Source organism: Mya arenaria, chromosome 2, assembly GCF_026914265.1.
Source record: "Mya arenaria isolate MELC-2E11 chromosome 2, ASM2691426v1".
NCBI classification, from domain to species: domain Eukaryota; kingdom Metazoa; phylum Mollusca; class Bivalvia; order Myida; family Myidae; genus Mya; species Mya arenaria.
Window position 1 is genome coordinate 1,762,074 of NC_069123.1, and position 288,358 is coordinate 2,050,431.

Consider the following 288,358-nt stretch of genomic DNA (forward strand, 5'->3'; position numbering starts at 1 on the left):
TACCAGGCAAAAAAAATCAAGAGCTATTATGAAAGGCTAGACTAAAATGCTTTATGATAATATTTCTCGGATAAATAAACATCTTGTCAAATAGTACTTCTTATTTAGATTATTATGTCACATAGTATGCTTTATCATCTCGTAGGATGTTGACGTTGCGATGGTGTGTACGTCCAGCTCAGCATATGGAGAAACGTTCTCTGCTCTAAAAATAAAAACAAATTTTGTTTTAATTTTTGTTAACGTATTGTAAAGATATTGCGCTCGAATAATGTCAGAACTTGTGATTATATTTAAAATCCTCTTTCTATTCAATTAAGATAATATTGATGATATTCATATTCGTGCTATTCTTATTTAGCCTGACATGACAAGTACGTTATGCTTCTGGTATATCTTCTTGTAGGAATGCTCGTGTTTTCAAATACTTGTACTACAACTGTGTATACAAGGGTTACAAAAGGAAAGAAAAAACACATGAAAATACCTTGTCGTCGCTGAATTTTCATACATTGTAGGGTCGCCAACATTACTCTCTTGATCTCTGAAAAGGCAAATAATCATAATCACAATGTGTCTTTTAAGGCACGTCATATTACATAAATCAATGTGATTTTTGTTAAATAAATTTTGGAAAGATGTTCCTTTAAGAGCATTTACTACATTCAAAATTTGACGTTGCAGTATCGGTTTTATTAAAACTTAACGTTGACATCATGTAAACGTACGACGCTATCAACACCCCCTAAGACCGGCTTAAATGGTATTTATTTCCAAGATGTATTAATAATACAATGAAAACTATAAGGATAAGTTGAGGAGTCAAATATATTATGTGAACCTTGTTGAGAGGCATAAGGTAAACGCCCAAAGGACATTGATTGAGAGACACCAACGTTCAAACATAACAAACAGCCCACAAACGCGTCACTATAGCTTTATCAGTAAATGAAGGTATGACCGCTTTGGAACGGTCTGTGAATTCACTCAAATTACTGGAACACAACTTCACTTGGACACGAGTTCACATAAACACGAGTTTACTTGTGATTTGGGGGGAGGGGGTGGGGTAAACCAGTTTATAAGAAGACATATTGAATAATCCCGAAAGACCAGAAATAATCCACTTGACTGTAAGTGTATAGTCCATACTTAGTCTATATATATATTTATATACCTTTTTACTTGAGCTGTTGGCATTTCCAGAACTTGTTCCGGGGCTTCAATGAAAAATAAACAATGATATGTAAGTGCCAAATAATTAAAAATCATTCAAAAACTACAACAATAAAAGCGAAGTAACAGGTAAGAAGTGAATAATGTCAACAATAGCTCTTTTTGAAATCGGTTTTGTGCGCTGTAAATATAACAATACAGAACTAATGTGTGAATTTGTTCACATTATACAGTTCATTTGAGACTACAATTTTTTTTTGATACCACCCTCTTTCTGCAAATACTATCTCTGCATACCTCTGCAGGGTAAAAATAAAAAAAGCACGCAACACCATCTCCGAGCGCTATATAAAACACCACCCATATTTCACCAATATGCCTATATGACCTACTTTTACAAAGGCGACATTTAAACACAAGGCAAGCAATACCACTATCGAACACCACATGTAGCACCACCAATATATCCACCATAAAACGGAGCACAGAACAAAGCATATCAAAACATACTTCTAGAACGACAAAATATAACCACAAGGCATACAACATAAACCTCTAGTGCCACATCAAGCATCGCTGCTAAAGTCACCAAGAAACCAAGCAGCATAAAAAAGCATATTCAACTTACCTCTGCCACGCCGACATTTTACCACAAGGCACGTATAACCACATCCGAGTGCCACGCCAAGCACCAAAGCTCCAAAAATTCCACCAAACAGTGCAGCAGACACAGATGAAGAAACAGTGCATTTCTCTGATAAATCTAAATAATTTGAATTGAATGTTTGAATTGATGTTTATTATTACGAAATACTTACCTGTAGAGTTTTAATACTTCGCGCACAATCGCAATAATTCAAAAATTACTTAAGATATATATTTTTATTCTTTAAAAGTTACTCAATTTAAAATAATAGGTTAAAAAACAACAAAAATTCTTTATATCAACTTTAATTATAATATAGCGGAAAAGGGAAACTATGCATGTTTCTAAATCTATCCGGAACGGTTTTCAAACATTTCATGATTTAAGTTGTTTACAAAATTCATTAATATCCCATGCACGCTTTAATAGATGGGTAGGCAAGTTTATAACGCAAGGTTATACAGAAGGATTTTAATACTAATCACTTTCTATTTTTTTAGAAAAAAAAAAAATATAAATAAACAGTCAAATTTCTTTAGATCTTTCAAGAACAGCAATTTTTGGCCTGAGTGATACGGCTTACCATTTTGTTTAAGTGTTTGAAACTGCATCTCATCTGAAATCATGCTTCGTCCTAACACATTGAACACCATGAAGCGCAGCACATACGATGTGGATGCATTTAGATTGTTCAAAGCAGCTCTCATTTCAGTGTCATTTATGATAAACTCTGAGACTTCATGTGTCTTCCATTCGTTGGTATTTTCTCGAAGTTCTATGGCAACAGAAAACTCTAAACCTCCTGTGTAAAGCTGATTCCATTTCAAGGTAGCTGCATCAGTTTTTACGTCTTTTACCTGGAGGTTGTAAGGTGTGTCTGGAATGCCTTTTCATAAATAGAAACGGGAAACAAAATCAGAGATTGGTACAAAACGAAAATTAGTTATTACAATTTACAAACATGCACGAATATTTCCGCTTTCTGATTGTTCATTCGATTTGGGCGAACACCATTCGTTGAAAATATTTTGATGATTAATCCTACCAGTAAATATCTGTACTGTAAACAGTAGTTGTATATATCTTGATGTGAACAACACAAATGAAAAAGGAGAAAAGGAAATAAGGTTTAGATAAAAAAAAAAGTTGAAATGGAAGTTCAACTTTAATACGTATATAAACTGTTCATGTTTTTCCTTACCGATTATAGCCAGTAGCAAAGAATTGCTTGCTGTTAATTCGTTTATCACATTTTGGGCCACGCAATATATTCTCATTCCACTTTCAGAAGACTTGGCTGTGTATGATAAATAACTGACTGTTGTACCATTTTGAAACTGATGTTGGACGCTCACGTCATTATCATTTGTGATAAGTTTGTCATCTGTCTTGTTGCCATTGGTTGCATTGTCTATAAACCATTTAAACGTTGCTTTTGGAATACCATCTAAACATTCGCACTTCACAATAAGCTCTTCGTTGTTTTGTAAGACGACAACGTCTTTTGTTGGTGAAGAAATAAATACGTCAGCGATCGGAACTTAAACGCAGAATACATAGTATTATTATTCGGCCTGTGTCAATTTTATAAATGTATAGAGACATGAGTGAAGTTTATCTCGGATACAAATACAAGGATATAATATGTTCTATGCTTTTATTATATTCTGACGCCTGGCCCAAATTTCCTAAAAATACTTAAGTCAAACATCAACTGTTTACAACATATGAGCATACAATGAATAAAGTATTCTATGATTTCAATACTTTTAAAAGCGCATTTTCTAATAGAATGTGTTTAAAAACTTGTCAATATTTTCATAAAAAATAATTCTAGAGGAAAACGTGAACTTGAGGGATTTATTCGAAAACAAAGTGGTGTGCTAAATCACATAATTTATTAATTAACATACTCTATGAGATGGTGCAATTTAAAAGGAGTAAAAATTAGAGAATTTGTAATCATATGTTCATGTTAAATGGTCAAATGAGTTAAGATTTAGAATGAATCAAAGTGTTGAAAGCACTTATGGACAAGGGATTCATATAGGGGCAATTTGACAAAAGTGTGTTAAGCATTGAAAACATGATAAATGGCTTTCAACACAGGGGATCAATGTTGAATTGGCTAGTTCAAACAGGAGAACCGTAAAAGGCATCAGCGCCTAATGCATGGAAAATGGTTAACTTCTCTTAATTTATGTGTGTGTGTGTTTTTTTTTTTTTTTTTTTTTTTTTTTTTTTTTTTGGGGGGGGGGTGCTGTCTTTATAGTTCTTTAAATTTCTAACGCCGTAAAACAGATGCCAATTATTGTACACGTCTAATATTTCAAAAGAACATGTAGTATGCGTCCAAAAATAAGCATTTTAAATTATGTATGTTATTGCTAGTGTATAACATTAACAGACCTCCTTACATTCAAATATCAAAGCACTGAGATTGCTGAATAGGCAATGCCTTGATTATACTGACGGTCGGTCGATGTTTGTTGATTAAATGGGAAAGAAAGTATGAATGAAGGTACTGGTGTGGAGTTCTTGGTTGCAAAGGAAATCATTGGTGACTAAGGAAGTTAGGGGTTGCTTAGGAAGTGTTTGGTTACTTTGAATGAAGGAAATAACTAAAGTTGGCATTTTAACTAATAAAGTCATAGGTTGCACAGAAAGTCATGGTTGCTCAGGTAGTCATTTGTTGTTGTAGATATAAATTGCCGCTTCGAAAGTTTGTGGTTTCTAACAAAAGCATTGGTTGCTTAGGAGGTCATTGAATGCTAAGGAAATAGAAAGATGCCTAGTAAGAGAGTGGTTGATTAGAAAGTAATTGGTTGCTAAGGAAGTCATTGGTTTCTTGGGAAATCATTGGTTACTATGGATGTAGGTAGTTTCTTCTACAGGTGGTGACAACCCAAATATCTAGGGTGTTGGGTTTGACCTTTCTGAGAAGATTTAAACTATACAGGTATACTACAATAGAAAACCAGGGGCAAATTAGACCCAAGAGACATAATGTTGGTTAAGAACCACTACATGATGCTACATACTAAATATCAAGACGCCTTGAGTATGATTTTCAAAGATTTTACAATATAAATATCATAACACAAGGACTCCCAGGGATAGTATTTGAACGATCTTGGTTAACAGCCACTACGTGAGGCTACATGTACATGACAATTTCCAAAAGTGTTGGCCTTGAGGTTCCAGAGAAGAATATTTTCATTGCTGTAACTATTTAAGTATATAGACAACCCGGTACCCGCTAGCGGGGCAAGAACTAAACCAGGTTCATAGTTTGAAAAATCTTGGCCATTAAATGAAGTTCTACAGAAATTTCAAGAGTCTGGTATTTGCGGTTTAATAGAGGAAGATTTTAAAAGATATTATTATATAATATATAGAAAAGCTGACACTTTGGGGCAGGGCGACGTTTGATCAAAGAGCCATACTTTGAACAATCTTGGTAAAGGATCACTACATTAGGGTGCATACAAAATGCTAGTAGATGTGGTAAGGCAAAATGAAGAGAATTATTTCCTCCGAATCATTTTGCATTCAGCGGATTGATCAATACATTCAAAGGTTTGGTCCTTCTTTAATTGTTTTCTGTAACCGCTCCCGATAGTTCACTACTTCTACGGTTTCGTATGATCCCACAACGCGTCATACCAAAAGAAGACGTTAACAACTGGTACAAGTAGCTTATTTGCCTGGCACTCGAATTTAAATGAAACCGTGATATTTGGACAGCTCAGTATGTGTTTTAAACACAAGAAAAGTGTATCACCTGCGTCGGTACTTTACAAATGGCAGCTCCTTAACACCCGGCTCGGGTCGTTTAAAAAGAGCAGACTTTCTAAACAGTAATTCCTTAGTTCTTACTAGAACTGTGCTGAAAATGGTATGTTGTGCTAAACCTGAATGTATTCCATGCAAAGTTAGTTTTTCTGTTCAAACTAGCATTGATCTCGTTGTTTTACTACGTTATACACTAATTCGTAAACATTTACAAAATGTGAGTTGAAATGAAGAAATAAACACTTCATGCCTTCCCATAAGTGTAACTACACTGTATGAATTATGGCAGGTGTGCACACCAAACCCTAAATATGAAAACGCATGTCAATCATAAGCCGAAATACGGTGCAGTTTAACAGCGCCAGCTTAAACATTCCCGCATTGAATTGTTATAAACAAAGGGTTTGGTTGATTTTCAGGCAATGTGCATTTCTCGGAGAGTACCGGTAACGGCTTATTAGTAACGCATGGCAAGTCCCGAAAGCTAAGAGAGTTTGGGACATTTGCAAATGACATTTGAAACCTGCCAATGCTTATGCTTTTGGCAAACATTAAGTGGTTATTGTACTGCCAAGCGAGGTAAATGTAAGTGAGGCTTGTCACAAGTGTCTCTTTGTGGTACACATTCCGACACCTTTAAGCTGTGTTTAATATTTGATGAACATAATAACTTTCTTATTTTACTACATCTGAACATGAAAAATGTCAGTTAAACGGACCGACAGCCTTACATTTTTTTATAAAATTGAGTCCAAATTTAACAATAAGGATCGTCCTGCAGACGATTAATTGCAAGGTCTATGTACAATGTATGAAGAAAATATGTACTTATCCTAAAATGTTGAGTAAGACTTTTAAAAGGCGACAATACTGTACACTGCCATCATTTTCTAGGTACTATGCACATTTTCTCACATTTGGCTTCATTGAGAATGAAACCTCATGAATAAGTGTGTGCATATTTTAAATATATTTTTAATTTCATTCCGTTTACAATAATTTTGATTTGACCTGTTGTTGATCCCGTTTTTGAAAGGGATGGCACGAACTATAGTGCATGTTATATTTAATTTCATTTGTTCCATGTTACTCACAGTAAGTGGAAAATGAATCTGCATGATGATGGAAATCATTACATGGGCGGATTCTAAATAACTTTACTTAATATTGCATAAAAATTTCGTTTAAGCGAAACCCGAAAGAAGAATCCTAGCATTGTCATTGCAAATTTTGATTTGAGGACCTGATTGACCGTTGTTATTTTGCATCATTTAATCGATTGCTTTTATTTGTACAAATAATTAATATAAAGGTCATGCATACTTTAAGGCTTGTTGTCATTATTAAGTTGTTGTTTTTGTTTAATCTTCCAACAACAAGGCTGGTATCAGTTTCAGTTAAAGCTTTTAGGACCGGTCAACAGTGTAAGAAAATAGTAGAATATTGACCTGTATGCGTCAGCAACACTATCTGAACATTTTGGTGACTTCAATATTGGTCATTTACTTATTCGGTATATATACGTTACTAATGTCTCATAAACAAGAACATACACAAGATGTACCTGGCTAGGATAATTATTTTGATTTTATGTTTAGATTGTTTTCAGTCCTGGTACTACTGTGATCATTACAAGTGACCTAGTCCAAGGATGACATTAGTATTTTCGTGATATTAAAAGTTGGAGTTTCGGGTGATAGTGTTCATAGTAGAATTCTTACCGTAAACTTTAACAGCAAAGGTAGAGCTTGTAGAGCCAATTACTTCTTGTCCATCGGTTGGTTTCAAAGTATTTCGGGCAGAGCATGTAAAGTTCCCACTGGCATCAGTTGCAATCTTGCTTAAACTTAGGATATGGCCAGAATAAGATCCTGTAGGGTACGTCCACATCAGGAAGGGTGGTGGATTACCATCAGCTGAACATGAAATTGTGAGATCCTGACCTTTCCGTATGGAGATATTTTCGTTCACCACTGAACTGTTGAATTGACACTTTGGAATACTTGGACCATCTGGAATGTATAACCATTGACAACGATAGAGAAAAGGAAGGAAAAAATAAAAATAAAAACATTACACTTGGTGTTATTTTATTGGTTAAATTCCAAAGACAGTAGAAACAACAGGGACAAGCCCGGCAACCAATGTCCTGTTTTAAAGACACAAGGGTCAGGACCAAGTCTTAGGAAAGCACAATCACATTGGACCATCTGGAATGTATGAAGATTGAACGAGGACAGCATAAAAAGAGTGAAAAACAGAGGAAAATAACAGTCGGTTCTGCTTAATTGGAAGACGTTACAAGTCTAAGGGAACCCGATGGTTTAGCTTAGTATGATGATTAACTTAACCCTTCCACAAAACCCGTATGTAATGCTTACACAGAACATCCAAAACTGGCTTTATGGAATATATGTCAGGACCTCCGTTATTAGCAAGACAAAACAATCTCATTCCGTGGTCGGCTTTTGTTGGTTGAAATTGTAGAACGCTTCTTGTAACTTCGTTTTCATGCCTTGATGTTGATAGATGTGTAAGGTCAATGTCATCAGCAATGTCATCGATAGTTCTGTTGTCTTTAAACCATTTCACTGTAGCGTATGGGATACCAATGGATGTCTCACATTCAAATTGATGACTGGTGTTTTCAATGACCGACACCGGATCGTTCGTCGGGTTTAGATTCGCAAACTTTATAAAAGCTGAAGAAATTTGGTAGGATAATAAATATGTGATTATAAAATTATACAGAATGCATGATTAGAGTTATTGCATTGAGAAGGACGTTTGATTGTTGGATTTTTACAAATAATGCCTCTTATATATATTGTTTAGCTATTTATGATTCAAATTGTTTTGATTATACTGGTAATATTCTGGAAGAAAAAAGCAAACCTGCAAAAGTTAGATTAACCATTTCAGAATCTCTAGTTTTTAACGATATACAGCTGTAAGTTCCAGCCAATGATTTTGAGAAATGTTTTATGGTCAGGTAGTGTTCGTTGTAATCTTCGCTAGAAGTGTTCTGTGATGTAATGTATTCTGCAGTATTTATAACTTGACAATCAAAAATACCACATGATCCAACGTAGATATTGTCCTTAAAGAAATTTACATCCAATGTCTGGTTATTAGATAAACACTTAAGAAGAACTGCGCTGCCGTCTTCTACAAGTGTTGTATTTGCTTCAAATGATACAATATCTGAAAAGGTAAACCACCAACAATGAAATACACATTACTATTCATTTAATATTGACGGCAGTTGTTCTCTCTCGATTAATTCATAAGATAACGACAAAATAGGGAGTAACATTTTTATATTAGAAACGAATCAATAATAAAATACAGTAATATTAGTTATGTAGGCATCTTTTTTTACTTTACTTCATCATTTCGATTATAATTGTCATTTATTTTCCGTATGTTAATTGGTTCCGGGTCCATCGTTTACATACACATGGAGTGTAAACATTATTGTATTGCCTTTGTAATGAAAATTAGAAATAAAAGTCCTACCTGATGAGATTACTGCGTTTATGCAGTAAAATACGCTCCAAGCGTGTATTAATAATTCCATGTTAAAACTAATTTTCACTAAATTGAATCCATATGTTTGCAAATAAGAATTTATATCTAGTATACTTAAACAGAAAAGTAAACTTTAAATCGATTAAACGTCCTTATTTACAAAACATAAATAGGATCTTCAACGATGTTGGGTAAAGATGATTTCTTTCAATACAGGTTTTAAAATTATATGCTTTATTAACATCCCAGGAGAAAGTAGAAAGATTGAACAAATGCCAAAAGTATATTTAACATACATAACCTCGATTTACCCTAATGTGTAAAATAAACAAAATCTCTACATAGTCACAAAAAGATACATATAGAATTATTATTTTTATCTACTTTCATTTTGTGAGAAAGTTCGCTTTTCCGAATACTTGTACTACAACTGCTGTGTATAACTAGGTTTAAAAGTAAAACAAACAGATTAAAAATTGAAGTCGTCGCTGAATTTTCATATTTTGTAGGGTATAAAACTTTACTCTCTTGATCTCTAAAAGAACAATATTTGAAATCAAAAGGCATGTTTTAAGGCATTTCAAATTAAATGATTTAGAATGTTCGTATTTTCGAATACTTGTACTATAACTGTGTATACTAGGCGTAAAGAAGGGAAGAAAAACAGATGAAAAACCTTGTCGTCGCTGAATCTCCATACATTGTAGTGTCGCCAACATTACTCTCTTGATCTCTAAAATACAATATTTGAAATACGAAATACGTTTAAAGGCACTTCAAATAACGGTATTCAAGATAAATTATGTTCAATAAATTCGGGAGAGGGGATCCTTTGAAAGAATAAACTTAATTCAAAGTTTGAAAAAGCAGTTTAGATTTTATTAAAACTGTACAGTGACAGCAATGGAATGTACAACACTGTCAACGCTTCGTTTGTAAAAGTCACTGGAATACAATGAAAGCTACAGTAACAATCAAACAATCAAAACTACAGTATTAAAAATACAGTGAAAACTACAAGCACAAAAATACAATGAAACTACCGGGACAAGCCCAGTAGTCGAAATTAAAAATAACATATACTCTGTTTAGAGGCAGAAGGCAAGGACCAAAACGTCAATGAACTAGAGATACAAACATATTTACATTATATACACAAATTTAAACACAACAAACAGACGCACAAACATATATTTACTGATGAATAATGGGATTACCGCATTGGATCGGTCAGTGAAACAAGAACTAACTGGAACATGAATTTACTGTGGTGTGGGGTTAGTTGTTTATATGACATATCTATGTATCCCCAAGGACTAAAAATAAACCATCTGATTGTAATAAAGTGAATGGTCCATACTAATAACATAAATCAATACCTTTTAAATGTCACTGTTTTAAGAACCGGTTTCGAATCTTATATGAAATACAAAGAATGCTATGAAAGTTCCAAATCATTTTATTATTTATAAATGAGAAATATTAAATAGCAAAAACGAAGTAAGCGCAACGCAAAGCACCACCACCTATATATCCACCAAGAAACCAAGTAGTTACAATACGGCTTATACGAACTACCTCTACCGAGAGAGGCACACATGGTACACAACAACGCACCTAAGCGCCACACCAAGCACCAACCACATCAAAAGGTCAAGCAGTAAGAATAAAACTTATGTACGAGTTTTTGCATCAGGTACTCCTCCGTCTGCAGATAGAGTTGGGATCTCTAATCATTGAAGTACTTCGGGTTTACCTATTAGTTTATTATTATTTGTTTTATTATTAAGTTTCCTCCAGTTAATGCATACTTTGATAAGATTTACCTTTAGCATTTTTTTTTCTTATTCAGGATTGTTGGGATTAGAGTAAGGTTTATGCACGTAAACTGGTTTGACCCCCCAGTAAATTTACATTTTTCTGACCGTTCCAAAGCGGTACCTAACAATCCTTGATAGACATGCCTATTTTTATAAAGTATATATGCACTATGCTGTTTGTGAAGTTTTGTGCTGTTGTTCCATGTTTCTAGTTTGTGATATTTTTGTTTCTGTGTTCTATGTCTTTGGTGTTTACCCTGTGCCATTAAACGAAGTTCATGTTTAAACTTTTGGCTACTGTTTCTGTATTTTTTCACATAAGTATTACTTCAAATATTGCAAAATTTTACCACAAGGCCCGTTGCACCGCCCTCGAGCGACAAGAAAAAGCACTATCGCCATATCCACCAAGAAGCCGAGTAGATAGAATTAGGCATATACAATTAACACCGAGCGCTACACAAAGCCCCAATGCTCCAAAACATTTACCAAGCAGTGCAGTGGGCCCAGATGACGAGAATGTGACTTTCTCTGATTAATTATGCCCCCCTTCGAAGAAGAGGGGTATATTGCTTTGCACATGTCGGTCGATCGGTCCGTCGGTAGACCAAAGCTTGTCCGAGTGATAACTCAACAATTCCTTGACCTATTATCATCAAACCTGACATGAAGGTTGGGCCTGGCCTAGACCCCTATTGATTTTAGGGATCATCGGGTCAAAGGTCAAGGTCACAGAGACCTTAAATGTTAAAATGTTGTCCTAGTGATAACTCGACAATGCCTGCACCATTGACCCTCAGACTTGAATTTGAGGTTGGGCCTGTCCTGTAGATGACCCTCATTTATTTCGGGGCCATCGGGTAAAAGGTCAAGGTCACGGTGACCTTGAACGCAAACTCGATAATCTCTGTATCTATGGTAATCAAACCTGAAATGAAGGTAGGGCCTGACCAGTGAATGACCCATATGGATAATAAGGGTCAAATGTCAATTTCAGAATGACATTAAATGCGAAAATGTGGTGGTATTGATAACTCGTCAATGCTTACACCAATGGCCCTGAAACTTGTCTTGGAGGTTAGGACCTGACCTGGAGTTGACCCCTATTGATTTAAGGGGTCATCGGGTCATGATCACAGTGTCCTTGGAGGCAAAAAGCTAGTCTGTGTGATAACTCGACAAATCCTGCACCCATGGCCCTAAAACGAGATATTTACGCTGGGGTGACCAGTAGATGTCAAAGGTCAAGGTCTCAACTCATATAGTTCATTTAAATAAACGTCATATTAACTTCTGCTAAGAGGTTACATAATTATCTGCAAATATCAGTCATCAGTCATCATCTGAACATGATTAAAACCTGTACCTACTATCCTCACACTTGGATGGTCATAATCTTAAGACTGCCTCAAAGGCATCCAATGTCAATAAGACATCAGCTGTCATTTCAGTCTATGCATATATCATTGAATTGTCCAAATTTTCCTGACATATGGCGCTCGGGTGGGGGGCATACTGTTTGACAAACTTCTCTTGTTTAAATTGATTTATTTCGATATTTCAGTTTATTTTTATCCTTACGAAACAATTTATATTGTATCATAAACTGATTGTGTCATACACTAAGGTTTTAAAATTTGTTCTTTAAAAATAATTTAATCTCAATTAAAAGTGAAAGGAATACTAATTATCTAACTCAATTTTATTCATGTGCTAGCAAAAATAAGATACTATGTATGCTATAAAAGTCTAAGGAAAATGGTTTAAACTTATTCTGGTTACTTTACGTTGTTTACAGAAGATACATGCAATAATGTTACAACACATTGGTTACTATCGCGAGTTTATGTTAATGGTGAAATGATGAAATGAACGGGATGTTTTGTTTATAAAATGAGAATACCATTACTGTAAATGTCTCCCTCCCCCGAAAAGCGAGAGAAAGAGAGAGAGAGAGAGAGAGAGAGAGAGAGAGAGAGAGAGAGAGAGAGAGAGAGAGGGGGGAGGGAGGGAGGGAGGGAGAGAGAGAGGGGGAGGGGGGGAGGGAGTGAGAGAGAGAGAGAGAGAGAGAGAGAGAGAGAGAGAGAGACAGAGAGAGAGAAGTTATAGAGCGAAAAATGATCTTCCTTAAAAACAAAGAGTCGTACTCAATCACATTTGTATGTAAATATTTCTGTTGAATTGTTACTTATGAGTACGTTTGGCTTTTAGAACATTGTTTGCATCAAAATCTTTGAAATGGAAATTTTATACAATAAGTGCTACTTGATCATAGTACGCCGTTCATGCAGTAAGTTACGCTGCAAGTTTCTAACAACCATTTGTCATTATATTAATCTATTTGTTTGCCAATTTGAATTTAAATTCAGTATATTTAAACAACAAAGTAAACTCTAAATGATTATACTTCCTTATTTGCACAAATTGAACGATTATTTTGAATGATAATAAAGCTATGTAAAGATGTTTTCTTTCAAAAAAGGTGTGCAGATTCGGTGTTTTATTTTTGAATTTCAAACGTCCGAAGAAAAAGTAGTAAGTGGGAACAATTGCAGAAATATTGCTTTAGAAACATTATCTCACACATAAAACATAATATTTAAACATGTTGTACAGTTGTACATCTAATGCCGCGATTTGCCTAAAATGTAAAAAATAAATAAATCTCTACACAAGCCTAAAATGATACATATACAATCAAGTTCCAAGCTCATCATAATTAATATCTGCCTCTTACAAACGGAAATATTCGTGATCAGAGAACATATGTTGTCTCCGTGTCAACAAGTATATCTTTCACCATGTTCATATATATAACACATATTAAAATATTATTTCACTGTTTGTTAATATTATTTTTATATCACTGATAAATCACTATAACCCACCGGTAAACATAAAATAAGACAACAACTTTTGTTTAGGCTAACTTATGTTTTGTTAACTCATTTTATGCATGCATACATTATTAGTATAATGCACCGATAAATCAGTTATAACATACAGAAGAGAGTGTTAGAAAAAGCATTTTGCTTACTTCTAAATTCTGTAAATCTATAATTCTAAATTGCAGGTGTATGTGTTAATATTTTGGAATGTGTACTGCATGTTTTTATACACTTGCATATATACATGTTCTGTGTAATAACATTGGTCTTTTAAATACTGGTTAAACCAATGACAGACACTTATTGTTGCCAAAGATGGCCGGTCGGAATCCATATTTAAAAAGCATTTTTATTTCTTATATATTTTTACGTTTCTTGTTGTTTATAACAAAAATGTATTTAATTGCCACTCATTTAAAAAAATGTATATTTAACAACAATGTTAAAATTGAGTGCAATATATAACTACTAACGATTCAGTTCACAACTCAATTTCATTTTTAAACATGTTTAAATTCAATTCAGAATATATTTACACAATTGTCTATGTAATGGTTATTAAACACAGAACCTTAGTTATTGATTTTGACACGAGAATATAATTTAAATCAATAGGTTAATTGAAGAAATAACTGTGTTGAACCATGTTGACAAAACTTGCTTGCGGTGTAAGTGAAGGTCGTTGTAATTTATCCGAACGCTAGCTCCACCTTCATGCTACCGGTTATTTGTATATATTAAAAAAAACAACACCCAAACATCGTATAAATTACATCAAAACAACTTTCGCTTTCTCAAAGGCCTTTTTAAACGTTAATTGAAGGATATCATTATCTTCAGATTGAATTTCATCAAATCCCTTTTCCAATTCGTTGACACTACCCTTTGTTCTTCACCATTGTACCACTCTCTTCCATAGTGAAATAATTTGAACTTGTGTTATATTTTTAAACATTGGTGCATTGGTGCTAACTTCAAGCATACCTACCAGGCAAAAAAATCAAGAGCTATTATGAAAGGCTAGACTAAAATGCTTTATGATAATATTTCTCGGATAAATAAACATCTTGTCAAATAGTACTTCTTATTTAGATTATTATGTCACATAGTATGCTTTATCATCTCGTAGGATGTTGACGTTGCGATGGTGTGTACGTCCAGCTCAGCATATGGAGAAACGTTCTCTGCTCTAAAAATAAAAACAAATTTTGTTTTAATTTTTGTTAACGTATTGTAAAGATATTGCGCTCGAATAATGTCAGAACATGTGATTATATTTCAAATCCTCTTTCTACTCACTTAAGATAAGATTGATGATATTCATATTCGTGCTATTCTTATTTAGCCTGACATGACAAGTACGTTATGCTTCTGGTATATCTTCTTGTAGGAATGCTCGTGTTTTCAAATACTTGTACTACAACTGTGTATACAAGGGTTACAAAAGGAAAGAAAAAACACATGAAAATACCTTGTCGTCGCTGAATTTTCATACATTGTAGGGTCGCCAACATTACTCTCTTGATCTCTGAAAAGGCAAATAATCATAATCACAATGTGTCTTTTAAGGCACTTCATATTACATAAAGCAATGTGATTTTTGTTAAATAAATTCTGGAAAGATGTTCCTTTAAGAGCATTTACTACATTCAAAATTTGACGTTGCAGTATCGGTTTTATTAAAACTTAACGTTGACATCATTTAAACGTACGACGCTATCAACACCCCCTAAGACCGGCTTAAATGGTATTTATTTCCAAGATGTATTAATAATACAATGAAAACTATAAGGATAAGTTGAGGAGTCAAATATATTATGTGAACCTTGTTGAGAGGCATAAGGAAAGCGCCCAAAGGACATTGATTGAGAGACACCAACGTTCAAACATAACAAACAGCCCACAAACGCGTCACTATAGCTTTATCAGTAAATGAAGGTATTACCGCTTTGGAACGGTCTGTGAATTCACTCAAATTACTTGAACACAACTTCACTTGGACACGAGAAATAATCCACTTGACTGTAAGTGTATAGTCCATACTAAGTCTATATATATATATATATATATATATATATATATATATATATATATATATATATATATATATATATATATATATATATATACCTTTTTACTTGAGCTGTTGGCATTTCCAGAACTTGTTCCGGGGCTTCAATGAAAAATAAACAATGATATGTAAGTGCCAAATAATTAAAAATCATTCAAAAACTACAACAATAAAAGCAAAGTAACAGGTAAGAAGTGAATAATGTCAACAATAGCTCTTTTTGAAATCGGTTTTGTGCGCTGTAAATATAACAATACAGAACTAATGTGTGAATTTGTTCACATTATACAGTTCATTTGAGACTACAATTTTTTTTGGATACCACCCTCTTTCTGCAAATACTATCTCTGCATACCTCTGCAGGGTAAAAATAAAAAAGCACGCAACACCATCTCCGAGCGCTATATAAAACACCACCCATATTTCACCAATATGCCTATATGACCTACTTTTACAAAGGCGACATTTAAACACAAGGCAAGCAATACCACTATCGAACACCACATATAGCACCACCAATATATCCACCAAAAAACGGAGCACAGAACAAAGCATATCAAAACATACTTCTTGAACGACAAAATATAACCACAAGGCATACAACATAAACCTCTAGTGCCACATCAAGCATCGCTGCTAAAGTCACCAAGAAACCAAGCAGCATAAAAAAGCATATTCAACTTACCTCTGCCACGCCGACATTTTACCACAAGGCACGTATAACCACATCCGAGTGCCACGCCAAGCACCAAAGCTCCAAAAATTCCACCAAACAGTGCAGCAGACACAGATGAAGAAACAGTGCATTTCTCTGATAAATCTAAATAATTTGAATTGAATGTTTGAATTGATGTTTATTATTACGAAATACTTACCTGTAGAGTTTTAATACTTCGCGCACAATCGCAATAATTCAAAAATTACTTAAGATATATATTTTTATTCTTTAAAAGTTACTCAATTTAAAATAATAGGTTAAAAAACAACAAAAATTCTTTATATCAACTTTAATTATAATATAGCGGAAAAGGGAAACTATGCATGTTTCTAAATCTATCCGGAACGGTTTTCAAACATTTCATGATTTAAGTTGTTTACAAAATTCATTAATATCCCATGCACGCTTTAATAGATGGGTAGGCAAGTTTATAACGCAAGGTTATACAGAAGGATTTTAATACTAATCACTTTCTATTTTTTTAGAAAAAAAAAATATAAATAAACAGTCAAATTTCTTTAGATCTTTCAAGAACAGCAATTTTTGGCCTGAGTGATACGGCTTACCATTTTGTTTAAGTGTTTGAAACTGCATCTCATCTGAAATCATGCTTCGTCCTAACACATTGAACACCATGAAGCGCAGCACATACGATGTGGATGCATTTAGATTGTTCAAAGCAGCTCTCATTTCAGTGTCATTTATGATAAACTCTGAGACTTCATGTGTCTTCCATTCGTTGGTATTTTCTCGAAGTTCTATGGCAACAGAAAACTCTAAACCTCCTGTGTAAAGCTGATTCCATTTCAAGGTAGCTGCATCAGTTTTTACGTCTTTTACCTGGAGGTTGTAAGGTGTGTCTGGAATGCCTTTTCATAAATAGAAACGGGAAACAAAATCAGAGATTGGTACAAAACGAAAATTAGTTATTACAATTTACAAACATGCACGAATATTTCCGCTTTCTGATTGTTCATTCGATTTGGGCGAACACCATTCGTTGAAAATATTTTGATGATTAATCCTACCAGTAAATATCTGTACTGTAAACAGTAGTTGTATATATCTTGATGTGAACAACACAAATGAAAAAGGAGAAAAGGAAATAAGGTTTAGATAAAAAAAAGAGTTGAAATGGAAGTTCAACTTTAATACGTATATAAACTGTTCATGTTTTTCCTTACCGATTATAGCCAGTAGCAAAGAATTGCTTGCTGTTAATTCGTTTATCACATTTTGGGCCACGCAATATATTCTCATTCCACTTTCAGAAGACTTGGCTGTGTATGATAAATAACTGACTGTTGTACCATTTTGAAACTGATGTTGGACGCTCACGTCATTATCATTTGTGATAAGTTTGTCATCTGTCTTGTTGCCATTGGTTGCATTGTCTATAAACCATTTAAACGTTGCTTTTGGAATACCATCTAAACATTCGCACTTCACAATAAGCTCTTCGTTGTTTTGTAAGACGACAACGTCTTTTGTTGGTGAAGAAATAAATACGTCAGCGATCGGAACTTAAACGCAGAATACATAGTATTATTATTCGGCCTGTGTCAATTTTATAAATGTATAGAGACATGAGTGAAGTTTATCTCGGATACAAATACAAGGATATAATATGTTCTATGCTTTTATTATATTCTGACGCCTGGCCCAAATTTCCTAAAAATACTTAAGTCAAACATCAACTGTTTACAACATATGAGCATACAATGAATAAAGTATTCTATGATTTCAATACTTTTAAAAGCGCATTTTCTAATAGAATGTGTTTAAAAACTTGTCAATATTTTCATAAAAAATAATTCTAGAGGAAAACGTGAACTTGAGGGATTTATTCGAAAACAAAGTGGTGTGCTAAATCACATAATTTATTAATTAACATACTCTATGAGATGGTGCAATTTAAAAGGAGTAAAAATTAGAGAATTTGTAATCATATGTTCATGTTAAATGGTCAAATGAGTTAAGATTTAGAATGAATCAAAGTGCTGAAAGCACTTATGGACAAGGGATTTATATAGGGGCAATTTGACAAAAGTGTGTTAAGCATTGAAAACATGATAAATGGCTTTCAACACAGGGGATCAATGTTGAATTGGCTAGTTCAAACAGGAGAACCGTAAAAGGCATCAGCGCCTAATGTATGGAAAATGGTTAACTTCTCTTAATTTATGTGTGTGTGTGTTTTTTTTTTTTTTTTTTTTTTTTTTTTTTTTTGGGGGGGGGTGCTGTCTTTATAGTTCTTTAAATTTCTAACGCCGTAAAACAGATGCCAATTATTGTACACGTCTAATAGTTCAAAAGAACATGTAGTATGCATCCAAAAATAAGCATTTTAAATTATGTATGTTATTGCTAGTGTATAACATTAACAGACCTCCTTACATTCAAATATCAAAGCACTGAGATTGCTGAATAGGCAATGCCTTGATTATACTGACGGTCGGTCGATGTTTGTTGATTAAATGGGAAAGAAAGTATGAATGAAGGTACTGGTGTGGAGTTCTTGGTTGCAAAGGAAATCATTGGTGACTAAGGAAGTTAGGGGTTGCTTAGGAAGTGTTTGGTTACTTTGAATGAAGGAAATAACTAAAGTTGGCATTTTAACTAATAAAGTCATAGGTTGCACAGAAAGTCATGGTTGCTCAGGTAGTCATTTGTTGTTGTAGATATAAATTGCCGCTTCGAAAGTTTGTGGTTTCTAACAAAAGCATTGGTTGCTTAGGAGGTCATTGAATGCTAAGGAAATAGAAAGATGCCTAGTAAGAGAGTGGTTGATTAGAAAGTAATTGGTTGCTAAGGAAGTCATTGGTTTCTTGGGAAATCATAGGTTACTATGGATGTAGGTAGTTTCTTCTACAGGTGGTGACAACCCAAATATCTAGGGTGTTGGGTTTGACCTTTCTGAGAAGATTTAAACTATACAGGTATACTACAATAGAAAACCAGGGGCAAATTAGACCCAAGAGACATAATTTGAACAATGTTGGTTAAGAACCACTACATGATGCTACATACTAAATATCAAGACGCCTTGAGTATGATTTTCAAAGATTTTACAATATAAATATCATAACACAAGGACTCCCAGGGATAGTATTTGAACGATCTTGGTTAACAGCCACTACGTGAGGCTACATGTACATGACAATTTCCAAAAGTGTTGGCCTTGAGGTTCCAGAGAAGAATATTTTCATTGCTGTAACTATTTAAGTATATAGACAACCCGGTACCCGCTAGCGGGGCAAGAACAAAACCAGGTTCATAGTTTGAAAAATCTTGGCCATTAAATGAAGTTCTACAGAAATTTCAAGAGTCTGGTATTTGCGGTTTAATAGAGGAAGATTTTAAAAGATACTATTATATAATATATAGAAAAGCTGACACTTTGGGGCAGGGCGACGTTTGATCAAAGAGCCATACTTTGAACAATCTTGGTAAAGGATCACTACATTAGGGTGCATACAAAATGCTAGTAGATGTGGTAAGGCAAAATGAAGAGAATTATTTCCTCCGAATCATTTTGCATTCAGCGGATTGATCAATACATTCAAAGGTTTGGTCCTTCTTTAATTGTTTTCTGTAACCGCTCCCGATAGTTCACTACTTCTACGGTTTCGTATGATCCCACAACGCGTCATACCAAAAGAAGACGTTAACAACTGGTACAAGTAGCTTATTTGCCTGGCACTCGAATTTAAATGAAACCGTGATATTTGGACAGCTCAGTATGTGTTTTAAACACAAGAAAAGTGTATCACCTGCGTCGGTACTTTACAAATGGCAGCTCCTTAACACCCGGCTCGGGTCGTTTAAAAAGAGCAGACTTTCTAAACAGTAATTCCTTAGTTCTTACTAGAACTGTGCTGAAAATGGTATGTTGTGCTAAACCTGAATGTATTCCATGCAAAGTTAGTTTTTCTGTTCAAACTAGCATTGATCTCGTTGTTTTACTACGTTATACACTAATTCGTAAACATTTACAAAATGTGAGTTGAAATGAAGAAATAAACACTTCATGCCTTCCCATAAGTGTAACTACACTGTATGAATTATGGCAGGTGTGCACGCCAAACCCTAAATATGAAAACGCATGTCAATCATAAGCCGAAATACGGTGCAGTTTAACAGCGCCAGCTTAAACATTCCCGCATTGAATTGTTATAAACAAAGGGTTTGGTTGATTTTCAGGCAATGTGCATTTCTCGGAGAGTACCGGTAACGGCTTATTAGTAACGCATGGCAAGTCCCGAAAGCTAAGAGAGTTTGGGACATTTGCAAATGACATTTGAAACCTGCCAATGCTTATGCTTTTGGCAAACATTAAGTGGTTATTGTACTGCCAAGCGAGGTAAATGTAAGTGAGGCTTGTCACAAGTGTCTCTTTGTGGTACACATTCCGACACCTTTAAGCTGTGTTTAATATTTGATGAACATAATAACTTTCTTATTTTACTACATCTGAACATGAAAAATGTCAGTTAAACGGACCGACAGCCTTACATTTTTTTATAAAATTGAGTCCAAATTTAACAATAAGGATCGTCCTGCAGACGATTAATTGCAAGGTCTATGTACAATGTATGAAGAAAATATGTACTTATCCTAAAATGTTGAGTAAGACTTTTAAAAGGCGACAATACTGTACACTGCCATCATTTTCTCACATTTGGCTTCATTGAGAATGAAACCTCATGAATAAGTGTGTGCATATTTTAAATATATTTTTAATTTCATTCCGTTTACAATAATTTTGATTTGACCTGTTGTTGATCCCGTTTTTGAAAGGGATGGCACGAACTATAGTGCATGTTATATTTAATTTCATTTGTTCCATGTTACTCACAGTAAGTGGAAAATGAATCTGCATGATGATGGAAATCATTACATGGGCGGATTCTAAATAACTTTACTTAATATTGCATAAAAATTTCGTTTAAGCGAAACCCGAAAGAAGAATCCTAGCATTGTCATTGCAAATTTTGATTTGAGGACCTGATTGACCGTTGTTATTTTGCATCATTTAATCGATTGCTTTTATTTGTACAAATAATTAATATAAAGGTCATGCATACTTTAAGGCTTGTTGTCATTATTAAGTTGTTGTTTTTGTTTAATCTTCCAACAACAAGGCTGGTATCAGTTTTTTCAGTTAAAGCTTTTAGGACCGGTCAACAGTGTAAGAAAATAGTAGAATATTGACCTGTATGCGTCAGCAACACTATCTGAACATTTTGGTGACTTCAATATTGGTCATTTACTTATTCGGTATATATACGTTACTAATGTCTCATAAACAAGAACATACACAAGTTGTACCTGGCTAGGATAATTATTTTGATTTCATGTTTAGATTGTTTTCAGTCCTGGTACTACTGTGATCATTACAAGTGACCTAGTCCAAGGATGACATTAGTATTTTCGTGATATTAAAAGTTGGAGTTTCGGGTGATAGTGTTCATAGTAGAATTCTTACCGTAAACTTTAACAGCAAAGGTAGAGCTTGTAGAGCCAATTACTTCTTGTCCATCGGTTGGTTTCAAAGTATTTCGGGCAGAGCATGTAAAGTTCCCACTGGCATCAGTTGCAATCTTGCTTAAACTTAGGATATGGCCAGAATAAGATCCTGTAGGGTACGTCCACATCAGGAAGGGTGGTGGATTACCATCAGCTGAACATGAAATTGTGAGATCCTGACCTTTCCGTATGGAGATATTTTCGTTCACCACTGAACTGTTGAATTGACACTTTGGAATACTTGGACCATCTGGAATGTATAACCATTGACAACGATAGAGAAAAGGAAGGAAAAAATAAAAATAAAAACATTACACTTGGTGTTATTTTATTGGTTAAATTCCAAAGACAGTAGAAACAACAGGGACAAGCCCGGCAACCAATGTCCTGTTTTAAAGACACAAGGGTCAGGACCAAGTCTTAGGATAGCAACAATCACATTGGACCATCTGGAATGTATGAAGATTGAACGAGGACAGCATAAAAAGAGTGAAAAACAGAGGAAAATAACAGTCGGTTCTGCTTAATTGGAAGACGTTACAAGTCTAAGGGAACCCGATGGTTTAGCTTAGTATGATGATTAACTTAACCCTTCCACAAAACCCGTATGTAATGCTTACACAGAACATCCAAAACTGGCTTTATGGAATATATGTCAGGACCTCCGTTATTAGCAAGACAAAACAATCTCATTCCGTGGTCGGCTTTTGTTGGTTGAAATTGTAGAACGCTTCTTGTAACTTCGTTTTCATGCCTTGATGTTGATAGATGTGTAAGGTCAATGTCATCAGCAATGTCATCGATAGTTCTGTTGTCTTTAAACCATTTCACTGTAGCGTATGGGATACCAATGGATGTCTCACATTCAAATTGATGACTGGTGTTTTCAATGACCGACACCGGATCGTTCGTCGGGTTTAGATTCGCAAACTTTATAAAAGCTGAAGAAATTTGGTAGGATAATAAATATGTGATTATAAAATTATACAGAATGCATGATTAGAGTTATTGCATTGAGAAGGACGTTTGATTGTTGGATTTTTACAAATAATGCCTCTTATATATATTGTTTAGCTATTTATGATTCAAATTGTTTTGATTATACTGGTAATATTCTGGAAGAAAAAAGCAAACCTGCAAAAGTTAGATTAACCATTTCAGAATCTCTAGTTTTTAACGATATACAGCTGTAAGTTCCAGCCAATGATTTTGAGAAATGTTTTATGGTCAGGTAGTGTTCGTTGTAATCTTCGCTAGAAGTGTTCTGTGATGTAATGTATTCTGCAGTATTTATAACTTGACAATCAAAAATACCACATGATCCAACGTAGATATTGTCCTTAAAGAAATTTACATCCAATGTCTGGTTATTAGATAAACACTTAAGAAGAACTGCGCTGCCGTCTTCTACAAGTGTTGTATTTGCTTCAAATGATACAATATCTGAAAAGGTAAACCACCAACAATGAAATACACATTACTATTCATTTAATATTGACGGCAGTTGTTCTCTCTCGATTAATTCATAAGATAACGACAAAATAGGGAGTAACATTTTTATATTAGAAACGAATCAATAATAAAATACAGTAATATTAGTTATGTAGGCATCTTTTTTTACTTTACTTCATCATTTCGATTATAATTGTCATTTATTTTCCGTATGTTAATTGGTTCCGGGTCCATCGTTTACATACACATGGAGTGTAAACATTATTGTTTTGCCTTTGTAATGAAAATTAGAAATAAAAGTCCTACCTGATGAGATTACTGCGTTTACGCAGTAAAATACGCTCCAAGCGTGTATTAATAATTCCATGTTAAAACTAATTTTCACTAAATTGAATCCATATGTTTGCAAATAAGAATTTATATCTAGTATATTTAAACAGAAAAGTAAACTTTAAATCGATTAAACGTCCTTATTTACAAAACATAAATAGGATCTTCAACGATGTTGGGTAAAGATGATTTCTTTCAATACAGGTTTTAAAATTATATGCTTTATTAACATCCTAGGAGAAAGTAGAAAGATTGAACAAATGCCAAAAGTATATTTAACATACATAACCTCGATTTACCCTAATGTGTAAAATAAACAAAATCTCTACATAGTCACAAAAAGATACATATAGAATTATTATTTTTATCTACTTTCATTTTGTGAGAAAGTTCGCTTTTCCGAATACTTGTACTACAACTGCTGTGTATAACTAGGTTTAAAAGTAAAACAAACAGATTAAAAATTGAAGTCGTCGCTGAATTTTCATATTTTGTAGGGTATAAAACTTTACTCTCTTGATCTCTAAAAGAACAATATTTGAAATCAAAAGGCATGTTTTAAGGCATTTCAAATTAAATGATTTAGAATGTTCGTATTTTCGAATACTTGTACTATAACTGTGTATACTAGGCGTAAAGAAGGGAAGAAAAAAAGATGAAAAACCTTGTCGTCGCTGAATCTCCATACATTGTAGTGTCGCCAACATTACTCTCTTGATCTCTAAAATACAATATTTGAAATACGAAATACGTTTAAAGGCACTTCAAATAACGGTATTCAAGATAAATTATGTTCAATAAATTCGGGAGAGGGGATCCTTTGAAAGAATAAACTTAATTCAAAGTTTGAAAAAGCAGTTTAGATTTTATTAAAACTGTACAGTGACAGCAATGGAATGTACAACACTGTCAACGCTTCGTTTGTAAAAGTCACTGGAATACAATGAAAGCTACAGTAACAATCAAACAATCAAAACTACAGTAATAAAAATACAGTGAAAACTACAAGCACAAAAATACAATGAAACTACCGGGACAAGCCCAGTAGTCGAAATTAAAAATAACATATACTCTGTTTAGAGGCAGAAGGCAAGGACCAAAACGTCAATGAACTAGAGATACAAACATATTTACATTATATACACAAATTTAAACACAACAAACAGACGCACAAACATATATTTACTGATGAATAATGGGATTACCGCATTGGATCGGTCAGTGAAACAAGAACTAACTGGAACATGAATTTACTGTGGTGTGGGGTTAGTTGTTTATATGACATATTTATGTATCCCCAAGGACTAAAAATAAACCATCTGATTGTAATAAAGTGAATGGTCCATACTAATAACATAAATCAATACCTTTTAAATGTCACTGTTTTAAGAACCGGTTTCGAATCTTATATGAAATACAAAGAATGCTATGAAAGTTCCAAATCATTTTATTATTTATAAATGAGAAATATTAAATAGCAAAAACGAAGTAAGCGCAACGCAAAGCACCACCACCTATATATCCACCAAGAAACCAAGTAGTTACAATACGGCTTATACGAACTACCTCTACCGAGAGAGGCACACATGGTACACAACAACGCACCTAAGCGCCACACCAAGCACCAACCACACCAAAAGGTCAAGCAGTAAGAATAAAACTTATGTACGAGTTTTTGCATCAGGTACTCCTCCGTCTGCAGATAGAGTTGGGATCTCTAATCATTGAAGTACTTCGGGTTTACCTATTAGTTTATTATTATTTGTTTTATTATTAAGTTTCCTCCAGTTAATGCATACTTTGATAAGATTTACCTTTAGCATTTTTTTTTCTTATTCAGGATTGTTGGGATTAGAGTAAGGTTTATGCACGTAAACTGGTTTGACCCCCCAGTAAATTTACATTTTTCTGACCGTTCCAAAGCGGTACCTAACAATCCTTGATAGACATGCCTATTTTTATAAAGTATATATGCACTATGCTGTTTGTGAAGTTTTGTGCTGTTGTTCCATGTTTATAGTTTGTGATATTTTTGTTTCTGTGTTCTATGTCTTTGGTGTTTACCCTGTGCCATTAAACGAAGTTCATGTTTAAACTTTTGGCAACTGTTTCTGTATTTTTTCACATAAGTATTACTTCAAATATTGCGAAATTTTACCACAAGGCACGTTGCACCGCCCTCGAGCGACAAGAAAAAGCACTATCGCCATATCCACCAAGAAGCCGAGTAGATAGAATTAGGCATATACAATTAACACCGAGCGCTACACAAAGCCCCAATGCTCCAAAACATTTACCAAGCAGTGCAGTGGGCCCAGATGACGAGAATGTGACTTTCTCTGATTAATTATGCCCCCCTTCGAAGAAGAGGGGTATATTGCTTTGCACATGTCGGTCGATCGGTCCGTCGGTAGACCAAAGCTTGTCCGAGTGATAACTCAACAATTCCTTGACCTATTATCATCAAACCTGACATGAAGGTTGGGCCTGGCCTAGACCCCTATTGATTTTAGGGATCATCGGGTCAAAGGTCAAGGTCACAGAGACCTTAAATGTTAAAATGTTGTCCTAGTGATAACTCGACAATGCCTGCACCATTGACCCTCAGACTTGAATTTGAGGTTGGGCCTGTCCTGTAGATGACCCTCATTTATTTCGGGGCCATCGGGTAAAAGGTCAAGGTCACGGTGACCTTGAACGCAAACTCGATAATCTCTGTATCTATGGTAATCAAACCTGAAATGAAGGTAGGGCCTGACCAGTGAATGACCCATATGGATAATAAGGGTCAAATGTCAATTTCAGAATGACATTAAATGCGAAAATGTGGTGGTATTGATAACTCGTCAATGCTTACACCAATGGCCCTGAAACTTGTCTTGGAGGTTAGGACCTGACCTGGAGTTGACCCCTATTGATTTAAGGGGTCATCGGGTCATGATCACAGTGTCCTTGGAGGCAAAAAGCTAGTCTGTGTGATAACTCGACAAATCCTGCACCCATGGCCCTAAAACGAGATATTTACGCTGGGGTGACCAGTAGATGTCAAAGGTCAAGGTCTCAACTCATATAGTTCATTTAAATAAACGTCATATTAACTTCTGCTAAGAGGTTACATAATTATCTGCAAATATCAGTCATCAGTCATCATCTGAACATGATTAAAACCTGTACCTACTATCCTCACACTTGGATGGTCATAATCTTAAGACTGCCTCAAAGGCATCCAATGTCAATAAGACATCAGCTGTCATTTCAGTCTATGCATATATCATTGAATTGTCCAAATTTTCCTGACATATGGCGCTCGGGTGGGGGGCATACTGTTTGACAAACTTCTCTTGTTTAAATTGATTTATTTCGATATTTCAGTTTATTTTTATCCTTACGAAACAATTTATATTGTATCATAAACTGATTGTGTCATACACTAAGGTTTTAAAATTTGTTCTTTAAAAATAATTTAATCTCAATTAAAAGTGAAAGGAATACTAATTATCTAACTCAATTTTATTCATGTGCTAGCAAAAATAAGATACTATGTATGCTATAAAAGTCTAAGGAAAATGGTTTAAACTTATTCTGGTTACTTTACGTTGTTTACAGAAGATACATGCAATAATGTTACAACACATTGGTTACTATCGCGAGTTTATGTTAATGGTGAAATGATGAAATGAACGGGATGTTTTGTTTATAAAAAGAGTATACCATGACCCCCTCCCCCAAAGAGAGAGAGAGAGAGAGAGAGAGAGAGAGAGAGAGAGAGAGAGAGAAGTTATAGAGCGAAAAATGATCTTCCTTAAAAACAAAGAGTCGTACTCAATCACATTTGTATATAAATATTTCTGTTGAATTGTAACTTATGAGTACGTTTGGCTTTTAGAACATTGTTTGCATCAAAATCTTTGAAATGGAAATTTTATACAATAAGTGCTACTTGATCATAGTACGCCGTTCATGCAGTAAGTTACGCTGCAAGTTTCTAACAACCATTTGTCATTATATTAATCTATTTGTTTGCCAATTTGAATTTAAATTCAGTATATTTAAACAACAAAGTAAACTCTAAATGATTATACTTCCTTATTTGCACAAATTGAACGATTATTTTGAATGAGAATAAAGCTATGTAAAGATGTTTTCTTTCAAAAAAGGTGTGCAGATTCGGTGTTTTATTTTTGAATTTCAAACGTCCGAAGAAAAAGTAGTAAGTGGGAACAATTGCAAAAATATTGCTTTAGAAACATTATCTCACACATAAAACATAATATTTAAACATGTTGTACAGTTGTACATCTAATGCCGCGATTTGCCTAAAATGTAAAAAATAAATAAATCTCTACACAAGCCTAAAATGATACATATACAATCAATGTCCAAGCTCATCATAATTAATAACTGCCTGAAAAAATAAAGCAATTATCTAACAGACAAAAGCAAGCACACATGGATTTACAACAATGAAAACCGCTCTCTTACAAACGGAAATATTCGTGATCAGAGAACATATGTTGTCTCCGTGTCAACAAGTATATCTTTCACCATGTTCATATATATAACACATATTAAAATATTATTTCACTGTTTGTTAATATTATTTTTGTATCACTGATAAATCACTATAACCCACCGGTAAACATAAAATAAGACAACAACTTTTGTTTAGGCTAACTTATGTTTTGTTAACTCATTTTATGCATGCATACATTATTAGTATAATGCACCGATAAATCAGTTATAACATACAGAAGAGAGTGTTAGAAAAAGCATTTTGCTTACTTCTAAATTCTGTAAATCTATAATTCTAAATTGCAGGTGTATGTGTTAATATTTTGGAATGTGTACTGCATGTTTTTATACACTTGCATATATACATGTTCTGTGTAATAACATTGGTCTTTTAAATACTGGTTAAACCAATGACAGACACCTATTGTTGCCAAAGATGGCCGGTCGGAATCCATATTTAAAAAGCATTTTTATTTCTTATATATTTTTACGTTTCTTGTTGTTTATAACAAAAATGTATTTAATTGCCATTCATTTAAAAAAATGTATATTAAACAACAATGTTAAAATTGAGTGCAACATATAACTACTAACGATTCAGTTCACAACTCAATTTCATTTTTAAACATGTTTAAATTCAATTCAGAATATATTTACACAATTGTCTATGTAATGGTTATTAAACACAGAACCTTAGTTATTGATTTTGACACGAGAATATAATTTAAATCAATAGGTTAATTGAAGAAATAACTGTGTTGAACCATGTTGACAAAACTTGCTTGCGGTGTAAGTGAAGGTCGTTGTAATTTATCCGAACGCTAGCTCCACCTTCATGCTACCGGTTATTTGTATATATTAAAAAAAACAACACCCAAACATCGTATAAATTACATCAAAACAACTTTCGCTTTCTCAAAGGCCTTTTTAAACGTTAATTGAAGGATATCATTATCTTCAGATTGAATTTCATCAAATCCCTTTTCCAATTCGTTGACACTACCCTTTGTTCTTCACCATTGTACCACTCTCTTCCATAGTGAAATAATTTGAACTTGTGTTATATTTTTAAACATTGGTGCATTGGTGCTAACTTCAAGCATACCTACCAGGCAAAAAAATCAAGAGCTATTATGAAAGGCTAGACTAAAATGCTTTATGATAATATTTCTCGGATAAATAAACATCTTGTCAAATAGTACTTCTTATTTAGATTATTATGTCACATAGTATGCTTTATCATCTCGTAGGATGTTGACGTTGCGATGGTGTGTACGTCCAGCTCAGCATATGGAGAAACGTTCTCTGCTCTAAAAATAAAAACAAATTTTGTTTTAATTTTTGTTAACGTATTGTAAAGATATTGCGCTCGAATAATGTCAGAACATGTGATTATATTTCAAATCCTCTTTCTACTCACTTAAGATAAGATTGATGATATTCATATTCGTGCTATTCTTATTTAGCCTGACATGACAAGTACGTTATGCTTCTGGTATATCTTCTTGTAGGAATGCTCGTGTTTTCAAATACTTGTACTACAACTGTGTATACAAGGGTTACAAAAGGAAAGAAAAAACACATGAAAATACCTTGTCGTCGCTGAATTTTCATACATTGTAGGGTCGCCAACATTACTCTCTTGATCTCTGAAAAGGCAAATAATCATAATCACAATGTGTCTTTTAAGGCACTTCATATTACATAAAGCAATGTGATTTTTGTTAAATAAATTCTGGAAAGATGTTCCTTTAAGAGCATTTACTACATTCAAAATTTGACGTTGCAGTATCGGTTTTATTAAAACTTAACGTTGACATCATTTAAACGTACGACGCTATCAACACCCCCTAAGACCGGCTTAAATGGTATTTATTTCCAAGATGTATTAATAATACAATGAAAACTATAAGGATAAGTTGAGGAGTCAAATATATTATGTGAACCTTGTTGAGAGGCATAAGGTAAGCGCCCAAAGGACATTGATTGAGAGACACCAACGTTCAAACATAACAAACAGCCCACAAACGCGTCACTATAGCTTTAAACTAAACCAGTTTATAAGAAGACATATTGAATAATCCCGAAAGACCAGAAATAATCCACTTGACTGTAAGTGTATAGTCCATACTAAGTCTATATATATATATATATATATATATATATATATACCTTTTTACTTGAGCTGTTGGCATTTCCAGAATTTGTTCCGGGGCTTCAATGAAAAATAAACAATGATATGTAAGTGCCAAATAATTAAAAATCATTCAAAAACTACAACAATAAAAGCAAAGTAACAGGTAAGAAGTGAATAATGTCAACAATAGCTCTTTTTGAAATCGGTTTTGTGCGCTGTAAATATAACAATACAGAACTAATGTGTGAATTTGTTCACATTATACAGTTCATTTGAGACTACAATTTTTTTTTGATACCACCCTCTTTCTGCAAATACTATCTCTGCATACCTCTGCAGGGTAAAAATAAAAAAAGCACGCAACACCATCTCCGAGCGCTATATAAAACACCACCCATATTTCACCAATATGCCTATATGACCTACTTTTACAAAGGCGACATTTAAACACAAGGCAAGCAATACCACTATCGAACACGACATGTAGCACCACCAATATATCCACCAAAAAAACGGAGCACATAACAAAGCATATCAAAACATACTTCTAGAACGACAAAATATAACCACAAGGCATAAAACATAAACCTCTAGTGCCACATCAAGCATCGCTGCTAAAGTCACCAAGAAACCAAGCAGCATAAAAAAGCATATTCATCTTACCTCTGCCACGCCGACATTTTACCACAAGGCACGTAGAACCACATCCGAGTGCCACGCCAAGCACCAAAGCTCCAAAAATTCCACCAAACAGTGCAGCAGACTCAGATAACGAAACAGTGCATTTCTCTGATAAATCTAAATAGTTTGATTTGAATGTTTGAATTGATTTTTATTATTACGAAATACTTACCTGTAAAGTTTTAATACTTCGCGCACAATCGCAATAATTCAAAAATTACTTAAGATATATATTTTTATTCTTTAAAAGTTACTCAATTTAAAATGATAGGTTAAAAAACAACAAAAATTCTTTATGTCAACTTAAATTATAATTTAGCGAAAAAGGGAAACTATGCATGTTTCTAAATCTATCCGAAACGGTTTTCAAACATTTCATGATTTAAGTTGTTTACAAAATTCATTAATATCCCATGCACGCTTTAATAGATGGGTAGGCAAGTTTATAACGCAAGGTTATACAGAAGGATTTTAATACTAATCACTTTCTATTTTTTAGAAAAAAATAAAAATAAATAAACAGTCAAATTTCTTTAGATCTTTCAAGAACAGCAATTTTAATTAAGTGTTTGAAACTGCATCTCATCAGAAATCATGCTTCGTCCTAACACATTGAACACCATGAAGCGCAGCACATACGATGTGGATGCATTTAGATTGTTCAAAGCAGCTCTCATATCAGTGTCATTTATGATGATCTCTGACACTTCATGTTCCTTCCATTCGTTGGTATTTTCTCGAAGTTCTATAGCAACAGAAAGCTCTAAACCTCCTGTGTAAAGCTGATTCCATTTCAAGGTAGCTGCATCAGTTTTAACGTCTTTTACCTGAACGTTATAAGGTGTATCTGGAATGCCTTTTCATAAATAAAAACGAGAAACAAAATCAGAAATTGGTACAAAACCAAAATAAGTTATTACAATTTACAAACATACATGAATATTTCTCCTTTCTAATTGATCATTCGATTTAGGCGAACACCATACGTTGAAAATATTTTCATGACTAATCCTACAAGTTAATATCTGTACAGTAGTTGTATATATCTTGATGTGAACAACACAAAAGAAAAAAGAGAAAAGAAAATAGGGTTGTGATAACGTGATAAGAATAGCTGAAAAAGAAGTTCAACTTCAATACGTATATTAAAAAAACTGTTCATGTTTTTCCTTACCGATTATAGCCAGCAGCAAAGAATTGGTTGATGTTACTTTATTAATCACATTTTGTGCCACGCAATATATACTCATTCCACTTTCAGAAGGCCTGGCTGTGAATAAAAAATAACTGACTGTTGTACCATTTTCAAAATGATTTTTGACGCTCACGTTATCATTTGCAATAAGTTTGTCATCGGTCTTGTTGCCATTGGTTGCATTGTCTAAAAACCATTCAAACGTTGCTTTTGGTATACCATCTAAACATTCGCACTTAATAATAAGCTCTTCGTTGTCTTGTAAGACGACGACGTCTTTGGTTGGTGAAGAAATAAAAACGTCATTGATCGGAGCTAAAACACAGAATACATATTATTCGGTCCGTTGTTAATTTTACAAATGTATAGAGACATGGATAACGTTTATCTCGTATACAAATACAAGGATATAATATGTTCTTGCTGAGGCATTTATTGCAATTTTAAAGCCTGACCCAAATTTCACGAAAATACTAAGGTCAAACCTCAACTAATTACAACATACGAGCATACAAAGAATAAAAGTCATCTAGGTTTTCAATATTTTTAAAAGAGCATTTTCTATTAGAATATGTTCTAAAAGAAAAGTTTTCAAAACGTGAACTATTTTTTTTATTCGAAAACAAAGTGTTGTGCTAAATCACATAATTTATTAATTACCATACTCTATGAGATGGTGCAATTTAAAAAAGTGAAACAAAGACGATTTGGAATCCTGTGTTCATGTTAAGATGTCAAATGAGTTAAGTTTGATAGGGCAACAGTGTGGTAAGCATCACTAGGAAGCAATGTCGAATGGGTTAGTTTGATCATGAGAACCGTTAATGGCATTAGCGCCGAAAAGTCGTGCTAGATGCATAGAAAAATGGTAACATTCTCGTCAAAATGGTGGGGGGTTGGGCTCTCTTTATTGTTCCTTTGAATTTTGTAACGCCGTTTAAACAGAGTTATACCAATTTTTGTACACGTTGGATATTCCGTAAGAACATGTAGTATATATCCCCAAAATAAGCATTTTAAATTATGTATGTTATTGCTAGTGTATAAGATTAACAGATCTCCTTAGATTCATGTATCAAAGCACTGAGTTTGCTGAATGCGGCAATGCCTTAAAATTACTGACGGTCGATGTTTGTTGAATAAATGAAAATAAAATATTGTGTTGAAACAAAAATCCTCAAAAGGTTCACACTGACAATGAAGTCATAAGTTTCGATGAATTAAGGTAATTGGTGAGGAATTCTTGGTTGCAAAAGAAGTCTTTGGATACTTAGGAGGGTAGGGGTTGCTTAGGAAGTATTTGGTTACTTTCAATGAAGAAAATTACTAAGGTTGTCATTTTTAACTAATAAAGTCAGATGTTGCTCAGAAAGTCATGGTAGCTCATATAGTCATTTGTTGTTATAGATGTAGATTGCCGCTAGAATAGTTAGTGGCTGCTAAGAAAGGGATTGGTTGATATGGAAGTGATAAGTTGCTTAAGGGTAAGTGGTCGCTCAGTAAGTCAGTGGTTGCCATGGAGGTCATTTGTTGCTAAAAAGTAAGTCATTGTAGCTATCGATGTACGTAGCTGCTGAGAAAACAAATGTTGATAACAATGGCATTAGTTGCTTATGATGTCATAAGTTGCTTAAGAAGTTAAAAATAACTTAATCAGTCAATGGTTGTCAATGAAGTCAATGGTAACTAAGAGGTAAGTTGTCACTTAGGAAAACGTTGGTTGCTTTGAAGGTTGCTAAGAAAGAAACTGGTTGCGGAGGAAGTCATTGATTGCTAAAACAATCATTGGTTGCCTAGTAATAAAGTGGTTGATAATGAATTTATTGGTTGCTTCGAAATATATTTGTTGCTAAGGAGGTTGCTGGTGCTAATGAAGTATGTTGTTACTTAAGAAGGCATCGTTTGCTTACGAAAAAATAAGATGCCTAGTCAGAAAGTGGTTGATAAGAAAGTAATTGGTTACTAAGGAAGTCACTGGTTTCTTAGGAAGTCACTGGTTGCTTTTTATGTAGGTAGTTACTAACTCCTACAGGAGGTGACATATCAAATATCAAGGGTCTTGGGTTTGGCCTTTCTGAGAAGATTTTCACTATACAGGTATAATACTATAGAAAACCAGTTTGAACCAAGAGACATTATTTGAACAATGTTGGTAAATAACCACTACATGATGCTACATAATAAATATCAAGACGCCTTACGGTTTCAGAGAAGATGAAATTCAAAGATTTTACAATGTAAATATCAAAAAAGGACTCCCAGGGATAGTATTTGAACGATCTTGGTTAACAGCCACTATTTGAGGCTACATGTACATGACAATTTTCAAAAATCTTGTTGGCCTTGAGGTTCCAGAGAATAATATTTTCATTGCTTTAAATACTTCAGAATAAAGACAACTTGGTACCCGGGAGTGGGACAAGAATTAACCCCAATATCAAGGGTCTGGTATTTGCGGTTTAATAGAGGAATATTTTCATAGATACTATTATATAATATATAGAAAAGCTGACACTATGGGGCAGGGCCACGTTTAACCACAGAGCCATTCTTTGAACAATCTTAGTAAAGGACCATTACATAAGAATGCAAACAAAATACGAGCAGCTGCGGTAAGGAAAAATGTAAAGAATTATTTTCTCCGAATTATTTTGTATTCAGCGGATAGATCAATAAATACACAGACTTGGTCTTTCTTGTATTGTCTTCTGTAACCGCTCCCAATAGCTCACTACCTCTACGAGTTCGTAAGGTCCCATGTTCATGATCCCCAACGCGTCATACCAAAAGAAGACATTAACAAATGGTACCAGTAGCTTACTTGCCTGGCACTCGAAATTTAATGGTACCGTGACATTTGGAGTGCTCAGTCTTTGTTTAAAACCCAGGAAAAGTGCATCACGTGCGTCGGTACATTACATTGGGCAGCTTCTATACACCCGGCTCGAGTCTTTAAAAAAGGAGCAGAATCTCGCCGCAGTAATTCCTTGTTTCTTACGAGAGTAAGTTGTTAATGGTCTGTTGTGCTTATACTGAATGTATTCCTTGTAAAGTTAGCATTTCATTCAAACTTGCATTGATCGCGTTGTTTTACTACAGTATACACTAACTTTGTAAACATTCACAAAATGTGAGTTGAAATGAAGAAATAAACTCTTCATGCTTTACCATAAGTGTAACTACATTGTATATTGGGCAAGTGTGCGCACCAAACCTTCAATATGAAAACGCAAGCAAGTCAATCACAAACCAAAAAGGCTGTGCAGTTTGACATCGCCAGCTTTGGCATTCACGCACTGACTTGTTATAAATAATGTGATTGGCTGATTTTGAGGCAATGTGTATTTCTAAGAAAGTACCGGTAAAGGCTTCCTAGTTAATGCATATCAAGTCCCGAAAAATAAGATAGCTTTGAACATTTGGAAATGTTATTTAAAATCTGCGAGCGCTTATTGCAAACTTTAAGATAATAATCTAGGATTTTAAAAAGCTTGTGCGATGTAAAGTGGTAAATTGGTAATGTACTGACAAGGGAGGTAAGTGTAAGTGAGGCTTGTCACCAGTGTCTCTTTGTGGTACCCATTCCGACACCTTTAAGCTGTGTTTAATGTTTGATGAACATAACAACTTTCTTTTTTTACTACATGCAAACTGTCAATAAGACGGACCGAAAGCCTTACAGTTTAAATAAGATTGAGTACAAATTTAAAAATAAGGACCGTCCCACCGACGGTTAATCGGAAGGTCTATGCACAATGTATGACAAAAGTATGTACTTACCCTTAAATGTTTAGTGAGACTTAACAAGGCACCAATACTTTACACTGGCATCATTTTCATGATCTAGGTACTACGCACATCTTCTTGCATTTTGCTTCGTTGAGAAAGAAACCTTATCAGGCGTATGAATTATTGTGTGCATATTTTAAATAAATTTCTATTTTCGTTCCGTTTATAATGACTTTAATTTGACCTGTTGTTGATCCCGTGTTTGAAAGGGATGCCACGAATTAATAGTGCATGTAATATTTCGTGTCATTTGTTCCATGTCACAGTAAGTGGAGAATAAATCCGCATGATGATGGAAATCATTGCTTGGGCGGCTTCTAAATAGCTTTACCTTGTATAGAAATTCCCGTTTAAGCGAAACCCGAAAGTAGGATTGTAACATTGTCATTGCAAATCACGATTTGAGGACCGGATTGACCGTTGTTATATTGCTTGCATCTTTTCATTGATTACTTTTATTTGTACAAATAATTAATATAAAGGTCATGCATTCTTCATTTTTAAGTTGTTGTTTTCGTTTAATCTTTTAACGACACGGCAGCTGTCAGTTTCAGTTAAAGCTTTTAAGACCGGTCAACGGTGTAAAATAGTATAATAGTGACCTGTATTCGTCAGCAACATTATCTAAACATTTTGGTGACTTAAACATTGGTCATTTACTTATTCGATATGTAATCGTTTTTAATGCCTCATGGAAGAACATACACAAGTTTTTCCTGGCTAGGAGAACATTTTTCTTTTCATGTTTACATTGTTATCAGTCCTTGTACTACTTTGAGTATTACAAGTGCCCTTGTCCAAAAATGATATGAGTATTGTCGTGTACAATGTATGAAGAAAATTCGTACGTACCCTAAAATCTTAAGTAATACGTTTAACAAGGCACCAAATCTTTACACTGCCATCAATTTCATGATCTAGGTACTATTCAAATTTTCTTACAATAGGCTTTATTGAGAAAAAAACTTATAAATAATAATGTGCAAATTTTAAATAGTTTTCTAATTTCATTCCGTTTACAATGACTAGTAAGTGGAGAATAAATCCGGATGATGATGGAAATTAATCCATGGGCGGCTTCTAAATAACTTTTACTTTACCATGTATAGAAATTTCCGTTAAAGCGAAATCCGAATGTAGGATTGTAACATTGTCGTTGCAAATCTCGATTTTAGGACCTGATTGACCGTTGTTGTATTGCACCATTTAATCGATTACTTTTATTTGTACAGATAATTAATATAAAGTCATGCATTCTTCTAGGCTTGTTGTCATTTTTAACTTGTTGTTTTCGTTTAATCTACCAATAACAAAGCTGCTGTCAGTTTCAGTTAAAGCTTTTAAGACCGGTCAACAGTGTAAGAAAATAGTAAAATAGTGACCTGTATGCGTAAGGAACTCTATCTGGACATTTTGGTGACTTCAATATTGGTCATTTACTTATTCGATATGTATACGTTTCTAATGCCTCATGGTAGAACATACACAAGTTTTGCCTGGCTAGGAGAACATTTTTCTTTTCATGTTTACATTGTTATCAGTCCTTGTACTACTTTGAGTATTACAAGTGCCCTTGTCCAAAAATGACATGAGTATTGTCGTGATATTAAAGCCAGGTCTAAACAGTGTTTCAGGTAATACTGTTCATAAGTAGAATTCTTACCGTAAACATTAACAGCAAAGGTAAAGCTTGTAGAGCCAGTTACTTCTTGTCCATCCGTTGGTTTTAAAGTATTTCGGGAAGAGCATGTAAAGTTCCTACTGCCATCGATTGCAATCTTTCTTAAACTAAGGGTAGGACCGGAGTAAGTTCCTCCAGGGTACGTCCACATGAGAAAAGGTGGTGGATTACCATCAGCGGAACATGAAATGGTGAGATCCTGACCTTTCCGTATAGAGATATTTTCGTTCACCACTGAACTGTTGAATTGACATTTGGGAATACTTGGTCCATCTGGAATATATGGCAATTGAAAAAGAAAGAGAAAAATAAAGCAATAATAAATAGGAAAACATTACACTTGGTGTTGTTTTATTGGTTAAATTTGAAAGACAATAGAGACAACACGGACAAGCCCGGTAACCAATGTCCTGTGTTAAAGACACAAGGGTCAGGACCAAGGCTTAAGAAAACACAATCACATTGGACCATCTGGAATGTATGAAGATTGAACGAGGACAACATGAAACAGAGAAAAACAGAAGAAAATAACTGTCGGGTTTTCTTAATTGGAAAACGTTGCAAGTCGGAGGGAACCCAATACCTTAGCTTTGCATCATGATTAACTTACCCCTTCCTCGAAACACGTATGTTATACTTACACAAAACATCCAAAATTGGCTTTGAAGAATATATGTCAGAACCTCCGTTGTTAGCAAGACAAAACAATCTCATTCCGTGGTCATCTTTTGTTGGTTGAAGTTGAAGAACGCTTCTTGTAACTTCGTTTAGTTGACTTGATGTTGATAGCTGTGTAAGTTCAATGTCGTCAGCAATGTCATCGATAGTTTTGTTGTCTTTGAACCATCTCACTGTAGCGTATGGGCTACCAATGGATATCTCGCATTCAAACTGATAAATGGTGTTTTCAATGACCGACACCGGATCGTTCTTCGGGTTAAGATTCACATACGTTATAAAAGCTGAAGAAATTTGGTATAATCATAAATATGTGATTAAAATATTTAATAGAGTTCATGATTACAATCATTGCATTAAGAAAGACGTTTGATTGTTAAACAATATTACCTCTTATATATATTGTATAGTTATATATGATTCAAATTGTTCTTACTATACTGGTTATTTTCTGGAAGAAAAATGCAAACCTGCAAACGTAAGATTAACCATTTTATAATCTCTAGTTTCGTACGATCTACAGTTGTAGGTTCCAGCCAATGTTTTTGAGAAGTTTGTTATGGTCAGATAGTGTTCGTTGAAATCATCTTTAGAAGTGTTCTGTGATGTTATATATTTTGTAGCACTTATAACTTGGCAATCAAAAATATTACATGATCCAATTTGGATATTGTCCTTGAGGAAATTTACACCAAATGCGTTTTTATGAGATAAACACTTAAGAAGGACTGCGCTGCCGTCTTCTACAAGTGTTGTGTTTGCTTCAAATGATATAATATCTAAAAAGGTAAAGCACCAACAATGGATTATACAGTACGGTTCATAAAATATTGGCTGGAGTGAGTTTATCTCTCCCGGTTTATACATAAAATAACGACAAAATACGGAGCACCATTTTTATTTTAGAAACAAATCAATAATCAAATACAGTAACATTTATTATGTAGTCATCTTTATATAAAACTGCACTTCATTATTTCGATTATTATTGTCATCTATTTTCCGTATGTTAATTGTTTTCCGGTTCATTGTTCACATACAAAATGGAGTTTAAACATTACAGTTTTGCCTTTGTAATGAAAGTTACTACCTGATGAGATAACTGCGTTTATGCAGTAAAATACGCTCCAAGCATATATTAATAATTCCATGTTAAAACTAATTTTCACTAAAATGAATCTATATGTTTGCAAATTAGAATTCATATCTAGTATACTTAAACAGAAAAGTAAACTTTAAATCGAATAAACGTCCTTATTTACAAAAACTAAATAGGATCTTCAAGGATGTTGGGTAAAGATGTTTTCTTTCAAAAGAGGTTTAAAATGACATGCTTTATTAACATCCCAGGAGAAGGTAGAAAGATTGACAAATGCCAAAAGTATATTATACATACATAACCTCGATTTGCCTAATGTGTAAAATACACAAAATCTCTACATAGTCACAAGATACATATACAATTATTATTTGTATTTACTTTCATTTTAAGAGGCATTTAAAATTAAATGGTTTAGAATGTTCGTATTTTCGAATACTTGTACTATGACTGTGTATACTAGGCGTAAAGAAGGGAAGAAAAAAAAAAGATGAAAAACCTTGTCGTCGCTGAATTTCCATACATTGTAAGGTCGCCAACATTACTATTTTGATCTCAAAAATACAATATTTGAAATACGAAATACGTTTAAAGGTACTTCAAATTACGGTATTCAAGATAAATTATGTTCAATAAATTCGGGAGAGGAGATCCTATGAAAGATGACCTAAATTTAAAGTTTGAAATAGCAGTTAAGTTTTTATTATAACTGTACAGTGACAGCAATGGAATGTATAACACTGTCAACGCCCCGTTTGTCAAAGTCTCTAAAATACAATGAAAACTACAAGCACAAAATAACAATGAAAACTACCAGGACATGCCCAGGGATGGTATACAATATACAACTTAAGTCAATCTTATGGTCACAAATTACTGACTTCATTCACTCTATTGGTCAGTTATTAGTAACAAGTAATCCGATTAGCTACATCGTTCTCAGATCCGATAAAGACAAATTGTAAATACCAGCGCAGTAGTCGAAAAAAATAAAAATAACATATAACCCTGTTTAGGGTCAGAAGGCAAGGGATAAAACGTCAATGAACTAGAGACACAAACATATTTACACTATATACTCAAATTTAAACACCATAAACAGACGACACACTCACGTATATGTATTTACTGATAAATGATGGATTACCGCCTTGGCACGGTCGGTGAAACAAGCATTCACTGGAACATGAATTAAATGCGGTGTTGGGGGAAACTTGTTAACATGACATATTCAATTATCCCCAAGGACTAACAATAAACCACCTGGCTGTAAAAAAGGGAATGGTCCATACCAAGTACATAAATCAATACCTGTCATTGTTTTAAGAACCAGTTTCGAATCATAGATGAAATACAAAGAATGCTATGATAGTTCAAAATCACTTTATTATTTATAAATGAGAACTATTATATAACAAAAACGAAGTAAGAGTTCAATAGTAAATACTATTACCAAAGCGCAACGCAAAGCACCACCACCTATATATCCACCAAGAAACCGAGTAGTTACAATACGGCGTATTCGTACCACTTCTACCGAGGGAGGCATACAAGGCACACAACATCACACCTTAGCGCCACAGCAAGCACCAACAGCATCCATCAAAAAGCCAAGCAGGTAGAAAAAGCATGTGTACGACTAACTTCTAACAATGCAAAAAATTTCCACCAGGCACGCAGCAACACCATTGAGCGACAAAAAAGCACTACCGCCATATCCACCAAGAATCCGAGTAGTTAGAATTAGGCATATACGCCTTACGCCGAGCGCTACACCAAGCACAATTCAAATGCTACAAAAAATCACCAACATTAGTGATAATATAATGTTGCAATAACTTGTTTCACAATCGTTGTAAAATAAACTAAGATACTATGTATGAAAACATATCTCTCGATAATGGTTAGAAAACATTTGGTAATTTTACATTGTTAACCTACTTATTAACAAAGAATGTAAGTTTTAACAAATGGATATGCACGTTTAAAAAGAAGGGTTTGCAAGTTTATACAAAAGGATGTAATTACTTATCATGTTCTAATGTTTATACAAAAGTCATACCAAATCAGATTTTTAGCAGCAGAATAAACATTGTTTAGAATACTGACCAAAATTATAATTCAACATACTCTATAAGATGGATAACTTTTAAATAGATTAACGGTAGAATCGTTGTTAATGTTAACATATACATTACTTTTTTATGTTGATGCCTGGTCTAGTATGTGTTTCAGGTGATAGTGTACATTGGTAGTATTGTTTCCGTTAACAAGCAAATTTAAAGCTTGTAGCATTCTTGACATCTTGACCATAGGTTGGTTGCATAGTAATTTGGTAAGGGCATGTAAAATTCCTACTCGCATCGATTGTATTCTTGCTTAAACTGATAGTGAGATCGGAGTAAGTTCCTCCAGGCAACCTCTTCATCAGAAAAGGTGGTGTATTACTATTAGCTAAACACGAAATGCTGAGTTCGTGACCTTCCCGTGTCTAGATAGTTTTTATTCAATATTGAACTTCTGAATTGATACTTGAACCATCAGAAATGTACATTGATTAAAAGAGGAAGATATAAAAGTATAAAAAGAAGAAAATAACACTTAGTGCTGCTTCATTTGCAAAATTTACAAAGCATTAGAAACCACAGGGATAAGCCGAGTAAACTAACATTTAACCAATTTCATGTTTTAGGCACAAAGGTCAAGACTAAGCCTTTGGAGACACAAACGCATTGTGCATAGCTTGATTTCACAAAATACACAATTATATTATATTTGTTCACAAAATATCCAAAATTGGTTTGAAGACTATGTCGGGACCTCCGTTTAAAGCAAGAAAAAACAACACCATTTTTGGTCATTTTTTATTGATTGATATTTTAAAACGCTTCTTGTAACTTCATTCAGTTAACTTGATGTTTATATATGTGTCAGTTCGATGTCGTCAGAAATGTCATATTTGTGTTGTTTATAAAACCATCTCACTGTAGCGTATGGGCTACCAATGAATGACACACATTCAAACTGTTACTTTGTAGTTTCAATGACTGTGTAATAATATTTACACTCAAATGGCCTTTCCCTAGATGAACGTTATTCAGTTAAACGCAACACCTTTGGAATACGTCTGATCTTGATAAAACAACGATCATAATTGTCAAATGATGCTTTATTACGTGAAAAGGTATGAGACGTCGATATAACAATGAATTCATTGACGATGCAACTTATGATAAGTTAAATGTATGGCTACAGTCCTTGAGAAGGACTGTTGGTAGAAAAGATACTACTTAGCATATGTGTCGTATACTTATAAATATTGATATCGGTGTTTTTGGATCCAATATACAAACCTGCAAGAGTTAGATTAATCATTTTTAAGTCTTATGTATCAACCGATATAAAGTTGAACGATCCAGCCATTGTTTCATGGTTTATGGTCAGACAGTGGATGTTGTTACTCTCACAAGAAGTGTTCTGTCATGTTAAGTAATCAGTACTTATAGCTTGGCCAACAATAACACTACATGATCAAATACAAATATCGCCAAGAGGAAATTTACACTCAATGTCTGTTTATGAGTGATAATAAACACTAAAAATAACTGCGCCGCCGTCTTCTAAAAGGTAGAGCACTGAAAACTACAAATATATATTATTCATGAAATATTGCCTGCCTTAAGTTCTATCCCAATTCATTTTAAAAAAATCAAGAACGGACGGAGCACTTTTATTAGCCTTGAAATACATATCATTAATCAAATACATTCAAAAGAGTATTATGCAATCATTTTTATGCAGTAAGATACACTCCAACTTTCATAACCTCTAAATGATTACACTTCCTTATTTACACAAATTGAAAGATGTTATTGAATGACAAGAATGCTGGGTAAAGATATGCAGTACAGATAATATGCTTTATTCTTGAATTACAAACATCCCGGGCGAAGGTAAACAGTTGGAACAAATGCAAAAAGTTTGCCAAATATACATATAATTACATAAGAAAACATTATATTAAACATGTTGTACATCTAAACCCTCGATTTGCCAAAAGAATAAAAACAAAATCCCTTTTCATCCACAATTATACGTAAATCAAATTCCAAAACCGTATCATAATTAATAACTCCCTGCTATATCAAAAGCATTTATCAAATAGACTGGAAAGCACATATGAATCGATAAAAATGAAAACACTCTATTACCCAAAATATGTAACAACATTGAATATATGTAAAATCAGCTTAAGAAAGTTATTCATACACAAATAATAATACATCATATAGATAAAGCTTTTTATACAGTTAAAACAAGAATATATATTTATGTATAAGTAAGTATTAGGCTTCACAAACTTTCTTCAATGACAGACACGTAATTATGGTCGCCAAAGATGTTCGGTCGGAATCCGTATTAAAAGCATTCTAATTTCCAGTCATTAGTTTGACTTTCTCTGTTGTTGATAACACATGTGTATAATTGTCCTTAATTTCGGAACTTTAGTTTAAACAAAAATGTTAAAGTCGAATACAGAAATCTAAAATGACAACCTAATTCTAAGGCAGTCACCCGAATCCATGCCAAAACAATATGTAGTTTCAGCACAAACTACAATCACATTTTAAACATGTTTGCAGTCGATTTCTATTTAGAATAGCATGGTACGAATTACATGAAAACAAAATTTCCTTTGTCAAGGGCCGTTTTTAAGGTGAAAATACAGAGAATCATTTGAAACCTTAATTTCAAAGGTTCCCTTTTTCCGTTCGTTAATACTACTCTGTGTACTTCACCACCTTCAATTATGTTTCATCGCCTGGTAATTTGGACTTTTGTATTCAGAGATTGGTGCCAGCTTTAAGACTACCTATTATGCAGAAAAATAGCCATTAAATAAAGCTAGACTTTAATGCTTAATGATTATTATTTGTATGATAAATCAACACCTTCGTCACAAAGTAATTCGTATTAAGATATTTATGTCACATGTTATGCGTTATCATCTCGTAGGATGTTGAAGTTCCCATGGTTGGGACGTCAAGCTCAGAATATGTAGAATCTTTCTCACCTCTGAAGAAATAAAGTACTTTGTTCTAAATTTTGTAAAGGTTTTGTAAACATTTTGGTAAAATTGCGTTGGATTTATCTTAACACACACAAACACACGCACACACGCACACACACACGCACACACGCACACACGCGCACACACGCGCACACACACACACACGAGCAGAAAAAAACTTAATTGTAAGTATATTCATGTATACCTTTTAGCTTCAGCTGTCGTCGTTTCAAAGACTTGTTTCGAGGCTTCAATGAAATATAGAGAACGCTATGTAAGTGAAAAATAATTTTATAACTTCATAGTAACAGTTTATTAGTAAAAAAGTCAATGCTAGCTGTTTAAATCTTGGCATTCACGAATAGTAATACTATTTATACCGCATGTATGAGTTTGCTCACATTAATTAGAAACTACATTAAGAACTTTTAATTTCATTTTGTGATCTCACCTTCTTTCTGAAAGTACTATTAAACCATAAGCGATGCAACACCACCCTCAAGCGCAAAATAAAGCACTACCGCTATAACCACAAAGAAGCCGAGTAGTAAGGAAAATGCATGAACGACTTACCTCTACCACGGCGAACTTTAACAATAAGGCACGCAGCACCAAACCCGAGCGCCACACCAAGTACGAACGCTCCAGAAATCCCACCAAGCAGTGCAGCGGGTCCAAATGATGAAACACCTCCTTTTTTTTAATAAATTTAAATTCTTTATTTTTCAATATTTAAATTGATGTTGATCATTATATTAAGATGCATGTATTAATTATAACTAAAAATGTTTTTATATGAGAGCTTAATGGCAAAAATTCGTAATCCAAAATTTATCTCGGATAATATTTATTCTCTAAAAATAACTTAAACAAAAGTGAAAATAATTAGTGAAGCCTGCTTTATTTATATACTTCAGAAATAAAAGAAACGATGCATGATACTAATTCTATCTAAAGATGTATGGAAACATTTGATGATTTAACATGTTTTACCCAATTCATTAAAACACCATGCACTTTATACAGAAGGGAAGGCACACTAATACAGAAGGGTTAGCCAATTAATATAGAAGGATATTACTAATCATTCTATTTTTAGAGAAAGAAATACAATTTAACACGGTTTTACCGTTTTGTTCAAGCGTTTGAAAGTTCATCTCATCAGAAGTGTTGCTTCGACCCAAGACATTGTACACCGTGACGCGCAACACATACGATGTGGATGCTTTTAGGTTGTTTAAAGAAGCTCTCATGTTGGTGTTATTATTGACAAACTCTGATACTTCATGTTTCTCCCATTCGTTTGTATTTCCTTGAAGTTCCATGGCAACAGAAAGCTCTAAACCTCCTGTGTAAAGCTGATTCCATTTCAAGGTCGCTGCATCATGTGTAACGTCTTTTACTTGAATGTTATACGGCGGTCCTGGAATGCCTTTAAAGAAATAGAATTTAGAGACAAAATCTGGAGGGGTTACAAAACCATAATTGAGTCCATACATCAATACATCCTTTATTCGTTTCTTTTTTAACAGGCATTGTTAATATATTATTGCGAAAACAATATAATGAATTCGACTTGTATATATTTAAAAAAAGGTTTATTTGTGTCAACTAAAATGACAAAGAGAAAAGAAATCAAGGTTGTGAAATTAGAAGTAAAAATACAAGCTCAACCTAACACAATAATTGAAATTTTTCAAACGATATTAAAAAAAAGAAAAAAAGGAAACAATTGTATGTATTTCCTTACCGATTATTGCCAGAAGCAAAGAATTGCTCGATCTTACTTCGTTTACTACGTTTCTTGCAAGACAATATATTCTCGTACCGCTTTCAGAAGGCTTGGCTTTGTATGTAAAAAAGCTGACTGTTATACCATTTTGAAACTGATTTTCGACGCTCACATCAATATCATTTGCAATAAGTTTGTCATCGGTCTTGTTATCATTGGTTGCATTGTCTAAAAAACCATTCAAACGTTGCTTTTGGTATACCATCTAAACACTCGCACTTGACAATAAGCTCTTCGTTGTCTTGTAAGACGACCACGTCTTTTGTTGGTGAAGAAATAAATACTGCATCGATCGGAACTAAAACGTAGAGTAAATATGATTCGGCCCGTTGTCAATTTGATATATTTAAAGATTCATAAAAGGACTATGTATAATGTGTATACAATTGCATGGATTATATCTGTTCCTCAATTTTTCAAGCCTAACCACGATATCACGAACATACTTAAACTAATCCAAACCGAAACTCAATTTACCATATACGAGAATATTATTATTTAAAATATTCTATATGTTTTAACTCTTTGTAGATGCTCATTTTGCAATAGAATGTGTTAAGACACGAAGTTAATATTCCAAAGATAAATAACTCTGCAGCCAAAAAAGTATATGATCTTTTGGGTTCGGCTCAAGTTCATTTTATGCTGCAGAATATTTTTTCAATGGAATAAAGACTTAAGTTATTAATCTATATTCTCTTTGCGAAACTTTTAAAAAGAGTTAAACGTAGAAAAATCCATATTAAGTGGTCAAATCCTAAGATTGAAATTGGAAAATGGCATGAGTATTTCCGTGATATTAATGCCTGATCTAATAGGAGTTTCGGGTGACAGCGTACATTAGTAGTATTCTTACAGTGAACATTAACAGCAAAGGTAAAGGTGGTAGAGCCAATTACTTCTTGTTCATCGGTTGGTTTCAAAGTATTTTCCGCAGAGCATGTGAAGTTCCCACTCGCATCGGTTGCAATCTTGCTTAAACGGAGGGTAGGACCAGAGTAAGTTCCTCCAGGGTACGTCCACGTCAGAAAAGGTGGTGGATTACCATCAGCTGAACATAAAATGGTGAGATCCTGACCTTCCCGTATGTATATACTTTCATTAACCATTGAGCTGTTGAATTGACACGTTGGAGTACTTGGACCATCTGGAAGGTGTAGATATTGATAGAGAAAGACAAGGAGACAGAATGAATAAAATACATTACACTTGTTTTTTTATTGGTTAAGGTTTCAAAGACAATAGAAGCAACAGGGACAAGTCAGGTTACCTGATATCTAACGAATATATTGTGTTAAAGGCACAAGGGTCAAGGCCAAGTCTTAGGAAAACACATTCATAGTGCACAACTTGATTCAACTTTGTATGAAGAAAAAAATGTCTCAGTCCAGAGAGGTAACCTTTTCACACTACACACATTTATGTTCTACTTACACAAAATATCCAAAACTGCCTTTGCAGAATATATGTCAGGACCTCCGTTATTAGCAAGACAAAACAGTCTCATTCCGTGGTCATGTTTCGTTGGTTGAAATTGTAGAACGCTTCTTGTAACTTCGTTCAGTTGACTTGATGTTGATAGAGGTGTAAGCTCAATGTCGTCAGCAATGTTATCGATAGTTCTGTTGTCTTTAAACCATCGTACTGTAGCGTATGGTCTACCAATGGATGTCTCACATTCAAACTGATAGCTGGTGTTTTCAATAACCGACACCGGATTGTTCGTCGGGTTGAGATTCACATATGTTATGGGAGCTAAAGAAAACAATTTGGTAGAAAAATAAACATATTTTATAAAAATGTATAATTACCCGCATTGTTCTCCTTGAGGAGGACTTTGAATGTTAAAGACATATAAATTGTATACTTATATATGACCCAAATTAAATAGATTATACTGGTTATTTTGAGAACAAAAAATCAAACCTGCAATAGTTAGGTTAATCATTTTAGAATCTCCAGTCTCCATCGATCTACAGGTGTACGATCCAGCCATTGTTTGTATGAAAAGTTTAATGGTCAGATAGTTCTCGTTGTAACTGTCACTAGAAGTGTTTTTTGATGTAATGTAATCAGTACTTATAACAAGGCAATTAAAAATACTACATTTTCCGAGATAACTACTGTCCCTAAGGAATTCTATAACATACGTCTGTTTTTGAGATAAACACTTAAAAAGAACTGCACTGCCTTCTTTAACAGACGTTGTGTTTACTTCAAATGATATTATATCTGAAAGGAAAATGCACACAGTAATTAAAAAAGACATTCATATTCGTTAAATATTGCCGGCAATTAACGTCATTTTACCATGATTATTGTGTAAATTTACAACGGAACGAGAACGCAGCACTCGAATTATCTATTAAGATGTATCATGAAAGAAACAACTATAATAACTTATGTATGGAGGCATCTGTGTTTTATAAAGTTGCAACTCATTATTTAAATTATAATTCTCAATTAATTTCCGTATCTCAATTAGTTTCTAGTACACTGTGTGCATGATTTTAATCCATAACCATGTACGTATATATTATGTATCGTTTGTATTGCCCTTTGTAATGACAATAAGCGCTACCTGATGAGATTACTGCATTTATGCAGTAAAAGAAGTTCCAAGCGTAAATCAAATATTCCATTCTAACCCCGTGTTTCACTAAAATGAATCCATATGCTTGCCAATATGAATGTATATTTACATTGTATTATACTTAAACAGCAACTTTAACTCTTAATAGATTAAACTTCCTTATTTACAAAACTGAAAGATGATCTTCAATGAGAGGAATGTTGGGTAAACATGTTTTCTTTCAAAGAGGTGTACAGATTCTATGCTTTATCTTAAATGAGATAGATAAAGGTTGGAACAAGGGCGAAAATAATGCTAAACATAACCACATGCTTAAATACAGAAAACATAGTATTTAAACATGTTGTGAATCTAATGCCTCCATTTGCCTAATGTGCAATATACGCACAATCTCTAAATAATACTAAAAAGACACATATACAAATATCAGGTAATAAAATTCCCAGATCATCATATTTATTTACTCCCTTAATAATCAAAAGCAATTATCAAACAGACACACATGAATTTACAACAATGCATATCGCCCTCTCATAAAAAGTGTAATATCAGCATGAGAAAATTATCTATCAAAGACCAATACATCAATTTAAACCAAACTACACAACATGTATTATCATGTGGTGAAGAAAACAGTCAACAAAACCTAAGTCGTTGTCAATAAATAACATCTGACATGTGCTTCAAATCACCGTTAGACAGTTAAAACAATTCTTATATGTAGAAAACAATCCTTCTGCAAGTAGAGTCATTGAAGTTTTTGTCTTAGATTTAGTTTTAAAATGAAAGCTACAGGGACAAGGCCAGTAGTCGATTGTTGAAAAATAAATCCCGTTTAGAGGCACAAGGTAAGGGCTAAAATGACCTCCAACATGTCGAAAACGACCAAGGCAAGGGCTCAAATGACCTCCAACATGTCGAAAACGACCAAGGCAAGGGCTCAAATGACCTCCAACATGTAGAAAACGACCAAGGCAAGGGCTCAAATGACCTCCAACATGTTGAAAACGACCAAGGCAAGGGCTCAAATGACCTCCAACATGTTGAAAACGACCAAGGCAAGGGCTCAAATGACCTCCAACATGTTGAAAACGACCAAGGCAAGGGCTCAAATGACCTCCAACATGTCGAAAACGACCAAGGCAAGGGCTCAAATGACCTCCAACATGTAGAAAACGACCAAGGCAAGGACTAAAATGACCTCCAACATGCCGAAAACGACCAAGGCAAGGGCTAAAATGACCTCCAACATGTAGAAAACGACCAAGGCAAGGGCTCAAATGACCTCCAACATGTCGAAAATGATTTAAATTAAGGACTGCCGGAGGGTCTCTGTAAGACTTAGAATTATAAAAATATAAAATGTAAGTACGAGATGACATTTTATGGGCTCCACATGGGTTCATGTGCATTAATGTATAGCAGCATAAACATAACATAGAAAATGACAAATCATACACTGAATTATGCATAAACATGTCTATTCACAGTTAAAAACAAGGAAAATATACATAAGTCAACATTACGTTTCACAAACTTTCTTCGATGACGACACATCTCTTCGCCAAAGATGGTTGGTCGGAATCCGTACTAAAAAGCATTATAATTTCTTAATTTTTGTATGTTTAACGTTGTTAATAACGCAAAATGTATATAAACTGCCATTAATTCCCGATATATATATATATATACAAACAATAATGTTAAAACTGACTGCAGAAATTAAATATGCCAATAACAATCAAATGGTTTCACGTTCAAAAATCAACTAAAATAGAATATGTAGTTTCAGTACACAAAACAATTTTATTTATATAAAAATATTAAAGTGAATCCAGTGTATTCATCAAATTGTCTACGTACTACAATTGTACACAGAACCTGAGTTATTGATTTTAAAGGGTCTAGACACCAGATGGTAAAAAAGTCGACAAATACAGTATTTCCTCAAAACAAGCATATAATTGTAAATGGGAGCTAGCCGGAGGCCGATAAAACATGATTAAAATAATAAACGAAACTATTATGTTGCAGTCTCATCTGTCTTTCCCCGTTTAAAATAGCACATACTCGTTTTCCAGTTTAATTCATATCTGTATGTCAGTACAATAAATATATCAACGCTATTTTTAAACATACTTGGAATTACGTAGACAACCCCTGTAAATTTCGAATTGGAAAGATGGGCAAAGACTGTGAAAGATTAATGTTTTATAGGCGATGTGACACATCAGTAAGTAAGAGTCCATGCGTTGTACCCAACAACGTCAATTGTATGTAAGTTTTTTACATTTTTCTCTTTTTTTCTTGCTATTGCGTCATCTGTTAGTCCCATTAACATAAGGGTATAATTCCAACCACTAAGGTAGTGGGTGTTACTATTTCGTTCCATGGTGTCAAAACGTAAGTGAATACCGTGGCAGTGTATCCACACGCTAGCTCCGCGTACTTGTTACCGTTCTTATTTAAGGAATGAATTGCGGGGTTGATGTCATTATCGGGGTATGAACGCAATTTGGCTTGTGAAAGAGTGTGGAGTACGAAGGACCATATCCTCGATAATGACATTAACGCCGCAATTCATTTCTGATATTTACACCAATAATTCAATTCAAAAATTGTTAACAAATAATTCATAAAGAAAACCTTTAAGTTATACCTTCCTTACCCATTCTGTAAGTAGAACGACCCGACTGTAACCTGAAACATTTTTAAACGTAGAATTGGCACACTAATGGCAGCAATACATTTTAAAATATATTGAATTAACTCTTTCTAAAATGTTGATGTATATTTTACGGGATCTGCTGACACAATACAAACAATTACAAGACCAATAGTTTTTTATGTATATTGTTATGCGATGAATTGCGATCCAAAAATATCCAAAGATGTTGCGTTCATCGATTGATAAACGCAATTGCCGAAAGGCAGTTCATTTAAGGAATGGAAGTTAAGGTGTAAATATATGGGTGTTAAGGTATAGACGAAACAAAGCAAACACTCTCACACAGGCTACAAACTACATGAAAACGACTTCTCCTTTCAAAAAGGCCTTTATAGTAGGAAATTGCAGAATATCATAATCTTCATATTGAATTGCATAGATTCTTTCTTTCCCATTGATTTACACTACTCTTTGCACTTCACTACTGTAGCATTCTTTTTCATTGTCTAAGAATTAATTTTCAAACATTTGTGTCAAGTTTAAGCCTACCTACAAAGCGGAAAAATAATCAAGAGCCATTAAAGAGGCATAAAAAGGGCTAGACTTAAATGCCAATTTATTAATAATAAATGATAATATTTCTAGAATAAATCAACAACTTGTCCCATTGTACCTCGTTATTAGATTATAATGTCACAAAGTATGCTTTATCATCTCGTAGGATGCAATAGTCTGGACGTCAAGTTCAGCATATGGAGAAACGGTCTCTGCTCTAAAAAAAGAACTTTTTTTAAATTTTGTAAATTACTAGAAAAAGAATACTCTTGAATTGCAATGCATGCAATTAAATTCTCTTATTCTTCTATGCATTTAAGATGATATTGTTGGTATTTATATAAGTGCATGTGTACTATTATTTTAATAAATTATGCCATTTATTTAAGTTTATTTAAGTTATACGAAAACTTCTGGTTTCGTTTTGTTTGAATATGCACATTTTATAGTACTTTTACAACAACTGTGTTTACTCGGCTTAAAGAAAGAAGGAAAGAAAAAAATGATGAAAAAAGACCTCGTCAACGTGGAATTTTCATACATTGTTGTAGGGTCGCCAACATTACTTTCGTGATATCTAAAAAAGGCAAATATTCAAAGTCACAAGGTGTGATTTCAGGCACTTCAACTCATGTAATTCAGAGTTAGATATTTTCTAAATTATTGAAAAGAGATCATTGGAAAGCACAAACTAAATTAAAAGGTTGAATCAGCAGTTTCGGTTTTGTTAAAACCGTACGTTGACAGCAATGTTGACTGAAACGTAAAGCACTACCAACACCCCGTAAAAGCGTCTAAAATTGTATTTATTAGCAAAGTCGATAATCATACAATGAAAACTAAAGTGACAATATTACTATGAACTCAACAGGCACAAGTCCAGTTGTCAAAACGTCTAATAGGAACTCTGTTAAGTGGCACAAGGTAAGGACCTTAACAACACTGAGAGACACACACGTTCAAACATCACAAACAGACTACACTTTAGCTTCATCAAATAACGATGGTATCATCGCCTTGGAAGAATGGTCAGTGAAACACGATTTCGCTCAGAAACGGGTTTACATGGGGTGTTAACTCGTTTATGAGACACATTCAATGATCCCTAAGGCCTAGCCAGAAATGTAAATGTATGCTAAGTCTACTTATTAATATTTACCTTTTTACTTTAGTTGTTGTTGTGGCAAGTACTTGTTTGAATGCTTAAATGGAATATAAAGAATGTTATGTGAGTGTCAATGGTAACATTTAAAAATGATAAGTACAAAATAAAAAGCGAAGTAACAGTTTGTTTACAATGATACATTTGTTGGAAATCGGTATTTGTGAGAAGTAAAAATATATTTTACCAAAACAATGTATGAATTTGATCACAATATATAGTGTATTTGAAACTACATACACATTAGAACTTCTAATTACATTCTATGATCAGACCGTCGTCCTAAATTATTGACTGTGACAAACCTTTGCGACGGACAAATTCAACCACAAGACACACAACACCACCCCAAGCGACAAACAAAGTACCATCGTTATATCAATTAATATGCCGAACAGTTAGAATAAGGCATATATGGCTTACCTCTACCAGGCGAAGTTTAACACAAAGCACGTAGCACCACACCCGAGCGCCACATCTAGTATCAACGCTCCGAAAATTCCACCAAGCAGTGCAGCTTGCCAAAATGAGATAAATGTGCCTTTCTCTGATCAATTAAAATTATTTTCATTCAATGTTTGATTTGATCTTAACCACTGAAAAACACTTCAAAATGTATCATTTTTGATTGTATCATACATTAAGATCCATTACAAGGTGTTTTACAGATTTACTCATTCTTTAAAACTCATTTTATCTAAAGTTAAAGGAATACTAATAATTTAATTCAATTTTATTCATGCGATAATACGATACTATGCATGATAATAAATCGAAATGGTTTGAAACCATTTGACGATTTGACACTTCCTACCCAATTCATGTACTCACCATGCAAGTTAATACAAATAGGTAACCAAATATATTCCGAAGGAGATAAAATTACTTACTATGTTCTAATTTTAGAAAAAAACAACAATTACGATTGAAAAGTTGTTATTTCTTGACATATTTCAGAGACAGTACTTTTAAAGTCTGCACGCTAATATATTAGAATATGGTTTACCATTTTGTTCAAGTGTTTGAAAGTTTATCTGATCAGAAGTTTTGCTTCGGCCCAACACATTGTACACCAAATTTGCAACGCATTGATGCATTTAGATTATTCAAGGTAGCTCCCATATCTGTGTTATTTCTGATGAACTCTGCTATTTCATATGTCTTCCATTTGTTTGCATTTTCTCGAAGTTCTATGGCAACTCCAGTGTAAAGCTGATCTCATGTGAAGGTCACTTCATTATTCGTAACGTCCTTTACCTGAATGTTATAAGGCGTGTCTGGATGCCTTTTTAGAAATAGAAATTGGAAACAAAATCAGAGGTTTGTACAAAATCAAAAATAGTTCATGCATTTACAAGCACATGTTTTTATTTTCTGTTTGTCGTATTCATTTAAGATTCACTGTTAATTCATTATCCAATATGCAAGAAAATCACACTTTGTAAAGACTAATATATTGTTTACGACTAGTAAACAGTTTAATTTAAAACAGTGTCTGTATAAGTTGAGATAAGAAAAGTTGCAATAGAAATTCAAAATTTTATGTTTATACTAATTTTTATATTAAAAATAAAACCGAAACATACTTCCTGTTGTTTTTTCTGCCATCTATTGTTTTTATTTATCTATTAAGTACATGTGATATTGGTCGTAAAATAAATATTTGAGAATTTCAGTTCTCAAAACGGTTTGTGTTTTTTTACACGGGTGTCCATCGCTAATTCATGGTTTTCCTTACCAGTTATAGCCAGCAGCACAGAATTACTTGCTTTAAGTTCATTAACTGCAGTCCTTGCAACACAATATAGTCTCATTTCGCTTTCAGAAGGCTTGGCTTTGTATGCAATATAACCGACAGTTGTACCATTTTGAAATTGATGGTCGAGGCTAACGCCATTATCATTTGCAACAAGTTTGTCATCGGTCTTGTTGCCATTGGTTGCATTTTCTAAAGACCATTCAAACGTTGCTTTTGGAATACCATCTAAACATTCGCACTTCACAATAAGCTCTTCGCTGTCGTGTAAGACGACCACATTATTTTTTGGTGAAGAAATAAATACGTCATCGATCGGAGCTAAAACGTAGAATACATAGTAGCATTCTATTCGGTCCGTTGTCAACTTTTCAAATGTAACGAGTCCTGTATTACGTATATCTCGTATACAAATATACAGATACTCCTTCCTTTAGGGGGGAGGGGGCTATTTATTTCCTTGTCTATGTTAAGTCGAATGATGACTGGAAATTTATTTTTTGTGACATTGAAAATACAATAATAATCCAGGAACAAGCCCATTTACCGAACATTCAAATGAAATGGCCGAATCGACAATATACTATCTAGACACAAACATATAAACATCATTGAATCCTTGTCTAATATGAGTTTAAGGTGATAGAGTACGTAAGAAAGATTGTTACCGTAAACATTAACAACAAAGGTAAAGCTTGTAGCTCGCGTGACTTCTAGTCCATAGGTTGGTTTCAAAGTATTTTGGGCAGAGCATGTAAAATTCCCACTCGCATCTTTTGCAACCTTTCTTAAACTAAGGGTAGGACCGGAGAAAGTTCCTCCAGGGTAAGTCCAAATCAGAAAAGGGGGTGGATAACCATCAGCTGAACATTCAATGCTGAGATCCTGACCTTCCCGTATATAGATATTTTCATTCACAATTGAGCTATTGAATTGACACTTTGGAATGCTCGGTTCATCTGGAATGTATAAAGGTTGAGAGAGAACGAGATGTATATATAAAGAGAGATGAAATATTCTTGCTGCTGTTTTATTGGCTAGAATTACAAAAGACTCTACATGGACAAGCCCACTAAACAGACACATTTAAGCAATCTTCTATTTACATACACAAAAGGTCAAGCCCAAGTCTTAGAAAAACACAACAACATCGATCATGACTTGTTTCAGATTAGTAAAATGATAAACTGTCGATAGGAAACACACATATATATTTTACTTACACAATACATCCAAAATTTGCTTCGAAGAATATATGTCAGGACCTCCGTTATTAGCAAGACAAAACAATCTCATTCCGTGGTCGACTTTTGTTGGCTGAACTTGTAGAACGCTTCTTGTAACTTCGTTTTCTAGCCTTGATGTTGATAGGTGTGTAAGGTCAATGTCGTCAGCAATGTCATCGATAGTTCTGTTGTCTTTATACCATTTCACTGTAGCGTATGGGCGACAAATGGATGTCTCACATTCAAACTGATAACTGGTGTTATCAATGACCGACACTGGATCGTTCGTCGGGTTTAGATTCACATACGTAATAGGAACTAAATGGAAAATAAACATGTAATACTATTTACACTCCTACTGCGCATCCTTAGATGTCTGCATTTCCATTCAATTGCGTTCGTATTCAGTTGAACAACATCTTTAGAATACCTCTGATCTGAATAAAATGAGGTTTATGATTGGTCAAATGACGCTTTATTGTGGAAAAGGTGTATGACGCCGATTAAACAAGTGACGTCATTGATGATATAGCTTGTAATATTTTTATAAAAATGTATGATTACAGTCGTTGCATTGGTTGATTGTTAAAAATACTGCCTCTCATATGTTTCGTATTTGTGATGCAAACTGTTATTTTTGAAACTAAAATACAAACCTGCAAGAGTAAGATTAATCATTTTACAATGTCTAATATCCGACGATCTACATATGTACGATCCAGTCATTGTTTCTGAGAAACGTTTTATGGTCAGATAATTCTCGATGTAACTGTCGCTAGAAGTGTTCTGTATTATTATGTAATCGGTACTTATAGTTTGGCAACCAAAGATATTACATGAACAGAGATAAACGTATGTCCAACGCCTGTTTTTGAGATAAACACTTAAGAAGGACTGAGCTTCTGTTTTCTACAAACGTTGCGTTTGCTTCAAACGATATGATATCTGAAAAGGTTAAGCAAAAACAAATGAAAAAAGACATTTATATTCATGAAATTTTGCTCGCAATTGAATTCCTTTTACCCAGATTATTTTATATATTTATCACGATACAAAAACGAAAACAGCGATACCCTTTTCTTAAGATATAGCAGTAGGCAACTTTATCAAATTAATTATGTACGTATCTTTTTTTGAAATTATACTTCAATATTTAGACTAGTATTGCCATTTAATTTCCGTATGTAAACTGGTTTCTTAAACATTGTTAACATCAACATTTGAATCTTCAACATTGTTTGTACTGCCTTTGTAATAAAAAATAAAAACAATACGAGCTACCTGACGAGAGTACTGCGTACATGCAGTAAAATACGCTGCATGCATATATTATATAATTCCATTTTAAAACCATTTTTTCACGATAATGAATCCATATATATAGGCTAATTTGAATTGATATGCAACCTACTTAAACAGCAAAGTAAACAATAATGTGTTTAAACTTCCTTATTTACACATACTCAAGGATGACAAGAATGCTGAGTAAAGATGTTTTCTTTCAGAGAAGCGGTTTATAAGTGATCGTTGATGTTTATCTTTTGTTAAATTTTTACTTTTCAAAGCCATTCATAAGTACCCAAATACCGACTCATAATGATTCATTTTTGTGAAACTGGGAGTGCATGTTTTCATAGACAAATGTTTCAATGCTTTACAACATGGAATATGCACTCTTACTCCCAAATAAGATTTACCACAAGTATTACGGGTTTTTTTAATATACCACAATGGATGAATACATGTCGAAAACAATGGCTATTAAGAATGATACCGAGTTTAATTTCAAATAACGAGGAAAAAACGCTGTATTTCTACCTGATGACACGATTATAGATCACAGTAAATCTTTTAGCACTCACCAATCATTTAAAAAAAAGCTTTAAAATACACGGCTACAATCTTGTTATCAGTAATTATTATTTTCCATCAAAGCATTACTTAGTAAGTAGGTTTATCACTCAAAATATATGTTTGGTATACATGTGCATGTATTGATTTTGAATAAGAGTGCGTTTTAAGACAATGAATTTGTTGATTATTATTTGATACAAGTTAAATACGTTTATGTTTAACATTTGATTTAAGTGTGTTTATTTTACACAATGTACTTTGCAAATTGATTGACTTCTTTAAATTTGTGAAATAAAATCCATATTTCTTTCACCAAGAGATAAAAACATGTTAGTTAATTCTTTCCTGCGTATTCCTTTTGTGTAAAACGCATATAAGTGTTTCGAATTAATGGAAATTATATCAATGAGGTTAAATGCGCGAGTAAACTTCATTCGTATATCTAGACGTAAACAGAAAAATCATAACCACAAATTTCAGTAATTACAGTATTTGTTATTCCTAATTGATCAGTATACTCGCCTGCCGACTTAACTGCAAATTTAATTTGTTTCATTAAATTTGTTTAATAATTTTCTCACACAAATTAAAATTACAAACAGTAAATATATGCCTTATTTGCGAAATAGATACTGTGTATGTCACAAGAATGACATTTATTTTATAAGCTGATTAATTCGTGGACATCAAAGTGTTCAGGCCTACTTTGTTATGCAAATGATGTGTAAACGGGCCTGTCTCTGCTCGATGGAAAGTTCTTTTCTTCTTCTTTTGTGCGTAACAGTGGTCAATGCAGACTTCTTGTATTCTTACGAATTTGAGGAGACAGTTGGAGGACCAGGACGTGTCCGGAGTCCATGGCGTTCGGGTGCCTCTGGATCATCTTCGCTCCATTTGTTCCATGGAGATAAACTTTCGGTAAGCATCTGTCTACCAGAACCTGCAACGTTGACCATTATTGGAATCTCTTATTCTAACGATGGCGTCAGTGACGTAATGGACATTTCTTTAGATGGTGAACACTTAGGGATTGTTCAGACTGTGTCAGAACTTGGAGGCTGGGGAAAATACTGGAATAAGTTTAAACATTATGGTCATATTGGATTAACAAAGAGGATTGACAGTGGAAAACACACTATGGATATTCTTTTGGTAAAATCTGATTGCTATGGAACAGAGATTGATGTATTTAAAATAAGTTTAGACGTTAAAGTTACACATACTGATAAACTTTGGTGTGGTAGTGAGCTAGTAGGCTCTAAGAATCCAACACCCTGTGCGGTTGCAGTAGATAATCGAGTGAAATCCACAACCACGCACGTACCGATGACGAAGGAAACAACACCACACACGAATCCGATAATCAAAACGACACAAAAGCCCTTCAAAATGACAAAATCCGCCATACCGTTGGGGTTGATATCAAAACAAAAGACTACTATTATTGTCTCTAAACCTATGCCATCAAAACATTCAAGAGCAACAACATCAATGTCGACAAAAAGTGATTTAGACAAGAATAGTAAAGGTGAAATATCATCATTTGGAACAACAACGCCAATGGCTGGTAAAAGAAAAGTTACTCCGTCCATGCAACTGTCAACGAATCCTTATGTTGAAACTGTTAATTTAAGTTTACCTGGACATGTTATGACTTTTACCAGCGGACCAATGTCTACTGAAACGATCGGTTTAAATGCAACAAAAGCGTCATTTCCATTTTCATCTACTCGCAGCAAGCAATCGTCAGAAAAAATAATGATAACCCCTTCTGTTGTTTCTTCAAGTACACCATTAGCACTAAAAGTAATACCAACTTCAGTTGCTTCTGAAAGTACTAAACGTTCTACTAGATATGCGAATGTCACAAGTGCGTCAATGTCGTCTACCGAACAAGCTGTGACATCAAAGGCAATGACGAGTACTGCAACACCATCTAAACATGTTTCATTCTCTTCCGATATTCCAAAGATAATTATTCCTGTTACCTCTGTACAAACAACAGAAGCGATAAAAGAGATAACTATTCCTGCTACCTCTGTACAAACAACAGAAGGGATAAAAGGGATGACTATTCCTGTTGCTTCTGCACAAACAACAGAAGAAATAAAAGAGATGACTACTTATTTTACTTCTGCAAAAATAACAGAAGCAAGAAAAGAAATAAACACTTTTGTTACTTCTGCGAGTACTAAACGTTCATCTGGATATGTGAATTTTACAAGTACAATGCCAACCACTGCAACACCATCTAATTTATTTACATTATCTTCTGATAGGCCAAATATAACTTCTCCTGTTACCTCTGTAATAACACCATTAACGGAAGAAGCGATAACTACTTATGTTGCTTCTGCAATAACACCATTGGCAAAAGAGGCGATACTAACTTCTGTTTCTTCTGCAAAAACAGCATTAGCGAAAGAAGCGAAAACTACTTCTGTTACTTCTGCAATACCACCAGTAGCTAAAGAAGCGATAACTACTTCGGTTACTTCTGCAATAACAACATTAGCAAAAGAAGCGATAACCACTTCTGTTACATCTACAATAACACCATTAGCGATAGAAGTGATAATTACTTCTGTAACTTCTGCAATAACACCAGTAGCTAATGAAGCGATAACTTATCCTGTTACTTCTCCAATAACACCATTAGCGAAAGAAGCGATTCCCACTTCTGTTACTTCTGCAATGGCACCAGTAGCTAAAGAAGCGATAACTACTGCTGTTACTTCTGCAATAACACCATTAGCGAAAGGAACGGTACCTTCTTGGGCTACTTCTGCAATAACACCATTAGCGAAAGAAGCGATAACTGCTTCTGTCACTTCTTCAATAACACCATTAGCGAAAGAGGCGATAACTACTTCTGTTACCTATGCGTTAAGACTATTAGTGAAAGAGGCGATGACCACTTCTGTTACTTCTGCAATAACACCAGTAGCTAATGAAGCTATAACTAAAGAAATAACTACTTCTGTTCTATCTGCAAGTTCCACTGGACATACGGATTTTACAAGTGCGTCAATGCCTTCTACCCAAACTGTTGTGACATCACAGTCAATGCCTTCTACTGTAAAACCACTTAAATCATTTACATTCTCTTCTGATATTCCTAGGATAAATACTCCTGTTAATTCTGCCAGTACTAGAAGTTCAAATAGATATGTGAATTTTACAAGTGCGTCCACGCCTTCTATCCAAAATGTTGTCACATCACAGGCAATGCCTTCTACAGCAAAACCACTTAAATCATATACATTATCTTCTGATATTCCTAACATAACTGCTTCTTTTATTCCTGCCAGTACTGGAAGTTCCACTGGACATGAACAATTTACAAGTGTGTCGATGCCGTCAGTCCAAAAACTTGTGTCATCACAGGCAATGCCGACTACTACAAAACCACCTATAGTATTTACATTATCTTCTGATATTCCAGAGAAAGATTCCTCTGTTACAAATGCAAGTACCGTAAAATTGTCAACAATGACAACAAAAACATTGGAACGTACAGAAAGGCCAACCCGGGAACCAATTAAAATGGAAAATATAACAACGACCACCCAAAAGCAGCCGTCAACGTCACTAAAGCAACCAACGAAAAAGGACAACACAACAACAGATCCAAATAATTTTCGAAACACACCAGGAAAGTCACCGTATATTGTCTCTTTTAATATGGTGTTCGATGTGATTGGTCATAATGTCCATGGCGTTGATACTAATGATAAGACAATGACATTAACAGGCAAACAAACAGTATTATCTACATCAAAAACCACAACAAAAACAATATCGTCGGGAATAAAACGGGTTGAAACAACAAGCAAAATATTAACAGAGCAAGCATTAGTAAAAAGAACAACACGGGCAATTGGAACGACAAAGAAAACTACCACGATTACAACAGAAACGAAACAGAAACAACCAAAGACACCTGAACATTTGATCAGAAATCCAAATCTGATAACAACTGTTCCAGCTTTATCTACCACATCGATTGTTAATCCTGACTTTATAAAACAACTTAGTTACAACACCAGCTGCATTGACGCATCCAATGTCAATATTCGCTTTAGACGTCAAACCCTTAAAGGTAGTTTTATCGTTGCACAACTTCTACCAACGAAAGCAAAGACAAGGCGGAAGATTAAAAATGCAGTTCTTATAAATATGAAATGTGGTTCAATGATTTGGACTATTGGGAAAGTTGACAAAAGCAACCGTGAATTGGGTGGTAATACGCATACAAGAACAATAGTTTACGAAGTTCGCACCACCAGTAATCATTCAAGATTTCCAGGCGAACTCAACACGAACGAAACTAGTAAACTTAACATTTATTTTAAACCAAAGAAGAGGTTTAGTCTTAAAAAAGGAAGGTTTCGTTTGACACTTGGATTACTAAATGTTACTATGAGAGTAGAAATTGGTGCTGAAATTAAAACTGTAAGGGGTCGATTTTTTTCTTTCAAAAATGCCCAACCACGCTCACAACAAATGTTAAAATGGGAAGTTCCTTCATTTCCATATTTTCTTGCGAAAAGAAATGTTGTAACATTTTTCTTTAGAAACACGCCAAACGCAATGATTTACATAGATTTTATCAAGCTTGAATTTATCAAAAACGAACTGAAACCGTTGCGAAAGATACTTGTGCGAGTAAGGAAGTGGAAAATATGTGGTCAACGACTAAGAAAACGAAAATATGGCATGGATTTATCTGTAAATGGAAAACAAAGACCGGGAAAATATGTAGCTCTTGAAGTATTCAGGAAACCTAACATCCATTTCTTGAAGATCACCAATAATGGAGAATTGTTTATTGTCCATCAGACGTTTATATCTAGGATGGTGAAAGTCAGAGGTTCGACGGAATACGGTGTCTCGATGTTTGTTTTTGGAGCTTTGGGAAACCGAATAAAATCCATTGACATCAATGGTTTCAAAGGAGAATTATCCATTAAGTACGCAAATGGGAATTTCTTAACACTAGTTTATCGTCATGGTAGGTTAAGAGGAAAATTGACCGTTAAAGACACCGACATTGGTGATCTTCATTTCATTTCCACCTTTATTTCCAAAGACTTGGCTGCAGTAAATGAAATTGTTGTAGATACCAGTATGGCAAAGGGTATAATGGATCCGACTATTGAGGAGATAACTGGAAACAAAGTAACATTAAAAAAGACAAATAAGGACCAAACCTTTGACACCAATAATGTCATTAAACTAACATTTTCGGATTTTAAGACGCCGTGAGGTTATACTCAATAATACGTATTTGAACGTAGTGGTGTGTAAGCTTAGCTCTACTCGCACTGGGGCCTTGCCAATTTGGCGACTGTTCCGATAAGATTGATAGTCATTTATGTTTTTGGAGCATAGTACACAGACGGAATGTAACCCTGGTTAGAGCTACCCTGTTTTTTTAACGTGCACTAGTGTATAAATAGCACTGTCACAGGGGAGACCCCCATTTAACGTCCCTCCTGGAAGGCGATTAGTATTTGTTTACTGCGGATGGGAATCAAACCTGCGACCCCTGGATCGACAGTCAAGTGTGTTACCACTAGACCACGGACCCGTCACATTTGAACGTTTGTGGGAATGGAGAAAATGAAATAACTTGACTGTGAAAATGGATTTAAATATTAACAAAATGCGTGTTAAAAAGATCAGCATGGCATTGATGTGTTTATTTGGATACCACTTGCGATTTAAACATGGTTTGTATGTCACTGTTTTTTTTTAATTATTTTATGTGACCTTCGTTGATCTATGGGTTCTTCGAATTGAACACAAATGAATGATGTGTTGTATTTGCCCATTTAGGCCTCTGATCATTGTGTCAATAAACAACATATAATAGAGTTCCGCTAATGGACTGGCCACTGAAGTTTCTATTGCATAAACAGAATGAACGTTTGTAAAATTTAAAAGGTGCTCATTTATGTTCTTTGGTATTTTGTTTCTTTGTTTTAGCAATGAAACATAAACACCACAGTCGTATGTGTGTTCAATGCAGATAGCGTAATCATTGAAATAAAATGTAGACACTGATATAGAAAACAATTAAATAAATAATGATCCATCATTTAATCTGCATTTGTGTTTGAATCGTTGTAAGAAGTTGCAATCATGGAGTGTATAACTGCATTCAATAAACTTATAAAGCCATTAAAGATGTGCTCGTTATTGATTGCGTTCGGGTCGTCTGACGACAACTTTTAATTTTTTTTGAAGTTCGTACATTTAAACACTCAATGCGTCAGAAAAGTTATAGTTGAATATTTCTATCATTGACACAAACATTTTTTGCGGGCTTAATTTATTGATCAGCAATTAAAACCGAGACGTACATCAATAAGCATTAATGTACATAAAACGATGCATTTATACTCCGGAATTGTTTTTTCTCTTTTCCGGTTCCCGACCTTTCCTTGTTTTGCAACCGACCCCAAATTTGCTATCAACACAGTGAGTGTATACCACGTGATAAATTACGTCATAAATGCTACGTCTGAAGGCAACTTTTTGCTTCAATGAAGACTTCAAACAAAGATAACTTAACTGTGTATTCACCATAAACTAAAACATGTGCAGTCTACCACGCTTACGGAGCCCGCCTATGGTTTTTACTGAATTTGATTGAGAGTTTAGTTTCTTCACTTCGAAAACGTTTACACTAAACGGCCGTCTGACAGAGCACTGTCAAAACATTATTTTGGAAACAGGTTTGTCGTGTTTGATGAATCATCTTATCAAACTCCGGTATTTAAAAAAGGCTGGACTCTTCAAGCGGCATAGACTCCCCTATGTTTCATTTAAAAATGGTGTAGTAGAAGAACAATTATCTTTGTTTAAAGTCTTTATTTGAAGCAAAATTTTGTCTTCCGACGTAGCATATGTGACGTAATTTATCACGTGGTATACCGACATTGTACCAGCAGACATTTTTTCTTTCTGACCGTTATTTTTTGCTCCTATTGGATAAATTTTCGGTAATTTCCTGCATGAAAAGAAAACTTAGGCCTAAAAATATTGTTTGGTTAGGGTTACATCCTTTTCAAAAGTAGGTAGGGTAGGTAGGCTTTTTTTCTTTTTATTAAGCTTTATATAAGAATGTTATTTTCATCATTGGAAAATGGTGCCAAAGTTATCTTCTGTATAAACATTTAAGGTTTTTAAAAACAAAGAGAAAAGCAATTAATGTTTTTTTTAATTTTTTTAGTTTTTCATTTTTTTCCCCAACTGAAAACAGTAGGGTCGGCGCCTATTCCGTAGGTAGGTCCGGTAACCCGAACCAAATGTTTTTTAAGGCCTTAAATACATTCAGACCGACTTGGGACAGTTTACATTGTAAAAATAGTATATACAGACACAACTTCAATTAATAAAATAATAAAACATCTCGACCTTTACTACGCTATAGATTTTGTCAGTGAAATCAGAAACAAACATTACGTTTTTCCGCCTTATACGAGGGTCAGTCATAAAGTTCCCGGACTCTGATTATGATATCGAAACTGTTTACTTTAAAACCAAAATAATACAACAGTACGGAAGACAAATGTGTTTGAAAGATGTGCTGCAAATTTTACAGGAAACAAACAATAAACGATGAAAGGCATCACCCTTTTACACATAACCATGAACAACACGGAGCACTTTGCACAGCAAACATAACGCGACATCATGTTTAACGTTACACCTTTTCAAAATATCCGCCGCACGAACGGACACATTTCCGGTGTCTCTCTACCCACTTATTAAAAATATCTCTTAACATCATATTAGGACAGTCCGGGACTTTACGAATGGCCCTCGAATGTTATTTAATTCATATGTTATCGCTTCACTTACATGAAAGACTTTATGCGGTTTTGTATTTTAAGGTACTTACTTTTAACTGTGTTTTCATTATTGCCCTCTCTCTCTCTCTCTCTCTCTCTCTCTCCCTTTCCTTCTCTCTCTCGCCCCCCCCCCCCCCTCCCCATCTCTCTCTCTCTCTCTCTCTCTCTCTCTCTCTCTCTCTCTCTCTCTCTCTCGCCCCCCCCCTCTCTCTCTTTTTCTCTCTCTCTCTATTAAATATATACATTGCATGTCTACTGATCATCAGTAATTCTAATCATATAATTCATGTAACAAGAAACATTATGATTTTAAGTTACTTAATAAATATGTTTTAATTTAATCTTGAGATATTTTTAAGACTTTGTTTACGCTAGCTTGCTAAAAGATATGAATTATTAGGGTAAGGGTTCACTCCACCCATTCTTAATCATTAAAATGTTACTTCGTGTCATCTAACTATTGCATACTTATTGAATTTCTCTTATAGTGCAGCGTACCGTTCAGGTTCATGTGAACTTAATAAGTGAATTTCATTATTTAAATACAAGTATAATTTGGTTGAACTTTAATGTAATGATGTGTACGTTCACTATTAACTTCGATATTATGATCGTATTATTCTCTTCTGTTAAATTGATGAAATTTAATAAAAGACGGTTCTTTAAAGTAATGCGCCATGCTATTGAGTCCTATTGTAATAAATAGTTGTGCTTACTTTTCCATAGTTTGTGAGGAAGTAAACTGTTTATTTGAACCGAATTGGTATTGAATAACTTGTTTGCCTAAACCGCTCCATCGAGACTTCATGAACCCCTCGGGACAGTGATTGTAAACGATTGAGCAACTTCAAAAACTATTCAAATTCGTGTCTTCCGGTTTTACATATGCAAATACTGTTATGAAATCTTTTTATTTACGTACATTTGTACTTTGTAGCTTTTTGGGGTAAATATTTGAACAATGTTGAATAATTTGGATTTTTGCAGAATTCTTCTTGCCGAAAACAGTTGTGTCTTTTTTCATGCTTTTTTCTGTGATGGTTTACTCTTTATAATGAACAAAATGAAAATTAGTGGAATTGCTGGTTTTCTAATTATTTCTGTGTGCATTGCAGTAAGTAGCAGACATTTATCATTAAACCTTTTTATTGTAGGAAAGAATGATTCACAACGAAAACTTTAAATTTGCAGTAGTGTATTAAAGTGACACTCTTATTCAAAATCAATACATGTATACACATGTAGAACAAACATTTATTTTGAGTGCTGAAACTTTAACTACTTACTAAATAATGCATTTATGGAAAATATTAATTACTGATAACAAGATTGTAACCATGTATTTAATAGCGGAATACGCAAAAATCAAATGATTGGTGAATGCTAAAAGATTTACTGTGGTCTACTGTAGTCTCATAAGGTAGAAATACCGTGTTTTAGGCTAATTTCTTTCAAATTAAACTCGGTATCCTTCATAAGAACTATTGTTTTCGACATTTATTCATCCGTTTTGGAATATTAAAACAATATTATTAATTGTGGTAAATTTTATTTGGGAGTAATCTTTAAGGAACATTAACTTTGAAGCATCTTGATTAAGTTTGTAATAATTAAGCACGTACTTATTTAATAAGTTTATAATCATTAAACCAATAGATAATGCTGTCGAAATAAAATCACCGGATTTCACAAAACTTGATATTTTCTAATAATTATACCACAAAAACTAACTTTCGGCTCTACCAAAACAGATAAAATCGCTCAAATTAACATGCCATACGGAACGTTTTGGTGTAAATTGGTAAGATAACATCCAACGATAAAAAGAACTGTTTGTTACACATTTTAAATATCAATATCACTTGAGCGTATCGTTAAAGGCACTACGGTAAAGGTAAAGCAGTCATTAAACCAGAGACACACAACGCTACAAGACCAAAACACATTAATCAAGAGAAACCACAGCTCTACTAGACCAAATACACATTAAACAAGAGACGCACAACGCCACAAGTTCAAAACACATTGAACACGAGACACACAACGCTACAAGACAAAACACATTGAACTAGAGACACACAACGCTACAAGACCAAAACACATTGAACAAGAGACACACAACGCTACAAGACCAAAACACATTGAACAAGAGACACACAACGCTACGAGACCAAAACACATATTGAACAAGAGACACACAACGCTACAAGACCAAAACACATTGAACACGAGACACACAACGCTACAAGACCAAAACACATTATACGAGAGACACACAACGCTACGAGACCAAAACACACATTGAACAAGAGACACACAACGCTACGAGACCAAAACACATTGAACAAGAGACACACAACGCTACAAGACCAAAACACATTGAACGAGAGACACACAACGCTACAAGACCAAAACACATTGCACCAGGGACACACAACGCTACGAGACCATAACATATTGAACAAGAGACACGCAACGCTACTAGACCAAAACACACATTGAACAAGAGAAACACAACGCTACGAGATCAAATACACATTGAACAAGAGACACACAACGCTACGAGATCAAAACACATTGAACTAGAGACACACAACGCTACAAGACCAAAACACATTGAACAAGAGACACACAACGCTACAAGACCAAAACACATTGAACACGAGACACACAACGCTACAAGACCAAAACACATTGAACGAGAGACACACAACGCTACAAGACCAAAACACATTGCACCAGGGACACACAACGCTACGAGACCATAACATATTGAACAAGAGACACGCAACGCTACTAGACCAAAACACACATTGAACAAGAGACACACAACGCTACAAGATCAAATACACATTGAACAAGAGACACACAACGCTACGATATCAAAACACATTGAACTAGAGACACACAACGCTACAAGACCAAAACACACATTGAACAAGAGACACACAACGCTACGAGACCAAAACACACATTGAACAAGAGACACACAACGCTACGAGACCAAAACACACATTGAACAAGAGACACACAACGCTACGAGACCAAAACACACATTGAACAAGAGACACACAATGCTACGAGACAAAAAACACACATTGAACAAGAGACACACAACGGTACAAGACCAAAACACATATTGAACAAGTGGCACACAACGCTACAAGACCACAACACACATTGAACAAAATACTCCCAACGCTACAAGACCAAAAACACATTGAACAAGAGACACACAACGCTACAAGACCAAAAAATACATTGAACAAGAGACACGCAACGCTACAAAACCAAAACACATTGAACAAGAGACACACAATGCTACAAGACCAAAAACACATCGAACAAGAGACACACAACGCTACAAGATCAAAACTCATTAAACAAGAGACACACAACGCTACAAGACCAAAACACATTGAACAAGAGACACACAACGCTACAAGACCATAACATATTGAACAAGAGACACACAACGCTACAAGACCAAAACACAATGAACAAGAGACACACAACGCTACAAGACCAAAACACATTGAACAAGAGACACACAACGCTATAAGACCAAAACACATTGAACAAGAGACACACAACGCTACAAGACCATAACATATTGAACAAGAGACACACAACGCTACAAGACCAAAACACATTGAACAAGAGACACACAACGCTACAAGACCAAAACACATTGAACAAGAGACACACAACGCTACAAGACCAAAACACATTGAACAAGAGACACACAACGCTACAAGACCATTACATATTGAACAAGAGACACACAACGCTATAAGACCAAAACACATTGAACAAGAGACACACAACGCTACAAGACCAAAACACATTGAACAAGAGACACACAACGCTACAAGACCAAAACACATTGAACAAGAGACACACAACGCTACAAGACCAAAACACACATTGAACAAGAGACACACAACGCTATAAGACCAAAACACATATTGAACAAGAGACACACAACGCTACAAGACCAAAACACATTGAACAAGAGACACACAACGCTACAAGACCAAAACACATTGAACAAGAGACACACAACGCTACAAGACCAAAACACATTGAACAAGAGACACACAACGCTACAAGACCAAAACACATTGAACAAGAGACACACAACGCTACAAGACCAAAACACATTGAACAAGAGACACACAACGCTATAAGACCAAAACACATTGAACAAGAGACACACAACGCTACAAGACCATAACGTATTGAACAAGAGACACGCAACGCTACTAGACCAAAACACACATTGCACCAGGGACACACAACGCTACAATACCAAAAACACGTTTAACAAGAGACACACAGTGCTACAAGACCAAAACACATTGTACAAGAGACACACAATGCTACAAGACCAAAACACATTGAACAAAGGACACACAACGCTACAAGACCAAAACACATTGAACAAGAGACACACAACGCTACAAGACCAAAACACATTGTACAAGAGACACACAATGCTACAAGACCAAAACACATTGAACAAAGGACACACAACGCTACAAGACCAAAACACATTGAACAAGAGACACACAACGCTACAAGACCAAAACACATTGAACAAGAGACACACAACGCTATAAGACCAAAACACATTGAACAAGAGAAGCACAACGCTACAAGTACAAAACACATTGAACAAGAGACACACAACGCTACAAGACCAAAACACATTGAACAAGAGACACACAACGCTATAAGACCAAAACACATTGAACAAGAGACACACAACGCTATAAGACCAAAACACATTGAACAAGAGACACACAACGCTACAAGACCAAAACACATTGAACAAGAGACACACAACGCTATAAGACCAAAACACATTGAACAAGAGACACACAACGCTACAAGACCATAACATATTGAACAAGAGACACGCAACGCTACTAGACCAAAACACACATTGCACCAGGGACACACAACGCTACAATACCAAAAACACGTTTAACAAGAGACACACAGTGCTACAAGACCAAAACACATTGTACAAGAGACACAGAATGCTACAAGACCAAAACACATTGAACAAGGGACACACAACGCTACAAGACCAAAACACATATTGAACAAGAGATACACAACGCTACAAGACCAAAACACATCGAAGAAGAGACACACAACGCTACAAGACCAATATACATTGAACAAGAGACACACAATGCTACAAGACCAAAACACATTGAACAAGAGACACACAATGCTACAAGACCAAAACACATTGAACAAGAGACACACAATGCTACAAGACCAAAACACATATTGAACAAGAGATACACAACGCTACGAGACCAAAACACACATTGAACACGAGACACACAACGCTACAAGACCAAAACACACATTGAACAAGAGAAACACAACCTTACATGACCAAAACACATTGAACAAGAGAAACACAACCTTACATGACCAAAACAAATTGAACAAGAGAAACACAACGCAACATGACCAAAACACATCGAACAAGAGAAACACAACGCTACAAGATCAAAACACATTGAACAAAAGACACACAACGCTACAAGATAAAAACACATTGAACAAGAGACACACAATGCTCCAAGACTAAACACAAATTGAACAAGAGAAACACAACCTTACATGACCAAAACAAATTGAACAAGAGAAACACAACGCTACAAGTCCAAACACACATTGAACAAGAGAAACACAACCTTACATGACCAAAACACATTGAACAAGAGAAACACAACCTTACATGACCAAAACACATTGAACAAGAGAAACACAACCTTACATGACCAAAACACATCGAACAAGAGAAACACAACGCTACAAGATAAAAACACATTTAACAAGAGACACACAATGCTCCAAGACTAAACACAAATTGAACAAGAGAAACACAACCTTACATGACCAAAACACATTGAACAAGAGAAACACAACGCTACATGACCAAAACACATCGAACAGGAGAAACACAACGCTACAAGATCAAAACACATCGAACAAGAGACACACAACGCTACAAGACCAAAACACATTGAACAAGAGACACACAACGCTACAAGATAAAAACACATTGAACAAGAGACACACAATGCTCCAAGACTAAACACAAATTGAACAAGAGAAACACAACCTTACATGACCAAAACAAATTGAACAAGAGAAACACAACGCTACAAGTCCAAACACACATTGAACAAGAGAAACACAACCTTACATGACCAAAACACATTAAACAAGAGAAACACAACCTTACATGACCAAAACACATTGAACAAGAGAAACACAACCTTACATGACCAAAACACATCGAACAAGAGAAACACAACGCTACAAGATAAAAACACATTTAACAAGAGACACACAATGCTCCAAGACTAAACACAAATTGAACAAGAGAAACACAACCTTACATGACCAAAACAAATTGAACAAGAGAAACACAACGCTACAAGTCCAAACACACATTGAACAAGAGAAACACAACCTTACATGACCAAAACACATCGAACAAGAGAAACACAACCTTACATGACCAAAACACATTGAACAAGAGAAACACAACCTTACATGACCACAACAAATTGAACAAGAGAAACACAACGCTACAAGTCCAAACACACATTGAACAAGAGAAACACAACGCAACATGACCAAAACACATCGAACAAGAGAAACACAACGCTACATGACCAAAACACATCGAACAAGAGAAACACAACGCTACAAGATCAAAACACATTAAACATGAGAAACACAACGCTACAAGACCAAAACACATTAAACAAGAGAAACACAACCTTACATGACCAAAACACATCGAACAAGAGAAACACAACGCTACAAGATCAAAACACATTAAACATGAGAAACACAACGCTACAAGACCAAAACACATTAAACAAGAGAAACACAACCTTACATGACCAAAACACATCGAACAAGAGAAACACAACGCTACAAGACCAACACACATCGCTTCGGGCTTCTTATTATTGAACGTTTAAAAAAATATTGTTTACACAGAGTTTGCCTCCAGAAATATCCCAGCCACCCACTATAAGTATCAGCGAGAACAACGTGGCGTTTCAACTGCTGCATACGTTCAACGTCACAGCTGTAGATGATGACGCGCTCAGCTGTGACGTCAGTGATACTTCTCCTTTTTCAGAGGCATTTGGCTTTTGGGTTTACAATGGAGGTTAGTTTTGTTTGTCTATGATTTAGCCAAGCTTAAACCATCACTAAACTAGCCTGCACAATGTGTACCTTTCATGGACAGGGAACGCACGTCACTTATGTACGGTATTTCATAAAAATGTCTATACAAGGTAAACCAATATTGGCATCAGAATGTGTAATAGGCCTATATACAGTCGAGACCCATTGGCTCGATATCGTTTTTCTCGTTGGTTCGAACTGGATGTAAAGGATCAATTTTGTTTTACTCTTTGTAAGCATTCCCTCTTGGCTCGATATTTTCTTTACATTTTACAGACCGTGCCAAGGCGGTACAGTTCTTCACACGTAGTTTTTTTATATACATGTATAGTATATGTACTGTGTTGTTTGCGTAGTTTTGAGCTGTTGTTTTATGTTTCTTGTTTTTGATTGTTTGTTTTTGTGTTCTATGTGTTTGGCATTGAATCTGTACCATTTAACAGGGTTAATGTTTAAACTTCGACTGCTGTACTTGTTTTTTAGTTTACATATAAATATTGTAAACATATCGTCGAATAATATTGGCGACTTTTAAAAAAATATATATATTGTGATATGTCAGGGTTTATTCTACATTGAATATGATTCCGTTTGTCTTCTGCTTTTCTTTTGCAGCCTATCGCTTGTATTTAATGAACGACCCTGGGCTTGACTACAGTGTGACGTCAAGTTACGTCATCACAGTCACGTGTGAGGATAGCTATGGCAACGCATCCGTTGACGTCACTGTATTTGTCATTCCAAATTTACCGCCCACATTTGATAATTTGCCAGGTAAATTCAAATGTTTTATGAATGCAATTCTTTTACGAGAATAAAGTAACATTTTAAATAATAACCAAACAATAAGATAATTGTTTGTTAGCGATATTTTTCACTGTTTTGAAATTTTAGCCCGCTCTCAGTTCCAAATCAAACGTTAGCGCGCACAAGGTTGGAACACAATTTCAACGACGTCAATGACGTCACGTGCGCATAGAAATAGGGGCGTTATCTAAAAGTGTTATTGAATGCCTTTAACTCCAATTTTAGGCATATTATAAAACAAGTTTGTTTTACACCACTTGCGAAATATATCTTTGCTGCTGACTGGTCGAAATATATACTACGATCTTACATTGATACAAACAATTATCCTCTATAATTTGAACGTTTGATCATTTTTTATCATTGAACAAGCATTTTGTTTACATTTCAAACGAGATTATTATCTACCATAATCTATCTGAATACCATTAAAATTCCATTTTAGCTGACAAAAACCAGAACGCGGCCTCTACCAAGTTGAAGTCAACAATCTACACCGTCTTGGCGTCTGATAATGACAGTTCCCTTCTGACGTTTTCAATGACGTCAGATCCGGAGGAACCCGACCTGTTTGAAATAAATTCCGGTGAATACAGCTTATTAAGTCATAAAATATTATACAATTTTTTAACTTATTAGCTGTGAAACATGCTGTCATATTGACCAAAATATTATTATAATGATTTTGCATCAATATAAATAACATGCATGTGTATTTCATAGCTTATAAGTAAAAAACAGTTTTATCAAATTATATCGTATGATATAGATGTTATTGACCAATATGACAGTATTCAAATGAGAGTTATCGTCCTTAAACGAACCTAAACAAACATGGATATCGTAGATAAAATAGAATAATATCCATTTAAAATTTATTTTAAAGAAACTTGTGTCTATGTATGCATGTCAGACAACCGCAGTTTTCACAGATACACATTTCGTGTTAGTGTGTATTTTTTTTTTCATTTTTGTCGTACAGATACTAAATTTGCGATTGTACTTTCAGTTTCGGGAAAAATCAGCGCAAAGAAAGACTTCAAATACGCAGTCGACAGCGCCTACGTGCTAACCGTTAACGTGAATGACGGCAAGGACGTAACGTCAGAAACGTTCACCGTGTTTATTAACAGTACGTTATTACTTTTGGTTTTAGCGGCGTTTTATAATAAATTGTTGACACATCAAGCTAAAGTTGTATAGAATAAATGGCAAATTGACAGTACACTAGCGGATCCAAACGGGGGGGGGGACCCGCCGCACGCCCAACCTCCACCCCCCCCCCCCCCAAAAAAAATAAAATAAAAATATATCGTCAAACTTTACCTTTTTTTCAACATTGGAAAAAAGTAATGAAGAGTAATACAATACCTCCTAAATGCGCAATATCGGACTAGAAATTGTTTTAAAAAAGTGGGGACTACCACCAAACCACCATGCAAACATATTAGACCAAATAATTTTCGGTTATTTCGGCAGGACGCAATTCAAAAGGTTACGCACTAGAGTTACGCCCCTTCTAACGTCAATTCCTGGATTTGCCCCTGTAGAACGTTGAATTTAAAAAGCATCCCGTCGTGTTTAGCTAGAGTTTTCATCGAAATCAAATACGGGTTATACAATGGCGAAAACCGGGCGGGCGGGCGTTAACAATTCTGCGGTTAAGTTTTCATTTTATGTAATTAAATCAAGAGTTTTTGTCCAATGGTTATCAAACTTGGTCAGACTATTTGTCACTATGTTATCTTGAATATGGGTCATCTCTCTCGGGTCAAAAACTAGGTCACTAGTTCAAATCTTTAGAAGAAATATTTAACGGTAATAAATTCAACAATTTTTATCAAATCTTGATAAAACATGGTCAGAATGCTTGTCTGCATTATATATTGCATTTTTTTTTTTTAATATGGGTCAACCCGGGTCAAAATTTAGGTCATTAGGTCAAATCTTAGGAAAAATAAATCCGCGTAATAAATTCAACGTTTTTTTTCCATATCTTGATGAAACTTGGTCAGAATATTTGTCTGCATGTTATCTTGCTCATTTTTTATATCGGTCACCGCGGGTCAAATTCTACGTCACAAGGCCAAATCTCAGGAAAATCTTTCCACGTCATAAATAAAAAAAGTCAAATCTTTATGAAACTTGGACAGTATATTTGTCTTCATAATATCTTGAAAGTTCTTTAATATGGGTCATCCCCGGTCAAAATCAAGGTCACAAGGTCAAATCTTAGGAGAAAGAATTCCACGGTCATAAAAAAATGAGAGAGAGGGTACCAGTGATATAAAAAATCAGTAGCAAAGAGGTATCCCGTGCCGCTGCAAAACCGAAAGTAGGGTGTTTTTATGAATTTACCACATATTTTAGACTATTAGTTGCCATTTGTATGAATATGATATATAAATGAATACATGTAATGTGTATGGGGTGTACATAATCAAACCAGTGGTTCATTTAAGCCCGCAGAACATACAGAGGCGGTGGGCGAGGCAAGACATATCGATATTGTGTAGCTTATTGTGGAGTTGCAGTAATTGAAAAATGGGCACATTACAAAAAAGACATAGCTATAACATTCTAGTGTTCCGTGGTATACTTCTTTTGCACATGACAACAGTCCAACAGTTGAATGAACATTTACTGGCTTGTTGTCCATCGTCGATTTATTTTCAGCAGAGAACGACCGTTGCATGTGCAAAGAGGGTACCGTTTCAGTAGATTTCGCAAAGAGGGTACCGATATGGATACGCATCGTGACAAGTCGAAAAACAAAACAAGACGTGTATAATTTCCTGAGTTTTTCCAATCATATAATGTTGCAGACGTGAACACAGTGCCTGTCATCAACAACCTACCGGCGGCCATACAGAAGAACGAGGACACTTCCACTAACGGGAACTTACTTATCCTTGACCTTGATGACACAGGGTCAGGAGCTGTCAGAGTGACCTTCACCGTTAACCCGCCAGAATACACTGATATGTTCTACATTCACAACAAAAGTATGAGTCCTTATAACTGTTTCCTTCTGAACGTTTGTATTGATGTAGCGATGAAAGATCGTTCTCGATTTCCTAATTTTATGGAAAGCTGATACTAATTATTTACCCAGGTTTACGAAATATCAAGAAAGATCTTGAATAATTGTTTTTTTTGGTTGTTACGAATTAGGTGAAGTTCACTGTTTCCATTAAGATACCCAAATTTTGTGAAATTTCTTGATTGCTCTCATTCTTAACCTGGTTTCGTCTCTTTTTAGAAAGTTTGTATTCATAGTAACTCACACAAAACACAAAGTTCTGTTTTTAGATTGGCGCACTTTCTGCATCTTAGTATCTAGAACTAGGGACGAATTATTGATTGAAAGTGAGAACATAATATAAAAGATTTAAAATTAGTAAAAGGCATGCATCTGAAAAAAATTATATGCAATTTCAGACACGCTAAAATTGACGACGAGTTTTAACTATGAAGAATGCAGCTACTTTGCAATACAGTTTTACGCCAGTGACGATGAAGTGACGTCAGAGGCGTATCTTCTCACAATTACCGTCATTGACGTCAATGAGCGTTGCTACTTCACGCCGGAAGTTTACTACGTATACATGTACGAAGGAAATGTAAGACTTGGATTATTGAATATATATACTGCTTTTTTGTATTTGCGTGCGTGGATGCGTGCGTGTGTGCGTGCGTGCGAACAAGCCACTGGATTTTTGGATATATATATAGATATATATAATTATATGTATATATATATATACTGTTTCTTTTTAGTGTGCGTGCGTATGTATGTGCGTGCGTTCGTTCGTGCGTGCGTGCGTATGTGCGTGTGTGCGTGCGTGCGTGAGTGAGTGAGTGCGTGCGTGTGTGCGTGCGAATCAGCAACAGCTCAAACGTTTGGTTTTGCAAACGTTTTGTTCACTGTATTCCGTTCATAAAACTACGTGACGTAGTGGATTCATTTGATGACTTCACGCATATTGATCTACATTTCCAGCCAATAAGTTTGCCTATCTGTCTTCAATAAGTATCGCGCTTAATCGTTACGGATTGCAATTTTACAGCTATAAATATAAACTAAACTTACAGTTAATGAAATCTCTCGCTGGGCTTGAAGTCATAATTTGGTTCCCCGCCTACTTACAACACGTTATAATAGTTAACACAATGTTAAAATTTTAATGGCTCAGCCCTTCTTAATCGTTAAAATTTTACACAATAAGTTTTAACTATTACTATACAGACATGACGTCATAATTTGGTTCCCCGCCTGCTGACATCACGTTTTAGTCCGTCAGTCTTAATCATGAAGATTTTACAAATTATATATAAAGTTGCTCCCTTTGTTTGTATATTTCAAAAATAAAACAAGTACACCAATACCCAAAGTAGAGTGAACAAAATACTCGGATCTGATTGGTCCGCATGAAGCGATGAGCTATAAAAAGAACTCTTAAAAAATATATATCAACATGGAAAAATGATATACCCTTGAAAATATCTTTCCGTGGAATTAAGACCATATAACAACAACAAGTTGGATAAAAATATGTTTTCTACTTCTAAAAAGTTTTGACTTTTAAACCTGACGCCAAAACTAGGATCATTGTTTCATTTGTAATAAATGTTATTTTCTTGGAAATGATTTTTTCTCCTTATAGAGTGGCACTGGTAAAGTTGCTCCAGGATTTAGCGTTGACGACGAAGACGTCGGTGATACGTTTACCATATCTATTGATCAGACATATTCAACCGAAAGCACGTATTTTGCCTTCGACGCAACGACCGGGATGATAAGCCTTGCGTTGAACTATGACGTTGACGCAAACGTTCACTCTACGAACGTTACGTTAATATTCGTCTGTACAGATAACTATGGGTTGACAGGTATGAAAACTTATGAACAAGATCGTGAGTATTTCCAAACAGCCTGTAGTTATGTTTCCATTTTGGTTTTAACAGTTGGTGTGATAATGAATCAACCATTGAAAGTACGATTTAAAAAGGCTTGACCATGATTCGAAAGGTTTGATTACATATTGTCTTCATTTGAGGATGTATTGTTCAGTCGAACCTCGTTGGCTCGAACTCGCTTTGGTCGATTTCCTCGTTGGCTCGAACTAGTTATTGAAACCCTTTTTTACTATATGTGCACATATAAATGGACCGGATGGCTCTTCAGGGTAAAATCAATGTATAAAATTATGTATTTTCAACAATCGTAGCTCATAGTGTCGCTCTAGTTTACGGATACTTCATTTGTAAACTTACTTGTACCTGTAGGTACTTTTAAATGTACCTGTAATTGTGGAGTTATAGGAAAAGCAAAGAAGTCATTAATCTTATTTTCAATACTTCATTCAAACTGTTGACTGTAACCGGAATATCTTTGTTGCTATATAATGCAAGGCCTTTGACGGTGTAAACACGTCAACGGAAACGAGGTTTCAGCATTAATCACTGCTTTAACTTGTTTAACCGTATCCGGTTCATCTAGTTATGTAAATATATACGTTATTAACTTTGTACAGTCTTGAAAATGTCGAAAGCGTGTATACCAATAGTGCAACTTTTCAAAAAGTCTGAAGACACAACGTTCACACTCAAAATACACACTTTTTTAACAAATGTAAAAAAACATTTTCACATATATTATAAATAAGGATATTTAGCCGTGATGACGTCGACAACATAAGCCAAATTAATTATAAATGACTCTTGTCCACGTCGTCGCTAGAAAGCCCTGGCCCCAATACCACGAAAAATACTTAAGTCAAATCTCAAACTCAATCTCAACGCATTGTTCCACCTTACACTATGACATTATTAAGAATTACTAATGTTTTACAATTTTTAAAACCACATTCTCACATGCATTATGCTAACTAACATGATTGCTCAATATTCTAAAGAAAAATATTTCTACAGCACAAAATGTACTTGAGTAAAATTCTTAAATAATAAATTGGACTCAAGCACATTTTTTGCTCTCAAACTTTTTTTCTATACAATATTTACCAAATTTTGTATCAACATAATGCATGAAAGAATGCGATTATAAAAAGGGTAAAACATTTACAATTTTGAATCATATGATGCTGTAATTAAATAAAAAGAGTTGAGACTGAGATTGAGATTTTTCTTGAGTATTTTCTTGATATTGGGGCCTGGAGCCGTTGTCAAGGTGCGCCAAATAACGATGGTCATTCTAACTTAGGAAGCATTAAGAGATCCGTCTGTCAGATTTTAGAACCATTATAGTCTTGAGGACATCACCATTGGCAGCTCAATGGCGCCCGTCGGTCTTATTCAAAAACTTTAATAAGTCCCAGGGCGTTGTTAATGGCTGGTCAATGGCGCCCGTCGGTCTGATTTTAAAACATTTGGAAGTCTTGACGTCGTTGTTAGGCCAGTCAGGTCAAACCCGTCTTTCTTATTTTAGAACAATCTGACGGACGTCCTCATCAGGCAATTAAGACCCGTGGCAACCGTGTGTCTAATTTTAGAACATTAATGCTGAACACGTCATTAGCGGAAGCGAAATGACGCACGTCTTTCTATTTTAAGAACAATTAAGAGTTCTGACGATGACGTCAGCGAAAGCCATGTGAAGCCCTTCTACCTAATTCTAGATTAGTCATGAGTGTTGACGACTTTGTTAGCGAAAGCCAAATAAAGATGTTTGTGATGTCAGAACAATATTCTGGCATAGCTACTTCGCTTACGGCAGCCAAATGACTCTTGGTGCTCGTCTTTCTGAGTTTAGAATAAAAAAACAAATATGGCTACGTCATCAACGGAAACCAAATGGCGTTAACCTGTTTAGTTTTAGAACAATCAAGAGTCCTGGCAACGGCGTAAGCGTATCTGAAATGCGCTTGCCTAATTGCTTTTAGAATGATCTTCATGCCAACATCGTCAACACAGGCAAGATGACGTTTTTTCTCTCAAATAAAGAGTCATACGTGTATTAATACAACTGTAAACGCATTTTGTTGTAGGTACGGCCACCGTCAGCGTTACCGTAAAAGACGTCAACGACAATGTGCCGACGTTTGGAAACGTTGCCTACCTGACGGAAATCAACCAGTATGACGGCCCTTCCACCACTGTTGTGCAAACAGGGGGCTACGTCACGGACCTAGGTTCAGTTAAAATACATAATATTTTTAAGATGGAGCACGTGTCATCAAAGTCTTGTCAAATGTGCATGTAACAAAAGAACAAGGCTTAATCATTAAGAATTTCAACATTCGCGGGTGTTTAAAGAGCCGCCTACTGCCACTTATCCGATACACACTTCCTGCGTCAGTTTTTGCTTTGACAATGATGTCAATGTGTCAGCCAATATGGTAGTGTTCTAAGACTGTTAGATGACCTGAAATAATATTTTAATGATTAAGAAGGACTCCTCCGCAACGTTCATTCCGCCCATTCTTAATCATTAAAATGTTATTTCATGTCGTCTTACTATTATTTAATATGAAAGCGCATTTTCGACATCTTACTATGACTTAGCCGTACAAAAGACATAATGTAAAGCTATGTGTGAATCCTACAGATTCAGGAGACAACGGAATATTTGAGCTCACGTGGACGGAAGTGACGATTGGTTCAGCGAACCATTTCCTGTTCACACCAACCGGCGGTGTGATCCTAAAGGTATATCAGCCAGAATTGGGTGTTTCGAAACGTTTCGAAGCCGATCTAGGGCAATAATAAATAAACATGTTTGGACTAAGAGTCGACTCATAGTGTTTTCTTGTCAATTTATTCTACAGGCTAATGAACATACTCAGATTTTCACTGATAAATCTAACGGATTGTTATGGAATACGGCCCCTATAATGACTATTGATACATCTGTAAACAAACATTAGTTTTTGTTAACAATGCAAAGCTTTGAGATAGAAAATAGAACCATTCTTGAAAAAATGTCATCAATCGGAAAACTTCGGCCATTATCCAACAGAATTGACGAAGCTCGAAGCTTGCCGGAGATGGCCGAGTTGTTTCGATTGAAAGTTCATATCTTGTTTTAAGGTATATCCGGCGGAAGTTATGACATTCGGGGACACTCATCGTTTCTTGGTAACGGCCACAGATAAAGGGAACCCTTCCCTGGCTTCCACTGCAACACTTGACATCATCTATGTGGTTAGTTATCTTTGAAGTTTAAGTCAATTGTAACCACGCCCCAAGGTCCGGGGGTATACCGGGGATAGCGGGGGAAATAAGCCGTGATTTTACCTTCCAAGTGGCCCCGCAGTGCCGAGTGAATGCTTAATTTTTGTTTCCGCGCCAAAAATAGCGGGGAATGGGCCTTACCTAGGATATGCCCGGGTGGTGGGGATTTAACCAGCAATTTGTCCTCGCAGTGCGGGGATTTTACCTGGGATTGGCTGGACCGAAAGTCAAAGTCCCCGCTATTCCCCGGACCTGGGGGTGCCGTGGTCACAACTGACTGGTGCATAGAGGACCATCTCAAAGATTGATTGATAATATTAAGCGCACAGTTTTCTGTTTAGTATGTGTTTTACTCCGTCATGCAATCATAAATAGTGTTGATATAACCGTCTGGGGCTAATTAAAACGCATCCGGCGCTCCGCCTTAAAATTGTCCGAGTGAGCGTATCATCAAGAAAGTATGCGTATAATGCACTATTTTAGACTAAATTTAGCCGAATGTTTCATGGTAGAGAGGACCTTACCTCCATGCCATGTTAAAAGCATATTTAGGGAATTCCTTGTGAAGTGGACGCAAACCCCAATGTGCGCTCTTTAAATGCACTCCCTCTAACGTCAAAACCTTTAATCGACTATGTAAAACACATGCAAGACTCATTTTTCACGGAAATAAACAATTCAATTCAAACTTAAACGCTCTACTATTTTTTACATCCATTTTGAATTTTACATCTGAAATTTCTAGGAGGTATATTTAACATCAACGACGACGGTTGCAGTGACGTCAACGACGGAAGAAACGTCATTTTGGTCGAAAGCGGAGAACATCGGCTTGGTGGCTGCTTGTGGGGGCCTTGGTGTGGCGTTGGCGTCCATAGCCACTGTCTTAGCTGTTCGAATATGTAAAGGAAAAATGTTAGTTGTGATTGTTTCGCGAATAGCGGTCTACGAGTTGATAGTCTATATATTTATTAAGAACCTTCCATGCGCGTGCGCATTCAGGTCGCATAAAATACCCGTGCACTTCAGCCGCCGTCTGCGCGTGCTATCCTGCCAAATTTTCCGATCAACAAGGGTTTTGTTTACGAAACACCTTTGTTCGTTTTGTCTATAACTGGGCACAATTTATGCACTACAATGTATTATGTTTAACTCATATGACTTTATGATGAAAAACCAAAAAAGGCATATGATATGTTGATGAAATGATGGAAAAAAACCTTTTATAAATGCTTATTTTTTTTTCAATTCATAGCTACGTGGTCATAAACTTCCCCAGTTAAAAAGCGCAAAGAAATCGCTTATATTTTAATCTGCACACAAAGTATATTCTGATTTGGTCTTTGATTATTAAGAATGCATTAAAATGTGTCCGTTTAAGTAATTTAACAAACTAAGAAATGCTTTTATACTTGTTATACATGCCTGATCAAATATTAAACAATAACACTAAGAATGACAAATTAAACACTTACTGTGCATTTTCATATTCAAGATGCGATATTGCTCTTTCATTTTCAGACCAAAAAAGATTCCATCGAAACCGACGACAAAAGTTTCGCCGTAAGTTTATAACTATGTGCTCATTTCTGTAATCAGACCCTATTTATTTATAAAAACTTTTATGCTTTTAATAATACCAACATGCTTGTGAAACGAAATATCCCACGCATTTTAATGTTTTATGTTGGACTCTTAGTAAAAAAACTTGTGTAAAAATAGCATATGCACATCAAAACAATTGATCATACATTTACATATATGCACATAAATAGTAAGTGTTTATTTAATTTGCATTATTTTTCCAGAAAACCGAATCCTAAATCGGAGTCATTTGACTTCTGGAGTTCAAGTATGTGTTGTTGTTTTTTATTGAATTAAAAAGTCTTTTTTTTTGCTTTCCAACATTTCAATGTCATTCATACAATGCGCTTTTTAATATTTATTAAATTTATCATATTTTCTGAAGATAAATATGACATGAAGTAGTACCAGTTATTACAACAACAACAACAACAACAACAACAACAACAACAACAACAACACACCACCACCACCAAAACAACAATAACAACAACAACAACAACTATAACAGCAACACAACAACACACCACCACCAACAAGAACAGCAACAATTACAACAACACAGCAACAACACACCACCACCACCACCACCAACAACAACAACAATTACAACAACAGCAAAATCATCATCATCATCAGCAGCAGCAGAAGCAACAACAGCAACAATGTATAACAATAACAACAACAACATCTTTGTTTGGTGTAACCGGCAATTTTGTATTGCAACAACCAAGATACAACATTAACAACAACAACAACAACAACTACTACAACAACAATAATAATAATAAATATAATAATAATAATTGTAATAATAATAATAATAATAATAATAATAATAATAATAATAATAATAATAATAAAAATGATACTTTTGTAAACGTTTATTTCCAGAGCCAAACGAGATTGGGAAAGTTGCGCACAAGGGAATGCCTTCACCAAATGTGTAAGCACCACGGCCGATGTTTATTACGTATTTTTTTCTAACCATCAATTAAACAAAGTCATATTTAAAAATTAAATCCCTCCTTGTGCGAGTTCATTTAACATGAAAAAGGATGCAATGAAATGTTATAGTTAATAAGATACATGCATGTTCTTGAAATTCGACCATTTTTTCGGATTACTTAAAAAAATGTTTTAGTATTTACATTAAACGAATACAATCCTGATTTATTGTTGTTCTTTTAAAACAAATCAAGAGCCTCTTATACATAAATGTTATATACCGCCCCGATAGCTCAGTCGATAGTACAGTGGTAGAGCGTTGCTTCGCATACAGCAGGTCGGGGCTTCAAACCCCGGCCGCGTCAAACCGAAAGATGTTAAAATATCATACCAGTATATACCTTGCCTAGCGATCGGCATAAAAATGGTAGTTTGCTCTGAATGTACTCCATATCTTCTTCCTTATGGACCTTTATATACATGTGTGTATTGTCTCTTGAAAAATGTTGAGTTATTGACCTTTGTATACAAATGTGTATTTTTTCCGGTAACATGTTTATTCATGAGTTATGGGCCTTTGCATACATGTGTGTATTGTCTCTGGAAACATGGTAATTCCAGAGTTATGCCCCTTTGTATATATGTTTTATCTCTCAAAACATGCTGATTCCAGAGATATGTCCCCTTTGTATACATGAGTGTATTGTCTCTTAAACATGTTAATTCCAGAGTTAAGGTCCTGTGTAAACATGAGTGTAGAAACATGTCTGGAAACATGCTAATTCCAGAGTTATGGACCTTTGTATACATGTGTGTATTGTCTCTGGAAACATGCTTATTCCAGAGTTATGGACCTTTGTATACATGTGTGTATTGTCTCTGGAAACATGTTAATTCCAAAGTAATGGACCTTTGTAAACATGTGTGTATTGTCTGGAAACATGCTTATTCCAGAGTTATGGACCTTTGTATACATGTGTGTATTGTCTCTGGAAACATGTTAATTCCAAAGTAATGGACCTTTGTAAACATGTGTGTATTGTCTGGAAACATGCTTATTCCAGAGTTATGGACCTTTGTATACATGTGTGTATTGTCTCTGGAAACATGTTAATTCCAAAGTAATGGACCTTTGTAAACATGTGTGTATTGTCTGGAAACATGCTTATTCCAGAGTTATGGACCTTTGTATACATGTGTGTATTGTCTCTGGAAACATGTTAATTCCAAAGTAATGGACCTTTGTAAACATGTGTGTATTGTCTGGAAACATATTATTTCCAGAGTTATGGACATTTGTATATATGTGTGTATTGTCTCTGCATGTTAATTCCAGAGTTATGGACCTTTGTATACATGTGTGTATTGTCTCTGGAAACATGTTAATTCCAAAGTAATGGACCTTTGTAAACATGTGTGTATTGTCTGGAAACATGTTAATTCCAGAATGCTGGACCTTTGTATACATGTGTGTATTGCCTCTGGAAACATGTTGATTCCAGAGTTATGGACCTTTGTATACATGTGTGTATTGCCTCTGGAAACATGTTAGTTCCAGAGTTATGGACCTTTGTGTACATGTGTGTATTGCCTCTGGAAACATGTTAGTTCCAGAGTTATGGACCTTTGTGTACATGTGTGTATGGCCTCTGGAAACTTGTTAGTTTCAGAGTTATGGACCTTTGTATACATGTGTGTATTGCCTCTGGAAACATGTTAATTCCAGAGTTATGGACCTTTGTATACATGTGGGTATTGCCTCTGGAAACATGCTAATTCCAGAGTTATGGACCTTTGTATACATGCGTATATTGTCTCTGGAAACATGTTAATTCCAGAGTTATTGACCTTTGTATACAGTATGCATGTATTGTCTCTGGAAACTTGTTAGTTCCAGAGTTATGGACCTTTGTATACGTGTGTGTATTGTCTCTGGAAACATGTTTATTCCAGAGTTAAGGACCTTTGTAAACATGTGTGTGTTGTCTCTGGAAACATGTTTATTCCAGAGTTAAGGACCTTTGTAAACATGTGTGTGTTGTCTCTGGAAACATGCTAATTCCAGAGTTAAGGACCTTTGTAAACATGTGTGTGTTGTCTCTGGAAACTTGTTAATTCAAGAGTTAAGGACCTTTGTATGGCTCTGTTAACATGTGTACCAAGTTCTATTAGAATATGTTCAACATATTTAAGCTATGACCAAGGTTAAAGTTTTTACTGCTACCCTGCCATCGAAGATACTACTAACTATACAACTCCACAACTATTTCTTTGAAAATCAGACAAATCAACTCTTAAAAATACCAACCAAACTTCGATATCTGTTTTTGATTTATTTATCTCAAATCTTACATTTTTTTCACAAAATGATGAGAGAATGATGAATTGTAAACATTTTACAGCAAAAAATCTGCATATGATAAAATATTCATTCATAACTAACAAAAGTCATTCCAACAATACAATATACACAAAAAAACATCGATTCAACATGTAAAATATATGGGTTTGTACCTGTTGTAAAAATCCTTCATTGTCTTATAAAAACAAAATATTCACAGAATATTAATTTGCTGCTGAAACATATACATGTATATTTTATTCTGAGTGTTTTCTCAGAAGCCATTTTAATAGCTGGCATATATAAAGTTAATAATTATTTTTATGCATCATAATATAATTGTATGCTTTGCATAATGGTTTACTTGCTAAAATGCTGGTTATATAGTCTTAAAAATTCTCATAATACTGTCTGACACTTTCCCTCAACAAATAAACAGTACAATACCTTGTACGCCCATAAAATACTTACTAAAATAAGTAAAATTTGTTAATACTGACACAAAGACACAATGCTTTCAAACATAATACTTTCACGAAGTCTCAAATACAATCAAAATGTAAATGCTGTAAATTGATGCATTTCTATAAATTCTACATAAAGCTTATTTTACTTTTTTTGATGTATGTATGTTTCATATAAAATATTTTAATTTAGTTTCAACTAATTTCTTTAAGCTTGTTTGTACTGGTGTCCATTTTAAAGCTGCACTCTCACAGATTGAAGGTTTTAATTTTTTTTTTTAAATTATTTTGTCTTGGAATGAGCCAATTTTTGCAAAAATCCATGGAAATCAGTAATATAGGACTGCTGACAAAAAATTAGATCGCAGATTTTTATATTAAAGTTAAAAAAATGATATTTTATGCATTTTTCATGAACCGTTAGTAACGGTTTAAGCCATAAAACATTAATTTTCGAACGTAAATATGAAAATCTACGATCTGATTTTTTGTCAGCAATCTAATATCATTGGTTTGCAGATATTTACTCCAAAATTTGCTCTTTCCAAGACAAAAAATTAAAAAGTTGTAAAAATGGTATATGTGTGGGAGTGCAGCTTTAAGAGGCAATGAGAAATTACCCCTGGTCAGGATCAAACTCACAATCTCTGAATTGACCACCCAAAACAACTTTTGGTTCTATGCATTATTTACCTAGGGGATCAGAAATAATTACAAATATTTTCTACTATTTCTTTCAACTAACATGTGCAGTGCTTCAAATATGCAGTGGCTTCTCTTTAAAAGCATTTATAAGTGAAAAGCAAATTTGCATTTATTAAACTATGTGCTTTTGATTTTTTTATATAACAACACATACAAAAAGGGTCAACAGTGGCTTTAAGGGCTTAATACTTTTTGATGTTTGATTTTAAGCTATAAAAAACAATTTAAAATATTTATGTTAAAAACATTTTTTCAACAACAATACTAACAATCCATGTAATACTTTAAAGTGTATAAAACATATCACAGTCAACATACGGTTTTAACATCAAATGCTTAAATATATAATTGTAAAACATGTCTTACAATAAGTGTTTCTGCAAAAATAATAATATAATGCATAGAAAAAATATATATATAAATTTACAATAACTTTCTCCACTCAATAGTGAGCGCCCTACTTGAAATCAATTGAAGCCGGTTTATTTTGTCAGAAATATGGGAAAAATTACCATTATCCAATTTTCAAATACCAGCCATTTCTAGTATTTGTCAGAAAGATTTATTTATATTGAAATCAAAATAAATGTTTTCGTTTCAAAAGTATGGTTTTTGAATTTAAGAAAAACATCCACACTAAAAAGAACAACAAATGTACCTTGTATAGCATAACAATTGCAGTTATCTTAAATAAATGAACAAAAGAATAAGGCAGTACACTTGATAAATGGTAAAAAGAGTTTTTATTCAATGTTATTAAAGAAAGGATCATATCTGACCTTCCATTTAGAATTGCGATTTTTTTAAGAAATGATCAAAGTTTGACAGAATTCTACTCAATTTAGTCCAAATCTATGGTTTTCTTGGCTCAAAATTGGCCAACTTGTAAATCATATCACAGAAAGCGATGTAGTTCACGTCATCCTTGCCGCCAATTTTCACATCAAACTGTTGCCATAGCAACTCAAAGTCTTGCTGACTGAGTAGACTTCCCAGCTCGAGCTCTGTGAGGACCCGTCGGAACTGTGATCGTGAAACTGTGCCGTTGTGGACACGATCATAATCCTCAAACAAGGGGAACAGCTGCATCTGGTGTTTTCGTACCTGTTGATGGAAGGAAAAGCAATTATTAGTCAATTACAATGCACACAAATTTTACACATAAAATGAATGGAATATTTCAACTGGGAACGATAACCATACATAAAGCTTTGTTAAAAGATAGTAACAATATTATTTTTCAACAGGTTTTCTTAAACATACACATATTTTTCAACGTTCAGACAAGTAACCTAATTTTTGATCATATGTGACCCAGTTTTATTTACGACCAAGAGTTCATCAAGGAAAACATTCAGATTAAATTTCATGAATATTTGACCATGTATAATGCCTCTAGTATATTCCAAAGATTTTTCTAAGATTTGACCAAGTGACCTAGTTTTTGACCCCATGTGATCCACTTTTTTAAGTGATCCATATTTCAAAGGGGTACATCATGACCAATTTTGAACATAACTTGACCAATAATTACCATGATATGGTGCTGGACAAGATTTTCTAAGATTTGACCTAGTGACCTAATTTTCGGTCATCAAGAGTTCATCAAGGAAAACATTCTGATTAAGTTTAATGAATATTTTACCATGTAAAATGCCTCTAGTATGTTCCAAAGATTTTTCTAAGATTTGACCTAGTGACCTAGTTTTTGACCCCAAGTGACCCACTTTTAAAAGTGGTCGAGATTTGATCAAGGGGAACACTCTGACCAAATTTGAACATTTTCTGATCAATGCCTACCAAGATATGGTAACGGACGGATGGACGGACGGACAACGCCAAATCAATTTCCCCCTCACGAATCTTCGGATAAAAAGTACTACCGGTAATATCAAAATTAAGGAATGACAAAAATAGTGAGCTTAGCTTGATCATGTCATAACAGACTTAAGTAGTTTTTAGAAATCGGCCCCTGGTGCCTGTACTGGTTTGTATCCCGGGGAAGAATATTAAAGGTAATTGTGTTTGTATTTAAAACAATCAAGCATTGAGAGCTTTTAAGAACCCATCGGCTTATCAAATTCGCTCCCATACCTTTTCGCTTAGTCTATCCATGCAAGCGGTGAACCTATTCTCCTGGTCTGCTGGAAGCTTGTTCAGCTCCCACTCCTCTGGAGGCTTGAACTGTACAACATCTTCCAGGGGACGCTTCTCAAGTTCCTTTGTTGTGAAGATAGATTCAACCTCGTCACAGAATTTCAGGTATTCTACATATTCAGGGTCTTGGTAGGACTCGTATCTGAAGTAGAAAAATAATTAAGTACATTTTTGGATCATGGTGTATTATGGTTTTCTATGCTCTAAAATTCCAAGCAGATAAAAGGTATAGCCATCAAAAGTATTCTTTTATGGGTAAATTTGTCTTTTTTTCAAAGATGTTTTGCTTTGGTATATATTTATGTAAAATTCTGTTGAAATTGACAAATCTTGATGGATCGAATGGATATAAAAAAAATAAGTTAATAATAATTCATACCGGTCCTCCAGAATGGACACTTCTGACTCACGCAGTTCAAATCTGCACAGATCTAGGGCTCGTCGGAATGACGTCTTCAACATGCGGCCAGATCGCAGCTTGTCGTAATCTCTCATGAACTCTAGCACTCGCATACGCTCACGGCTTACCTAGGGAATTAATTCATTGTTAACAATTGTAAAAGTCTCTAGCAAACAGGAACAATGGATGTATTGTAAATTTGTAATATAAACAGTTATACAACTGTGTTACTCATTGTCTTTCTATTATTCATCAATAAATAACTTAGTTAATAATTTTCTGATTTTGATGCTTGATCTAAACAATTTAATTTCATCCTTTTTAGCATTCAATAATATATAATTGTTTCTATAAAAAATTACCCATTAAAAAAAATACAGTAGAGGCTTGTGTATTAGCTCAATTTTTATGGTCATTTGTATTTGCGCTTGTTTAAATAAAAAGTGTAAATCAATAAAGTGATACATGTAAACAATATTCCAAGTTTATTAAAAAATTATCTACCTTTGTCTTAATCTTCAACAGCAGACTCTCAAAATCTTTCTGTGCGTTCAGCTCAGGAAGTGTCTTCCGAACATTGGTCTGACGAATTTCCTCCAATCTCTTCTCATACATAAACTTTGGCTGCTCAATGGGTTGTAGCTCGGACAAGAAAGCCAAGTAGTTGAAGCCCACGTCATTACAGAACTTGGCCTCAAGGGCAATCATTTCGGGCTCTGTGCAATGCAGCTCGAGCATCGTAAGGCATTGACGGAACTGGGATTTTGTCACATGGCCATTGTTGTGCCTGGAAAAAGGATTGCGGAGTATTGGATATATGATGGAACCTTTTTTTAAGTACTTAGGTTTCATTGACACACTTATGATCTGTGATAATTCTTCCAAATTTAGATATACCAGTTCCACATGACGTCGTTTTAACCACTATTAAAGCTGCACTCTCACAGGTTGAACATTTTTGCAACTTTTTTATTTTTTGGACCGAGCCAATTTTTGTTAAAATTCATAGAAACATGTGATATAAGACTTCTGAAAAAAACAACAGATTGCAGGTTTTCATGCCTTATGTTAAAAAATTGATGTTTTATGCAATTTTATTAAAGCATTAAGAAATGCCTTTAGTCACAAAGCATCAATTTCCAAATGGAAATATGAAATCTGCTATCTAATCTTTGGTCAGCAATTTTATATCACTGCTTGTTAGATATTTACACAAAAATTTGCTCATTCCAGGACAAAAAGTAAAAAAGTTGTCAAAATGTTCAATCTGTGAGAGTACACCTTTAAGCACTGTTAACTGATTCAGATGAAAAAATAGCTCTTTGACTAAGCACTTATGTTCAAAAAATTTCTTTTAATCCTAGTTTTATAACTTCTGGTACCCCTTTTTGCTTAAAAATGATTTATGTCATAAACAACAGCTTTGCCTGGTGTGATAAATTTTGCCACAAAAATCCCTCTCAATGATATTCTGCCCTTAGAAAAATCTTAAAATAGTTTTACCTATCGAAGTCCTGGAAAACTGGCTTAGCGAGGACCCTCCTCTGATCACTTCGCTGCTTTAGTCGGTCCATAGTGGCCCCGTACAGTGTCATGTGGTCTCCAGATGCATTATTCCAGTCGACGGTGCCGGGCTTGGGCACACGGAAAATCTCTTGTGGCGGGACTTGCAAGTCTGGGACCTTCTCTAGGTTGGGCTGGGTAAACACTGAAAGAAAAATAAGAAATAAAATAGCAAAGATCTTAATGTTATAGACTGAACATATATATTCCAGCCAGCTTCTACTTAATCTACTTAAAATTGATTTGTTTTTCCAAATTTAAACCGGCCATTTGAACCATCCATTTTGGCCGACAGCCGGTTCTTATTGAAAACACTGATTAGGTTGATACTTTATAGTGATGGTTTCATGTGCAAGAACCAATAAGTTTGCCATTAATAATCTAACATATTATATTATAACATGTTATTACATGAAATTGCGTTCCAAAAGTAACATTAAATGACATACCATTGAATAAATCAAAGAATTAGTTTTTTTCTTTTTTATTAAATCAATTTACTGAGAATTATTATATATGGGTATTATCCGCATTATCAGTATGTCCTTCACATTTTACATTAAATTATGATCAATAGGTACATGCCTTAGAATTTTTTTGGTTGGTTTTGTGGCTTTACCATAATAGTCATATATAGGTTTATATGACTATTATTATATATGATTATCCTTTCTCTATATATATCTCCCTCTTGTACGTGTGTATTGACTGACACAACAGTCATCAAAACAAACAAGTTCTTAAACAAGCCAAAATACTATATGTTCATATTACCAAAAGATTATTACCAATATATGCCTTAATATATAGAAATACAACAGAACTCAAAGCCATATTTTTTTTTAAATCCCTTGACTTAGGTTAGTGTTCTTATGCTTATTTCAATCAAAGCTTCAGTCTGATCAGTGATCAGTCTTTTCTTCTATTTACTCAAAATTTGCTTAACCCTCACAGTCATCAAAATTAGACTTTTGGCTGTACAAGCCAGAATTCTTATACTATTGCTTCGCATCACATTTTTTAACAAGCCCAGCTATATAAAATTCAGAATTTTAGCAAGTATGTATGACATTTTACCATTGCAGGGCTTGCGGGCTTGTATTAATTTCGATTTCTGACTCACCTGTCTCAACATCCCACAAAAATTTCGTCCAGAGGATTTGATCGGCTTTCTGTGGATTCTGGTAGACATCGGACAGCAGTTGGAACTGTCCCTCTGACAAGTTGTGTTGTCCGAGTTTGCTGAATCCGAGAAGAGACATGCCGCGTCGGAACTGGGATTTACTGATGGAGCCACTTCGGAGTGGGTCATAGTCTTGGAAGTACTCACCAACCTGTTAGTAAAAAGGAGAGGTTTATTAAAAAGAGCTAGGACTGTATTCAATTTATAAACAAGTTAGATTCAACTTCAATTTAAAAGAAGAATCCGAGTGTTCTGATTGGACTGTAAAAATAACTGGCCAATGGACAGAATGGAGTCACTGAGACATATTTATAAGAACAATGAATACAGGCCCTGGACTGATATAATATTATATAGTAGTTGACCCAATATTGGATATACAGGGAAATGGAAACCATAACCATATGATATGGTTTAGAAAGTCAATTTATGTGATTCATCGGACTCATTTTGGTACGATATAATTATTTAAGTGATCCAGTATGGAAAAATATGGACCTGTCCTGGACCAATGGTGTTGCATCATTCATGTTAGAGGCATGATATATAACAATAATGTAAATCAATATTCTTTTTACCCCAGGTACAAGCTTGATCTTTTTTTCTTGTATTTGTTATTTATGGTAAAAGAATCTTATCACTTTGTGTTTATATTTCATGATATAGTTTTTATTAAAGTGCGGTCTGATAAAAAATGCAGATATCAGGTAATACTTCCTACAGAGCATTGCTCAGCTAATATCTTCTCAATATCTTATATCCTTAAAGCACTGATAAAGAAACCAAAATAAGCTTAAAAACCCAGCTTTAAAAAGGATTTAAAATACTAAAGCCATAGATATTAAATTTGACACTACAGATTGCGCAAAATATTAGCTGATTAAACCATTCATGTGTTTCTGTTACAGTATAAGCATTCTCTTGAATTATGATTATTTGATGTCATGACTTTCCTTTTCACAAATTTAGGCCAAGGTGTTTTGTTAAAGTTTTAAATTTACACTCAACCTTTTTTAAGATAATATGCCTTTTTAGAGACTTCAGATCATCATAGCTGACATGGATATCAGAAGCAATTGCCTCAGATTCATTTAAAAAATCAGATAAGCCGTAATATTACATATATATATTTACTTTTCTGATCAATTTTCAACCTACAGCCTGTAATCAAATATCACTCAACCTTGTAAGAAAATATGCCTGATGAGAGACCTCAGATTATTGTTCTGAGTTGACGTTGCTGTTGGTAGCGCTTGCCTTAAAAAGGTAGTTTTTAATTTGTTTGATAGACAAATGTTACTTTTCTAAAGATGCACTCTTACTCCCACATAATATTTACCACAAATTAATTCTATTGTTTTATTATTCCAAAAAGGATGAATAAATGTCGAAAACAATGGTTCTAATCAAGGATACCTATTTTAATTTGAAAGAAATGTGCATAAAACACAGTATTTCTACCATTTGAGATCATAGTAGATCACAGTAAATCTTTTAGCATTCACCAATCCTTTAATATTTTTGCGTTTTCAGCTATTAAATACACGGTTACAATCTTGTTATCAGTAATCAATATTTTCCATAAATGCATTATCAAGTAAGTAGTTTAAGGTTTATCAGTCAAAATATATGTTTGTTATACATGTGTATGCATTGATATTGAATAAGAGTGTCACTTAAGCAATTTTCAACCTACCCTCAGCCTGTTTGTAAGCACAATGGACCTAATACGGGACATCAGATCATCATAGCTGACATTGCTGTCGGATGCTGTTGCCTCACGTTCCTTCATTGGTGTGTTGGTACGTCCCGCCTGGCTCAGGTCGGCATCGTCCATCGTGTGACCAACAAACTCTGCAAGGGAAATAATCAGGAGTTTTGAAAGGAAGTTTCATTGTATACCTGGTTTCATTAACAATTATTGAACATTTTAAGCACTACATGTTAAATTATAATTGGGATACATTGGAATTTGCATCCATTTGAAATTTTATACAGTTGAATCAGAAATTATTTTTATTCAACCATTGATAAAATAATATTTTGCCTGTATTACTTAAATAACATTCTCAATTAAAATAGATAGCATTATAAAACTTTTAAAGAAGTTTTATATATTGATAATTTAAATACTTAGTTTATACTACAGAGGCCATGAGAAAGTACCCTTGGTGGGGATCAACCCCAAAACCTCTTGGGTGAGAGGCAGAAACATATACCAAGCTCACACTTAAATTAAAACATTTAAGATGCAAGGTTTAAAAAGACCAAAATCAATTATGTAAATGCAAAGAAAAGAGATTAAAAAACTGAAAGACTACTAGATCATTACCAAATCCTGAATGATTTATAATGATATCAAAGGCGTATACAACAGATAATGGCACTGAACCTCATTTTTGAGCATTAAATCATGAAGCCTTACCCTGATCAACAGCCTGTACAAATGCGGGGTAGTTGACGTCCCCTGTAGCAGGGTCCTCAAACTTGCGGAGGAGAAGTTTAAGGTCCTCCGGTGCCACGTTGAGGGACAGGAAGTGGAGGATCCGGCCAAACTGGGTTGGGGTCACCACTCTTGTGTATGCAATACCCTGAAGTGGAGAGGAGGATGTCATAGTTAGATGACTTAAAGTAAATTAAATACACGGTTATAATATTGTAAGTAGTAATTAATATTTTCCATAAATGCATTATTTCGTAAGTAGTTAAAGGTTTATCACTCAAAATTTATGTTTGTTTTACATGTGTATGTATTGATTTCGAATAAGAGTGTCACTTCTCAAAGATGCACTATCACTCCCAAATAAGATTTAACACATTTAATATCATTGTTACCAAAAAGGATGAACAAATGTCGAAAAAATGGTTCTTATAAAAGAAACTGAGTTTAATTTAAATGAAATGTGAAGAAAACATGGTATTTCAACCTTATGAGACGCTAGTAGATTGCAGTAAGTGTCCATTTAATATAAATAGCGGATAGAATTAGATAACGTTCCTTGTTGCAATCTTCTTTGAAGGATATGAGCCTGCAGAGTTGCACATTATCCAAGATTTTGTTAACACTTTCTAGACACATTATACCCCTAATGATCTCTTGACCTTAGATTAATTATTCCGACCACCTTCCCCCGTCATACATCTGTAAGGGTACATCATCAGTCTGTGAAGATGAACATTGTAAGAGATTGTTCTAAGAATCTCAACCATTCCATCCATAAATCATCAGTCTCTTACCCTGTCGTAGTCCTTGAAGTATGGGTACATCATGAGTCGGCGACGTCGTACATTGTCCGAAATTGTTCTCAGAATCTCCATCACCCTGCCCTCTTCCTGGTCTGTCAGTGGTGTCAAACCCTGAATTATATAAAATCAGTTAGTGGATTGTAAATCACTTTATTGCTTTAAAAAAATAAATAATAAATGAAATATTTTTTTAAAACCGGTACTTGAGTAGACACCAAATCAAAATATAAGGCCGATTCAATCTGTTTTATGTAATAAAATATTCACTGAACTTTTAATAAAACAAATCTTAGTTATTTAAATTTGTCTCCACTTTCACATTTAAGGCATGCGATGTACAATTTTTTTTTTCGTTTCATTACGACAATTTGACCGTAATGTTAAATTCCAATGCCTGGTCACCCATGGAATGTTCATATCATTTGAAAGGGTATACATATATATATGTATTGTTTATTAATAATGATAATAACTTCTAGGTAAAATAAATGGCAGGAAAAAATTCAGTAAATATTAACAAACCTTTTCGGAACACATAAAACCTTCACAAAATATACTAACATTATATGGGGTCATAAGGCATCCAAAATTCAAAAAATTGTACATCAGGTTCTTGAAAAGAAAGTTTTCCCTCTTACCCTTGATAGGGCCCCTTTCACTGGTCGGCTGACACTCTGTAGAGGCTTCTTCTCAAGGTCAGGTATCGTAAATGCTGGAAGATGACCACAAATGCGTTACATTACTGTAAACATTGATTATTTTTTTATATAAATATATATTTTACAATTGTTTTTCACTTTTATGTGTAGGAATTAAAGTTAAAGAAGTCCTGGGGCCATGATTACGAACAGTCTCAAGTCCAAGTCTAGACTCAGACTCAGAAAAGCATTTTTATTAAGGAACAAAAAATCATATTTATTTCATTTCTTTTACAAAAATGTATGTTAATAAAGGTAAAACATTTGAATATTAATATATTTAAGTACATTTTACCATCAATACTCTGATGGAAGGAAAGTTGCAATGAAATGAAGTTTTGCCATATTGAGTCTTGAGTCTGAACTCAGACTTGAGACTTATTGTAATCACTGCCCCTGGAATATCACTGAGACTGAGCGCTGTTAAGAGACTTGGCAATTGAGCTGAAATTCTGCTGCCACCCAATTTAAAAAAAGAATATAATTCCTCAATTTCAATATTTCCTGCACCCCCGACCCCCATTTTTTTTATAAAATCAATGTTTTTGCGTTTGCTGATGTTAAAGTTTTGTTTGTTTCAAATATATATATATAAATCTCCATTATTTTTAATAAATTCGTAAGCTTGAAGCATTTCCCAATTTACACAGTGAGAAATCCCTGGTATCAGAATATATAATCATAGCTCTATTAAAAATATTGTATCATAATCTAATGTTATATACTGTACCATTTTCCATAATGTCACAGAATTCCTTGTATTTGACGCGTCCATCTGGCTGTCTGTAGTACTCAACAACCTTCTGTATCTCCGCGCGAGAGAGCTGTGCCTCCTTGCCTACAGCTAGGGCCAACCCGCAAACAAACTGATTCTCTGTGATGATACCACTTCGCAGCTTATCGTGGTCCTTGAAGAATTCAGTTGTTCTGATGCCGTTTTTGAACACAGCAACGCGAATCTTGTCGAAGATAGTGTTCAAGTCCGGGTCAGGAGTCAGCTGTATGATTTAATGACAAGAAGTTTTAAATTCTGTGTACAAAATTTCTAATGTAGACTGTAGAAAAATACATTTCTGAAAAATTCAAAACTGTTTTAAAGGGTATATATTTATCATTAGGTATTGAACTTTAATATTCAGTTTACAGTGTTTTCAGTTTACTGCTTCATAATATTCAACTTAAAAAGGCATAAATAAATATTGTAGTAATTATTTTGTTTATAAATCAAAACCCCATGACCAGGATCCCATTTCATGAAAAGGATCTTCAAGTAGTAACTTACAATAAGTCATAAATCTTAAGCTATTCATTGTCATACGGTTTGATTCCCAGTTGTGGGGGCTAAAAAATTTGTGTGGCTTTTCTGTATGATGTATATATATAGATAATATACCAGTATGCATATTATAGCACTAACTTACCATAACCCTAGTCTCATCCACTTGTGTATTTGGGGCTTCAATCAGCTCTTTTTCCTTAGCCACCTGGCCTCCAATAGCCACAATGTCATGATGGAGGTTTAGGTAGTTAAGAAGCCCGGGACGGTCAGGATCACGGTACTTCTGGACGAGAAGATTCATATCTGCCTCGTTGACATCAGGGGGTCCTGGGAAGCTTCGGTAAAACTGTGGAAGCCATAAAACATTGTGAATTTGAAATAAACAATGACTCAACTGATATCTGAATTTATGAGCAAGTTAAATAAATATCATTTGCTTGGGAAAAAATCATTTAAAGATTTATATATCTGTTTGTTTCTGTAAGATAAAACAAATGCTTTAAGCCTGCTTCAGAGGTAAAACATTTAGAAATGTAACCTTCTGCAATATGATATAAAATGAAACCAGTGCTTCAACATGAGAAATCCCAAATATGATGAATTTAAACCAAGTACATTTAAAATCATGATAGGTCAATGATTCACTTTGTGAAATTGTTGTTTCAATAAAACTATTCATTCAGTCAAGGCCTTTTTCAAGACAACCTTTTGGTCAGATAATCTGAACCATTTCAAGTGCCAATATTCTATCAATATAGAATTCCAAAGATAATCCTAGAATTTTCATTTCCAATTCAATAATTTCAGTGATAATTTTTCCAAAATTTAGATGCATGTACTTGTTTCAAAAATAACCAGAAAAGGGCCTGCTACTGTACCTGGCTCTCTGTGACAACACCCATATGATGCCTGTCAAAGTCTTCATAACATGTGCGAAGGTTAAGGCCATGGTAACTGTAAAACTGATCAATGCGACGTAATAGTTGGACCAGTCTGCGTTCAGATCCTGGGGTCAAAGGTCGCACAGAACGAACAGTTCCCAGGCTGGAAAACAACAACAGAAAACTGTGAAAATATCTATATTAATAAGAAATTCTGCTTCACATATCAATAATTTCTGGATTCAAATACAGTGACTTAGACTAACTTTTGGGAAACTATTTAATGATTGCTAACATTACAGTAAAAATTAATTGTAGATAAATGAGATATTACGATTACGTGATTAAAACAGTATCTATTAAAAAAAAGGATAAGAAGGAGACTTGGCATACTTGACCAATTATAGTAAATGAGTCTTAAAAATAAAGTTTGTATTGAATGACCAGAAATGTGATATTTCATTCATGTCCCTTATAATACAGCGCACATGTTTTCAAAGCTTTTTATTTATGTCCATACATCAAAACACTAATTATATCAAAAATATATAATGATGTTATTTCATGATGGCAGTTTCATTTATGATATAAATTCTAATAATCACTGCACTATCTGTTGTAATAAGATTAAGATGATTCTGTTTCCAAAAGTGTTAACATTCTTTTGAACCAAAAAGTCCAAAGTCTTACAGTACCATTCTAGAAATGATTTAGCGAGCTATGTCATGTAAAGTTCAGGTTTTGAGTTAACCGGAAAAACTGATTTCAGTGCAGGTCTTGTGCATTTGTGTTCATTTCAACCTGACTTAGCTATGCATATTCTGATGTTGTTTATACTTACAACTCTTTGGGAACAATTTTCTGAGTTTCAGGGTCTCTGTTGATATCTCTGGCATTAAAGTTCTGGTCAATTTCATCACAGAACAGCTTATAATTGATGAACTGTCCATCCCCCTTGATGTCATAATGCCTTTTTACAAGTTCCTCTTGCTCCGGAGTCAGCTGAATTCCTAGTGTTTGCCAGAGGCATCGGGAAAATTGTGGTACTGAAAAATGGAAGGAAACATACCTTATTATTCTTTTCAAAGATAAACATAAGATTAACATGTTAACAGTACAGTGGTAATGGCCTATTATTCTAAAATATTTCTAGCAATTTAAAAATGAGTAATTCAGTTTGCCAATGAAATGAACCGGTTAATGCAATGTTTTCCGAAGTTCAGTTTTAAAGACCCAGATTTTGCTGAACATAACCTTCAGTGTTATAACTTTTATGTAGCGAATTATAATGCTTAACAGTTCCAAGAACAAACAATAGAAAATTACCAGTAACAAATCCTGATCTGAGTTTGTCAAAATCTTGGAAGAATAATGTCACACGGATTCTCTTTGTATGTGCAAGAGTCCTAATGGAATTTACGAAGTTCTCTACCGCTGCTGGTGCAGCCATCGTGACAGTTGCTTGTGAGGGCTGAAAAAAAGAGTTTGAACATATAATAAGATTTATTCAGGGACATTTTTATGTCAACTATAATATTACATTTTTAGATAAGGTTTATTTAAAGTCAGCAAGGTTGAGACACAATCAATTAAGTATCTTTTAACCAAATATTAATTGATTTCTCTCTCAATTTTTTTTCAAATTCATTACAACAGATATAATAAACAGTCAACAATATACAGTATATCCCAGCAGCCACATGATATCTGAAACTGGCGTCTGATTCAGATGTTAAAATTCAGTTGGATTTGCATTGTTTGATGTCAAAGCAAACAATTAACATAAATTGTCTGTGTGATTGCTTGTGAACAGGTAATGCATGTTGGTAAGAAACAATGATTTTGGGGACACAACTGGACAATCTGTAGGCAGCGCCCTTAACCTATAGTCAACAATGTAGTGTTGTGATTTACAGTAATGTAGTATGTGTGGATAAGAAACAGCCACCCAGTTAGCTCAGTTGGTAAGAGCGCCCTGCTCATGTTCCTCAGGTCATCAGTTTGAGTACAACACCAGGCGCAGTTTACCTTCCAGGATTACTTAATATATCAGAAATTAGTGTACCAGGTGTTATAGCAATTCAGTCATGCTGTTAGTATGGCACAGTTCCACTGACATATTCACTGTAATGTAGCATGGGGGCGTTATGTGACCGATGTGGATGAACAACACTGATCAATATTTAAGTTTAAAAATTTTGCTTTTAACAATCTAGGCTGTTTTTAACTTTAAATGTTTTCTTTTATCATTTCATCAACATTCAATTGATAAAGTTTTGCAATGAAAATGAGCATTTAACATCAACATGAAACAAGCACATACGTCTGATAAAAAAATCTTTATCATCAGTTTATAAAAGGAAACAAACCTATGACTTCCTTTCCCACCACTTGTTACTGTTAACTGCAATCTGTTGAAAGGTTGCTTAGATACGTTGTTCACATCCGGTTTCCTGTTTCCGGCTGGACTGGTTCATTAAGGTTAACTTCCACTAATTCTGTGTTTGTGAACTGCGCATGTGCAATAAAAGACACATGATTAAATTAACCAATGGAAAAGTAGTTGTAGCGCGTGCTCATCCACACATACCGCCATTACAGAACATCTGAAACTTTTATTTTTATAACTCAAAAGATGGCAGAAGAACAGCAAACAGAGAGCATGGGGGAAATGCAGCAATCAGACGGTGGCTCAGCGAACGGAGGGAACCCACAAGAATCTGATGATGACAGGTACTATTTGTAAGAAAGGCTTGTATTTACAATCTTCACGTGGCCGCCATTTTTCTTATCATTGAAATAAATTAAATATATCGATATTTAGGTTGAGCATTGACTTCTTTGCCATTGTGATACCATAAATACAAATATTATTAATCCTTGCCTGCGATATTTTAAGGAGTTCGATGTTTTGAATTTTGATATTTTCTCTACCGAATTATGTCGGGCCTTTCTGCGAGTCTTTGTAACAAAAGAAATGCTGGTAATTGTATTTTTGCATAACTTTTTAAGAAGTACATCTAGCCGTTTTACTCACTTTTGATGAAATAGTTCATCTTTTGCAGTCTGCAAAATTCTGTTTTAGATTACAGAGGTCGACAAATGATAAACGATGTTTTTGATTTCTGGAGATTTTTTAACATTGAAATTTGTGGCCATGTAGCTATTAATTTAGAGAGGCCACTTTTTAAGATTAATATTTTTTGTTTGTAAGGAAATCATATTCTTTCATCATTTAATGTTTTATGTCAACGGAGTGACACAGGAAAAACATTAAAATCAATCAAAAATAATTTTTGCATGAACTTTTAATGTGTGCCTTTAATACTAAAATAATTAAAACAAGTGATTTGCATTCCTTTAATTCTGATTAATTAATTAAAGAATGCATGCCTGATTTCGGAATATGTAACATAGGTCTCTTTTGTGCAGTAATGTGAATGTAAACTTTAGTTTCATTGTGCCCAGAAACAGAATGTCCTGGTAATCATTGCACAGTTTTGAGGAAGAGAAATCCTGATGCGTGAAGTCAACTTGATTTAAGTCAGTCATAACATAACATATAAGTCATAAAATAACATAAAATCTGTGTACCTCTAGAAAACTAGTCTAGTAATGAAGTAGTTTAGTGGATTATCAATGAATATATTGGAATAATCTTCACACCTTTTTAATGTTTGCACAATAGTATTTATTGTTTAACAGAAACATTTCAGGTTGTTTGATGGACATTTTTTTTAAATGTCATATGACACATGTTAATAAAATTCTCCTTTCACAATATTTTCATGTCTGTGAATTTACTGTTTGATCAAATAACATGGCTGATGATCAGTGGATATACTGAAAATCAATAAAAACTAACTCATTCTCTTACCTGATTATATTGGTGTACTGCTTTTTGCACTCTATCATGGTATTTTTTACTTCCAGGAAACTTTTTGTTGGAGGATTAAGCTGGGAAACAACAGAAAGTAAGTGACTTAGAAATTTGTCTCTGTTTTTTTTGGCTAGTTTTATGGCTTTTTAAGAACCTGTTCAGTTTGTTATTGAGGCAACTGTGACATAATATTCATAATCAATGCTTTGGATTGTTTCATTGCCATGTAATTAAAAGGAAAAGGATGGAAATGTAAAGCCATGTTGCTCAAACATACTTTTTGATACTATGTTATAATATAAAAAAACAGCAAAAGTTGAAAGTAAAAGAAATATAGTGCTGGCTTTGTATGGCTCTTGCTGTAAATGGATCCACCCAAAATGAGAAATACTAAGTTTCCAAGTAAGAAAACACTAATTGGCTTTTCATGATTTTTTTCAGATGACCTGAAGGAATACTTTGAAAAATATGGCAAAGTTGCTAGCTGTAACTTGAAGAAAGACTTGGAAACCATGAGGTCAAGGGGATTTGGTTTTGTGGTCTTTGAAAGTGCAGAAGCTGTCGAGAAGGTAATATATACATATTTCACCTCATTTTTTGATGATAATCATATTTATAGAGATGCTTGCATTTTGTGATTGTTTTATGTGGTAACACTATTTGACAGATTTATATATATATAATTGGAAAGGAACACAAAGTGGCCACCAAATGAAGCGTTTTTCAGATTTGTTTTATGCCTGTTTACAAGGATTCTGTTACAGCATGTATTATATGTTATCATGTGCTCATTTCTCTCATCTGCTGACAGGTTTTATCACAAGAAGAAAAACATGTACTACAGAATAAAACAATTGATCCCAAGCGGGCAAATCCAAAAGGCAGGTTCCAGGACCCACCAATCAAAAAGATCTACGTCGCCAAAGTGGACCCGGCTGTTTCAGAAGAAGAAATCAAAGAATACTTTGGACAGTGGGGAGAGGTAATTAGATAACAAGATAACGGTCATAGCATTGGTTTGGTTTCAACAGTATTTATTTATATGAAGTTAAGACAAAGGAAGGGGATTAAAGCGAGTAATAAGATTTCTGTCCATGACATTGATGCATGGATGAACAATTTTAGGACTGTATTTCTAAGTATTTGGATATTTTTTATTTCATATATATGTACTGCAAAAATGGCATTTCAAGTATTTTGGATTTTTCCAACTTAACCCAGGTTGAAGTTCTTAAACATTGGTATTCATAACAGTTGAGTTTCCAGAAAGTTCTGCTTTGCTCTTCTTTATAGACAGTGTCTGATTGTTGATAAAGACGAAGATGATTGTTTGGTCAGTTCTGGAAACCACTGTAGAAATACTTGTAACTTCTTACCCGAAATGAAAGGCATTTTATACTTGCCCTAATTTTATTATGTTTGTTTTAGGTGGAGAAAGTTGAAGCCCCCTTTGACAAGGAAAAGGAACAGAGACGTAACTTTGTCTTTGTGGAGTTTAAGAATGAAGAATCTGTAGACAAAGTTTTAAATCACTCGACTGAAAATCCAGAGTTCAAACACTCACTTGGCAGTGACGAGGTATGTACCAAATGGACAGATATAAATTTAATAATTAAATTTCAGGTCCAGTGATCAGGTAAACTAGCATCTTTTGTTCCATGCATAGAATTTTATACTATCATTATTTTTTGCACTGGCTTTTTTTACAGTGAATCAACTTATAATCCATGGTAGGGGTATTTAAGCTACTCGTAAAGTCAGTTGGCCCTATTAAGGTATAGTAAAAGGTACGCTCTTAAGCTGGTGCTCTATTAAAAGCCTCAAACGTAAAGTGGTAAAACGATTGTGTCTGACCAGGTGTTCTTGTTCATCTTACAGCAGTCGTACAAAGAACTGAGTTGGAGACCTAGAGGCTGAAATGTGGCAACATCAGGTCTCCTTGGAGGTACCTTAGGTTGACGTAATAAAAGACACTTCGTAATACAGTTTCACCAAAGCCTTGTTAACATGGGGTTAAAGAAGTAGCCTTTTTCGTAAAAATCGCTGCTCGAGACCCTTTGCTTTTAGTTCATTCATATAGAATCCCCCTTTTATAACATGTCTTCTATTTTTCAACAGGTTTAAGTAATTACAGTTTACACGAGATATGGCCATGGATATGAGTTCTTTGTAAATGTAAGTCTTCTACGTCCAAGGATTTTGATCACTGATCAAACTCGAAAACTAGTATTGGCAGTTTATTGTACACAAGTGTGTCTTTTCAGATTGAAATTAAGAAGGCAACTCCCGGACAGCGTGGACGAGGAAGGGGAGGTTTCTTCAGGGGTGGAGATAGGGGGCGTGGTGGCCGAGGAGGTAATGCCTTTTACTAGTAGATTAAAGTCATAAGTAGTGATATTTGACATTATAACCGACTCTTTTGATAGAATAACAAGCATGCCTAATTGCTGAATTGATTATTTTGTTTGATGTGCCACTTGGCCAATAATCAACTGAAAAATAGTTAAATTTTGTTCAGAAATGAGAGCAGATGGTTATATACAAGAATATGACTTGTATTTTCCATATTTCTGAAGAATAAAAACACAAATATTTTAACATTTAGTTTAAACATTATCGAGATAAATGTTTGCCATTAACACAGGCTGGGGTGGATATGGAGGATGGAATGACTACAACGGTGGATATGGCGGTGGTGGTTATGGCGGATACGGCAACAGCTACGGAAATTATGGAGGATATGGTGGCGGATACGGTGGCTATGGAGGTTATGATGGATACAGTGGCTGGGGAGGTTATGATCAGTACAGTGGATATGGTGGTTATGGCGGATACGGAGGATACGGAAGTGGTAAGTGTTTTAGGAAGAGCTGTAAATTAGTACAAATATGTATCCGTAAAAGTAGATCATATAAGGTAGTCTATTAATACAAGGATTTAGTCATGCACAATACAATAACACTGGTAAGGTGAAGCAAAAAAGTTTTTCTACATCCTAACAATTTGGCCTTACAAATGATCATCTTTATTTGTCTAGACTGTTGGCATTTTGATTAGACTGAAAGTAGAAAACACCAATTCAGGTTTAGTCCAGTTTAAAATTATTGGTGGAACAATAGAATTATATCCTCAGAAGTGGAAAAAATCATAGATCATTAAGATGGTTTTGTGTGGTTCAAACTTTGTTTTTGTTATATTGACACAATTTTATATAGCTTAGGCAGTGTTCTCAATATGAAATGGATCAGGGCTCTTGACTAAAATTCAAGCAAACCTATGACAGAAAACCATCCAGCAGCTTTGATTTTACATTTTAGTGGCCTAATTCAATTCATAAGCATTGAGAAATAACCTAAGAATATGATCTTAAGCTTTGCATTGTGAACACTTGTCTATACATATGTTTTAAATAAAATCTGAGTAGCATAGCCCTGTAATGTATTTGTGTATATTGCAGGCTATGACTACAGTGGCTGGGGAGGCTATGGCGACCAAACTGGAGGTGAGAATCGCCCCCCTCTTTAGGCCTAGAGAGAACCAGTCACAACACAGACTTGTTTAATTTGCGTGTTAAGTAGAGTAAACTGTGGGAGTGTTTAATGCATGTATTTTGAATTTTCAAATCATGTTCGACAATCTGAATTTTGACCAAAGTGAAGTTTTGTGATAATTACATTTCTTTCTTCAAAATTTCAAAACAAAACTGATGTAAAACAACAGTGAAATACTGCAGACATTTGCAATTACAATTCACATTATTTTTGGATTAGAATGAAATCCAATTTCTTTGTTTTAAATAAAAATGTGAAATTGCGGTTGAAAATCTCTAAAATGTGACTGGAACTTTTAAGTTTTTCCAATCTATAAATACAATGTCTGTGTTGTTTTGATTTTGTAGAAAAGTCCTGCGAATTTTCTATATAGAATTTTCTGTGGGACTTAGTGAAACGTACATTGTAATTCAGATAACCATTAGTCTTTTGAAATCTGTAGAAAATGATGTATTCTATGCTTTGCAATGAATTGAAGAGATGGTAATAAGAGAAACATATTCCACTCCTTAAACACACATATTTAACATTTCCTTTCAAAGTTTAGAAGCAGTTAAAGTTAAAATACTTAAATGTGCAAGAATTAATAATTTTCTGTAACGGTTTATAGATTCTTAGATTAAATGATAATCAGTTGATCATTATTGTGCAGTATCTGAATAATAGCAGTTGATATATGTTTGCGAAGTCTCTGAAAAAATAATATGGCTTTGGAATATGAAATTTCAATTTGAAAGAATTAAAGTCAGCAGTTTGATTAAATAATCCTGTAAATATATAAATATTATATCCTCACTTTCAGTATGTTGATATCAAGTAATGGACCTGTTTTATTTTAGCTGGAATTGGAAGATTTTTTTATTAAAACACTGGCATTTGCACGCTATCATATACTGTCAATAATGTCAACATTTATATTGAACTTTTTAGTATTTGTGAATGATTGCTTTGTTGTCAAGTGACATGCATGAGTGGGTGTAGTTTAACTGTGCATGGTGTTTTCTGTCCTTGTCTCAAATCTAGCTGATGGATCTACAGGTCAGGCAGCAGGTTACGGGAAAGCCCCCAAGCCAGTGCGTGGGGCCAGCAGTGGCTACAGGCCGTACTAGTTCCTTTTCTGGTGAGTTGTTACTATTGATCACTTGTACAACAATACACGTTTTATAAGCTAGTGCTGTCTTGAAATCTTTTTATATACCTATTTCACCAACATCAAATAAATTTGATCATGGTGATACTTAGTTGGCAAAAAAACTAATTAATTGTTATGATATAACATTGATCAAGTAGAAAGCAATGGCTATGAAAAACTTGAAATATTGCAAGTGTTTTTATATTTTGAAATTTCAACAGCCAGATATATTAAGTTTGTACATATTTATAATCTTATAATGAGCTGTAAAGTAAAAACAAAACAATTTGAACATCTACAACATTTAATTTCCAAGAAGGCAGAAAGGTGCCCATGCTGGTCTCAAAAAGCCAAAGGGCAGAAGGGTTCTACCAATAAAGGTGCAGCACCCGTTCATAATTTGAGCTAAAACCCTGAGGACTATTCCATTTAAACATCGGTTACTGTGACTACTGTCTGATTTGAAACTGCCATCCTGCTATGGTTTGCATGTTTAATTGGGATAGCCCTTGGTGTAAAACTAAGTGGATCATTAAATCAATATAAAGACTTTTTTGTGTTTTCAGGAGCTGGAGCCATCATCGTTTTATCCATGTGTACATAGTTGAATCACTCGTCATCATCGTCTCATCATGTTGTAATTGTGTAGCACGCATCCAGTGCATGGATGCTGGACCCTCATTGTTGAACAACAAGAATATAATAATGCTTCATTGATCATTGTTCTGGACATTAACTTGCAAGATCATTTTAAAAATGTGAATAAAGTGGATGTTTTCTTATATTGCTTTTGTTTTACTTCGTCAATTTATGTATATAATACGATTTTAAAGTTTGAGTAATATTGTTAAATTGTGTCAATTGCCATTGGGAGTTGTCTGTGCTGTAATAGAAAGTTTTATGAAGCTTAGACGTTTAATCTTGGAAACCGTTTAAAACATGTGCCTGAAAGAAACAGAGGATAGAGTCAAATAATATTAAAAGAGCATACTAGTAAATGATGCAAAAATGAATAAAACTGAACGCATGTATGAAGTGCAATTAATATATCTTGCATTGTCCGAGAACTGGGGCCATGATTACGAACGAGCTGAGTTCAGACTCAAGTTGCAAATCTAGACCATTGTAACTTTCCTCCTTCTTGTTAAGAGTTCTGCAAGGAAATAAGGAATTTTAACTACTTAATTTCAACCTGACCGATCTAGATATTTGTTGCCGGGCTGTTTCATTTGCGATGAATGAATGGATGTTAAAATAGTTCGATCATACAGAGGATGCTTAGCTTTCCTAATATGAAGTACATGGGTGAAAGTTTTCAGTATTGATACTGAATTCAGTATTTTGGAAAATATTTATCCTATATAATATATTGTAAAAATGGCTTTTCCCAATGTAAACACCCTATTTTCAGTATTTTGAAAAATTCAAACTTTCACCCATGGAAGTAGATTACTCCCTAGAAATGGGTTAAAACTAATGAGATCGATTGCTGGGAAGTTTACAAACTTGTGATTTTGAAGAAAACTAAGTTGAAAGTGTTTTGGAGAAAACTTCCAAAGTTGAAAGATATTGACAGCCTGTTGTCAATATCAATCAGTAAAAATATTTTTTAATATAAATCTGTCAATTCAGTATGAAGTTATAGTTGCAAATATTTGTTATTTAACTAGTAAAGTTGAATAGTGGAGAAAATTATTGTATTTGAGATACTAGTACTTAACACGTTCAGTGAATATCTTTTTGATGTACAGGTAGTTCATACTTTCAATTTCTAAATGGAGCAAGACCCCGGTCCCTCAAAGGTCATTGTCACACAGTTGATTGTTTTCATAAATTCTATATTAAAGTTGGTCTTGTCGAGCAAGAGGGATTTGAAAAATAATGTGTTCAATAGGTACAGGCGATGTGCACGACCCTATCTAAAACTAAAGGTCACATTGAACAATTATTGAGAGCTGCATCAGTGTGTGTATACCACGTGATAAATTACGTCATAAATGCTATGTCCGAAGGCAATATTTTGCTTCGAATGAAGACTTAAAACAAAGATAACCACTATTTCTTCACCATTTTAAATGAAACATAGCGCAGTCTACGCCGCTAACGAAGCCACGCCTTCGGTCTTTTACCAGAGTTTGATTGAGGGTTTAGTTTCTTGAAACACTTCGACAAACCTTTACACAATAAGGCCGTCTGACGGAGCACTGTCAAAACACTATTTTGGAAACAGGTTCGTCGAACTAATCATCTTATCAAACTTCGGTAATACAAGGAAGGCGGGGCTATTTAAGCGGCATAAACTGCCCTTTTAAAAATTTAAAATGTAGTAAAGGATAATTTATCTTTGATTTAAGTCTTCATCCGAAGCAAAATGTAGCCTTCCGACGTAGCATATATGACGTAATTTGTCACGTGGTATACACAAACTGCCTGTGTGCTCAAATTATTTAAGTTGGTCGTTGTCCACACTGTAACTTGGTCATGACCGGAGTTGTTTTTTTAATTCTTTGTTCATGTACTTCTTACATAAAGAAGACTTGTCGCGAGCAAGACCCACGCCCCTACCTGGTACTGCATCGCTCACCCACACATATGGTCAACCATCATTTGGTCAGTATCACAGGCGGCAGTTGCGTTGACATAGCCCTACCTATTATTTTTTTCAAGTAATGTTTGAACTGTACATCCATACACTTGAGCAAGGTTTCAAAATGTCAAGGTCTTTCATAAGGTTTGTTCTCAATACATGACATAATTAATATGTTACAATGGGCGGGAGACGTAGGTGTGTCCCATCCCCTATTGAAATCTTAAATATTAATCTAATGAAAGAGCCATTTCCAAGCATTTGTTCATGAACGCCATCATTCAGTGAAAGTACGACACACGTGAACCAGATACACTTTGCCTTTGTAATTACTGATTTCGAGTTTTTAGCACTTGCTATTTCGTGGGTACCAGCAATGGCACCACTACGCTTAGTTACAAGCATTGATGGGCACGTTCAACAGGTATCGTTTTCCACGTGCGCCTGCGTTTTGCGTTATATGATAATTTGATAGTGATTGAGATTCCAGAATGTTGTTTGTGATAAATTCTGAACGGGTTATTTCTGTTTACAAGATCTTTTCTTTATGATTTCGGAATTATATGTTACCTATTCATAAAAGCAAAGGCCGATTGGAACATTTTGTTGAGTATACTAATGGCCGAAAGTCGTGTCCGGTATGGGTTTCATTTGTGTCTTGCAAATCCCCAATGCCAATTTTCAACACATTACTGTACCGGCAGTACTGGCTCAAATGCCAAAAATCTTTTTTCATTGAATGCATATTAATGTCCAAATCAAAACAGATATTGTAGTTTTTGTAGAACGGACACGATTATTGGATATTTTAGTTTTTGTAGACCGGACAAGACTTTTGGCCATTAGTATACAATTAATAAAGTAAACTAAATTAAGTTGGATTGATGGCGAAAGCTGATAGCTTAAAAAAAACACTCTCGAGCCGGTTTCCTTGGTTTCTAACTGCTAGTGATAAAACGATTATCGAGTACAATCGATATATCGTCGCTGACAATGTTATGTCGGCAACAATCGATAGTGGTTGTCCACAATCGATGTCGCTAATATATTACTTCCGGTGACTACGTATTTTTAGCTCTACTGGCCAAAGGCCAGAAGAGCTTATGCGATGGTAATGTGTACGTAGTATGTGCATCCGTGCGTCCGTGCGTCTGTAAACAATTGCTTGTGAACACGATACAGTCTTCAGATTATGGCCCATGAAAGTTTTAAAGAAATGCTTTCTGTGTTTAGCTATGTTTGCATGAGCGAATTCTATTTTTAGCCAAGTTTACATGTACATGTAAATTCAAGTCTAGAGTTAAGGGAGACAATTTGCAAGTCTAGGATTTTGAGAGACAATTTGCTTTTTGCTTCTGCAGTTGATTTTGTGAATTACTCTGCCTTGTTCTTGTTGAAAGCCCAAAGGCCATATATTAGCTTTAAGTGCTGTTGTTTGCGCATTCATCTTAACAAAATTGGTTGTGCATGTTTAAGTTATGCTCCTGGTGTCATTACTGGCCACACCCACGGTTCACAGGTTTGGTCAACATAAATCTGGAAAGGTTTGAAAATCTTTTTGTGTGTTTGTGCATCCATCTCAGCACAATTGATTGTGAATGTTTGTTCAAATTTATCAATGTTGTTCTAGGATGTCCTTGACTCAAATTGACCTTTTGACCAACCTTTTTTACTTTTAAAACTACAGAATTTTTTACTATGAGTACAGTTTTGAAAGCATTTTTTTTGTCAGATGACTTTTACTTGGCACATTTTAAAATAGTTCATGCAACTAATCGGCATGCAATACTTTCTGGGCTCAGATGTTGAACGTGCTACGTTTTCAGGTAACCCAAACACAAAACATAAACTATATGTCTGTTGCCTTTTACCCATACATACATGCTCTGGATTGATATGACCACAAAAGCCATGCCAGTAGAGCATAGGCCCTTTTGGGCCTCTTGTTTGGTTTTGTGGTAAATGTCAACTTTTCTTTCAGGTAAATTTTCGTCGAGTTCATTTTAACAAGGGAGGTCACTCTCTGACACGAATGCGATGAATGTTAACAATTTTGCTTAAAAACTTACAAACCCTCCCACAATTACAAATTGTTTATATATTTCATAAAATCCTCTTAAATTACCTGTCTCTATGGTGTATAGGGTCCGGTCTTACCTGCAAATTTCGGGAATCCGGGAATGCATTCTGTTTTTGAAACCTTTTTTGGTATCGTTTGTAATTACAAGGGTAGAAATGTCAGGTGCGTCCAGGTTTCCTGGTTTGTTGTTTGGGGTGAAAAACGTCCTCGATTCGGTAAGTATAACCATTGTTATGTTAAAACGATATTTTTTAGAAATGAACTTGTGCACCGAATAAAGAGCAATAAATTATTGCTAATTATTTACGAAGAGGCTTGTCTAAGATGAGAAGCATGGGCGTATTAAAATATATCCTGAAAACAAAGCACGTTTTTAATAGGCTTACCGACTCGCTCAATGCACTTTATTCCTCAAAACAACGATTTTATACCATTCTCTTTCGTGTAATTCTCATCTGATACAGTGATATGGTCAATCAAAGGTATTGTTATTGTTTTCCGGGTGCAGATCGCAAGTTTTTGGCGATAGATCAGCCCATTAAAGAAAATGTTTACTGGTTCATTCTGGTTATTTTAAGAACCCAGGCTCGTCCCAAATTTAGTAAATCTATGGCACATTTTAATAACGATGAAAAGGCGTCGATTGTTTTTCATTGTACATGTATGTGTTCTATAACAAGCGGAAAAAGGGTCCATCTTTAGCGAGGCCAAAGCCGTGACTCGCCCATAATAACGCGTAAGTCGCGCTTCATCTTCATCTACGATAACGTGGAAGCCGTGATTCACCAATGGTAACGAAGAAGCCGTGATTCACCTAAGATAACGACGAAGCCGTGATTCACCTATGATAGCGAGGAAGCCATGATTCACCTTTTATAATGAGGAAGCCGTGATTCACCTACGATAACGCGGAAGCCGTGAATCACCTAAGATAGCGCGGTAGATGTGCTTCACCAGACGTGATTCACCTACAATAACGAGAAAGCCGAGGAAGCCGTGATTCACCTACGATTATGAGGTAGCCATGATTCACCTGCGATAACGAGGAAGCCGTGCTTCTCCAGGGTTGCCACCGAAGTCTTGCACGGCTAGATCATCACGAAATTCAGGCTCAGCGAGCCGGGTAACCTGTTGCATGGTAGAATTATATACAGGAATGGCCGGAGGTTTACACAACTAGTTTATGTAATCAAGTCTGCTTGATATGAAGTGTAATAAAATTCACAATTTTGGCTTCAAATTTCGATTCATGATAAACTTAGGACATTTCTATACAAATATCATTTCCTTTCTCATGTAATGATGCATTTTCTGCATTAGGCTAAGCAAAATTATTGTACATGTATCAACTATGTGCCCAAAACAGTCAATAATAAATAAACGAACATCTTCATACGGTGTTTAAGAACTTCAAATGGTGCTTTATGCGGGGCACCGTTACGCGACCTATATAAAGGCAGTGATATGTCTGCCGCATACTGTATGCGGCGGCGTGGTGCCTCCATGTCGCACTGTATACAGCAATGTTTCAGAACTCTTCATGTTTCAAGAATTAATCTACCATTTTCTGTCAGTATACAACGTACAGTAATATTTTCATTCATGGCCATATTTTCGCACCTTTTATTGTGATGGCCAAAGGCGTTACTGTATGGCATTGTTATTATAATAATACACTTATTTATAGAATATTTAATAATAATATAAATAGACTGAATAAGCAAAAAACGGAAGGCATAAAAATAATACTAAATAGCTAAAATAAGGCAATTAACTCATTTTTGAAGAATTGTCATTTTAGTATAAAGCTCTTAAAATATGATATTATAACATAGTAGCTTTTTTTCATACCACTGCAAGAATTTATACAAAAAACATTTCCATGGAAATGTAATATACATCTGCCATTTAAACCTTCAAGTTTTGTATTATAATAAAATCCCAGGGTTTCAAATCTTGTTTGTACGGGAACTAGCGGCGCTGGTTCTCGACCCAGCTCTCAGAGCCACCGCTCGTACGTGTGGTCGTGCATGGTACGAGATCTGTCTCCTCTCTTCTTGCTTTCCTTCTGGCTCTTTGAGCCACCATCGTACATGTGTATGTGGTCGCATATGTTTCGAGATCTGTCAAATCTTGATTACTTTCTTTGCCTCTTTACACACCCTCCCCTCTTTTCTTCTTTAATCTCAAAAACTTTCTTATGTGATTTCAACCTTTCAACTTCCGCATCTTATCTCCCATCCTCTTTCTCTCCTCTATTTCTCCCCCTTCTTTAAACCTCTTTTTCTTCCCCCTCTTTCTCCCCTCTTTTCTTAAATCTCAAACACTTTCTTATGTGCTTTCAACCTCTCAGCTTCCGCATCTTATCTGCCCTCTTTGTTCCCTCCTCTTTCTTCCCCTTCTCTTTCCCCTTCTTTCTTTTTTCCCATCTTTCTCCCCCTCTGTCTCTCCTCTCTTTCTTCCCCTTCTCTTTTCCCCTTTTACTCCCCTCCTTTTTCTCTCCTCTCTTTCTCCCCATTCTCTTTTCCCCTCTTTCTTCCATCCTCTTTCTCTCCTCTCTTTCTTCCCCTTCTCTTTTCCATCTTTCTCTCCTCTCTTTCTTCCCCTTCTCTTTTCTCCCTCTTTCTCTCCTCTCTCTTCCTATTCTCTTTTTCCCCTCTTTCTCTCCTCTCTTTCCCCCTCTTTTTCCCCTCCTCTTTATCTCCTCCCTTTCTTCCCCTTCTCTTTTCCCCACTCTTTCACTTTTCCCCTCTTTCTTTCCCCTTTTTCTCTCCTCTCTTTCTTCCCCTTCTCTTTTCCACTCTTTCTTCCATCCTCTTTCTCTCCTCTCTTTCTTCCCCTTCTCTTTTGCCCTCTTTCTCTCCTCTCTTTCTTCCCCTTCTCTTTCCCCCTCTTTCTTTCCTCTCCTTCTCTCCTATCTTTCTTCCCCTTCTCTTTTCCCATCTTTCTTCCCATCTTTCTTCCCTCCTCTCTTTCTTCCCCTTCTCTTTTTCCCCTCCTCTTTATCTCCTCTCTTTCTTCCCCTTCTCTTTCCCCCTCTTTCACTTTTCCCCTTTTTCTTACCCCCCTTTCTCTCCTCTCTTTCTTCCCCTTCTCTTTCCCCCTCTTCTTTCTACGCTCGGGTTGCATTTATAATATGTGACAATAAGATGTTTGTAGATGAATTTAAACCTATTTTGTGTTGAAATGGTAAACTAAATGAGCTAAATGTTGGCGCAAATATATCAATGTTTCGATACTCAAAAAATCTGACATAGTTGCGTATAACAATAATTATAAATTGGGAATGGCAAAAAGAAATATGATCCTCAAAAATTTATTATTGCATATTTTATACGGTCTAACTCCATACTCCTTTCTTATATGCAACGCGAGATCAGGATGTGAATATTTGTGTTTATATGACTAGGAAGTTAATAAATGCATCGATTTGAAAGTACAAGAATATGTGGACCTCTGTTGTACTTATTACTCTGTCGCTGGTGAGTAATTAATATACATACTTTATTATTTTAAAAACAGTATTTTACATTCATCCAAAATATAACCTATCAAAGTATTTGTATATTGGACCAAAACTAAATTATTATTTACTTCCGATTTCATTGCCAAAATATACGACATAATGTAAGTCTTTTTTAAATGAATTGTGTCTGAATATCATTTCACACTGATAACCGTCACCATTTTGTCTGGGTACATAGACGCGTCTTTTACGTGTAAAAAACCCCGAAGCTTTGCAAAAGTTTGGTCCAAAAAATAATAAAATAATAAAGGTCAGATATTTCGCTGCCAATAAAGCAATCTAGGGTCGGATACGGCGAAATAGGGTAGGCCAGGAAACCGGAAAGAAATAACTGCTTTTGTTGCGTCTTTATAATGTTTTGTGTTTTGTTTACATGAAGTGTTCAATGGCTTTCAAGGCGCATTTTGCTACACATCGCCATCTTTTGCATATCTGCCTGGTTTAGGTCACCGTCTCTGGCACCTTGACATGACTTGAATTATCTTTTATAGAAGCGTAAAAGAGAATCTCTCATGGTTGACTCGAAAGTTATATATGCGCGTTGCTCTCATCCTTAGTTTCTTTAGGCATCGGATCTTATAAGTTTCCCAACTCCTCTAGATCTAGACTTAAAACAATGATAACAATATGAGAGACAACTTTTTTTTCTGGACCAATAAACATTATTGGCTTATGATACTCTACAAAGTGAATTAAACTAACTCTTTGTGAAAACAAGTCATAGTGGTTCGAGGTTTAGTTTTAAACTTAAAAATATTGTCTGAATCAAAATGCTAATTATTTATTAAATGAAACATTGACTCGTTTCAGAGCACAGCCAAACTTTTCAAAACATAAAAATAAACGAATGTCGTAAGTGTACTGTTTGGCGAAACGATAGCCAATGGCATTAACACATCAGTAAATAAGTGTTGTTTTTATATATTAAATTTAAAGAATTCAGTAGAATTGATTGACCCATTAAACCATTTAAAACAAGTTCTGTGAAATGCAAACCATAGTAAGTTTACACCTGCCCTACTTTGGAATGTATAATGCAGTGCCAGCATACTTCAATTTAACTACATAACTTAATTCTTCGAGCTCAGTTTAAACAATATGGGTACGCAAGGTGAGTTTTCCGGAAGTGTTAAGCCGGATATTATCGAACCTATTTACGTCTTGGCAGTCGAGCTATATGATTGGTTAAGATAGCATCGGGTGATTACGGAAATTACCGATGGAACTAGAAGACAGTATCCGGATAATTCGGAACTCCTCGGCCATTTTTTTCAAAAACAACCTCGGATGTATGCCGGTACATCAGTTAAAGTAGTTCGTATTTTTTTTGGATTATATCGTTAAATCATTTTAGTGTTTTAGAGTTGCATTTATTGATATAAGTTTAAATTGGTTGATAGTGAAGTGTATTATTGCAAACATAATTAAGATTCCCAAGAGTTAAGACATAAAGTTTAACTGCTAAATAAAATTACTACGCGATCTACTTGCAGCGGACTTAAACGTGCCTCTCTTTAAGTATGTAAACCGTCCAAATACATCCGAGGTTGTTTTTGAAAAAAATGGCCGAGGAGTTCCGAATGTATACGGATATGACAGACGACGAAGAGGAATAAACGAGTATTGGAAAAAAACACGACCACCACCAACTTTTAACATCGATTCGTCGATTTAAAGGTATTTGCTATTTATTTTTAAGAGAAATTCCCGAAACGTTTCATTTTTAGTTAATAGAATGTGATAAAACTGAGAATGGCTTTTAGTATCAACAAATTGCCTGCCGTCGCATTAACGGATCAATTTAACATGTGATAAATTAAAAGGGACTGGAGTAAGTGGTCGTATTACCGAATAACGGGATGCCCGTTTTTTTCGGGGTTTACGATCGGGTCTGAAAAGAATCGGATCTTATTAGCGGGTTGGTTGTGAAAACGGGGTGGTCGCATATAGGGATTTTACAGTATTTAATTTGATCAGTATGTCTTAGATGATTTACGGAGTCTTCATGATGAAAACAGTCATTTCTTTAATCAAACATTTCAAAGACGACTGATGTCATCCGTTCAGATACAAACGAATTTGCGATTTGGCATCCATAATGAAATTGAAACAAATTGGTCAAGACCGTCATAAACTTGACAAGTTACAGAAATTGATGCAGTAATAAAAAGTTTAAATTTATTTGAAAAAGTACAAAAAGTTGCCCGATTTTGTTGTTAAAATGCTTGATAGCAGCAAAGATGGTAAAACACATCTTTTGTTAAAACTAGTTATAATATAGATATTTTGAAACTCAGACTCATGACGTAATTGAGCCCGGATCCAGAATTTCTTCACATATGATTTCTGTGGAATATTAGTAACCGAAATATCCAACATATAAGAACAGTATGTTGGGCAGGACATTTTGGCAAGTTTAGAATACCCTGAAATTTTTCATTTGTCATACTTCACTTTGTATTGTTTATTAGTATAATTGCTTTTCTTTAAAACCAAATGCATTGATATCTATTCAGTGTCAAAAGCTTACCGTTTGTAAGATATGAACTCATTCATATACATTAAGTGTGTTGTTTAATGAGCATTTTTTAACTTGAGTATGTTAAATATGGCGATATACCCTTTTTTATTTCTGAGGTTCAATATTTAGCAAGCATAATTTAATACCTTGAAATGTATCCGTTGGAAAATGTGCAGGTGTATTATGAGGAGTTGAGCAAATTTTATGAAAATTTATCAGATTTTCAATAAAGAAGCATTTACATTTATTGGGAAATGTCTTATTACAAAAGAACAATGTTTTTTTATGATAGTCAAGATTACTCGGACGACAAAAAAGAGACTTACATTTTTGTAACCACGAAATTAATTTTATCCACTAGCTTGCATTATTTTTGAGAATATTTTTACATTTCTATTGGAAAACAACAACATTGAGTTGACTGGAGAATTTTGACACAAAATAAACTTTTCCGAAAAAATATGCAAATGCTTTTCGATCCAAACTCTGATAAAATATTTTTTCGCAAAATTTGCTCAACTCCTTATTACCCCGAAACACGTTGCAATTGATGTATATTCCTTAAAATATTAATTGTTCTGAAAAGAAACAACGTAATCATTTTAATTTTTGGATTTACCCACCCCCTATGCATTGTGGAAGGCCCTTAAGAAATAATCGTGTATGAAACAAGAAACATAACAATTTGTCACATAAATAAATGTATAATAACATTAGAAATACTGTAAAGACCTCTGATAGTTATTCGTACGGGCAATTTTGTCCCAAGGCTTTATTATACCTCGAGATATAAACGGAGTAACAGTCTAATAATTTGGAGACATATGATATGCTTAAAAGGGAATATAAACTTTAGTGGTGTATTCACAATGGGTGTCATTTTATCAAGTTACCTAAATATTTATAGAGAAAAATGTTAAACTGATCAGGTAGTAAATAGATGCATACTTTTAAAAAGGTGTAAACATATGAGGACTACGATCGTAACTCTTGCTCTTTTTCTCGTGAGTATTTCGTATGCACACTTTCTTCTTATGAATATTTTGTTCTTAACGTGTTTTACAACCATCCAATACGTACATTTATATTATTTTTTTGAGGGTTTTACACGGTATTCGAAGCATTCAGAACGCAAGGGAGTGGTGCACGAAACAGAAACCAGCGCGTGTGTGTGTGTGCATGTGTGTGTGTGTGGAGGGGGGCACCCTTATGTTTTGCGACATTCGGAACACCTCTGCCATTTTCCATCGAAAACAACCTCGGATGTATGCCGTAACATTATTTATATGAGAAGTCGTGAAAAATTAAATAATAGTACAGTCAAATATTGTTATTTCAAATTCATCGGGACATCGAGAAGCACTTCGAGATAACGATTATTCGATATAACCGGAATGCAAACTAAACCGAAAACATCGAAAAAAAAGTAACATAACCAGAATCTCGGTATAACAGAGTTCGATATAGCGAGTTTTGACTGTATTAATGAATTATAGTCTTATAACGTGTATTTTGTATATCTAAATTCAAATTGATTGTCAGTGAAGTGTATTAGTGCATAAACAATTAAGATTCTCAGGAGTACAGTCATTAAATTTAACTGCTAAATTGAAATTACGACGTGATGTACTTGCAGTGTGGTTAAATGTAGATTTCTAACCTTGTTAACCGTCCAAGGTTGTTTTCGATTGAAAATGGTCGATGTGTTCCGAATGGATGACGCGAATTCTCTTTTTTTAATTGACTAGCTGCTCATGTTTCGGTTAAAGTTACAAATTCATCTTCCTGGAAGTTGACAAACAACTAGTTGACTAGAAACATAGGGAAGTGTTCCAAGCTTATCCTCATGTTTCTTTGAATACCATATGTACATACTACTTGCGACGCGAAAAAAGTTCCTAGACTACACCCCGTACTAGCATGCTTAGTACTGGTGATACTTTTTTCAAAATAAGGCGTGCTGTATTTTCACTGTTATGTATACAAAAAAGAAATTAAAAGGCATATACTAAATGTGTATAAGCGGCGTCTGGGGATATTCATCATGTCTGTGATACCGTCATCACAGTCCACATGATGACGCAGCGCTCATAAGTTGGAAAACGTGTACGCGTACGCGTAAACTTACTGTTACTTGCCGCCCTTATAAGCTATGATTACCTTCTACTGGATGAAACTAATATATTATATACGAAAGTACACTGAAGGTCATGTAGACATTTAAGCGGGAGCATTTTATATTATAACATATAATGTAAATTGGTAGAAGCTACAGCAAGGAGCCCAATAGCTATGATTCTTAAGCAATTCACAATTTGACGATGCAATCTATGAACTGTTCAGCGTTTCAGTGAAGGTCTGGACAAAGTATCTGTTACTAAAATTTAACAAGGGGAGATAGCTTCGTAGCAAAGTTTTCCAGAGTTTATAAGTTATTATTATTAAAAGGTGCACAGCCTTACATTGCCATCTATTTATGTTCAAATTTACAATCAATTCGTTCCGAGTTCTGCTCTCGACAAAAAAGAATCTATATGCAAATTTACTTTCAAAATATGAACCTCAGAGTTACAGTTCCGGCGCTGTGCACAATCTCACGCTGTCGTTTATTAATGGTCGAAGTTTAATTTAATTCCTGTTAGTAGTTTCTGAGGAATGTTTTAGACAAACTTTGTTTTAACAAATTCTGTATTGAAGGGAAGAGAACTTTGTACCAATGTGACAACGCGTTATTTAAAATCTATTAAATGCGAAATACTGCACATAATCAAACATACAATTCCTACCAGGCAGAAGTGTCAAATTACGCTTCTACAAATCTAATAGTCAATGCACTGAAGCTGCTGTTCTGATGATTGTCAAGAGTTCCATGCTTGCAACGTAAATGGTAAAATGATTAAAAAGTTAGAAAAAACTTGGTGGCCAGTAGAAAGCATAACGAACTTTAAAAGTAGCTTTTACCCCCCAAAAAATAAAATAGATAAATTGAACAACAAACGCAACTGCAAGCAATTACTATCATTCTCCTTATACCGACAATGTTATTTGTGTATCTCCACTTTGTTTTTTATAGTAATCTAAACTGCTTAAAGCTGTCTATACCGAAAAAGAATTTTTCAATCAAGTGTGGTTGTCTTTGACAAGTTTCACGGTATGATAAACTGTACCAAGCGCTATGCCTCTAAAACATGGTTCTATTGAAAACACTGTTGAGTCGTTGCCATATAATATAGGCAAGCTTCACTAACAAGTGAAAACAATATGATACGTTTCTTACAATGTATACACATGTTGACAATTAAGCGAAGGCAAAAAGCGAAAACTGCGACAAAGAATTAAAAACAAAATATTTGTGAAATAATCAAACATAGTTTTGAAGTCTGAGAAGGAAAATCAATTTAGGATAACATTTAGTTTAAAATTGGCATTACTTTTTAGGGTTGGTCCAACCCATCACGGATCTTTAAGGTGTATTTGATCATGGTCTCATGCAACCAGAAACAAAAAATGTAAACTAAGCTTTTTAAATAATATTACTGAACTGATTTTGTGTCGCATATTATGGTTCTGTCCATTATATTACCATTTTGCATTGTTTGATGATCCTTGCATAATATTGACTTACTTTACTTTATTTTTATTACTATTACGATATCTAATTTTGTTGGAATAAAATAAAATGAAGCAGATATATTTGATATACATGTTTCTTTATAAATGAAAACAAAATATTGTACTTTGCATTTATTGTTTCATTGCATTTCGTTTATTTCCGTTTTTGAAAAAAATATGAGATGGCCAAATCAGAATTAAAGAAAGAAATGTAAGCTATTTAATGTCGTTAACAATGACATACTTAGCAATTAAATTAGTCATCGTGATGGGTTTCGGAACACTTGAACTAAATGAGTTTCATTATATTTAGCACAGTACTACTTTTGTACATTTGTAGTGGGTTTCCGCGATTATTTTCATAACTCGATTATCAATTTTGCGGTCAGGGCCTGTGGAACGTTCACACGTGAATTCAATTTTCGCTTTAAATCGAATTTAACGGAGTGCAGTATCAACTACGTAATCATGATTTTTGATTCGTTCAAACAGTTTAATTTTTGAAATTTGAAAGGGAGGCAAACACAGTAAGATTTAGTATGCTAGTTGGCTATAACCAGTGGACTGATCGGGCGGCGCTTTATTCAGCGTTAACATCGAAAACATTGAGAACAATGCAACATAAGCGGCTAATTTGTATTTCCTTACATTTTGTACACTGTCCATATATTTCGACATAAAGAATACAACGTATTTGTGTATTTTAGAACAGAAAATTGATCTGCTTAATAGGAATTCGCTGTATTTAAACTGAATTGTGAAATTCAAGACATGAAAAGAAAAGAGTGTCAGCGATTCGTTCTGAACAAATTCGGATGGACTTGTGAATTTTTCAAGCAAATTAATGGAAATGATTGAAACACGATTTGGCATCACAATGTTGATTGTTTTGTCCGACTCGGCTTTGCTCAAAAACGATATTTAATTTGAGTGTACGTTTACTCATCTTTGTGAAGCTTGAAGGTAACAGGAATACAACTGGAGTGGAAAGAATAACAGTTGAACTATCTTGAAATTTAATTAGGTAACGCATGATATCAAAAAATAAAAAAAATAAAAAAAATGATCTACTTCCCTGAATGGATTAAACTCGTGAAATATCATTTTTGTTCCCTTGTTCCCAGTGGCTTGTCGAGTTAAAGTAAAAGCTTAAGTATAATAACGTTTGAAAAATAGACATGAGCTGTCATTAAATGAAAGATATGAAACAGTTTTCCTTTTTATTGTTTCTAAAGATTAAATAAAGATAAAAATACGAGACAAAAAAAAACAGAACTATTTTCTGTGTAATGATAAAATTGCATTTGTATGAAACGGTCAAAACGGGGCGGTACTTCCCTTTTCCATTCATTGATACAATGGCGCGTAGTTCCCCATCGTATGTAAAACTGAAGCCTTTCTTCATGATTTTGAGAAAAAACTGTATAACAATAAGTGTGCTGAAAACTTGCCATTTCAAGATGGGCATTGAAGACCGCATAAATGCCACCGAAATGAATTCCAATCCTTAATAAACTTCAAATAGTCAAAACGTAACATAAATCTTTTTTGTTTAACCTTCACTTGCATTAAACTCGCGAGATGGAAGTAAATAGGTTTATCAGTTACTGTTCTGAAACTTAGTAATTGTATTAAAATTGTCAATTTACATAACATAGTGCTAGGTAATGGCAGGCATTCATCGGTTTTAGTTTCAGGCTATTCGAGAGATTTTTTGGATTCGATTTTTATTGCTTGCGAATAGAATTGTAAAAAGGTACAAGCATGCTTGTCGCAACTATAGCCGTTCAGCGCTTTCATGACACAAGTACGTCGAAAAAGTTATGCGTGTACATCATATTCTTCAATAACAAAAACTAGCACAGAATAATGTGTTTTTATTATATGCCTATCAATATTCTTTTCCATATCAAACAGTGAAAAAACAGCACGCCGTATTGAAAAATCCATATCGCCATACTGTCGTTTTCTGATTCCGTGTCATGCGAGTACCGTGTGTTATCTCGGAACTACTTTCCCGTTGCTAAAAATAGCGTGACAAAACACCATGGTAAAACCTTACAACTTTTATTTACTTAAAATCATCAAACCTTACTCACGATCCAGAGGCATGTTAAGTTTGTAAACATGATTCTTCAAAGAAACATGAGGATTAGCACGAAGCAGAGAATACTTCCGATGTATCTAGGCAACCATTTCGAAGTTCATAAAATATAGCATTATCATAAACATGAGTGGCTCGCCAATGCAAAGAGGATTTCTCTCAGTTTTGCATATTCTGATCGTCAAAAAATCCCACGAATATTCACTTAGTTAAAGATGGCCGCGTTACGTCTACAGGAAATGACGATTAGTGTATACATAAAGTTATTACAGTTTATTTATACCATTTCTTTGCTTTTTGCTGTAAAATTGTTTTTGTATTAGCAATTTAATTTTGCTAAAATATAAAATATTTTCTTCTTATTTTGCTCAATAAAGTGAATTCTGTAATTTCTGACTTCGTTTCGCTGTAGTAGCCCCCCCCCCCCCTAGCTTCAATACACAAAAGTACGTAACACATTCATACGCGCAAGCCATTCCAATCCATAGTGTGACACTTGACAGATGGCGGTAAATTTAAACGAAATTGAAACCGAAAAATAAAAAGGCAGATATAAAATAAATGGAATCTTACGATAAAACGCTTTTCTGGTGACTTGAATCACGTGTCGTTCGGTGTGTAAACATGTATCCGTTTCTACCTGCGGTCTCGACAGATACGTGTTTACACACCAAACTCGACGTGATACAGGTCATTTGAAAATCATCCTATCATAATATCCTATATATATACGGAATATCCGTCTAAATGTAGGTCATCAGCGCTTCACAATATTTTCGTGCACACTTTCTTATATATCATACACCGCCAGCTAAATTATTCGCAATTTAGTGCGACCAGTAGAGCTGCTTAATATATTTGCATGAATAGGCGCGCAATAATCGTATTATTCTGCCCGGAAAAAGAAGAAAAAGTTCTACAAGTTTACAATTTGAAGTTTGATATTTATATATGAAACAAATCGTCGGAAGAGGGCGATACCACTTAAACTTTCTTTTACTATTATGTTATCTTATAATGGGCTCGAATAGGCTTTTCACCTGGAATTTATATAAAAATTAATTGCAATAAATACGACTATTTTCATAACGTCGTAAAAATGAGAATAAGATTATTAAATATGAATACAGTAATAACGTTCGTTCTGTTATATCTCAAAACAAAACACTGTAATGTACCTTTCCAATTATTTCCCTTTTAACAGATTTCAGTTCATGCAGATGATAGTACCTTTGAAAAATTGGGCGAGCTTGAATTCGAATGCCCTCATGGTGAGTACAACGCAGTTTATTTATGTTTACACTTCAAACAATACCTTCAAATTTCCAGTCTATATAACGCCTATATTACAGTGCAGTACATCTTTTTGTACAAGCCAGATTCTGTTCATGCAATGAAGCAATACTAGGGTGAGGAATTACGTGCTATACAAGCAAATCTAGAATATTTCACACGTGAAGAAGCAGAACATAGCATAGTCTTTTATAGGCTAAGAAATACTTTCATATCTTTTTTTGTCAACAAAGTTATTTAGAAATTGTTGTCACTAACTTGTTTGTTTACATTGGTTGCAATACGTGTTGACCCAAATGAGAACCCCTTTGAAGTAACGTGATTTCTTACCTAGAATACCTTGTATAATATAGTACTTTACTATGCATTAAAAGCATTTATGCGTAGAGGCCCGTTGTTTTAAAAAAGGGCATTTTAGTGAAAACTTTGAACAGTACAGTACATTCATTAGTTCTTTATTGTGCGATTCATTTTTCTTTAATGAGTGGCCCTTTTTAGAGTACAGTGCGAATTCAAAGGCAATAAAAATGTGTGTAACGCATTGCACAATACAGTGCATTTTAAGCAACGATTTGTACAGTACAGTGCATTTATGTACATGTTAAACGCCTTAGAATATAATGAAATGATGTGTTATGCTTAAAAATAATACCTTATCTAGAACGCCTTACAATAAAATGCATTGATGAGTAACGATTCGGGTCTGTTTCTTCGTGCAGTGCATTTATTTTTAACACCTTGTATTAGATAATGCATTTATACCCAAAAGTCTAAATGGATATTATACTTAATTTATTTTCTTTATTTCCAGGCTGGATAATTCACAAAGCCAACTGTTATAAGAAAGTGGATGTTGAGATGACGTTCAACGAGGCGTCCACGACGTGTAACCTGTACGTATGACGTCATGAAATAGCTAAACATATAAGTAAAGAAGAACAAAAACGTTCATAAGATTTTTTTAATATGAATGAAATATGTATTTAAATAACTGAACGCTTCAATACATTTCTTATTATTTCAAAATTCACCAGGCCTTCATAATATTTCAATATTTTATACACTAAAAAATTTCAGTGTGCCTCAAGAAGTGTTCCGAAATTCAGATCACGGATCTTGTGAATATAACAGTGGAAAGTCTTTTTACACTATTTTCGTAGTTATAGAAAGAAGTCCAATCAAATGCTGGTACATGCTTTTTAGGGAGGGTGCTCATCTGCTGTACTTGGCGAATGAGATTGAATATGACGAGGTCATAGCCCACAACGCGCCAGGAATGAACATATGGATGGGTAAGTAAGAATGTGTAGTAAAGATGTGTTATCTCTCTCCACTGTTGCCAATATTCAAGGAAGATTTCACAACATGATTCTTGTCTTGTGCTTACCCATGGAAATGCTTACGCCAGATTAACTTTTACGACTATACAATATTACTTATTACGTACTTTGTAGTGCGAGTCTATACTTCGCTTTATTTTCTTTACCTTTATTATAAAATAAACACGGAAAATTCTGTTAAAGCTGCACCCTCACATATATACCATTTTTACAATTTTTTTTTTTATTTTTGTTTTGGAAAGAGATTTTTTTGCGTAAATATCTGCAAACCAATGATATAAGATTGCTGACAAAAAATCCGATCGTAGATTTTCATATTTCCGTTCGAAAATTGATGTTTTATGCCTTAAACCGTTACTAACGGTTTAGGAAAAATACATAAAACATCAATTTTTGAACTTAAGTATTAAAACCTGCGATCTTATTTTTTGTCACCAATCTTATATATAGGATTTTCGCAAAAAATTGGCTCCTTCCAAGACAAAAAATAAAAAAAAAAGTTGTCAAAGCGTTCCATCTGTGAGAGTGCAGCTTTAAAATAAAGAGGCCAATAATACTGATACTTTTTGCATTATGCGTTTAGGCTTCGAGACGAATGGAACCCACATTGGTCGTAACGTTACTGGTTTCGACACTCCGAGCGATCGGATTCCACGTTGGGCTAACAACGAGCCCGCCCCAAACATGCACGGCGTTGACTGTATTCTGGTCGACTATATGAAGGGGCTTATGGTTAGAGCGTGCGACGAGATGCATCCTTTCTTCTGTAAAAGAAGGGCCTGTCTCAAAGGTAATGAAATAAGTGTTTGTTATCATTTTTAAAAAAAGTATCCTATAACACTGTTCCTATATATTTCATGTATCACGGGTCACGTATACAGTTTCGATAGGATAATCTACGTCATATATCTCCACTATTTGTTAACAAGTTTAAGAAAATTAACCGGATCAATGGCACTGTTATTATATTAAACCGTATTCAATAAACCATTGATCTAATTGATAAAGGCATATGTTAAACCCTAAGGTTACATGTCCTGCGACACGGCTACGAAGTGTGTTCCTGATGCGAGAAAGTGTGACGGGAAACTTGACTGTTTGGACACAAGGGATGAATTGGACTGTCGTAAGTTACCAAAGTCTTGTTTTATATGACTGTATCTAGTAAATTGCTTTTTCATATACGTCTGTGAACACCAAAAGTTCATATTTCACTCGTGGCTACATCACTCATAAAATATAATTTTTGTTCCTCACTCTGTGAAATATGTTACGATCTTACATTGAAACAAACTCGGTGAAATATGTTACGATCTTACATTGAAACAAACTCGGTGAAATATGTTACGATCTTACATTGAAACAAACAATTATCCTCTATATATACTCAAATTGTACCAATGGTTCACGGTTTTGGTACGCTCGTTTTCCCACAATATCCTGCAAACTTAATAAATCAGATAAGATAATTCCAAATAGATGGGCTGTTAAGGATTCCGACCAACACATAGATTAGTTCTCTGATCGTTCCACTTTCCTGAGTGGTAACTGCTGGTGCCTTGAGACCTCATATACGTTTGGTTTCAGTAGAACAACTATTCGCTTACTGATTTCTTACATGTAAGATAAATGACCGCAATTCAAGTGCTTATTCATAAAGGTATTTCAGTTTGCATATTTATTTTTTACTTCAAATGCAATCTGACAAATGATGTTTGATGAAATCTTTGAAGGCCAAGTAAAGGTGTTTGTTATAATAAATATGGCAACAATTATTTATATTCTTTTACTGCGTGCAAAAATATTTCGAAATATACCAAATTGATATGGGGTCACCAGACATCTATACCTAGCATTTATGTGGGGCTGATTTCTTTATTTCCGTATTAGAATCATTCGCCAACGATCGTATCATGTGGCTGTATTTTTTCTAAATTATTTATTTTTGTTTTAATGAGATATAACAATTGTGTTTTTGAATTTAAAAAAAACATATGATGATAAGATTTTCTTATACTTGCTAAGTAATCAACTTTGCTAAAGTTGCTCCATTATCAATGAAAAAAGATCAGAAATACCGGCCTTACGATAAACTGTTAAAAGATATTTGAAAGGATTATCTATTCTACTTTACAGCTAATTATATGAACTATATAGACGTGGAAACCTCAGGAAGTTTTTCTACTCGCACCCTGTATTCTGGTCAGCAAAGAATTTGGACAATGAAAGCTCCCATTGGACGACGAATTAAGCTTAACGTAAGTTAAAGATAAGTGGTGGGCTATTATTACCATGAATAAAACAACCCTCAAAATCCTTCTTTTATGTGAAATGTAAGGGTGTCTGTCTTCCTAATTCGTGAAAAATCATGAATAGTATGGTTCCATTTTTGAACCTTAATTCCATAACTTGTTTCGAACACACACATCATAAGTTGTCATTTACAAATCTAACAACAACAGACAGATATACTGCACACATCTTTTTCAAATTGTATTGGTAAATGGGGTAAAGACGTGTGGGGCGAAGTCCATTCTATTTAACAAAACGTATGTAATTGATAGCAATATTCAATTTGGTCACCTGACACAACTTAAAACTTAAAAATACTCAACCGGTATTTTTACCGCTAAATTAAAGTTTACCAGTATCATTTTTATTAATACATATTACTTATACCTTAAATATACAATGGACCTAAACAATAAGCAACACAATGTGTGCCGCCAATCTTACTTTAAGCACAGGAAACTATGGGTTTGTATTTTTTGCTTTTCAAATGTTAAAATATGTAATATGTGCTTCTTTTTATTGTTTTTAGGTGCCGTCTATGACTCTCGAAACGAATGTGGCGTTTTTAGAAGTATGGACTGGTAATCCTACATTTGCTGTTTCCCGGCTCATAAAGAGGTTTACTGGAACTGTAAGTGCGGGCGTCTATCTGTATTCAGATAACAACTACATGACTGTTCGTCTGTACGCCAACAATCGTCAGCAAGACTTCAACGCAAAAACATTGAGTTATACCGCAGGTATGTAAAATGTTCACACATATATATCCTATGGGATTCTTTTGAAATGTTTTATGACCTTAGGTTTACAGCATGATTACAAAGACAATCGTAATCATTACTCTGAAAATGTTTAAACAGGAATCTTTTCTTTTCTTTAAATTTATCAATAATCATATATGTTTTCCAATTAATTCCAATTAATTCATAGCTCGCGAGTTGACTAAACATCCATTTTCTTTCTTTATAATAAAAAAGTTTGTTTGGAAAATCAGCATTAACATAACTAATCTACCTTACGATTTTCAGATAATACAAACATATTTCTTGGCTACAAGGACCTTGACGCTACGGTCGCGTTGAAATCGCTGACCTTCCCTTACCAGGGAATGGAATATAAACCAAAAGGTCTACACCTGCGTTGGAGAATTACAGCTCTTGGCGGAGATTATATTACATACTATGTAAGCAAGTTTCAATTTGCCTCGATTTCCCCAAGAATTAGCTGAGTGTGCTCTGATTGAGCGTCTGTCATTATCCCTTTATTATCTTAATCATAATCATGATATCTTCTGTTTATTTAGTAAAATCAAGGTTCAGTACGAAATTTGGCTGAGTGAGAAAATAAATAAGTTATATGCTTAATAACTTTCTTTGAATTTAGGGTTAATTAAGGTGGAAGGCATCGACGTAAAACAAAATTGCATGGCCATTAGAGGTATATGTGCACTGAGCACTGACAAAACATTAGAATATATTTTAAAAAGTATGAAGTTCGGGTTTGGAGTACTAAGATATAACCAGGAAGGTTAAGCCTAACTAAACAGCCCTGATTTCTGGAATTTCCTATACACACTGTTCGCCATTGATAATAGGTTGAGCCAATAGATAAGACGAAACCCACATCAGGGAAGATACGCGGCGGGATGACATACCTAGAACCGGGTGATGTCCGAGTGACCGGACGTAAAGAACTGCACATCACAATGGAAGGCGTTCCTGAAAATCTCCAACTTATGTACAAATCAGGTATGACGCAAATCAACACCTATTATGTAACACATTTACCCGCCGTGGTTAATGTTTAGCAGCATACTGGATATGTCTCAAACGAACGTATTATATGTAGAAAAAATGAGATATGTTGCATAACATGAAAATCAAACATATATTAAGCAAATAGCTATGTTTGTTGCATTGTAACATATTAATCATGTTAAAAAAATGCAAACGTCATGAATGTTGCTAAGCAAAAGCCGTGTGTTTTCCTTTGCAACGTATCATCTTTGTTACAAAATAGCAAACCACGTAGGCATATAAGCCACCAAGGACGGTGTGTTTCAAATAAAACAATCATTTGTGAATCTACAATTGCAACATTCGAATAGGTAAGCAACAAAAAGGGTCTGTTGTGAATGAACAATACGTGCATATTTACTGACAAGCATCATATCAGGTATGTTGCCAAACGACAATAAATGCATATAAATTGGTAAGCAAAAAGTCAGGTATGTTGCGAATAAATAATAGGATAATGTTAATTGGCAAATATCTATTCAGGAATTCTGCCAATCGTCAATAAGTTCATATAAATTGGTAAGCTACAAATCCGATGTGTTTCGAATGAACAATTGATGCATGTTAAATAAAACCCATCAAATTAGATATGTTTTCAATTATCAATAGGTTCACGTGAATGAAGGAATTTTGTGAATGAACATATATAGCCAATACTTATCAACGAGTATAAATTTGATGTTTGGATAAAAGCCGTTTTTGAATAAATCACACATATCCTTACACCGACAGGCTGTGGTGACATTACGCTGATGCATGAGTATGGCACAATACAACTGTTTGACGAACTGATTCCAAACAATGCAACGTGTACGTGGACATTAAAAGGGGGAGAAGCAGTTGGTCGAGGACTGGCGTTAAAGTTCATGAACGACCTGTATGACGATCCACGTACAACATCGGCAACAAAGTCCATGGATATATTTACGGTAATCAATAAGCAATGTAACTGAACGTTACCTAAATGGTTACAAAGTACGTAGGAATATTAACACATATTATGTTTTACGTTTCAAATATTTGCAAAATTGCGACCGATATATTTCATAACTGCACGACAAATTAAAATCATGGATTATTATTTTGAATCACGTTCAAACAGATTGAAGGCTCAGGAGGGACTAAGACTGAGGTGGAAAATTATCCTGAGATGATTTACCATAGTTCGGATGGTACCTTTAAAGTCACTTTTCAATCTGATGTTGTCCTTAATTCAAAGAGTTCTAGTTTCGACTTCGGAGCAGGTATTTATTTTCATTGGCTTTTTATTTATAAATATCGAGTATCTAGTTTAATGTTTGTTATAACGATAACGGTAGTTGTATTGTAAAAATCATTGATATCGCTGTCCTTTAAATTTGGCCATGATAAAAAATAACCTTTGTGATAGTAAGCATGTTGCCAGCGACAATATGCACATGTTTAACAAGGTCATAATTCCGGATTTAATAAGTTTTAGGTTATGCTTCATTGACAAAACAGTATAGAAGAGCGTTGGCGTTAGCATGCTCTTGTTAGGTTTTCACATTGATATTTATTTCATATTTGAACGTATCTTTTGATTTTAAATGCAATACTGGGATAACGTATTGTTGACACAGAACAGCAAGAAATAGATTCATTTAGATCTGAAGGGAACAAGAAGTAACGTTTGTATGCATCTCAAATAACAATATTTATTTATAATTCATAAACATCTGAAAATTGTGTGAGTTGTTTTGCATGCTCAGAATACATTTTGATCTACCACAAAAGCTGTTGAATAAAAAATATGTTGGTTTGTGTAAGTTTCTGTTAAAATTTATTTTACGATGAGTTTGTATTACATAATTCTCTTCTCCATACAGACTGCCCAACGCTTGAAGTTTCCGAGCAAACTGAAATGAATAAAAACACGACTTACTTCAACGAACACGTTGTGTTGATTTGCCCAACTGGATACGACTTTCACCTTGAGAAGTACGCTCACAGAGAGTCTCTCAATCTAATGTGTACTAAAGGATCATGGTACATTGATGGTGAAAAAGTTGCCGCTATTCCAGAATGCAGAGGTAAGAAAGCAATTGAGTTTTGACATCGCACTAAAACAGGATTAAAAGTACCGTAACCCTTATTTCGTATTGGAAACACTTTGAAGCAGCATTGCATTTACCTATTGAAGCGTGATGGATTATCTTATTACAAAATATATGTACCGCTTCATATCAAGATAGCAATTACTAATCATACTCCAGACACGTATTGGTGTGGGCTATACAGGAATCACTTTATTCCGTCAGTCCGTCCGTATGTCCGTCCGTCCTGGAACATTGGCACAAGTCTACTCTTTTCCATTACTCCATATCTTTTGAGGTATTGAATTCAATCACATATTAACTGTATTTGGAGAAGTGCTGTTCAATAGAAACGTTATTGTATCTATGGTATTTTTTAGTTATTGCACTTATTTTTTTACTTCTCTCCACCCAGAGATTAAACAGAAAAATCTTTGAGGTATTAGCTTCAAATATCGTATACAAATATATCGCATTGAGTAAAAGTGAAGAAGAAGTACAAAAACCATAACTCTGGCTGCAGTATGTTTTGAGTAATTGCCCTTTGTTTATTTATATACTTTTGATGTCTGGAGAAAAGCTTGAAAAATATTTGAGGTATTGATTTCAAACTTTATAAACAGATACCGAAATACACAACATGTCTAGCTGACTAAATCAGAACATCGTGATAACAAAGTTCGACATAGCGAGTTCCGATTGAAGTTCTCAGTAGGTAAAAGTGCATAGGAACAATAACTCTGAAAGCAGTTTTTTATTTATTGCCCTGACTTAATTATTGTCTTGAGATAACTCGAAGAGTCTTTCAGGTTTTCACTTCAAGCGTTTCATACAGATCTAACTCATTAAAATAAGTGCAATGCACTAGAACCATAAATATCGGTGCAGTATATTTTTATTAAATAGCCTTTGTTCGTTTTTGTCTTATAGGTGAAATGCAGTGCACATTTACCATAACGCTGTCTGCAGGATTTTAATTTTGCCGTATACTTATTTTTATACTTTTTTGTCCAGAGCATAACTCTTAATATACTTCAGGTATTGACTTCATCCATTATAAACAGATAGATCTTATTCAGAAGAAGTGCAATGTAAATGAGCTATAATTCTAGTTGCAGTATGGTTTGACATATTGCTCTTTGTTTATTATAAACTTAATGTTTGTCCGGGGCATAACTCGTCTTTGAGGACTTCAAACTTCAAATTTTGATTTAAGAAAAGTGCAGTGTGCAAGAACCATACCTTTGAGTGCAGTATTGTTTAAGTTGCCCTTTGTTAATTTTTCACTCGCTTAGCCATTCATACATATATATCTTTGTCATTTAGCAAAAGTGCAGCGCACAGGAATCATGACTCTGACTGCTGTTTGGTTTAAGTCATTGCCCTTTGTTAATTTTCATACTTAATCTTCATACTTAGATTTAGCCATATTTAAATTTATATAAACAATACAAACGCAAGATCATAGTTGATAATGTATTGCTATTTTGAAGACAGTGAAGTTGCAAATAAATGTAAGACAATGAAACAAGTAATTCATTTCAGTAGAGAACTCAAATTCTGCAAAACAAGCCAGCCAAAAGACAAAACAAAGCAAAACAAAATGAAAAAAAGAAAGAGAAAAACAAGACAACATAAAAAAATAAAAGAAAGCAAAACAAAAAAATACTAATCATGCTTCTAGCTTTAACAAACATAAACTAACAATTTACCTATTGGTTTTATTTGCGGCTGATTGCGGCTGAATGTCAAACCCCCATGAGTTGGTAAACCAAGCCTTTAAACCAAAGTAGGCATTCCTCTTCTTATGGTATGTGTAGAAAAAATACTTCATCTTAACCAAATATAGTAATTTTCTTCTATAACACAGTAAGAAAAATATTAAAGGCTGACCAGGGTCGTTGTTTTACTTACCTCCTTACATAAGGAATCTTTCTTAAGCCTGAATAGTATTGGGCCAATTAAAATAAACTATTAACCCGTTCTCACAAAAGATAATCCAACACAAATGCCACTATAATTCGAAGGACAAATACTCTGCCTATATGCCATAAAGTTATTTTTTGTACATCAATATTACCCGTTTTTTATCTATTACTTAAGTGACATAATCGTACATTCTATAAAAATGTATGGACAACGCTTGTACTTAATAACAATCTTTTGATATGACTTCAACGGTCTGCATTGGCACTGTATTCAAAAGTGATATCCGTAAGTTAGAAATTAAAGTTTTTCGTGTGAAAGGATAATAACTGCATTGTATTTCAGCTCTTTATGTTAATAATCTCACTACTTGTAACGGAAAATTCTCGACCCATTAAAATTTCCTTAGCCTGCATGTGTCTTTCATCTTAGGCATACAATACTCACCACATGTAAAATATAATGAAAATCAATATTTGATAACATTAACCTCAAGGAATGTGTTTTAATCTTATGATTATTATGGTATTTTTTTAATAAATGTGTTTGTCAGGGATGGGTGGCGTTAACAATATATACACAATTAACTTTTAATGTATGCTGCATATGTTACATTTGATAAATACCCATTATTTATAAAAAGCTTTGAAATAGTGGATAAAACGTAAATAATGTGATAAAATGGTTATTTAATCGTTCGTAGAATATGCTCTGTTAGACATTGACAATGTAAATGGACAATTTGTTCAACGAAGTTTCTTTCTCACAAGATAATATTCCCTTTAGATTTATTGGTTTATGTTTTTTATCTTGGAATGATTCCCATATGAACGAAAGTCACTTATTTATAATTGTAAACAAGTTATCATAGACAAATATTTACAACAATTGCAATGGAAAGTGAATGAATATTGTATTTTAACTGTGTATAGTATACTTAAAACTGCAATTAAATTTGATTCGTATTAAGATAATACTGTGTCAAGAAATTTAGAATTGGTCTAGCGAAATAACGATAAAAAATCTCAGAATTTAATGATTTGCCGTTTGAAATGACGTTAAGTGGAGATCCCATGTGACAGTCCAATTGGTAGCTCCAACCAGGATTACATTTTGTCTGTGTACTATGCTCCCAAAACCGAATTTGGCTAACGATCTTATCTGAGCACTCGCCGAATAAACGTCCACGCACATGTTAATTATGTTTCTTTGCAAACTGAGAAAACATAGTAAGTGTGTTTGCATTTTAATAAACAATCATAGAGACACCAGTAGCCGGATACAAGTATTATATTTCTTGGTGATAATTAGTCATGTTAATGTTTAACTCATATCATTATTTATTCTATGTTTATTTTGGTCAATAAATTATTATTTCACGTTCACGCGTTATATGTGCATTTAATATTAATGCAGCTCAGAAATAGTCTTAGACTCAAAGTCAAGTGACGACGTTCAAACACACGAAGATAATATTCAGCACGTTTAACATGTGCCGCACAGGAAATTTTGCATTATATGTATACACTTTTACATAGACCGTATGCTTTCACAATTAAAGGTCAAATTTCATTGGGATCTTAAAGTCGTGGATAAGCCAACCCACGAAATCCACGAAATTTAATGTCTTATTAATATTTATGATTTCACAGTACTCAAACAGTAATATTTCTCATATTAGTATATTGTTTTGTAATTGATTATTTGCAATGGTGCTATTTCAGTTCATCCTTTAAATGTTTTAATAATAATAATTCTTTAATGTCGCTCACTACATTTTGTAATTGTACTGCTAATATATTTGTAAATTATAGATATGTTACACAAAGACACTGTTTACTTTACTCGTAATAAAACATGTTCTGTATTTTATTTTATAAAAAAGTGTTGCAAAAATGAAACAGTCTTTGTTTGAAATATCTTATCTGAATATCTGAACAGAATTATGTTTTGGGTGATCCACTTCCAATCTTGTTGCTCCAGCACCTCGTGTATACTCAGCCTTTGTTTGTGTACAAAGGAAGTTGACTAAAATGGATAAGTTTTTTTCTATAGTAGATGTGATTTCTTTAATAACGTTTGTATATTAAAAAAAAAATCAGATGTCTTTTGTGGTATACCGCCAAAAGTGAAAAATGGCCATCTTGTAAGCGTCACTGGAGCAAAGTATTTGTCAGAAGCTACATACGCTTGTGATCCCGGCTTCAAGATAATTGAAGGAACCACTGGTTTATGCAGTAATATCGGCGTTTGGATTCACCTTCCAGTCTGTGTTGCAATGGGTATGTTTAAAGAATGTTCACGATGATTTATTTACACACAGTCAAAGATTGTACCAAGTCAGGTCGGAATTTTATTGGCAAAGAAATGACATTGAAATTCCAAACGACTTTCATAGCCCAATCCTGTTCCCTATTTAATCTATTACCAACGCATATTACCACCTACATACACGTGCCTTGCACCTTTCAACGTATATAATATTATAATCACAATCATATTACAACCAGTAAATATTCAACCACTAAAACAGCCTTTAAACCAGTATAAGCAGCTTGACAGAGTGACAGAAGCATTACATGTTTTGTTTTGCACATAAATGACTTGTCAACTGTTCATATTTTATTACCTCATTTGATCCAATGATTGAGCTCTAGCTGTGTATATATGGAATTTGAACATGGTACGTTGAAATGAAAATAGTTAAACGCAACCCTTTCTTTGATTTCATAGTATATTGAGGCATTAAAAAGGAGAATTTTATTAGATAAAATGTAAAGCATGGACGGTTATCTATCGTTTGATTTTAACACTTTCAGGATCAAATTGCTCGACATTAGAAAACTGCGACACCGCAATATTAGTATGCGATGTTATGACTGGAACTGGCGTTTGTCAAAATGGGGGACTGTGCACGAATGGACTGGAAACTGCCTCGTGCGAATGTAAATCAGGTAAATGCATGAAAAGAGCCGTGTCAGGGATATCGTTTTTAACTGCATTTTAACCAAACCTTTTGCAAAGACTGAAATATTTACGGTTAGTTAAACACAACTCTTGCTGCATCGGCTAACAGAATTAAACATCAAACCACAAAAATATATCCGTTCAATCTAACAAAACCAATAATGCATTTTTGTTTTCAATTGCGTGTATAATATCAATATGACTGCGCCAATCATTAAGAAATCAGATCAACCCACTGTGTCTAAATTGTTCAAGTCTTTTTCGCGGATACCAACTGTTTTTATAAATTGACAAAAAAATAGCGATTTAGTAGCACTAGTTGGCTCAAAACAGTATCCGAGAAAAATTAGAATGCTACAAAATTATACCTCGAACATGTTGCAATTAACCTATTAATTGAATATAAATATATACGTATATAAACAATTACCCCCCCCCCCCCCCTACACACACATTCAAGTCTCTTTTAACTCCAGTCTAAATACAAATTGATTTTTTCTTCCCTTTATAGATTATGATGTGCTGCGGTGTTATTTTGATGAAGGACGTGTCGGAATTGCTGGAGGTACAGAAACGTTAGACTTTATTCAAGTACAGAGCCTTGATGAATGTAAAAGCAGATGCTTAAATAATCCAAACTGCGGCGATATGGTGTTTGTGACTTCATCTGGACAATTTCATTGTTTTTTGTATGAGCGGGAAAAGTTTGTGTCTACATCAGATGAATCTACGAGAATGCACTATCGAAGAATTTGTCCCACAGGTATGAAACATGTTTCTATGGTAAAAGAGAAAATTTGATAATAATAAATGTTGTTTAATTAGCGTAATATGTTTCTATCCGCACATATTCTAGAGATTTAACAAATATGATTAAAAACTTATATGAAAATATAGCAAATTAGATAGTTGAATAAACATCGTTGAAAAGGAAACGTCAACTATTACGATTTTGCCCTGATAGACGCACCAAGGTATTTTCATTGTCATTTTACTGATTCAATGATATAAATTGTGCTTACCCTGATATAAGTTATTTATCGATCGATACTACACACCTTTACTAGTGTGTACTTCTCTTTGGCTACATGCTACCGATTTATATGACTTAGATTTTAAGTGCTAGAGAGTCTAATGTCAGGGGCAGAAGACTTCTATTAAGACAGCTGTGATAGCTACTATATGTTGATAATAAAAAAATATATATAATAAATATTTCTTTCTACAGATTATACAGGAGACTCGTGCGAACAAGTTAAGGATTGGTGCTCCGAAGGAAATAACCCATGTGAGAACGGAGGAGAATGTACGCCAAAAGGACCTGTTGGATATATGTGCATGTGTAAGCCAGGTAGGTAGTCAAAGACGAGTGTATGGTATAACACAACCAAGAAACATACAAGAAGGTATAGTCCTGATGATCAGGATGGTACCAGCGGTGTATTTCCGGATTGGTAGCTATTCATAGTCATGACGTAATATCTCATAGTCTTACACACAAGACAGTTAAATAACTGCCAGAATTGGTTCTAGTGTGGTGAGACTGCTAAAACCGGTGTTTAATCTGCATTTATGATAAGCTTTGCGTACTGTTTTTCAGTAAAAAATATACTGATTGAGTATTTATGAATGAGAAATTACTGCGTGCTCTACAATTGCGCTGGCATGTGTTTGAGTATCCATCGATGCGCAAGAGCAAAGAAAGGTCTAGCTAAGAAGCCCATAAGCTAAGCTAAATACTAGGATAATATAATGTCTGCATGACAACCTTATCCCAAAGCTTAATGCGTATTGGTTTTAAGTAATGAATTATCAACCAATACATTGTTTTATTTGGTTGTGACATGAAGATAAGTGAAAAGAAAATAATACTTCGGTGTAGCAATGTTACAATGTAGTGGAATTAAAAAAGTAAGTGTTCCGTTTTGTATTGTATACGTATACTGTATTTTAATCCCAGGGTACAGCGGTGTTACGTGCAACATTGACGCTGATCCTTGTGGTACAAACCCATGTGCGGGCGTAGCAAGATGCCAGTCTACGGTAACAGAGTATATCTGTCAGTGTGAACAGGGTAAAATATTCACCGGAAGCCAGTGCAGAGGTATGCATTACATGTATTTAGATACCTTATAACTATTCAACTTATATAAACGTAATATATGTCAATTTTGCATGCATGATGTTACGCGAGAGTGTAACATTGTGCTGAGGGGAAAACTAGATTAATCGCAAGACACATGTCCTGCCTTATGACTACAAGCAAATCTTACATGCGCCAAATTCGAAATCGAACTTAAGACGACTCGGGGTGAAAATCGAATGTGTTTACCATAATTGTCATGAATGTCTGGCCAAAGCTTGGGTTATTATGATTTGTTTTACTAAGTACCTTATATGTGAACGATTTAAGACACGTTTTAACATTTAAGGTGTTGTAATCCATTTTATATTTTGATAAATATTATAATACTTTCCTGATTATTGCAGATGATCCCACAATACCGGTCATTTTAGTTAACAATTTATATGGTGTACTTGACGCGCCAACCCTACAAACACCATTCCGTTGGATCAACAAAACGATTTCTATAATGTTTATGATCAGAGTGCATGCTAGTTCTGACCATGAATTGGCGAGTTTGTTGAATATTTACGTGTAAGTAAAATATTTAAAACAAAGAAAGTATCATTATGCTATCCGTATGAGGAATATAGTGCGTCCGTCTGTAAGTCCTTCATTCCGTCCGTCCGTCGCACCATTGTCTGGAGAAAACCTTAAAAACTATTGATTGGATTTGAATGAAACTTGAAACATAGACAGATGAAAATTAGCAAAAATGCAGAGCGCAATAACTTTAATACTACTCTATTGCTGAATTATCTCCTTCTGGGTTGTCAGTGAAACATGAAGCATAGATACAGGGCAATAAATATGCACAGATGCAGTGCATACGATTCATAATCATACTTGGTGATAACCTCCGTGTTCATGTTCACAGTATGCATTAAGAAGAAATTGTTTTTCCGGGACTAACTTTACTAGTACTAAAGTTATTTGATTGAAACTTGTTTATGATTTCATAGCAATAAGGGATATGTATATTGAAAGAGCGTTAATGCTACCGTTTATAGTTTTATTATTTATTATTATTAACCGATTACTGATATGACTTACTAGTACATGGATACGTATTATTGTAGAAGAACACTGGTCATAAGGTCAATAACAACGTCAGTTTATTTAGAGTTTTTGTTTTAAAACTTCATTTTCATTTTTGATGAGAAGTTCCAGGTATGGGGGGGGGGTTTGGCATGTTATTCATTATAACCCGTTGCTCATTTTTATTTCCTGTTTTTGTCTAGAGCTTATACTTGGGTTTCCCCCTGCGTTTGTGTAAGGCTTCTGTTATTGTTTTGGTGAAGATTTGGCACACTGTTTTCATTATGTTTCAAATGGTTGGTCGTATGCAGTTTATCTGATGCCCTGACCTCATTAACATATTAAAGGATCACAAATCTATATAACATAAAGCAAACGCGCAGATCAAAAATTCCACCAATTTAAGAGCAACGTCACCTTTAGTGTCAAAGGTCGAAATTTATGTCTGCTCTTACTCTTTTGTACCGGAAGAAGGATTTCGAATAGATTCAAAATGTTTTACATATAAGGCTTACGGGCAGAGTACATGTTCCACTTACTTCACTTCGAGATAATGGTCAAACTTAGGGATCCACGCTGAATTAGTAACCATCAGCTCATTTATAGAATAAAATTCAAATATGTTGGCACGTACGCTCATTATATCAAAACGATTCATTGTTCTATTTCCACTATCAGTTGTTTTCCACGTGTGTTACCAAAATTATTTTTCCAATTTTCACTTCTCTTCAAAATCTTGTGTGCGAGCAGTTGTTCCACATATGGACGATTTCAAAAAAAAATTCACACAAATCCTCGTGACATTGAACTAAAGCGTCGATAATTGTGCTTCTGCCAATCCTGGTGCTCTTTCAAAATTGTTCAAAGACATGAACTCTATGCGGATTTCTGGTTACAATATCAACCGAAAGGAACAACTGGTATATACCTTAGTTCTAGTTATGCCACTGGGTTCAACACCGGCCCCATCCAGGGGTCACGTATTTTTACATACTGACATAAGAAAACATTTTTCTTCGTCTTCTTGTCTGAAACCGTTAGGGCACAACCATTGATATTTTGTATGTAACCTCGCATCGTTGTTCTCACCACATTCATTAATACTTTTCACATAGGGACAAATCTGGCCTCGCACTGGGAGTCACAAGTTTCCTATAGACCTAAATAGGGACAACTTTGAAAAGAGTATTATATTCTAAGAGGACTGGTTTTTAAAGAATCAATCGAAGCTCTGTGATAGCCTTCGCCTCAGCATCATCATAGGCGCTAATAGATTAACCTTGGCCATAACATGAAATATTTCAAATATTAGTGATGAAACCAAATGCACATGTATTAAGTACTTGAACTTTGCCTTTGATAATTAAGTCATGCCTTTTCGACTATAAGTAGAAATGCATTATTTCAAGAATGTTATTTAATGCTTTTCTGTTAATATTTTCAGGCAAAATTCATTAAATCCAAACTACCAGGATTATATGTACTGGATATCCGTTAGTCGCAGAGGAATTGGGATTAAAACGAACATGTCTCCTTGGTTGGGTGTCACGTTTAACGAAGATTTTGGAAGTGAACTCGGGGATGGGAGCTGGCATCATTTGGGTATTGCAATAAATGAGAATGGTATGCTGTCGGCCACTTTAGATGCTATCACGATAGACGATGCTGTTGAAGTTGTATCCCCTCCGGCGGGGGAAAAGAAGTATGTTTTATAGTATACTTTATTTCAGATTATGAACAGTATATAAAGTAAGTAATGTTCTATATTTTTAGGAAGACCCAATCTTTTTGATATTTTGCCTCCATTTGTAGATTTTAAAGATATTAAATAGGGTAGTTTTAATGACTACTTTAAAGGAATGTTGATATATTATTGTAATAAAAGCTAGTTCATTCGTATCTGAATATCAAGTCGTAATACAATGTTTTCTACTTGTTACTTTAAGCGTGCAGATATCTCTTGGCTATTTGAATCTAGCCGAATATCAGGATGTATCAATATGGGACGTAACTTTAACGAGCCGCGATTTCGCACTAGCGTCTGTTGGCACTCAACCATCTGTTAATCCTATACAAGGATGGTGGAACTATGACCCTAAGACCTCAGGGATGCGTCTGACAGAACGGTTGCTGCATAATCTTCTAGGTAAAAAAAAAAGACAATGCAAACAAATGAAATGTTTAGACATTTGTAAGCTTTCTTGCCTTAAAGGCAATTAGTATGTTGTTAAAAATGGAAAAGTTGCATCATTAATTCCATTCACTGTTTTACATTTAAGGCCTGGTAATATTTTCTTTTCAGGAATTTAATCAAGAGAGCAAATGCAATCGATTGTTTGATTTTTAAATAATGACTAGTCATTTCATTAAGTCTAGTGTGATTATAATTATGAAACGCGTGCATCAAACAACAAAAGCAATAATAGTAATATCTTCATTAATATATTTTTTTTATTCTCCTTGGCAAAAAAAAGAAATATCGTAAGAGGTTTGTTTTATTTGATAATGCCAAATTACTCCCTTGAACGTATGAAACGTTTTAGCAAACAATTAGATGAATGACTTTAAAAGTCTAGGTTATCAAAATAAGAATATAACACAAAGGTTTCCAAAACAATGACACTGCTTGATTCAGTAATAAGAGAGAGATGTTTGAGATATTCGTGCGTACTTGTGACTATTTCAATCTCTAATGTTCATCATTATGGCATTACTATGAGTGTTGTCATGTAAGTACTCAAAACCGGATAATACGATGGGCATCATTACTTACTGTTTGCAAAAGGATTTTGCATTTTGAGAGTGTTAAACATTCAATAGTGGCTGTGTAAACTCCCTTCATGATTGATTTATGTTTATGGAACATTTAAAGACTACTTGTTATTGGATTATAAGTAGATGTCACATAAAACAAGAGTGGTTATGAACTGTAAGACTACGGTGAAATTTAAATTATACATTTGGTGTGTGGAACAGTACATGACTCACAATCAAAAGCAGCCACTGATTAACTATCATTTCAAACTTGATATCATAGTTGTTTTTAAATGTTACGTCTGACTGCTCTCGAACTTGTCATTGATTCTTTAAATTGCAATGTAATTGTTGTATGTTTGACTTTTGACAATCATCTCCAATTAAGTTTTAAAAGGTACATTCCTTTAAAGTTAAAATGACCAATTTCCCAATCATTTTAATATACTCCCGTGGGTTGGTACTGATCAAAACTCGTTAACAAAACCTGGTTTAATTGTTTTAGACGATCCGAATATAAACTTCCCGCAGATGAACTGTGATGGTTTTGAAAACATAATGCATCTGTCTGCTGAAGGAGTTGTAGACAGGGATACATTTGTCGGCAAGATTGAGGAGGTCAAAGAAAATACCAATGGAACTCTTACTTTCAAACACTCCCTTCCACCAAGTAAGTCGTCCTCCAGAGCCTGAGTGTGTAGTAATGCCTTATTCTTTTTTTCATCGAATAGTCAAGCTAAAATTTTATTGCAATATTGATCGAAATAATGTGCTTTCTTTACAAAACCTTTGGGCAATTATTTCTGTGACATGTGAAATATATTGTATTGTTGTATTCCATTTACTTGATACTAAACTGAAATACTATTTTTAAAGGTCTGACATGGGGATTCTATGAAACAGTTATTGTCGGTATGAATAGTAACACCCTCAACTACGGAGAATGCAGAGTGCAGCTTGTGGTAAAATGTAAGCTAAACCATTTATCGTTGGGTTTAATGTATTTTTACATCAGTACCCGTTATGATACAAATACAGATCTACTAGATGAAATTGATAACGCTTATGAAGTGTTTCTTATAATGTGTACTATTGCATTATTATTTCTTGCTTAACCAGCTATTTTTACTAATCATTCTGTTTGAAACTATATAATTTTAAGAAGTCTGTCCTTTAGGGATTTTTAGGCAGTAAGATATAATGAAAAGCTTGACGAGCTCATAATTTTGTAATAAAATTGTTTTTCAAAGACAACGACGAATGTCCAGCAGCTCGATCAGACGACACCCAGAGAAAAGTATGTCCTTCAGGTGCAGACGCCGTGTGTGATCTCGCGTGTTTAGATACAAATGAAGCACTTTTTGCACCTGTTCCTAAATATATATCTTGTGGTACGCTTGGCGTTTGGGATACAAGAGAACCGTATGAAGATCTCGTTCTTCCGGGATGTACAAGTAAGACATATGATTTAACTTTTTTATAAAAAACTTTTTGTCAAAGTTTAATTACTTATTTTTTTATTGTATAATTTGAACAATATTAGTTTAACAATTCCCTTTTTTGCAAGTGTTCTTAGGGCATTCGACAACACAAAAGCTGGTTTTAATGTGTGTAGGTGTAAAAAAGGATTTAAGCAGACTTTACGAAAGAAAATTGTATCAGGTTTTGGTGCAAAAAGCATTTCCATTTGAGGAAAAGCCATTCAACAAAATGAATATTTTTTGGGGTGAATATATTCAAAATGCAGATTGGCTTTGCGGTGATTGTTTCTATTTAAAAGCATATATTTTTTACCAGAAAATGAAATTACTATTATTTTAACATTTTAATTGAACATCTTTCTTACATGAACCATGCTTTCGAAATGAATTTAAATTTGTGGACTTTGTCTTACATCACTTACATCTGCCATGATTACAAATTTAAATAAGTTTGAGCTTGGACTCAAGTTGCAAAACTGTCAACAAAGTCAAAATGAAAACGATCAATCTCAAGTCTGAGTACAGACTTCTAAATACTTCAAATCTTCATTCCACTGTCAAGGTTATTCTAGTTGAAGATTTTTTGATGCCATTTACTGAATCTTAAAACAATTGAAACTCAGATTTATGTTTGTAAACTGAATGGAACAAAGATAATTTTGTAATTAAATATAGCGATTTCTGACTTCGGTAATTTAGTAATCATGAGCCCCAAGAATCATCTTTATTCCATTCGTTGTACATAAATATGAATAATTGTACAATTTTGAATAGTAACACAATTCAGCAACTTCCATCGTCAAAACTCAACTAGAAAGAAGCTTACAATAAAATATTAATTTGCAGTATTTCCCCTTCAGTCTGAACTTGGCACTTTTTATAATGATGGCCACCGGAGAATGTTTTTTAGATTCATGCTCAGAATAGTGGACATTTAATGTTGCAAAATATCGTTTTAGATGATGATGATCATTGATGTTTGACGAATTGTAGGAAAAGTTTCTTTGTAGCAGTTGCATTAATTTGTTAGCATAATTGTTCGTTTAACAACGTCTTAACAACAAAACTAAAATATGCGCATATTTTGAGTCTTGGGGCCGTAATTACCAACAGTCTCAAGTCCAAGTTCAGACTGAAGTGGCAAAACTCTATATATTCATTTCATTAAAACTTTCTAGTTGACTGTAGTGATGAACTTTGATGTATTCTATTGCTTGGTGAAACTAATAATCCCTTTTTTTTTTTAAAACACCCGAATATAATTAAGATGATTTTGTTATATAATAAAAGTTTTTTTCTGAGTCAGATGTTTACATGTGTACACAATTGTAGAATAAGATATTTCGTGTAGATGCATAAATGAGATAAATACTCTCGTTTTAGTTTTTTGACAATAAAACAATTTTTGTAAAATTGATTTTTGAGTATTTTGGCCCGTATTCACTTACATCTTGAGAATGGATTTTAAAAGACCCAATCGACATCAGTATAGTTCCTTTTGAAAAAAAATCTAAAATTAGTGAAAGGTAAATATTTAGCAATTTTATAAGATAATGAAACTATCCAACTTTCACAATACAAAAAATGTATGTAAATTTAACAAGGTGTTTGATGATTATTGTTGATTGATTTCAGTCAGCAGAGACCCAAGGTATGCAGTCACAATCATGATGAAATTTTAAGCAGTGATACATTGTAGAAATTTGAACATAAACACTGCTGTTACTGATACATTGAACGATATGTTAATGAACGATATAAATGGTGAAAAATGGACGGGACTTTGCACCGGAGCCAATTGTGATAACCTTGAAATCACAAAAGCAGCCTGTATCGACAATACAAAAATGTTTGAAGTTGAATTCACTCTTACATTTGCAAGGTGAGTGAAGTGTTAAATAACTTTTGTCTATGCATCATCATCAGGTATTCCTGTCTAGATTGCCCTCATCGCATTACTTTGTTCACTTATATTTTTAAGGATGAGATCGGTCTAGTGGTATAATGGTATAGGTGTCCGCCTATTAACCCAGAGGACATGGCTTTAATCCCCACTAGGGGACGTCCTCTTGGATTAAAAGGAAGACACAGACTTAATTTTTGTCCAGGGAACGGACTCGAGAATATTCACAATTGAAATAAAATAAAGTAGAAGAAGTGAAATACACGACATTTTGCAAAAAAAAACGCACATTCATCGTACGGTAATAATTTGTGAAATATAAGCAATGCTTATTGATAAAGACATACAAACATACACTGAAGTTTTTACAAGAAGCGTTAGATAAGTAATGACACCATCGGCGCGTTATAGTTATAGCTTGTGTCTATGCATTTAAAAAAAACCCACTATTTTTCCACACAGTTTGTCTGAAAGAACTTATAATGTTTTTAAATACGTTTGATACACTGATATGAGTCTCTTCAATAAGTACTGAGAGTGTCAAAACAAAGTCTGCCTAGAGACGACTTGATGGATGTTCAAACACAAATCACAGAGTGTGATGTCTTGGCAGTGTGGTGGGTGGTGCGCTTTGTTTATCATGGTTGTCAATAACAGCAGAGTGAACAGGATATTAGAATATGCCGTTGACACTACTGTGCTCAGTTTTTGGGACTCGGGTTTCCTCACCGTTGATTTTAAAAAGATAGAACGTACATGGCCCGTCTGATACTCCTGCTTTCGTCAAGATATCACGCTCAATTTTGTATTTTCTTTGCAGGCAGGCCAAAAAAAATAAAAATAAATAGGGCAACGTTTCATCATCGTTACATTATCTCTTAGCCGTTGAGGGTCATTGTCGTTAAATTAAGGGATAAATACTATTGCCTTGTCTGGTGCTCAAGCATTTAAAAAAATAATAGGCTACACATTAATCCCTGTCATCTATAGCGATCATCTTATTATTGTATTTGACATTATCAATATTTTTGTAAAGTTCTTGAAATTGGACGGCTGGGCCGAGGCGCAGTTTGAACGCTCGGGATTTAGTAGCTTTGTTGTCACAACTAATAAAACAATTTCGTATGCAAAGATGAAAAAACACGCTATTTTTGTTTTAAACAGTGCTCTTGTTTTGATTTACTTCTTTAGCAATACGATTACTGCCGTTGGTGGTGGAGAAACGTCGGTGTTAGATGCGCTCAGAATTATCATTCTGTTAGAAAAGGATTTGAGCTTGAAGGTATGGAATTGAGTGTATAAAACTACTGTATCGTTGAACTAGCAATGCAATTCGTATAACAGGGTCGAAAAAGTTCTCTGCAGTTATTATATATTGGGGTTAAACAAGATACGTGATATTTTATATTATTTGTCAAACTTCATTATCGCAATATGAATCATAGAATATATAAAAATGTACGTTAAATAATCACTATTTTACAAAACATAAGTTATTATCAGGTTGTATGGTATCTAAGAAAACAAGACAAGGTATGTCATATTCTAGGTGTCGATGTCGTCGGTTACGTCATTGTGGATAGACTGATGACCATGATTATAAATCAATTTCATTGGACTTATTTAAATTGCCAGATCCAAGATACAAGGCATAATAATTTGACTTTTTATTGTTGAGTTAATGCTTCTTACCTAACAGAAAACAAATCTACTTTGAAGGAAATAGCTGAAGCATCCTTACTCGAAGACACTGTTGAAATTAGCATGGAAGAAGTCTGTGGGGTTGGTTACGCTCTCGTGATGAGCGATAAATCCAGAGCTTGTGGTAATTTTAATGTCCTTTATTTCAGTTTTGCTATTCTATTGTATAGGGTAAACGTGGCATTGATTTCGTATTGTCTTTTGCAAACTACTTTTTAGGTAATATTTCACTTATTGTTTAACCTAGATTGCCGCTCGGCTGAAAAGGACCTGCGTGGTATACAATATTCAACTTAAGTTAATCTTATGGTCATACACCATTGACTTCATTCACACTATTAGTCAGTTAATAATAACAAGTACATGTAATCAGATTAGCTCAATCGTTCTAAGATTAATTTACGACTAATATTAAATACCCGCCCACAACGAAATTTGTATGGGCCAACACGACCTTGATTATTTATTAAGAGAGCCCACCTCCCCGAAATTTACCATTCTAATTTAAAGATTCTGCAGCAAATGAATGCCTATAAATCTATACTTATAACAGTGCCCTGCGGCCCTGGTTGGAGGTACGACTTAGAGGCAAAAGAGTGTGTTCTCTGTGATTATGGGCATTACCAGAACGGCTTTGTGCAAACAGAGTGCATACCTTGTGGGAATGGCAAATCGACGAATTTCCGCGGAGCTAGAGAAGAGAATGACTGTATAGGTAAGACCATATTAAAATTCAGGTGCACTTAATTTAGACAAAATATAGTCGTCTATTACTGTTTACAATTCGATGGATTAATTCGATGTGTTATAGCATTAAATCGAGGCGATCTTTAACTTTAACCATTATATATTTTGCAACGATTGTGAAGGAATCTCTGATAGCTTATACTAAGTCACTCTCGTTGGCACGATGTTTCGCGAGAGCGTGGTCTTGAGTTGTGCGGGAAACCGGAGTACCCGGAGAAAACCAACTTGTCCGGCTTGGTGACCACTAACCAAACTCACATGCGCCAAGGCCGGGAATCGAACCAGGGTCGCCTTGGTGAAAAGCGAGTGCGCTAACCACTGCGCTAACTGGACAACCGCGATCTTTAATCTGTCCAAATCTACAATAATTTGAGACCGCCATGTATGGATACTGTACACGTGTCACGTAGAAACAGCTTAAGTTTGTATTTCAATAAGACTGCGAATGCGGTGGCGGTGACTTCAAACCAACTTCAAACCTGTTGAAAATGTTGAGTGTTTCTTTCCTGGTTTGGACTGAATGACATTGCTTCGTCATCAGTACAAATACACAATGATTTAAGACCCTGCCTGATCGAACAAATAAGCTCGTTTCTCAAAGTTTATTTGCAAACAGGTTTTTACTTTGATACATGGCTTCCTCTCTAGGAACCTTCTCTTTAGTATGTTTACCTTAAATTGGCCTTGCGAAATGTTACAAAAGCAGCAAACATTTATTTCTCTCATGTTTTGTATTCTCATTAATAAGTTTACAAAAACATTACATAAATGTTTAATCTGTTTTATATTTACATATATACCAATATGAAAAGCAAAAAGCAAAACTGTAAAAAAAGGTATATGATGTCAATAAATCCCTTTTATCTAGATGTTCTGGACGAAAAGATCTATGCATCAACTCAAAGATGGACATACTAGCATCTTACAAAGTATTAATTAAACGTTTTGAGACATATAAGTAAGGCATTTAATCTGACAAAATACGTACACATCCTGAATGTCTATTAGGGCATGTGCGTTAAACGTTTAAATACAGTGTTAAATAAGATATTGATTTCAGTAACGTGTGAAGCTGGAACATACTATGATGTTGACGAGGAACAATGTGTGGATTGTAAGCGACATTACTTTCAGAACATGACTGGGCAGGACTACTGTTTCCCTTGTCCTCTGGGATATAAAACAGTCGGAAATCGTTCTACCAGCATTGCCGCTTGTACAGGTATATTACAGAGGGCGAAAATCAAGTATATTACTTATACTTGTTAAGGTGTTTGACATATGATACAAAATACTCACTTTAAAGCTTCTTTTAAGCCCTCGATATTTGTAACTGGAAAACCTCGAAATTAAACATTTAAATTGAACACGTACTTGGATGTAGTACCACTGTAAAATAATTCCACAAATAAAAGTCACAGTCCAAGAACTGTTTTTCAACATCATTGTTGAAAGCTAGTCCAACTTATTTAACTTTACAAACGTATGCTATCGGGGTGAAACGGTAATTGTAGAGTACAACCTTAGAACTTCATCCGTAATATGAGGCCTTTTTGCATTTCGATAGTTGAAATGATATGTTTTATTTTGACTCCCTTGAAAATTTAACACGACCTGCCACATGTTTGAAGGGTAAATAATTCGTGAATCGCATAAAAAGAAATCTGAAACACAATTCTACAATCGGAATCACACGTTCGTAAATCCAAAACAAGTTTATTATAGGTAATGTTTTTACTTATTTATGTGAGGTTTAAATAACATAAATGATATACTTGTAGAGGACTGCTTGCCTGGTTATGTTAGAAACCCTCAAAACCTCACAGAATGTGTTCGATGTAAAAGAGGGACGTTTAGGAGTACCCAAGACGATTGCGTTCCTTGTACAGATGGAAAGTACACTTTGGAGGATACTATTGCAATGGACTCGAGCAACTGTGACATGGGTAGATTTTGTTAACCGAATTGTTTGCCTTCCCTCTGACTATTATGACAAAATCAAACTATTCACAAAAAGGATTATTGTACTCCCTACCTTTAGTATACACACAACGACACCATCATACATTTTGTAATTATGGTGTTGAAAGTTAACGAATATGATGTAATATTTACCAGTAGCAGGAATATTGATAGTTAACGCTGAATACACATGAAGCAGAAAATATGACGTTTAATAGACAAAAAGGTTCAAGGTAGGGTATCTCGGTTAATGGAAAATGTTTTAAAAGTTTAGTTTTAGATTACATAACACTATATTATCATTATTGTATTATGTTAACTTCGCTTACTTTTCTGTTACAGATATTTGCGATTTGGGAGAATTTTGGAATGTTTCTGCAAGCGATTGCCAAAAATGTGATTTGGGGTATTATGAAATGAAATGTACCAATTACAATGCAAAATGTGTGCTTCCGACTATTCCACAAGAGACATGAGCGCGCAGAATGACTCGTTCTGCGAATGTAAGAGTATTTTTCATTTCATACAAATGCTTAAATACTAACAAGAAATGTACCCTAAAATTAGTATGAAAAAACAAAACTTGTTTTAATTAAATGCTCTGAAATACAAAAAATCCAAAATGAGATGAAGAGCGTTATTGAAACATTTTGGCAATAATCTGTTTTAAGGGGATTTATTTTATTGGAGATGTTTAAGACTTATATATTTTTATTAGTATGAGGTTTGTTTTAGACTTAGTATCGTGATCGTACAAAAAATAAGGCCTAGGCCAAACATTCTAAACTTGTGCCCAATGAACCTTATGCAAATTTGTGTAGCCCTTTTGATAACACAACTTTAAAACCTTGTCCAAAATGAGTGAAAACAGCGCAATAAAGAAGTATAAATTATAATGTTTATAAAGTTATATGTGACGTCAACAGCGAATATAAATACAAGGAAAGTAAAGGTTGTAAGTTGGATTTGTTTTCCTCAAAAAATAAGTTAAAAATGTGTCATCCTAGGAGGTAATGGATAGTTTAGAAATACAAATTTAAAGATCAATATTTTCTTCTCTGTAAGGTGAATGCCTCTACTGGATTTGATAATCTTCGCAGATGACGTCACATAAAACGTAAACATAGTAATTGATTGCATATATGATTTCATCTTTAGTTTTCTGCCCTGTGGGCGAAGAGTTAATGGATGGTACAAATTGTGCTAGCTGTGAACGGGGATTCTTCAAGGATAATGTTGGTCTAAACAAGTTCAATCCGTGTCAAGAATGCAGTACTGGGAAAACAACAGAAACAACAGGATCAACCTCGGAATCTAACTGTTCAATACGTAAGTAGTTTTTTTTCAATGAACAATAATACGGTTCGTACTTATATATTTAAGTTTATTACACAGTTTCTTTCACAGTTCCAACAGCACATTTTAAGTTGATTGTGAAAGGTTATTAATCTTACATGTTTCATGGGTAGAATCCAGTGCTGATGCAAACTACATGAAGCCATGAAACATTTCACGTTCCATGCCTTAGACGTATTTTATGAATATATACATTTATATACATAATAATGGATACAAATGTGAGTATTACCGCAAATCAGTCGTATACTATTGAAGACGACAATAATAAACTTTAAACTTGGAACAAATCATCGCTTTGTGACTGTATTCTTTCAGGAAAATAGGATAGAACAACAGTATCAATTAATTGTATTTTGCTGCAATATCCTATGAGAATCCATGAAAAATAACATTAGAATTGGAGTAAATGTTCATTCATTTTTACGTACACTTTGTTACGTTTAAATGCAATTCTCATCGTCTTTATCAACTTATATCAACTCTTGAACTTAATTGCATAATCGAAAATTGATCGAAATTGCTTAATCAATTGTTTCCGGGGTTTATATTTAACGGCATTTATAATCATGACCAGATTTACTAATTTCATTTTACTCATTCCTTGTCGGTTTTCAGCTGTTTGTTCAAAAGGCCAGTATATTAAGAATGGCGCGTGTGAGGAATATCCACAGAACCAGTATTCTGATGAAGTATTATTGGTATCAATGGTCTTGATACCCAATGTCGCATTGTCGAGGGTCTTTATATACGCAATGTATTGATACCATGGCCTTTATACCCAATGTCGCGTTGTCGAGACCCTCGACAACGCGACATTGGGTATAAAAACCATTGATAACAATACATTGCGTATATAAAGACCTCTGACAATGCGACACTGGGTATTAAGACCATTGATACCAATACATTGCGTATATGAAGACCCTCGACAATGCGACATTGGGTATAAAGGCCATTGATACCAAAACAATGCGTATATAAAGACCTTCGACAATGCGACATTGGGTATAAAGACCATTGATACCAATACATTGCGTATATAAAGACCCTCGACAATGCGACATTGGGTATAAAGACCATTGATACCAATACATTGCGTATATAAAGACCCTCGGCAACGCGACATTGGATATAAAGGCCTTTGATACCAATCCATTGCATATATAAAGAGCTGCGACAACGCGACATTGGGTATAAAGGCCATTAATACCAATGCATTGCGTATATAAAGACCCTTGACAATGCTACATTGGGTATAAAGGCCATGGATACCAATAAATTGCGTATATAAAGACCCTTGACAATGCGGCATTGGGTATAAAGGCCATTGATACCAATACATTGCGTATATAAAGACCCTCGACAATGCGACATTGGGTATAAAGGCCATTGATACCAATACATTGCGTATATAAAGACTCTCGACAACGCGACATTGGGTATAAAGACCATTGATACCAATACATTGCGTATATAAAGACTCTCGACAACGCGACATTGGGTATAAAGGCCATTGATATTAACACATTGCGTATATAAAGACCCTCGACAATGCGACATTGGGTATAAAGGCCATCGGTACCAATACATTGCGTATATAAAGACCCATGACAATGCGACATTGGGTATAAAGGCCATTGATACCGATTAATTGCGTATATAAAGACCCATGACAATGCGACATTGGGTATAAAGGCCATTGATACCGATACATTGCGTATATAAAGACCCTCGACAATGCGACATTGGGTATAAAGGCCATCGGTACCAATACATTTGCGTATATAAAGACCCATGACAATGCGACATTGGGTATAAAGACCATTGATACCAATACATTGCGTACATAAAGACCCTCGACAATGCGACATTGGGTATAAAGGCCATTGATACCAATACATTGCGTACTTAAAGACCCTCGACAACGCGACCTTTGGTATAAAGGCCATTTATACCAATACATTGCGTATATAAAAACCCTCGACAACGCGACATTGGGTATAAAGACCATTGATACAAATACATTGCGTATATAAAGACCCTCGACAATGCGACATTGGGTATAAAGGCCATTGATACCAATACATTGCGTATATAAAGACTCTCGGCAATGCGACATTGGGTATATAGGCCATTGATACCATTAAACGGGGTATATTTAGGCCACTGATGCCGTGGCGAATAGTAAACGAAGGCTCTTGACACGTTTAATACGGTTTATACAAAGGGCCTTAATATGAAGGTTCTTAATACAGTTACAATGGGTATATAAAGGTCATTGATAACGGTATGAAGGAAATATAAAGGGTCTTGACGCGTTACACTGGGTATATAAAGGCCCTAGATATGCTACATATAAACGCGCATATCGCCGTTACACTAGATATATAAAGGCAATTGATACCGTAACACATGATATACAAAGGCAATTGATACCGTTACACATGATATATAATGGCAATTGATACCGTTACACATGATATATAAAGGCCATTCATACCGTTACACCGCGTATATAAGGTCCTTAACAGCGGTACCCTTATATAAAAGTCATGAAAATCATTATACTTGCTGGGTATAAAAAGGTTATTGAAACGTTATACTGGATGTGTAAAGGCCATGGAATGGTGTATTCTGGGTTTACAAAGGCTATTAACACTTTGCAATGGTTATATAAAGGCTCTTGATTCCGTTACACTTGGTATATTATGGTTTTAAAAGACCCTCGACACGTAACACTGTGTGTATAAAGGTTGAAAAGTCATTCTCGGTATTTAAAGAACCTATTAACCTTGCACTGAATATATAAAGGTCGTTGATATCGCCGCACTGGGTATGTAAAAGCTTTCTATACAGCTCCACTGGATGTGTAAAGGCCATTTATACGGTAACATCAGGTATATAAAGCCATTTATATCGTAACAATGGTTTATTAAGGTTTTTGATACCATGACACTGGGTATATAAATGCCCTTGACACGTAACCTTGTGTAAATAAATGCCCCAATCAACTATTATTACTGAGGTCCTATACATCGTCACAAAGATATAAAAAGCCCATCATACCTTCCCACTAGGTGTATAAAGGCCTTCGATACCGTACACTTGGTAAATAAAGGCCATTGACATCCATCACGTGTTATGTAAAGGTCACTGATACCATTAAACTAGGTATATAAAAGTCATACATACCGTTACACTGGACATAAAAAGGCCTTTGATAATATAACACTAAGTACATAAAGGTCCTTGACACGTAAACATTGGTATATAAAGGTCATTGGTACTATTAAACTATGTATGTTATTGCTCTTAAAACATTATACTGGCTATATAAAGGCCCTCTCCACGTTTCTCTGAATATCATCTTACATTGATTTCATAAAGATCTTTGATATCGAGACACAAGTTATATAAATGTCATTGGTACCATTACACTGGAATATAAAGGTCTTTGATACGCTACACTTGTTGGAACCCCTTTACTCATTATACTGTGTATATAAAGATCCTTGATATCGATGGTCTGGGTACATAGAGGTCAATAGCACGTTTCACTGGGCAAAAAAAGGTTAATGTTACCGTAACACTGAAAATCAAAGGTTCTTGTTACTGTTACACTGGGTTTAAAAAGGCCCTTGAAACCGTAACACTGAGTGTTTTAAGGTCCTTTATTCCCTTAATATTGATATATAAATACATACTGTTACAGAGGGTATATACAAGCCCTAAATACCGTTACACTTGGTATAGAAAGGCATTAATGTCGTTACATTCGGTATGCAAGGGCATTGATGCTGTAACACTGGGCATTTTAAGGCCATTAATACCGTAAAACTTGATATATAAAGGCCATTGATACCATTAAATTAAAACCGGTGATTAATTTGCAAAATTACTTGCAAGCATACTCTAAGAATTGTCTTTGGTATGTGATATAATTTGTGAATACTAAACGATATAAAGGTCCGATTAAACATTTAAATAAGTGGAATAAAAACTCAAGATCTATAAGTCACGCTTGGGTCGTAATGTAAAAAACTCACCATTTACTAATGATGAATATTATTTGATAGTTTTTATAATTGCGATTATGTTCAACAGATAAATGTGGACCTGGAGAGATCAGTACTGAGAACGGATGCGTTGAATGTCCAATAGATACTTATCAATCAATGGATCACCCTTATTCAAGCATCGAGTGCCAACTATGTCAGAAGGATGGCATATTTGAAACCGGAACCATAGCTGCAGGTGTGTCTAATAGCGACGAGTGTAAACGTAAGTATTTTTCTAAATATCAAAAGGAAATAGCGTTCAATTTTGAATTAGGACTTGAATGACGGCATATAGAAATCCTGCTGTTTGTCTGTCCGTCCGTCTGTATCTACGGTTTCCGATCAATTAAATGAAAATGGTAAGGTAAAAGGACTTTGATCTAGTAGGTCAAGTGTATGTGGTTAGTGGTCAAAGCCAATGATCAGGGTGTCCTTACGATTAAGGTTAATTTCCGATCAATATGTGAAGGACATTCGGCTCAGGGATCTCAAAATTGGTATGTATGAGGTCAGTAGGTCATAGGTTATGGTCGTGGTGGCATTGAGCTTAAAGTCCGTTTACGATCGATAACCGGAGAGCACTTTTGCCAATGGACCTTAAATGCGTAGGCAGGTTGGTCTTTTCCAATAAATTAACCTTATGATTGTGGGGATAGTAGGTGAAAAGTCGAGGCTGAGAGACATCGAGCTGAAACTCACTTCTCGATCTATAATTCAAAGACATGGTAGGCAAGTTGTTCATAAACAGATGATCCGTATTTCTTTAAGATCAGAACAAAATGAAATGTAATTTAAACATGTTCACATACATACATGTTCAATAATGCCCATCAGTCCCAACTCAAATAGAACAGGCACACATTGACATCCACTCCATCTTTCAGTAACGTATCATTTTTGCGTCCATACTTCGTCCTTTACACTTGTTAGTTGTTTATGTTTCCAAAATACACGAGACGGTATCAATAATATGTTGAGGGCTCAAACTTAAAATCAAAATATTACCGCATTACAGTTTCAGATACGAGGTTATCAATCTCTTTTATCACTTTTACATAACAAATAAAAAGATCGCTGACAGCGTCGGCCAGGGATATTAAAACTCATCTACATATACAATTATATGATGTACAAATATCAACTTGTCATTAATATTATATATTGTAAATAGTTTTATCACCAATTCTTGTCGAAAGTGCCAAATGTTGCCTGGTAAGCGCACTCGCCCCTTACCGAGGTCACCGGGTTCGATTCCCGGCCTAGGCGCATTTGAGCTCTTTCGGTTGTCACCTAGCCGAAAAAGTGGGTTTTCTCTGGGTTCTCGTGTTTCCCCACAACAAAAGACCCCACTCTCGCACAACAGTGACTTTGCTTTCGTTATAGTGGCATATTACTGCCGTAAGATAATCTGATAGCGTCCGCGAATTGTTTCGTGTTAACCAGTTAATTTTTGCGATAATTATCTAGCTATCTTGTTAATATTAGCGATACTTATTTGGTGAGATAAATGTCATAGGACTAAACAGACTTGAAATTTCCAAGACTGCCACCCATAACCCCTTTTTAGCTATACGACACTAACAGGTTAACTCGATACGGTTTGGGAATTTCACTTAATAAGTAATATAATAACTGGTTAACTTGATAAGATTCGTGTTACAACTTATCTATAAATATATTTCTATAACTCGTTATCTACTTATTATTTGCGAATTTCACTTAGTAAGCGGTAACACAAATCTTTGTTAACCAGTTAATATGTTACTTACTAAGTGGAATTCGCAAATCATAACTGCAGCACCTGTTAGCGCCTGAATCTTGAATGCATTTATAGGTAACTGGTAACACGGCAGTTGTATGCTTCCATAATTAATAAATATATTGTCTTCATTATCGTTGCAAAACATAAAGTTTAAACTAAACTGCCACCTATTTCAATAGCAAGATTCGATCTAATTAAAGCCTTTACCAAATTAATAAATTTTCATTTTAGCCTTCTGTTCATCTGGGTACATTATCAACGCCGAATCCACTGGTTGTGATCCGTGTTCGCGAGGATTATACAAAAACAACGAGGACAGCCGATTCTCTGCTGAGTGTAATGGGTGTCCTGTGGGTACCACAACAGAAGACATGGCATCTACACATAGAGACAACTGTAGCATTCGTAAGATAACATTTTTTTTATTCATGTAAGTGTGTTTAGTTGATATGACCATTCTTTCTATTTACCAAAAATACACGAATTATTCATCCTACAATTATTTGTTTTGTTTGCAGAAATAGACAACAAATTAGTTATGATTTGCGTTATTCGAATTGAAGCTTTCATTTATTCACATCATTCTATCAACATAGGCTAAAAGTGGTGTAGTGTTTATGTGTGTGCCTCGCACAAAAGAGGTTGTCTTTTCGATCCCAACCACATATATCTACTCAGGGTCTTTCAAATAAACACCAGTGCTGGTTTCTACCAAGGATGCAGAATCGAGCGTGATTTTTATAAGACGTTGACTTTCGTCACAGTCGAATCAAGGAAAATTAATAGTTTAAAGTAATAAACAGACCAAAACTAAAATCTACTCAATCATGACATAAAAAAACAACATTTATCGTCAATATTAAAAATAATAATAATAATAATAATAATAATAATAATAATAATAATAATAATTATTATTATTATTATTATTATTATTATTATTATTATTATTATTATGATAAAAATAATAATGATAATAATAAGTCAATGTATAATTTCATATTGCATACAGCCGGATGAACACCTATAACCCGAAATCGTAGGGACTCAAACATTTCGAAATAGCGATATTTCGGATTAACAATTTTCATATTTTGGTTTAGGTGATCTTTTGTTTACATGTTTGTTGAATTATTGTTTAATAACTCACACATATTTAGTTATCATACTTCTTTATTCTTTATCAAAACGTCATTAAACATTTAAAACAAAATGACAGCACATGTATGTATATCGTATCTACTCGGGTTGGTTACCGAGCCCTTCTCCGGATTGTTCGGAAGTGGGTCGAGTGAACAATGCGGTGTTCGAATCTGATGAGACATTTTCGAATGGTATAAATAACCCAAATGAATCGCTCATTTTCTGACATCGATGTTTGTAACACACGCGTTCTCAATGTCTCTAATTGTGCTCCATTGTCACCTCCATCCGATGCCCAAGTGGATTCGCAGTATGGTGTGACAAACTGTGAGATGATCGAGTTCGAAATAAGGATTGATAAAATGGTGCGAAATACCAAAATTGGGACCGTAATTTTTACCTCGAAATATTATTTCTGAATAGCGATTTCGTATTATAGATTAAAAATTGAGTTAAACAAAAAATGAGTAAAATCGGGACCGAAAATTAATTTCGAAATAGCGATAATTTCGGATAAACGGTGTTCGGAAAAGCGGTGTTCAACTGCTTTTTTTCTTAAAGTTCATAAAATAATTTCAAAGTTATTACCCATGTCACAGTTACTCGTGTCCATTGCAATAATATCTTCCAAGGTATATTTTCTCTCCGAACTAGGAACGTAATCGTTTAGGGTACTCCTAAAGCTTCCTCTGGCACATCGGATACATTCCTCGAGTTTTTCAAGCAAAATCTGGCCGGCAGTCCTGTACATACTTCACATTACGGAAATCGTTTTAAGGTTGTACTCTATAGAAATTGTTCCCTTACACAAAGCTGGACTTGTTTTTTTATATTGAAATTGCAAAACACAACTTGCATTATTTCATTTTACCAGTTTTAGATTATTCATGTGTTTTGCGACCTCTATATTAAAAGGTCTTCACATAATACAATCCGACAACCGACAGTAAAATTAGATTTTCAAATATTACGAATGGGTGAAGGAACACTGAATTGACCCTTAATCATGCCAAAAATTTGAAGAAAAACAGTATTGTGATGTCCTTAGTGTCGTTATCAGATTGGTCATCGGCGCCTTAAATCTTGGCCATAACTCATCAATAAAACACAATAGACAAGCGTTCGCCTCGGGGCGCTCTTGTTTAGTCTAGCATTGAGAATATCACAGGTAATACGTGAGAGACTCAGTCGCTCTGAATATATTTTCGTACACCAGAGTGATGATGCTATGCGTACCATAGATTTGATTTATCATTATTAAAGCTCTGGTGAATGCGAATGCGCTAAATAAGGATTGCGTGTTTTATTGTGAGATGAGCCGCGCTCAGATATATAAATCATCGTAGTTTCTGCCTTGAAAAAGTAGAGATATATACACTTTTTTACATTTTAATTAATACATTTGTAAGTGTTAATATACTTTTTAATATCAACTGAATTACAAATAAACAAACATTTGTTTTTCAACACAAAATATGCCATAAATTAATTTATCAAATGTGATATAGCGTATTGTCCGTCGGGTCGGATGATTAACGCTGACTTTAACGGCTGCATACCGTGTCCTATTGGGATGTACAAGGACAATACATTGGATATTTTTTCGTCTGAATGCACGCCATGCCCAGACGGTTCAGCAACACAAAATGTCTGAGCTACCCAAGCTAGCCAATGCACCAGTCGTAAGTGAATGTTATGGCCTTTCTTTAACACGATTTATTGTGTTATCGTATCCATCAACTTGAGAATAATGTAGTTAAATTCATTACATTTGTTGACAAATAAAGGCCATCATTAAAATAGTACATAGATTATCACTCTTCAATATATCATTATTTTATGGATAACATAAACTGTTGCAATCTGATGTTTGAATTGCGTATTAATAAAACATGTTTAATCTAGAACATGAAATATATAGAATGTGATCCCCTAGTGTCTCAAATAAGTAAATGTCGTTGTTGTTGTCGTTGTTGCAGTTAATGTTGTTGTTGTTAATGTTATTGCTGTTTTTGTTGTTGTTGTTGTTGTTGTTGTAGCAGTTTTCACTTGTTTCATGTAAATAGTTAACTGTATGTTTAATAATGAAATTCATCATGATGCATGGACGAAATGAGCCATTTTACCGAAATATATGAAAGATGATCATTTAAACATTCCGCAAAATGCATCTAAAATAGGTATATTTTGTTTAAGAAATACAACTTCTCAATGTTATGAATCAAATAACATTGTTCATCGCTATAGTCTAAAACTTTATTCTTAAACTATTCTGGTTTTAGAGGAAGAGCGAAGCAGCCTTGCTGTTATCATAGGTACTTCCGTCGCTGGTGGATTATTGCTTATGGTTGTCGTGTCATTCTTGATTTACCGGTATGTAGGGTATAGAACACCCCGGTTAGTAAATGATGACATTGTGTCTCAGCTTATTTTTGGATAGTATATGATGTACGAATTGTATCGTATAACACAAATTTATATTTCTATGGACAAAATATAGTAAACATAGCAAAACAACACGGCTACTGAAACATTACCCACCTCTGCTGATATTGATAAGCAAATGCACTAATTTATAATGTTTTGTATTTAGCCTGTTCGGAATTCATGACATTAAGAAGGTTATTTCATATGAGTCCCAATTTGGACTGTTACCAAAAGGTTCTTCTGTTGCTGGTTGAATAATGTGTGTTATTGTCCTGACCTTCTTAATTTACCGGTTTGTATGGAATGTGATCAAATGTTATGTTAAAAAAAGCGGACAAAATATCCACCGATATGTGTCAACTGTTCATGCCATTTTATCAGTGAACCTTTTTAACGAGTTCCGAATCAATACTTGTAAGTGTACATCAAGGAAATATTGATGACATTGAATTTTATCAGACGCAGAAAAAGGAACGAGAAGTTACCGGAAGAAGGACGTTCCGACAGGACTGATACTTCTAATCCAATGAACGTCTATGATCAACCGCAGGGTATGATTATATTTTTACGCAATTAAACGCGGGTTTTTTATTTATAAATCGGTCCATTCATCTTTGTATTGTAAATTAATAAATTTTGATGGAATTCTAGGAAAGTGAAAACTAAATCTTCTTATAACAGCAGCGGCCTTGATTTGATTGAGACCGCCCATGCATCACGTTATTATATTATATCTCCTGAACAACTAAAATATAGATAACTACACCGTATGTCTATTTTAAAATATTTTTTGTTGCAGTCGGAGAAAATGACATACCGACTAGTAAAAATGAATATGACGTCATACCTGCCGACGTAAACGTTTATATGACAGTTACCGAAGATGCTCAAACAAGTACTGGAACGAACGAAAGCAGTATACATGTTCCAAATACTGATACTACCACTTCAGAAAGAAATATCTACTCTGAACTAGACGTGAACAGTTTAAATGACAAAGACAAAGATTATCTTCGTCTGTACTCGCATGATTCCCATGGGTATCTGGCTCCAATACAACTTGGGAACATATCCCACAACAGAAACGAAGAAGGGCGCAATAGTACATCATTTTTGTAAATAAGTGTAGTTCCATCACCATACAAATGAGACCAAGGCTGTCAAAATGGATGGTATGCTGCTTTTGAAAATAGCGTTCATGAAATTAACTATATTACATGGCTTGCATGTATCATAATTCTATTTCGCCTGATATAATGGGTGATGAGCAGTATGCAGAGTTTATACTATGTTTCCAAAATAGCATAAACGGTTGTCCATAATAATGGAATACATCAAATAAGTAAAATAACACAAATGTATATATATCATAACATGACACATACCTAAAGTGTTTAGTATTTTACCTATAGTATTTTATTATAATCCCGTAGAATGTTTCATCAACTTAAATAAACATAATCCAGTTTTAACAATCGATAGCCCTCAATCAATTATATAAACTATTCTAGCACACCGGATTTCCGGTAAATTCAGCCGTGCCGGAAAACTCCATCTGGCATCCCCCATGCCAGATGAGTCACGCGCTGTGACGTAATACTTTTAATTTATTTTATCAAACACTTAATGTAACCATAATTATGAGATTTCAATAGATGAGTTCCATTTATATTAACTTAACAAAGATATTCCTTAAAAACAAAACAAAATAACCCTTAAAAGACGTGATAGCGAAGGAACCTATTGACGTATGCAGTGAATACAAATTACTGCGCGTCATGACGTCAGTAAACATCATCGCACGCGCTTTTTGGTGAAATGTACAAAAACGCGCTTTCTTATGTATTTTCTTCACAAAAAATGTAATTTAAGGTATGCTAGAAAAAAATATATATCATGTGTGTCCGTTCCGGATAGTAAAAATCCGACCCTCGGGTACACTACGTAGCCGGTAACTCGGCAAGCCTCATAACCTGGCAATGCAGGTGCCCTCGGGTCGGATTTTTCTATCCGGAACGAGAACACATGACAGATATTATAAATATATAAGAGTATAAAAGTTAAGTATGTGAGTTCCTAACTCTATTGAATTTGAAATCGTATAACTAATTTATGCATGACAATATATGAAACATCTTTGTAAGCATGTTTCTATCATTATTTATATACGATGATATATAAATAATTGTTTGTCTTTATTTGGTAAAGTATATATCCTGTGCTATACTGTGGCTGTGAAATATAAGGTTTACATGAAAGCATTACAGTAGAAAGAGTTTTAATGATGCTTTGTAATGAAATTCTAGTAGTTTTAGTACTAAAACACAGAGAAATTTTGTTAATGGAGAACTTGTTAGCACAATCGCAAGAAGAGATGTTAATGTAATAAGGCTAAGTTGACAACATTACAATTGAAATCAAATAAGTAAGAACAACACTACAAAATGGGGATTTAAAAAGGTTATCTAACTTTTAAACATGGACAAAAAGTGCTACATTACGATGTTTTAAATCAAATATGGTAGAACACTACTGCAAAAATACTGTATGGGGATTTAGAGAGGTAATCTACCTGTAAAACATGGGCAAAAGGAGTTAGAGACATATAATTGTCACTCGTATTTTATAACGCCTGTTTTCTTTAAAGTGCTAGGGATATTGCTATCTTTATATTGAAAATCTATATATTCAGTACTCGTCTGCAGAATAAAATAAGTTATTCAGATCTAAAACAAATTTTTCATTTTTAACTTACTTGTCAATTTGTAAGACTTAGAGAGAATTATTGAGACAAAGACTTTGATCAAATTGTTAAGAAATTAAAGTAGGTGATGGATGAAACCTAACTTTATACCAAATAATGAAAGAAAATGTCAAATATGTCATTGTTGTTGTTAATTTAATTTATTGTAAGAATGTCCATTATGTATTGATATAAGAATAAAATCAATTAGCGGTGTATGTTCAGAAGGGTTTTGAATAAAGCAACGCATCATTTCATATTCGATAACTTAGCGTTTATATACGACTCATAACATCAGTCTCCATACGATGATATGAAATAGTATGTGTGGTGTGGTGTGAATTCTCAATATATAATTATTGCATTTATTATTTACTTGTATACCTATACTTTTATTTTATATACATCCTGTGCCTAGAGTTGCATATTAAACAGAGAAAACCGTCGGGGGAATGATCTTATTCTCTCTTTTTATATCTGACCGCAGACTTGTGACAGTTTAAGTAGAACACATTCATACAGAATCACCCTACATGCACACGTTGTTATGTTATACTGTTGATATAAGTGCGAAAAATAAGGAGCAAATCATGGTAAAAGCTGTAAAGCTTCCTTCTCAATTATGTCGTGATTATTTTGCTTTGTGTTTGTATTACTTTCCAACTCTTTACGTATTATTGTCACATCAAATCATGTTATTGAGCTCAAAGAATGTACATGATACAGTCAAATATTATGATTATGTGTTACACAGACGTTCAACCATGACGATATCTATAAAGCATATAGCATAATTACATCTGAACATTTGTCAGCAATAGTATATTCTGTCATGCATTTCCGGTGAAATATGGAGTTTTAACTTTAAGAACTACTTTTAAAATCAAGGTAGTTTCTTCCCCTTGTTTTCTTTAACTTTGGAGTAGAATGTTCCACAATTTGCTTTCATAAAAAACAAATTACAGACGAATACAACTGCTCGAACATGAATATGATCTTACATCAATTATCTTTTTAGACTGTTTGAAAGTAAAACGTACTTCCGGGAAATTCTCTTAATATTTAAAAGATAAACTGAGGATTCTTTTACCCCGACCATGCCTTAAAGTTTGTCAACAACCTAGCGTGGTCTTCACTCTTTACCTGAAAGATAACATGTCCTCAGGCGAATCACACTGGTCTCTGACAGTGAGGAATGACTAAATACCCATGTACCATGAAACAAACTCTATAACCAAGATACATATTTTTATCCAAAGATTATACGCAATTGTTTTGCTAACACGTGGGACCATTCAAATTTCATTTAATAAATCGCGGCGTAGTAATTTGGTCATGTATTCATGCCCTGTCTGATTTAAAGGTATTTTCGTGCATTGGCTTCATTTATTTTGAACAAACATGCATTAATAAAAAAAATCATTGAATAATACAAATGAAATGTTTGCTCTATAAACAATTAACTAATAAACTATAAAACATATCGTAGAACATTTTCTCCACGAACCGGAAATAGAAGTTTGACAGCTACATTATCAGCTTTAATTTTGCGTGAGGGTCGTTCCAGGGATAACGGCTTAAAAATAGAAGGTTTTAAATTAATAAATTAAAATACTAATTGAACGTCAAAAACAAACATTAAAGAAACAGAAAATTTGTTGATTTCAATGTATGGACGCCACTCGTGAAAATATGTTATTCTATGGCAGTCGTGGAACAATACGATTTACTCTGAAATCAACAAATATCCTTTATAACATAGCATCCATATTTAAATCAAGGACAGAGTTTTAATTAAATTATATAACCTACGTTACGGATCACTTTGATTTATTGTCGACAGTCAAATTGCCCTCAGTTATAAACGCTTGATATACAATCATTTGGCGCCGTTTTATCATATAAATTTACATGACGTCATACCAACGTCATTTTTAAAAATACGCGAAGAACAAACATCATCGCTCTCAAAATAGGTAACTCATGCGCATTAATTGTATCAATTGAAGAAATCGCTGGTTTAAAAACGTTGTCGTAATCCGAGCGAATAAGGTAGCAGGCAGTTATTGAATACAGTGTGAGACGATCGACGAAATAGCGGATAGTGTTGGATTAAGCCATGGAAATGTTTGTAACATCTTGACAAATGACTTGGTGGTGAAAAGCGTATGCGCAATATGGGTGTTCCGCCTTTTGCCGCGTTTTGAAATATGGAAACAAAGAAAAAACATCTGAAACGCTGAAAATTCTGCAACGCTGGAGAAAGGATTCTTCAGTCGTATCATTACTACGAATGAAACCTGGGTGAAATTTTAATACCCTAAAAATAGGGAATGTATGGTATGGAAAAGACGATATTCGCTTCCTCCTAAGAAACAAAAGAGATCCAAGTCATTAAAGTTAATAATCAACGTTTACTCCCACAAAATGAAGAACCTCGAGGCCAGACATATACTAAAATTTTCGTTTATAGTGAGTTGGAATGTGACAGGAGGGGACTGCTTAATTGAAATTTTGATCTTTCATCAAGAGATCTCTCATGCACATCGGACTGAAGAAAAACTACTTACAATATTCTTCTTTATGTTTCCCCCTGATAATCTCGACGTTCAGCTTATGGAATAGTGTATTTCCGATATTAAAGGCCGATTTCAATTTGAACAGGAAATGAAAATCGCCGTAGGGTCGACTGTACGCAGCTACGAAAAAAAGGTGGTACGCAGACATTTTGTTTACTTTTATGATAAAGATTAATTGGAATAAAGTTGTTCGTTTCAATGTCAAGTAAAACGTTATATTTCCTATTACCGGATATTGAGTCGTTTTTTCCAAGAAAGCAAATTTCGGTTATATTACAGTGTTTATGTTGTGAATCTAACTGGATAATATCTTAGTGTGCGTTCTACTTACAGACATAATTATCGGATCGGATATACATTTTGTATTAATACTTCTGGGTATAACAATTATTCAATGCATGCAGCCCATGAAATGACATTTCTTTGTGATTTATAAGCACCTCAGGCAAACAGTTATGACAGTTAACATTTTTTGCGGAAAAAAACGTGATAAAAATATTTTGCATACCGGACGAGTGTTTCCTGTCATGTGACCAGTGCTGGATAACCCCGTGTTACATCCCCCGTGTAAGATGAGTCACGCTCAACAACGCGTCACCTCTAATTTCTTATATTCTATGGTTGATGAAAAGTATACTAGTATGCTATTTCAATAAAGCGCAATAAAATATATAAGTATGCAAGACTTTTAATTAAAACTGAATATAAATAATCGTAAAGACGCGATTGCTAGAGGAAATATTTTTCGTCAATAGTGATTTAAAATTACTTTATGACGTCAGTAAACAACGTCGAACGCGCTTTCTGGTGAAATGTACGTTTTCTACGTCAGTTTATCCACAAATTGATAATTTTAGATATGTAAGAAAGGATATCAATCATGTTTTTCAAGTACGGGCACGCCTCGTTACCGGCTAACGTGCCCTCGGGCCGGATATTTCTATCCGTACCGGAACACATGATAGTCTAACAGTCTGTACATGTATTTTAGTGCAGTATTTTGTCTATTGTGTTTTTTGGAATAAATGTGTTTGGGGAGCCGTTTTCTGAGTCCACGACTAGTTTAACTATTTTTAGTTTAGCTATTAAAGATAAAAAACTAACAGTTTAATGTTTGTTAGGTTATAAACAGATATAAGACTTTTTGATAAAGTTTCCTTTAAAGCCGACAGAGGTCAAAGTCAATTCAACATCGGGATGTATAAGGTGCAAAAAATGCAGTTGTTTACCTCTATTTTATTTCATTATTTACGATCTAATACAAAATTGTATTTAAACGTCGCGTTCAATTAGATAAAAACATGTCCAACCAGATAAAAATATTATTAGAAATAAAACGCAATACTAGTAATATACAACAGCCAATTACGTACCACATTCTTATTCGAATTTTTGCTGAAAAAAATCTGGTAAATCCTCTGGTAATATTATATTATTAACAAGCAACATGCTTTGATCGACTTTAAAGGTTATTTCGTAGTTTAATGTTTTGGAAGTAAATTTCAACAACTGCTAAAAATAAATAAATTTTAAACTGTGTTACTTCAGTTAGTAAGTTCAATGCATTGTACACATCGATACCAAGTTTATGACAGTTTTCTTTCGCTATTTCATCATACAGAGTACAGCCCCTTTAACATAATCTGAATCACTGCGGGCATATCCATGGCAATCTTGAATTATCGCATATTCATACGCAATTATTTTCATTGCGCACAAAGGAGTTCCAGCAAAATGTAATATTTTACTTAAATTTATTTAACTGAGGTGGAAGAAAAAGCATTTACCATAAAACTCGTTTCCGCAAAACACACTACGCTCGTGTTGGAATGAACCTATCTTACACTCTCGGCCATTGAAGATACTTATAATCCAAGGTGGCATCAATTTCAAGTTCAGTTTTAAACAGTAAATTTAAATGTGGCACTTTTCATTTAAAGATAAGAGTATTCACATCGATGTCACTTCACCCACACTGCTTTTCAAATTATAACCTTTACAAGGTCAGTGTCAATGGTATTTCATTGTTAATTTAGATTTTTCCTGTTATTTTCTGCAAACTTTTCTTCTTTTGAAAATATCTTATTTTTTATCTGTGTCAAATATTTTGTGGCAGAATTGTAAACAGTATGTGTCTTCGTTTTAACGCAATATCAGGGTAAAGGTGTACCTTTATAACATTACAACGTACCGAAGGTCGTCGAAAAGTTACCGTTGGAGTCGTATGGTAAATCGATATAGACTAAGTGTAAAAAATGCCAAAATGATGTTCAAAGTTTTAAATATGTTTCTTTAAGACTAGAGGAAATTTAATATTTCTTATAGGCCACTTCGTAATGATATACAAAACGAAGGATTACAAAATCAATGTCGAAATGATCATTTGTATTTCAAAATGCAAATATAACCAGTATCGACAATATCATTTATTTCCTGATTGAATTCGCTGGAATTTATTTCAAAAAAGTCATAAATATATAAAATCACAGGACATCATCGCTTTTCGCATATTTAAACTAAATAAAAATCTAGTTAACCACAAGTGTCCTTACTTATGTTCATCCAGTTCTCAACAAGTTCCATGTTAATTATTTGTGAAATCCCCCTTAAGCCAAGACCCGACATTTCTTTATATTCCTTAAATTGTGCTGGAAAAATTGCAACGGATATTTTCTTACAAAGAGAAAGCCTCGGATTCATGTGATTTGTGTCCTTCTGAACATTTATTGTTTTACTTAAACGTGACGGCTCTATATTCTTTCGGTGTTGTAGCGCTTATATGGTTCGATCTTCTATATAAGTTTTCTTATTCTACCTTGCCTAACAATTGGAAAGAAGAACTTGGAAATAATTTAATATTCAACAAAAAATATCTATTTAATAACGATTTTGCCTGATTTGTTTTCAAACTTAGTAGCTTTAATGAACATAGCCTTCTTCAGACTGACCTCTTTAGGCATCAATCCCAAACTGACGACATGCACATATCACATTGCTCTTCAAACAACGCAGGCTTATAAGAGTTTCTAGTCACCACTTAAGTTCATCCGACTAAATCGCAATGCTTGATTTAACAGTCGACTTAACTGGAAGTCTAGACAGTACTAAATATTTCAAGTGCCTAGTGCTTTTTGATCCCTAAGCAATATCCTGTGTTCAATAAATGGCAGCCATAAATTCAACTTCAGGTATATTGCTTTGAAGTTGCCTTGAATTTTTGAATTTTTTGATTTTATGTTCTTTATGTCTTTGGCATTTGCCCAGTGCCATTAAATCGGGTTTTTGTTTAAACGTTTTGCTACTGAGCTTATTTCAGTAGCTTTTCGCATACAAATTGAAGGTGGTAAGTCGCAAAAAGGCAAATTTCACTTGAGGCCACGCTTATATACCCATGACCAAAAGAGAACAGTCCGGTAAGTCCAAAATGGTAGGCCTTTAAAAGTTCAAAACGATGCCTTTAATCACATTGTTTACTTTAACAGAGTTCTGAACAATCAGACCATTAATTATGATGCTTAAACAGAATTACAAGTATGGCATAACGATATACCTTAAGATTGAAATTAAACCAGAGTTAGCTGAAATACTCTTGTTTAAGAAATAACATATCTGAAGTGCCGTGTGTGAATTTCACAAAACGTAACAAATAAGTCTTGCTTTCTTTCTTGTACATCTATCTTTATTTCATGTTAAATTTGCTATTTGGGAATCTGTACTGCTAATTGTAGCTTCGTTAATATTCCTTCGAGTATATTGACTGGTCCAAAGTAACATTGAACGTTTGCTTAAAATGCATAATTCGCATGCGTTTGTTTTCAGAATTACGTGGCGTTCAATTATCCATTTATTCATTAATCTCAGATGCAACCGTGTTTGATATTCTTATTTTAGCTAATGTTTTACTCTAGCTAGCTTAAAAGCTTATTTCTAGTTTTTCAATAGTTACATGAATGACAACTGTCAACCAGCAATATGACGAATATGGCAAAGCGGAATTTAGCAATCACGATGCAATATAATATACCACGAATGTGTCATATTGTAATACCAGGAGGCTCTGCGCTAACAATGTCCAAAATTTCCGTTTTCTAAAAATGGTTGAATTGTTTCTAAAATAAATTTTAGATACGGAACGGTGACGGGTTGTTTCTGGTCGGGAGTTTCCGTGAAGATAAGAAACACTAAACTGCAAGTCTTTTAATCAACCACAAGCTCTAATTTTCTATTCTTGCGCATTGTAAACTCGTCTAGAACACGCTCACTGTCTAACTGTTTTTCCTGATAAACGTTGAGAAGCTCATATTCCGACAGTCTGTCAGTCGTCATGGTGTTTCGGTGGTAGGTCTTCACTCTCTTCATGACACTGACGGATCTCCCAGCACACGCAGTAGCTGTTGTTACATGCATATTGACGAGAACCCACAGCACCATGTAAATGGACAAGTACAGGTCTTGAGGAGTAGTACTGTTGATGCCCGGCAAGCTGGTTTTCTTTTGGGTTTCGCCGACATGAACTAACCTCATAAATACAGATAGTTTTCATAGGAAAACACAATGTTCTTGAACATATTCTTTACTTTGTTGTTAGCATTGTGTTAGAATATTAACACACATACGTGTAGCGTAAGTGATATGCCAATGATGAGTTATATTTATTTTCTGTTTCCATACTCTCCTTCTCCGAACTTCACTGCAAATATCATGTTAGATCTCGGCTATATGCTCCAAAGATCGAATCCACTACTTCTAAAATGTTCTCGTAGTGTCATTAGCAAGTATATGTTTTTTCAATAGGTGCTCGTGTCATTTGCATTCATATTTGGACGGTGACGTTGCCTTTGCAGAACGGAAAAGATGATTCCACGTTAATCTGCCGTGCTATACGTTGGGCACTTTTAAGGCCTTCCAAGACTGCTGAATCGTTTCTTCAGTTTTAATCATTGTTTTTTTCTAAGTTCGACTCCTGAAGAGCTCCAAGCAGATCACATTCCTTTTTCTGTAAATGGTCAGTTAAGTGTACCAGACCAGATATTCATCCTCTGTGTTTATCAGAGTTATGATGAAGTCAAATTTCGATATGGATGCAAGGTGAGATCTTGCTTTTGCATCACCCTCATTTGCTAGCGTTTTTTTGTGCTGTACACAAAACATAAAAGAGGATTTAAACACAACGCTTAAGCTTCATCCGCTTGTATATTTCAGCTTTCGCAAACTGAATCTGCATTTGAATGCTGACAGTCTCTTAGCAGAGTAATCAGCCAAAAGTCAAACACTTTTGCCTGGATGGTATCCATAACGTTCAGAACAAGCGGTTCACGGCATGCATGGATAATGGACAGGTCTAAGTTGTGTGCCTAGCAATATGTGTAGACAGCATCAGGGATCTGCTTAACACGGACCTGTAACTTATGTTTGCCGCCCCTTCTTATATCCTTTCCCTCTCATTTTTTTATTAATAATACCCTTTTCGGTCAACGTTTGTATAGAATGAACACATTTATTAGAGCTTCTCCTGTTGTTCGGCCGCATCCAGCGAAACCAAGGAATTATTCTCTGACGATGCACTGATCTATGTCATAAAAGTGAACACACAAAGACATGTGTTCAATTGTTGCACAGTCAGTAGCCCCATCTGCTATGAATCCTTTGTTGCAGTCGTTAACGGTGTCTTTACAATCTTTTCACCACATAATTATCTGAATAATTTCATTTTGTGTTTCCGGCGACGTTTTTTTTTTTTTTTTTTTTTTAGATTCTGTTCTAAGTAAGTGGTCTTGCAAAAGCGTATTCCTTATTCCTGTATAGTAGCAATCGCACGAAGTTTCCATCATTTTCTTTGTGTTGCTCACTTAGTGCTTATTGTTGATATCCACAAAGAATTATTGTGTCTATTATACATTTCAGTTTACGTCTGTTTTAAGTCACAGCAGTTTCATACCTGTCAGACAATTTGCATGAGACGTCTTTCGCTTTACAGTGCGCTTTCTTCGGGAGTTGTCTGCTGCAAGTAGCGAACTCTGGTGTGTTTTGTTATCTTGTGCCTTGTTACTAATTCTCCCAGGCTACTCCAGTCATTGATTGGTGATCTCCCGAGAGCATCCTCCTTTGAATCACCACTTTAAGGACCGCATATCTGCAAGTAATGTAGTATACGTTGTTTTTGCTAGTAGAGAACATTAACCAGGCATTCGAAGCAAACCAGTAACGCTGAAGTCGTCTTAAACTTGATCTGACCAATCGGCATGTACAGTTGAAGAATGATGACGTATTGTATTACAACAAAACGAGATACATAAAGATACATGTAGTTGTAAACCAAGAAATCGTCTGTCACGCTTTTAAATCCGAAAAATATAGATTTTGTTTGAAAACAAACCACGTGACCTTGCTACGTAATCTTGAGCGCCAAAAATATTTAAGTTTACTACAGTTTTCAAAAAAACAACAAATTAACATTTATTTAACATGATTTCTTTAAATCATATGAAATGAAATTCATCAACCAGTTCGGTTGCTTTAAACTTGCTGCACCCCTACCATAGGTCAAGTTTTATTGCAGATTTGAACATTGTAAATTTAAAGCACTTTCGTACTTTGTGTGCAGGTAGCTACGCGCCTACAGATTATCACAACTCCGGTTAAATACACTGACTGGAATATAGCATTAAACAGGAAAATTAATACAAATTTTAACCCTGATGTTGCTCAGATGATGATCTAAGTATACCATATGACAAGATGTACAAGTTAGAAAGCAAAATGTAAATTTTGCTTCAATAACGATCCATATAATATAACATTAAATACAAATATAATAAAATTACAAATACTGTAAAGGTATATCACCTCGAGGCTAAATCTCGCGATATAAACGAAATTAATAGTCTTCTATTTTGTAGGCAATCGATATGTTTAAAAGGGAAAAGAAACCTCAGTCGAGTATTGCACAATGGGTGTCTGAACATTTGAATACACGAATAAGTATAGAGCTAGATGTTTATACGATCAGGAAGTATCTAGATGCATACTGTTGAAAAGATATGAAAATATGTGGACTACTGTCGTTAATCTCGCTCTTTTTCTCGTGAGTATTACGTATTCATACTTTATTCTTTTAAGAATTATTTTTTCTTTTAATGTTTAACATCATGTAAGTTCATGTATTTTATGTTTGTATTTAATTACAACAAAACGAGATACATAAAGATACATGTAGTTGCAAACCAAGAACTCGTGTGTCACGCTTCTAAAATCCGAAAAATATAGAATTCATTTGAAAACAAACCACGTGACCTTGCTACGTAATCTTGAGCGCCAGAAATATATAAGTTTACTACAGTTTTCAAAAAACAACAAATTAACATTTATTTAACATGATTTCTTTAAATCATATGAAATGAAATTCATCAACCAGTTCGGTTGCTTTAAACTTGCTGCACCCCTACCATAGGTCAAGTTTTATTGCAGATTTGAACATTGTAAGTTTAAAGCAGCTTCGTACTTTGTGTACAGGTAGCTGGACAATGTGTCTTTTACTTAAACTAAACAAGGAGATATAACTTCGTAATAAGTAAAATGGTGCACAGTCTTATATTGCCATCTATTTAGGTTCAAAATTTCAATCAATTTCTTCCGAGTTCTGCCCTAGACAAAAAAGAATCTATATGCAAAACATCCTTTCAAAATATGTTACAGTTACATGCATTGTCGTTTATCAGTAGTCGAAGTTAAAGTTAATTCCTGTTAGTAGTTTCTGAGTAATGCTTAGGACAAACTTTGTTTTAGCAAAAACAATATGCAAGCGAAGAGAACTATGTGCAAAAATGCCAACTCGTTGAAATTTGTGTAATGAGAAGACCTGCTCATTACCATTCCTAAATCCTACAATTCTACAATTACTACCAGTAGTAGCAAATTAAGCTTTTACAAATTTCAATCTTTTTGATAATCAAGGCACTGAATGTGCTGATGTGGCGATTGTCAAGAGTAACATTCTTGAAGTAAATGGATAAATGATTAAAAAGGTTGGGACAAACTGGGTGGCAAGTAGAATGTATAACTTACCTTCAAAGTAGCTTTTACAAAAAAAGAAACAAAAAAGCAACAACTTCACCTTATACCGCCAATTTTATTTGGTCTCTCAACATGTTTTGTAAATTTAACCAAGCTGAATAAATCTGTCTATACCGAAAAGAAAATTGTAAACAGTTTAGATTGTTTTAGACATGATTCACGGTACGATGCCACCAACACATTCTTATATTGTAAACACTGTTTTGTCGTTGCCACATGTAGGCAAACTTCACTGCCAAGCGAAAACAATATGTGAAGTTTCTTCCAATATATACATATGTTGACAATAAAAAGAGGGCAAAAAGGCGCACACTGCAGCAAATCTCATTAAAAAAATATTTCCTTTGTGCGAGCACACATTGGCTTGTCGAGTTTAAGTAAAGGCTAAAGTATGTCAAAGTCTTTTGAAAAATAGACATGAGCTGTCATTAAATGAAAGATATGAAACAGTTTTCCTCTTTATTGTTTTAAAAGATTAAATAAAGAAATAATACAAGACAAAATAACAGAACTTATTTCTGTGTAATGATAGAATTGCATTTGTGTGACACGGTTGAAAAGGGGCGGTACTTCGCTGTTCCATTCATTGGTACAATGACGCGTAGTTCCCGTTCGTATGTAAAACTGAAGCCTTTCTTAATGAATTTGAGAAAAACCTGTATTACAATAAGTGTGCAGAAAACTTGCCATTTTGAACGGGTCATCCAAGATCGCATAAATGCCCCCGAAATGAATTTCAATCCTTAATATACTTCAAATAGTCAAAGCGTAACAGTAAAATCTTTTTTGTTTAACCTTCACTTGCAATTAACTCGCGAGATGGAAGTAATGTTAATATATCCTAATACAAATAGGTTTATCCGTTACTGTTCTGAAACTTGCTAATTGTATTAAAATCTCCAAATTGCATTACATATTCTTAGATAATGGCAGGCATTTATCGGTTATAGTTTTAAGCTATTAAAAATATTTTTGGATACAATTTTAAAGATTTGACAAAAAGTAAGAGCATGCTTGTCGCGACTACAGCCGTTTAGCGCTTTCATGGCACAAGGACGACGAAAAAGTTACCCCTATGCTTGTACATTGTATTATCCAATAGCAAAAAGTAGCGCTGAATATTGTGTGTTTTTATTATAATATTTATGCAAAAAACTACAGAAACAAGCTCAGTAGCAAACGTTTAAACATAAACCCGGTTTAATGGCACTGGGTAAACGCCAAATATCAAGTATAAGCCTATCAATATCCTTTTCCATATCAAACAAACAGTATTGAAAAATGCGTATCGCCATAATGTCGTTTTCTGATTTCGTATCATACGAGTACCGTGTGTACTCAGGGAGCTGCTTTCGTGCCGCTAAAAATAGCGTGATAGAAATCCCTGGTAGAACCTGTCAACTTTTAAATACTTAAAATTATCTGACTTTCTCACGCTCCAGAAGCATGTTAATATGCAGGAACATGGTTCTTCAAAGAAACATGAGGGTTAGCACCGACCAGAGAACACTTCCTATGTATCTAAACAACTAGTTGTTTGCCATTTCGAAGTTCATATAAATAAATTGAATATTACGATAAAATGCTTTTCTAGTGATCTTCAACACGTCTCGTTCGGTAAGTAAACGTGTATCCGTTTCGACCTGCGCTCTCGATGGACACGCATTTACACACCGAACTCGACATGATACAGGTCACCAGAAAAGCGTACTATCATAATATCCCCTATATATACGGAATATCCGTCTCAATGTAGGTCATCAGCAGTTCACAATAAAGTCATGCATATGTTCTTATATATCATATACAGTCACCTAAAGTATTCGCAATTTAGTGCGACCAGTAGAGCTGCTTAATATATTTGCATGAACAGGCGCGCAATAATCGTATAATTCTGCCCGGAAAAAAATAGAAAAAAGTTCTACAAGTTTACAATTTGAAGTTTGATATTTATATATGTAAAAATCGTCGGAAGGGAGCAGTACGACATAAACGTTGTTGTACTATTATATTATGTTATAATGGGCTCGAACAGGCTTTTCCCCTGGAATTTATAGAAGAAATTATTACAATATATACGGCTATTTTCATAACATCATAAGAAATGCGAAAAATATATGGTTAAATATAAATACAGATAAAACGTTTCGTTTTATTATATCTCAAAACAATACACTGTAATGTACCGTTTTAATTATTTCTCTTTTAACAGATTTCAGCTCATGCAGATGATAGTATCTTTGAAATATTGGGCGAGCTTGAATTCGAATGCCCACATGGTGAGTACAAAACAGTTTATTTATATTCAACACTTTAACAGTTTATTTTAATGTAACACTTAAAATTGATTTGTACAACACATTTCCATAATATATAACGCCTATAGTACAGTGCAGTACATCTACTTGTAAAAACTAGAATCTGTGCATGCAATGCAGCAGGGTGAGGAATCACGTGCTATACAAGCAAATCTAGAATATTTCACACGCGAAGAAGCAGAACATAGCATAATCTTTTATAGGCTAAGAAATACATTCATATCTTTTCTGTCAACAAAGTTATTTAGAAATTGTTGTCACTAGCTTGTTTGTTTACATTGGTTGCGATCCGTGGTGACCCAAGTGAGAACCCCTTTGAAGTAACGTGATTCTTTTCCCAGAATACCTTGTATAAGACAGTACATTACTGTGCATTAAATGCCTTATCCATAGAGGCCCGTTGTTTTTAAAAGGGGCATTTTAGTGGAAAACTTTGAACAGTACAGTACATTAATTAGTTCTTCATTGTGCAATTCAATTTTATTTCATGAGTGGCGCTTTTTAGAGTATAGCGCGAATTCAAAAGCAATAAAAATGTGCGTAACGCATTGCACAATACAATGCATTTAAAGGTAACGAATTGTACAGTTCAGTGCATGTATGTACATGATAAACGCCTTAGAATATAATTGAATGTTGTGTAATGCTTTTAATAATACATTTTGTAAAACGTCTTACAATAAAATGCATTGATGTGTAACGATTCGGGGCTTTTTCTTCGTACATTTATTTTTTAACAACGTTTTTAAAATAATGCATTTATATCCAAAAATCTAAATGGATTTGATACTTTGCAAATTCATTCATTTTATTTATTACCAGGCTGGATAATTCACAAAGCCAACTGTTATAAGAAAGTTGTTGTTGAGATGACGTTCAACGAGGCGTCCACGACGTGTAATCTGTACGTATGACGTTATGAAATAGTAAACTATTTTAGTACATAAGATTGATAACATTCATAAGAATTATTTAGTATGTCTGAAATAGTTATCTAAATCACTGAACACTTAACATGTCTGATTGCTACAAACTTCACCAGGCCTTCACAATAATTGACATTAATAGTTTGATTTTATAATAAGTTCATAAAGTAAGATATTTTATTGGGCCTCAAGAAGTATTCCGATCATGGATCTTGTACATATAGCAGAGGAAACTGTTTTAACATTATTTTCATTAGTTATAGAAAGAAGTCCAATCAAATGCTGGTACATGCTTTTTAGGGAGGGCGCTCATATGCTGTACTTGGCGAATGAGATTGAATATGACGAGGTCATAGCCCACAACGCGCCAGGAATGAACATATGGATGGGTAAGTAAGGATGTGTAGTAAAGATGTGTTATCTCTTTCCACTGTTGCCGATATTCAAGGAAGATTTCACAACATGATTCTTGTCTTGTGCTTACCCATGGAAATGCTTACGCCAGATTAACTTTAACGACTATACAATATCACTTATTACGTACTTTGTAGTGCGAGTCTATACTTTGCTTTATTTTCTTTACCTTTATTATAAAACAAACACGGAAAATTCTGTTAAAGCTGCACTCTCACATATATAGCATTTTTACATTTTTTTTGTATTTTTGTTTTGGAAAGAGATTTTTTGCGTAAATATCTGCAAATCAATTATATATGATTGCTGACAAAAAATCCGATCGTAGATTTTCATATTTCCGTTCGAAAATTGATGTTTTATGCCTTAAACCGTTACTAACGGTTTAGGAAAAATACATAAAACATCAATTTTTGAACTTAAGTATTAAAACCTGCGATCTTATTTTTTGTCACCAATCTTATACATAGGATTTTCGCAAAAAATTGGCTCCTTCCAAGACAAAAAATAAAAAAAAGTTGTCAAAGCGTTCCATCTGTGAGAGTGCAGCTTTAAAATAAAGAGGCCAATGTTACTGATACTTTTTGCATTATGCGTTTAGGCTTCGAGACGAATGGAACCCACATTGGTCGTAACGTTACTGGTTTCGACACTCCGAGCGATCGGATTCCACGTTGGGCTAACAACGAGCCCGCCCCAAACATGCACGGCGTTGACTGTATTCTGGTCGACTATATGAAGGGGCTTATGGTTAGGGCCTGCGACGAGTTGCATCCTTTCTTCTGTAAAAGAAGAGCCTGTCTCAAAGGTAATTGGAATAAGTGTTTGTTATCATTTTTAAAAAAAGTATCCTATAACACTGTTCCTATATATTTCATGTATCACGGGTCACGTATACAGCTTCGATAGGATAATCTACGTTTACGTCATATATCTCCACTATTTGTTAACAAGTTTAAGAATATTAACTGGATCAATGGCACTGTTATTATATTAAACCGTCATGTTTTCAATAAACCATTGATCTAATTGATAAAGGCATATGTTAAACCCTAAGGTTACATGTCCTGCGACACGGCTACGAAGTGTGTTCGTGAGGTGAGAAAGTGTGACGGGAAACTTGACTGTTTGGACACAAGGGATGAATTGGACTGTCGTAAGTTACCAAAGTCTTGTTTTATATGACTGTATCTAGTAAATTGCTTTTTCATATACGTCTGTGAACACCAAAAGTTCATATTTCACTCGTGGCTACATCACTCATAAAATATAAATTTTGTTCCTCACTCTGTGAAATATGTTACGATCTTACATTGAAACAAACTCGGTGAAATATGTTACGATCTTACATTGAAACAAACTCGGTGAAATATGTTACGATCTTACATTGAAACAAACAATTATCCTCTATATATACTCAAATTGTACCAATGGTTCACGGTTTTGGTACGTTCGTTTTCCCACAATATCCTGCAAACTTAATAAATCAGATAAGATAATTCCAAATAGATGGGCTGTTAAGGATTCCGACCAACACATAGATTAGTTCTCTGATCGTTCCACTTTCCTGAGTGGTAACTGCTGGTGCCTTGAGACCTCATATACGTTTGGTTTCAGTAGAACAACTATTCGCTTACTGATTTCTTACATGTAAGATAAATGACCGCAATTCAAGTGCTTATTCATAAAGGTATTTCAGTTTGCATATTTATTTTTTACTTCAAATGCAATCTGACAAATGATGTTTGATGAAATCTTTGAAGGCCAAGTAAAGGTGTTTGTTATAATAAATATGGCAACAATTATTTATATTCTTTTACTGCGTGCAAAAATATTTCGAAATATACCAAATTGATATGGGGTCACCAGACATCTATACCTAGCATTTATGTGGGGCTGATTTCTTTATTTCCGTATTAGAATCATTCGCCAACGATCGTATCATGTGGCTGTATTTTTTCTAAATTATTTATTTTTGTTTTAATGAGATATAACAATTGTGTTTTTGAATTTAAAAAAAACATATGATGATAAGATTTTCTTATACTTGCTAAGTAATCAACTTTGCTAAAGTTGCTCCATTATCAATGAAAAAAGATCAGAAATACCGGCCTTACGATAAACTGTTAAAAGATATTTGAAAGGATTATCTATTCTACTTTACAGCTAATGATATGAACTATATAGACGTGGAAACCTCGGGAACTTTTTCTACTCGCACCCTGTATTCTGGTCAGCAAAGAATTTGGACAATGAAAGCTCCCATTGGACGACGAATTAAGCTTTACGTAAGTAAAACATAAGTGATGAGATATTATAACCATGAATAAAACAACCCGCAAAATCCTTGTATTATGTAAACCAAATGTAAGGGTGTCTGAGCCTCCTAATTCGGGAAAAATCATGAATAGTATGGTTCCTGTTTGAAGCTTAATTCCGTAACTTGTTTTTGAACATACGCATCATAAGTTGTTATTCACAAATCTAACAACAACAGACAGATATACTACACACATCTTTTTCAAATTGTATTGGTAAATGGGGTAAAGACGTGTGGGGCGATGTCCATTCAATTTAACAAAATGTTTATGCAATTGATAGCAATATTCAATTTGGTCACCTGACACAACTTAAAACTTAAAAATACTCGACCGGTATTGTTTACCGCTTAATTAAAGTTTACCAGTATCATTTTTATTAATATATATTACTTATAGATGATTTACCTTAAATATACAATGGACCTAAACAATATGCAACACAATGAGTGCCGCCATTCTTACTTTAAGCACAGGAAACTATGGGTGTTTGTATTTTTTGCTTTTCAAATGTTAAAATATGTAAATTGTGCTTTTTTTATTGTTTTTAGGTGCCCTCTATGACTCTCGAAACGAATGTGGCGTTTTTAGAAGTATGGACTGGTAATATTACATTTGCTGTTTCTCGGCTCATAAAGAGGTTTACTGGAACTGTAAGTGCGGGCGTTTATCTGTATTCAGATAACAACTACATGACTGTTCGTCTATACGCCAACAACCTTCAGCAAAACTTCGACGCAAAAACATTGAGTTATACCGCAGGTATGTAAAATGTTCACACATATCTATCCTATGGGATTCAGTTGAAATGTTTTATAACCTTAGGTTTACAGCATGATTACAAAGACAATCGTAATGATTACTCTGATAATGTTTAAACAGGAATCTCTTCTTTTCTTTAATTTATTAATATTCATATATGTTTTCCAATTAATTCCAATTAATTCATAGCTCGCGAGTTGACTAAACATCCATTATCTTTCTTTATAATAAAAAAGTTTGTTTGGAAAATAAACATTAACATAACTAATTTACCTTACGATTTCCAGATAATACAAACATATATCTTGGGTACAAGGACCTTGATGCAACGGTCGTGTTGACTCCACTGATCTTCCCTTACCAGGGATTGGAATATAAACCAGAAGGTCTACACCTGCGTCGGAGAATTACAGCTCATGGAGGAGATTATATTACATACTATGTAAGCGATTTTCCATTTGCCTCGTTTTTTCCACAAGAATTAGCTGAGTCTGCTCTGATTGAGCGTCTGTCATTATCCCTTAATTATCTTAATTATTATCATGATATCTAATGTTTGTTTAGTAAAATCAAGGTTAAGTACGAAATTTGGCTGAGTGAGAAAATAATTCAGTTATTTGCTTAATAACTTTCTTCGAATTTAGTGTTGGTTAAGGTGGGAGGTATCGACGTCAAAAAAATTGCATGGCCATAAAAGGTAAATGTACACTGAGCACTGACAACCCATTTTGAGTATATCTTTAAAAGTATGCAGATCCGGTTTGGAGTACTTAGATATAACCAGGGAGGATAAGTCTGACTAAACAACACTGATTTCTGGAATTTCTTAAAGACACTGTTCGCCATTGATAATAGGTTGAGCCAATAGATAAGACGAAACCCACATCAGGAAAGATACGCGGCGGGATGACATACCTAGAACCTGGTGATGTCCGAGTGACCGGACGTAACGAACTGCATATCACAATGGAAGGCGTTCCTGAAAATCTCCAACTTATGTACAAATCAGGTATGACGCAAATCAACACCTATTATGTAACACATTTATCTTCCATGGTTATTGTTTAGCAACATACTGGATATGTCTCAAACGAACAAATCAGGTATTATATGTAGAAAAAATGAGATATGTTGCATAACATGAAAATCAAGTATGTATTAAGCAAATAGCTATGTTTGTTGCATTGTAACATATTAATCATGTTAAAAAATGCAAACGTCATGAATGTTGCTAGGCAAAAACCGTGTGTTTTCCTTTGCAACGTATCATCTTTGTTACAAAATAGCATACCATGTAGGCATATAAGCCACCAAGGACGGTGTGTTTCAAATAAAACAATCATTTGTGAATCTACAATTGCTACATTCGAATAGGAAAGCAACAAATAAGGTCTGTTGTGAATCAACAATACGTGCATATTTACTGAAAAGCATCAAATCAGGTATGCTGCTAAACGACAATAAATGCATAAAAATTGGTAAGCAAAAAGTCAGGTATGTTGCAAATAAATAATAGGTTAATGTTAATTGGCAAATATCTATTCAGGAATGTTGCCAATCGACAATAAGTGCATTTAAATTGGTAAGCTACAAATCCGATGTGTTTCGAATGAACAATTGATGCATGTTAAATAATACCCATCAAATTAGATATGTTTTCAATTATCAATAGGTTCACTTGAATGAAGGAATTTTGTGAATGAACATATATATAGCCAATTCTTATCAACGAGTATAAATTTGATGTTTGGATAAAAGCCGTTTTTGAATGAATCACACATATCCTTACACCGACAGGCTGTGGTGACATTACGCTGATGCATGAGTATGGTACAATAAAACTGTTTGACGAACTGATTCCAAACAATGCAACGTGTACGTGGACATTAAAAGGGGGAGAAGCAGTTGGTCGAGGACTGGCGTTAAAGTTCATGAACGACCTGTACGACGATCCTCGTACAACATTGGCAACAAAGTCCATGGATATCTTTACGGTAAGCAATAAGCAATGTAACTGAACGTTTAAAAACCTAAATGGTTACAAAGTACGTATGAATATTAACACATATTATGTTTTACGTTTCAAATATTTGCAAAATTGCGACCGATATATTTCATAACTGCACGACAAATTAAAATCATGGATTATTATTTTGAATCACGTTCAAACAGATTGAAGGCTCAGGAGGGACTAAGACTGGGGTGGAGAATTATCCTGAGATGATTTACCATAGTTCGGATGGTACCTTTAAAGTCACTTTTCAATCTGATGTTGCCCTTAATTCAAAGAGTTCTAGTTTCGACTTCGGAGCAGGTATTTATTTTCATTGGCTTTTTATTTATAAATATCGGGTATCTAGTTTAATGTTTTTTTAACGATAACGGTAGTTGTATTGTAAATATCATTGATATCGCTGTCCTTTAAATTTGGCCATGATAAAAAATAACATTTGTGATAGTAAGCATGTTGCCAGCGACAATATGCACATGTTTAGCAAGGTTCATAACTCCAGATTTAATAAGATTTAGGTTATGCTTCATGACAAAACAGTAAAGAAGAGCGTTGGCGTTAGCATGCTCTTGTTAGGTTTTCACATAAATATTTATTTCATATTTGAACATATCTTTTGATTTTAAATGCAATTCTGGGATACATATTGTTGACACAGAACAGCAAGAGATAGATTCATGTAGATCTGAAGGGTAACGTTTGTATGCATCTCAAATAACAATATTTATTTACAATCCATAAACATCTGAACATTTTTTCTGAGAGTTTTTTTGCATGCTCAGAATACATTTAGATCTACCACAAAAGCTGTTGAATAAATAAATTATGTTGGTTTGTGTAAGTTTCTGTTAAAATTTATTTTACGATGAGTTTGTATTACATAATTCTCTTCTATACAGACTGCCCAATGCTTGATGTTTCCGAGCAAACGAAAATGAATAAAAACACGACTTACTTTGATGAAGATGTCCTGTTGACATGCCCTACTGGATACGACTTTCACCTTGAGAAATATGCATCCAGAACGTCGCTTACACTAAGGTGTACTAAAGGATCATGGTACATTGATGATGATAAACTTGCTGCAATTCCAGAATGCAAGAGTAAGAAAATTATTTAGAATGCGTTTTATTACACACTGAATATCAACAAAATAAAAAGGCAAACAGTTGTCATCGTGAGGTTAAAAGAACATAGTTCCTAAATTGGCTTATTTTGAAGCGACATTTGTTATTGTATTTCGTAAAACTGAATGCATTTCCTATGACGTATTCCTTTTAAACAAATTGTTAATTACATTTACAGATTATTTGTTCATGAATGAGTAAGTTGCACATCGAAAAACAATTTGTTCTGTTTTGTTTATGCCCTAATGTCATTTTAGATTCCTTAGAAAGGTGGCTGATGTAATATTGTATATTTTCCTGCTTGAAATGCTAAAAATGTTAAACTTGACCACTACTGTAGCGAAGAGGTCTCGTGGAATAAGTGTCAAACTCTCACCAAAGAGGGATCGATCCTAAGCAGGTCACTTTCTCATGACCTCTCAAAAGGGAAAACAATACTGGTTTACACACAGGAAACGAACTTAATGGTCATTTGCATCAGGCTCCATTGAAAGTATAACATGCCTTTATATTTATATAATGTTTCAACTTCATCATTGCAGTGGTATTTTGTGGCGCTCCTCCGAAAGTTAACAATGCATATGTTACTTACGCCTCTGGCGGTTCATATATGTCAGTCGCTACTTACGCTTGCAATCCGGGATTCAATATGGCGGGCGGACCAAATGCAACCTGCATGGATAGCGGCGAATGGGGGGGATATCCTTCATGCTCTTGTAAGTAGTGAAATCTTATGACAGTCTGAGCCTATTTTTCAGTATTATGACTTTACACATGAGTGCGTTACCGCACATGTTGGAGGTTCTATTTAATCATTTAAAAACATCTTCGATAAAACATCAACTATTTTTTTGATCGGACTGTAAGTCAAGTGACCATTACACGTCATGGAATGAATGATGACTTTCTAAGAGAAAATATTGTATTGATAATCTTTTCTTATTATCAAAATATACCATTTCCTTCAATAACTGTATAGATTGTTATACTATTGCTTTAAGATAATGTACGCAATATAATAGTACCAAAAGAGATACAGTCATATGACTTTTCAATGATCAATTATAGTTTTCAAATTCACGCTCAAGTTTAACGCATTTGAAAGGAAATGCATTATAAAAATGAAATCTTTTTAACATAGAATTAAAAGTTGTGATGTTGAACGTTTTAAAATATTGTTGCCTTAATTCATTCATTGGAGGTGATTATATCATTACTTATTGGTTATATCTAATAGTCAAATCGAGTATCCCTCTCTTATAAGGTTGTATTAAAGTTTAAAACCTATTGTTTTATTGTTAGCGACAAGCTGTAATGCATTACCGGACAACCTCGTACTAAACGGAAGGCTAGAAATACGCGGAGGTAACACTTTCACTGGAGGGAACGCTGATTTTGACACAGTTGTACAGTTTTTCTGCAATGATGGCTACGAACTGGTGGGTACAGTACGGACCCATTGCAATGCCAGCGGCTGGACACACGGGACTACTCCTCCGACTTGTCAACGTATGCAAATTTATTTTACTTACATTACCGTTTATGTTTATCATTCTAAATTCAAAGAGTTTGAATATGTTCTTTATTGTAAATCGTTCATTATAATAAAACTAAGATTATTGTTCATTGTTCTTTTTATACAAGTAGGCCATACTATGATAAAAATGACAATGTTTATATAAATCCACATTAATATGATTTTTTTCGTTTTTAATCTTAAAGTGTGCCAGTGAGCTAATCAATGAAAGAGAGGTGCAAAAGTTCAGTGTTACTGTGCATTGTGATCCAATAATAGACGCTAAATATATACTATTTGTTTTTGATAGGATTTTTCATAGCCGATAAACATTGTTTGAGCAGCAGTAGGTTACACAAATCAAATGTTATAAACATATACAAATACATGTTTTGGTGCATATTTAAGATAGCATGGGCGACGTACGGACAAATATGGCAAATAGCTATAACAAATTGATAAATGCTTTTCCAGGACTATCATGTGAGAAACCAAGCTTGCCGAACGGGGTATATAATCCTGTTGGAGAAATACAATTTGAAGACACTCTGACAGCAACTTGCAACGCAGGGTATCAGTTCAAAGACAACCCAGGCAGCCTGTCGTTGACAATGACCTGCCGAGCAGATCAAACCTTTGACACAGTGGATGAGTGCATAGGTAACTAAAATACTGATATACCACCGATAAACGTAGTCCGTTCCAATTTTCCTTTTCCGGAGCATAACTTGAGAAAACTACTGGAAGGTAATTATTTAAACTTCATACAATAGAAAAGCACAAAGAGAGAAAGTGCACATAACAATCAATAACTATGTATTAGCCATGTACAGAGTGAATTCCCCTTACCTTCTTTTTTCTTGTCCGGAGTAGACCTTGTATATAACTTAATTTAATTTAATTGAACATTACATTTTAGAACATAAATAAAGAAAGTACCATTAGTTACCTTTTCCTGTAAAGAGCATAACTTGAAAACTTCTTGATGGAATCAAAGACGAATTCATACAATTCGGAAACATACTGATTGGAACTGTAGTGCAAAATAACCAAAGGTCCATTTTAGCCAAAAAAGAGTTATTAACCTTTGCTGTGTATTTATGTAGTCAAACAAACCACGGACAATAACTTGAAAACGTCAGAATATTTTTTGAACTTCATACAATGGTAAAGCACAAAAAAGAAGTGAAGTGACCAAACACTATCCATATCTAGAGTTATTGCCCTTTTTTATTTGTCTGGAGCATAACTTGAGATCTACTAAATAAAATATTTGTAATCATTTTGGATTTTTAAATATTTCACTGCAATTTTCTATCAGGATGGCGTTCAGGGGAATAAACACTGATCACTATTTTTGTAGAAATAAGTACACACAATTGTTTCAATTTCAAACAAAGTTTAAGTAATTGTTTGATTTCAGATATTGACGAATGTCAAGCTGGCACCAGTGGCTGCGACCTTGACTCAACAGCATGTAGGAATAACGTAGGTGGCCGCGAGTGTATCTGCAAAGATGGCTTTAACAATCCCACTGGGGAAACCACTTGCTCAGGTATTATTTTATTCAGTTGTGATAGCAAACGGCTTGTAATATATCCTACCTTTCTGTAACTGGAAGAATTGTTCCGCATAAACCTCTTGCTATTAAATTAATAATCAAAAGCATAGTTATTTAGAAAATAAGAGTTATATTCGTACACTGTTGTAGTTAATGTAAAAGTGCAAAAAACACCAGTATTAAAGGATTATATCATGCACAATTTTGTCTATATAATGTGTTCATTGTTACGAGTATATTTAAACTTTGAAATGACACAAAGCTATAGGTGCGCATGTTCGTCGTATCATGTCATTAATAACGATTTGTCGATACGAAGCACTCATTGTCCAGCACGTAAATGTTATTTTTATATTAAATGACTGATGGCCCTGGTTTGTTTTATACTCATGACAGAAAATGCATTGTAACAAAAGTTCACCAAATCTGATTATTTATGAAATTTCTCTTAACTTTGGATACAGCATGTTGCCAAAATATGTTCCACTGTTTCTTTGTGTGGTAATATTTAAAAAATAAAAGTCTAAACTACCACTTTAACGTTAAAACACCGACTGTTCATGTTTTATCATTTACAGACATCAACGAATGTTTAGTAAACAACGGTGGCTGTTACAATATGGCCAACTGCGAAAACGCCCAAGGCTCATACAGCTGTACATGTCCCAGTGGTCACAAACTTTTTGAAACGAATGGAGACCAGGGATTCACTCTGCAAGCGTCCGAGACTGGACTTGGGGAAAACGATATGTATCGAATCAACCATACATGTGTCCGTAAGTATCTCAATGATTGAATTCCAACAACACCAACAACAGCAGTAGTAGCAGCAGCAGCAACAACAACAACATCACGCACGTATTCTCAAAACACACACATAAACATATTATGTTTTCATGTTCCCTGTGCTTGCACTTAAACGTGAGGGATTTTATTTAGAAGCACATATTCGGGGATGATCCAGGATTTGACCGTGGTGATGTAGGCGGGGTCGCTTAGCAAGTAAACGCAGGATGTTTGCCCAACAAGTAGGACCATCCCAGACATGCAGTTTTTTTTTGTAATTATAGTCTTAAAATGAATTAGAATGTTATTTATTTTAAATGAAAAAACTCTCAGTTGTCCTCTCAGCACACCGTCCCAATATGGTGAACATTTTTTGTTAAGTTATATCACAATTATTTAAGCGGTTCAAAAGATTTGGAGCGGCCATGAAGTTTAGGCATATGTCCTTTGATCTCTAAAGTTGATCTGGATCATAATCAGAGCTGGTTGTAGCATGCTTTCTTTTTATCGTCTCAATATGGTGAACATCGGACATGAAATATAGTGAAAATTATATTCATATGACCTTTGACATCAAAGTGTGACCTTGAACTTAAACAGAGCAGGCTGTAATATGCGATAATATTTGTGGCAAGTTATTTAAAAACCCTTCAAATGGATTAAGAAAATGATAGCAGAGGCGAAATGTTGTCATATGACCTTTGACCTCTAAGTGTAATTTTGACCTTGAACCGAACTGCTTGAAACATGCGCTTTGCACAGTGTCTGAATATGGTAAACATTTTTGGGCAGTTATTTTAAAATCCTTTGAGCGGGTTAAGAGATGTACAGCGGACACAACTAATATTCATATTACAGTCCTTTGACTATGTGAACTTGACCCTGAACTGCACTAGTTAGAGCACGCGCGCTGCACATCGTCTCAATATGGTGAACCTTTGTGGCGAGTTATTTCATAACCGTTAGAATTGATGCGGACACGAAATCAAATTATGCAATTATCCACTAGAGACCAAATGGTCCATATTTTCATTAATCCGAAAGAATTATAACGTAATGGAATAAGGCATTTTTTGCACTTTGTGGAATACGGACACGCACGATTCGGAGTATATATTACTGGCAGATTCATAATAGGTAATGATAAATTATCACTCTACTTTTAGCTTTGGAATGTCCTGAGTTGCCGGGAGTCCAGAATGGATGGTACTTGACCAGTGAGACTCAGTTTCATTTCAATGAAGAAGTGGACATTCATTGTGCAGATGGCTATTTCTTTGCCAGTGACGGAACTAATACATCTAACACAGACGGCAAATTAACATGTACAGCTGCCGGAAACTGGGACATAATACCATCATGCTATGGTAAGTATCTGTAACTTTTAATTCCTCTTAGACTTTTTGTTTTATGCATGATGGGATTATCTAATGTAATGTTTCTACATATGCAAATTTAGTCCAAACATTAGCTTGTAAATTATATTTTCTTTCATTTAGAGGTTTTTCATCGTACATTTAGAAAACTTAGTGTGGAACGCGGCGTCGTGCAAATTTTCGAGATAATGTCCGAAGACTGGTATACAAATAAAACGGCATATGCCCAATTAAGGTCCTTTGTTTACATTTTCAATATTCAAAACCATTTGTTGAAGATACGATAGTACAGTCAACATAGAAGTGTATACACATCAAGTATTTATAAAATGAATGCAAATAATGTTGCAATATGATCTGATTTGTCCAGCTTGCATGACTTGAATGGCTGTTTTTTACCATTACAGCCCGGGAGTGTACATTACCTGTTAAGCCATTGAATGGGATGTATGACACAGAAAAGGTAGCTTTTGGGGAACAACTTACGCTCACCTGTAACCTATCTGAATCAGAGCAGATTTCTAGACAAGCTATTTGTTTGTACAATGGCACGGAGAAGGGAGTTGTGTTTGGTGGAGATGATATCACCGTCTGTCCAGGTTCGTTGTATTATGTAGCCTGCGTAATATGGCAAACACATTTGTATTCTGTTCTCACATGATTTTATGGTCGTTTGCATTTTCCTCGGTGTCACAGTTACATGTCTGCTCTTTAATGTAAGCATTTGTCATCGATCTAAAGTTAATTTGTTTACAAAAAATATGGCAATATATGGCGTTGTTTGGTAAACACACAAAGCACACTTTTCACGCATTTGAATTGTCAATGAATTTGCAGATCAGCAATCAATAAGTACTGCGCTTCAACTTTTGCGGTATAAATTTTACGTTACTGCCATTCATCCGTACTCACTCCTTGTGAAAAATAATCGTTGATAATGTATACGCTTATGAGATCATATCCTTAGCTACGCTAACTTCGCCCACTCTTAATCATTAAAATTCACTTCATGTCGTCTTACTATTAATTCAATTAATGTCTACGGTAGAAGTTTGTATTGCAATTGGCAAGTGAGTATCGCGATACCCTTTCTTAGGAATGTTACAAACTTGTCCAAATGAATGAAAACATAACAGATGCGATCTTTTCTGATTTTTAAGCATTTGTATTCTAACATGTGTTTCCGATGACAATTCGTGTCAATTAAACCTTGTAAACTGACGTGATGATGCGTAGTAATTTGAGCTCTATTTTGACGTTGAATAGTTACTCTTAAACATTGCGTTTTTAAAATGATTTGTGTCGATTTGTAATTATATGTTTGAGTAATGCTCTATTAAGTGCCATAACTTTTTTTGTAAATTACATGATTAAAGAAACAAGAGTCGCGCGTCGTTGCTCGAAACTCAATATGCACGGTAGTTCCAGACGGACTATTTTCACCGTGTGCTTTACGATAAAAAAAAATGATTTTTTGAAGCTGAATTGTTATTGTTAAGGAAAGGTTATCGACAAGATACGTTAATACAAAAAGAAGAGCTGATTGAAGGAATGTCATATATCATCGGTTAAATCGCTTTGAGCTAGTATAAATTAAAGCATAATTTTGAAATAATCAATGACGTCACACCTTAATGATGTTACACCCTGAGCTTCTTCGATTTATTAAACGATACAAGAATCCTTCTGTACTAATGACTTCACGATTGAATATATAAAGGTAGAAAACACATGTATTCAGATCATTATCAGTATAACAGAATTGTATTAAAACTTTTCACTATAAATGTTTTGAAAAAGTCATTTCACGGAGTTTTGTTTGATGTGTAAAACAGAATTCAAATATTTCACGAATACTTTTTAGAAATCAATTGTGGAGATCCTGACGATGTAATGCCACCAGCGGGAACCTACGCTGGCAACAAACCACCGACGTTCACCTACTGGCAAACAACCTCGCAGTTCACATTTGATTGTTCAGCTGGCTCTAGTGTCACCGGACAGTCCGAAGACGGTGACGTGAATGTCAAGTGTAAAGCGAATGGCCGATGGAGTCTTAACTCGTTGGGATGTCTAGGTATATCCAAACACTATGACACAGTTTGAAGAAAACTATCTGTTTTAATAGCTAACTTCGGTTTTGCCATTACAAATTAAACTAGTCATGTAATGTCAAATAAACAACTACTTGTATTTTATGCAATATCTACCATTGTAAAATTAAGATGCGATGAGGAATATTAATTTGCGTAGATTGTTGGTAGATTTATGTTGATGTTACAGACAAGTTACTGACGTAAATGCCAGTTCTACATGTTTGAAAAAAAACACCTTAAAGTGGGGTAAAGCTACTCGCGTGCTACCACATAAGTATCGCGTTAAAACATCGCCTCGAGAATCAGCGCATTTAAAACCCACCGACTGTTAAGTGTATTGCCATTTATTATTTTTTGTTAAAGAGTAAACGACATTTATTTTGTTTTATTTTTGAAGGCGTGATGTGCATGGATCCTGGAACACCAGGTGACGCCAATCAAATCGCATCAAGTTATGAAATTGGTGCAACACTAGGCTATGCGTGCACAAGAACAGGATTTAAACCAACAGGGCCAGAAAACTATACCTGTGGATATATAAATGGTGCAGCAGTATGGTCAGACAATCTGGACAACGTTCTTCCTACGTGTAAAGGTAATTTTGAACGAATTGGAAATGAAGGTATTGTTTATGTCTGAAATATATTTAAAAAATGTATGCTATGTATAAGGTAAACAAAAATACACAAAACAAAATTTAGAAATTACTGCGTCATATCAGTTCTTCAAAAAGTTTTTTTTACACTTTGGGAGCCATAGTTTTGAAGGCCTTTACCTAATAAACATTGACAATACATTAAATTCCAAACCGACAAGATTTGAACATATTGACAATAGAATTTAGAAATAAACTAAACCAATACTGACCATTAACAAAGCCTTGGATAAGATTTAAAGCATAAAATGTAAAGTTTTCAGCTAATAAAATGGCGGTTCAAGTTCCCGGATGTACATTTGTACAACTGTCAAAACGTCCATAACAAAAACGGTCAAAACCAACCCGGTTACATTTAAGTTTGTGTGTTATCTAAGCAACTGTGCTGTTAAAGTGTGTGTGTTATCTCAGCAACTGTGTAGTAAAGGTGTTTGTAATACTTGCTTCTGTGCAGTTTATGTTTGTGTGTAAACGAAGCGTATGTTCAGTTAAATTTTGTTAAATTGATTCCTTTGTTCTGTTTAAGTTTGTGTGTAATCATTAACTTAAATGATTTAGTGTAATCGGAGCAACTTTGTAATATAAAATTGTGTGTTATCTAAGGTTCTATGCAGTTAAGTTTCGTTTGTAATCTTATATTCTCTACAGTCTAAGTGTACGTGTAACCTTACGTTTTATATAGTACAATATCACGCAAAGAAACTTGTGTTATTAACATTTTTAACACCAGCTGATGGCGAGCAATGTGAGGACATTTATCATATTTGCTGCGGAAATCCTTGCACAAACGGCGGGACTTGTGTGTCTGGAGACGGCCCAACGGATTATACATGCACTTGTGTGACAGGTAAGTGTTTAGTATTTTGGGAATTTCTTTTAACATTTCATAAACAAATGCCTTTAAAAAAATATTCGTCAAAACCAAAAATATATCTGGCAAGCAAAAACAGCATGGAGTCAATTTGAAATAGATCCTGAGGAAATGTTTACTAGTTCTAATAACATGTATGTTTTGCATTTCAGATAAGATAAGTTGTGTCGGATATCCTATATTATTGAATAATTGTGTATTCCAAAAATAATCTGTCGAAAATATCTCTTTTCACTAATTTGTTTTCCCTAAAACTGTTACATGCAAGTAAATGCAGGATGACGGCATAGTGAATTGTCTTTATCTTATGTAAAACTAGTTTATCGTAAAATAATGGAAGCTAGACAATAATATTTAAACACATAGCATTTGCTTATCCAATTTTACCAATGTCCTTCTTATTGCATGTATACGCATTCCCAATCCTTAAGCCGTGTCCATGCACTTTTTGAGCTACTTACAAAAGTGTTTCACTATAGACATAGATTCATTGTGAATTGATATATGTTATTATTATGCTTACGGTGTGCCATTAACATGACAGGTATGTCACCACAACAAAACATTCTGGTTTTGTTATGCCTCTGGATGACCAGAACAATTCTTTCAGAAACTTGAATCTAGTCCAAAAGGCAAAACGTTGGTCAAAAGTAAAACCGAACGTTTAAGATAGCCACATGGCAGAAACACAAATCATACCACTTACATTGTACATATATGTACATTAAGGACTAATATGCAATGTTTAGCTATGACAATTGATTGTTAAAAACATAAACATCATTCAACCTCTCAATGCCGATTTTGCTTTACACTTTATTTTCATTACTTTCAGATTATGATATATGTATCATGGAAACAAAAGCTGAAATGATGATCGGGAATGCCACTGGTCAAATCGGGTATTCTATTGTTCAAGATAAGGCGGAATGCGAACAACTTTGTCTTGACGACGAAAACTGCATAGAGGCGACATTTTTGACATCATCTGGTGGTATTTCTGCCTGTAGACTTTTCAACATAGCAGCTTATTTAAAACCCGCTACCATTGCAGGAACAGTTCACATGGCAAAACACTGCACATCAGGTAATTGGTAACCACGCTTTCCAAGGGTAGGGCAAGCAATTGTATGGAATTAAAGTTGGCCATGTGGTTGAAACATTGCACAGATGTTCTCAACTAGTTGGCATCCCGCCTGAACAATGCAAACATAAAGAGTAACATTGTCTTTATGTATGTTATCCATCACTGGTGCCAGACAAGAACAAGAAATCTGTAGTGCCTCGACCTCATTGTTTATATTACTTTTTTCAACTCTATTTACAACTAAGTATAAATTGAGAATATATGCCACTTTTTCACGTGTAGGTTTTTAAGATATTGATCTTCGTAAAACATTTCTTTGTTTTCCCTCAGTCTTAAATTATAATACCAGATAGCCTGAGCCATAGCAGTACACATTTGTAGTGTGCGGATGAATTTCAACAAACTATAACAAACTATTACACCCCCTAGTTATTGACCGTTGTCATTGACGACATGGTACACGAAAGCTAGTAACAGCACCTACTTGTCTCTTTGTTTTCCCTCAGTATTAAATCATAATACCAGAAGGCAGAGCTCTAACAGTACACTTTCGTAGCGTGCGGATGAATTTCAGCAAAATATCGCACACCCTAGTTATTTGCCGTTGTCAATGACGACATGGTACACGACAGCAAGTAACAACACCTGCTTATCTCTGGATTAAAATAATTTAATTTTATTTATAAAATGCTGCTTGTGTTTGTGTGTACTTGTCTAAGACCGAAAGATTAATCAAATTTTCAGGATTTACTGGAGATAATTGTGAGGTGGACAATATTGACAACTGCAACAACTCTCAGTGTCACGAGAATTCGCGATGCATTGACAAAATCAATGGCTATGAGTGTATTTGCTCTTCATCTGGAGGATTCGGTGGTCAATAGTAAGTTGGTAGATACGAGACAAATATATGTCGAATATGGCATTACATGTACATTATTGTGCTCTAAACTTGTTAAAGAAAATTTTAAAAAATGTGAGTGTATATATGTGTTTGTCTCTGTGACGCAAACTAAACAAAATATTACAGAAAGTTAATAATATTGCATCAAAATTGTGAACAATTTATCAATTAAGCATTTGAGAATTAGATAAGTCTATTCTTCCAAACTTTCTATTTTAATTTGCATGCGGAGCAAACACGATTTTGCTATATGTTAAAGTCCAATAGTATATGATGAGCGAGAGTGTTCAATTGGTTAGGATACGATAGAGGATGATCAGCACACATGATTACAAATAAGCCACTGAACAAGCATAGTTTGGTGTATATGTTGATATATAATATAAAGAAAATCACACATACACGTTATGTGTTTTTTAAAATATCTTTTTTTGGCTTACACCTTCACCAGAATATAAAGAAGCAATCATAGAAATGAAATGACGTCAACGTCATACGCTCTTCAATCGAGTAAATGAAACAAAAAGTAAGGTTCATTATATAACACATCATTTGTTTTGTATATCTGGTTGTAATTTAGAAACTCACACAACATTATGTTGCTCTTCGAGACAAAACTTGACCATTGTTAAAGTTGTAAGTTATGAGAATCGCTCGAAATGCGCGTATTGTTTTTGGCAACGCGTGTACTAAGTAACATTTAGATATATTGAACGTTGTTTTAAGTTAAGATAAAGTTTAGGTTGTGGACGCGAAAACGACTTTAACACAGACAAAACTCTGCTTGTTTGGGAACGGCGCTTTTCGTTCAAATGAAATTGATGTAAAATGACTTTCTATCACTAAACGATAGGTTGCCAAAGAGTGCGCTTCTTGTATGAAATACTATTCTAACTAGGAAGGATTCTGTTGCTATATACTGTTGCATAGGATTGTTTTTAAGCTATCTTGTTCACAAAGTACTTAACGTGAGCTGTCATTTTGATGATTATTCGTCGTCTGTCGTCGTTCGTCGTCCGTCCATCGTCAACTTTGCCTTCAAATAAAATCTACTCCTTATACGCCAAACACATTAGACGAAGACCATGAAACCGCACTACGTCCTGGCAATTTCGACGAACACGGCGATGACGCGGTCAAATTTTTAAAGAATACTCATGCTCATACTACGTCCTTACTTCGTCCCTGCCAGGCATTCACTGCGTCTCTCACGTTCCAAATACGTTCTTACTAAGCGCATCTTTACGCCCGAACCACGTCAAATTCGTTCTTAATACGCGCGCACCACGTCCAATGCGTTCTTTGTACGATTTTACTAGGGCAGAGAAGATTGCATCACGGGCTGACCAAGTGCCTTTCACGTCTTCATTACGTTCTTATGAATTGAATTCATTTGTAAATGTGATCGAGATGTAATTACCATGTTTTATCTATAACTGACCTATTATTCATTTATATCAAGTGTTGGTATAAAATGAAGTCATAGGGGAGTTGAATCCCGTATTTATACATGCTCACTGTTCAGAACCTGACAGGACGTGATAGGATCCTGGTACAAAGGTGTATTTGATGTGTTAAGCACCGAAAGAACGTATTAACAACCGAACGAGGTCTTCTACAACGTTGCGTGAACGTACCATAGTCGTAGTAAAACCATGGAGAGGTTGTGGTGAGAACGCCATTGACGTAAAAAGAACGCAATGACAACCTAAATAGAACGCGATGAGAACACCATTAAATATTTCCCATCCAGTACTACCCTTGCACTACGTCAATCAAGTTCCTACTAGGATTCAGTTACGCCGTCACTACGTCCAGTCCGTCGTTAATACATTCTTATTAAGTACTTACTACGTCCTGATTTGACCTCGTCCTCACTAGGTTTTTTTTGAACATTTTTAGAGTCCGTTCACGTCCTTCGCGTCCCTTAATTATGACCATACCACGTCCTTATCGGTGTCAACTGCGTTCTTTTAACGTTGACCAAGTTCTGACTGCGTCCTGTCAGATTTTTGAGGACGTAGTGGGAACGTGGCCTAGTGTGATGGGGATATAATTTAACTACCAGATAGTTTCAACCAAACTTCACAGAAATGTTTAATATGTGAACCTCTTTCAGATGCCTTCAATAAAATTGGTTCGATGCAAAACACTGGTTGCCATGGCATCCGGAAGGAAAATCGTCATTTCATAAACTGCTGGCCCGATTTTGAAACGATTTGTCAGAAGGTTGACCCTTTATCAAATTCAATCACTTTATGTTGATTTGTACAAAAACAAAGGGCTCGTTATTTTTCACTATGTATCCTTATGAAAATCTTCTCCTGAGAATCCGCTTGCCCGATTTTAAAATAAATTCACAGAAAAATTCCAAAGATGACTATCTATCAAATTCTTCCACCTCCATGTTGCCGGTGGAGGGGGGGACTTTTGGCACGATTTCAAAATAATTTCGCATTCTGAAGGTGACCCTATGTCAAAGTCATTTACCACATGATGATTCATAAAAGATCATGGCAACCAGAGGCGGGGCTACTTTTCACTATATGTCCATAGGGAAAACTTAATTTCGAATTATGTTCAAAGAAATGTTCCTTTCTTTATTATGTTATTTTTAACAATCGATGTAGATATAAACCTCAAACTTGATGAAATTATTCACAGTAACATTGTGCACTTTGTGACAAGTTATATAACTTCAACTTTTTTTGATAACTTTTTAAACAAATATAAATATATATTAATAATATTTTTTAAAAGAAATAGTTCCCCTGCGGTGTACAGACAGGCGTGCGTTTGGGTGTGCGGCATTCAGTATGTTCTTTAGAGCCCTTTGTTCAATCAGTTGAACGATAAAGGGTCATCTTGACCATCTTGTTTACATCACAGGAGCGATCACGAGCAAAACCTCCTTTAGGTTTTCATTAGCCGGAAAGTTCAAGTGTCAAAATGACTCAAATAAAACCTTGTAATGTACTTTTATAAGTAGGGTTTGGAATTTTTATTTCAGCTGTAACACTTCAACAGATCCCTGTGATGATTCACCATGCCAACATGGAACTTGCAAAAGTTTTGAAAATGTTCGATATGAATGCACCTGCCTGGACGGGTATGATGGCATCAATTGTGACAATAACATAAGTAAGTATTTACTTGCATTTTATAACTCCAAATAAGTTTGTGAGTAAGTTGCGTATAGCTTTTTGGCGACGAATTTATATGCAGTGTTAAGAAAGTCTGCTATGCACTTGAGGCTAAAAACCATTTAACATTCTTTAGTGGTGGGTGCTCCGTGTTGGGGTCGCACCCGAAAACCTCTGAACCAGCGTCTCCTACGTTAAACACTCGGTCATTGAAAATACTATCGCTACTTGATATATGACTCATTAGATTACGGAGCTTTTGGTTGTATTTATCTTCTTCACTATTGTGCTTTTCATGAAAACAATTGAATCTTTTTTTATTTAACAATTGTGGTTGTACTTAAAATGATTTGAACACGATAACGGAAGTACATACACACTATAATGGTTTAACATACGGCATTTGCAGACGAGTGTAACGCACATCCCGATGCATGCATGTATGGTGGAACATGCGTTGACCGTGTGAATGGATACCAGTGTAATTGCATGACCGGTTTCACGGGAGAACACTGTGAGAATGTACCGAACTACTGCTTACCTGGTGACTGTCAAGAGGGAAACGTTTGCTATACCAGTTTAGATGCACATGATGGTGTTTGTTCATGCGATACTCGTTTCTTCGAGCCGGGTATTATTTGTTTTACCAATACTTTTGATCGTCTTAATTTTGAAAGGATTTAAATTTAGCGAATGGATTGGGAAGTCGATTTAACATGATGATAAAATTCCGCCGTCTCTCTGTAATCCTTGCAAATTTTCCCAAAACTTACTTATGATTTCCGTATTTCATTGTCTGCTTTTATGAATGCCAGAACGGTTTTCTTCAATTTAACCCTGAGTGCAAGACGTTCAATTGGTTAATAAAAATCACATACACTTGTGATGCGTGACATGAGATGAGTTAGGCAAGGACTTGATTTGTTTGGTAAAGAAAATGAGTGATCGAAGTAGAAATAAATATAAAAAACTTGCAATATCACCTACAATAAATCGTTTTGTGAGAAGCATTGAAATATTAAATTCTTATTTCATTTTAGTGTTCATCTGTGATATGCAAGATACAACTGGAACAGGTCTGGGTGACCCTGTGCCTGAGGTTATAGGTGGCCCGAGGATTGTGCAATCTATTCAGGAATGTAAAGACTTATGTCAGTATGAAACAAATTGCGGTTACGCTATATATCAAGAGTTTCCAACCAGTAAAGCATGCATTCTGTACCGAAGAGGTACATTAAATGAAACAGTCAACGCAGGATCAACTCTTATCAAGAAGGACTGCAGCACTGAAGGTAATTTTCCCCTTTCGATAAATTGAAATTGTTTTCTTAGGTCAGTTCACTTCCACTTTTTCACATTCATTGTTAAATTAACTGCAATTAAGAACAAATGCATTATTATAAACCGTGATGCTTATTAGCAGCCATAATTCTCATATAACAGAAAATCAAATTTTGCCCCATTTTCAACCGCAAGTTTTTAGATGTTGTCAATAATTTGAAAAGAACAGATAATCCCACCCTTATCCGCCGTCAGTTGGCAATGATCTCTTTTCATCAGGATTGTATATTGTATTATTAGTTTAATTTCGAAAACACTTAACATGTGTTACCAATCGGATTGTACAATATAAACGTTTCCGATGTCGTTTTCATCAATGTATCTTACCCCTTTACACGTTTTAATGAAGATGATTACCATTTAATATGTATATGCACCTGATTTAGCTTAGTTGTTTTTTTTATAATAACATACAAACTACCCCACCTTAATATTGCAAGATTTAATTCATGATAATACTAATCGCGTGTCTTTAATTTAAGATTATAATTTTCCGGAAGAAAAGTAGGTGCAAACTCTTTGTCATGAATTGTATTTGGTTAACATTACGCGCGAACTTACGTTACGTCGCGGCGTTAGGACTTAACGTCGACGTCACTTCCGTTGTTTTGAATTTTGTTGAGTTAAAGGATCACGACGTGTTATTTACTTACTCAATCTTACAAAGACATTTTGGTGCCGTGACCAAGCCAACATGCAACTAAAGAAGCTAACTTCAATGCGAGAGGGACAAAGGAAAGTTGTCGAAAAACTACTTTTGAAGTTTTAGGAGGAATTACCTAATTTGGAGCGCATCAAGCTGCTGGAAATTCTAGCGGAGAAGGCGGAAACCATCGAAACCTTATGTGAGAAAACGTAAGTCATGCAGATATTGCTAATTGAGAGACGGAGCTTGTTGACAATGAGGAATATTCTATCGACCTAGAATTGAAAATGCTGAGACTCCGTAGACAGACACAACATGCATCCGAGAACACAGACGTTTCCAAGAGTGACGAAAACAAGAATCGCCATGCAGAGGCGATACGGGTCAACGCCATTGGAAGTGATGCCACAGCTTTATCACAAATTGCCTCACCCTTTGCCGCAAATTTTAGTGGTGACATAACCGACCTTCTGGGACTGCTACGAGCCATCAGTTCATTCGAACCACATCCTGTCTGATGTTCAAAAATTCAGTTGATCATTGTAACATCGAAGCGCTGCCTCAAGTACATGCGGTCCTTGTTTGAACTGCCACGCCCGGGGAATACTACGCACAACATACTTTCCGTTGACACCGATAATGCAAGAGACTAATTTCGTTCGCCGCACCGGAGTGTCATGAATTGTATTTGTATAACATTACACGCGAACTTACGTAATATGACGTCTCAGCGTTAAGACTTAAAGTCCACGTCACGTCCGTTGTTTTGTATATATGAAAGGTGAGTAAAAGGATCGAACCTGACACGACGTGTTATTTACCTACTACGTCTTACAAAGACACTCTTGACTAACGATAGACAGGGAAAAATGTGATTTTAAAGTTTTATGATATTTTAAGCATACCAGTAATCTATTAACTCAATAGTAATTGTTCCCTTTTTCCTATTTTTTTATTATACACGAGTGCGAAACGAATGTAACAATTCTAGCAACTGTCATCATCATCATCATCATCATCATCATCATCATCATCATCATCATCATATACAAACCGTTTATGCGTCACATCGCTTAATGCATATTTTAGATACTTGAGGATGTATCCCTATTTAATGGAATACCTAAGTCCTTTGAAGCAAATAGTATTTTATACTCTTCCGGAGTTAATATTCCAAGAAATAACAGGTGTTGTGTTTCTTCGTATTTCATACTGCCATCTTGTATACACAATATATATATATAGTAAATCCGAACTACCGTAAACGAAAACCTACGGCGGTGCAGGCTCATAGTTTGGTTAATAATGATGATCGTTGATTTAATTATTCGTTTTCGCCATACATAACATATTAACATCTACACTTGGGACACATCAATTATAATGGGAAATGAAAATTTTCTACGTCGAATGAAATATATATATATATATATATATATATATATATATATATATATATATATATATTCTTATCTCAGCCATAATTTACCACCATTTGAAGAAAATGCAGCATTAAGTTTATACAGTTTAAAAATGGGTTACATTGTAGATGTTTGGCATAAGACAATATTCCTCATCTCTGATATTCCATGTGACTATCTCTATCATATAAATTAAATCTCTGTAAACGGAAACTCGCCTTCCGCTGAGGGGAAGCTAAGGTGTTAAAGAGCAAAAACTCGCTAACGTGTATATTGATTTACACCAATAAGTCAGTAATAAATTTTAAACGAGTTTCCATGGTAAAACCAGCAATCAAATGTTACAGGAGTTGATGGTTTTGAAAGAATAACGCCTCAATATATACGTCAGTAGTATTATTTGAATAATTTGAAAATAACGCTTGTTTATTATTTTAGGAACTCATTATAACTGCAATAGAAATTCAATCCCGTGCGATACAATTGCTTGCGACAACAACGGGATCTGCTCAGATAACGGATATGTAGCTATCTGCCAATGTGCCGCGGGCTTCTGGGGTACTCGATGTCAGTACAGTGTAGACGATTGTGTTAATAACAATTGCCAGAATGGTGCTGTATGCGTAGATGGCTATCTTGACTTTACATGTGAATGTCTTGAGGGATTTGAAGGTAAGAAAGTCAGTTTAACTGTATTACGTAATGGTTGAATGTCCTCATATATGCATTCGCATTCATTATAAACCAAAAGTTTCTTTGCCTGTTAATGTAGCTGAAAACACTTATTTTACTCTTTGATACCGAATGCAGAAAAAATACAATTTAATTGTACAAAAGAAAATCTAGTTCTAGCCGGGATCGAATCCAAGCTGGTTAAGTCAAACAAATAAGTAATCCAATACTTAAGCCACTCGGCCTCAGGGATGTACACATATTAGGCTGGATATGTGAAACCTCATTAAAAACCTTGATTGCATTACGTGACAATGCCATCAACCTATGTTGAATGCTAAGCAATGGTCTCGGAAATCGTGGACTTCAAAGATTTAGGTATATATCATCATTTTGTTGGAAGGTAGATCAATCAGTATCTTAGTTTTAACACCACTGATGATTTGGCACACTTAATTTCGTATTTAAAAATATATATATTCGTAAAAAGTGCAATTTTCACCCTATGAGCACTTGTTTTAATTTATTTTTGTAAAAAGCGCAGCGAAAACATGTATTTTGACGATATGTTTGAGTTTGGTGTGTTTATTTCATTTCTGTATATTTATGTTAACGTCTCAATATACATTATGACGGTATTTGTGATATTTTCAGTCAAATGTTTAATTATTATAAAAAAATATCATAACAAATCAATAGTTTTTAAAAAAGGTTTTATTTAGAAGGAGTCGATAGGGTTATTGTTGAAATGTGTTATTTGAAAGTGAAAGTGTTAAACGAATATAAATACTGTGCCATTTAATTCAACAGGTAATCAGTGTGAGACCAATACTGATGACTGTCCTGGACTTTGTACCACTACACAGGGATCATGTGTGGACCTCGTTGACGGCTACAATTGTGTCTGTAAACCTGGATATCAGGATAGCAATTGCGAGGTGAGTTTAAATGGCGGGGATATATCGTGGACTTTAGAAGTCATAACACCGTAATTAATTATATAAACACTGATAAATATCAGTTAAATAAATTCAATATTATGTTACTAAACTGGTATGCAAAATCGATTAATTTAGCACTATCACTCATGAATTTTAGATAGTTATTAGCGGTACAATCACTTAATGACCGAACTTTAAGCCGTTCAGGTTCTTGTCCATTAAAAAGTATATTAAACATTTGTGTCTGTAAGGACTTGATCCCAAATGTGCCTTTAACCGGATTTTTGTTATTTTCTAATAAGTGACTTGTCACTGTAGCTTTCAGTATTTTGTTTCACAAACTTGCGTTTGTTTTGAAATTTAAGCTTGAAATAGACGAATGCCTCTCATATCCGTGTAAACATGGAGCTGATTGTGAAGATATGGTCAATGATTACTCCTGTATGTGTGAAGAGGGATGGACAGGCAAGAACTGCGACACGGAAATAGATCATTGTAAATCACGGACCTGTCAAAATAGCGGACAGTGCTTCAATCTACCGGAGTCATCATTTTGCAGGTGACTGTGTATCTTAGTTTTATTTAAGTATTAGGGATATATCAGGCATTTTACATTTAGATTTGCAACTACTCTTTCATTCTAATCCAGGGAACTCGCCTTAATTTTGTCTCATTTAATGCCAGGCCTTTACACAGTTAATAAAATCAAAATGAAAAAGTTGATAGCTTGATTCCAGTCCTTTTTCATGTTAAGTATTATTTTCAAGGTGCTTTTTTCTTATAGATTATAGCATACTTATGATGAAATGAAGGTTATATCATTTGTTGCATTTTCCGGTAAACAAGTTATGCCCTCGGACTTCCCTTGAGCAAGATGCTTTGTCAAATTAAGCGCCAAATGTAATGTCAGCGTTATTGTTGTTCTTTGCAGATGCGAAGGCGGTGCACTTGGGGAGAACTGTGAGAACGCAACATTAGTATGTGATGTCATGAGTGGAACTGACGTCTGTCAGAATAGAGGTCTGTGCACAAACAAACCAGGAACGGCCTCGTGCGAATGTCCTCCAGGTAGTTAGAATATAGTGATCATGTGGTCCAGGTTTCATTAAAGGGTCTTTGTAGTAGCTGACAAAATCTTAAATCTGTATGGACAGTTTAAAAAGCATCTACTACTACTACTACTACTACTACTAATAATAATAATCATTTTTAAAAAACAATCTACTTAAAACGTTTTAAGACTGATGGCTTTGGAAAATTGTCTTAGTTGCCACAATTATCACACTAAGGGGCCACGATTTCAATTGTTTTGGTTTCTGATTTGGCGTTACTATCAAACATGCATACCAATGTACGTTGTGCGTCGTCTACAAAGCATGACAGACTAAAACGGTGACGTCGTCGTACACGTCGTTGTCAGTCTTTGACGTTTCACGTTCGTTTCCAATAAATAACTTTTGAAAGAGTTTGTGTATGATTGGTCATTGTCCTAGTCTTCAGATCATGTCGGGGTCTGAAGGTTAAAGGTCAAGGTCATGATAGCCTTTCCTAGAAACTATAATGGCAATACGGAGAGGCGTTACATTCGATTTGCGAAATTCTAGTTTTTATTGTGGAAACTGTATACTTTTTTTGCTGTCAATGAAGGCTTGAAGGTTAAATGGGAATTTGTTATGTGGTACGTGTTATCCTTTGTAATCAAAAGTATTAGGGATGGAAGCGAATATCCGAGTATCCTGATATCCGGATATCACGCAAGTATTCGGATACCAAAATGGGTATTCGAATATTCGTTAAGCATTAAAATTTCAATGAAATAGCTTAGCAGAGACATACCAATTGTCTGAACTTTTCCGATGAAATATTTTAGGTGATCAACAGTGTCTGTCGCGAAGCGGGTATGTGTCACAAATTGTCTGCTAACTGGGTGTTTGCACAAGGCGTGATATTGTGTCCTTGTGCATCACCCTGTGAAGTTCTATGACCTTGTTTACAATGACAAGTGTTGTTTTATGATCTCAGATGTGCTCAATTGACACTAATTTGCACTAGTCGATATTAAACGGATTGATCATTAATCAGTAGGAATTGATCATCCAATCACAAAATAAGGGTCGTGCAATCAAAGCTATTAATGACCAATCGTATTTTTGCTGAATATGCATGAAAAATTTATTGCTATCTGAACAATAAATACAAAAACAAATTTGTTTATCTTTTCACTTTTCAATCAAAATTCCATCATTTTTGCATCTTGTAATTGTGGTTTGAATTATTAATCGTTAATCCTGTATCACGACTACGGATATATGCCTCCAACATAGACTTCAAGTGTTTGGAAGTATTTCACAAAATCCGAGGATGGTAAAAGTGTCGTGTCTCAACTGTGTAAGGTTGAACTGGTATATTGTGGTGGAACTTCAAATCTTAGAAATCACATGAAAAACAACCCATATGCAGTCAACCGACTACGCCTTCAAAGTCCACCATGAGGCAGACGTTTAATTTGTGTAGTGTATTTTATTTTTCATTTGATATGTAAACATGTTTAGTTTATTGGTAAATAAAAAAAGTACACGCATGTAAATAAATAAAAATCAGATCGTCTTTTCGTCTTCTTATCTTTCCCGCAATTATATCCTTCATTACAAAACACCACAGAAATTGTAGGTATTGCATTAAATCAAACAATGTAATGAAATAAAATTACGATCGACTATCAAATAATCAAAGCGTTATGAAACCTGCTGATAAATAACAAACTCGAAAGCACGTGGCAGTACCCAAGCAACCACATCGGCCGAAGTGACTATCAAATTCGCGAGGTGTTTATGTGGAGTTCATCATGAGTTTTATGACGTAAAATGAGCTATTTAGCTTTGATTATAACATTATTAAGACGGAGAAAGAATGAATGAAAAAGTGAAATTGCCATATGACGAATTATAAATTAAGTGGACAATTATGTCAAATTACAGAAGGTGGGTGACATATAATAGGAAATTTACTTATTATGAAAACAATTTGATACGAGTATACCGATTTGGTATCCGGTTTCCATCCCTAAAAAGGAATACGTGAAAAAATATACATGAAACGAAACTTATATTTGCAAAAAGGCTAACGAAAAACATCCCTAGTATAACTGTACCCTCTTATGTATACAGTGAGTGTTAATGTTTCTGTAATGCACTCCCACTGTACTACCTAACTCCCACACATATGACACAATCATACATATATACTATACAAACACATTACATATTTACAAGCGTTAGTCACGTAATACTTGATTTTCTTTTATAGATTATGATGTGCGGCGGTGCTATTTTGATGAAGGACGTGTCGGAATTGCTGGAGGTACAAGTGAAACTTTAGAGTTGGTTAAAGTACAGAGCCTTGATGAATGTAAAACTAGATGCTTAAATAATCCAAACTGCAGCGATGTGGTGTTTGTGACTTTACCTAAAGACTTATATTGTTATTTGTATGAGCGTGAAAAGTTTGTGTCTACATCAGAAGAGTCTACGAGAGTGCATTATCGAAGAATTTGTCCCACAGGTATGAATCATGTTTCTATGGTGAAAGAGAAAATCTGATAATAAATGTTGTCTAATTTACGTTATATGTTTTAACTGCACATATTCCAGAGATATCAATAAATATTATAAAAAATCATAGAAACATATAGCAAATCAATTCAGATATTTGAATAATAATGTTAACACCGTTGAAAAGGAAAATTCAAATTTTACCATTTTGCACAAATAGAGAGACTAGGAACTTTCCATTGTCATTTGACTGATTCTATAACATCAATTATGTTTGCCCAGATTAAGCTATTTATCGATCGATACCGTACACCTCTACTAGTGTGAGCTTCTCCTGGGTCGCATACCACCAATTTGATTTGAACTAGATTTTTAGTGCTAGAGAGTCTAACTAATGTTGGGGCAGAATATTTATATAAGGACAACTGCGGATGCTATTTTATGTTCAGAATAAAGTGAAATATTATAAAATAAATACTTTTATCTGCAGATTATACAGGAGACTCGTGTGAACAAGTAAAGGATTGGTGCTCCGACGAAAATAACCCCTGTGAGAACGGAGGAGAATGTACGCCAAAAGGACCTGTTGGATATACGTGCATGTGTAAGCCAGGTAGGTAGTCAAAGACAGGTGTATGGTATAACACAAACATGAAACATAAAAGAAGGTATAATCCTGATGATCAGGATGGTACTAGCGGTGTATTTCCGGATTGGTAGCTATTCATAGTCATGACGTAATATATCACAGTCTTACACATAAGACAGTTAAAATAACTACCAGAAGTGCTTCTAGTGTGGTAAGATTTCTAAACGGGGATTTCATCTGCAATTATGATATGCTTTGAGTACTGCATGGATATTTTAAATATCTATCTTTCCAGTAAAAAAAAATACTGATTGAGTATTTATTTATGAGAAATTACCGCGTGCTCTAGAATTGTGCTGGCATGTGTTTATATTGAGTATCCATCGATGCGCCAGAGCAAAAAAGGTCTAGTTAAGAAGCCTATAAACTAAGCTAAATACTAGGATAATATAATGTCTGCATGACAACCTAATTCTAAAGCTTAATTCGTATTGGTTTTAAGTAATGAATTATCATCCAATCCATTATATTTTATGGACAAAAAGATAAGTGAAAAGAAAATAATACTTCGATGTGGCAATGTTACAATATAGTGGGATGAAAAAAAGTAAGTTTTCATTTTGTATTGTATACGTTTGCTGTTTTATTAATCCCAGGGTACAGCGGTGTTACGTGCAACATTGACGCTGATCCCTGTAGTACAACCCCATGTGCGGGCGTAGCAAAATGCCAGTCTACGGTAACGGAGCATATCTGTCAGTGTGAACAGGGTAAAATATTCACCGGAAGCCAGTGCAGAGGTATGCATTACATACATTTAGTTTTTTTTTATAACCATTCAACTTATATAAACGTTATATTTGTCAATCTTGTATGCATGATATAACGCGAGAGTGTAACCTTGTGCTGATGGAAAAAACTAGATAAATCGTAAGATAATCCTGCCTTATGACTACAAACAAATGTTACATGCGCCAAGGCTCTAAATCGAACTAAACGACTCGGGGTGAAAATCGAATGAGTTTACCATACTTATTCATGAATGTCTAGTCAAAACTTGGGTTAGTATGATTTTATTTACTAAGTTATATATATATGGACAATTTAAGATACACTTAAGGTGTTGTAATTAATTTATACTTTCATAAATATTATAATATTTTCCTGAATATTGCAGATGATCCCACAAGACCAGTCATTTTAGTTAACAATTTATTTGGTGTACTTGACGCGCCAACCCTACAAACACCATTCCGTTGGACCACCCAAACGATTTCTATAATGTTTATGATCAGAGTGCATGCTAGTCCTGACAATGAATTGGCGAGTTTGTTGAATATTTACGTGTAAGTAAAATATTTACCACAAAGAAAGTATCATTATGCTATCCTTATGAAGAATATAGTGCGTCCGTCTGTAAGTCATTCATTCCTTCCATCCGTCGCACCATTGTCTGGAGAAAACCTTAAAAACTACTGATTGGATTTGAATAAAACTTGAAACATAGACAGATGAAAATTTGCAAAAATGAGGAGCGCAAAAACTTGAAAACTTCTCTATTGCTGAATTATCTCCTTCTGGTTTGTCAGTGAAACATGAAGCACATATACAGGGCAATAAATATGCACGGATGCAGTGCATAAGATTCATAATCATACTTGGTGATAACCTCCGTGTTCATGTTCACAGTATGCATTAATACATAATATGTTTTCCGGGACAAACTTAAAAAGTTATTTGATTGAAACTTGTTTATAAAGTCATAGCAATAAGAGAAAATGTATATTGAAAGAGCGTTAATGCTACCGTTTAAAGTTTCATTTTTAATTATTATTTACCGATTTCTGACATTAGATTTACCAGTACATGGATATGTATTATTGTAGAAGAACACTGGTCATAAGGTCAATAACAACGTCAGTTTGTTTACAGTTATTGATTTCAAACTTCAAAATTCATTTTAATGAGAAGTGCAGGGGGTTAGGAGTTCTTTGGTACGATATTTATCATAACCCGTTGCTCGTTTTTATTTCATGTTATTTGTCTAAAGCATATACTTGGGTTTTCCCTCTGCATTTGTATAAAATACATAAGAGTCTTCTGTTATTGTTTTGGTGAAGATATGGCACACTCTTTTCATTATATGTCAAATGTTTGGTCGCATGCAGATAATCTAATGCGCATATCACATCAACATAGCATAAAGGATCACAAATCTATATTACATAAAGCAAACTTGCAGATCGAAAATTCAACCAATTTATCTTTAGAGCAACGTCACTTTTAGTGGTCAAAGGTCAAAATTTATGTCTGCTCTAACTCTTTTGTACCGTAAAAAGGATTTCCAATAACTTCAAAATGTTTACCATATAAGGCTTATGGGCAGAGTACACGTTCCACTCACTTCACTTCGAGATAAGGGTCAAACTTAGGGATCCACGCTGAATTAGTAGTCATCAGCTCATTTTTAGAATAAATTTCAAATATGTTGGCACGTTCGCTCATCACATCAAAACAATTGATTGGTTCTATTTCCACCATCAATTGATTTCCACGTGTGTTACCAAAATAATTTTCCAATTTCAAATTCTCTTCAAAATCTTATGTGCGTGCAGCTATTCCACATATGGACGATATCAAAAACAAATTCACACAAATCCTCTTGACATTGAACTAAAGCGTCGATAATTGTGCTTCTGCCAACCCTGGTGCTCTTTCAAAATTGTTCAAAGACAAGAATTCCATGCGGAACTCTGGTTACCATAGCAACCGAAAGGAACAACTGGTATATACCTTAGTTCTAGTTAAGCGCCTGGGTTCAACACCGGCTCCATCCAGGGGTCACGTATTTTTTTCATACTGATATAAGAAAACATTTGTCTTCGCCTTCTTGCCTGAAACCGCTAGGGCACAACCATTGATATTTTGTATGTAACTTCATATCGTTGTCCTCACCATATTCATTAATACTTTGCACATAGGGACAAATCTGGCCTCGCACTGGGAGTCACAAGTTTCCTATAGACCTAAATAGGGACAACTTTGAAAAGAGTATTATATTCTAAGATGTCTGAGAAGAATCAATCGAAGCTCTGTGATAGCCTTCGCCTCAGCATCATCATAGGCGCTAATAGATTAACCTTGGCCATAACATGAAATAGTTCAAATATTAGTGATGAAACCAAATGCACATGTATTAAGTACTTGAACTTTGCCTTTGATAATTAAGTTATGCCTTTTCGACTATAAGTAGAAATGCATTATTTCAAGAACGTTATATAATGTTGTTCTGTTAATATTTTTTTCAGGCAAAATTCATTAAATCCAAACTACCAGGATTATATGTACTGGATATCCGTTAGTCGCAGAGGAATTGGGGTTAAAACGAACATGTCTCCTTGGTTGGGTGTCACGTTTAACGAAGATTTTGGAAGTGAACTCGGGGATGGGAGCTGGCATCATTTGGGTATTGCAATAAATGAGAATGGTATGCTGTCGGCCACTTTAGATGCTATCACGATAGACGATGCTGTTGAAGTTGTATCCCCTCCGGCGGGGGTAAAGAAGTATGTTTTATAGTATACTTTATTTCAGATTATGAACAGTATATAAAGTAAGTAATGTTCTATATTTTTAGGAAGACCCAATCTTTTTGATATTTTGCCTCCATTTGTAGATTTTAAAGATATGAAATAGGGTAGTTTTAATGACTACTTTAAAGGAATGTTGATATATTATTGTAATAAAAGCTAGTTCATTCGTATCTGAATATCAAGTCGTAATACAATGTTTTCTACTTGTTACTTTAAGCGTGCAGATATCTCTTGGCTATTTGAATCTAGCCGAATATCAGGATGTATCTGTATGGAACGTAACTTTAACGAGCCGCGATTTCGCACTAGCGTCTGTTGGCACTCAACCATCTGTTAATCCTATACAAGGATGGTGGAACTATGACCCTAAGACCTCAGGGATGCGTCTGACAGAACGGTTGCCGCATAATCTTCTAGGTAAAAATAAGACAATGCAAACAAATGAAATGCTTAGACATTTGTAAGCTTTCTTGCCTTAAAGGCAATTAGTATGTTGTTAAAAATGGAAAAGTTGCATCATTAATTCCATTCACTGTTTTACATTTAAGGCCTGGTAATATTTTCTTTTCAGGAATTTAATCAAGAGAGCAAATGCAATCGATTGTTTGATTTTTAAATAATGACTAGTCATTTCATTAAGTCTAGTGTGATTATAATCATGAAACGCGTGCATCTAACAACAAAAGCAATAATAGTAATATCTTTATTAATATTTTTTCATTCTCCTTGGCAAAAAATGCAATCAAGGAGGATGACTCTTTTTGGTTTAAGAGAATCATACAATATATAAATTTCGTTGCCATTTTATGATTTTAGATCACTACTTGCCAATTTCTCACCTGGCCCCTATGTCTAAAACAGTCCTAATCTCTGTTTATTCTAATTTATAGAAATATCGTAAGAGGTTTGTTTTATTTCATAATGCCAAATTACTCCCTTGAACGTATGAAACGTTTTAGCAAACAATTAGATGAATGACTTCAAAAGTCTAGGTTATCAAAATAAGAATATAACACAAAGGTTTCCAAAACAATGGCACTGCTTGATTCAGTAATAAGAGATAGAGATGTTTGAGATATTCGTGCGTACTTGTGACAATTTCAATCTCTAATGCTCATCATTATGGCATTACTATGAGTGTTGTCATGTAAGTACTCCAAACCGGATAATACGATGGGCATCATTACTTACTTTTTGCAAAAGGATTTTTGCATTCTGAGAGTGTTAAACATTCAATAGTGGCTGTGTAAACTCACTCAATGATTGATTTATGGAACATTTAAAGACTGCTTGTTATTGGATTATTAGTAGATGCCACATTAAACAAGAGTGGTTATGAACTGTAAGACTACGGTGAGATTTAAATTATATATTTGGTGTGTGGAACAGTACATGACTCACAATCAAAAGCAGCCACTGGTGAACTATCACTTCAAACTTGATATCATAGTTGTTTTCAAATGTTACGTCTGACTGCTGTCGGACTTGTCATTGATTCTTAAAATTGCAATGTAATTGTTGTATGTTTGACTTTTGACAATCATCTCCAATTAAGTTTTAAAAGGTACAATCCTTCAAAGTTAAAATGACCAATTTCCCCAATCATTTTAATATACTCCCGTGGGTTGGTATTGATCAAAACTCGTTAACAAATCTGGTTTGATTGTTTTAGACGATCCAAATATAAACTTCCCGCAGATGAACTGTGATGGTTTTGAAAACATAATGCATGTGTCTGCTGAACGAGTTGTAGACAGGGATACATTTGTCGGCAAGATTGAGGAGGTGAAAGAAAATACCAATGGAACTCTTACTTTCAAACACTCCCTTCCACCAAGTAAGTCGTCCTCCTGAGCCTGAGTGTAGTAATGCCTTATTCTTTTTTTCATCGAATAGTCAAGCTAAAATTTTATCGAAATAATGTGCTTTCTTTACAAAACCTTTGGGCAATTATTTCTGTGACATGTGAAATGTATTGTATTGTTGTATTCCATTTACTTGATACTAAACTGAAATACTATTTTTAAAGGTCTGACATGGGGATTCTATGAAACAGTTATTGTCGGTGTGAATAGTAACACCCTCAACTACGGAGAATGCAGAGTGCAGCTTGTGGTAAAATGTAAGCTTAATCATGTATTGTTGAATTGTATATATTTGTGTTACAGTACCCGTTATGATATAAATACAGAACTACTAGATGGAATTGATAACGCTTATCAAGTGTTTCTTTTAATGTGTACTATTGCATTATTAGTTCTTGCTGGTACCAAGTGCCTGTTAAATAATCATTTCTATTTAATTTTTAGAAATCTGTTCTCTATTGAAAAATGTATTTATTTATTTTTTATATAATATTTAGTTATATATCAAGGATAGCTTGAGCGAGATAACAATGAGGAGATCATAACTCTATAATAAAATTGATTTTTCAAAGATAACGACGTGTGTCCAGCAGCTCGATCAGACAACACCGAGAGTGAAGTCTGTCCTTCAGGTGCAGACGCCGTGTGTGATCTCGCGTGTTTAGAACCAAATAAAGCACTATTTGCACCTGTTTCTAAATATATATCTTGTGGCACGCTTGGCGTATGGGATACAAGAAAACCGTATGATGATCTCGTCCTTCCGGGATGTACAAGTAGGGCATACTTTTTTGTTACTTTTTTTTATAATGTGAAATGTGGTTGTTTTGAATTGTATAATTTGAACAATATGCATTTAACAATTCCTTTTCCTTTTTGTGCAAGTGTTCTTAAGGGCCTTTCACAATGCAAAAGCTGGTTTTAAGGTTCAATATTTAGCCAGCATAATACGCCCGTCCTTTGAAACATCTGTAGGTGTAAAAAGGATTTCAGAAAAATTCCTGAAAGAAGATTTTATCATTTTTTGCCCCTAAAAATCAATTCCATTTGAGGAAAAGCCATTCAACAAAATGAATATGTTTTTGCTGAATATATATTCAAGATGACTTGCTTATCAATGTAGTTTGTGGTGATTGCTTCTATTTAAAAGTTTTTTTTCTTTTTTTCTTTTTATTAAAATTACTTTACTATTTTAACTATTGAACTGAACATCTTTCTTTTTTTGAAAATACATCATCAAGAATGTTGATTAGGTAATCTGGTAATCTGGTAATCTTGAGTATTTTCAAACAAAAACGTTTTTAAATGGTTCACTGAGTTTTTGGGAAAAAAATCTGAAATAATTTATTTCCGTTAACGTTTCTCAACTCATTATTTCACCAAAACCTGCTACAAAGGATGTATGCTTTACTCTTATTATTTTCATCTCAAGTAAATGAAAACACGCTTTCCAAATATTTTAATTCGTTTTTATTCACTTACATCTGGAGCAATGATTACAGACTTTCTTAATATTTATAAGGTAAACGTTCTCTCTCTCTATATATATGATAAACGTTCTATATATATGGTATACGTTAAACATATATGGTATACGTTTTACATATATGGAATACGTTCCAAATATATATATGGGACCGATGGCTCTTATGCACTAACGCCCCGAGTCAGAGTTTGAGTCTCATACTCAGAAATGTAAATTTTAATTAGTTACTATGTCCTATTAAAAGACTAACGCTTAGATGTGTACACAATTGTAGAATAAGATATTTCTTGTAGATACATAAACGAGGTAAATGCTCTCGTTTAAGTTTTTTGACAATAAAAAAAACTTTTTGAAAAATTGATTTTTGAGTTTTTTGGCCCGTATTCACTAATATTTTGAGTATGTATTTTAAAGACCTAATCGATATCACTTAAGTTCCTTTGACAAAATATGAAATTGGTGAAAGGTAAATATTTAGCAATTTCAAAACATAATATAACTATCCAATTTACACAATACAAAAAATGTATGTAAATTTAACAAGGTGTTTGATGATTATTGTTGATTGATTTCAGTCAGCGGAGACCCAAGGTATGCAGTCACAAGCATGATGAAATTTGAAACAGTGATACCTTGTGGAAATTTGGACATAAACACCAAAGTTACCGACAGATTGACCGATGTGTTAATGAACGACTTTGCACCGGTGACATGTGTGATAACCTTGCAATCACAAAAGCAGCCTGCATCGGCAATACAAACACATTTGAAGTTGTATTCACCCTTACATATTCAAGGTGAGTCAAGTTTTAGTTAACTTCTTTCATGCATCATCATCAGTTATTCTGTCTAGATTACGCTCATCGCATGAAGGTGTTCACTACTGTTTTAAGGATGAAATCGGTCAGGTGGTATAGGTATCCGCACATAAACCCAGTGTACGTGGCTTCGATCCCGATAAGTGGACGTCCTCTTCGACAATTAAAATTCATAGTCGAAATAAAATAAAGCAGTAAATGTCAAATACACGTTATTTTGCAAGAAAACGTTCATTTATGGTACGGTATTAATTTGTGAAATGTAAGCATTGCTTTCTGATTTAGTAGTACAAACATATACTGACGTGTTTACAAGTAGCGTTTTGTAATGGCGCGTTATCGCTATAGGCTTGTGACTATGCTTTTTATCATCTAACTATATTCCCACACATTATTATTATTTATTTATTTATTATTATTATTATTATTATTATTATTATTATTATTATTATTATTATTATTATATGATTGTCAATAACAACAGAGGGAGCAAGTTTACATTAGACATTTGTCTTACTGTACATAAGCTTGTTACGTTGAAGGGTTTTTAAGAAATGTGGGCCAATTATCTCTTTAGAAAAAAAGTGGAGTGAACACTTCGGCAGGCGAACAAGAAGTTCTCTGTTCGTTTTGAGTTTTACAGGATCTTTGCATTTAAGTATAGAGTTCACTGTTAGCAAAGGTGAGATCTGCTTTCACGAGTGTTTAACTTCTTGAAATGTAAAATAATCACACACACACACACACACACATACGCGCGCTCACGCACACACACACACACACTAGTACAAACTAGAGCATATCTTAACCAAATTTGATAGAAAATATATACAAATGATATTCATGTCCCAATAGAAAATGTTGGAAACGAAAACACATAAGCTTTCTCCAACTGCCTGCAGTTTTGAATACACCTTTGATAAAACAATGCTCATTATTTCTATCTTTGTTTATTTAATTAATTAAAATATTATATTTCATAAATTCATGTTAACAAAACAAAACAAAAATATTCCTGTTGCTGATTTTACGATTTTTAACCAAATCCTCAAGTTATCGTAATCACATTATCCGATACCGCTGGAAACATGTTCACGAGTTTTATTATTATGTCGCACTATCAGCCATTCAAGTATCAGTCTCTCAGATTGTTTCATGTTTTATCTAGTTACTGACCATATCATAGTGTTACTGTCGTTGAATTTAGAGAGAAATACAATTGCCATTTCAATTTATGCAAGCTTATGTTTTAGAAATAATAGGTGTGGTGCCAATTCCTTAAAATTAAATAGTCGGCTGCAAAGTTATCCCATGCATATTTCCTATACCTTACACTGTAAGACGAGCATCTCTTTCTTGTATTTGACATTATCAAACTTCTTTGAAATTGGCCGGCCGGGTCGGAGCGTAATTGCAACGTGCAGGATATAGAACTTTGTTGTTACAACTATTTAAACAATCCTCATTTGCAAAAAAATGATTGTTTTGAAGAATAGCGATTTCTGTTTAAAACAATGTTTTTTGTTTTGATTTACTTTTTTAGCAAGACGATTACTGCTATTGGTGGTGGAGAAACGTCGGTGTTAGATGCGCTCAGGATTATCATTCTGTTAGAAAAAGATTTGAGCATGCAGGTATGGAATTGAGTGTACAAAACTACTGTATCGTTGAACTAGCAATGCAATTAGTATGACAGGGTCGAAAAAGTTCGCTGCAGAGTTTATATATCTGAGTTAAACAAGATACATAATATCTATCATTTGTCAATTGTCATAATCTCAATATGAATCATAGAAAAACGAAATACGTTAAATAATCACTATTTTATAAAACATAAGTTATAATCAGGTTGTATGGTATCTGAGGAAACAAATCCAGGTACTGTCATAGTCTAGGTGTCGATCTCGTCGGTAGCGTCATTGTGGAAAAACTGTAACCATGACTTTAATTCAAATTCGTTCAACTTATTTAAATTGCCAGATCCAAGATACAAGTGTTGGGCAAGTCATAACAATTTGACTTGTTTAATTGTTTTGTTTAGTTAATGCCCCTTACCTAACAGAAAATATATTTACTTTGAAGGAAATAGCTAGTGCATCCTTACTTGAAGACACTGTTGAAATCAGCATGGAAGAAGTATGTGGGGATGGTTACGCACTCGTGATGAGCGATAACCCCAGAGCTTGTGGTAATTTGAATATCCTTCATTTTAGTTTTGCTAGTCTATTGTATAGGGATAACTTTGTACTGAGAGCATATTGTCTTAAGCAAACTTCTTTATTGTAAAACCTAGGTTCCCACTCGGCTGAACAGGACCTGGCTGGTATTCAATATTCAACTTATAAAGTTAATATTTGGATCATACATCATTGAATTCATTCACTAGATAAGTCAGTTAATTATAAACAATTAATCTGATTAGTTATATCGTTCTAAGATTCATTTACGAGTAATATTGAATACCAGCCCACAACGAAATTGTTTATGGCCAACATGACCTTGATTATTTATTCAGATACCCCCCTCCCCCCGAAATTTACCATACTAATTTAAAGCAAACTACAGAAAATTTATGTCTATAAATTTTAATTCTTTACAGTGCCTTGCGGCCCTGGTTGGAAGTTCGACAACGAGACAAAAGAGTGTGTTCTCTGTGATTATGGGCATTACCAGAACGGCATTGCACAAACTGAGTGCATTCCTTGTGGGAATGACAAATGGACGAATTTCCGCGGAGCTAGGGACGAAAACGACTGTATAAGTAAGACCATATTAAAATTCAAGTGCACTTAGTTTAGACGAAAAAACAACAACGTACATTACTGTTTACAAATCGATGGATTGTTTCGATGTGTAAGCATTAAATAGTTATCATGTTAACTACACATACAAGACTCTGCTTAAAGGCCTAGTTTAATCCTTCTATAAGTGACCCCCCCTACCCCCAAACAACAAAACAAAACAACAACAACAAAAAAACAACGTGTTTTGTACACAGCCTCTGTGTATTGATCTCAATCTAATTGCCTAATTGTCTTATCAGATCTAAGATGTTTTATTTATAGAAATGGACCATAAATGGCCCTGAGCCAATAAACGAATAAACAGGAAACTGGTCCCTACTGTTTCACCAGTACAATAAGCAGAAGATGAACAGCAGGGGATTGTCACGCCAAACATTCCTTAAACTAGGCATTTAACATTTGAATGCTATTAACTTGACAGCCCATTGCAGTTTTAAATGCGAATATGGGGCGGTGACTTCAAATTTAAACCTGTTTAAATGTGGATTGTTTCTTTTCTGGTTTGGACTGAATAGCATTGCTTCGTCATCAGTACAAATAAACAATGATTTAAGACCCTGCCTGACTGAACATAAAAGCACATTTATCAAGGTTTATTTGCGAACAATTATATCTTAATACAAGCCTTCCTGTCTAGAAACCTCACCCTAGTATTTTTACGATAAATAGGCCTTGCTAAAACGTTACAAAACGTGATTCTTTAATCTCCCTCATACGTTTTATTCATATTAAGTATACAGAAAGATTATATAAATGTTTAATCTGTTTCATATTTACAAATATACCAATATAAAAAGCAAAAAGCAAAACTGTAAAATAAAGGGTATATGATGGCATAAATACCTTTTATCTAGATATTCTGGACGAAAAGATCTATACACCAACTCAAAGATGGAAATACTTGCATCTTACAAATTATTAATTTAACGTTTTGGGACATATAAGTAAGATATTTAACCTGACAAAATACCTACAAAACACATCCTGGATGTCTATTAGGGCATGCGCATTTCACGTTTAAATACAGTGTTAAATAAGATATTAATTTCAGTAACGTGTGAAGCTGGAACGTATTATGATGTTGACGAAGAACAATGTATGGATTGTAAGCGACATTACTTCCAGAACATGACTGGGCAGGACTACTGTTTCCCCTGTCCTCTGGGATATAAAACAGTCGGAAATCGTTCTACCAGCATTGCCGCTTGTACAGGTATATTACCGAGGGCGAAAAACAAGTCTAATACTTATACTTGTTAAGGTGTTTGACATATGATACAAAATACTCACTTTAAAGCTTCTTTTAAGCCCTCGATATTGGTAACTGGAAAACCTCGAAATTAAACATTTAAATTGAACACGTACTTGGATGTAGTAACACTGTAAAATAATTCCACAAATAAAAGTCACAGTCCAAGAACTGTTTTTCAACATCATTGTTGAAAGCTAGTCCAACTTGTTTAACTTTACAAACGTATGCTATCGGCGTGAAACGGTAATTGTAGAGAACAACCTTAGAATTTCATCCGTAATATGAGGCCTTTTTGCATTTCGATAGTTGAAATGATGTTTTATTGTGACTCCCTTGAAAATTTAACACGACCTGGCACATGTTTGACGGGTAAATAATTCGTGAATCGCATAGAAAAGAAATCAGAAACAAAAAGAAATCTGAAACACAATTCTACAACGGAACCACACGTTCGTAAATCCAAAACAAGTTTATTATAGATATTTTTGTTTTACTTATTTATGTGAAGTTTAAATAGCATAAATGATACTTGTAGAGGACTGCTTGCCTGGTTATGTTCGAAACCCCCAAAACCTCACAGAATGTGTCCGATGTAATAGAGGGACGTTTAGGAGTACCCAAGACGATTGCGTTCCTTGTACAGATGGAAAGTACACCTTGGAGGATACTATTGCAATGGACTCGAGCAACTGTGACATGGGTAAATTTTGTTAACCGAATTGCTTGCCTTCCCTCTGACAAAATCAAACTATTCACAAAAAGGATTATTGTACTCCCTACCTTTAGTATACACACAACGACACCATCAAACATTTTGTAATTATGGAGTTGCTTAAAAGTTAACGAATATGATTTAATATATACCAGTAGCAGGAATATTGATAGTTAATGCTGAATACACAAGAAGCAGAAAATATGACGTTTAATAGACAAAAAGGTTCAAGGTAGAGTATCTCGGTTAATGGAAAATGTTTTAAAAGTTTAGTTTTAGATTACATAACACTATATTATCATTATAGTATTATGCTAACTTCGCTTACTTTTCTGTTACAGATATTTGCGATTTTGGAGAATTTTGGAATGTTTCTGCAAGCAATTGCCAGAAATGTGATTTTGGGTATTATCAAAATGAAATGTACGAATTACAATGCAAAATGTGTGCTTCCGACTATTCCACAAGAGACATGGGCGCGCAGAATGACTCTTTCTGCGAATGTAAGAGCATTTTTCATTTCATACAAATGCTTAAATACTAACAAGAAATGTACCCTAAAATTAGTATGAAAAAACAACACTTGTTTTGATTAAATGCTCTGAAATACAAAAGATCTAAAATGAGATGAAGAGCGTTATTGAAACATTTTGACAATAATCTGTTTTAAGGCGATTTATTTTATTGGAGATGTTTAAGACTTATATATTTTTATTAGTATGAGGTTTGTTTTAGACTTAGTAGCGTGATCGTACAATAAATAAGGCCTAGGCCAAAAATTCTAACTTTGTGCCCAATGAACCTTATGCAAATTTGTGTAGCCCTTTTGATAACACAACTTTAAAACCTTGACCAAAATGAGTGAAAACAGCGCAATAAAGAAGAATAAATTATAATGTGTATAAAGTTATATGTGACGTCAACAGCGAATATAAATACAAGGAAAGTAAAGGTTTTAAGTTGGATTTGTTTTCCACAAAAAATAAGTTAAAAATGTGTCATCCTAGGAGGTAATGGATTGTTTAGAAATACAAATTTAAAGTAAAGATCAATATTTTCTTCTCTGTAAGGTGAATGCCTATACGGGATTTGATCATCTTCGCTGATGACGTCACATAAAACTTAAACATAGTAATTGATTGCATATTATTTCATCTATAGTTTACTGCCCTTTTGGCGAAGAGTTAAAGGAAAGGACAAATTGTGCTAGCTGTGAACGGGGATCTTTCAAGGATAATGTTGGTCTTAACAAGTTCAATCCGTGTAAAGAATGCAGTACTGGGAAAACAACAGAAACAGCAGGATCTACCTCGGAATCTAACTGTTCAATCCGTAAGTGGTTTTGTTTTTCAATGAACAATACTATGGTTTGCACTTATACATTTATGTTTATTACACCGTTTCTTTCACAGTTCCACCAGTACATTTTAGGTTGATGGGAAAGGGTTATTATACTTATATGTTTCATGGGTAGACTCCAGTGCTGATGCAAACTACATGAAGCAATGAAACATTTTTCTTTCCATGCCTTAGACTTATTATATAAATATATACATTTATATAAATAATAGTGGATATAAATGTGATAGAGTATTACGGCAAATCGGTCGTATACTGTTGAAGTCGACGATAATAAACTTTATACACTTGGAACAAATTATCGCTATGTAATTGTATTCTTTCAAGAAAATAGGATAGAACAACAGTATCATTTAATTGTATTTAGCTGCAAAATCTCATGAAAACCCTTGAAGAATTACATTAGAGTTGGAGGTCATGTTTTTTCATTTTTACGTACATTTTGTTACGTTTTAATGCAGCTTTCAGCGTCTTTATCAACTTACTTCAACTTACTGAATTTGATTGATACCAATACATTGCGTATATAAAGACCCTTGGCAATGCGACATTAGGTATATAGACCATTGATACCAATACATTGCGTATATAAAGACCCTCGACAATGCGACATTGGGTATAAAGGCCATTGATACCAATACATTGCGTACATAAAGACTCTCGACAATGCGACATTGGGTAAAAAGGCCATTGATACCAATACATTGCGTACATAAAGACTCTCGACAATGCGACATTGGGTAAAAAGGCCATTTATACCAATACATTGCGTACATAAAGACCCTTGGCAATGCGACTTTGGGAATAAAGGCCATCGGTAACAATACATTGCGTATATAAAGACCCTCGACAACGCGACATTGGGTATAAAAACCATTGATATCAATACATTGCGTATATAAAGACCCTCGACAATGCAACATTGGGTATAAAAACCATTGATACCAATACATTGCGTATATAAAGACCCTCGACAACGCGACATTGGGTATAAAGGCCATTGATACCAATACATTGCTTATATAAAGACCCTCGACAATGCGACATTAGGTATAAAGGCCATTGGTATAAATACATTGCGTATATAAAGACCCTCGACAATGCGACATTAGGTATAAAGGCCATTGATACCAATACATTGCGTATATAAAGACCCTCGACAACGCGACATTGGGTATAAAGACCATTGATACCAATACATTGCGTATATAAAGACCCTCGACAATGCGACATTGTGTATAAAGGCCATTGATATTAATATATTGCGTATATAAAGACCCTTGGCAATGCGACATTGGTTATAAAGGCCATTGATACCAATACATTGCGTATATAAAGACCCTTGGCAATGCGACATTGGTTATAAAGGCCATTGATACCAATACATTGCGTGTATAAAGACCCTCGGCAATGCGACATTGGTTATAAAGGCCATTGATACCAATACATTGCGTGTATAAAGACCATCGACAATGCGACATTGGGTATAAAGGCCATTGATACCAATACATTGCGTACATAAAGACTCTCGACAATGCGACATTGGGTAAAAAGGCCATTTATACCAATACATTGCGTACATAAAGACCCTTGGCAATGCGACTTTGGGAATAAAGGCCATCGGTAACAATACATTGCGTATATAAAGACCCTCGACAACGCGACATTGGGTATAAAAACCATTGATATCAATACATTGCGTATATAAAGACCCTCGACAATGCAACATTGGGTATAAAAACCATTGATACCAATACATTGCGTATATAATGACCCTCGACAACGCGACATTGGGTATAAAGGCCATTGATACCAATACATTGCTTATATAAAGACCCTCGACAATGCGACATTAGGTATAAAGGCCGTTGGTATAAATACATTGCGTATATAAAGACCCTCGACAATGCGACATTAGGTATAAAGGCCATTGATACCAATACATTGCGTATATAAAGACCCTCGACAACGCGACATTGGGTATAAAGACCATTGATACCAATACATTGCGTATATAAAGACCCTCGACAATGCGACATTGTGTGGCCATTGATACCAATACATTGCGTGTATAAAGACCATCGACAATGCGACATTGGGTATAAAGGCCATTGAAACCAATACATTGCGTACATAAAGACCATCGACAACGCGACATTGGGTATAAAGGCCATTGATACCAATACATTGCGTACATAAAGACCCTCGACAACGCGACATTGGGTATAAAGGCCATTGATACCAATACATTGCGTACATAAAGACCCTCGACAATGCGACATTAGGTATAAAGGCCATTGATACCAATACATTGCGTATATAAAGACCCTCGACAATGCGACATTAGGTATAAAGGCCATTGATACCAATACATTGCGTATATGAAGACTCTCGGCAATGCGACATTGGGTATAAAGACCATCGATACCATTAAACGGGGTATATTTAGGCCACTGATGCCTTGACGGATATTAAAGAAAAAGGCTCTTGACACGTTTAATACGGTTTATACAAAGGGCCTTAATATGAAGGTTCTTAATACAGTTACAATGGGTATATAAAGGTCATTGATAACGATATGAAGGGTCTTGACGCGTTACACTGGGTATATAAAGGCCCTAGATACGCTACATATAAACGCGTATATCGCCGTTACACTAGATATATAAAGGCAATTGATACCGTAACACATGATATACAAAGGCAATTGATACCGTTACACATGATATATAATGGCAATTGATACCGTTACACATGATATATAAAGGCCATTCATACCGTTACACCGCGTATATCAGGTCCTTAACAGCGGTACCCTTAGATTAAAGCCATGGAAATTGTTACACTTGCTGGGTATAAAAAGGTTATTGAATCGTTATGCTGGATGTGTAAAGGCCATGGAATGGTGTATTCTGGGTTTTTAACAAAGGCTATTAACACTTTGCAATGGTTATATAAAGGTTCTTGATTCCGTTACACTTGGTATATTATGGTTTTAAAAGACCCTCGACACGTAACACTGTGTGTATAAAGGTTTAAAAGTCATTCTCGGTATTTAAAGTACCTATTAACCTTGCACTGAATATATAAAGGTCATTGATATCGCCGCACTGGGTATGTAAAAGCTTTCTATACAGCTCCACTGGATGTATAAAGGCCATTTATACGGTAACATCAGGTATATAAAGCCATTTATACCGTAACAATGGTTTATTAAGGTTTTTGATACCATGACACTGGGTACATAAATGCCCTTGACACGTAACCTTGTGTAAATAAATGCCCCAATCAACTATTATTACTGAGGTCCTATACATCGTCACAAAGATATAAAAAGCCCATCATACCTTCCCACTTAGTGTATAAAGGCCTTCGATACCGTAGACTTGGTAAATAAAGGCCATTGACATTCATCACGTGTTATGTAAAGGTCACTGATACCATTAAACTAGGTATATAAAAGCCATCCATACCGTTACACTGGACATAAAAAGGCCTTTGATAATATAACACTGAGTACATAAAGGTCCTTGACATGTAAACATTGGTATATAAAGGTCATTGATACCATAAAACTATATAGGTTCATGCTCTTAAAACGTTATACTGGCTATATAAAGGCCCTCTCCACATTTCTCTGAATATCATCAATGATTTCATAAAGATCTTTGATATCGAGACACAAGGTATATACATGTCCTTGGTACCATTACACTGGAATATAAAGGTCTTTGACACTTGGTGGAACCCCTTTACTCATTATACTGTGTATATAAAGATCCTTGATATTGATGGTCTGGGTACATAGAGGTCAATAGCACGTTTCACTGGGCAAAAAAGGTTATTGTTACCGTAACACTGAAAATCAAAGGTTCTTGTTACTGTTACACTGGGTTTAAAAAGGCCCTTGAAACCGTAACACTGAGTGTTTTAAGGTCCTTTATACACTTAATATTGATATATAAATACATACTGTTACACAGGGTATATACAAGCCCTAAATACCGTTACATTTGGTATAGAAAGGCATTAATGTCGTTACATTCGGTATGCAAGGGCATTGATGCCGTAACACTGGGCATTTTAAGGCCATTGATACCGTAAAACTTGATATATAAAGGCCATTGATACCATTAAATTAAAACCGGTGATTAATTTGCAAAATTACTTGAAAGCATACTCTAAGAATTGTCTTTGGTATGTGATATAATTTGTGAATACTAAACGATATAAAGGTCAGATAAAACATTTAAATAAGTGGAATAAAAACTCAAGATCTATAAGTCACGCTTGGGTCGCAATGTAAAAAAACTCACCATTTACTAATGATGAATATTATTTGATAGTTTTTATAATTGCGATTATGTTCAACAGATAAATGTGGACCCGGAGAGATCAATACTGAGAACGGATGCGTTAAATGTCCAATAGATACTTATCAAACAATAGATCACCCTTATTCAAGCATCGAGTGCCAACTATGTCAGAAGGATGGCATATTTGAAACCGGAACCATAGCTGCAGGTGTGTCTAATAGCGACGAGTGTAAACGTAAGTATTTTTTAAATATCAAAAGGAAATAGCGTTCAATTTTGAATTAGGACTTGAATGACGGCATATAGAAATCCTGCTGTTTGTCTGTCCGTCCGTCTGTATCTACGGTTTCCGATCAATTAAATGAAAAGGGTAAGGTAAAAGGACTTTGATATAGTAGGTCAAGTGTATGTGGTTAGTGGTCAAAGCCAATGATCAGGGTGTCCTTACGATTAAGGTTAATTTCCGATCAATATGTGAAGGACATTCGGGCTCAGGGATCTCAAAATTGGTATGTATGAGGTCAGTAGGTCATAGGTTATGGTCGTGGTGGCATTGAGCTTAAAGTCCGTTTACGATCGATAACCGGAGAGCACTTTTGCCAATGGACCTTAAATGCGTAGGCAGGTTGGTCTTTTCCAATAAATTAACCTTATGATTGTGGGGATAGTAGGTGAAAAGTCGAGGCTGAGAGACATCGAGCTGAAACTCACTTCTCGATCTATAATTCAAAGACATGGTAGGCAAGTTGTTCATAAACAGATGATCCGTATTTCTTTAAGATCAGAACAAAATGAGATGTAATTAAAACATGTTCACATACATACATGTTCAATAATGCCCATCAGTCCCAACTCAAATAGAACAGGCACACATTGACATCCACACCATCTTTCAGTAACGTATAATTTTTGCGTCCATACTTCGTCCTTTACACTTGTTAGTTGTTTATGTTTCTAAACTACACGAGACGGTATCAAAAATATGTTGAGGGCTCAAACTTAAAATCAAAATATTACCGCATTACAGTTTCAGATACGAGGTTATCAATCTCTTTTATCACTTTTACATAACAAATAAAAAGATCGCTGACAGCGTCGGCCAGGGATATTAAAACTTATCTACATATACAATTATATAATGTACAAATATCAACTTGTCATTAATATTATATATTGTATATAGTTATATCACCATTTCTTGTCGAAAGTGCCAAATGTTGCCTGGTAAGCGCACTCGCCCCTTACCAAGGTCACCGGGTTCGATTCCCGGCCTAGGCTCATTTGAGCTCTTTCGGTTGTCACCTAGCCGAAAAAGTGGGTTTTCTCTGGATTCTCGTGTTTTCCCCACAACAAAAGACCCCACTCTCGCACAACAGTGACATTGCTTTCGTTATAGTGGCATAATACTGCCGTAAGATAATCTGATAGCGTCCGCGAATTGTTTCGTGTTAACTACTTAATTTTCGCGAGAATTATCTAGCTATCTGGTTAATATTAGCGATACTTATTTGGTGAGATAAATGTCATAGGACTAAACAGACTTGAAATTGCCAAGACTGCCACCCATAACCCCTTTTTAGCTATACGACACTAACAGGTTAACTCGATACGGTTTGGGAATTTCACTTAATAAGTAATATAATAACTAGTTAACTTAATAAGATTCGTGTTACAACTTATCTATAAATATATTTCTATAACTCGTTATCTACTTATTATTTGCGAATTTCACTTAGTAAGCGGTAACACGAATCTTTGTTAACCAGTTAATATGTTACTTACTAAGTGGAATTCGCAAATCATAACTGCAGCACCTGTTAGCGCCTGAATCTTGAATGCATTTATAGGTAACTGGTAACATGCCAGTTGTATGCTTCCATGATTAATAAATATATTGTCTCCATCATCGTTGTAAAACATAAAGTTTAAACTAAACTGCCACCTATTTCAATAGCAAGATTCGATCTAATTAAAGCCTCTACCAAATTAATAAATTTTCATTTTAGCCTTCTGTTCATCTGGGTACATTATCAACGCCGAATCCACTGGTTGTGATCCGTGTTCGCGAGGATTATACAAAAACAACGAGGACAGCCGATTCTCTGCTGAGTGTAATGGGTGTCCTGTGGGTACCACAACAGAAGACATGGCATCTACACATGTTGACAACTGTAGCATACGTAAGATAACATTTCTATTTACCAAAAATACACGAATTATTCATCCTACAATTATTTGTTTTGTTTGCAGAAATAGACAACAAATTAGTTATGATTTGCGTTATTCGAATTGAAGCTTTCATTTATTCACATCATTCTATCAACATAGGCTAAAAGTGGTGTAGTGTTTATGTGTGTGCCTCTCACAAAAGAGGTTGTCTTTTCGATCCCAACCACATATATCTACTCAGGGTCTTTCAAATAAACACCAGTGCTGGTTTCTACCAAGGATGCAGAATCGAGCGTGATTTTTATAAGACGTTGACTTTCGTCACAGTCGAATCAAGGAAAATTAATAGTTTAAAGTAATAAACAGACCAAAACTAAAATCTACTCAATCATGACATAAAAAAACAACATTTATCGTCAATACTAAAAATAATAATAATAATAATAATAATAATAATAATAATAATAATTATTATTATTATTATTATTATTATTATTATTATTATTATTATTATTATTATAGTAATAAATAATAATAATAATAATAATAATAATAATAATAATAATAATAATAATAATAATAATAATGATAATAATAATAATAAAAATAATAATGATAGAAATAAGTCAATGTATAATTTCATATTGCATACAGCCGGATGAACACCTATAACCCGAAATCGTAGGGACTCAAACATTTCGAAATAGCGATATTTCGGATTAACAATTTTCATATTTTGGTTTAGGTGATCTTTTGTTTACATGTTTGTTGAATTATTGTTTAATAACTCACACATATTTAGTTATCATACTTCTTTATTCTTTATCAAAACGTCATTAAACATTTAAAACAAAATGACAGCACATGTATGTATATCGTATCTACCCGGGTTGGTTACCGAGCCCTTCTCCGGATTGTTCGGAAGTGGGTCGAGTGAACAATGCGGTGTTCGAATCTGATGAGACATTTTCGAATGGTATAAATAACCCAAATGAATCGCTCATTTTCTGACATCGATGTTTGTAACATACGCGTTCTCAATGTCATTCTTTAACAAGCTCTAATTATACATTGACTTATTACTATCATTATTATTTTTATTATTATTATTATCATTATTATTATTATTATTATTATTATTATTATTATTAATAATGATAATAATAATAATAAAAATAATAATGAAAATAATAATGATAGTAATAAGTCAATGTATAGATAACATTTGTCCATTGTCACCTCAATCCGATGCCCAAGTGGATTCGCAGTATGGTGTGACAAACTGTGAGATGATCGAGTTCGAAATAAGGATTGATAAAATGGTGCGAAATACCAAAATTGGGACCGTAATTTTTACCTCGAAATATTATTTCTGAATAGCGATTTCGTATTATAGATTAAAAATTGAGTTAAACAAAAAATGAGTAAAATCGGGACCGAAAATTAATTTCGAAATAGCGATAATTTCGGATAAACGGTTTTCGGAAAAGCGGTGTTCAACTGCTTTTTTTCTTAAAGTTCATAAAATAATTTCAAAGTTATTACCCATGTCACAGTTACTCGTGTCCATTGCAATAATATCTTCCAAGGTATATTTTCTCTCCGAACTAGGAACGTAATCGTCTAGGGTACTCCTAAAGGTTCCTCTCGCACATCGGATACATTCCTCGAGTTTTTCGAGAAAAATCAGGCCGGCAGTCCTGTACATACTTCACATTACGGAAATCGTTTTAAGGTTGTACTCTATAGAAATTGTTCCCTAACACGAAGTTGGACATGTTTTTTTTATATTGAAGTTGCAAAACACAACTTGCATTGTTTCATTTTACCAGTTTTAGATTATTCATGTGTTTTGCGACCTCTATATTAAACGGTCTTCACATAATACAGTCCGACAACCGACAGTAAAATTAGATTTTCAAATATTACGAATGGGTGAAGGAACACTGAATTGACCCTAAATCATGCCAAAAATTTGAAGAAAAACAGTATTGTGATATCCTTAGTGTCGTTATCAGATTGGTCATCGGCGCCTTAAATCTTGGCCATAACTCATCAATAAAACACAATAGACAAGCGTTCGCTCGGTGTACTCTTGTTTATTCTAGCATTGCGAATATCACAGGTAGTACGTGAGAGACTCAGTCGCTCTGAGTCTGAACACTTCTTTTACAAATAACAAACACCTTTGCCGGGGCAGGACATGCGATTTATTGCTTGAAACAGCGTGAGCAGTTCACTGGTATAATACGTACAACATCGTTACAATAATATACATCTGATCAAATCGTTTTCTACGAACTATTTGCTTACAATTAAAGCGTTCTGTTAAACAACAAACTATATGAAAAGATATCATGGGTCAGATTAAAAACCAGAGATAAACTTCGCCCCAACAATAGAGTGTAAAATGCTCTGGAAAACTGTTCCCACTATATCTTAAGACTTGCGAAATAATATACTTAACATACCACATACAATATGCGAGTATTATTGTGTCATGCTTTAAGACAACATTGCCATATATCTGTACATTTCTCTTACAAAATCATATCTAATATTGTAAAACAACATAAAATTTGAACCTGATTGCCTGAAAAGTTGACCGTTCAGATCGCTGTCGAGCATAGAACTAATCGCCACGACCATTATCCCGCCTAAACCGCCGACCAATAGCCATTGGTCACCTGACTTTTACACCCGATTAAACCGCGCACTAATATTTGCGCGCCAAAATGTTAAGACAAAAGTTCTGCGCTATACTACGTAACGCACAGAACTAGTAAATATGTTTTCGTACACCAGAGTGATGATGCTATGCGTACCACAGATTTGATTTATCATTATTAAAGCTCTGGTGAATGCGAATGCGCTAAATAAGGATTGCGTGTTTTATTGTGAGATGAGCCGCGCTCAGATATATAAATCATCGTAGTTTCTGCCTTGAAAAAGTAGAGATATATACACTTTTTTACATTTTAATTGATACATTTGCAAGTGTTAATATACTTTTTAATATCAACTGTATTACAAATAAACACACATTTGTTTTTCAAAGACACAAAACATGCCATAAATTAATTTATCAAATGTGATATAGCGTATTGTCCGTCGGGTCGGATGATTAACGCTGACTTTAAAGGCTGCATACCGTGTCCTATTGGGATGTACAAGGACAATACATTGGATATTTTTTCGTCTGAATGCACGCCATGCCCAGACGGTTCAGCAACACAAAATGTCGGAGCTACCCAAGCTAGCCAATGCACCAGTCGTAAGTGAATGTTATGGCCATTCTTTAACATGATTCATTGTGTTATCGTATCCATCAACTTAAGAATAATGTAGTTAAATTCATTACATTTGTTGACAAATAAAAGCCATCATTAAAATAGTACATAGATTATCACTCTTCAATATATCATTATTTTATGGATAACATAAACTGTTGCAATCTGATTTTTGAATTGCGTATTAATAAAACATGTTTAATCTATAACATAAAATATATAGAATGTGATTCCCTAGTGTCTCAAATAAGTAAATGTCATTGTTGTTGTCGTTGTTGTTGTTAATGTTTTGTTGTTAATGTTATTGCTGTTTTTGTTTTTGTTGTTGTTGTTGTTGTAGCAGTTTTCACTTGTTTCATGTAAATAGTTAACTGTATGTTTAATAATGAAATTCATCATGATGCATGGACGAAATGAGCCATTTTACCGAAATATATGAAAGATGATCATTTAAACATTCCGCAAAATGCATCTAAAATAGGTATATTTTGTTTAAGAAATACAACTTCTCAATGTTATGAATCAAATAACATTGTTCATCGCTATAGTCTAAAACTTTATTCTTAAACTATTGTGGTTTCAGAGGAAGAGCAAAGCAGCCTTGCTGTTATCATAGGTACTTCCGTCGCTGGTGGATTATTGCTGATGGTTGTCGTGGCCTTCTTGATTTACCGGTATGTAGGGTATATGAATACACCGGTTAGTAAATAATGACATTGTGTCTCAGCTTATTTTTGGATAGTAGATGATGTATGAATAATATTGTATATATTCATGTTAAATTGTATGACATAAATCCATATTTCTATGGACAAAACATAGTAAACATAGCAAAAACAACACGGTTACTGAAACATTACCCACCTCTGCCGTTATTGATAAGCAAATACACTAATTTATAATGTTTTGTATTTAGCCTGTTCGGAATTCATGACATTAAGAAGGTTATTTCATATGAGTCCCAATTTGGACTGTTATCAAAGGTGCTTCTGTTGCTGGTGAAATAATGTGTGTTATTGCCCTGGCCTTCTTAATTTACCGGTTTGTATGGAACGGGATCAAATGTGATGTTAAAAACAGTGGACAAAATATCCACCGATATGTGTCAATTATTCATGCCATTTTATCAGTGAACCTTTATAACGAGTTCCGAATCAAGACTTGTAAGTGTACATCAAGGATATATTGATAGCATTGAATTTCAGACGCAGAAAAAGGAACGAGAAGTTACCGGAAGAAGGACGTTCCGACAGGACTGATACTTCTAATTCAATGAACGTCTATGATCTACCGCAGGGTATGATTATATTTTAACGCGATTAAACGTGGTTTTTTTTATTTATAAACGTTCATCTTTACATTGTAAGTTGATAAATTGTGATTGAAATCTAGAAAAGTACAAACTAAATCTTCTTATAACAGCAGCGGCCTTGATTTGATTGAGACTGCCTATGCATCACGTTATTATATTGATATATCCTGAACAACTAAAATATAGATAACTACACCGTATGACTATTTTAAAATTGTTGCAGACGGAGAAAATGACATACCGACTAGAAAAAATGAATATGACGTCATACCTGCCGACGTAAACGTTTATATGACAGTTACCGAAGATGCTCAAACAAGTACTGGAACGAACGAAAGCGGTATACATGTTCAAAATACTGATACTTCCACTTCAGAAAGAAATATCTACTCTGAACTAGACGTGAACAGTTTAAATGACAAAGACAAAGATTATCTTCGTCAGTACTCGCATGATTCCCATGGGTATCTGGCTCCAATACAACATGGGAACATATCCCACAACAGAAACGAAGAAGGGCGCAATAGTACATCATTTTTGTAAATAAGTGTAGTTCCATCACTATACAAATGAGACCAAGGCTGTCAAAATGGATGGTATGCTGCTTTTGAAAATAGCGTTCATGAAATTGACTATATTACATGGCTTGTATGTATCATAATTCTATTTCGTCTGATATAATGGGTGATGAGCAGTATGCAGAGTTTATACTATGTTTCCAAAGAAGCATAAACGGTTGTCCATAATAATGGAATACATTAAATAAGTAAAATAACACAAATGTATATATATATCATAACATGACATATACCTAAAGTATTTAGTATTTTACCTTAAGTATTTTATTATAATCCCGTAGAATGTTTCATAAACTTTAATAAACATAATCCAGTTTTAACAATCGATACCCCTCAATCAATTATATACACTATTCTAGCACACCGGATTTCCGGTAAATTCAGCCGTGCTGGAAAACTCCATCGGGCAACCCACCATGCCACATGAGTCACGCGCTGTGACGTAATACTTTCAATTTATTTGATGTTATGTTATGGTTTTATCATCATGTGAAGCAAAAACAGCATCAAATTATGCGTCTGCAGATGGTAAATCTTAATGGAGACACCTCCACTCAAGAAAGCACCTGCCACAAAGTGTTCTATTTCGAAGGTACGAATAAGCATCTTCATCTACAGGTTACATAGTCTCAGGTAAACTCTACTGTTTTGCAATGATGTATCTAAATCCAGTTTAGGGTTGCCAACATCCAGTATATATCTGTATGACACAAGACTCTAATTTAGAATCACTCTTGAAAGATGATAACTGTAGTGTTTGGGGGTAAAATCAGTTGCCCAGTTATCTCAGTTTGTTAGAACGCCTTGCTAGTGATCCGGCGGCCGTGGGTCCCAGCGTCATACAGGTCGCGCTTTAACTCTCAGGTTAATTTTAGAACCCACCATTCAGGGATTGACAGTCATCATACCGTTTACTAAAATTACAGGACATGTTCTTTATTTACATTCAGATCAGGAAGTACCTAAACCACAAGACTGTTGGTATTTTTAAATTATCTGATACGACCGACCTTTAGCTTTCATTACCTGACTAAGTAATCCGATGGGTATACTTCTCATTAGAAAATAGTATTGAGATGGACAAAATGACTAAGCGAAGCCTACTCAGGACAGAAAACCGAGCCTACTAAAGCTGGCACAAGAAACACACGAATACATGTTTTTGCCGGGATTTTGTAATTATCTTATAATATTTGTAAATCGCTTAGGAAGAACAGTTGAAACCAGATGGAAATAATAACAACATAAACAAAAGAATATATACATATTAAATGACTAATTTGAACTAAAACATTTCTAAGCCGGCTCAGCACAGTTGGTAAAACATTAGCCAACCAATACAAATGTGACGTGTTCGTATCAGTGAAGTTGAGTACGTACTTGTTGCGTAGTCTGACAGGTCTTGTAGTGACTGCGACTTAAGCCTTTAAATAACTGTAAATGTTCGAGTTGACGCTATCCCCACCTACACTTGTAAAGTATTGTGGCAATTAAATTTTTTAACATCATTAGGCCACAATTTGATCACTTGTCCATCGGATTGCCGCACCTAAATGTCGAAAACCATTTTTTTGCGCCCGCACATATTTATTGCGCGGATTTTATTTTGTTTTCCGAAATTCCCCTAATTCCCCTATTTCCTGAATTTATTTTGCCTAGAATTAAACCCCGCAAAGTCGACTTCCCTTTTTTTAAAAATACCTCAATGCTATACATTATTCGCGAGCAAACTTTTAGAGAATATCTATCCTCGTTTCCGGACGAAATCCAGTCCGGGTAAACGCAAAAAGCTGATATTTGTTCACAGTTTTTTTTGTCGCGAATATTTTACCGGAAGCATCTTAAATAATAATTTCCGGTATTAATTGTCAGTTTAGTTTCAGTTTTCGTAATGTAATATATACGTTTTTCGTGAAAATGAGTATCCTAGTCAATGACATTTAGTAAACAACAGCAAATTCGCAGCGTCGAAGGAAATAATAATTTGTATATTGTTATCACAATTTGGTGCTAAAGAATAACTAAATCAGATTGTGAGTGCACAACTAATCTTCAAATAAATAGACACTTTAGTAACAACCATTTTAACATGTTTTTGTGAGTTATTGTTTTTTTTAATTCCAGGCTCTTCGTAGTGTTCATATAATCATGAGTGTTGGTTTAAACAGTATTTATTTCAAAATAACATTATAGTGATATACACAGTTAATAGCATACTCAATATTAAATGGTTGTCGGAGGTAGTGATACATGGAAGGTATACAAATGAAATATGCACAAAACAAAATAATTTGACAGAATTGAGAAGGAAGCTATGGTAGCTTATACTATGCCTCGCTTCTGTCACCTTTTCAAGCTGCTTGAAATGGTGTAAATGGTGTAATTATTTGTATATTTATGTTATCGTTATAATTTGATGGATAGTGTGAAAGATGAACGTCAAAAAATAAAGAAGTAAGTGGTAAAATGCGCATGGGGTATGAAAGAGAGTAGTGTAAAGAGCAGGAAGAGGGGAGGACATGAATATATCAGGTCAGTTGTAGAGTCGAGGTTGTTCTAATTTATCTTAAGAAGATTGAAAACGTTTAGTTTGGCGAATGTAGTGTTGAACGTGATTAAATATCGTTGAGTTTGTATGGTCCGTGACATTTTTGGATCCAAACAATAGAACTTGAAGTGACATAGGCCTTATAACAGGCAGTTGATCGAATAGGTGATGCCTTTGTGCATGATATAAGGGACAGGTGAAAAAGAAATGGTAGGTGTCCTCAATTTCACCACATTGGCAATTTGGGCTATTGATAATGTTTTTAGAGAACAAATGTTCATTAAGATTACTACAGTGCTTCCGCAGCCTTGCATGAGTGACACTCAATTTGCGTTCACCCTCATAGTAGAATTAAAGAACTGTTTGATTATTTTTGTTAAGGTTAAACTTGAAGGAGGGCAAAGATGGAGAGGAACGAACTGTTTCCGGAAGTGCATTCCACGACGATATTGCAGTTGGTAGAAGTGAATTCGATAACAGTTGAGTTTTACAAGTAATATTACGAAGGTTAACAGAATTCCGAAGATTGTAGGAGGTTGTATCACCAACTCGGGACGGAAATAGTGAAGTAAGTTAGGCAGCTGTAAGGAGATGAAACATCTTGTAAAAGAGTGTGAGTTTATCTTTCCTTCTTCTCTCCTTCAGAGTTCAAGTCCTGTTTCAATATAAAGATCAGAAATGGAAACGAGTCGTGTTGCCCCGTAGATGATTCGCGCTGCCTCATGCTGAACCTTCTCTGGATCTTCTTCATCAGCTTTCGTAAGATTGTCTCAAACAACATCGACATATTCTAAAAGTGGTCCAATAAATGTTTTTTATAGTACTTCTAGCGATTTGCGATCAAGGACGTATTCGAATTATCGCATAAGGAAGATACGTTGCCAGGCCTTGGTTTTTACGGACTGAATATGTTCATGCCATGAGCAGTTATTGGATAGTGTGACACAAAGATGTTTATGAGAAGTAACTTCCACTATTTGAACATTATCCATAAAAATGGGTGGATGTGCCTGTCTGTTTGTTTTTCGAGAGATAAGAAGTGATTCAGTTTTCGCCGGGTTGAATGATACAAGCCACCTTTCTGCCCACATATGGATCTTTTCCATATCATCATTTAATTGCTGAGCAGCAAACAAGGGGTCATCAATGATATACATGGTAGTATCATCTGAAAAAAGACGTATGTGTGAATTTATTTCACGAACGATATCATTTATGTAGACAAGAAAGAGTAAGGGCCCAAGGATTGAACCTTGCGGAACTCCGGTAGATATTGAAACCGTATCAGACATAGTACCAGACATGACAACGCACTGTTTTCCATCACTGAGATAATCAATAAGCCATTATAATAGGGGACCAGAAATACCACTTTACCTAAGTTTGAAAATTAGGGCTTCATGCCATACGCGATGAAAGGCTTTTGAGATGTCATAGAATACTGCTCGTACTTCTTGACCTTCATATAGAACGAAGCAGAATGAGTGATAAAAAGATACAAGCTGATTAACAGTAGAGTCCTTAGGAACAAAACCTGATTGAAATGGTGAAATGAAGTCGCTTTGACGGAAGAAATGGAACATGTATTTATGCAAAATTCTTTATAAAACCTTACTTATAACACTCAACAGGGATATTTGAAGGTAATTACAGACGTTTTGGGGATCTGACTTCTTAACAATCGCGCATACATGAGCCAGTTTCCACTGGCTAGGTACGTTACCAGAACGAATAGAGTAATTAAAAAGGTCTCGAAGGGGCTGCGAAATTTCGGTTGCTATCTCCCTTAGAACATAGCTGTTTAGAGAGTCCGGTCCTGTTGCTTTACCAGTCTTCAGAATCTTTATTGAGTCAAGAACATGTTGATTGGAAATATCGAAATCTTGCATGGAAAGGGGATCAGAGACAATGGATAGAGGTATGTAAGGTAAAGTAAGAAGGATCTATGATTGGAAAAAGTTGTCCAAAAGATTTGCCATGTCAATGTTTGATTCGTAGACGGTACCGTTGTGGATGAGAGGGGGAATGTGCTGGGATGTCGACGTAGGACTAGTAAACTATTTAATGGTTTTCCAAAAGTCTGTTGAGGAGATTGTCTCGTAGTATCGAAGCAAGATTTTCATAATGTGTTTGCTTGGCAGTTCCTATAATATGGTTGACATGATTGCGTATCATCATCATAAGTGTTATGAACAGATAAAAAAGTAGGACTAACTTGTAAATGTTTTAGGAATAATCTGTATTTACCCAATTAATATATTATAACATCAGTAAAGGCAGAACATTAAACCTTTTATAAGTAAAATGAATGTTTTATTTGCTCATTTTTGGTCTTATCGCAGTTGGCTTCTTAACTGAAAAGACAAAGGCAGTAAAATAATTTATAAAAAGCCACTCGTCGATTAGTAGTAAAGGTACTAGACATCAGATGGTTCAAATATCGGTAAATACAGAATTTCCTTAGAACAAGCCTAGAATTGTTAATGCGAGCTATTTAGAGGCCGATAATACATCATTTTGTATCATAAAATGATTAACGCAACACTCATGTTGCTGTCTTATCTGAGTTTCCCCGTTTAAGATGGCGCATAATGGTTTTCCAGTTTAAATCATATCTGTTTATGAGTACAGACGCTATTTTTAAACTTATTGGGATGTACGTGGTAGATAACCTCAGTAAATTTAGAATTTGAAAAATGCGCAAAAACTCCGAAAGATGCATGTGTCAAAAGCGATGTAATACATCAGTAAATAAGATTATGTGCGTTGTATACAGCGATGTCAATTTTATGTACGTTTTTGACAATTTTCTTTTTTTCTTGCTAATGTATTATATGATTTCTAGTCCGTTTTAAGTTTTTTGTTTGTTCGTCGTGCATTCAGGCATTGAAACAATGGCGGCCGTCATGTTATCCTTTGTCATGGCGAGGTCTTAAAACGGAAACATCGTTATTCCACCAACTGCACTTTCTATTATGACCGATGCCACATTTGCAAATCTGTTTGATACTGCTTCAATACTATTGTCCAACGATGCAATAAAAAGTAGCATTTTTATTTAAATGTTAATTTAATTTCTAATGTTCTGGCATGTCAACGTCACAATAATTTTGTCATGGGCTTCAAGAGGTTCAAATTTAGACCTGACCCAATATTTGGAAAGGCTTAAATGATGAATTATGATGAATACAAAAGTTGTTCTTTTTAGTCTTCAAATAACTGCACGTTACTGTCAGTCTTGGCAATACAATGTATTCTGAAACTGACATTCACCAATTACAAAGCACCATTTCAATTGATATTTCAACTGCTTGCTGTAGATTTGTAAAATCAGTTGACAGAAGAAGATTTTGAAGGCAGATTAAGCCATTGAAAGAGTTTATTAAAGTTATATATTCATTCTGTCACTTGAGCCTTAAAACTTAAAACAGACCCAAACAAATTAAAGGCATGTAAACGTTTACTAAACATGTTTAAAAAGATTTCAAATAGCATACATGTATATTGAAGCAGTTCAAATACAAACTTACTTAAAGCGGTGTAAACTAAGGAAAGTTGAATTTAGAATCTTATATGTCAATGGATACTTGATTAAGTAAGGACGATACACTTGTGCGTATTATAAAAACATTTATCCTATTTTATCTACTTTATAGCGAGTTCATCAAATGAATAAAATCGATTTTTCGCTATTCATTTAGAAGGACTTAAGTGTTTGCTTGATTCAGTTAGCCCACAGACAGTTTTTCAGCGATATGTCTTTCTTTAAATCATATTATTAATAATAAATGAAATTCAATCAGTTCTGTTACTTAAAACTTACTGCACCCCTAATTTACGCCAAGTTTAATTGCAGATTTGAAAATTGAAAATTTAAAGTGACACTCTTATTCAAAATCAATACATACACATGCAACAAACATCTATTTTAACTGATAAAACTTTGACTACTTGCTAAATTATGCGTTTATGAAAACTATTAATTACTGAAAACAATATTGTAGCCGTGTGTTTAAAAGCTGAAAACGCAAAAATATTAAATGATTGGTGAATGCTAAAAGATTTACTGTGATCTACTATAGTCTTATAACGTAGAAATACCATGTTTTATGCACATTTCTTAAAAATTAAACTCGGTATCCTTTGATTTTGACATTTATTCATTCTTTTGGGAATATTAAAACAAAACTTTTGTGTTAAATCTTACGTGGAAAGAAGAGAGAATCTTTAAAGCGGCTTCGTTGTTTGCGTACAAATAGCTCGGCGCCTGCAGATTATCACAACTCCGGTGAAATACACTGACAGGAATATAGCATCAAGCCAGATACGAAATACAACTTTTAATCCTACTGCTGATCAAATGACGATTTAAGGATACCATATGGCAAGATGTACAAGTCAGAAAGCAAGATGTAAATGATAAAATGCACAATATACAAGTGAAAGATGTAAATTTTGCTTAAATACCATTCCATATAATATAACATTTATAACAAAAACAACAACAAAACAATACTATAAATGTATATCATAGAAAATACTTTTTAAACACATGCACTTTTGCCTCGAGGCTAAATCTCGCGATATAAACGGAAGTTATAGTATTATATTGGGTAGAAATTCGATATTCTTAAATACCATTCCATATAATATAACATTTATAACAAAAACAACAACAAAACAATACTATAAATGTATATCATAGAAAATATTTTTTAAACACATGCAATTTTGCCTCGAGGCTAAATCTCGCGATATAAACGGAAGTTATAGTATTCTTTTGGGTAGAAATTCGATATTCTTAAAAGGGAATAGACACCTCAATCGAATATTGCATAATGGGTTTCTGAACATTTAAATTCCTCAATAAGTATATAGTAAAATGTTTATACAATCAGGAAGTATGTAGATGCATATTGTTGAAAAGATAGGAAAATATGTGGACTACTGTCGTAAATCTTGCTCTTTTTCTCGTGAGTATCAAGTTTGCATACTTTATTATTTTAAGTATTTTTTCTTTACACGTTTTACAACATATCGTGAGTACATGTATTTTATGTTTGAGTTTTCTATACACGATATTTGAAATATTCGGTATGCACGAGAGTGGAGCTATGTACAGAAACCAGAAAATAAGCTATAATCGGAACACAGACATCTCTAATTGATTAAAAAGACAAATGTTCCTGCTTATGCATTCGGAGTGAAGGAAGAGGGGTTCCACTTTTCTGTTTTGCGAATTCTGTCTTGAAATATCTCCAGCGCACCGCCTTTGTCACCTTGTTGTGAGATACTTGTTATGGAAACGTAACAGAGAAACGTGCTCAATTGTTGACTCGAAATTAATATTCGCGGGGCCATTTATTACTTTCACTTAATTTCACTATGTTTTCAACAAACCATAACTCACTTTCTAGGTCTGGTTTGATAATTCCTAACACAACCAAAAATTCAAACACTTGTTACAACAACATACGAATCATTATTCTGAAACAATGCATAACGGATATTATCAATGCCTGGATTAAGAATGCTAGGTAAATTTGGAATGATACATTGCTTTCAAAGCACAACTAAACCTAAGCATGTAGCTTAAACATTGTTTCCCATACACTTAGGAAACTTCATATCTTGCTGAACAGTCTTATAACACAATTAAATCTATAGGGACAAGCCTGGTAGCCCAACATTTTACGAACACCCAAAACACGACATCTAACCATACATGTGTACACTTATGTGGCGTTCAGGGGTATTCATCACGTCTGCGATAGTTATAGTTTTTGAACTATAACATTTATTTATTTTAGAAGGTAATACACCACAAGATAAAAGGAAGTTAAAAGAGTAAACATTTACATTATCGGCCTAGAAGACGTATATTCACACTGCATAACCATTTGCATTAAAATGAATTTTGCAAAAATGAACTTAGCCAGTTAATATTATCTTTTGAAAAAAAATCTGAAAAACTCTGATTTGTATTCCTTCGTCTGCAGATGGATTTGGGATCTCTAATTATTGGTGTACTTGGGGTTCACCTATAAGTTAATTATCATTTGTTTTATTTAAGTTTTCTCAAGTTAATGCATACTTTGATTTGTAAATACTAAGATTTACCTTTTACGTTTTTACTTTACTCTGGACTGTTGGGATAAGAGTGAGGTTTGTGCACGTCAACTGGTTTAAACCCCCTGTAAATTCACATTTTACTGATAGTTCCAAGGTGGTACCTAACAATCCTTGATAAACACACCTAGTTTTTATCCCCCGCCAAATCGAAGGTTTCGGGAGAGGGAAATTGTTTTGGCGTTGTCCGTCCGTCCGTCCTTCAGTCCGTTCGGAACCATATTTTGGTAGGCATTGATCACAAAATGTTTAAACTTGGTCAAAATGTTTCCCTTGATCAAATTCTGACCACTTGTAAAAATGGGTCACATGGGGTAAAAAACTAGGTCACTAAATGTCAAATCTTAGAAAAATATTTGGAACAAACTAGAGACATTATACATGGTCAAATATTCATGAAACTTAATCAAAATGTTTCCCTTGATAAACTCTTGGACGTATATAAAACTGGGTAACAAATGATTGAAAATAAGGTCACTAGGTCAAATCATAGAAAAATCTTGTCAGGGTAATGATTGGTCAGATAATTTTCAAACTTGGTCACAATGTACCCTTTGATGAAATATGGACTGCTTGTAAAAGTGGGTCACATGGGTACAAAAACTAGGTCACTAACTCAAATCGTAGAAAAAATCTTTGGAACACATTAGAGGCATTATGTATGGTCTAATTATCATGAAACGTGATCAGAATGTTTTCCTTGATTAACTCTTTGACATGTTTAAAACTGGGTCACGTCTATTTAATATGTTAATATAGGAATATTCCACCTACTTTTCATTTCCAATCCATGAACTTTGCCTAATCAGGCGGGGGATATCAATTCAACGGACTTGCTTGTTTATATGTTTGTATGAGTACAATGTGTTGTTTGAGGAGTTTTGTGCATTTGTTCCATATTTCTTGTTTTTTATTTTTGTTTTCTATGTCTGTTGCGTTTCTTGTTTCCGTAGTTTTTCACATTAAAATTTGAACCAATGGATTAAATTAATATAAGTTTTGTATACGAACGAATACCTATGGCCATGTTGAAACCTAAACGGGAGCATGTCTTATTACAAAAATGCAAAGTACAAGTGGAGATAACTCTGTTACAAAACAAAAAATGTGACCAAGAGCTATGATTTTATAATTATTCAATGTTTCAATAAATTTATTTGAACTATTATAAATGGCATGGACAAAGTTTATGTTTTTTAAAAGAACAAAGGAGTTATAACTATGAAGCAAGGTGCCCCCGAGTTGTAAGGTTACGATTCTAAGAGGATGCACATTGTCATCTATTTGTGTTCAAAGCTAAACGATTCTTTTAAAGATTAACCTCCTTTCTGCTCTATATAGAATATAATAAATTGGGAAATAAATTTAAATAACTAGAGAGGAAAAATTACCACCGAGTTGCAATTCCTGCGCTGTGAACAACTTTACCTTGACATTAAGAAATATTTTGACCTTGAAGTATTTTGTCACAATGGAATACTAAGCAGTTATATATATATTTAAGTCTCATAAACACATTTTGTGGCAAAAACTGATTCACTTACTAAAATGTCTGCAGTTATACGCTGGTACGTTGAAAATGATAAATCTAATCTCTTATTCAAACACTGTAAAATCGAGTGCAACACTATAAACAGATCATTTTCCTGATATCATCGTCGACCAATCAAAACGCTCGTTACATTGAGTACTGCATAAACTATGGGCCTGACCCGCGCTAGCCACCAGTGAGTCGCCAATTATCCAAATATCTGTAAGAACATCATTTAATTAGGTAAGTTAGCTGTACGGATATATGTTTTATAAGAGTCCGAAGTCCACCTCCCCATCCGTTGTATCTCACTATTTGGAACACCATCCAACGCTCACTGTATGGCTCGACCAATGCGGAAACTATGCGATTTGTAATTAGCGTACGATAAATGCACTTTCGTGATGGTTTTGGTGAGGACCCCTGGGAATTGAGCCCGAGTTAGTGGCCGCCAGTTCTGATGGAGGAACAAGAAACCATCACCACATGGGCGTACCGAAATATAATCCAGCATCGACTTTACTGGACAAAGGTTGGCCCTCTCCTTTGGGATCCTCATGGTCATGCTAGTTTTGCATGCCCTGACCGTAACCAATAAGGCTCTGTTGTCGCCTTCGAATACGAGATCGCTCCTGCGAAGTGGATCTGGTGACGTACCCGATAACGCCAGCTCGCTTACTCTAAATAAACCAAAATAAGCCAAGACAAACGCTGCCCTAAATAAGGTTGTCTCAAAATGCGAATAACAAACACTGCCCAAAGCGGTGTGTATATTCGACAATATGGACTGTGTGATTGGGGCCCTGGTGTCGGGCCTTTTGCATGAACGACGACAACCCTCTAGCATCTTCCTAACTACAAATGCGCTACATTGGTCTGCCCAACCATGTAACTGAGGCATAATGTTGCTCAAAACATCTGGCTATGAAGAGAATTATGTGATTAGTAGGTGTTGGCCAGAGAGAAGGCAATTCACATTCCAGCCGAAACATTGTCAAGGCAGCAACTGATCGTCGATAGACGCCAGAGCTGGGACCGGCTCTGATTCTGTATTGGCCCTTGGAGCCAACTCTTTGAACCGCCTGATCTGTAAATGTGATAAAGAGTCACATAATAAGTTTTTTGTACCAGGGAGATGCACAGCTCTGATCACGATATTATGTGCCAAACACTCAAGTGTAATACTTCTTAAAACCACCATTACATGAACTTTTTTGGAGGTCATAGTGTTTATGACCGCCACCACAGATTGATTATCACAATTGAATTGAATTTTCTTGCTTTGCAGCTGGGCGCCCCATAACCTAATGGCCACCAGCATTGGGAATATTTCTAAAAGCGTAATGTCTTTTGTTAACTCCTTCTCGTGCCAACTATCAGGCCACGCATCATAGCACCAGTTGCCCTCAAAATACACACCAAAGCCCAAGCCTTTGCCACCTGCACTGTCCGTGAAAAGTTCAACGTCTGCATTACAGCACCAAAACATAGAAACATAGAAATTCCGTTATACTTGCTGAAGAAAATCAACCACATTTCCAGATCGGCCTTGATTGCCCTTGTAACCCGGAGATGATGATGCGTCTTTGACAATCCACATAAGGAATCTATGAGCCTACGGCAAAAAGGACGACCTGGAAGAATTGCTCTACAGGCGAAATTCAAAGCACCAATGAGCGACTGCATTTCCCGCAACTTTACCCTCGATTTTGCTACAACAGACTCTAATAATGTCCTTAATTTTCTCCAGAGGCATGCGTACAACAAGTTCGTCTGAATCAAGCTCTAAACCCAGAAAACAAAGAACAGTTACTGGACCCTCTGTTTTCTCGTCTGCCAATGGTACCCCCAAATTTGCCATACACTTAACAAATACAGACATCAGATGCTGACATTCGGTAGTATCACATCTGCCCCCACCCAGAAAATCATCAAGGTAATGTAATAAATTCTCACTCGATTCTTTTCTACGCACACACAATTCTAAAAAAGTGGCAAAGGTACTGCAAGAAATGCTACAACCGAATGGCAGGCATTTATCAAAACAAAATTTACCCCCAAAATGGAACCCAAGCAAATCAAAGTCATTTGGGTGAACCGGCAAAAGTCTGAAGGCACTCTTAATATCCATTTTGAAAAGCATTGCCCCTTGTCCGAGACCTTGTATCATTTCAACGGCCTTGTCAAAATTTGTGTACTGGACCAAGCAAAGGGCTGGGTCAATAAAATCGTTAACAGAATTACCAACTGGATAAGACAGATGGTGTATCATCCTGAAGTCTCCTGGGGGTCTTCTTGGGAACCAGTCCAATAGGTGACAAGCGAAGATTCGAAATTGGACTTGAAACAAACGGGCCTGCTACACGACCAGCAGCTACTTCTTTCGCATTTTTTTTCTAAAATTATGCCCCGATTCAAGTTTGCAGACTTAAGGTTAGTTGCAAATGAGGATTGCCTAGGACCGCTGTAATACAAAGTAAAACCAAATGTAAAACCGTCAAGTATGACTTTAGCCTGATCGCTTGGATAACCATGCAGTTCGATTTGTAATTGGTGTATGTGTAATGGGGAGGGTGCTAAGGACAAAATACCTTGAATATACGAACGATTACTACTGACGGTTGTAGGACCCTCGCTGGCCATACACTCGTCCAAAGGTTCTCCTGCCTTGCTGGCCCCTAATCCTGTATTGGGAACGAAAATTATTACTGTTCATGTTTCCCATCTGGTCAAAATTATCTGGACTGGCACCAGTGGTACTGTTGGCGAGGGAACAACCTGACTTGCCATGACGTGGCGACATGCATATAGCACATTTGTGGGCAAATCTACATGGGTTCCAGTGACAGTACCCCCTGTTTAAATCAAGGCAAGAAGGCATTTTAGCATTGCCCAAAGTAGGATTAGATTGTGGTCTATATCTTTGCAGGGGCTGAGGCATTGACATGATCCTCAGCCACAAATCAGGGTTTATCTTATCCCATGGCTGTGGAGACATGGCCTGCCGCAGACGGAACTGATCGTCATAGGTACGCCATGCAAAGCCTGCTTGGCATGCAGCACATTCCCATATAGTGTTCATGTACCCCAATAGTTCCCGTGCTTTATTGGGGGCCTTGCACAGGAAGATGTCCATGAAAACTACAAAGGCTTCTGTCCACTTCTCTATGCTGGTCACTTTGTCTGTGCATGACCGCGCTTTGGACTCCAGGACCCCCTGCTCATTCAACCGAATGACACCGCCCTCATTGTACATAGCTGTGAGCTCAATTGAGCCCTTTAACAAAACAGCAAGATTAACGTATTCATTATTCCAGATCTTATTACAAATCTGGACAGGTATATGTGCAGAAAGTCCATCCCCACCACACTTTAACAGTTCTGGCAGAGCACCAAATGACTCAAATGTATTAGCCCTAAAAGCTTTCTCAAAATCAATAAAAGGACCAATACTATCACCTTGGGCCTCCGTTTCCACTTCGTCCGCGTCCGGTACCAAACGCACCACCTCCGCCACCTCGCCTTCCTTAGTCGGCGGTACCGCCCTTGTCCTTGTTTTCTTTGGAGCGGGCTCAGGGTTAGATTTAACCCGTTTCCGTCCTTTACCCCTGCCTGGCATTTTGAAAAGCTTGCAAAACTAATTTGAGAACTATATTAAATGTAGAAGATAGCCGATTGTTGAAGATTGTTGAAGATTAAATTCGATTAAAAAACCTTTTTTGCGAGAGAACGAAAGTAAATCTAGGAAATTCTGAAACCGGAAGTGAAAGGGAGAAAACTCGTTACTGCATTCGCAACCAACCGGTTCGTCCCCGATTATGAAAATGGCGAATGTTCCCATGCGAAAATAAACGCGATTACGGTACACGACCTAATTGCCATTATTCCTAATTTAAATTTTGTTTGTAAGACTCTTTTTTTATTTTCTATAGGCAATCGGCCCGGGTTGCCGACTCCCAGAGTCTTGTACGCATATAATTATCACTCTGGTGTACGAGATTGTCGTTTAGAGTTTTAAGGTTATGAAATTGTATCTAATAACTCAATATTATCATGATCTATTAAGTTTTTAAGTTGTATTTTAACATTGAACATAAACACTGGTTAATTCTTAAACATAAGCGCGAAATGCATCGCGTAAGTGCAGACACGACTTTTGCGCATGTTTTGTTATCCCAGCCGTGCCCCAAAACGTAGAATACATCTCTGAACCTGAACAGTATATATAAAATGGTGAATCTGATTCAAATGATTATTATGTAAAAAATGTGTCCTTCAAAATGCTAGCTACTTGACTTTTTGAGCCAAATAAATTTGCAACTTTCGTTTCTTGGACAATTTTGAATAACACAGATTTTAAAATAAAACATATTATTCGCAAAACATGAAAACACATATATATAACATTAAAGACCAAGACAAACATTTTTGTATTCACATAAATGCATATAAAATTATTTTGAACAATGATGATTCAAAACATTTTCATATGCAATAAAACAGTCATTACCATTTGGCACCGACGTGCATACATCCAAACAAAAATTAACCGCGCAATAGCTTATATTCTAAAACCATGTCCATCTACTTGAAGCACACTGCATAGCTGAACAATTTTACTGATAATAATCACAAGGACTCTATTGACCTAATATAAATAAGCATGTCAAATGTGTGTATGATTGTCGAACATTCACAACCTCCACCAACTATATCAAACGAAGAAGGTAGAAAATAACAAATCGGGTGCATACATATATAACATATTCAGTGTGTCGTCATTGTCATAAATCAGTTTTTTTTTCTGTTTGATATCTGTTAACATTGAATGGTATGACCACTTCATCCTTTTTATCTACTTTTTACACATGTGGTAATACATTCGCGTACAATATTAATGCAAAACGCTGCAGAAACAAGCTCAGTAGCAAAAAAATTAAACATAAACCCGGTAACAAGCCAACATGGGTAAGAGTTAACACACTTAAAATCTAGTTAAAATGGGTATTATGTATAAATTAAATGACAAGAAGTAAAATTTTAGTGCTTAAGAATGGGCGAAGTGAGTTAAGCAAACAAGCCTTCCTTTATCATTTAGATATAACTTCATGTTATCTTAATGACTAAGAATACATCTTCATTGGCTGACACATTGTTAATGCTAAATCTAACGCAGGGAGTGTGAATCGAATGAGTGGCAGAAGGCGGACCTTTAAAACCCGCGAAACTTAAAATACTTAATGATTGAACCAATACTACATGATTTTCTGTCTGCAATTTCAATGGATGAGAATGTATGTTGTATTATTAGTTAAAGAGAACCTGCTTTACACATTTCTAAAGTTATATCTGCTTAACCTGATTTTTGGGGACTTTTTTGTTCATGACATGTCTTCGAAAATACTAAAGATATTGAAATGCAACTTTAAATAGGGATAGCAATAAATGGCAATACGATCAAGTGGAGTGCACAAGAGACATAATCTTGCTCTGCGCGTGTTTAAGTTAACTCGCCAGAAACTCTCCTAAGCCTAGTAGTTTGTTAAATGAGTGCTTGCTCTGGCCATAGCATGAAAAATACTCAAGGGACTGGAATGAAACTTGAAATATGCTTATTTATCGATAAGGAGAAGTGCAGTACCAGATGTTTTCTGCCCTGCATTTATTGTATTTACCACCCCTGAAACTCTATTTATCTTGAAAGTTTTCGAAAATTAGAGTGTCACTGGGTACTTGTCTGCACAGGATTCAAATGTTACTGATAATGTAGTTATTTGACAATAAGTCATCATAACCTAATAATATACTTTTGAAAATGGGAGTTTATCCGAGCCACATATAGTGAAATATAGAATTATGACAATAAGGTTAGGTGCAATGCATAACAATCATTATCATGATCTGCATATTTATTTAGTTCCCCCCCTCCTTAACCTTATTTTATCAATGATTAAAGCTTGTTCGGGCCATATATTGGGATGTTCTAATGGAATTCATATGCAACGCAGTATATAAAAGTATACAGATGGATGGCAATGACATTATAAAATCTTTTAAAAATTTATTCACTCTTTGATTCAACGTTCCTCTTCTGATATAAGTTTCATTTGCTGATTTTTAATTCATTACTTGGCATTTATTTCAAAATTATATTCCCAAACATGCCAATATCTTTTCATGTTATAGTTTTAACTTATGTATAAAAATGCTACATCCATTAGACAATTGGCGTTTGGGGAGCATTCATTGCATCCTCCGATACTATTCAGGATCCCGGGTCGTGTGCACTTAACTATCTACACTACAAAACATGCTAAGTACAAAAACACCCTCATCGGGAAAGGGCGACACGACTAACATGTTATTTTACTTTTAAAAATACTCGAAAATGTCACAGGGGGATTTCCTGGAATCGCATTTTTATAATGAAAGAAATATACGACTACTTAGATAAAGTAAACGTGCACAAGAAAGGAAAAAGTTAAATATTTGTACAGTTATAACTTTTTGTTTCGCTATAGCTCACATTAACTATTGCAGGGTATTATATCAACTTTGTCTCCAGTTCAAGCCGCTGATCATGTCTTTGAAACGTTGGGCGAACTTGAATTCCAATGCCCTCATGGTGAGTATAGCACATTATACTAATATGTTACACTTTTTACTATACAGTTCATTTATATATAACACTTTACACGACACAGTACACTTATACATGAAACTATTTACAGAACATTACAGAATATATGGCATTTTATTCATTCATTACATTACATTTATATGTAGCCTTTTAAACATAAAAAATTGTGTATGGCACTTAATTTATTTTATTACATTTATAAGTGGCACCTTATACAGAACATTAAATTTATTCATGGCACTTTATACAATACAATACAATTATTTGTTATATGCCTATCAATATCCTTTTCCATATCCAACAATGCAAGTACAGCACGCCGTATTGAAATATCCGTATCACCATTTTGTCGTTATCTGATTCCGTATCATGCGAGTACCGTGTGTAGTCTCGGAACTACTTTCGCATTGCTTGAAATAGCGTGACAAAAATACTGGTAAAACCTGGCCACTTCCAAATATATACATAAAACATAAAAATATCTAATTTTACTCACGCTCCAGAAGCATGTACATATTCATGAACATGGTTCTTCAAAGTTACATGAGGATAAGCACGAAGGTCGAAGCAGAGTACACTTCCAATCTATCTTAGTATCTAGACAACAGGATGTTTGCAATTTCGATGTTTAGAAGTTGTAACATTACCATAAACATGAGTTGATCGCCAATACAAAGAAGAAGGCGATTTCACATCAACGATAGAAATAGCGATTGACTCACGAAATTCCCCCAATTCTGCATATAATGATCGTCAAAAAATCCCACGAATGTTCGCTTTGTTCAAAATGACCGGGTTACGTCTACAGGAAATAACCAGTGTATACTCGAAAAATAAGTACTTTTTTGTGCTTTGACATTTAATAATTGTTTTCGTATAAGCAATTTGTTAATAAGATGTAAAAGATTTTCTTCTCATTTCTCAAAATAAATTGAATTCTGTAACTTTCCATAAGCCATCCCATATTTTGATATTTGACAGATGGCGGTAAATTTAAATCAAGTTGAAACCGAAAAATAAGAAGGAATAATTGGATATGCAGGCAGGTATATAATAAATGGAATATTACGATAAAACGCTTTTCTTGTGGCCTGCATCGCGTCTCGTGCGGTCTCGACGGATACGTGTTTGCACACCGAACTCGACGTGATACAGGTCACAAGAAAAGCGTTTTATCATAATATCACATATTTATATATACCACGTATTACAGATCATTACATTTCTATGTGACACTTAATACGAAAAATAACAATTTGATGTGGCACTTTATACAGAACATTACAATTTTATGTGGCACTTTATACAGAAAAGTAGATTTATATATGACACTAAATACAGAACATGACAACTATCAGTTGCTCTTTATACAGAACATTTAATTCATATATTACATTTTACAGAAAATTACATTTATATGTGTCATTTTATATAGTGCAGTACACTTATATGTAAAACTGTATAAAATACATAACAGTTCTATGTGAAATATACTGTAAAGTTTATTTTTATGTGGCTCTTTAAACAGTTCAGTTCATTTTATGTCATTATTTGTACAGTTCAATGCATCATTTATAACGCCTTTAAATGTAATTGCAAATAAATTAAATGCATTTTCTTATATATTAGGATGGATCATTCACAAAGCCAACTGTTATAAGAAAGTGGATGTTGATATGACGTTCAACGAGGCGTCCACGACGTGTAACCTGTACGTATGACGTAATGAAATAGCAAACATATTAGTAAAGAAGATGAATTACGTCCATAATAGTTGTCTAAAGTGCACTCGCTTCTCACCTATGCGACCCGGGTTCGATTCCCGGCCTGGGCGCATGTGAGTTTGGTTTGTGGTCACCAAGTCGGACAAGTGGGTTTCCTCCGGCTACTCAGGTTCCCCCAAGAGAGAGTGATTAATATAAGTTGCAATAGCTTGTTTCACAATCTTTGTGAAAATAAATAAGTTTAAACTTATTATCTACTGTGATTGTAATATGTGTTGAAATATTTAAATACTTCTTAACATGCATTGTTATTTCAAAATATATGACATTTATAAATTAATGAAAAATATTTCATTGTGGCTCCAAGCTAAGTGCCGACATGCATGCATATAGCAGTGAGAACTTTGCATGCACTATTTGTATAAGCACAGAAGACAAACCAATGTATTTTAGGGAGGGAGCTCATCTGTTCTACCCGGCAAATGAGCTTGAATATGACGAGGTTATAGCCCGCAACGCACCAGGAATACACACATGGATTGGTAAGTGAGGTAGTGTAGTAAATATTTTTTATCTCCCTTAACTTTTGCGAATTCTTATCGATTCTTAATGGAGATTTAAATGACATGACTCTGGTAATTTCCTTATGTTGCTATCACCTAGAATACAACATACATATTCAGCCAATGAAATTGCAAGAAAGGCAATTATTAAAGGCCTTGTTTAAGCCTTTTAAAAGTGACCCCTTTGCCCAAATCCGTGTATAGTACACTGGTATTGATCTTAATCTTTATTGCCTTTTACTGTCTATCTGAGCTATCATCTGAGTATTCTGTTGTGCAGATCATGTTTTATTACAGAAAAGAAATTGAAAATACATCTTTTGATTGATCTTGTTGTTGTTGTTTTCAAGTAATAGCACTACTTTTATATATAGTCCATTCATATGATTTAATCATGATGCTTCACAATATTGATACTACAATGCCGACCATGCATTTAAAGTGGATTTAAATATATATGTTATATTACTACTATTGCGGACCTTTGTATATTCTATGTTTATGCTAAAAGACAAACATATGCTACCTATGTTTTTTTCCATTATATGTTTAGGTTTTATGACTAACGGAACCCACATTGGTCGTACCGAGGCCGGTTTAGATACTCCAAGCGACCGGATTCCACGTTGGGCTAACAACGAGCCCACTACAAACATGCACGACATTGACTGTATTCTGGTCGACAATATGAAGGGGCTTATGGTTAGAGCGTGCGACGAGATGCATCCTTTCTTCTGTAAGAGAAGGGCTTGTCTCAAAGGTAATGAAACCTATAGTTTGTTAGTGTTTTAAAACAGTTTTCCTTTTTTGTTGTTTCATGTATCACGGGTCACACATATAGTTTGGATATTCTATGTAAACGTCATATATCTCCAATATGTGTTAACATTTTAGAAATTAGGTTGTTTTAATCAATATTGAATGGATCAATAGCACTTTTATTATATTAAACAGTCATGTTTTAATATACCATCCATCTTATTGAAAATGACATGTGTTAAACCCTAAGGTTACATGTCCTGCGATATGGCTGCGAAGTGTGTTCCTGAGACGAGAAAGTGTGACGGGAAGTTTGACTGCTCGGACACTAGTGATGAATTGGACTGTCGTAAGTTACCAAAGTCTTGTTTTATATGACTGTATCTGGTAAATAGCTCTTTCATTTACATCTGTGAACACCAACAGTTCATATTTCACTCGTGGCTACACCATAGTAACCCATGTGGAACTACTCATAAAATATAAATAGTATTGCTCACTCGGTCGAATATATTACGATCTTACAACTCAAACAAATAAATATCCTCTATATATTCTAATATAGAACAAATGGTTCGTTTACCGGCAATATCATACAAACTAAATAAATCAGATATGATAGTTCCAAATATATGGGCTATGTATGACTCCGGCCGACAAATAGGTTAGAACTCTGATTGTGCCTGTTAAACCCATATACGTTTGGTATCATTTGAAAACCCGTTTGCTAACTGATTACTTCCGTGTTGGATATATGACTAAAATACTTTATTCATAAAGCCATTACAGTTTTTTACTTGCTTTTTACTCTAAATGAAATCGGATAAATGATACAATATTGGAAGACTAAATAAACTGCTTTGTTATATTAAGTTAGGCAACACATACCAATATCCTTTTACTGCGTACAGAACCCTTTCGAAAGATACCAAATAAATGTGGGGTCAACAGACATCTATATTTCACATATTTGTGGGCCTGATACCTTTGTATTAGGACCATCTCGCCTACGAGCGTATCATGTGATTGTATTTTTAAATCATTTATTTTTTGTTTAAATGAGTTAAAACAATTATCTTTTCGAATTAAAAAAAAACACTTGTGAAGTGGTCAACTTTGCCGATCTTGCTCCCTTCCTTGTCATTGAAAAAAGAAGTTCATAAATATCATCCTTACGAAAAAGTGTTTAAAGACATTTGGTAAGAATATCCCGTATACTTTACAGCTAATGATATGAACTATATAGACGTTGAACGCTCGGGAAGTTTTTCTACTCACACACTGTATCCTGGTCAGAATAGAATTTGGACAATAAAAGCTCCAATTGGACGACGAATTAAACTTTACGTAAGTAAAACATAAGTGGTGAGCTATCATACCTATGGAAAGAAAAACAATCAATAAATCCTTGTATTATGTGAACCAAGTATAAGGGTGTCTGAACCTCCTTATTCTGGAAAAATTATGAATAGTTTGGTTCATTTGTTCACCTTAATTTCACAACTTGTTTTTGAACATACACACCATACGATTTTATTGACAAATCGTACAACAAATTGCAGATATACTGGCCACATATTTTTTAAATTTTATCTAAAAACTTAAAGACGTGTGGGGCTAAGTTCATTCAGTTTGACAAAACGTATGTTCAATTGATAGCAATATACACTTTGGTCACCTGCCACAACTTAAACTTAAAAATATTCAAGCTTAACATTTTGTAACTCTAAAATTATACTTTACCAGTAACATTTTTTTATTAGTTATGGATGACTATCTTTAAATGTACAATACACCTAATCACCATGCAACACAATGGGTGCCGCCATTCTTTTTTTTAGTCACAGGAAACTATAGGTGCGTATTGACCGATAACGTCTAACTTATTATTTCTACTTTTGTTTTTCAAATGTTAAAATATGTTATTTGTGCTTCTTTTCATCGTTTTTAGGTGCCGTCTATGACTCTCGAAACGAATGTGGCGTTTTTAGAAGTATGGACCGGTAATCCTACATTTGCTGTTTCCCGGCTCATAAAGAAGTTTACTAGCACTGTAAACGCGGGCGTTTATCTGTATTCAGATAACAACTACATGACTGTTCGTCTGTACGCCAACAACCTTCAGCAAAACTTCAACGCAAAAACATTGAGTTATACCGCAGGTATGTAAAACGTCCCCACATATCTATCCTATTGGATTCTTTTGAAATGTTTTATGCACTAATGTTTACAACCATATTACAATGACAACCGTCATCATTACCTTAATATGTTTATACAGGAATCATTATTTTTCTTTAAATTTATCAACATGTTTTTCAAATTAATTTATAGCTTACAAATTGACTTAACATCCATTATCATTTTTTTCATCATAAAAATAGCTCGTTTGGAAGAATTACATAACCATAACTTATCTACCATACATTTTCCAGATAATACAAACATATTTCGTGGCTACAAGGACCTCGATGCTTCGGTCGGGTTGAGTTCATTGATCTTCCCTTACCAGGGATTTGAATATAAACCAGAAGGTCTACAACTACGTTGGAGAATTACAGCTTCTGGAGGAGATTATATTACATACTATGTAAGCTATGTATCCAGTTGCCTCGTTTGTTTTCCAAGAATAAGGAGCATGCTCCGATTGCGCGTCGGTCATTATCCTTTCAGCAACTTAAAACAGTTAATACAAATGCAATTTTCAGTCAAAATTTCAACCGAATGTATATTATATACAGCTAGCCTGTAATTAGCAATAACAGTCGAGAGAGACGTTGAGCGTCATTTCATTTAAGGCCACAATTCTACGAAACACCTTAAGTCTTTAATTACAGCTATAAGATAAATTACCATTTATTATTTAGGTATAATTTACGTTATACTAAAATATAATAATTTAATTTAATTAGTTTGACTATGAAAAGAAATATAATTAATCTTGATATCTTATTTTTATTTCGTGTTATCAAGATTAGGTGCGAAATATGGCTAAGTGAGAAAACTACTTAAGTTATATGCTTAATAACTTTCTTAGATTTAAGGTGTTAGTTGAGATAAAACGCACGACGTAAGGCAAAACTTCATGGCCATAATAGGTATATGTACACTGAGCACCAACAAAACATTAGAATTTATTCTGAAAAGTATGTAGTTCCGTTTTGGAGAACTGAGATATAGCCAGGGAAGATAATTCTGACTAAACAGCAATGATTTCTGGAATTTCCTATAAACAATGTTTTCCCTATCGATAATAAGGTTGAGCCAATAGATAAGACGAAACCAACATCAGGGAAGATACGCGGCGGGATGACAAACCTAGCACCTGGTGATGTCCGAGTGACCGGACGAAACGAATTGCACATCACAATGGAAGGCGTTCCTGAAAATCTCCAACTTATGTACAAATCAGGTGTGTCGCAAATCAACACCTAGTATGTTACACATTTACACACCATGATTTTTGTTAAGCAACATACTGGATATGCCAATAAAGAACAAATCAGGTATACTATGAAGCACAAATAAGGTATGTGGCATAACATAAAAATCAAGTATGTTTTACGTAAATGGTTATGTTTGTTGCATTGTAACACATAATTTATGTTAAATATGTACACGTCATGAATATTACTAAGCAAAAAACCCGTGTGTTTTCCTTTGCAACGGTATATATTTTACAAAAGAACATACCATGTAGGTATTTATGCCACCAAGGATGTTATATTGCAAATAAAAAAAACCTTTGTGAATCTTCAATGCAAACATGCTAATTAGAAAGCAGAAGAAACAGGTATGTTGCAAATCAACACTAAGTGCACATTGGTAAGCATCAAATCAGATGTGTTACGAATCAACAAAAGGTGCATGCTAAATAGTAAGCATCAAATTATGTAAGTTGTTAATCAACAATAAGTGAGTATTTAGACAGGTATTTTGTGAATTAACATATCTCCGATACTTATCACTGTTTAAAGTTTAACGTTTGGAAAAAAGCCGTTTTTGAATGAAATTCCTTCCACCGACAGGCTGTGGTGGCATTACGCTGACGCATGAGTATGGTGAAATACACCTGTTTGACGAACTGATTCCACACAATGCAACGTGTACGTGGACATTAAAAGGGGGAGAGGCAGTTGGTCGAGGACTTGCGTTAAAGTTCATGAACGACCTGTACGACGATCCACGTACAACATTTGCGAAACAGTCCATGGATGTATTTACTGTAAGCAAGTAGTGTTGCAATTAAAGTTTTTTAAACACTAATGGTTACAGAGTAACAAATGCTCACCAACACGTGTAATAGGAACTTGTTGTTTTATCAAAGGCACAGCAATAAGGCGAAACCCTTTGTTGTTAAGAAATGTAAATGACAAAAACGTCATTACTTGAAACCACCCGAATAATACCTAATACTCATAACATATTTTACATAAAGAACCCTACAAAATGTTCGTTTGAAATTCAACACTTACTATTCTGTGCGTTTTGATGTTTTGCAAAATTGCAACCGATATATCATAACCGCACGGAAAATCTTGGATAATTATTTAAATCACGTTCAGATTGAAGGCTCAGGAGGGACTGAGATTGGGGTGGAGAATTATCCTGAGATGATTTACCATAGTTCGGATGGTAACTTTAAAGTCACTTTCCAATCTGATGTTGCTCTCAATTCGAAGAGTTCTCGTTTAGAATTCGGAGCAGGTATATATTTGCATTGGCTATTTATTTCTAAATATCGAGTATCAGGTTTTAGGTTTTCAAAAATAATGGTAGATCGTAGTATTGTGAAAGCACTGGTATCACTGTCTTTAAAAGCTAGTTTGTATGCATTTCAAATAAAGAAAACTATTGATAATACATAAACATCTGATAATTATGTCAGTTTTGCGCATGCTCCAGATACATTTAGATATATCACAAACAGTTGTTGAACAATAAAGCATGTTGGTTTGTGTGAATTTCATTTGAAATTTATGTTCGGGTGAATTTTTATTACATGATTCTTTTTCATACAGACTGCCCAGCTCTTAAAGTTTCTGAGCAAACTGAATTGAATAAAAACACGAGTTACTTTAATGAAGATGTGCTATTGACTTGCTCTACTGGATACGACTTTAACCTTGAGAAATACGCACTTAGAGAGTCTCTGACACTAAGGTGTACACAAGGATCATGGTACATTGATGATGATAAACTTGCCACAATTCCAGAATGCAAGTGTAAGAAAATTAGCATAAATGCGTTTTATTATATTTGATATATGTTATATAAAAATGCAAACAGTCGTCATTATGATGACAAGTGATAAAAGAAACACTAAATTCCCAAGACATCTGTTATTATAAAAGTGAATGCATTTCCTATTACTTATTACTTTTACGTAAAATGTTAATAACTATTATATGGTATGTATTTATAATTTATAAAAGGTTTACATGGATTATCGTGATGATAATAATTCCATTATTTTTCTTTTGTTTTTGCCCTCATGCCTGTTTAGGTCTCCTTAAAAACGGGGAATTTTGTAATATTGTATATTTTCCTGCATTTTGTATTCATGATTCAACATGACTTCAATTGAAGAGGCTGTGGTTTCGATCCCCATAGGTGTACTTTCTCATGACCTCTCAAAAAGGACACCAATACTGGTTTCTATCCAGAAAAGGATTTAAGAATGATTTATATCAGGTTTCAGCTGAAATCTAAAAAAATGAGTATACACTTTAGGAGTTATCTGTTGTGGTTCACCGCAAGTAATGCTTTTAAACAATAGGGTTATTAGTACTGGGTTTTGATCCTGGAGGCTGTGTTCGATTCGAGGGGATTTTTGCAGATTCGGATTTTACGAGGAGCAGCAAAAAATCCAATAGAGTCGAACACGACATTCCGGATCCAAAGGCAGTACTAATAGCCCTTTTATTATACACATTACTTGTTAGAACATTTTAAAAGCGACATGTTTTCATAATAAATGTCATTTTAACGACGCACTATTATTTATTTTATGACGTCATTTTAGCATCGCGCAACGATACTTGTTATGACGCGACGTCACAAGAGTGGAATACCGTCGTATTGCACCGGAGTGGAATACGGACAACCTTATTTTACGATATGTATTTCGTGTGAATTTATGATGGGTTTATAATATATATATATATATTTATTCTGTTTCAACTTGACTTCAATCATTGCAGTGGTATTTTGTGGCGCTCCTCCGAAAGTGAACAATGCATATGTTACTTACGCATCTGGAGCTTCATATATGTCAGTCGCTACCTACGCTTGCAATGAGGGATTGAATATGGAGGGCGGGCCAATTGCTACCTGCATGGGTAGCGGCGAATGGGAGGGACTACCGTCATGCTCTTGTAAGAAATAAATGCATATAAAGGTCTGCTCGCGCCCATTATGACTTGACCCCACAGATTGGAGTTTGTTTCTTGGAACCGTCTTAATCTTAGAAGTTCAAATGTGTTTACCGATTTAAATCAATGAGGGTTGTCCAAGAGAAAGTGTTATATTAAACATATTTTCCCTTCATTAAAAATAACCATTTCATTCCACTTCTGTATTTACTGTTTAATTTTGGTTTAAAATAATAAACAAAATATGATTGTTCCAAAAGAAGTACATTCATAACAGTTTCCAATGATCTTTGAAGAAATTATAATTTTCCCATTTACGCTCGAAAGTAAAACATTTGTGAAAAGACGAATAACTAAATGAATCTCAACTATTAAACATAGCAATCAAATATGTGTGATGTTGAACGTATAAAAATAGCTTCCTTAGTGTTTTCATTAGAGGTGACCACCTCGATACTTATTGTATATATGCAACAATAAAATTTAGTACTCTTTCTTGGAAACTTTCATTAAAGTTTAAAATCAGTTTCTTTAATTGCTAGCTTCAAGCTGTAAGGCATTACCGGAAGACCTCGTACAGAACGGGGGTCTAAAAGTAATCGGAGGTAACGATTTCTCTGGAGCCAGCGCTGATTTTAACACAGTTGTACAGTTTTTCTGTAATGATGGCTACGAAATGGTGGGTACAGTACGGACCTACTGTAATATCGACGGCTGGACACACGGAAATTCTCCTCCAACATGTAAAGGTATGCTAATTTATTTAACAAATTTTCATAATGTTTTTTACATTGTACAATAAAATATTTTTAGTACATTCTTGATAATCAATTTCTCATTTTACTGTAGATATATGATTGATAATTTTTCATGATGTTTTATTACTTATACAAGTATGCATTTCTATGATAAAATATGATCATACCAAATTTTAGTGTCAATAAATATGGTATTTTTCGTTTTTAACTTAGACTTTGGTGATAAGAGTCAAATAATTGATGAAACAAGAGCTGTCGTTGCGAGATTAAGTTTCATTCATCATGTCCTTAAGGGCCCCAAATGTAATCCTTCAAACACTACTCTTACATACCAAGTTTGGTTACAATATGTAAACCCTAACTAATTTATTTGCAGTAATTAACGGTCAAATTGTTCCTTTATACCGTGTTTGGTCGCAATACGGCATTCCTTTACATTTTGTTTTCATTTTTTTAGTACAGGGACTCTGACCCTCAAGCCCCCAAAACAAATCCCGTGGAAGGCTTTCATTAAAAACTTCCTTTAAACCAAGTTTTGTTACAATATGTCAACCATTATTATTGTGTTTCAGTACCAACCATTTACTATTTTACTAACAGTGCCCTCGACCTTTACCATGAACTTTTGGGCCTTAAACACAATTTCGTGAAATGTCTTTTTAAATTTTCCTTTTTTCCATGATTGCAATACTGCAACCCTTAAATAAAGTTATAAGTACCAACCATTTTTCTATTTTTATTAACAATGACATTGACCTAAGGGCCCCCAAACGCTTTCCCATGAAATGTCTCCACATTCAAACTATTCCTTTATACCAAGTTTGGTCACTGTCACTTATTCGATACCGTAGGCGCCATTCCTATAACCAAACCTGGTCATAAATATAAATATGTATCTGTCTAAAGTAATAATAAAAGTAAAAATAGACAACCAAGAGCCATAATTTGAAATAAGGTTAATATGGAGTTATGTAACCTAGTTGTGTGACGACTACTGGGTAAAGAATGAAGACCATCGAATAAACAGTATGTAAGATATGAGGAGACAAAGTTACCCACAAAGGATAGCCAACAGTTTTAAGTCGATCAAGGACTATAATTTGTAGTTATGATAATACTGATGTATGTATCTAAATTGAGAATTGGCCGTAAAAACAGTGTGAAAAATCAATACTTATGTGAAAAACATAAATCGATTAAATGAAGAGTAAAGAAGTAACAATGTATCCTATAACTTTAACCTAAGGTTCTGAGTCAGTCAGGAGCTATGATTTGAATTAAGAATTAAATGATACCTTATTGTTAGATTTTCGTCAATAACTGTGTTACATATTAAGTTAATTGAATGAAGGTTATTCAAGTTAAAATTCCAACTTACCCGAAATGCTTTTCCTGACGAAATGTGCCCTTAAATTTTAACCCCAGTTCCTAAGTCAATCAGGACCATCAATTATGTATATGGAATTTAAAAACCTTATTGTGTGATGGTCCTCACATCAATGTAATCAAATTAAGTTACTTTATTAAAGGTTATTGGAGTTATAAGTAAAAATGCAAACTTGCCTTAAATCTTTAACCGGACGCCTACGATCGCCGACACGGTCGCCGATGCCGACGCCGGGGCGAGTAGTAAAACCTCCTAATTCTTTTCATAGTAGAGCTAAACTAATTTAGCTGTTCAATTTTATTGTGCATTGTGGTACAATTATGCACATTACATGAACGATTTGTTGACATGATTATGTGAATGTAGATTTGTTCCAGTCAATGTTAAGAAATTCCAAACATTGTTTTCCCACAAACCAATATCATACACAGTCAATACATGTATGGTGTTTAATGTAAGTCGCATGGAAGTGGAGGGGGAACTATGAGTACAAATATGGTTAATATCTTTAACAAAATTTAATGTTTTTCAGTACTTTCTTGTCCGATACCAAGCTTGCCCAACGCGGAATACAATCTTGATGGAGAAGTTAACTTCGAAGACTTTCTGACAGTTTCTTGCCAACAAGGGTTTCAGTTCATGGACAGATCTGAAAACACACCCTTGAATATGAACTGTCAAGCAAATCAAACCTTTGACATAGTTGATGAATGCATTGGTAAGAATTCACATTTTCAATCACTAACAAGCCGAAAGTACTGAAGATAGTGTAAAACAAAACATTGAATCTGTTATATATTCATTGGTCACCGTAAGAGAAATAGTAAAATCGTAAAATAGTATTCTTAAAGTTAGAAAATTGATTCAATCAAAAATACAAAAACAACTGTAAAATGACTTTTAATCTCTGGTGATTTAGATATTGACGAATGTAAAACTGGCTCTAGTGGCTGCAACCTCGACTCAACAGTATGTAGGAATACCATAGGTGGCCACGAGTGTGTCTGCAAAGATGGCTTTAACAATCCCACTGGGGTTTCTTGCTTAGGTATGATTTTATTCAGGTGTAATAGCAAACGGCTTGTTATTGGTTCTACCGACATGTATCTGGTTGAATTGTGTTGCATTGATCACTTGCTATTATCTTATAATTGATTATTATTATTATTTAAATATAAAACAAATTATGTTCGTACACTGTAAGTGGTAATTTAAGAGTGTAAACAAAAGTATAAATGGTTTATATCATTCACAATTGTGTCTATGATTAAAACATCCGAATTTATACACAAACTATGATTACTTCGAATATCATTATCATGTTTTCATAGATGTGCTGTTTTACATTGGCATACTTTGAAATGTCACAAAGCTATGAGAGCGTTATAAGTAAGACAACCTGGTGTATGCACGCTTTTCGGACAAAATGTTTTACGGTGACAAAAATGTAGCATGAAAATAGATGACAGATTAAAAATGCAGAAAATGTGTTCGTGCCAATAATCTCTTTTGACCTACTTATAACAATTCAGTATGAACAAAACTCTACTTATGACAGAAAATGCATTTTAACGAAAGTGCATCCAATCCCATTATCTATGAAATTTCTCTTAACTTTATAAAAGAACACATTTTCTTGCGGCTTTGTGTAAACGTTTCTTTTTGTGTAGAAACTTTGCCTGGAGGAAATTTGTATGAGTATGTAGCGTATGTGTATGTATTATATACTGAGTTAACACGTACTTTCGGAGACGTGGATTTTCTACATGTATTATTTTTTAAGTAATTCTAAATTGTAAATACTGAAAATATGCCGTAGCTGTTATATAGTATCATCATAGAACAAACTCTTGCCCCAATATCACGAAAATACTTATGTCAAATTTCAATCTCAACTATTTTTTCCACATTACACTATGTCATTATTAAATATTACTTATCTTTTACTATTTACTATTCTGAAAAGCACATTCTCATATGCATCATGTTGATTAACATTTTATAGCATGATATAGCTCAATATTCTAAAATAATATGTCTACAGCACAAAATGTACTTGAGTAAAACTCAAAAATAATAAATTGGACTCTAGTACAATTTTTGCTCTCAATCTGTTTTTCTATTAAATATTGACCAATTTTTTATCAGCATTATGAATGATAGAATACGATATTAAAAGGGTAAAACATTTAAAAAAGTTCAATCATACGATGCTGAAATCTGATAATGAGTTGAAACTGAGATTTGACTTAAGTATGTTCGTGATGTTGGGCCAACTTTTTCTTGAACTGTCATATATGTTTTTTCTATGTAGTTAAATGCCCTTTTATCAACCTACGTGTAATATAGTCTATTGACTAAGTTTGCATCTTACACAGTGTTTCACTTTGCATTCAGGCGAAAAAGTTGTAAAATATATTTACAAGCATTTGAAAATATTCAGTATGCTGCCGAAATATGTTGCATTGTTTCTTGGCGTGGAGGTATTTGACTTCACCGACTAGATTCACTTGATTCGCCTCTTTAAAGTTTCTATAATAAACCGGATTTTAAAAATGAAAACCTAAACTACTACTTAATTTACTTTACAATACTTATAATTCATGTTTTATCTTATACAGACATCAACGAATGTTCAGTAAACAACGGTGGCTGTTACAATTTCGCAAGCTGCGAAAACGCCCCAGGCTCATACAGCTGTTCCTGTCCCAGTGGTCACAAATTGTTTGAAGAGGATGGAGACCAGGGATTTACTCTGCAAGCGTCCGAGACTGGGCTTGGGGAAAACGATATGTATCGAATCAACCATACCTGTGTTCGTAAGTGTCTAAATAACCGAATTCAAACAACAATAACAGCATCATCAACAACAACAACAACAACACATAAGCACGCCCATGCACACCAATGAACATATCATGTTTCTATTTCTCCTTTTGGCCTATACATGAGGGACTTTATGTAGAAGCAAAGAGTAGGGTAGGGTAGATCCAGGATTTGACCTGAATGTGTTGGGCAGGGTTACTTAGCGGGTTCCCGGAGGATGTTTGCCCGGCCAGTATAAATATCCAAGACAAGCAGTGACTCTTTCTTGTGGCTAATTCTAGTCCTTAAATGAAATCAAATACTAATGTCTCCCCCTCTGCACATAGTCTTAATAAGGTGAGCATTTGTTGCAAGTTTCATCAAAATCCTCCAAGAGAGTTGGACCGGACATGAAGTTTAGTCATATGACCTTTGACCTCTAATGGTGATCCTGATCCTAATCCGACATGGCTGTAACAAGCTCACATCATCTTAATATGGTGAACACCGGACATGAAATATAGTAAAATTATAAAGATATTTGGAGCGGAGACGAAAGATTGTCATATGACCTTTGACCATTTAGTGTCATTTTGACCCGAACTAGTTAAAACATGCCCTCGCACAGCGTCTGAATATGGTGAACAATTTTTGAAAGTTATTTCGAAATCTTTGCAGTGGTTCCAGAAATATGAAGCGGACATGACAAATATTCATATTACAGTCATATTATAACAGAATGCACAAATTGCTATGTGCACCTGTCGGGGTTCGAACCTACGACCTCTTGCTCTGGAAGCGGACACTGTACCGCGTCGCTATAAAAGCTAGCACTATAACGAGACTGTATAAGTGCCGCTATATACATATCATATACCCAATTACACATTCCCCTCCATTTTGAAATTCGTCCTTGAATTTCGGTGACAAAGTCCATTTGTAATGACCTTGAGGCATATCGTATAACACGGGTCCCTCGTTGGGCGCTAAATGTTACAGACTGCACAAATTGCTCTGTGCACCTGTCGGGGCTCGAACCCACGACCTTACTCTGGAAGCGGACACTCTACCGCGTCGCTATAAAAGCTAGCTCTATAGCGAGACAGTATAATTGCTGCTATATACATATCGTATACCCGGTTACAGTATGACCATTGACCTCTTAATGTGACCTTGTCCCTAAACCGCACTTTAAATGTGCGCTCGGCACATTGTTTCAATATGGTGAACTTTTGTGGCGAGTTATTTCAAAATCCTTAAAACTGGTGTGGACACGAAATGCAGTCATATGACCTTCGACCCTGTACCAAGATGTTTGTAACATGCGTTCTGCACATCGTCATAGTATGGTGAACATTTGTGAGTTATTTCAAAATTCTCCAAGAAATTCATAAAGTATTAAGCAGACACGCAAAAAGTCATATGAAATTAGACCTATAAGTGTGACCCTGAACCAAGCTGTTTGTAACATGCGCTGTACACATGTTCGTAGACTGGGATTGAACAAAAAACGATTGAAAATAATCAACCATTTTATTTATTAATTCATGAAAACAAATGTTCATCATAAATTTAGATGAAGCTGTTACAATTTCAGTGCTTTATTACGAACTATTTCAAATGCGCGCTTTATTTTAATCCAAGATAAAGAAATGACAAGTATTGAATTCTAAGAGAGAATTTAATTCTCAGGTTATCTTTAATTGATTGTAATCTATATGCCAACCTTTCATTTATACAATGTTTGGCCATGAAGATTTTTAGCAGTCTTTAATGTAAAAACAATTAGAACTGTATTTTGATTTAAGGAGTATAATTTGAATTAAGTGAACTTTTTCCGATTCGGATCACAAAAGGTGCTTTTGGGTCGAAATCAAATTATGCAAATATCCTCGAGATGCTATTACTGTCCATATATTCATTTATCTGAAAAAATTATTCAAACTCTAAAGATAATGGAATAAGGCAATTTTGCACTATGCAAAATACGGACAAGTACAAGATACAAGACAAGATTCAAGAATCTTTATTTAAAGTCGGGTATGTGTTAACAAGAGACATAAGCTTAATGAGCTATTTTCCGGCATGAATAACAGACATTCATAACATATCAAATAAAAATAACAATGAGCTTGTGACCTGGAAATAAAAGTATATATGTTAAAATGAACACATATTGGAGCGTGCATACAAATACAAATAGGAAAATTGGATTAGAGCATCGAAAACCGGGAAACATCAACAGGTGTTCCCGGCTGTACGGCCAGTCCACACTCGCTCGCTTCCACTACTGATCAACTTATAATTAATCTAGCATGATAGGAAAATTCTTTGAAAGTATTGCTTAGAGGAGGTATGATATGTATCATGTTATTTGATATTACACCTGTCACTGTAAAAGAATGATAATTGAAAAAGTAAAGTCGTAACACCTAAACAAAATGCTTGCCGAAAGAAAAACACAAGTAGTTGTATGTGTTCGACAGATGTTACATACATTTGAAACAATCATAATTAGATAATAGCCCATGTAATTTAATTAAATAAGTTATTTTAATCAAAGAAGTCCGCTAAAAAAATCTGGTATTTAAATGCCATATCTGTCCAGTGGGTCCAAGCCATCCCACTGAAAAACAAAACTCCTTTCCCCTCATGACAAAGGATTAAAGATATTTGGTCAAACATCTTATAGTTCTCAATTTCTTCTATTTTAAAAGCAAAAAGGTATTATTTACACATTGAACATTTAAAAGAGGGAACTGTCAAAGGTTGGACCGGCCTTAAAAAAATCAGGTAGTTTTGGGAGCACCTTTTTCGTTTGGGAAGCTGTTCCATACCTGACTGGCCTCAACGTGGAAAGAGTTGTTCCCATATTTAATTGTTCTTACTGATGGAACGTCTACACAGTTTTCGTATCTCAGATAACATGTCTTAAAAGTTACATGGTTTTGAACATATTCTGGTGAGAAACCATACAGACATTTGTTAGTTTCAATATATATGTATCTTACACTGTTCAAATGTAATGTTGGAAATTGAACTCTATGAAGAAGATTTTCGTAAGTTGAGGTGTAATTATTAAAAACAATTTTTAAAGCTCTGTATTGAATCTTTTCCAATTTGTCTGTGTTGGTCTTGCTACAAAAATGCCAAACGACAGGACAGTAGTTGAAATTTGATCTGATAAAAGATTTAAAGATAATAAACTTAGTATTGGTTGTCAAAAAATTGCTTAGTCTTTGAAGCATATTCAATTGCTTAGCTGCTTTTTTGCACATTTTAGAAATCAAGGCATCAACATTTAATAGACTATCTACCTCAACACCTAAAATTTTCACTTGCTATTCACAAACAATGGTAGATTAATTATATGGATTCGTTTTATTTATTTAACAGACCTTGAGCCAGCTGAAATTGCCTGAAATTTGTCAGGGTTAGCCTGCATTTGGTTGAGAGTAAACCAGTTTAACAAAATGTAACCTTTTTCTTCAAGAGTGGTCTTAACAACATCGGGATTTTTATCATACACAGAAAGAGTATTGTCATCATCTGCATAATTATTCAAAGCTGCATTATTGATAAAGTAGAAGATGTCGTTTAGGAACATATTGAAAACTAAGGGTCCTAAACTCGATGCTTGTGGTACGCCTTTCAGGATGGAGTCCCACTCACTGGTAATTTGACCAAGTTTGACACGTTGCTTTCTGTTCGTAAGATAGCTGTGCATAAGTTTAAATGCTGGGGCTGAGAGACTATATGCATTAAGCTTATCTAAGATGAGGTCATGGGGAAGGCAGTCGAATGCTTATGAGAGGTCCATAAGAACTGCGCATACATTTTTGTTTTTATCAAGGGCTTTTTTCGAGTCTTCCACCAGCCTTAACAGGGTAGTTTGACATCTAAATGTTGTTCTGAATGCTGCCAGGAAGGGATGAAAATATTTATCAAAATAACTAATCAGTTGCTCAGTTATGACCCGTTCATATTATTTGGACATTAATGGTAAAATACTGACTGTTCTATAATTCTTTTCAATAAAGGGGTCATCTTTCTTGAACATTGGGGTAGATTGTCCTAGCTTAAGACTATTTGGAAATGATCATTGGCTAATAATTTCATTGGTCATATTTCGGATGGAAATCTGTGAAGTGAAAGTCAGGTGACATTTGGCAGTTTTCCTTTATTTAGGGTGTTTATATTAAACCTGAGTTCCAGATAGTCCAATATTTTCGGCTATATTAATGTAAAACGAGTTTATTTTGTTGGCCAACAGGTTTTGATCAGAAACCAAATTCCCTATGTTGTCTTTGAGTATTATCGGGTTATCTGATTTATTTGAAGGTTTCTGTATGAGAAAAGGTTAAATTGTCGCCCAGAAGTCCTTAGATTTGGATCCTCCACTACACCGTTCTTGGAAATAAACAGCTATAGATTCTCTTTGGTTTTGAGATTTCTGAACTTAGTGTAGTTTAACCAGTTGGCCATGTTCTGATTTCTGTTTTAGATGTTTCTTGCTTGACGAGCCTTGTAAATAAGTTTACGGTACCTAGAGTTCATATAAGGTGATGGTTTCCTTTTTGGGGGTTTCTGTTTTACTCGGGCATGCTCGTCAATAACTTACAATAGGTGCAAGTGCATTTTGGAGTTTATATTACTGGCAGATTCATAATGGGTAATTCAAATGATTACTCTACCTCTAGCATTGGAATGTCCTGAGTTCCCGGATGTCCAAAACGGATTGTACTTGACCAGCGAGACTATGTTCCATTTTAAAGACGGAGTGGAGATTCATTGTGCAGATGGCTATTTCTTCGCCAGTGACGGAACTACTACATCTGACACGGACGGTACATTAGCTTGTACAGCTGCCGGAGACTGGGACAAAACACCATCATGCTCTGGTAAGTATCTGTAACTTTATCTTAGAATTCTTATAGACTATTCGTATTTTGCATAATTGAATTATCAAATATAATGTTTCTACATAAGTATGTGATATGTAAAATAACCATCGCGAACATTAAGAAATATGTGTGCGTTCAGTTTACATAATTTCAACAAAACGTATTTTTCTTAAGGAAACGAATTTGTATATCTTCCAGAAAAAGGATTTAACAAAACCATAATATCCTAGTGTTGGGAATCGGACATAAAAAATTTCTATCGATTATCGGTTTATGAAACCGATAAATGATCAATTATTAATCGATTTAATTATTATTTAATTATTTTTTGCCATCATATTTAAGGCATACAGATACAGTGCATGCACCAATGTTCCCTTACAATATTGTTTGTAGATTTCTTTGTATAAATTACATTATTTATTCAGAAAGCGACTATCAGGTTAGTGTTTACAAGTTACTATTAAAGAACATGAGACCACAGGCTCTAAGTTTTGTCTTACATTTAGTATTGTATACATGTGTAAAATAAACACAAAGAAGAATATCAAATTCTTTTTAATAATCAGTCTGTAACGAGTACAACAAGCAGTTGAATATTCTATATGTTTTACAAGAACGTTTTTATTTTACAAGAACAGTTTCTTTCAGAAAACTGAGAAAACTAAATTATTACATGGTTGGAAGTAAACGGTAACATGTTTTAAAAATCACTTTTAAACCACAAATATGAGAAGTTAAGAACCAATTCTTTAGAAGATGAATTACAAAGCCAACTTGTAATAAGATACTTTAGTGCCTTATTCACCTGATAAGAATAATTATGAGTACATAACTTAACATAGTAACACCTTAACAGTTCAACATTAACAAGCATTAACAAGAACAAAAAATAGTCGGTAGCGGATACGTACCTTGGTTCTATAATCGATTGTTCAAATTTCACTATCGATTGTCGCCGACGTAGGCCTTTCCGATCATTTGTCAATTATAATCGACCATCGGCACAACACTATAATATACTATTTGCGAAAGCCCGTTGAAACATTATACAATTACAGCTCAAATATTAACTCGTAAATGGAAATTGCATTCAGCAAGCAGATTTGCTTTTTTCCCATTAGAAAAGTTGTGTAAAGGTTCATGGATATATTTTTTATTTGTTTATCTTAAAGTGGATGTATTACACATAATTTGACAAAGGCAATTAAAAATATAGAAAATTCGATATAAAAGGAAACGAAACATTGAAATGATATAAGTGTTTTTTTATCTTTATTAAGTGTGCTTACTTTCAATAAAACAAATTAATCTTATGGAAGCGTACATGTATCAGAAATAAAATTGAGCAAAAGGATAGTAAACTGTCTATGAAAGCCGTTTCCAACACTTTATAAATAGAGATTTTATATTATCTTTAAACCTCTTTGAATAAGAAGTTTTGCATTTAACATAAGGAAAACTTAATGAAGCAATTATTCTTGTAAAATTTCGAATGCGATTGAAATGGCAGTCAACAAAAAAGTGCATATACATGTAGTATGCATAAACAATTATCTGATTTGTCTAGCTTGCATGATAATAATTCTTGTCTTTTATCATTTCAGCGCGGGAGTGTACATTTCCAGTAAATCCATTAAATGGTATGTATGACAAAGAAAGAGTCGTTTTTGGGGAACAACTTACGCTCACCTGTAACCTATCGGAATCAGAGCAGATTACTAGACAAGCTATGTGTTTGTACAATGGCACGGATAACGGAGTTGTGTTTGGCGGAGATGATATCACCGTCTGTCCAGGTATTATGAAGCTTCCGTAATATAGTAAACACATTAAGATCCTGTTCTCCCACGGTGTTATGGTCGTTTGCATTTTCCGCGGCGTCACCTTTTCATGTCTGCTCTTTAATGTAAGCATTTGTCATTGAATCGAAGCTTAACTTGTTCACAATATTACCGCAATATACGGCATTGTTTGGTAACACCAAATTCACACTCTTCACGCAGGAATGAGGAATGGCCGTTGAATTGTCGCTACTAGGCCGTTCTAAGCAGGCAATATATTCATTATTGAAATAACGGAATTCTAGTTATCAACACTATTCGGTTAGTTATCTGGCACTTATTTCTTTTGGTTTACACACAGCAAATAGTAGGTACTGTTTCCTATCTTGGGAAGATACCAGTGCAGTGGTCCATTTAATTAAAACATCGAAAAGAAAAAAATCAACAATCTTACATACATATGCGATAAGTATGTTTTCATTTCCTTAACCGAATATTTTCTACTTAAATACTGACCAAGGTTCAGTTTAAACAAGACAAACGAAAATATGACAAAACGTGATTAAATAGAGTATGAGTTACTTAACCAGGCAATGACAGTACAGATAGGCAATCAATAAGTTCTACGCTTAAACTTTCGCGGTTTCAATATTAATGCGAAAAACTACTAAATTTCGAGGTTTCAAATTACAGCCTACTGCCATTCATGAGATACACACTCCCTGTGTAAGATTTTGCGTTGACAATGTTTAAGCCAATGAGGTTGTATTTTAAGCTATGCTCACTCCGCCCATTTTTATGATTTTACTTCATGTCATCTAACTATTACTTCAATGAATGTCTATGGTAGAAAACGTTTGTGTTGACATTGGCATGTGAGCGACGCAATAGCGCTTCTTATGAATTATACAAGCGTGCCCTTCTGCTAATCTAATATGTTTCTGATGGCAACTCATCTCAACAAAATGTTGTCATCTTCCGTAGTAATTTGCGTTCAAATTTTACGTTAAATAATTCCTCTGAAATATCGCGTTTTTAGAATTATTTGTTTCATTTCGTAATTATTATGAATATTAGTTTTGATAATTATTTGTATTTAGTTGTACTCTATTAAATGCCATATCTTTGTTTTTATAAGCTATAAAAAGAAAAAAGAATTCGCGCGTTGTTGCTCAAGACTAATCTGGCATGGGTAATTTAAGATGGAATTTACCGTCACGGCTGTTTTCACTGGATATGTCTATCCGGTGTGGAAGCAATAATTACTCATCACGACTGAAAATGAGTGAAATATTTTGCAGCTTAGTATTTATTGTAAAAGAAAGGATATGCGTTTGTATAACAGAACAACCGGTTGAGATTCATGAAATGTCGTATATCATTGGTTCAATGACGTTGCGCTAGTCCAGTTAAAGCATAGTATTGGAATCAACAATGACGCCATTACACCTTGCGCTTCCTTGTTTTATTATGCTTTATAAGAAATATTCTGAAATAATGACTTAGCGAATGACTACTTAATGAGAGAAAACAGAAAAATTTAGGTTGTGACTACTGTATCAGATTTGCATTAGAAAATTTTCTTTTTAATTGTTTTGTAAAAAAGTAATTTTACGGAGTTTTGTTTAATGTGTGAAACACAATTCAATTATTTGACGAACATTTTTAGTAAAAACTTGTGGAGATCCGGACGATGTCATGCCGCAAGCGGGAACTTACTCTGGCAACAAACCACCAACCTTCACCTACTGGCCAACAACATCGAAGTTCACATTTGATTGTTTAGATGGCTTTAGTGTCACCGGGCACTCCGAAGAAGGTGACATGAATGTCAAGTGTAAAGCAAATAGCCGATGGAGTCTACAATCGTTGGGATGTTTTGGTATATTCATTTGCACTTCACCTAACACATATAAATATATATATATATAGTAATATCTCACTTCGGTTTTGCCATTACATTTAAGACAAGTCACGCAATGTCAAATACACAACTACTTGTATTTCATGCACTGTTTACCATTGTAAAATTAAGAAGCGACGAGGAATATGAATTGGCGTAGTTTGTGGATTGATATAATTTGGTGTAGCATACAAGCTAATGATGTAAATACCAGTTTTAGCATGTTTGAAAAGGAACATAAAAATGGGCTAATGCTACTCGAGTGCGGATGAAAGAAATTGCGAGCTACCACGCTAGTATCGACTTTAAACGTCTCCCCGTGCATTAAACATAAGTGCATTTTCAATTCACCAAGTGTTAAAAGGTTTATTTTGATTTGTCATTTTTTTGTTAAAGTGTAAGCGACATTTTGGTTTTGGTTTGTTTTTGAAGGAGAGATGTGCATAGATCATGGAACACCAGGTGACGCCAATCAAATCGCATCAAGTTATGACATTGGTGCAACACTAAGCTATGCATGCAAAAGAACAGGATTTAAACCAACAGGGCCAGATAACTACACCTGTAGATATATAAATGGTGCAGCAGTTTGGTCAGGCAATCTGGGCAACGTTCTTCCTACGTGTGAAGGTAATTATGAACTAATTGAAATTTAAGATATTGTTTAAATCTTTGAAATATATTTAAAAATATGTGCTATGTACTAGGTAAATTAAGTACACAAAACATCAAACAAAATTTAGAATGACTGTGTATTACTCTTTAGGAACCTTAGTTTGAAAGCCTGAATTAATTTACATTGTCAATAAAATGACATAATCATTGTTGATAAGGTTTTAAACAAATGTTTAAAATGTATTTAAAGTTTCATTTCTAACAGACATCCGAGAACCGACGTACGATGCATGCCAGACAGAACCACAGACTGCATTTAAAATGCAATCCGCAGATTTTAAGGTTCCGACATTTAGTGACAACTTTGCGATTTTGAGTGTTTCTAAATCTGGCCTCGCTCGCCCGGGAGATGTGTTGACATCGAATGAAAATGTTTCGTACACGGCGAATGATTTTAATGGAAATTCAGCGACTTGCTCTAATTATATTGTAGTTTCAGGTATATCAGTAGTGCATACTTAAAACTTCAATAATTAAGAGTCGGTGTATAAAGGCGTTTAAGCTACAAAAATTAATCCCATATATAATTACCTAAACATTCTTACTTACTTTTTTCCACCATGCAAACATTTGGCAACATAATAAAGAACTATTTGAGATTAGTGTTAACTCCGATGTTTTGTTTCTTTTATAGAACGCAAGAAACCCTCCACTGATTGCCCGTCTCAGAAAATCATCAGTGTCGGCGATAGGGGTGAAGCTGTGTACTATGTGAGCGATTGGAAAACACAATATTACCAGGAGGTGGACGCGCACACTACTGAGCTTTTATCCATCGTGCCAGCATCTGTGACCTCTAACGTAAGCAAAATAGGGGTCTCGGAAGAAATCGTGGTAACCATACGGTTTGCAGACGGGACAAATGTGGGCGAGGAGGCACAATGTAAATTCAGAGTTTTCTATGAAGGTAAACATCGCCATGATGAGATTTTAGCGACTGTCTATTATTTCTTCATATCTTCTGTTATAGTTTCATTAATTGTTAATTTAATTTTATTAAGCTCTTCAATATGTACTACAAACATACTTATTATGTACAATGTCTTGGTATATCTGTAATGGATAATAATTGTTCTTATTATAGCTTTAATGAATAATTAAAATCATAACAAAGCTATAATTGCCATTCCTATATAGCTATATCCATTTAGTTTATATATTTAATTCAGCTGGTGATTGCTTTGAAGAAAGCTTATTTAGTGACAGTTTCTCAACAACGGACTGTACAGATGCTGGAGTAGGTGGCTTAGAATGTACTCGAACATGCAGAAACGGATATGTGTTTGGAAATGGAGCCCCATCAAAGACATTCATTTGCACTTCACCTAACACTTGGGATTTTGACCAAGCGGACCCAACAAATCGATATTGTCTCCGTATGTTTTATATAAATGTCCAAACTGATACACAATTTTACAATAAACAATTTAATGCGTGAACTTTTAGAACGTAAAATTAAGACGTTCATCAATCATACTTTGTATATCTTTATATGTGTGCTTGATAAAGAATATATTTTAATTCTTTCAGCAATACAAAACTCTGACGATACCATCGACATCCAAGTATACTATGATTACGCCTATTCAAACCACAATTGCTTTGGGAATTATTTCACAAAGGTGAAGGGTGAGCTCAGTACCTTTGAAAACAAAATTCGGTCATCTTGCAATTTAAACTGGGATGTACAAGTCGTTACAGCAGCGTTGGTTAAAACAACCAAGGTTAGATTTAAAGAATTGTATTATGACACATTACCAGATGTACTGCTTTAATAGCATGAGTAGGGAAAAAGGAAATAAGCGTCAGAATCAGAGTTGTTTAGTGGTATAGATGTCCTCCTTTCATCTTAGAAGCTGTGGGTTGGAGCCCCAGCAGTCAAACTTTCATTTGGTCTCTTATATTTGAAAATTTTGTTGGTTTTGTTTCGACCAAAATAACAGAAACAATCTGACGTTATTCTAAAAGCGATAAGTTGTCAGTACAAACGAGCTAAAGGAATGAGTATAATCTACAAAGTGTAGAATTTACTTTCATTAGAAAAAAGTGGTGGTAAATATCGTCACATTGTTAAATGGTTGCTACTGGCCAAATTAAAAGTACGATTGTCAATGTCTGTGTTTGAATATACGTTTGTTAAAACATTTATTTTTTTATAGTTTTCAGCGACGTTAAAATTGACTTTGCTTTCGACTGCAACAACCACTGAGAAGAACAACTGTTATGACATTATACGTTATAACTCTGCATTGTTTAATTTCGGAAATAATCAATTGGCATGCAGTAATGGTTCCGCTACAATAAGTGTTAATTCAACTGCCACTGGGAATATAGAGGTTACCTGCCGACAGAACTATCACTTTAAAGTGCCAAGTACCGACCTAACTGAGGACGTTTGCGGTGGGTTATAAAAGGATAAACATTATAATTGACGTATATGCACAATAAAACTGCGTTTCTAATTGGTGTTTATAATCCATCAATATGAAAATGATGAAAGACGTGAAATATAAAAAAATATTGTTTTCTTTAAGGTAGAATCTAAGAATATGGAAAAATGCCTGTTATTTTTCGTCCTCTATTGTTAAAGGAAAATATATATACGAGTTTTGCTATTGAAACAACTTTTTAACAGTTTAAGACAAACAAATTAAGACATTGTTGGCATTGTTTAGAATACAGAATCTTTTAAGCTCGACTAATCGAAAAATAAGGAGGTTTTACTACTCGCCCCGGCGTAGGCATTTGGCATGTTGCCATTTTCACTTATATTTCAAATACCCCTCATTCAATACACTTAATACTATACACAGTTGTTCAGGAAAATTCCACTTTGAGGTTACTTAACTCCATATTATCTTAAATACAAATGATGGCCCCTGATTGACATTAGTCAACGTTTTAGGGCACATTGGGCAAGTTTGGGTTTTCACTAATTAATTCTGTATCCTTCATTTAATGGACTGAATACTCCACATCTTTGTTTACGGCCATAAAACAATTAAGTTACATACCTCCATATTTACTCTTAATACAAATACTGGTCTTTGATTGACCTTTTTTTATACATTTTATATTCATTGTTTATTGCTTTTAACAGGCACATATTGTATATATTAAACCAAAGTAAAACTAGGTTATGTAGGAAGTGTTTATAGAGGCTTCACATGGGGTTGCATTTGGGGTCCCTAGGGTGAAGGTCACGGTCACTCTATACAAAAAGAAAAAAAGGTTTAAACTGATTCTCACAACGAAGGCTGTAATTCTTCTGTCAATCATTGGAAACCTGGTTTCGTCGCATTGCGGCATTTCTTGTTTACTTGTTAACTTGTTTTTTCATTATTCCTTTAAAGGGACATATTACATCATCATTGTATTCATTTCTAAGACAAAGCGGCGTATAGTCGAGCGCGATGTTCTACGACAGCTCTAGTTTATTGACATCTGTAGGCTCAATACTTACTTATAAAACGTGTTTCTTGCCAACAATCAGAAACATAAATAGATTTGAACATAAGCCAGAGTATTCATACAACTTATATTCTAAAGTACTGTTGTAGTGCCATGCGGTCCTGGCTTGATCTACAATTCTTCATCACAATCATGTGAAGCATGCCCTGATGTCCAGTACAGCGGAAACACCATGCAGAGAACGTGTCTATCATGCAACAGTGGTTCCTATCCAAACGTAGCAGGAACGCATTGTCAAGGTAGCATACATTTTTAATTAATGAAATAAGACTGTTTTTTTTTTAAATTGGAAAAGCAGTGTTTTAATAAAAAAACGCTCGGGCATTCTTGAGCTTTCTGGTACAGAGCCTTTTGGACTCAACACTTTATGATTATAAAAAAGTAGAGTTATACTTAATATTAAGAGTTCCGAACCCCAACAGTTTTTAATTATTGAGATAATCCATTGGTCCGTATAACTGACATAACTGAAACTTGACCACACGGGAAATTTCCGACAGGTGAGATTTGGATGACCCGGTGAAACCGCCACCGGGAAATAAACTTTTGTTTCAATGACTTATCGATGTGGGAACCTCCCCGACCCCTGGAATTTTGACAATTTGCCTTGTTGTTTTGTAGGGAGTTAAGCAATTAATATTGCAGTTTGTTGAAATTTCCTGTATGTGACAACGATATGTGTATAACCACAAACAACTTGTTTTTATTCTGTTTTTTTATTATCTATATCAAATCACTACAGTTTTCTAGTGTCACAGCCTATTATACTATTAATATTGACGACAAATTAGGAGATACTTCTTCCTAGTTAGTAGATAATAAGTCATTATTAGCAGGAACAAAGAACTGATTAGGTGATACTAAGTCATAATCAGGAGATTTCTCGTAATTATACGATAATAATCCTTGTTAGGAGATACTATACAGTTATTTGGAGGTTCATAGTCCTGATCATAAGATACTCGCTAAGTCCAAACAATAATACTTATGTGAAACACTACAGAAAAAACAAGCTCAGCAGTCAAGTTAACGATACGATACGACAAGTTTATAACGACCAACGCTATAAGAGGTGAGCTGGGATCCTCCTGTTTTACATCATGCGAAGCTTCAAAAGGGGAGATTATGACGATTGATATCTAACACATGACTTAACACAGTTATTCATCGCTTAAAGAGCCTTGGCAAAGCGGCAACTTATATTTTTATTTAACAATTCATGCCATAGATATGTGTGGTCAATACGGTCAAAAATTGTTGATAGTAAAAAAAATAATAAAAGATATGTGATATTTTTTTCCTTTTCCGCTAAGAACTTTTGAGCTAATCGATTGGAAAAGAATAAAAATGCACTCAGATATAGATTTCCCTCTCTGAAAACTAAATAATGATTATCTCACGAGCAGAACTATAATCATTTTTTGAGTAAACTAATTTCTATAGAAAAGGTTATTATATATAATAATATGTGTATTATCATTTGATAAACAAGTATCCGATTCTCTGATTTCACCGACTTCCTAACAGGAAATTGTAATGCAATGGAAAATAAACGGCTTGTCATATATTAGTTTAAAAGAATAACATTTATTATATTTTCCTTGTTTTAAGTTACATGCCCGGCAGGATATACATCACCAGATGGGTTTTATCCCTGCACACCATGCCCTGCTGACTCGTACTCGGTGAATACAACAACATGCAAAAAGTGTCCGAACGGAGGGTCGACAGTCGGAGTACCAGCTGCCTCGTCTGAACGGCAATGTTTTGGCAAGTAGTGTTTTATATAAAATTATCATTATTGATGAAAGTAGGTATGATGTTAATCTTATACCTTGTTTTATACAGTAGAGTTATTTTAAAAGCTCTAAATATGAATTAAATCGTAAAGCAGACATACAAATAATTAATGCTTTATTAATAAATAAACCATCCATTCTATATGTATTGTCAAAACAAAAAAATTGTAACATAAAAGAAAAAACACATTTGTTTAGTTTCCAACAAAATATAATGTTTTCTATTAGTATTATCATATGTAGTTCTTTGAAGTTTAACCTGCATTGTTTGATGATACCTTCTTACTTAACCGATGTCCTTTTAATTCCAGACCCTTGCCCGGAGGGACAGTATTCTTTGTCTGGTTATATGTACACAGCATGCAATCCATGTCCCCTACATCATTACCAAGCTACGCCTGGGATGACGTATTGTGAGCAATGTCCTTCTTCTCATATGACATTACAAATGGGAAGCGTGAACAGTACATTTTGTCTACCTATAGAAGGTACGGTTTTGTCTGTCTTGTTTATTTCTCTTAAAAAGAACGAGAGGCTAAATAAAGCAAATTTCATTGTCAACGGATATACTACAAAAGTTTTTGTTAGTTCTACATAATCGATATAAAGTATTCCCGTAAAATTAAAAAATGGAATCAAACACAAGGGTTACATATTGAGAACATGAACAATTATTGCACAAAGTCAAAATAATGATAAGTATACATTAAAAAAAAATAATAAAAGCGTCATTAATAATTTGTGTTTGTGACTTTTTTTGCAGATTGTAACAGTGCTTACTGCAACGACAGAGGGACATGTGTAACAGCATTTGGACGGAAGAACTGCCAGTGCGGTAAGGAATATTTGCTTGTTAAATGATTTATAATTTTATAATCAAAATTATTTATAATTTATTAAATTTAATGCAGAAATTTTAATTTCATGAACGCACCTGTAACGGTATAGGACATTAATGAAAAACTCAGTATGTGAGTTATATGTAAATGTTAAGAACGTAAAAAAGAAAATGAATTGTGGCATTTGATAATTCAATTCCGGCATTGTGTTTATATTGTCCTTCATGGTTTGCATGTTTTCGTCTTTGCTGTTATGTGTAATTTTACCTTTTGTGCAGATAAAGTTTGTGTGAATTCTTAACTTCTCCATTATCCTAACTTATGTGCGTTTCAACAATGTGAGTGTTATGTGTAGTTAGAAGTGTGTTTGTTATCTTAATTAGCATTGAACTTAAGCTTTCAGTGCAGTTGAGCTTTGTGAGTAATCTTAGTTCATACGCAGTCAACTTTTGTGCTCGGTCTAAGCGCCAGGGCAATCAAAGTGTGTGTTATTTTAGCTTTGATTCATTTCATGTGTGTGCATAATTTCACTCTTTGTAAATTAAGGTTATGTGCCGTGTAGGCGTTTGTGTATAATCTTAGCGTCTTTGCAGTTAAAGTTTGTGAGTATTCGCAATGACCTTTGTGCGCAATCTTAGCAACTGAGCAATTAAAATATGTGCGTAGTATAAGCGGACATGCAATATTTGGCGTATCTTTACTTCTGTACAGAAAGCAGAAAGCTTCTGTGCAGTTAAAGTTTGTATGTAATCTTAGCTTCTATGCAGTTAACGTTTGTTTGTAATCTTAGCTACTCTGTAGTTTAAGTTTGTGCTTAATATTAACTCTTTAACTTAAGTTTGTATGTACACTAAGTGTCGGTGCAGATAAAATTTCTGTATAATTAAATTTTGTGTGTAACCAAAGCCTCTATGCAGTTAAATTTTGTGAGTAATTTCAAGTTTTGTACAGTTTAAGTTTGTGTGTTATCTTAACAACAGTGCAGTTAATGGTTGTGTATTATCTTAGCTACCGTGCTGTTAAATTGTGTGTGAAGCCTAAGGTTCCGTGGAATTTAAGTGTTTGTGTGTAACCTCAGCAACTGTGTAGTGAAAGTGTTTGTAATACTTGCTTCAGTACAGTTTAAGTTTGTGTGTGAACAAAGCATATAAGCAGTTTAATTTTGTTTAATTGAAACTTTTGCTCTGTTTAAGAGTAATCTTAGCGACTTTGTAATTTACAATTGGTGTGTAATCTAAGGTTCTATGCAGTTTAGGTTTGTTTGTAGTATTAGATTCTCTACAGTCAAAGTGTACGTGTAACCTCAAGTTGTATCAGGACAATATCAAGCAAGGCCATTTGTGTTACTAACATTTTTAACACCAGCTGATGGCTACTATGGCGAGCAATGCGAGGACAATTATCATATTTGCAATGGAAATCCTTGCACAAACGGTGGGACTTGTGTGCCTGGAGACGGCCCAACAGATTATACATGCACTTGTGTGACGGGTAAGTGTCTAGTATTTTTGGCATTTCTTTTAACATTGCTTATACAGTTGCATGCCTTCAAATAAATATTCATAATCGTCAAACCAAAAAAGATAGTTATTTGTGTCTTGCAAACAAAACCAGCATATAGTCCATTTTCAATAGATTCTCACAACATGTAAAAATGTTCTTATGACATGTTAGTTTTGCATTTTAGATAAGTCAGTTGTGACGGATAACTTTCTGTCCGAAAAGATCAATGTTCACTAATTTATTTTCCTCAAAACAGTTTTATGCGAGAAAGTGCATAAGGACCGCATAGAGAATCATCTTTCGTAAAACTAGCTTATCGTAAAATAATAACAGCTAGACAATCATATTTAAACACATAGCATTTGCTTATCCAATTTTACCATTCTTGTTTTCTTTTTGCATACGCATTCCCAATCCTAAAGCCGTGTCCATGCACTTAACATAGCACTTACATTTTGTCCAAAAGGCAAAAACGATGGTCAGATGTAAAACCTAATGTTTATGATAATCACATGCCAAAAGAACAAATCATACCACTTACATTGCACAGATATGTACAACGACTCATTGTACAGTTACGTACAAGGACTTATAACTCATTAAGGACTAATATGTAATGTTTAGCTATGAAAATATATCGTCAAAAATAGATCAACCCCTCAACGCCGAAGTTGCTTTACACTTTCCTTTCATTACTTTCAGATTATGATGTATGTATCATGGAAACAAAAGCTGAAATGATGTTAGGGAATGTCACTGGTCAACTTGGGTTTTCCATTGTTCAAGATAAAACGGAATGTGAACAACTTTGTCTAGAGGACGATAATTGCATAGAGGCGACATATTTGAAATCATCTATTGGTATTTCTGCCTGTACACGTTTCAACACAGCAGCTTATTTAGAAACCGCATATGTGGCGGGAACAGTTCACATGACAAAACACTGCACACCAGGTACTTGGTAACCACGTTTTCCAGGGGTAGGGCAAACAATTGTTTGGAAATAAAATTTGCCTTGTTGTTGGAACATTGCACAGTTGTTCTCAAGTAGTTGACTTCTCGCCTGAACAAAGCAACAGCACAAAATTAGTTCCATATCCATATAGACACGTTCATATCCAAATTCACATCTTTTCAGAATATTTGCTCATCATGTCTTTCAAGCGGCTGGCTTGACCCTGATGGCGTTTGTCCGTCAAAAAATTCAAGTATTTACAGAGCGAAGCAAACACATGCGGACGGATTAGTGCAAAGTGGACGTAACTCTTTCTATTGCTATGGAATTACGACCGTTTTGCGCCAATGTGTGTAACCTAAAGAGTTACAATTGTCTATATGTATGTTATCCATTTCTGGTCAAATTTGCCCGAATCTAGTTGCAATTAAAAACCTGGTCTTCGTCGCATTGCGCCATGTATAGTATTACATTATTTGAAAACAAGAAATTTGTAAGCACCGACCTCTTTGTTTATATATTATTAAACCCTATTTACAATATTAAGTATATATTGAGTAAAAATGCCGCTTTTTCACGAGTATATATGCAAAAAGCTACAGAAACATGCTCAGTAGCACAAAGTTTAAACATAAACCCGGTTAAGTGGCAATGGGCAAACGCCAAAGACATAGAACACAAATTCACAAACAAAAAACATAGAACAGCACAAAATTCTATAAACAGCACAGTGCATAAATACTATATATACATATAAATAATTGGTATGTTTTTAAGATATTGATCTTGAGACACGTTTAATTTTATTTATAAAATGCTGCTTGTGTGTTTGCACTTGTCTTAGAACGAAAAATAAATTAAATTTTCAGGATTTACTGGCGATATTTGTGAGATAGACAACATTGACAACTGTAACAATTCTCAATGTCACGAATATTCGCGATGCTTGGACAAAATCAACGGCTATGAGTGTATTTGCTCTTCATCTGGTGGATTCGGTGGGCAATAGTAAGTTAGTAGACACAAGACAAACATGTGTCAACAGTTAATGGCATTACATGAACATTATGGTGTCACCTGTTGCTTTAAATTTTCTAAAGAAAATTAAAAAATGTGAGTGTATACATTTGTTTTTCTCTGTGACGTAAACTTAAAAAAAATATTATAGAAAGTGAATTATATTGCATCAAAATTGTGAACAACAATCAATTAAGCATTTGAGAATTAGATAAGTCTATTTTGCCTGACTTTCTAATTTAATTTGCATGCGGAGCAAACACGATTTTGCTATATGTAATAGTATCATAGTACATCATTATTAAATATTTAAATGACTAAGATACGATAGAGGATGGGAGTAATCAGCACACATAATCTACAAATAAGCCACTGCATAAGCATGGTTTGGTGTATATGTTGATATATAATATAAACAAAATCACAAATACACGTTATGTTTTTTTGTTGTTTTTTTAATGAAATATTTTCGGCGTAAGACCTTCATCAGACTGACGACAAATAAGCAATCATAGACATGAAGTGACGTCAATGTCATACGCTGTTCAGTGGAATATATGATACAATTATTAAGTTTCATTATAGCCTAACACATCTTCTGTTATGTATGCTTTGTTCTAACTTAGAAACTCGAATAAGATTAAGTTGCTCTTCGGAACATACCTTGACCATTATTAAAGTTGTAAGCTATGTGAATCGCTCGACAAGCGCGTATTGTCTCTGGCAACGTGTGTATCAAATTTAGTTTAGATATATTGAATGTTTTATAAGTTGAAATAAAGTTTAGGCTTGGACGCAAACGACATTGACACAGACAACACCATCAAAGCGAAACACAGACGAGTTAATAAACCGATCAGATTTCAAACAATAGAGAACAAGGAACAAGTTACAAGTTCAGTAGGCAGAAGCTTTATTCAGGCCCTATCCAGTTCGACATCTAAAAAAACTCTGCGTGTTTGAGAACGAAAATGAAATTGAAGTAAACTGACTTTCTATCATCAAACGATTCGTTGCCAAAGAGCGCGTTTAATGCATGAAATACAATTCTTATTACGTAGACTTATTATCTGTTGCATAGGATTGTTTTTAAGCTATCTTGTGCTATCTTGAGCACAAAGTACTTGGTGTGAGCTATTGTGATAGGGTGATTGTTCGACGTCTGTCGTCGTTCGTCGTCCGTCCATCGTCAACATTTTTCTTCAAATAAATGCTTCTCCTGAACCACAAGAACAGTTTCAAACAAACCTCACAGTAATGTTCCATAGATGGACCTCTTTCAGATTCATCCAATAAAACTTGGTTAGATGCAGAATTCCGGCAACCGAGAGGAAAATCGTCTCTTCAGAAACCGCAGGCCCGATTTTGAAAATAATACAAAAATGTTCTTAAGGTGATTCTTTATTTTTAAATTCCTTCACGTATTACTGAATTGTACAAAAACATGCTTCTGTTGAAAATTCCCTTGCCCGATTTTAAATTAAGTTCACAGAAAAAATCTTAAGATGACTATCTATCAAATTCCTCCACACCCCATCACCCCATGTTGATTCGTTAAAAGACATGGCCACCGGAACACTTAAAGAATCGTGTTTTTAGACTTTCGGCACGATTTCAAAATATTTAATGGGAAAGAGTTCTTAAGATGACCCTCTGAAAAAAATCATTCATCTCAAGTTGATTCATAAAAGATCATGGCCACCAGTGTAGGGGCTACTTTTCACTTTATGTCTATAGGGAAAACTTGGTCCTATTTCAAAATATGTTTAAAGAAATGTTCCTTATGTGATACTCTTATAACAATTATTATGGTCATCATCATCATCATCATCATCTTCTTCTTCTTCTTCTTCTTCTTCTTCTTCTTCTTCTTCTTCTTCTTCTTCTTCTTCTTCTTCTTCTTCTTCTTCTTCTTCTTCTTCTTCTTCTTCTTGTTATTATTATTAGAAGTAGTAGTAGTAGTAGTAGTAGTAGTAGTAGTAGTAGTAGTAGTAGTAGTAGTAGTAGTAGTAGTAGTAGTCAGAGTAGTAGTAGTAGTAGTAGTAGTAGTAGTAGTAGTAGTAGTAGTAGTAGTAGTAGTAGTAGTAGTAGTAGTAGTAGTAGTAGTAGTCAGAGTATATTATTTAGTAGTAGTAAAGAATAATCATTTATTTTTTTATTATTTTATTGTTTAACAATCGATAAAAATATCAACATCAAACTTCATGAAACTATTCACAGTATAATTGTGCTCTTTTGTGACCAGTTATGTAGCTCCAACTTAGATTTTATAACTTTTTAATCAAAAACATATTTATCATATCTTTAAAAAAAAATCCCCTGCGGTGTATAGGCGGGTGTGCGTTTGGGCGGGCGGCGTTCAGTATGTATTTATTTTTAGAGCCCTTTGTTCAATCAGGTGAGTGATATAGGGCCAGCTTAGCCCTCTTGTTAACAACATGGGATCGCTCGAAACAATACATCCTTTAGGGCTTCATTGGCCTGAATATTTCAAGTGTCAAAAGGACTTTAATTAAACGTTGTAGTATACTTTTATATGAAGATTTTGAAATTAATATTTCAGCTGTAAAACTTCAACAAATCCCTGTGATGATTTACCATGCCAACATGGAACATGCAAAAGTTTTGACAATGTTCGATATGAATGCACTTGCCATGACGGGTATGATGGCATCAACTGCGACAATAACATTAGCAAGTTTTTACCTTCTTGCATTTTATAGCTCCAATTAAGTTTATAAGTAAGCTGGGTATAGCTTTTTGGCGACAAATTTATGTAGTGTTTCGAAAATCTGCTATGCCCCTGAGGTTAAAACAATTTAACATTTTTGAGTGATACAAGGGTAATACCCAGTACTAATCATCAAATATGCTCCCAGTGGGGGTCGCACCCGGAACCAACTGAATTTACGTCTGCTACGCTAAACACTCGGTCATTGATGATACTTTTACTACGTGATATACAAAACTCATTAGATAACGCAGCTTTAAGTTTTATTCATCTTCTCCACTCTTATGCTTTTCATAAAAACGATTGAATGTTTTTTAACCATTGTGGTAGTACTTTAAATGATTTGAACACGATAAATAAGTAGATCAACATTATAATGATTTAACACACGTCATTAATCACAGTATAATCTATTTGCGTTATAATTTATTCAATAACCTTTGCAGACGAGTGTAACGAACACCCCGATGCATGCATGTATGGTGGAACATGCCTTGACCGT

At 34.6% G+C, this 288,358-nt stretch overlaps 13 protein-coding genes and 2 long non-coding RNA genes across 21 annotated transcripts in view; 7 read left to right on the forward strand and 8 right to left on the reverse strand.

Annotated features, from left to right (window-relative positions):
• LOC128205101 (uncharacterized) overlaps positions 1 to 24,041 on the reverse strand; it is a 25,900-nt gene extending 1,859 nt beyond the window's left edge. The window contains exons 1-21 of the mRNA XM_052906530.1: positions 23,933 to 24,041; positions 23,309 to 23,617; positions 22,795 to 23,115; positions 22,134 to 22,424; positions 17,830 to 18,168; positions 17,212 to 17,514; positions 16,613 to 16,747; positions 15,987 to 16,029; positions 15,328 to 15,384; positions 14,962 to 15,045; positions 11,756 to 11,896; positions 9,137 to 9,261; positions 8,513 to 8,821; positions 7,999 to 8,319; positions 7,339 to 7,629; positions 3,024 to 3,362; positions 2,406 to 2,708; positions 1,805 to 1,939; positions 1,178 to 1,220; positions 488 to 544; positions 1 to 205 (exon numbers count right to left, since the gene is read on the reverse strand). The exon at positions 1 to 205 is cut by the window's left edge and continues 1,859 nt beyond it. Coding sequence (XP_052762490.1) covers positions 118 to 205; positions 488 to 544; positions 1,178 to 1,220; positions 1,805 to 1,939; positions 2,406 to 2,708; positions 3,024 to 3,362; positions 7,339 to 7,629; positions 7,999 to 8,319; positions 8,513 to 8,821; positions 9,137 to 9,261; positions 11,756 to 11,896; positions 14,962 to 15,045; positions 15,328 to 15,384; positions 15,987 to 16,029; positions 16,613 to 16,747; positions 17,212 to 17,514; positions 17,830 to 18,168; positions 22,134 to 22,424; positions 22,795 to 23,115; positions 23,309 to 23,617; positions 23,933 to 23,993 — 4,095 coding nt within the window. The 5' untranslated portion in view covers positions 23,994 to 24,041 and the 3' untranslated portion in view covers positions 1 to 117. The remainder of the gene's footprint in view (positions 206 to 487; positions 545 to 1,177; positions 1,221 to 1,804; positions 1,940 to 2,405; positions 2,709 to 3,023; positions 3,363 to 7,338; positions 7,630 to 7,998; positions 8,320 to 8,512; positions 8,822 to 9,136; positions 9,262 to 11,755; positions 11,897 to 14,961; positions 15,046 to 15,327; positions 15,385 to 15,986; positions 16,030 to 16,612; positions 16,748 to 17,211; positions 17,515 to 17,829; positions 18,169 to 22,133; positions 22,425 to 22,794; positions 23,116 to 23,308; positions 23,618 to 23,932) is intronic.
• Positions 24,042 to 28,487: 4,446 nt separating this feature from the next.
• On the reverse strand, positions 28,488 to 30,872 carry LOC128225077 (uncharacterized). Its single transcript, XR_008259599.1, has 3 exons — positions 30,641 to 30,872; positions 30,061 to 30,117; positions 28,488 to 29,778 (listed from the first exon to the last, which is right to left on the reverse strand). It is a non-coding gene; the product is annotated as an uncharacterized LOC128225077 (long non-coding RNA).
• Positions 30,873 to 31,843: 971 nt separating this feature from the next.
• Positions 31,844 to 40,173, reverse strand: LOC128205108 (hemicentin-2-like). Its single transcript, XM_052906543.1, has 5 exons — positions 39,720 to 40,173; positions 38,593 to 38,913; positions 37,934 to 38,224; positions 32,461 to 32,556; positions 31,844 to 32,142 (listed from the first exon to the last, which is right to left on the reverse strand). The coding sequence occupies exons 1-5, from the start codon at positions 39,832 to 39,834 to the stop codon at positions 31,844 to 31,846; spliced, it is 1,122 nt and encodes a 373-aa protein (XP_052762503.1). The 5' UTR covers positions 39,835 to 40,173.
• A 3,269-nt stretch (positions 40,174 to 43,442) lies between these two features.
• Positions 43,443 to 52,980, reverse strand: LOC128225076 (pregnancy-specific beta-1-glycoprotein 2-like). Of its 3 annotated transcripts, XM_052935096.1 has the most exons (11): positions 52,925 to 52,980; positions 52,526 to 52,624; positions 51,844 to 51,884; positions 48,518 to 48,823; positions 48,026 to 48,346; positions 47,448 to 47,738; positions 46,550 to 46,889; positions 45,929 to 46,231; positions 45,373 to 45,492; positions 45,005 to 45,047; positions 43,443 to 44,804 (listed from the first exon to the last, which is right to left on the reverse strand). In XM_052935096.1, the coding sequence occupies exons 3-7, from the start codon at positions 51,854 to 51,856 to the stop codon at positions 46,744 to 46,746; spliced, it is 1,077 nt and encodes a 358-aa protein (XP_052791056.1). In that variant the 5' UTR covers positions 51,857 to 51,884; positions 52,526 to 52,624; positions 52,925 to 52,980; the 3' UTR covers positions 43,443 to 44,804; positions 45,005 to 45,047; positions 45,373 to 45,492; positions 45,929 to 46,231; positions 46,550 to 46,743. The 3 variants fall into 3 exon arrangements, with proteins under 3 accessions (XP_052791056.1, XP_052791055.1, XP_052791054.1); XM_052935095.1 differs by lacking the exons at positions 51,844 to 51,884; positions 52,526 to 52,624; positions 52,925 to 52,980 and adding an exon at positions 49,173 to 49,299 and having other exon boundaries at positions 45,929 to 46,222; XM_052935094.1 differs by lacking the exons at positions 51,844 to 51,884; positions 52,526 to 52,624; positions 52,925 to 52,980 and adding an exon at positions 49,173 to 49,299.
• Positions 52,981 to 53,992: 1,012 nt separating this feature from the next.
• Positions 53,993 to 55,552, reverse strand: LOC128204614 (uncharacterized). Its single transcript, XR_008256154.1, has 3 exons — positions 55,308 to 55,552; positions 54,576 to 54,854; positions 53,993 to 54,116 (listed from the first exon to the last, which is right to left on the reverse strand). It is a non-coding gene; the product is annotated as an uncharacterized LOC128204614 (long non-coding RNA).
• A 100-nt stretch (positions 55,553 to 55,652) lies between these two features.
• LOC128244121 (CD166 antigen-like) lies at positions 55,653 to 57,951 on the reverse strand. The gene is made up of 4 exons (XM_052962141.1): positions 57,833 to 57,951; positions 57,208 to 57,496; positions 56,549 to 56,869; positions 55,653 to 56,284 (listed from the first exon to the last, which is right to left on the reverse strand). Exons 2-4 carry the CDS (start codon positions 57,275 to 57,277, stop codon positions 55,869 to 55,871), a joined length of 807 nt encoding a protein of 268 aa, XP_052818101.1. The 5' UTR covers positions 57,278 to 57,496; positions 57,833 to 57,951; the 3' UTR covers positions 55,653 to 55,868.
• A 5,584-nt stretch (positions 57,952 to 63,535) lies between these two features.
• LOC128205115 (cadherin-23-like) lies at positions 63,536 to 85,040 on the forward strand. The gene is made up of 13 exons (XM_052906555.1): positions 63,536 to 63,586; positions 73,312 to 73,486; positions 74,122 to 74,280; positions 74,759 to 74,899; positions 75,323 to 75,445; positions 77,139 to 77,318; positions 77,755 to 77,936; positions 78,981 to 79,206; positions 81,321 to 81,464; positions 81,881 to 81,981; positions 83,252 to 83,421; positions 84,315 to 84,358; positions 84,985 to 85,040. Exons 1-13 carry the CDS (start codon positions 63,536 to 63,538, stop codon positions 85,038 to 85,040), a joined length of 1,752 nt encoding a protein of 583 aa, XP_052762515.1.
• A 2,318-nt stretch (positions 85,041 to 87,358) lies between these two features.
• On the reverse strand, positions 87,359 to 102,407 carry LOC128212450 (uncharacterized). The gene is made up of 16 exons (XM_052917921.1): positions 102,325 to 102,407; positions 101,282 to 101,426; positions 100,797 to 101,001; positions 99,953 to 100,118; positions 99,217 to 99,420; positions 98,526 to 98,793; positions 97,736 to 97,809; positions 97,089 to 97,208; positions 96,277 to 96,442; positions 95,548 to 95,705; positions 93,792 to 94,002; positions 92,609 to 92,813; positions 91,610 to 91,892; positions 91,085 to 91,233; positions 90,643 to 90,847; positions 87,359 to 89,652 (listed from the first exon to the last, which is right to left on the reverse strand). The coding sequence occupies exons 2-16, from the start codon at positions 101,403 to 101,405 to the stop codon at positions 89,401 to 89,403; spliced, it is 2,790 nt and encodes a 929-aa protein (XP_052773881.1). The 5' UTR covers positions 101,406 to 101,426; positions 102,325 to 102,407; the 3' UTR covers positions 87,359 to 89,400.
• Positions 102,408 to 102,501: 94 nt separating this feature from the next.
• LOC128212460 (RNA-binding protein squid-like) lies at positions 102,502 to 109,300 on the forward strand. Of its 4 annotated transcripts, none has more exons than XM_052917933.1 (10): positions 102,502 to 102,697; positions 103,889 to 103,929; positions 104,277 to 104,404; positions 104,647 to 104,817; positions 105,264 to 105,413; positions 106,100 to 106,190; positions 106,480 to 106,686; positions 107,293 to 107,337; positions 108,410 to 108,506; positions 109,085 to 109,300. In XM_052917933.1, the coding sequence occupies exons 1-9, from the start codon at positions 102,591 to 102,593 to the stop codon at positions 108,493 to 108,495; spliced, it is 1,026 nt and encodes a 341-aa protein (XP_052773893.1). In that variant the 5' UTR covers positions 102,502 to 102,590; the 3' UTR covers positions 108,496 to 108,506; positions 109,085 to 109,300. The 4 variants fall into 4 exon arrangements, with proteins under 4 accessions (XP_052773893.1, XP_052773908.1, XP_052773918.1 ...); XM_052917948.1 differs by having other exon boundaries at positions 108,425 to 108,506; XM_052917941.1 differs by having other exon boundaries at positions 102,503 to 102,688.
• A 6,582-nt stretch (positions 109,301 to 115,882) lies between these two features.
• LOC128205126 (octapeptide-repeat protein T2-like) lies at positions 115,883 to 116,314 on the reverse strand. The gene has a single exon (XM_052906565.1). The coding sequence runs from the start codon at positions 116,312 to 116,314 to the stop codon at positions 115,883 to 115,885; it is 432 nt and encodes a 143-aa protein (XP_052762525.1).
• Positions 116,315 to 116,575: 261 nt separating this feature from the next.
• On the forward strand, positions 116,576 to 147,835 carry LOC128221482 (uncharacterized). Of its 2 annotated transcripts, none has more exons than XM_052930092.1 (25): positions 116,576 to 116,667; positions 126,153 to 126,219; positions 127,053 to 127,134; positions 127,445 to 127,533; positions 128,165 to 128,371; positions 128,609 to 128,707; positions 129,718 to 129,839; positions 130,403 to 130,613; positions 130,902 to 131,056; positions 131,468 to 131,621; positions 132,402 to 132,598; positions 132,772 to 132,913; positions 133,517 to 133,720; positions 137,752 to 137,931; positions 138,469 to 138,603; positions 139,128 to 139,379; positions 139,845 to 139,967; positions 140,577 to 140,720; positions 141,107 to 141,275; positions 143,224 to 143,481; positions 143,726 to 143,925; positions 145,039 to 145,203; positions 145,410 to 145,502; positions 145,784 to 145,987; positions 147,650 to 147,835. In XM_052930092.1, the coding sequence occupies exons 1-25, from the start codon at positions 116,632 to 116,634 to the stop codon at positions 147,694 to 147,696; spliced, it is 3,735 nt and encodes a 1,244-aa protein (XP_052786052.1). In that variant the 5' UTR covers positions 116,576 to 116,631; the 3' UTR covers positions 147,697 to 147,835. The 2 variants fall into 2 exon arrangements, with proteins under 2 accessions (XP_052786052.1, XP_052786060.1); XM_052930100.1 differs by lacking the exon at positions 116,576 to 116,667 and adding an exon at positions 118,097 to 118,388.
• A 5,656-nt stretch (positions 147,836 to 153,491) lies between these two features.
• On the forward strand, positions 153,492 to 166,265 carry LOC128221499 (uncharacterized). Its single transcript, XM_052930109.1, has 6 exons — positions 153,492 to 153,656; positions 157,791 to 157,967; positions 159,738 to 159,911; positions 162,932 to 163,022; positions 163,536 to 163,627; positions 163,876 to 166,265. The coding sequence occupies exons 1-6, from the start codon at positions 153,512 to 153,514 to the stop codon at positions 164,193 to 164,195; spliced, it is 999 nt and encodes a 332-aa protein (XP_052786069.1). The 5' UTR covers positions 153,492 to 153,511; the 3' UTR covers positions 164,196 to 166,265.
• Positions 166,266 to 175,365: 9,100 nt separating this feature from the next.
• Positions 175,366 to 219,453, forward strand: LOC128221951 (uncharacterized). Its single transcript, XM_052930670.1, has 44 exons — positions 175,366 to 175,482; positions 178,684 to 178,750; positions 179,612 to 179,693; positions 180,016 to 180,104; positions 180,731 to 180,937; positions 181,187 to 181,285; positions 182,296 to 182,417; positions 182,999 to 183,209; positions 183,497 to 183,651; positions 184,065 to 184,218; positions 185,007 to 185,203; positions 185,382 to 185,523; positions 186,120 to 186,323; positions 186,890 to 187,063; positions 187,650 to 187,856; positions 188,338 to 188,523; positions 189,287 to 189,418; positions 190,003 to 190,200; positions 191,377 to 191,577; positions 191,994 to 192,185; positions 193,451 to 193,663; positions 194,080 to 194,277; positions 195,068 to 195,184; positions 196,044 to 196,295; positions 197,040 to 197,178; positions 200,210 to 200,340; positions 200,752 to 200,973; positions 201,383 to 201,634; positions 204,189 to 204,422; positions 205,233 to 205,360; positions 205,729 to 205,922; positions 206,295 to 206,431; positions 208,670 to 208,924; positions 209,405 to 209,527; positions 210,160 to 210,303; positions 210,681 to 210,849; positions 212,812 to 213,069; positions 213,314 to 213,513; positions 214,769 to 214,933; positions 215,126 to 215,218; positions 215,534 to 215,737; positions 217,023 to 217,244; positions 218,809 to 218,899; positions 219,348 to 219,453. The coding sequence occupies exons 1-43, from the start codon at positions 175,447 to 175,449 to the stop codon at positions 218,850 to 218,852; spliced, it is 7,149 nt and encodes a 2,382-aa protein (XP_052786630.1). The 5' UTR covers positions 175,366 to 175,446; the 3' UTR covers positions 218,853 to 218,899; positions 219,348 to 219,453.
• Positions 219,454 to 230,489: 11,036 nt separating this feature from the next.
• Positions 230,490 to 235,332, forward strand: LOC128221960 (uncharacterized). Its single transcript, XM_052930682.1, has 4 exons — positions 230,490 to 233,151; positions 233,751 to 233,841; positions 234,373 to 234,464; positions 234,703 to 235,332. The coding sequence occupies exons 1-4, from the start codon at positions 232,998 to 233,000 to the stop codon at positions 235,020 to 235,022; spliced, it is 657 nt and encodes a 218-aa protein (XP_052786642.1). The 5' UTR covers positions 230,490 to 232,997; the 3' UTR covers positions 235,023 to 235,332.
• A 7,126-nt stretch (positions 235,333 to 242,458) lies between these two features.
• The window catches only part of LOC128202829 (uncharacterized), a 76,802-nt gene continuing 30,902 nt past the window's right edge, over positions 242,459 to 288,358 (forward strand). Inside the window, exons 1-36 of the mRNA XM_052903987.1 lie at positions 242,459 to 242,578; positions 251,806 to 251,890; positions 253,535 to 253,616; positions 254,083 to 254,171; positions 254,746 to 254,952; positions 255,202 to 255,300; positions 256,177 to 256,298; positions 256,903 to 257,113; positions 257,387 to 257,541; positions 258,210 to 258,363; positions 258,980 to 259,176; positions 259,517 to 259,658; positions 259,973 to 260,176; positions 261,155 to 261,328; positions 261,868 to 262,074; positions 264,003 to 264,188; positions 264,390 to 264,518; positions 266,092 to 266,289; positions 270,976 to 271,176; positions 272,787 to 272,978; positions 274,633 to 274,845; positions 275,299 to 275,496; positions 275,747 to 275,980; positions 276,176 to 276,448; positions 276,711 to 276,917; positions 277,072 to 277,265; positions 277,701 to 277,941; positions 279,102 to 279,251; positions 280,624 to 280,782; positions 281,123 to 281,299; positions 281,575 to 281,646; positions 283,016 to 283,141; positions 283,856 to 284,107; positions 284,978 to 285,116; positions 287,689 to 287,819; positions 288,303 to 288,358. The exon at positions 288,303 to 288,358 is cut by the window's right edge and continues 166 nt beyond it. Coding sequence (XP_052759947.1) covers positions 242,543 to 242,578; positions 251,806 to 251,890; positions 253,535 to 253,616; positions 254,083 to 254,171; positions 254,746 to 254,952; positions 255,202 to 255,300; positions 256,177 to 256,298; positions 256,903 to 257,113; positions 257,387 to 257,541; positions 258,210 to 258,363; positions 258,980 to 259,176; positions 259,517 to 259,658; positions 259,973 to 260,176; positions 261,155 to 261,328; positions 261,868 to 262,074; positions 264,003 to 264,188; positions 264,390 to 264,518; positions 266,092 to 266,289; positions 270,976 to 271,176; positions 272,787 to 272,978; positions 274,633 to 274,845; positions 275,299 to 275,496; positions 275,747 to 275,980; positions 276,176 to 276,448; positions 276,711 to 276,917; positions 277,072 to 277,265; positions 277,701 to 277,941; positions 279,102 to 279,251; positions 280,624 to 280,782; positions 281,123 to 281,299; positions 281,575 to 281,646; positions 283,016 to 283,141; positions 283,856 to 284,107; positions 284,978 to 285,116; positions 287,689 to 287,819; positions 288,303 to 288,358 — 5,892 coding nt within the window. The 5' untranslated portion in view covers positions 242,459 to 242,542. The remainder of the gene's footprint in view (positions 242,579 to 251,805; positions 251,891 to 253,534; positions 253,617 to 254,082; positions 254,172 to 254,745; positions 254,953 to 255,201; positions 255,301 to 256,176; positions 256,299 to 256,902; positions 257,114 to 257,386; positions 257,542 to 258,209; positions 258,364 to 258,979; positions 259,177 to 259,516; positions 259,659 to 259,972; positions 260,177 to 261,154; positions 261,329 to 261,867; positions 262,075 to 264,002; positions 264,189 to 264,389; positions 264,519 to 266,091; positions 266,290 to 270,975; positions 271,177 to 272,786; positions 272,979 to 274,632; positions 274,846 to 275,298; positions 275,497 to 275,746; positions 275,981 to 276,175; positions 276,449 to 276,710; positions 276,918 to 277,071; positions 277,266 to 277,700; positions 277,942 to 279,101; positions 279,252 to 280,623; positions 280,783 to 281,122; positions 281,300 to 281,574; positions 281,647 to 283,015; positions 283,142 to 283,855; positions 284,108 to 284,977; positions 285,117 to 287,688; positions 287,820 to 288,302) is intronic.

Coding starts and splice junctions, on each gene's coding strand:
- LOC128205108 (XM_052906543.1), bottom strand. CDS start 39,834: ATGAATTCTAATTTGCAAACATATAGATTCATTTTAGTGAAAATTAGT. Junction 38,914..39,719: donor AAACGCAGTTATCTCATCAG/GTAGTAACTTTC, acceptor AAATTTCTTCAG/CTTTTATAACGTATGTGAAT. Junction 32,143..32,460: donor TTTGCTGCTGGCTATAATCG/GTAAGGAAAAAC, acceptor ATTTATGAAAAG/GCATTCCAGATACACCTTAT.
- LOC128221960 (XM_052930682.1), top strand. CDS start 232,998: ATGATTAACGCTGACTTTAAAGGCTGCATACCGTGTCCTATTGGGATG. Junction 233,152..233,750: donor AGCTAGCCAATGCACCAGTC/GTAAGTGAATGT, acceptor TTGTGGTTTCAG/AGGAAGAGCAAAGCAGCCTT. Junction 233,842..234,372: donor GTGGCCTTCTTGATTTACCG/GTATGTAGGGTA, acceptor ATTGAATTTCAG/ACGCAGAAAAAGGAACGAGA.
- LOC128212460 (XM_052917933.1), top strand. CDS start 102,591: ATGGCAGAAGAACAGCAAACAGAGAGCATGGGGGAAATGCAGCAATCA. Junction 103,930..104,276: donor AAGCTGGGAAACAACAGAAA/GTAAGTGACTTA, acceptor GATTTTTTTCAG/ATGACCTGAAGGAATACTTT. Junction 107,338..108,409: donor CTATGGCGACCAAACTGGAG/GTGAGAATCGCC, acceptor TCTCAAATCTAG/CTGATGGATCTACAGGTCAG.
- LOC128221951 (XM_052930670.1), top strand. CDS start 175,447: ATGTGGACTACTGTCGTTAATCTCGCTCTTTTTCTC. Junction 187,857..188,337: donor TACTCCTCCGACTTGTCAAC/GTATGCAAATTT, acceptor ATGCTTTTCCAG/GACTATCATGTGAGAAACCA. Junction 205,361..205,728: donor ATCAGGATAGCAATTGCGAG/GTGAGTTTAAAT, acceptor TTGAAATTTAAG/CTTGAAATAGACGAATGCCT.
- LOC128244121 (XM_052962141.1), bottom strand. CDS start 57,277: ATGACTGGATCGTACATATGTAGATCGTCGGATATTAGACATTGTAAA. Junction 56,870..57,207: donor GATTAATCTTACTCTTGCAG/GTTTGTATTTTA, acceptor TTTTCCATTTAG/TTCCTATTACGTATGTGAAT. Junction 56,285..56,548: donor GCAAATTTTGGATGTATTGT/GTAAGTAAAATA, acceptor TATACATTCCAG/ATGAACCGAGCATTCCAAAG.
- LOC128225076 (XM_052935095.1), bottom strand. CDS start 49,233: ATGGAATATTTGATTTACGCTTGGAACTTCTTTTACTGCATAAATGCA. Junction 48,824..49,172: donor AAATGCAGTAATCTCATCAG/GTAGCGCTTATT, acceptor TTTTCCTTTCAG/ATATAATATCATTTGAAGTA. Junction 48,347..48,517: donor GATTAACCTAACTATTGCAG/GTTTGATTTTTT, acceptor TGTTTTCTTTAG/CTCCCATAACATATGTGAAT.
- LOC128221482 (XM_052930092.1), top strand. CDS start 116,632: ATGTGGACCTCTGTTGTACTTATTACTCTGTCGCTG. Junction 130,614..130,901: donor AACATTGAGTTATACCGCAG/GTATGTAAAATG, acceptor TACGATTTTCAG/ATAATACAAACATATTTCTT. Junction 132,599..132,771: donor AGTCCATGGATATATTTACG/GTAATCAATAAG, acceptor ACGTTCAAACAG/ATTGAAGGCTCAGGAGGGAC.
- LOC128212450 (XM_052917921.1), bottom strand. CDS start 101,405: ATGGCTGCACCAGCAGCGGTAGAGAACTTCGTAAATTCCATTAGGACT. Junction 94,003..95,547: donor TGCTTACAAACAGGCTGAGG/GTAGGTTGAAAA, acceptor TTTTACTAACAG/GTTGGTGAGTACTTCCAAGA. Junction 91,234..91,609: donor TGTTGAAGATTAAGACAAAG/GTAGATAATTTT, acceptor TTAATTCCCTAG/GTAAGCCGTGAGCGTATGCG.
- LOC128205126 (XM_052906565.1), bottom strand. CDS start 116,314: ATGCAACCCGAGCGTAGAAAGAAGAGGGGGAAAGAGAAGGGGAAGAAA.
- LOC128205115 (XM_052906555.1), top strand. CDS start 63,536: ATGGCAAAGGGTATAATGGATCCGACTATTGAGGAGATAACTGGAAAC. Junction 73,487..74,121: donor CTTTTGGGTTTACAATGGAG/GTTAGTTTTGTT, acceptor TTTCTTTTGCAG/CCTATCGCTTGTATTTAATG. Junction 79,207..81,320: donor AGATAACTATGGGTTGACAG/GTATGAAAACTT, acceptor ATTTTGTTGTAG/GTACGGCCACCGTCAGCGTT.
- LOC128221499 (XM_052930109.1), top strand. CDS start 153,512: ATGGATGGTACAAATTGTGCTAGCTGTGAACGGGGATTCTTCAAGGAT. Junction 153,657..157,790: donor GGAATCTAACTGTTCAATAC/GTAAGTAGTTTT, acceptor TATGTTCAACAG/ATAAATGTGGACCTGGAGAG. Junction 159,912..162,931: donor TAGAGACAACTGTAGCATTC/GTAAGATAACAT, acceptor TTCTGGTTTTAG/AGGAAGAGCGAAGCAGCCTT.